The 249,148-nt window shown below is 39.2% G+C and overlaps 2 protein-coding genes, 1 long non-coding RNA gene and 1 pseudogene across 3 annotated transcripts; 2 read left to right on the forward strand and 2 right to left on the reverse strand.

The window, feature by feature from the left end:
- Positions 1–13,908: 13,908 nt before the first annotated feature.
- LOC141411602 (uncharacterized) lies at positions 13,909–58,951 on the forward strand. The gene is made up of 5 exons (XR_012436442.1): positions 13,909–14,069; positions 44,514–44,558; positions 45,469–45,549; positions 46,557–46,669; positions 58,812–58,951. It is a non-coding gene; the product is annotated as an uncharacterized lncRNA (long non-coding RNA).
- A 22,432-nt stretch (positions 58,952–81,383) lies between these two features.
- Gtf2f2 (general transcription factor IIF subunit 2) lies at positions 81,384–205,798 on the forward strand. The gene is made up of 8 exons (XM_074043357.1): positions 81,384–81,636; positions 91,683–91,756; positions 103,349–103,367; positions 104,825–104,969; positions 154,534–154,615; positions 187,882–187,981; positions 192,838–192,981; positions 205,563–205,798. Exons 1-8 carry the CDS (start codon positions 81,571–81,573, stop codon positions 205,680–205,682), a joined length of 750 nt encoding a protein of 249 aa, XP_073899458.1. The 5' UTR covers positions 81,384–81,570; the 3' UTR covers positions 205,683–205,798.
- On the reverse strand, positions 139,910–149,324 carry Kctd4 (potassium channel tetramerization domain containing 4). Its single transcript, XM_074043356.1, has 2 exons — positions 149,140–149,324; positions 139,910–141,553 (listed from the first exon to the last, which is right to left on the reverse strand). The coding sequence occupies exon 2, from the start codon at positions 141,359–141,361 to the stop codon at positions 140,582–140,584; it is 780 nt and encodes a 259-aa protein (XP_073899457.1). The 5' UTR covers positions 141,362–141,553; positions 149,140–149,324; the 3' UTR covers positions 139,910–140,581.
- A 23,647-nt stretch (positions 205,799–229,445) lies between the features above and the next one.
- LOC141413159 (U6 spliceosomal RNA) lies at positions 229,446–229,545 on the reverse strand (annotated as a pseudogene).
- Between the last annotated feature and the right edge of the window lie 19,603 nt (positions 229,546–249,148).

A 249,148-nucleotide genomic window follows, 5' to 3' on the forward strand; every position in this document is an offset into this window, starting at 1 on the left:
TCAAGTGATGTCAATTGTTTATGTGAGTGTTTTATAGACATTTAAGTAATGTCTTGGACCTGCCAGTCCTTTAAAATGTTAGGAAGAAAACCATTTCAAAGGACGTCCTCTGTTAGATCAATTTCTAAAGAATCTCCCCGAATTTTTCTTCCCTGCCCTCCTACTGCACCTCAATTCATCACATATTCATTCATTCACTTAACAAATACTGACTACCTGACTGTGCCGGACACTCCACTGGACCCCATCATACCTGTGTCTTAGGTAATACAGACACTGTCCCACCAGTTTTAATGCTGAAGCAGGTCTTTGAATAAAGAGTTCATTTATTAAAAGCCTTCTTTCCAGAATAGGTCAGAATGTGACTTTGTACTTCCAGTAAATGAGATGTAAACAGCCTCCCTCCCCCACCCCTTTTTTAACCAGTGCCAGAGATCAAACCCAGGGCCTTGTTGTTGCTTAGGCATCATTATAACACTGAGCCCCACCCTAAAGCTCTTTTTTCATTTTGCAGAAAACTTTCACTCTTCCTCAGGTTACATCAGTGATTTGCAAAGTCAGATTCTCCTGTTTCTACCCAGTGTGCATTTCAACCCCATGAGGGACCCCTGCAGCCCCTGCTTCAAAGGCCTTGAAGAGAGCTTGCCTTGTGAGCTGCTGTGTGGTATTTTAAGAACCAGCATGGTTAAGAGACAGAGCTCAGAATCAGCTTACTTGTCCCTTATCAGTGTGTTGCCTTGAAGCAAGTTATTGGACCTCTCTAAACCTCAAGTTTTCTCATCTATGAAAGGTTATTAGATAATAACATCACAGAACTGTGAGGATTTAGACTGCTACAAAGTTTTATTTTCTGCTCTCATCTGTACTACCCAATGTCACTCAGCCATTTTCCTTCATGGGCAACCAATGTTTGCAACCTCCAACCATGCATCTAAAACCCTCTGGCTGGGCAGATAAGGATGGCAAGAATGATGGCACCCACACTTGCTGCATGGTGTTTGTTATACACCAGGCACTGTCCTAACCATGTTTTCATTATCATAACAAGCCATTGAGGATTATTTTCATCTCCATTATACAAATGTGGAAACTGTGGCCCATAGTGTTTAGGTAAATCTCCCAAGGTTATAAGTGACATACGTGGAACCCCAGCCATGCTTCCAGAGTCTGCATTCTCAGTCACTGTGTAGTCACCTTCTTCCAAGTAGCAATGTTTCCGGCTCATTGCAAGTGAAGTCCAGTGGAATGAACGCTCAGATGTCTCCCACTCAACCACTGCCAAAATTGATTCAGCCCAGAAGCCTTCCCCCATATTTCACAGAAAACGACCAGCCCTCCTCTTCCTCCACCATTCCCCCCAACTTCAAGTCCCTTGTTCCCTCCATCATCCTGTCTTGTCCTGACCCCCAGTCCTTCCTCTCACTCGGCACCTTCTTCTCAGAATATAAGCTTGTCCAGGTTGGTCCTACCTCTGCCCTCACCCCATTCTGGGGACAGAATCCAGGATCTTGAGCATGCTAGGCAAGCTGAACCACTGAACCATGCACTGAGCCCCTTACTTTACTTAACTCTGCTTGTCATCCTCTCTCCTTTTCCCAACCAAGCTCCGAAAAAGAGTTCTCACTGGGCTGAGGATATAGCTCAGTGGTAGAACACTTGCTTAGTATGCGAAAGACTTCAGGTTCGACTCCCAGCAACAACAACAAAAATATTTCAAATAGGGGTTCTCTATGCTTGTTTTTACTTCTCCTCTCCCTTTGAGCCCTCTGCAGTTTGGCTTCCTGACTGTACTTCAGTTCTTCTCCTTGAGAGCCCCCAAATTGGCTAAAATCAATACCATTTTAAAGTCCTGCTCTGCTCCTCTCTGCAATATTTATCTGTTGATTACTTGCTTCCCTTTAAAATTTTCTTTCCTTGGCATGTCCTCCTGTTCCTCCACACACTATCCTCACTGGCTCCTCCCTCACTGTCTATTCCTTATGTTTGTCTGTCTCTGGAGGTGCCCCACTTGCTTTTCTACTCCCTAGGGACTGTCGGGATCAGGTCAACAGCTGTAACTAGGACTCACTTCCGATGAGGGTCACAGCTCTAGAGAAAAATGATGAATAACCAGTCAGACTTGGTAGCTCACACCTGAAATCCCAGCAACTTGGGAGGCAGAAATAGGGAGGTCAAAGTTCAAGGTGAACCTGGGCAAAGCTCAACAAATAAGCCAGGTGTAGTGGTACACATGTGTAATCCCAGCTACACAAGAGGTAGAAGTAGGATCTTGGTGTGAGGCTGGCCCTAAGCACAAGACCCTATTTGAAAAATAACTAAAGCAAAAAGGACTGGAGATATGACTCAAGTGATAGAGCACTTGCCTAGGTAGTATGAGATCCTGAGTTCAATCTCGACTACACACACACACACACACACACACACACACACACACAAATGATTAACTATCTCCACTTGAATGACCCATAGACTCGTCATCTTCAGCTCCTGGCAGCCATCTACACAGGACCCTAAATCACAAAACCCGAGTCCTATCCCTCTGGCCCACATCACCTTTAATAGCTCTTCTTTCTGTCCCTTGTCCTGTGCTCTCCACCAGTGCCTTAGTCCAAACCCCAGCCTTACTCTCCTAAAATATCAAAATCACCTCCTTGCCAGCCTCCCACCTCCTCAATCTTAATGAGAACATGAAAGTCTTCTAAAATGCAATTGTTCCGTTGCAGAAAATTCCCCCCAAAGACCCTCAATGCCCGGAAATGAAAAGGAAATCCTTGGCATCACAAGAAAGGCCTTTATGATCTAACTGTCTCCTTCTCCAGCCTCATCCGCTGCCTCTGCCCCTCCCTCACGGCTGTCCAGTCTTGGCTATAAGACTAGACCGAAAACAACAGCCCCAAATGTTACCCTTGCACTTCCAGGGACACATTCCATTCATCCTTTCTGGAACTGCTTCTTCAGGTTGCTCATCAGCCAAACTCCTCATGCATGTTCTCCACTTTCTGTTTGATGGGCAATGCCCATCTCCCTCCAACCCCTCATTGGCCTGGCTCATCTGCACTTTCTCCATCCTCCCATCCAACTTCATCTTACTGGATACAACTGTTGGACTGGTCTACTTCCCTTCCCAGACTTAACAGTTCTGTAAGGACAAAGCACTATTCACTTGTGCTTGTATTTTGTATTTCTCATCAAAATGTCTTAACAACCGTAGACATCTACTGACTATTAGATAGGAGTATTACCATCAAGGGGATAGCAGAGACACTGCCTTGGCCCCTAACACTTTCTATCCTCCCACCACCATCCTCATCACAACTGCTAGTGGCAGCTGAGCAGAGACCTGATTTGTGTAGTAGCTTGGGGCAGAGGGGTGCATAAGTCAGAGTACAACCCACATGGGTGACATAGACCCATTGGCATACAGACCTCACCAATGCATATGCCAGGTGAGCACTGCACTAGGTGACTTCTGACGTCTCTTCAAACTCTGCCATTCTGTGAATGAAGGAATTAAACCAGCTCATCCCATCAAACCCTTCACACACAAGGGCCTGTGACGTGCAAGGCCTGCACTATGCTGTAATGAATGGGTGGGAATGAACACATTCCAATATTTAGATCAAAAACAAACACAACTGAAAGCCATCTAAATGTGAGAGTGGGGAGACAGAGGACAGTACTCATTTATTTAGCTTGCTCATATTTCCGAGGGGCCAGGTCTTTGCCAGGGTCTGTGTCAGGAGCTAGAGCAAAGCAGTGAAAACTATATCATTTCCTTGCCCTGTGAGGCAGATGGACACACAACCCTCACACACAAAGGTCAGGGAAGGAGTGCAGGATGAACTTGGCCTGGAGAGGGAGAGCAGAAGGAGTACAGTTCTCAAGAGACTTCCCAGGTGTGATGTTTGCTCTGGCTCTTATGGGCTAATGGGTTTTTTTCAAGTGTAGAAGGGAGAGTTCCACACCACTGAGAGAACAGCATAAAGAGAAACACACAGGGCTCTGAGCTAAGGTACCTTGGAAACCATTGATTTTCTCCAGGTCACAAACAGCTCAGCACTCCTCATGAGAATAAGGGATCCTGGCTGGGCCCACCTGGCCATGTGGGACCCGGGGGGCTGGGCATAGGACATGGGTTGGTCAGTTCAGGTCACAAAAGTTAACTTACATCAGTACTCAGATGTGAGGGAAGAAAAATCATTTTTTTAATTTAATCTATCACAGAAGGAGCCTTTCTTCTCTGCCCCTACCCACACACTGTCATGAGAAGTAGAAGTAAATAAATCAAAGACAATAATTTGACCATCCCTACAGGTAACCTACATTCATGTGCCTCTCTCAGAGCACCATGTGCTCTGCTTCTCTTCCTAAGTCAGTATCTACAATTATGATTTTTCAGCGTTTTTTTCAATGCCAGGGTTCAAACTCAGACCCTCACACATGCGAGGCAAGCACTCTAGCAGTGAGCTACATCCCCAGTCAGGATTATGAATATGATGGCCTTGAAATTGGCCACTTGTGAACCTGGGCAGCATCTCTTCCCCTCTTCCCCCCATGATTGTTCCTTAACATCCTTTGAGGTGGAGAGAGTATGGCTCCTCTGGTCTAACCCAGCTTGGTCTAGTACAGCGTCACTCCTTGGACTTTAAACTGTCATTGGGTCCCCTCATGCTGTGATGTCTGTGACTCCCCATCACCTGGCCTGAGTGCTTTCCCCGCACAGGTCATGGGCATGCAGCTACCACTCCTCCACCATGTCAAGCTCTTCAACCAAACTCTAGGTTTCATTTTGTCTACACTGGAGTCAAGGGAAGCTTTGAAGAGCTAAACCTGAGGTGTCCCATTTCCAACCAAGATGAAACAGGTGTCCCAGAAGTAATCAGAAATACTGACAAGCCAATGGAATGCAATTCAAACAGAAACTGGTCCTTATGAGCCCACCAGGCAATCAAAACTGGCTGCCACTCCCGCAAGCTTCTTCATGAGTCCTTGATCCTACTGACCTAACTAGGGGCAAATGGAGATGCAGAAAAGACAAAGGATAGAAAACAAACATGCATAAAGCTGGGATCAGGTGTGCTGGGCGCTCAGATGGTGACGCACAACAGCCTTGTTGCTTCTTTTCTCTATTATTCTCTTCTTTTACTTTTCTTCTTTTCTTCTCTATTCTTTAAGGCCTTACTTCTTTACTATCCTTTAAAACCTTGCTTCTTCAACTGAGGCCAATAGGAGAAGGAGACCATGAACTAGAGAAAAGGTTAGTTCAAGAAGAATTAACTTAGAAGGTAACACACATGCACAGGAAATTAATGTGAGTCAATGCCCTGTATAGCTATCCTTATCTCAACTAGCAAAACCCCTTGGTCCTTCCTATGATTACTTACACTCTCTCTCCAACAAAATTAGAGATAAGGGCAGAATAGTTTCTGCTGGATAGCGAGGGGTAAGGGAGGGTAAGGGGGAGGGAGTAAGGGAGGGGGCAGGGGGAAGGGGGTAGAAATGACCCAAACATTGTATGCAAATATGGATAAAATAAAAATTAAAAAAAAACTTACTCCTTTTCTATTCTTTAAGTCTCTTTCCTTAGACTCTCACTGTCCCATGTTTTCTCTAATCTCTCTTAAAGTCTTGGCCCTCAGACTTGCACTGTCCCATGTTCTCTCTTAAAGTCTGGATGCTCAGACTCACAGACACACAACAGCCAGCATCAGCAGGCAGCAGCAGCAGCAGCCTCAGCAGCCAGCCGCAGCTAACTTGGGCAGTAGCAGCAGTCCCCTCCTAAGCCACCAACCAATCAATCCAATCTCCAGCCAATCCATAACCAATCCCCCTGAGCAAGTCTTTTATAAACAAGGAGGTGGAACAACAGTTCTTGGGTGTGACATTGTAACAAGAGAAACATGCACTCCTACTTCTCTGAATGTAAACATCTTAGGAAAAGCAGTTCTGCATTTTGCTTTTGCCCACTTCTGTGGCTGGGGTCGGGCCAACTCAGCCTGCTGATTATTTGACACAGCTGTGATTACGTCAAGTTCTCATAGGCGTCTCATAATCCACTCCCCACATGCCACCTCCCAGGTTGACAATGAACTCAGCCTGGTCCAGGAGCTTCCCCCAAGAACTCCACCCTTCCTGCCTCATTGTATACCTTTCTGCCTAAGTGTTCTCTCTCACTTCTCTTGTTCTTCTCCCTATAATGTCCCATACCTGAGAAACATTTTCATTTCTCACTCACAGTATTTGAGTGCAAGACCTGACTGTCAGAATTAAGGAGCAGAGGAATTCATCAGAACTGATGACAGTGGATGTGGTGGCTCACACCTACAATCTTAGCTACTCAGGAGGCAGAGATGGGGAGGATCTCAGTTCAAGTCCCCTCAGGGCAAAAAGTCAGCAAGACCCTATCACAACCAATGACTGCTCTCAGTGATAGGCCCCTGTCATCCCAGCTACATTGGAAAGCACAAATAGGAGAATCATGGTCCATGATAAAGCAGGCACCTATCTCAAAAACAGCCAAGACAAAAAGGGCTGGTGGAACGGCTCAAGTGATAGTCTACCTAGCAAGTGCAAGGCCCTGAATTCAAACCCCAGTACCATAAAAAAAAAAAAATTGATGGTTTGTTAGATAGGCCTTGGAGACTGGAGGGTGGGAGGTAGAATATAGAACCAGGCACTGGAGGCTCCACAGACAGAAATGATGACCTTGATAATGTCTTAGGAACACTGCTGTTGCTGCATACACTGGACCCCATGGGTTTCACCAATAACACTGGACACTGTCAATGCCATCCCCAGTCACCAGAATGTGCTCTGCTTCTTCTGAACACCTGCCTTCTAGTCAAGGCCAACCCTGACTATCCCAGGTAGATGTGTGTGACTGGCAGGGGCCATCAGTTTTATTCCAAAGAGGTTGGGAAAACAAGGATCTGGTGCTTTCTGGCTCTATAGAGAGAGCACTGTGCTCAGATGGAAAAGGTTCAAAGGCTGGACAGACAGTGTGATGAGCTTGCTCTACACCTCCCCCCCACAGTTTATTACCCTATGCAGCTGTCCCTCTGTATCTGAGTGGGATTGGTTACAGGACCCCCAGGAGATACCAAAACCGGGGATGTTCAAGTGCCTTTTTAAATCTAGAGAGGATTTAAAATATATGCACCAGTTGTATGCACACCTCCCCATATATTTTAAATCCTCTCTAGATTACTTACGACACTAATGCCATGTGAGTGCTATGGAAATACTTGTTATCTCTTACTGTTTAGGGAACAGTGACAAGAAAAAATGTGCCTGTTCAGTACAAACATAATTTTTTCAATATAATTCCTTCCCAAAGAAAGTTGAATCCATGGATACAAAACCCTTGTATATAGAGAGCTGACTAAACACCTTTGTGTTTAGTGATACTTGCCCAGCTATCTTCCTTAGGGGTAAGATTACCAGGCTTAAAAAATAAAAATACAAAATGCCCAGTTATCTTTGAATTTCAGAGAAACAGTGATTTTTTTAGTGTAAGTACTTCCCAGGCAATAATTGCAGCCTACTTACACTAAAATATTATTTGTTGCTTATCTAAATTCAAACGTAACTAGGCATTCTGTATCTTACCTAGCAATCCTCTTTAAGGGTATTTATTGTATACTTATAATTTATTGTGTTATTGTATTTATTGTATACTTATATAATTATATACTTACAATTTATTTACTGTATATTGAATATATGACACTAGCACACACTACCTAGGGCCTGGTTTCTGAGTATGTTAAAGATACTCATGTTAAAATTCTCATTCAAGACAGCAGCCTAGCTGCTTAATTCTAATTTTTTTTTTCTGGTGGCATTGGAGTTTGAACTCAGGGCTTCACGCTTGCTAGGCAAGTGCTCTACCACTTGAGGCACTCTGCTAGGCCTTTTTTGTTGTTGTTGGGTATTTTGGAGATAGGGTCTTGTGAACTATTTGCCTGGGACTGGCTTTGAACCGCAATCCTCCTGATCTCTGCCTCCTGAGTAGCTAGGATTACAGACGTGAATCACCAGCACCCAGCCTTAATCCTAATTTTTGAATGCCCTAAGTTGGAATTTACCTGGCCTTTCTCTCTGCTTTCCTGCCATTCCAGATTTTGTCTCCACAAATCAGACATACATCTGGAGCCAACTAAGGTACAGGTTGTGTCCTTGAGAAAGCAAAAAGAGAAGCACATTAAAATTTAAAACCTGATTACCCAGTTGCAATAGCCAAAAGTAGAGTAAGTGGTGCGGAAAGATTTCATGAATTTTTTATACTGGGCTTTCTCAAATTCTAGAACCTCAAGTTTACCATGACTCACACTTACCAACATTTTCTTAGGAGGTGAAATTATAAAGTAATGAAACTGATTTTCATGTGAGTTGTATGGAAATGAGGCAATGAGTCAACAATGAGTGTGGCTCCCTCCTCCCACATCCCAGGGCGGGTCCATTACCCAATTGCTGATCTGTTCCTTCAATGCAAAACAGCACACGGTTTTCAAAGCCACTCGTTTCAATAGATTACAGACAAAAATGATAGCAATATTTCCTAAGGCTACATAGAATCATAACACAAATGAGGCACACAACTTTCCCAAATTCTTCTAGGACAACACAAAGACTTATTTGCCCAGTCTTCCAAGAGGAATAATTAGACCTTCTCAAACCAAAGTATGCTCCCTCTGGGCTGCCAGACAAACTAATGTAGCAGGGAGGAGGGCCAGAAAAGAAATGAGGCCTGAGTTCTGATAAGGTAGAGGGGGGAAGGGATGGTATAAGAGAGATAAAACCTAAAGAATTCAAAGGTGAAGAAGGTCACATAGCACTAGTGTTAGAAGGGCACTTAGCACTAGGCTGAAGTAGTCTATAGAATTCCATGTAACCATATATGGGTTAAACCTTATTTTTTAATTTTATTGCCTCTGTAACCTGCTTGCATGGGTATATAAGCTGAGGCCCCTTTGTTCTCGGGGCTCACCCTTTGGACAAGAGCCCTCTGGGTCTGTGCTGGCACAATAAACATTGCTTCCTGCTAATTGCCTCAGAATCTCCTATCTCAGCTAGCAAACTTTTGCAGCATTTCTTGGGGGCTAGTCCAGGATTGTGGAGATGGTGAGTTATCACCTCCCTTGTCACCAGGTGCATCCACCGAGACTGCTGGGAGGAGACCCCACCAGGCACCAATGGACAGCTTGACCCAAAGGGGGGTTTCCTCCTCATGGCGGGTGGGGGTGAGGGCCTTAGATGCACAATGGAACCCAGTGAAGCACAGGAACCAGCGAGGGAAGGAGGGCACTGCTCATCAGACTATAAGAACCTGGGTTCAAATTCAGGCCTGCACCAGGAGGCATGATTAGCTCCCAATGAGACAAGCTAGTAACCACCTTTTTGGGGGGTGAAACCGTGTCTCTCAGATTCAGGGAACAGGGTGGAAGCACTGTGCTGTATGAGAGTGTGTGGGGGTGGCAGTGGCTCAAGTGATAGGGTGCCTGCATAGCAAGCCCAGCAAGCATGAGGCCCTGAGTTCAAGCTCTAGTACCACCAAAAAAAAAATAATAAATCTTTGGGGGGAGAAATGACCCAAGCACTGTATGCACATATGAATAATAAAACAATAAGAATTAAAAAAAAAAAAAAAGAGAGAGTGTGTGAAAGTGCAAGCTGAGACGCAGCCCAGCTGCAAAGTCCTGATCCTCAGTTCTGTGGCAAACTCATAAGGTCAAGGGTTAGTCCCAATGGAGCCTCTGGTCTGGGGTTCAGGCCAGAGAGACACCTAAATCCCTCTGAGGGGAGCAGCAGGAGATGGAAGAAGCAGCTGCTTTTCCAAAATCCCTCCTCTTCTGTGTCTGTCTGGCAGGCTGCTAACGGGAGGAGATGGGCTGAGGCCAGATGAAGAACACTCCATTGGAGTGTATGATTAAAAACTTTAAAAGGCGATTTAGTGGAGATTATGGAGTTAAGTTAATTCCTAACAAGCTTAAGTTCCTTTGTGAAGTAGATTGGCCTGCTTTTGGTGTAGGATGGCCCCTGGAAGGGCCACTAGATAAAACTGTGGTTAATGAGGCTAAAATTGGTCTTCAAAAATCACACTCTGTTGTTTATTTCAATTCAGATAGCAATTCATTGGGTGAATTAAAGAGAAATCAGAGTCTTTCAGTCTTGATGGGTAGCTTTGGTGCCCCAGTTTGCACATCTTCAACCAAAATGGGCATCCTGAAGGAGGACTGAAGCTCAGCACATGGTACATAAGATCTGGTCTGACTTGAAAGAAAAGGAATGTTGCAGAAAGATTGTGAATGTGGAGAGGGAAAAGTAGAGGAATGGGAACAAAATTGGGATGAATGAAGTGAGGAGAGAGGGAGAAAGAGAGTGGGGAGAGGCAGACAGGAAAGAAAAGTGTCATAAAATGTTTGGAGACAGAAAAAGATGAAAGGTTTAATATATTCCTTCAGCTAAGTTTTTATGTCTTAAAGATAAAAAGTAAATAAAAGATAATTTAGGATTATTAAAATATGCTGGAAATACTAAACTTGCTGGCACCTTTACTTCTAGGGAGTACAAACAGGGAGAACCTACCTAAAAGGGTGGGAAAAAAAGGACTGTTGCTAGTAAAAAACTGCTCCAAAAGGTTGGTTCAATAGGCTTGGTCTGCTATTGAGACAGTCATGAGATGCTTATGTTTCCCTTGCTAATGGCTGGTCAGATTATACATCCATCTGATGGGGTATTCACAGTGTGTGTGTGTATGTGTAAGCATCTTCAAAATGGTTCTTAAACTGCTACGATAATGTTAATATGAAACTTAAGGTAACAAAAAAACTAGGGTATTTATTTTAAAGATCTCTCTTATAAACTGCTTAAGCTTTTTACAAAAATATGTAAACATCTTGAGAACAGTTCTTGTAGAGTCAATATAAAAATTATTACTCTGTTCTGCTGTTACTTTTTAAGAAAAACAGGTTTTCAAACTTATTTCAATCACATCTCACTAAGATGCAGGCATTCAGGGGCTAAAACTCCAGCTCCAACTAGAGGAAAAAAAGAAAAAAGGGGGACCACAGCCTGCAGCAAATATCTTGGAATTTGGGTAGTTAAAGAATGACCTTCACATGTTTCATTCTGTCATAAATACAATCTGGAATTAAATTCTCTCTTATAATACATAGGTCTATTAACAAATTGACTTTCTATAACTTGCTTTTATACAAAAATAATTTTTCAAGCTCACTTTCTTTCTTGTCTTTTTTCACACAAACATAAGGTTCTAAGTTAAAAGATTTTATGAGTTAATTTCAACAAGTAACATATATATATGATATTAAAGATGTTTTTTAAAATAAAAGAACAAAAAATACCTTTAAAAAATAAAGACAAGCTCCCCTAGGAGATTCAAAATAAGTTGTCATAAAAGAACAGAGTAAGTTGTCATAAAAAGATGGAGCTTATAGATCCTTACGTAAGTGACTAAGTTGACTAAAATTTAAGAGTTACATTGAAGGTTTTGTAAGGTCAAAATTTAATGTACTCATGTTAAACTAAAACTTAATTCTCTAAGCTCATAACAAGACTATCTTTAAAATATTGTATTGTTCTTGATAACATTTATAAAAAAGTGTCTTAAAAATGGTTTTTGTTGTGTTAAAATAACTGTCAGGAATTTTTGATGCTACAGGTTAATCCACAAATTTGTCAAGACAACAAGAGTTTATTAAAACACAAGACAAGAAGCAGCTGAGCACAGGGAGTACTGCTGCACTGATATAAGGGTTAAAACAGATTTACTTATGTAAAGCCAAAGTGCACCCTCCAGATAGGATGTAAATAAATAAATAAATAAATAAATAAATAAAAACTCAAAAAGGAGCACTATACTGAAAGCCAAGATCTCGTTTTTATTAGACTCAACAGAGTGGGGATGTTAGTCCTACTCCTTCCACATGGTAGGTGGAGGGATTTTTTTCCTTGGGATGACCAGATTGGGCCTGTTATTTTAAGGAGGCTCCATTGACTATAGCATGGTGGGATCCTGCTGTATGTCATGAGCCATTTGTTAATGTCAACAATCTGGGGTATGATCCCTTATCAACATCTGAGCCATGATTCTTAGCCACTCTGTTTCCTAACTCCACACTTAGTCCCCATAAATATTTTCCTGTGTTCTCTGGTGATATTTGTCGGAGTTTTAACTACTAAGGTAACTGAGTCATGTTCAATTAAGTATTGGTACATGTTGGGGTTAACAATAAGGACAGCCATGTTTGGACTAGACCCCCTCCCCCTTGCAGATGGCTTACCTTTATTTTCGTGGATAGATGCCAGGGACAGTTGGGCAGACAATCATCTAACTACAAGTTATCTTTCTTGGTTGCCCAGCAACAGTATCCCTTAGTGACCTTCCTGGTAATTTTCCACTAGCCCCCTATATCTAGCTCAAGCCTGTGTATGGCAACGGGCTCTAGCTCTCTTGCTGGGGTCCTCCACAGAGCTCCTGCCTAAACAATAAACCCTGTACCAGTGTTTGAGCCATCTCTCTGCCTCTTCCATGCCCCTTACATTCTAACAGTTTATATAAAACTTTCTAGATGACCTCATGGTTAAACAACTGTTGTCTTAGGTGATTCTAATACAGCTGGTACCCTATGTGTGTCTGTGACTGGGCTATTTGGGTTTACTAAAACTGTTCTTTCCCCCGACAACTGATAAAAATCTGAGGTTTTACTTCAAAAGCAACAACTAAACTAATATGTATATATAACCTCTATAGAGTTGTGATGCTGCGGCTGATTCCTATATGTTAAATATATTTATAATATATCAAGCTTCTAAAATACAAGATTTAGATAAACATGGTAACAAAAAGTTAGTGGTGCTGATACATTGTTCTATTAGTTGCTAAATTATCCATCAAAATTTTAACCATGACTCTTAAGTTTTTGTCATTACAGCTCTGATCCTTCTGGACATTTATAATCAAGTCCATAAAAAAATGACTGTAATAACTACTTATGTATCAACCAGGTTAGCTTTTAGATGTCTGCTTTTGTTGGATTTTGTTTTGTATTGTCCTTGTCTAAAAGCCTGCTGCCTAAGAGCCACTCCTTCTAAACCTCTTTGTTGCTTAAATTTGGCCAAAAAGGTCTATTTGGCACTGACTCCTACCTGATCTGTTTGTTATTTCCGCCCCCCCAACATGGGACCAAAACTAACCAAACAAAATCCAGATGAGCAACCAATCAAGAAAGATCTTCAGCCTACGGCCATATCACCCTGAATGCACCCGATCTCATCTGAAGCAGGGTCAGCCTGGTTAGTACTTGGATGGAAGACAGATCTTCAGAAGAGACTGCTCAGAGTCAAGCAGTTTGGAGACAAGGGGGGAATGCCATCAAAGTTCAAATGGAGTCACTAGTGCCAAACCTCTCAAAAATAACCAAGGCTGAGAGGATTAAAGAAATGGTTCTTATGTATTAAAGCCCTTCCAGACACAAACTCATATTTTTAGACAGGGTCTTCTACTTAAATAAAGACAAAGTAACTATTTTTACTGGCTCTAAACATGTCCTTTGATACTTAAAGATGGTAGTTTTAACTTTTTTAAAAACAACATATTTTCTTGGACATACATACTGATAATATATTGTTGCCATGGTAATTCTACTCTGTTAAAACAACAACAACAACAAACAAAAACAAAAGACAATGTCTGGGTTAAAAAAAAAAATTTTAAATGTCCACCCATTAAAATCCTGTTTGGAGAGGCCCTTTTGTTGTTATCTTGTCTACTCCCACCGTGGTTAAAGTAGCAGAGATTGCTCCTTGGATCCACCACAGTCAAGTCAAGCCAGCTTCTCTCAAGTGGGAGTGCATCCCTGATCTGGCTTCACTGTGTAAGATAACCCTCTGGAAACTGAGCACTCTCCCTCAACAGGTCTCTGCTTCCCAGGAAACAACAGGAGACCAAGAAGACGGGATGACAGCCCTGCATTAGTCACCCCAGAAGCTGACTAATCTACACACAGCAGAAGCTTGAGAAGCTTGAGAAGTCAACTCACCAAGGGGTGAGTTGTTTTCCACACCAGTTATTTCACTGTAGTGCATTGTCACCCTTGTCTGTATCTGTTGCTGTAGTTCTCACCCTAGTCTTCACAATAGGCTTGGCAGAAAGTGCCCCACTGATTGGTCTCATAGTGAAAGATTTTTATAAGCTCTCTTCTATCTCTTTTGGGCAGGATACATAATTACTATTTACTGTTACTGATCTGTTTCCCTTCCTGGCTCCAGAGCCCTCCTGTGACCTATGTATGCACACTATTCAGGCAGGAAGTGTTGTCACTAGGACTTTGCTTTTCCATACTTACTATTCCTGTACAGGCTCTGTCATCGGGCATACACTCACAACCACACCACCTATCTAGTGTGCTCCCATGGTAACCAGCATATCTGTTTCAACCCCATATACCACCCTTGGAGCAGCGGTTAGAGGTCAGGAGCATCCGCCACCCTGGGAAACTCGTCAGCTGCACCCAGGTGTTTAGTCCTGGTAAACCAGTGTCAGTGCTCTTTGATGCACATGGGGCCATAGACAAAGGTGGGTGTGGAGGTACAGGCTGTGGCTGTGGGGGCCTAGCTGGGAAAGAGCCTAGACGTCAAATGAAAAGTATATGTGCGGGGAGGCAGGTCTCGGCCATGTGATGATGTGTTCTTATTGGGGCTGTGTTTCATTGGCCACATGGCAGAGGGCTAAATACACAGTCCTCCTTCACAAGGGGACAGCTGCCCCTGACTGCACCCTCGGCACCTGTAACCCTGTAAATTTCACTGTACTTCAGCCGTCTTATTAGACACTGGGAAAGTAATTAATATAAAAATAGATAAACAGAGTCTTGACCCTGGGAGTCTGAGACACCTCAAATTAACTCTTACCCATGAGAGTTCCTCACACCAAGTGTTTCACTCCTTTTATGAGGAGATGAGGAGTGAATTTTCCATCTCTGCCAAAGCTAAAAACTTGTTCCTCTCACTGGCTAAGACACTGAGTGTCACTTTGTGCTGTGTTTGTTGGGGGTCCAACATGGGAGACCATTGGCCTTGGGAATAGCAGATGGCCTCCTAAGTTAGTCATCCAGTACTCTGGTCCTGCCACCTGGGCAAAAGACAGTTCTGGGTCTATCGCACCCCTGTATATATGCTCAACCACATCATCAGGCTGCAGGCTGTTGTTGAAATGATAACTAATGAAACTGCAAGAGCCCTCAATTTGCTGTCAAAACAAAGCACTAAGATGCGCAATGCCTTCCATCAGAGCCTCTTGGCTTTAGACTATTTGCTGGCCTCTGAGGGAGGAGTTTGTGGAAAATTTAACCTGAGCAACTGCTGCTTACAGATTGATGATGAAAGAAAGGTCATAGAGGAGATCACTGACAAAATGAGAAGGCTTGCCCATGTCCCCGTCCAGGATGGGATTCCAATGACCTGTTTGGAGGGTGGTTTTCTGCCTTGGTGGATTCAAAACTTTGATAGGGGCAATGGGCCTAGTCTTAGGAGCATGCTTAATACTTCCCTGCCTGGTCCCCCCGTTTTGAGGTCTGTCGGGACTATTATAGAAAGAAAAACGGCTTCACATATAATGATGTTATGGAAATACAAACGCCTAAATTAAAATGATGCTCTTTGACCCTAGGTTGGTCCACGCATCAAAGCGGGGAATAATGTAGCAGGGAGAAGGGCCAGAACTCAGGCCTGAGTTCTGATACTATAGCGGAGGGTGGGGGGGTGGGAAGGGATGGTATAGCAGAGAGATAAAACCTAAAGAATTCAAAGGTGAAGAAGGTCACATAGCACTAGGGTAAAGTATCCTATAGAATTGCTGGTAACCATATATGGGTTAAACCTTGTCTTTTAATTTTATTGCCTCTGTAACCTGCTTGCATGGGTATATGAGGTGAGACCGCTTTGTCTCGGAGCTCAGCCTTTGGACACGAGTCCACTGGGTCTGTGCGCAAGAAAACGTTGCTTCCTGCTAATTGCCTCAGAGTTTCCTATCTCAGCTAGCAACCTCCCGCAACAAAACCACAGTGGGATATTTCCAAGCAGAAAAACAAATGGTGCCTTTTAGCACTGGTGCACATGTTGGAATACATTTCATTTCATTAGCCAGCCTCAGGTTAGGGAGAAGAAAATCGATGTATGCATTTCTTTAAATTAAACCTCTTTTTGTTTCTTCAGACATGCTTTCCTACTCTCATTATGGAAACTTTGTGCACTGTTCCTCCTCCTAGAACTCCTTCCTTTGCTTCATCAAGTTAGCAGCATCAGATGTCTGCTCAAAATCATTTTCTTGGGAAAAAGTTAATTCCCTGAGCTCTCCACCCCACCATCCATAAAATTAGGGCTCCCTCCTTTATGCTTTTGGAGTTTATCCTACCATTCCCTCTTAGTCTTAAAAAGACACAGTTGTGGGCTTTGAGGTAAATGGCTATCATAGCTATCTCCCTGTCTTTAACAATGGAAGTTTTGGTCAATCTGAAACTACATTACCCAACCTCTCTCACAGCTAGATGGAGTCATATGACTGGGATCTGGCCAGTGGCATGCATTCAACCTGAGTGTGGCCCCTAAAAATATGGCCATACTCTCCCCTCTTTTTTTCTCCTTCTGGCAGCTTGGAAGGCAAATGTAATGTGATCCCCTGAAGAAATGGGCGAGCAGAGAGGACAAAAAGGAGTGTAAACGATCACTACCATCCAGGCACCAGATTAGCCCTCTACCCATTATCCAGATTGTTAACTTGACTACTTTTGTGTTTAAACCACAGTTCTAAGGCTATTAAAGCAGCCTATATAGAGTGAGTGCAGATCAAAATCCATGGGCTCTACACTCCAAATTCCAAACGCTGAACCTCTCCAACATGGGGTTTTCCACACTGTGCACCTCTGATCTATCCTACAGCTTATGCCATGTATCACAAAACCAGAGAAGACCATTTTGACAAGGGTGGGGATCCCTTTCTGATTATATACTAGATCCCATAGTGAGTCAAACAGGTTACTCTCCAAGAGATTTTTTCCTCACTTCTTTCTTCTCAATCAATTTTCTGAAGTGTTTTCTGCTTGGATTCTCACATAAGGTACCCAGAAAATGTTCATTTCCATTGTTATAATTAAGTAATTTGATTCCAACATACCAATCAGCAGTCCCATCTCTCCCTCAACTTCCCACCTCCATCACAGTCAGGAAAAAAAGGAAATTGACCATGATTAAGAGTCTTGATCTCTCTTAGAGATCAAAATTGCTTAAGGCTGTCCCGTTCCTCTGTCACTGACTTATAAGTTTCAGATGTGATGATGGCCTGTAGTTCTTTCTTTCTTTTTTTTTTTGGAGGTGTCTTTGCCTGGTTTTGGGATAAGTGTAATACTGGCTTCATAATATGAATTAGGCAGTTTTCCTTCCCTTTCTATTTCATGGAACAGTTTAAGGAGGGTTGGTATCAGTTCTTCTTTAAAGGTCTGATAGTATTCAGCAGAGAATCCATCAGGTCCTGGACTTTTCTTTTTTGGGAGACTCTTGATTGCTGCTTCAATTTCCTTTTGTGTTATAGGTCTATTCAGGTGATTAATTTCCTCTTGGTTCAGTTTTGGATGATCATATGTATCTAGAAATCTGTCCATTTCTTCAAGATTTTCAAGTTTATATAGGTTCTCAAAGTAGTCTCTGATGATTTCCTGGACTTCCATGGTGTTTGTTATTCTCTCCCCTTTTGCATTCCTGATTTTACTGATTTGGGTTTTTTCTCTCCTCATTTTAGTCAGGTTTGCCAGGGGTCTATCAATCTTGTTTATTTTTTCAAAGAACCAACTTTTTGTTTCATTAATTCTTTGTATGGTGTTTTTGGCTTCTATTTCATTGATTTCAGCTTGTATTTTTATTATTTCTCTCCTTCTATTTGTTTTGGGATTTGCTTGTTCTTGTTTTTCTAGGAGTTTCAGATGTATCATTAGGTCATTGATTTGAGATCTTTCAGTCTTTTTAATATATGACTCATGGCTATAAACTTTCCTCTCAGGACTGCCTTTGCTGTGTACCATAGGTTCCAGTGGGTTGTGTTTTCATTTTCATTGACTTCCAGGAACCTTTTAATTTCCTCTTTTATTTTATCAATGACCCATTGTTCATTAAGCAATGAGTTGTTCAGTTTCCAGCTGTTTGCATGGTTTTTGTCTTTATTTTTGTTGAGTTCTAGTTTTAATGCACTGTGATCAGATAGAATGCATGGTATAATTTCTGTTTTCTTATATTTTCTGAGGCTTGCTTTGTGCCGTAGGATATGATCTATTTTGGAGAAGATTCTGTGGGCTGCTGAGAAAAATGTATATCATGTAGAAGTTGGATGAAATGTTCTGTAGACATCAACTAGGTCCATTTGATCTATGGTATGTTTTAGATCTAGGATTTCTTTATTTGGATGACCTATCTATTGATGATAGTGAGGTGTCAAAGTCTCCCACTACCACTGTGTTGGAGTTAATATATGCTTTTAGGTCCTTAGGGTATGTTTGATGAAATTGGGTGCATTGACATTGGGTGCATATAGGTTGATAATTGTTATTTCCTTTTGGTCTATTTCCCCTTTTATTAGTATGGAATGTCCTTCTTTATCTCATTTGATCAATGTATGTTTGAAGTCTACTTTGTCTGAGATAAATATTGCTACTCCTGCCTGTTTTGGGGGGCCGTTGGCTTGGTAAATCTTCTTCCAGCCTTTCATCTTAAGCCTATGCTTATTTCTATCAATGAGATGCGTCTCCTTTAAGCAACAAATTGTTGGAGCTTCCTTTTTAATCCAGTTTGTCAAACAGTGCCTTTTGATGGGGGATTTAAGTCCGTTAACAATAAGTGTTAGTATTGATAGGTATGTGGTGATTCCTGTCATTTAGTTGTCTTAGTTTTTTGAGGGTTTGATTGTGTGTAGCTAAATTGATGTTACTCTCTACTTTCTTGCTTTTTCTTTTCTTGTAGTTTGGTGCTGCCTACCCTTTCATGGTTAAGTTGGGTTTCACTTTCTATGTGCAGAATCCTTTGAAGAATCTTTTGTAGTGGTGGCTTTGTGGTCATATATTGTTATAGTTTCTGCTTATCACGGAAGACTTTTATTGTTCCATCTATTTTGAATGATAGTTTTGCTGGGTAGAGTATCCTAGGGTTAAAGTTATTTTCATTCAGTGCCTGGAAGACTTCACCCCAAGCTCTTCTTGCTTTTAATGTTTCTGTTGAGAAGACTGCTGTGATTTTGATGGGTTTACCTTTGTCTATTATTTGTTTTTTCTCTCTTACAGTCTTCACTATTCTTTCTCTAGTCTCTGTACTTGTTGTTTTAATGATAATATGGTGTGGGGTAGTTCTATTTTGGTCAGGTCTGTTTGGTGTTCTGGAGGCTTCCTGTACCTGTATGGGTATGTTTTTTTCTAGATTTGGGAAATTTTCTGTTATTATTTTGTTGAATATATTATGCATTCCCTTTGCTTGCACCTCTTCTCCTTCTTCAATGCCCATGATTCTCAGGTTTGCTCTTTTGATGGAGTCAGTGAGTTCTTGCATTTCCTTTTCACAGGTCTTGAGTTGTTTAATTAATAGTTCTTCAGTTTTTCCTTTAATTACCATTTCATCTTTGGATTCTGAGAGTCTGTCTTCTGCTTGTTCTATTCTGCTGGATTGGGCTTCCATTTTGTTTTGCATTTCTGTTTCACTCTTTTTTCTGAGGTTTTCCATATCCTGAGTCTCTTCCTCTTTAATGTTGTCTATTTTCATCCTGAGTTCATTTATCTCTTTATTTATCAAGTTCTTTGTTTCACTTTGGTGTTTATACAGTGCTTCTATAGTTTCTTTTATTTGTTCTTGTGCTTTCTCAAATTCTCTATTTTTGTTGTCTTGGAATTTCTTGAGTGTCTCCTGTACATTTTGATTGACCATATCCAGTATCATCGCTATAAAATTCTCATTGATTACTTTTAGGATTTCTTCTTTCAGGGTGTTCTTGTGGGCTTCATTGGGTTCTTTGGCATAGTTTATCTTCATTTTGTTGGAGTCTGGATCTGGGCTTTTGTTTTGTTCATTTCCTCTGGTTCTGTACTAATTTATTATTGGGGGGAAAGTGGTTTCCCTCTTTTTTCTCTTCCCATCAGTCCCCTTGCTACTGTTACTGTCCCTGTACTGTGTATAATTCAGTGTTGTCTAGCTTGTAATAGTAACAATGATGATATTTAGAATGGAAGGGTGAGAGGAGAGGGAAAGCAAAGAAGTAAAGAAAAAGGGAAAAAAACAAAACAAAACAAAAAACAGAGCCAAAGAAATAAACAGGGAGAGATAGTGTACTAATCAACAGTGAGCTAAACAGGCATTAGAGAGACAGAGGGAGGATTAAATAAATAAATAAATAAAAATAAAAGTTCCCAAGTTCAAATGCAATAGTTTCAGTCTTAATAGTTTTGGTGTTAGTCCTTCAGCATCCAGTCCTGGTGTTGGTTTCTGAGTAGTAGTTCTGGTGGGCTCCCAAACAGGTTAGGAGCTGGCATCTGGCAGTGCAGGAGCCCTCCTGGTTTCTCCGTTTAATGTGGTATGGGGATGCTATGCATGGGCTGGGGGTGTGGAGGTGTCAGAGTTTTGCCTCTTCTTGGTGGTTTTTCCTGCCAGGTGTATCTCCAGCATCTCTCCAAGAGTTTACTTTAGGAAGCATGCTTTCTGCTTCCTCCCTCTAGTCACCATCTTGGAATCTCTCCAATATCATGCATTTTAAATGAATGTAGAACTTTTTTTCTTCATGGTGGCAGCAGTGGCAGTGGTCCCGATATCAGTGACTGTAGCTCTCCCTCCCACAGCAGGGCCCAGCGCTTCCCTCAGATATGATGGAATCAAAACTAAGGGGCAGACCCTTGACCTGAAGAAGATGCAAGCAGTTGGGCTTTTTCTGCGTATTTTTTTTTTACTTCAGTCATTTTCAGGGCAGGGGCTACAGCTCAGTAGTAGAGCATGTGCTTAGTAGGCACAAGGCTTTTGGTTCAATCCCAGCATCATATATATACATATAGATATGTGTATGTATATGTATATGTATATGTATATGTATATGTATATGTGTATGTATAGAAGTAGGAGAAGCTTGGGACTCATGTAGGTTGCCTGGGAATGGGCCAGGCCACCCCCACCCGGTTGGGAACCACCCATGCCCCTCCCCAATCTTTCATTATTGGGTGTGAACCTCCTGAGCCTGTCCTCCCATGGGGTAGTATAGGTTTTAAAGACACCTGAAAAAGAAAAGCACCCTTTCTCTGCTGGTGGACCCCACCTGCATCCACTGTGTCCCCTTCTTCTTCTTCCCTTTCCTCACCTGGCAGAAAAGGTGACTCTCCTTTTCTCAATAAAGCTATCCTACCTCACCCCATCCATGTGCTCTGCTTGGATTTTTCCATTTGGAGCACAAAACCCAGGATCTTCTGCTCACAGACAGCATCAGTACTGTTTATATATATATATTTTATATATATATATATTTTATATATATATATATGTTCACATGTAATTTTACATGAATGCAAATCCTATGTGCTTTTGTTACTTGGTGCAATGTTTTTCTTTCTTCTCCTTTGATTGGTTTCCCCTCCTTTTCTAATCCTTTTCTAATCCTCCTATCAACATCAGCCATTGTTCCACCTCCACCTAAAGCAGATCACCAGCTAATCACTCATCTTCCCATGTGTTTTTTTTTTCTTTCTTTCTTTCTTCTCCATGATAACAAAATCGTGTGTAGAGATTTGGAGTTTTTTGTTTGGTTTTTTTTTTTTGGGGGGAAAGGGAGCATTATATACATTTTCTTCCTTTCCTAACAATACCTCATAAAAATCTCTCCAAGTCAATTGGTTTAGATTTAATTCATTCTATTTAATGGTGGAATAATAATTCATGATGTTGATATGACATAAATTATTCAGCCATGGATTTGTTTCCTGCTTTTAGTCACAGTGAATAATTGCTTCAATAGCATCTGTGCACATGCGTCTCTATGAAATAGTGGTTTTATCTCTGTGGGATATATTCCCAGGCATGAGCTTGCTGGGTCAAAAGTCATATGAATTTTTAATTTTAATAAATATTATCTTCAATTACAATTGCTTGCTTCCGTTCAGCTATCTTTTGTTCCTCTTTATCATCCTACAATTCTTTTCCCACTTCCCACGACATCCTTTCTCTATTCTATTTTCTGTAATTAAAAATGTTTTAGGTGGAATCCTATAAGTAAAATGTAAGCTAAAATGTAAGTTATTTGTGGTAACCCATGAAAATACAATAAGTACTATAAAATGAAGATGTCTACATTGTTTTAAGACTCAAAGCCCTCTTCTTCAGGGAGACCAAATTAAGAATGTGACTATAGGTATGTAATAAGATACCTAGTTTTCCTCTCTTTCTGCATTTAATCAAGATATATGTTCACAAATTCCCAAGCGCTATGGCAACCAAATATTACCAGTGGCAAATTATGCAGTTCTCTGCCAATGTTTCCTAGGTAATTCATTATGTGAGATTCTGCTTTCCTGGGGCACATTCTGCCCCCAAATCCTATTCTGAGGACTGTTTATTCATTTGACAAATGTCTATAGAGCCACTGCCATGTGGTAGGTACTGTACTAGATCCTGGACAGAGAGTGATCAAGAAGATCTTGAGATGCCACTCCCAGAGCTTGTCTCCTCACTGAAGAGAAAGACAGTAAACAACTAATTACATAAGTGTTTGTTAGTGCTGGAGATGATCCCAGGCTCTTGATCACAAAGGCTCTGCTGTTCAGCTACACCTCCAGCAGCTAATAATACTTTTTTAGTTGCAGCAAAGTATGCAGAACCTAAACTCTACCTTCTTAACCATTTCAAGTGCATAGTTCAACATTCATATTGTTGGGCAGCCATCACCACCATCCATCTCTGCATCTTCAGACTCATTTTGATGTACAAAACTGAAACTCTGTGCCCATTATACAGTAACTCTCCATTTCCCTCTCCATCTACTCCTAGGCAACTTCTATCTTACTTCCTGCCTCTGTGACTTTGACTACTCCGGGTACATCATAAAAACAGGATCATACAACATTTATGTTTTATGACTGGTGTGTTTCACTTAGGATAATGTCCTCAAGGTGCTGCAGCATGTACCACAATCTCTGTCCTGTTTAAGGCTAACTACTGTCTATCACATGTATATACCACATTTTGTTTATGCATTCATCTGTCAGTGGACACTTGTGTTACTTCCAATTTGGATACTATTTTAAAACTATTTAAAGAGGTTTCAGCTTCCATGCTAGACTTATATGGCCAGCAAAGACTGAAAAATTTTCTCCCACATAACTTTAAATCCACATTCCCAGACAAAGTAAATATATGTTTGAATTACTGTTTAAAAAATATTAATCAGTATTTTTTTCTTTATCTATTTCCTTCCCTCTACTTGTATTCTCCTAACTAGTGAGGCTGTTTTCATGGCTTCAGAGCTGGCATTGGCAGCACAGCTGTCCTTTCTCTAGCTATTACTGTTTAATAGCATGGTGCTTGAGAAATAGAACCAAGCAGCACTATAGAGATCATCGCAGACAGCTTCATGGGCACATAGCACTGGTGACAAGGCGGATGCCCCAACACCTTTTCTTCTCTTCCTCCCTCCAACTATTGAACCTCAGTCCAGCAGAACTATTGAACCCTTTGGGACCCCAAATTGACGTCCCTGCCACCATAATTAAGTGGGCTGTTGTGATACAAATTGTTATATATCTTGCGTGTGGCCTGAGAGCCCTGCTCCTATATACAGCTAATGATTTCATGACAGTGGTATTACACATTGTGAAAGAATGATTGGAGTCCATGAGAACCTATAAGGAGGACATGTCCTGGTTGAAGAAACGGGGCCCAGATGGTCAGTTGAGGAGCCCTTGGATCCGAACTGAGGTCTCAAGGATGAACACAAAGTAACTCAATGAAGGATGTTGCCCAAGCAGTCATGTCTCATCTCCAATATTGCTAGCCATGGTAATCCCACTCCTTTTTGTCCACAGAAATATTCTCATCATTGCTTTGTTACCTGAAAAACTCGTCCAGCCACAGCCAGGTGCAGTGGCTTGCACTGTAAGCCCAGTTATGTGGGAGGTAGAGATAGGAGGATCAAGGTCTGAGGCCAGTCCTGGGCAAATGTGTGAGACTCTACCTAAAAAAATAACTAAAGCAAAAAGGTGGGGACTGAGGGTGTAGCTCAAGTGGTCAAGTGGTAGAGCGCTTGCCTAGCAAGCATGACACCCTGAGTTCAAACCTCAGTGCCTCCCCACAAAAAACTTGTCCAGACATACTCCTTTGCAAGAACCCTCATTTCCCAAGTATTAGTACTGTTGAGCTGCCCAAAACTCCTTACAGACATCGTTTTCTAGAGTTTTACACTGAAAATTCTCAAGATGTTTTAAGATATTGTCTTGATTTTTGCAATGTATCCATTAAACAGCTGAACACTTTTCATATAACACAGACATATCAACTCACATATTTTCCCCTCATGGTATTCACATTCAGCCCAAACATGCCATCTTTCACCGTATAAAACCCTCATGTTGAGAAGCAAATTAAACTGTTTTCCTCCATCATTAATTACTGCGTTTTCTAAGCAGAACACTTTCCCTCTATTGCTTGGAATAGCTACTATGGCTGCCAGCTGGTACTCCTGGGGGTTTTAAGAGCATTCATCACCAGAATAGGCTTTGTTCTTTTTTTTTAAGGAGAATAAGACTAAATTAAAGGCACACTCAGATATTTTCCCTTGGCAGACTAGGCAAAATTTTTGGTGATTAATTTCTCAATATCCACTATAGATTTTTTTTCCGTTGCTGTAATCTTAGTAAATTTTTATTGAAACATAAGCAAATTATAATTTAACTACAGTCTAAATCTTATTTTTGAGCTTAGACTTATAAATCCAATTACCTCTTGATATCACCTTTTAAATACCTCATGTAATGAGCATCTCAAGGTAATCATGTCCATGTGTTTGCTGAATGAATGAATGAAAAGTGATGAGTCAGGTGTGGTAGGAAGGCAGGGGAGGAAAATATGGGGGATCCTTTAGAAACTGATGTAACAGAGGAAGGCCTGTGGAAAGGTTTTCTTCACATTTTAAAGTATTGTCAAATCCCAGGCATTACTTAAATGTCTATAAAACACTCACCTAAACAATTATGTCCAAAATAGAACTCTTGTGTGTGGACGTGATGTGCTGGGAATAGAACCCAGGATTCACACATGATAGGCCAAAACTGAACTGCTGATCTCTCTCTTCAAATCTGCTTTTTCACTAATTTTCCATGCTGGTAAATGTTATTGATATCTACCATTTGCTCTGTCTCTTGATTCTGCAAGGCACACCATACTTCTGCTAGGAGCACACGTCTCAGTTTCCACCTGATGGTTCCTCCCATGGTCAGTTTAAACGTCGCTCCACCTAAGAGGCCTCCCCCAACCCTGTGCCACTCTAAACTCTCTTCCCCAGAGCCCTCCCTTACTTCTCCTTCATGGTGCCTATTGCACTGTCGTTCTTATGGTTAACTATCACCACCTCTGTCATCATTATGCATAGAAAATGAGCAATTCCTTTATGTCATCAAATACGCAAAGTTCAAACTTCCTCAACTGACTTATAAAGTTTTTTCGGTTTTGTTTTGTTTGGTTTGGTTTGGGGGAGTAGGGTGTTGCTATTGTTTTTGTGGTATTGACGTGTAAACCCAGGGCCTCAGGCTTGCTAGGTAGACACTCTTCCACTTGGGCCAACCCTTTTGGCACTGGTTAACTTCTGAGATAGCTCTCTCTATTCCCGGGCTGGCCTGCACCTTAGTCTTCCTATTTGTGCTTCCTTGCATAACTGGGTTGACAGGTACACACCACCATGCTCAGCCATTGTTGAGATGAAGTCTTGAGAAATCCCCCTTCCCCCAGGCTGGCCTCCAACAGAGATCCTTCTGATCTCTGCCTCTAGATAGCTAGGATTATAGGTATGAGCCATCTGGTTGACATTTATAAGATTTTAAAAACCATTGCAATTGGTTTGTATAGCTTTTAAATCTCTTTTGATTTATAGGTTCCCTTTCCTCATTTCTCCATTCAATTTGTATTTTGAAAAAAATTAGTTCATCATATTACAGATTTTGATGATTGCATCCCTACTGTGTTACTGATATATTCTGAAAGAGGACCCTTTCTTAACAATACTGTTTACACTGTTAAATATACAACCAATCCTCATATTAAAATTATTCACATGTTATTTTAGGACCTCGTAGCTCAGATAACAAGAACCAACTTAAGCTACCTGTCAGTTTGGGCTGCTATAAAAAATGACTATAGTCTGGGTGACTCAAATAACAAACATTTATTTTTCATCATTCTGGAGGCTGGGATTAAAAGCAAGATACTGGAAATCCACTGTCTGGTAGGGACACTTCTGGTTTGCAAATGTCCATCTTCTTATTGTGCCCTCCCATGGCAGAGAGCAGAGAGGGCAAAGCGAGCATGTTCCTGTCTCTTCTTACAATGGCATGAATCCCATCACAAAAGCCCTATTCTCATGACCTACTACCGTCCCAAAGTCTCCATTCCCTTGCATCATCTCATCTGCAAATCCACTGACACATGATGAAGGGATAGCACTAATCTAAGCACAAAGGTGCTACTTTTTCAGGTGGCAAACCAGCAAAAACTACTGGCTCCCTCCCCCAAGCCCTGCCCAGAGAAAACTGGATTATGGTATTGATGGAACAATTCTGTAAGTTTAGTAGAATTAAAAGGCTTACATTTTAATAGGAAGGCGCAGGTTATTAATGAGTAAAACATCTATTGGATGGTAAGAGATGTTACAAAGAAAATGTGTATGAACTTGGAGAACTTCAGAGACTGTGAGGTCCCTTCCCTCCAAGGGAGAAGGTGGAAGTGGCTGTGATCTGGGGCTAGAGGACAGGCTGGGGAATGGTTTTTTTCTTTCACCTGTTGATTGCAACCAGAATTAGAGTGAAGTGATATCAGTGTATTTGGGAGGTGAACGCGGGTTGATGGTATGCTATCATCCTTAGCTACAAAGGATTTTGATCCATCTAAGAAAGTTATGGGAAAAATAAATATAATCAATGTTTTTAATTCAGTCTTCCTACTTGAAAGCTGGAGAGATGAATCCAAAAAAATTAAAGTATAGAAAATAAAGATAATAAGGCACAAAACAGGGAGAAACACATGTACATGTTGAGCTCATCGTCCAGAAGATGGAGACTCTCAGAGTTTAAGTTAGCAATATCCAGTAATCTATAAATTACATGAAACAGACTTAAAACAAAAAGGACACAAATAGGTGTGTTAGTTACTGGTGTGTCACTATGACCAAAATATTTGATAGAACAACTTAAGGGAAGAAAGTTTTATTTTGACTTATGGTTTCAGAGGCTTCAGTCCATGGTTGCTTGGCCCCATGGCTTGGGCAGAACATCATGGCAGCAGGAACATGAGGCAGAGCTTGTTCTTTACTTCTTGATGGACAGGAAGCAGAAAGAGGGAGACAGCAAAGGACCAGGGACAAGATAACCCTAAGTGTCTGTCCCCAGTGGCTTACTTCTTCCAGCTAGTTCCTGACTCCTAAAGTTTCCAGAACCTTCCAAAATAATATCAGTTTGGGACCTCAGCTTTAACACATGAGCCTGTGGGGCACATGTCATAGTCAAAGCATACCTGGTAAAACATAGGTGGAAAAAAATTAAGACATGGGAACCGAAAGATAACCAAACAGCTCGCTCTTTCTTTCTTTCCTTCCTTCCTTCCTTCCTTCCTTCCTGTCTTCCTTCCTTCCTTCCTTCCTTCCTTCCTTCCTTCCTTCCTTCCTTCCTTCCTTCCTTCCTTCCTTCCTGCCTGCCTTCCTTCCTTCCTTCCTTCCTTTCTTTCTTTTTCTTTCTTTCTTCTTTTTTTTTGGCAATAGTGGGGTTTGAACTCAGGGCCTCTACTGCTTGAGCCACACCTCCAGCCCTTCGGGCTCTGGTTATTTAGGAGATAAGGTCTTGCTTTTTGCTCAAGCTTGTCTGGACCACAATCCTCCTATTTTACACTTCCAACTGTAGCTGGGATGACAGGTACTGCACCACCACACCCAGCTGTTTTCTGTTAAGATGGGGTCTCACAAACTTCTTTTTTGTCTGGGCTGGCCCGGAACTTTGATCCTCCTGATCTCAGCCTCCTGTGTAGCTTGGGATGATAGGCATGTGCCACCAGCACCCAGTTCAAGACAACAATTTTAGTATTGGAAAAAAATAGGATTCAAAGTTAAAATACCATAAAGAAATACCAAAACAAGAAACACTAGATCAAGAGGATGTCACACTCACAAACACGTCATGCCTAGCAACAGTAGTTCCAAAATAGTCACATGTAGCCTAACAGTGGAAATACTTCTGAGACACCCATCACTAAGCGATTACATCATTGTGCAAACATCAAGGAATGAACTTAACAAACCTAGGAACAGGTCAGTCCTTCACTGTGGTCTCTTGACACAATCAAATGTGGAAGTTGTGGCTGAAGTAACAAGGCACACTGTCTGATAGTAAGCTTATTTTTTATAGAAGGTGAATACTATAAAATGATATAAAAAGTATAACATAATAAATGTAAAACCAGTAATATAGTCATTTATTATCAACACAAAAATAATAATTCCCTGGACATAACTGTATGGTGGCACTTTTTGTTTCTGCCAGTGCAGTGGGTTTGTTTACACCAGCGCCACCACAAACCCATAGCACTGTGTTGCTCTTTGTTACAACGTTGCTAGGTGATAGGAATTTTTCAGCTCTGTTATAATTTTATGGTACCAATGTGATATATGCAGTCAATCTTTGACCGAAATGTTCTTATGCAGCATGTAACGGAATATAAAACATCAAAGGACAGTCACAAAGGAAAGAGATGAGCCAACAAATATTTCTGGAGTTTTAAAAATTAATGAAGATTCATTGTACAAAGGGGTTTCATTGTGGTATTTCCATACATGTGTCTAAAGTGCTTTCATCAAATTGGCTCCCCCATTACTCTTTCTTTTCCTTCTCCCTCTCTTTTTAAAACAACTTTAGCAGTTTGGGCTGGTGGAGTGGCTCACGTGGTAGCGTGCCTGTGTAGTCAGTATTGAAGCCCTGAGTTCAAATCCCAGTGCCACCAAAAAAGGGGGAAAAAAAAAAGAAAATTAAAATAATTTAACAGGTTTTGTTGTTCTAGTGTCATAAATGCGTGTAAAGTATTTCACTCCCCTTCCCCTTTTCCTTCTGCCTCCCCTTCCCGTTGACTCCCCTGCAAACAGTGTCTCTTTTATATTCATGTCTTTCTTCTTTTTAAGTTTAGATTTCACATATGACAGAAAACATAGTATTTGCCTTTCTTTTTTTTCTTCATTTTTCTTTTATTATTCATATGTGCATACAAGGCTTGGTTCATTTCTCCCCCCTGCCCCCACCCCCTCCCTTACCACCCACTCCACCCCCTCCCTCTCCCCCCCCCAATACCCAGCAGAAACTATTTTGCCCTTATTTCTAATTTTGTTGTAGAGAGAGTATAAGCAATACTAGGAAGGAACAGGGTTTTTGCTGGTTGAGATAAGGATAGCTATACAGGGCATTGACTCACATTGATTTACTGTGCGTGGGTGTTACCTTCTAGGTTAATTCTTTTTGATCTAACCTTTTCTCTAGTTCCTGGTCCCCTTTTCCTATTGGCCTCAGTTGCTTTAAGGTATCTGCTTTAGTTTCTCTGCATTAAGGGCAACAAATGCTAGGTAGTTTTTTAGGTGTCTTACCTATCCTCATCCCTTCCTTGTGTGCTCTTGCTTTTATCATGTGCTCATAGTCCAATCCCCTTGTTGTGTTTGCCCTTGATCTAATGTCCACATATGAGGGAGAACATAGGATTTTTGGTCTTTTGAGCCAGGCTAACCTCACTCAGAATGGTGTTCTCCAATTCCATCCATTTACCAGCGAATGATAACATTTCGTTCTTCTTCATGGCTGCATAAAATTCCATTGTGTATAGATACCACATTTTCTTAATCCATTCGTCAGTGCTGGGGCATCTTGGCTGTTTCCATAACTTGGCTATTGTGAATAGTGCCGCAATAAACATGGATGTGCAGGTGCCTCTGGAGTAACAGTCTTTTGGATATATCCCCAAGAGTGGTATTGCTGGATCAAATGGTAGATCAATGTTTAGCTTTTTAAGCAGCCTCCAGATTTTTTTCCAGAGTGGTTGTACTAGTCTACATTCCCACCAACAGTGTAAGAGGGTTCCTTTTTCCCCGCATCCTCGCCAACACCTGTTGTTGGTGGTGTTGCTGATGATGGCTATTCTAACAGGGCTGAGGTGGAATCTTAGTGTGGTTTTAATTTGCATTTCCTTTATTGCTAGAGATGGTGAGCATTTTTTCATGTGTTTTCTGGCCATTTGAATTTCTTCTTTTGAGAAAGTTCTGTTTAGTTCACATGCCCATTTCTTTATTGGTTCATTAGTTTTGGGAGAATTTAGTTTTTTAAGTTCCCTGTATATTCTGGTTTTCAGTCCTTTGCCTGATGTATAGTTGGCAAATATTTTCTCCCACTCTGTGGGTGTTCTCTTCAGTTTAGAGACCATTTCTTTTGATGAACAGAAGCTTTTTAGTTTTATGAGGTCCCATTTATCTATGCTATCTCTTAGTTGCTGTGCTGCTGTGGTTTCGTTGAGAAAGTTCTTACCTATACCTACTAACTCCAGAGTATTTCCTACTCTTTCTTGTATCAACTTAAGAGTTTGGGTCTGGTATTAAGATCCTTGATCCTAATCTTGGTATAGGGTGATATACATGGATCTAGTTTCAGTTTTTTGCAGACTGCTAACCAGTTTTCCCAGCAGTTTTTGTTGAAGAGGCTGCTATTTCTCCATCGTATATTTTTAGCTCCTTTGTCAAAGATAAGTTGCTTATAGTTGTGTGGCTTCATATCTGGGTCCTCTATTCTGTTCCACTGGTCTTCATGTCTGTTTTTGTGCCAGTACCATGCTGTTTTTATTGTTATTGCTTTGTAATTTAGTTTGAAGTCAGGTATTGTGATACCTCCAGCATTGTTCTTTTGACTGAGTATTGCCTTGGCTATTCGTGGCCTCTTGTGTTTCCATATAAATTTAACAGTAGATTTTTCAATCTCTTTAATGAATGTCATTGGAATTTTGATGGGAATTGCATTAAACATGTAGATTACTTTGGGGAGTATCGACATTTTTACTATGTTGATTCTACCAATCCATGAGCATGGGCGATCTCTCCACTTTCTATAGTCTTCCTCAATCTCTTTCTTCAGAAGTATATAGTTTTCCTTGTAGAGGTCTTTCACATCTTTTGTTAGGTTTACACCTAGGTATTTGATTTTTTTGAGGCTATTATAAATGGAATTGTTTTCATACATTCTTTTTCAGTTTGCTCATTGTTAGTGTATAGAAATGCTAATGATTTTTCTATGTTGATTTTATATCCTGCTACCTTGCTATAGCTATTGATGATGTCTAGAAGCTTCTGAGTAGAGTTTTTTGGGTCTTTAAGGTATAGAATCATGTCGTCTGCAAATAGGAATATTTTGACAGTTTCTTTACCTATTTGTATTCCTTTTATTCCTTCTTCTTGCCTAATTGCTCTGGCTAGGAATTCCAGTACTATGTTGAATAGGAGTGGAGATAGTGGGCATCCTTGTCTGGTTCCTGATTTTAGAGGGAATGGTTTTAGTTTTTCTCTGTTAAGTATAATGCTGGCTGTAGGTTTGTCATATATAGCTTTTATAATGTTGAGGAACTGTCCTTCTAGTCCTAGTTTTCTTAGAGCTTTTATCATGAAATGATGTTGGATCTTATCAAAGGCTTTTTCTGCATCTATTGAGATGATCAAGTGGTTTTTGTCTTTGCTTCTGTTAATGTGGTTTATTACGTTTATTGATTTTCGTATGTTGAACCACCCCTGCATCCCTGGGATGAAGCCTACTTGGTCGTGGTGAATAATCTTTTTGATGTGTTGCTGAATTCGGTTTGCCATTATTTTGTTGAGGATTTTTGCATCAATGTTCATTAAGGAGATTGGCCTATAGTTCTCCTTTTTGGAGGTGTCTTTGCCTGGTTTTGGGATAAGTGTAATACTGGCTTCATAAAATGTGTTTGGCAGTTTTCCTTCCCTTTCTATTTCATGGAACAGTTTAAGGAGGGTTGGTATCAGTTCTTCTTTAAAGGTCTGATAGAATTCATCAGAGAATCCATCAGGTCCTGGACTTTTCTTTTTGGGGAGACTCGATTGCTGCTTCAATTTCCTTTTGTGTTATAGGTCTATTCAGGTGATTAATTTCCTCTTGGTTCAGTTTTGGATGATCATATGTATCTAGAAGTCTGTCCATTTCTTTTAGATTTTCAAATTTATTTGAATATAGGTTCTCAAAGTAGTCTCTGATGATTTCCTGGACTTCCATGGTGTTTGTTGTTATCTCCCCTTTTGCATTCCTAATTCTACTAATTTGGGTTTTTTCTCTCCTCATTTTAGTCAGGTTTGCCAGGGGTCTATCGATCTTGTTTATTTTTTCAAAGAACCAACTTTTTGTTTCATTAATTCTTTGTATGTTTTTTTTGGTTTCTATTTCGTTGATTTCAGCTCTTATTTTTATTATTTCTCTCCTTCTATTTGTTTTGGGATTTGCTTGTTCTTGTTTTTCTAGGAGTTTGAGATGTATCATTAGGTCATTGATTTGGGATCTTTCAGTCTTTTTAATATATGCACTCATGGCTATAAACTTTCCTCTCAGGACTGCCTTAGCTGTGTCCCATAGGTTCTGGTAGGTTGTGTTTTCATTTTCATTGACTTCCAGGAACTTTTTAATTTCCTCTTTTATTTCATCGATGATCCATTCTTCATTAAGTAATGAGTTATTTAGTTTCCAGCTGTTTGCATGTTTTTTGTCTTTATTTTTGTTGTTGAGTTCTACTTTTACTACATTGTGGTCAGCTAGTATGCACGGTATTATTTCTATTTAGTATTTGCCTTTCTGAGTCTAGTTTATTTCACTTAACATGATGATCTCCAGTTCCATTCATTTTCCTGCAAGCAACATAATTTTATTCTTCTTTATGGCTGAATAACAGTCTGTTGTGTATACACACCACATTTGCTTTGTCCAGTCCGTGGTTGCTGGGCACCTAGGCTGATTCCATAGCTTGGCTACTGTGACAAGTGCTGATATGATCAGGGCATGTAAGTCAACTGCATGCTGACTTACGTTCTTTTTAATATATCCCAGGAGTGGGACATCAGGACCATATGGCGGTTCTCTTTTAATTTCCTGAGGACCCTCCATCCTGATTTCCAGAGTGGCTGCACTAATTGACATTTCCACCAACAGTATATAAGGATTCCTTTTTCTCCACGTCCTCATCACCATTCGTTACTGGTTATGCTAGGCATTCTATCAGGGGTGAGATGATTTCTTCATGCATTTATCGGCTGTTTGTACTTCTGCTTTTGAGAACGTTCTATTCAGTTCATTATTAATTGGATTATTTGTTCTTTTGGTGCTTCCTTTGACGTGCAGAGACTTTTTAATTTGATATAATTTCTCATGGATTCTTGGACTTTGTTCCTTGAGCAATTGGAATCCTATTCACAAAGTCGTTGCCTGTCCCTGTATCTTCAGGTGTTTCCCCTGTTTTCCTGGAGTAGTTTAAAAGTTTCAGGTCATACATTAAGGTCTTTGATCCATTTTGAATTTTTGTAGACTTTTTTAAATGCAGGAATCAAACCCAGGGCCTCGTGCATGCTAGGTAAGCACTGTAATACCAAGCCACACTCCTAGACCCATTTTTGGAGATTTTTTTTGGTGTGACTGGGGTTTGAACTCAGGATTTCACATTTGCAAAGCAGGTGCTTTACCACTTGAGCCATACCTAAAGTCCATTTTGCTCTGGTTATTTTGGTGAAAAACTATTTGCCTGGACTAGCCTCGAACTACAATTCTCCTGATCTCTGACTCCCAGGTAGCTAGGATTGCAAGCATGAGCCTCTGGTGCCCAGCTTGGAGACATTTTTAAAAACACAATATGTCTAGAAACTGATAGATCATACAAGCAAAAATCAAACAAAAAATAATATTATTTGAAAATTTTATTTAACAAAGATTTATTGAGCATCTATGCTACACTGTATGCTGGGCATACCGCAGTGAATGAAGCAATTAAAATTCCCATTTGGGGGCTGAGGATGTAGTCAGTGGTAGATTGCTCACCTACCATGTATCAGGCCCAGGGTTCAATTCCTAGCACAGCAAAAAGAAGAGGAAAATTTCTGATTTCCAAATTTATAGTTTGTGGTTGTTTAGGATTAGGATAGGACAAAAATTAATGGTAAAGTCACAAGGAACATTTTGAGTGCAATAAAAATGCTCTAAACATGATAAGATTGAAGAATTCAGGTGGGCATGAGGGTACATAACTGTAATCCAATACTGGAGAGGCTTAGACAGAATTGTGAGTTCAAGGTCAGCCTAGGCAACATAACAATTCCCTGTTGCAAAAAAACAAAGCAAAAAGTTGAACAATTCCGCAATTTTACTAAAATTAAAAGACCTCACATTTGAGTGGGGGGGATTAGAATAACTAATAAATAAAATATATGATGTGTTTGATGGTAATTAGTGTTACTAAGAAAATCAAGCAGGGAAGGGGCATGGGGAGGAAGGAGGAACCAAGATGAGAAAGACATCTGAAAGGAGCAAAGTGAGCTTCATTGAGCTGTCTGGTGTAATATTGTTCCAAGCAGAAAAATAAGAAAACAAACAACCAAGCAAAACCCAAATACTGCAAACAAATAATTTCAGGAAACAGTAACAGGTCATACTCTAAGAACCCAGAAGGAAGAAACCAATAAAAATAAAGGCAGAAATTATGTAGAACATTGACAGTAATTACACATAAGAAAGCATCAATGAAGCTACAGCTATTCAAAAAAGGAAAAAAAGATCTGGCTAAACTCATCAAGAAAACAGACAAAGAAAACAGGAGAGAAGCATCTAAATCACAGAATAGCAGGAGAAGAATAAGTACAAACACAAAGGAGTTTGAAAGAATAACAAACATTTGTAAATATCTGGCAGCTTAGATAAAAATGGTACATTTCTGAAAAAATGCTGAAATTTATACAAGGAAGAAAAGGCATTTGAAGAGATCCTTTTTAAAAAAACTGACAGGACAAGGAGCCTTGTCCCTGACACAAAAGGCTCTGATCTGCCTGGTTTTACTGTTGAGCTTTGACAGGTAACAGGGAATAACCATTTCATTCCAGAAAATAGAAAAAAGGCTCATTTCTTGAGACTGGTATGTCTTTGAGTCCTAACCCCGTGTCAGCACAAGAAAAGGAAATATGGACACTTTGCACTTAGCATATGGGTACACAGATCTAAATAAAATATTAACCTTTGAAATTCCACAATACATTACAAATAAAGTGCATCATGATTAGTTAGTGTTTATCTTCTATGATAAACATCGAGACTCTACCAGTGATAAATATTTAATAAGTATTAGTTACTAGGATTCACGCTTAATGATGGCTGCAGTAAAAGCTTTTATCACAACTTTAGAAAATAACTTGATATTATCTCATAAAGTTGAATATTTGCATAACCTCCAAATCAGCAATTCCTTGCCTAGTAATATGTCCTAAAAGTATTTACTTATGTGTAATAATTATAGAACATACAAGAATGTCCTTAGCAACTTGCTTTAAAAATCTCAAAAAATAAATAAAGGAAGTAGGGCTGGGTGTAGTGGCACACAGCTATAATCCCAGCTACTCTGGAGATGGAAGTAGAAGGATCTTAAATCCAAGGTTGGTGGGGCAAAAGCAAGAGACCCTGTCTGAAAAACAAACAAGAAGGGCTGTGGCTCAAAGGGTGGAGCTCTTGCCAAGCAAGTGTGAGGTCTTGAGTTCAAACCCCAGTATCACAAAATGAATAAATAAATAAAAAAGGAAGCAACCGCAACATAAATCCACAGGAAAGTGGAAAAGTACTTTGTTTTACAATCACACAATGGGATGGTGAGGTTGCAGGTAAGAAAATGAGGATCAAAGATGAAGGAGAAAAAAATCATGAACCAAGAGAGGTGATTTGCATAGTCAAATGAGCTTGGTGTGTGCTATGAACTGCAACTGAGCAGGAAAGAAACTAAAATGCAAAGATTTATTAGAATGACAGATTGCTATTTCATAGACTCCAAGGACAGAAATGTAGCAAAGGAATTAGACTGGAGGCCTGGGAATCTCCCAGAGGTCTTCCTTAGTCTCATCTCTACTCCATATGGACGCCATCTCCTCTCTCCATAGACTTGTTCCTCAGCATCTCCTGCAGGTTCATAATGAAGGTGGCTGGTTCACTGCTGTCAAATTTATAAGAAATATGTTAAATTTATAAGCTGTAGTTTTAGTCACATAATGAGTATGACCTAATTTTTCCTAGGTCCAAATTAAAAACTTTCCAAACAGAGACTCTTACAGGATATCAAGTGATTGTCCCCCAGAATGCAGGTCGTATATACAGCTGGCAGAGGGCCTCTCCAGTGACATGTGGATCCAAGTGACAATTCCCAGAAGAGGAAAATCCTTGTAGCCAAGCCGGTATCTATTTTGCAAATGATCCACATAAAGTACCAATTAATATTCGTGCTCAGTTCAAAGGGCATGTGTCTAGTGCCTGCTTCAGTGGTAAATATACCAAAATTGGGAAGATACATGATGACGCACAAATTAATGAAGTGATCCATGTTTAAGAAAAACAAGGGCCAGGTGCTAGTGACGCCTGCCTGTAATCCTAGCTACTTAGGAGGTTGAGATTGGGAGGATCGTGGTTTGAGGCCAGCCTCCACCTCCAAAATAACCAGAGCAAAATGGACTGGAGGTGTGGCTTAAAACAGTACAGCACCTGCTTTGCAAGAGTGAAGCCCTGAGTTCATACCCCAGTCCCACCAAAAAAGAAATTCCAAGTGCAGTCATTTTGTCTACATCCCCAACCAATTCATCATGTGAAGACTCCTACAGGTAATCCAGTGGGCAGGAAAAGGAGGAAGAACGATGAGCACCCTAAATGAGGACTGGTAGGACCGGTGGTATGGCCACTGCTAAGATCCCATATTGGGAACCAGATGACAGGGAGAAAAGCAAGCAGGTTTGACCAGGGTCAGATTGAGAAAGGTTTGGAATGCCAACTATCTGAACTTCATTTTGAAAACAATAAGGTTTGCAAACTGAAGTTTTTTGGAGCCCAGGAGTGTCATGAAATCAGGTAGAGTTTAGAAAAATAAACCCTACAGCGATGTGAAGGGCAAAGCAGTAATGTAGTAGCTAATGTTAGATACTAAAATTGGTAATAGCTGAAAGTGATGGAAATTGTTCCTGGAATTTATTCTGGTCTTCAACTTAATTTGGATTTATTGGCAAATCTCTTCTGGATTAATGAGAGAAGTTGATAAGCAGTCATTGCCCTGGGCCAGGATGCTCAGCGTCCTCCTCCTCACCACCTGCACAACAGAAGGCAAACGCTGCACCTTCACCCCCAGCATACTGGGGGTGTCAGAAATAAACAGTCCACAAAGGAGGCTCCTTGTGCCTCCCAGGGAAAGCCAGCGTGCTGCAAGTCTGATGTGAAGTGTTTGTGGACTGGGGACAAGAGGTACGCTGGCAGTAAGTTATGCGAACAACCACACTTTTAGCAAGATGCTCTTGGTGAATTTGTTTATACGAGTGTCAGTATTTCAACTGGTCCATTTATTAAGGCATTCTCTGTGTGCCCATTTTTCCATGCTAATGTAATTCAGCAAAATCTGCTTTTAGGAAAGTCGCAGTCCACGGACTTTTCTTTTCTTTACCCATTGACTATTTGTGTGTGTGGTGTGGAAGCCCTGAACTCAGGGCTTTATGTTTGCAAAGCAAGTGCTCTAGTGCTTGAGCCACACCTCTAGTCTTTTACTCATTGACTTTTTTTTGTGTGGTACTGGGATTTGAACTCAGGGCCTACACTTTGAGCCACTCCACCAGCCCTTTTTTTTGAAGGGGTTTTTTGAGATAGGGTCTCTTGGAGCTATTTGTCCAGGCTGGCTTCGAACCATGATCCTCCTGATCTCTGCCTCCTCCTGATGAGCTAGGATTACAGGCATGAGCCACTGGCCCTTGACAAATATTTTAACGTGTAATCAACATGGAAATTATTATTATTTTTTTAGCAGCACTGGGGTTTGAACTCAGGGCCTCACACTTGCTAGACAGGTGTTCCTACCGCTTGAGCAATTCTGCCAGCCCCCACTGACTGTTGATTGATAGTGCCAATACTGGGCTGAGGGTGTGGCTCCATGATGGAACACCTGCCTAGCAAGTGGAAGGTCTTGAGTTCAAATCTCAGTATCATAAAAGAAAAACACTTAACACAGTGCTAATACTTCCTATGTGTATGTGAACTCTTCTTACACCCCACTTTTATCTAAACTAATACCACATATTCAGACAGTTGCTGGAGTGGAATTGCATTTAACTATGCAATTCTAAGAAACTGAAACACAGTCAAGGTTCATAAAAGTGAAAATAGCCAATATTGGAATAACGCATCCGTGGTAGATGGAAGAATAAAGCAATTAAGATCTTTCATGTCTAGCTTTGCCCCTTCTGCACAGAAGACCAGAACACATCTCCTCATTTCTCTTTCCCCTGGTATTTCTTCCTGTCATAGACAGAAGGGCAGTTGTGTCACTCTATACTATGAGGAAAGTAAAAAAATTAAGAATGTAATTTAAAAATAGATGTAACAGCAGTTTCCCTGCCTTCCTCCCTGAGTGTTATAAAGATCTGATGAGAAGCACTTGAAATTCCTTTGCAAAGTATAAAGGGAATTCTGCTGGGTGAATCCTAAAACATTCCCGTGTGTCCTCCAAGACCTTGGAATGGAGTCCAAAATCTGTGCATGCCTCAAAGATTTTGAGCCTGTAATCCCAGCTAATCAGGAGGCAGAGATCAGAGGATCACAGTTCGTGGCCATCCTGGGCAAAAGTTAACAAGACCCTATCCTCAAAACAAGCCAGGCATGGTAGTTCGTGTTCAAAATTTCTGCTACAGGACAGTAATACCAACTAGGAGGAGGGAGGCAGGAAGATCACAATCTGAGGCTATCCCAGGCAAAAGCTCAAAACCCTATCTGAAAAACAAAGTAAGGCTGAGCACAGTAGTTTGTACCTGCAATCTCAGCTACTAGGGAGGCAGGATGGGAAGGATCAGTGTTCAAGGCCAATCAGGGCAAAAAGCTAGTGAGACTCCATTTCAACCAATAAATCGAGTATGGTAGTGCACACCTGTTATCTCAGCTCTATAGGAGGATTATGGTCCAGGCATGTGCAAGCAAAAGTGTGCCTCCCTATTTGAAAAATAACTAATGCACAAAGGGCTGGGAGGTGTGGCTCAAGTGGTAAAATGCCAGCCTAGCAAGCACAAGACCCTGAGTTCAAAACCAAGTAATGACAAAAAAAAAAAAAAAAAGATTCTTCCTGACCTCCACTCACCCTGTAGACATCTGCAATCGCTCAGCCACCTCACAGGGACCCAGAAACCCTGCTGGCTTTCTCTTGTGCCTGTCCCCCTGTTTGTACCCTTACTTGCCATTCCCCTGTCACCCTCATCTGACATCTCATCCTCGCTGCTTCTTTCAGGGCTCTTGCTTTCGCTTCAGGCAACATTTCTCGGCAGCAGCACCTCAGCCATTTTGAACAAGATGGTTTTCTTGGCTGCAGAAGGCTGTAGATTGCAAAGTGTTTAGCAGCATCTATGGCCTGTGGCCACCAGGTGCCAAAAACAGGGCCCTCTACTTTTCACAACCCAAACATCTCCAGACATTGTCACCTGTCCCCTTGGGAAGCAAACTTGTATTCTCTGGAACCACTGCAGCCATGGTCAGGAGCTCAGCAAATGTACACATAAATAAAAATACAGCTTTCTTTATTTGCTAATAGTGGGCTGATTCTGCTTTCGAGCCACCAAACCACCATCACAGGGAGGAGAAAAAACACTTGATCTGGCTGATCAAAGGTATCCTGGTGTTTTCTGGTCTTAACCTTTCATTGTGCAAAATGTGAACAATTCTCCAGCAGAATTTGATATTGTGTTTATTCGTGAATAGTGGTTACTCTCAAAAGTTGTTACCTTTAGCTGAGTGCTGGTGCCTCACGCCTGTAATCCTAGCTACTCAAAGATTAGGAAGATCATGGTTTGAAGCCAGCCCAGACAAACAGTTTGAGAGACCCTATCTCAGACAAATCCTTCACAAAAAGAAAAGAAAAAAAAACCAAGTTGTTCCCTTTTGAATAAATGTGAGTTTGCCTCTGAGCACATAAGTGTTCTAAGGAGTCATTTTGCCTCGTGTCTCAAGGGGACAGGATGAGCTAGAAACCGCAAGATTACAGCTGTGAAGTCTGGGCTATGGGGCAGGGAAAGGGACACTTGTCCTGGCCCTCCCTCTGCCTAGGTCTGGCCACAGCTTACTGCCTAAGCAGGGGTGTTCTTAAAACTCAGAACCTTTCAGAGGACACTTGGAATTTTCCCAAAGAAAGCAGGCACTATAATATCCCCTTTGCCAGTATCTCCCCAAGACTTTTCTAGTTAGTTACAATCTCTCCCCCTCCCCCAACTTTGGGACGAAAGAGGGTGGGGGAAGACAAACCCAGATGGATTGTCCTCCACACTCTTCTCTTCCTCTCCTGTTAGAACCCAGTTTCCCCTTCCCTGCTTTCCTGGAAGGGATTCTCCAACCTCATATCCTCCTCTTCCCAGAAGTGGAATCTCAGTCTCCCCTTCCCCACAGTCCTTGCTGCAGGAAGGCCACAATGAGTGAACCAGGCTCACTGAGAAGTTAGTTCAAAAGTGGAACATAGCAGCTTGGAATAACACTTAATTCTTCCTTCCTTCTTTCCTTCCTTCCTTCCTTCTTTCTTACTTTCTTTTCACCCTCCCAGCCTTTTTTTTCTTTTTAGTTCTTTTTTGTTTGTTTGTTTTTAGTGGGGGGAGGGTGCAGGGGCCTGGAGTTTTAATTCAGGGCTTTGTACTTGCAAAGCAAGTGCTCTACCACTTGAGCCACACCTCCAGTCCATTTTGCTCTGGGTGTTTTGAAGATGGGGTCTTGTGAACTATTTGCCTGGGCTGGGCTTGAACCTCCTAATCTCAGCCTCTCAAGTAGCTAGGATTACAGGCACTTAGTTATTTTATTTTTAGACAGGGTCTCATGTTTTTGCCTGGGCCAGTCTCAGATTGTGATCCTCCTACCTATGAATCCTACCTTGATGGGACCACAGGTGCCTATGTACCACCACACCTGGTTTACTTGTTGAAATGGGGTCTCACTAACATTTTACTACAGTCAGCCTCAAACCTCAATCTTCCAGATGATCTCCACTTCTTGATTAGCTGGGATTACCATCATCAGCCACCACACTCAGTCCCCGGAAAGATATTTATTGTCTCACATCTTTCCATGAATCCAAAAGTTCAGGCACAGTGCAATTGGGTCCTCTGCCCAGGTCTCACAGAACAGTAATCAAGTGTCAGCCACCATGAAATAGGGTCTCATGCAAGGTTCAAGGTCCTTATATGGTTGCTGAGGGAATTAATTTCTTTGCAGCTGGGGAACTGTGGTGGAGGAGAGTCCTTCTGACACTTATAAGGCTTTCATTTGATTTAGATCCACCCAGGGTAATTTCTCTTTTGATTAACTCAAATTCAACTGATTTGCAAAAACCCTTAACCATTCCACGATATCCAACCTAATCACAGGGACTGGCAGCCATCACATGCTGCATTCAAAGCAGGTCCTGCTGCATTCAAAGGGAAGAAAATACACAAAGGCGTGAGTGAGTCACTGGTGGGGGGGGGTGGGGGGGCGGGGGGGGGGTGGCGGGGGGGGGCACCTTAGAATTCTGCCTCCTATGGCTCCCAAAAACTTTCTTCAACGAATAAATGAAAGAAGGAATGAAGAAATGGATCTCATTTGTCTTTACAATAACCCTGGGGTGTAGGTGGCATCACTTTAATTTACAGAGAAAGGCAGTCAATCTTAGAGACAGGAAATAATTTGCATTTGCTCAAAGAGGTAGAAATTGCAGGATGACTTTCCAGACTGAGGTCTGAGTCCTTCTTAAACCTCAGTCCCCAAACTCTAAGCAGCCCCCTGATCAAAGCTTTGGCTCACAAGCTAGAGCCAGCCAGGAGAGGGTGGGGGAGCTCCTCGGTCTGTTCACCTTTCATTCTCCCTCTATAGGAATCTGCAGGCACTGGGCCACCCTACAGAACCCTAGGACCAGTCCTGGCACACCAGGCTTCTGTGCACTGAGGAAGAGCCAGGGCCAGCTCGCTTCTGCTCAGAGGTTTTGCCTTACAGTTCACCCCTACAGTGGCTGGTGTCTATGGGTTCTCTTCCAGGAGGAATAGGGGAGGACGGTTAGCCATTTCTTTTCTTTCCTCCCTCTTCCTCATCAGAGTGCTTAGCAATCTAAGCCCTGGAAGGAAGGGAGGTGTGGGGGTGGGTACTGACAATAGTTTTAAACACAGAAAGGCAAGAATCCTGGCAATCCCTGGGAGAGGTTACAGGCCAGTTTGGACAGTGATGCTAGTGTTTTACACACATGAAAAACAAAACAACTGCCAGGCTGGTGGCTCACATCTTATAATCCTAGCTACTCAGGAGGCAGAGATAAGGGAGGATCACAATTTGAAGCCAGCCTGGGCAAATAGTTCAAGAGACCCTTATCTCAAAAAAAAAAAAAAAAAAAAAAATCACAAAAAAAGAGGCTGGTGGAATGTTTCAAGGTGTAGGTCCTGAGTTCAAACCCCAGTACTGCAAAAAAAAAAAAGAAAAGAAAAGAAAACTTATGCGAGAAGAGCAACTGGCTAATTTCCTCCTGCTTTCTGTTTCCAACCCCTTTTACTATGTTCCTTTGATTATACACCAGACATTCTTCATCTTCTATATATCTGGCACATAATGGCTCTTTTTACCTCCCTGCCCCTTAATTTATCTTAGTTATGATCTTTAATAAGCAATACTCAACCAGGAGTGGTGACATACATTTGTAATCTGTTACTCAGGAGGCTGAGTGAGGAGGATCTGGAATTTGAAGCCAACCTGAGCTGCATAGCAAGACTGTCTCAAAAAGAAAATAAAAAGGGCTGGCAGAGTGGCTCAAATGGTGGAGCACTTGCCTAGCAAGCATGAGGCCATGAGTTCAAACCCTAGGACCACCAAAAACAAACAAACAAATAAAAATCAATAAATAAATAAGCAAGCAATACTCTTCATCTGCCTTTGCGTTGGTAAGTTTACATTTTTATCACATTGAAACTCCACATTATCTGTTAGTCTCCCCATTATAGTATAATTTACATAATGGCAATTGTATCCCTCTCCCACAATTTCACAGCATGCCAGGCGTAAATCCAAGGGGGAAAACATTTGTTCATATATTTTCATAATCCACTTTAGGCTTTAACTGTAATGAGGCAATAAAAGACAAATATGAATACGTTAAATTTGTGGCTGGTGTTGTTGACATTCACTTGGTGTCGACTTTCTCCATTGAAATTCAGGCATTTCTCCTCATCAGTGGCTGTTCCTCCCCCCAGTGAGAAAATCCACAAGTTATCTGCAGCCTTATGAATATCTAGCTCTCTCCATCCCACTTCACCTGAGACACAAACAAAATGAACCATTAGGGTATTTATGTGCTGAGAGGCAAACTTCTCATTTACTCAAAAGTGAACAACTTCTAAGAGCAGCTGCTACTCATGAGTAAACAAAATAAAATTCCAGAGAGGAACTGTTGGCAATAATGGCACCATTAGGTTTCAGGTCTTACTGCACCCTTAAGCTTCTGTTTTCCAGGGTCACAGTCCTGCCTCCCAGGGTCACAGTCCTGCCTTAAGTCTAGCTTGAATCCTCCTTCTGCCCCAACCTCCAATCAGCATGAACCATAAGATCCTAATCAATCAGATCATGCCGAGTCCCACTGAGGAGTATTTAAGCCCCTGCCCTTCCTGCTTCTCTCTCTTGGCTCTTGGTTCTCTCCCTCTCCCACCCGGCAGAATCTCTTGGCCAGATCATTCCTCTCCACGTGGTCACTTTGGGGCCTACTTTTCCAACAGGAACTTTCAACATTTCCTAAAAAATAAAACTCACTGCTACTTATATAAAGTCAGGCAAAACAGTAAAAGAGTCTTCTGAAGTTTAGTTCACTTATCTGAAAGAAGCTTTTATTAATAAAATGGTAACATTTAGTTTGAGAGCACTTCTCATTCTCTAAACTTGTCCTAACAATAATCCTATTGATTTCCCTTTCAGCATCCAACCTGATTGCTTAAAATGGAAAGGGAGAATCACACAGAGGTATGGATACATGGAAAACCCTTTCATTTGTGGAAGTAGAAGCAATCAGTCTCAAACTTGAGGGTCAGAGGGGATAATAGGTGATGGAAATTAAAAGACAGAGCAGGCCTGATTTCCAAGGCCTTTGGTAAGAAGTTTGGTCTTGGGCTAGGCATGGTACCACATAGTATAATCCCAGCACTCAGAGGCTGGGGCAGAAGGATCATGAGTTTAAGACCAGTCTGGGCTACATAGCAAGATCCTGTCTCCAAACACCAAAAACAAAACAAAACAAGAGTTTGGGTTCTGTCCCAAACAGCCTTTGCATAAATGGTGGTTTATGGGTGTCCTAACCCCCCAATCTGTAAATGTGATTGGATTTTAAAAAGTCTTCCCTAGTGTAATAATTTAGAGATCTTGAAATGAGATCATGCTGTATTATCAGGGCAAACCACAAATCCAATGAAAGTGTCCTTTTAAGAGACAGAGAAGACACAGAAATAAAGACGGCCAAGTAAGATGGAGGCAGATGGGAGTGATGCAGCTACAAGCCAAGGCAGCGGCCACCATGAGAAGCTGAAAGAGGCAAGGAACTTTCCTTTAGAACCTGAAGAGGCAGTGTGGCCATGCTAGCATCTTGATTTTTGACTTCTATCCTCTGAACAGTAAGAGAATACATTTCTGTTGCTAGAAGCCACCTAGTCTGTGGTCATTTGTCACTGCAGTGCTAGGAAAGAAATGCTCCCTCCCACCCTCTGACCTTCATGGTGGCCTACGGTTCACCTTTCACAGTTAGCCCAAGTGTGATGTTCTCTGTGGAGGCTCCCTGACCATCCCAGTTACAGGGAGGTGGGCTCTCCTGCCCTCAGCTTGCCCAATGTTTTCCACAGTGGTTGTCACATTTGTCACGTGGTTTCTTCTTCATTTGCAGGTGACACGCAACTCTCCTCCAACTTCTTGGTACAATTTCTAAGCCCTCCAGGAACTATCTTCAAGGTCCCAGATTCCTTTTGTAAGTGTGACTAAGAACTTGGAAGTCAGCCTCTTAGTGAAAAGATCCTCCCACCTCCTTAACTTGCTCACATGTTTGTTTGCATGTCCTAAAAATTTCTTTGGTTAGATTTGGCCCTACCATCTATCTCCCTCATCCTTTCCCCTTCCCCTTGCTTAGAAAGATTACAAAAGGCTTCACTGTTCTATTTCACATATGTGTATAAAGTACATCAACCATATTCACCCTCCTTCATCCACTCCATTGCCCCCCTTCCCGCTTCCACAAGCACCCACCCCTCACGTGAGTTTTGATGTGAGGGTAAAAACAGATTTAGATTTGTTACCTAAACCAGGATCCAGATCAGGCCTTCAGGTGTGCCTTCCTACCTATCAGAGGCAACCTCTCCTTACCTTTTCCACTCTTGCCATCAGAAATTGGCTCTCTTGGCTTCTCCTTACTGTGTTGAAACAACTCATGAAAACTGTACAGCTGCCTTCCTGGGAGGAAGGCCAGAACTAATCAGCTCACAAAATCTCTAATAAGAGGTTAAATACATATGTGAGGCATTCATCAACACAAAAGGAACAGAGTTCTATAAACTCTAGGAAATGGGGTGTTCATTTCCAAAAGCCTTCTCAACTTGTGCTGTGTTTGGGGTTTATTTCTTTGTCTTTCCTGTCCCACGTTTAGTGTCATTGGCTTCTGGAATCTTCTCTTCAGTCTCCCACCTGCCAATAAATTCTCTTCCCCTTTGTCATTCCATCCTATCCCAGGACTTATTCTGAAATGCAAGCTCAGCAAAGCAAGAAACCCATCCTCTCTGGGGAACTGTTTGCCTAATTTGGATCCTGAATGCTCCCCAAAGGCTCATGGGTTGAAGGCTTGGTTATCATTTCCTGGCATTACTGGGAGGTGGTGGAACCTTTAGGAGGTGGGGCCTAGTGGGAGGAAGTTAGGTCACTGGGGTATTGCTTGAAGGGGATATTGGAACTCCAGCCCTTCCTCTTCCTCTCTTTGCTTTCCAGCTACCATGATGTGGTTTCCTCCACCATGTGCCATGTGCCATGTGCTCCCACTGGGATGTGCTGCCTCATTACAGGCCCCAAAACAATGTGCCAGCCTATCATGGACCGAAATCGTGAGCCAAAACAAATCTTTTTTTTGTTTTTAACTTAATGATGTCAGATATTCTGTTACAGTAGCAGAAAGCTGACTAGTATGCCTAACCATTCCCGAGTGGTAATCGACCCTCACCAAAGCAGCTCACCTGCATATTTCATTCACAGTGTTGTCTTTGCTAGGTCAAGGGAAAGAAATTTTCTCCTAAAACATAATTTTTATCATCAAGAAAAAGCTTTAAGATATTAAATAACATGGAAAGGTATAATATGTTACCAGACTTAGACAGAAATAAGTGTGGTTATCTCCTAACTGTTGGTAGAATAAATCAAAACAATCTTTTTAGAAGCTGATTTGCCAAGATCTATCAGTGTTTAGTTATACTTCCTCTTAGACCTGTAAATCCTCCCATTAAGAATATTCCTAGAAAAATCTTTCTGTAGTATATATGGATATCTATACAAAGTGCTGGTGCCATAGCAAAATACCATAAGGAGATTGTTTACCAACACAAAAGAAAATAGTTAAATTACAGTACATTCACACAAGGAGTGCTAAAGCCACTATAAAGAATGTCTTCCTTAGCTGGGTATACTCTGACCAGAAAGAATGCTTATGGTACATTGTTGAGTGTCACTGTGTCGGTTATAAATTCTTTCACACTGCATCCAAGTGTATAAATAGGATGTTACTCTATTAAATCCCAGTGCAGATCTGATCTTGTGAAACAGCATCATTTGAGGGGGCAAGGGTGAAATTTAATCCAAAACTACAATCTTTTTGTGTGTGTGTGTGTGGTACTGGGGTTTGAACTCAAGGCCTACACCTTGAGCCACTCACTCCACCAGCCCTCTTTTTGTGATGTATTTTTTGCGATAAGGTCTTGCAAACTATTTACCCAGTTGGCTTCAAATCTTGATCTTCCTGCCTTCTGAATAGCTGGGATAACAGGTATGAGAAACAGGCACCTGGCCAAAACCACAATCTTAACCCAATCCAACCAATGATTTCAATAACTATGTTACTTATCCCCCCTCCTCTCTCTCTCTCTCTCTCTCTCCTCTCTCTCTCTTTGGGAACTCAGGCACATGATCATCCTGAAATCTCCCCAAGAGGAGGTCTGAGTCTGTGAGGAAAGGTTGGGGAACCTCCTTGCACAGAAGATTGACTTGGTCTGCTCAGCCTTGCGGGTGGGCTGGTGAGTGCCTGTTGAAATGCAAGGCATCCAGTCCTAATCCCTGGGTCCCTTTGTTGTCATCAATCTCTCCTTTCCCTTCAATCTATACATTGTAGTTGGAGTGATCTTTTCAAAAATGCAAACCTAATTAAATCAGTCCTTGTATATAGCAAACTTTAGTACCTCCTCATTGTCCTTAGGAGAAAGGCACAAACATCTAGAAGGCTTTGCATATGTCACCCCTAGTTTCTGACCTGCCACATCTTGTACAACCCTACTTTTCACCCCCATCTTGATACACACAGTCCTTTCTCCAGCAACTTGACTGTGGGAAGCTCTTGGGCGTGTCACACCCATGTGTGAGTGACACACATGCTTATTATTCCTCCAGATTTGTCCTCCAGGGTCTTCCTTTATGGCTTGATGTCCTCAATTCTTCTGTTTATGTGTCACATACCTCTCTCTTCAAAGCCTTTATCACGGTTGTACATTTATGTATCTGTGACACACAGGCTATTTGAATTATATCAGATGCTCCATGAATATTAGTTTCTGTCTCCTTTCTGATTTATAATTCAGGCCTGTGTATCAGGCTGGTGCTCCCTGAGGGAATGCCTGTTATCCTGCCAGCTATTTCCCACTGTAGATTAATAACTTGCAGTTCAAGTTTATAATGCAGTTGGAGGATTTGGGTTATAATGAGTCAGCTCCCCAAAGCCTAGTACAGTATGTCAGTGCAATGTTATATTTGTTTCCTGGGTTGCTATAACAAATTGCCATAAACTTGGGTGACTTAAAACAACAAATTTGTTCCCTTGTAGTTTTTGGAGGCTAGAAATCTGAAGCTGAGGTGTTAGCAGGGCCCTGTTCCTACCAAAGCCTAAGGGAAACACTTTCCTTGTCTCTTCCTAATTTCTGGTGGTCACTGGCAATCCTTGGTGTTCCCTGCCTCTGTCATCACATGGTATTTTCCCAATGACAGTGTCTAAATTTCCTTCTTCTTCTTTTTTTGGCAGTACTGGGGTTTGAACTCAAGGCCTCATGATTGCCAGGCAGATGCTCTATCACTTGAGCTATTCCACTAGCCCTTTTTTGTACTGAGTATTTTAGAGTTAGGGTCTCATAAGCTATTTGCTAAAACTAGCTTCAAACCTTGATCCTCCTGCTTTCTGCCTAGGATTATAGGCAAAGCCTTGGGTGCATGGCTAAATTTCCTTCTGATAAAGACATCAGTCATTGGACAAGGGTTCATCCTATCCAGTATGACCTCACTTCAACTTAACTAATTATGTCTGTAAGACCTTGTTTCCGATAAGGTCACATTCAAAAGACACTGTTGGAGTTGGACCCAGTACAATGTACATTAGTCATCATTAAATTTGCTTCATAGGCTTTTTAACATTCCTATGACTAAAGGAGAAACACAGGGCTCCTTTCCTCATGGCCAGCCCTTGTGAGACAGCAGCTGGTAGAAATGGAATACGATAGCATTTTGCTGGCGTGAAAAAGTGTTGTCTTCACCCATGCAGGCGGCTAGCACAAAATATCTTAGACTGGGTAATTTTAAATAATTGAAATGTATTAGTCACAGTTCAGGAGGCTGAGACATTCAAGATCAAGTAGATTTAGTCTTGGGAGGGCTTGCCCTCTGTCTCAAAGATGGTGTATCTTCACCGGGTGGGAAGGGTGAGCAAGCTCCCTGAAGCCTCTTTTGTAAGGACACTAATTCTATTCTGTTTTTGTTTGCTTGTTTTCATTTTTGGTGGTACTGGTGTTTGAACTCAGGGCCTCGTGCTTGCTAAGTAAGCACTCTTACCACTTGAGTCACTCTGCCAGGGTTTTTGCAAAGTAGGGTCTTGCAAATTATTTGCCTGAGGCTGGCTTCAAACTGTAATCCTCCTGATGATCTCTGCCTCCAGAGTAGTTAGGATTACAGATGTGAGCCACAGATGCCTAGCTACTAATTCTGTTCTTGAAGGCTCTATCTTCATGACCTCATCACTTTCCAAAGGCCCCACCTCCCAACATCACTGCAGTGGGGATTAGGGTTCCACATATGAATTTTGAGAGGACACATTCAGACCTTCAGACCATAGCAAATGTTTATACCATATTTTTTTAGTGTTTATCTTATGTGTCATAGCTGTAAATTCACCCCCACTCAGCTCAAATCTATAAATACTATGTTACTTCATTGTCATTCCAATTAATGTACCTCATCAAGTGAACTCTCACCTACTCCATTGTGGCACAGGAAACATTAAAAGGAAAAGTTGAAAATAAATCAAAAGAAAAATCACCTTCAGATTAGACTTTTTTTGAGTAGAAAATTCATTATCTAACTCTTTGTGCCTTGAAGTTTTCTTCTTGATTGCTTTAGATGTGATATCTTAAGACAAGTGTATTTGGTTTGGGTTTTTTGTTTATTTGTTTTATTTTCTTTTTTAGGTATGGTCTGACTGGGATTATAAACCAGTGAGTAACTACCAAGCCCCCAGAGACCTTTCCTAAGAGCTAGGTGTGAGTCACCTTAGTCCTGTCCTGACCCACAGTAGTAAAGGCTTTTGCTCCTGGCATGAGAACCAGACCTCGTGCTCTGGACCCTTGGAACCTCAGTCAAATGTGTCCTCTTGACAGAATTCCAAGGTCAATGTTAAAATGGAGCTTTCCTAGTGTACCAGTTCCTATCATTCAACATAGTGGCTCTTTGGGATAAAAGAGATGGAGAGCACATAGTAGCCAGTTACAGATGTCACGCTCTGGATTCAATCTTGGTTTGGCCAAAGTAATCATGAAAGATATTCCTGAAACAAATCATGGAAACTGACTAATAGACTGGATATTTGCCATGGTTGGGATCTTGAATATAGCTTAAAGACCCATGTATTAAAGGCTTGGTGTCCAGGATGATACTACTGGAGATGGTAGATCTTTAGGAAGTAGAGCCCAGTCATTAGATCATTGAGGACATGCCCTTAAAGGGGATTGTGGGACCCGGTCCCTTCCTCCTTCACTTTTGCCTCTTGCCCATGAGGTGAGAGGTTTTATTACACTGTGCACTATCACCACAGTTTGCTGTGTGGCAACAGAGCCAAACTGATTATGGCCCTGGAACCTCCAAAACTATAAGCCAAAATAAACCTTTTCTCTTTGTAAGTGGATTGTCTGAGGTATTTATTATAATTGTGGAAATCTAACTAACAGGGTATTAGATAACGTTAAAGAGTTAGCCAGGCACTTTGGTGCACACCTGTAATCCTAGCACTTGGGAGGCTGAGGCAGGAGAAAATGAATTCCAGACCAGCAGGGGTGTATAGCAAGATTGTGTCTCAAAAGAACAAAAACAAAAAAGATAACATTAAAGAATTATTATTAATTGTAAGGTGATAATATTATTTCAGTCAGGTAGGAGAATGTTTTTAAATGTTTAAAATGCAGCACAAACTGAAGTAAGCAAATTATTTTTAAACAACATTTTAAAGTTTTAAAAATCAAATTGTTAGCAACAACTATTTATTATAATGACGGGATTGGAAGAGAGACAGTTTTTACCTTGTAGTTTGCATGCTACTTCTGTCTGAATTCTTTGCAACAAACACATACTACCTGATTACGTATTGATTGTATATGTACATAGATACCGACTATATATATGCTAATTAACTATGTGAATATATAAACATATATGTATGTATTTATGTGCCTAGATGTATGTGTGCTTACATATAAGCATATTATATGTAAAAGCATACACATATATGTGTGTATGTATATATAGAGAGAGAGAATGGGAGAGAGAAAAAATAAAGCATATGTGGTAAAATGTTAATAGTTGGACAGTATGGATAAAAAGTCCATAAGGGTTCCTTATACTACTCTTGCAACTTTCTGTAATAAGAAGTCACACTCTCCCCCCAACTCCCTTTTCTACCTTCTGAAGAGATCAGCAAAGTCGTTTCCTCATCTGTAAAATAGAAATAAATAACAGGACTTTGCTCTTGGCCTTGTTATGATCAAATTGGATGATGTAGATAAGGGTCTAGCATGCTAGAAGATTAAGATTGAATTGGTTGAGTTGCAAATTGTTGGAAATAGACTCCTCTCTAGCTACTTTAGATATGAAGGCATTTATTAAAGGTTCTAAAAAAACTCACAGAACTTTTGAGAGAAGCAAAAGCAACAAAAAAGCCCCCCAAAACAAAAGCTAGACTCATAAAATAAAACCACACCAACCAAAGAACTGGTTTGACGGGACAGCAGCTGTCATGAACTAGGAAATGGCCACAACCACAGCTGCTGTCTGACCATGTTCACTCTACCATCAATCACCCTAGCCAGTCAAGAGATGACCGCCTCTCTCTTTCTAGAACATGAGTTCACCTAATCAGAGAAGCCTAAAAACTAGCAGCGAAGGATTCTAGGAATGTCCTTTTTAGTCTCCAGGCTGTGCCCTGGTAAAAGCCATGCCAGCAGGTGGTTGAAATGGGGATGGAGGGAGTCAATATCTTCAACAGTCGACAACTCAGTTTCTGAAGCTTCTTCCTGAATTTAATGTGCAAAAATAAAAATTCTGCTTACCACCAAACAACTATCTTTCATACAAGCATGAGGCTGTCTCCATCTCCCTTAATGGAAAATCCAAATTCATATGAGTCTCTGGGAGATTTTTATTCCTCTTCTTGATTAGTCACATTCGATCTTGATATCCTGAAACCTGTGGACTAAATTAAAATCTAACCAAAACCAGTAGATATAAAATGGTAGGGGAAAAGGGTAGAGGTACCAGATACAGATCTTGGCAAAATGTTTGGGGGTCAAATGTTAAAATCAATACTTTGACAAAGAGAAGATCAAAGTTAAATATGACCATCAGGAAGCTAATTTCGAGAATAAATCTGGAGTTTTACCAAAATGTTTCAATTATTGTACATTTTGGTGGCCTGTTTAAAAGTTAGAGTTCAGAGCAGCATTAGTCCTTGTGGTCACCATACTGCACATTAATGTTCCTAAGTGGCCACATTCCAGTGAAGTTAGAAGATTAGCAAGGCTTTCTTTTCTAGCTCTGCCATAGAGTCTGCAGCTGATGAGGGTGTTACCAATGAAGTATTAAGCTTTCCTTCTTCTCTACTTATAACTGACTGAAGTAAGGACTTACTTAGCTCCTGGTCTTGGTTACCAGTAGCTCATGATAATGCAATTTCATAGTAGCAATCTTACAAATTGAAACTCTGTGCACTGCTTGAAAATGCTTTCTGCATATTTTCAGAAGGAGACTTAAGACTGTAATGGTGATTTGTGTTCTTCCATTTCTAATATTTTTCCATGCACTTGCAAGTTTGCATAATCACTTGAGAAAATTTTGTACTTAAATGCTGCAAGTAGACATTTTTTCAGTGGATGGTATAATTCATTCAACTAGTACAAACAAAACGTGTTTTGGATACTTCTGTTTTCTCCATCGCATTCTTCTCTGTTTCATACTTTTTCTCTTCTTTATTATGCCTGAATTATAAATGATAGTCATGGTCCCTGTGATTTTTGAGGGTTTGGGGTTTTTGGTAAAATTTTGAAATAGCAAAATTTGAATGGTACTGTAAAATTAAAATTTGGCTTCCTAAAATGTGAAGAAATCTCTGTTTAGAGCTTCAGAAACTGAAAATTGGGCTGGCAGAGACCTCAAGTGACAGTACACCTGCCCAGTAAGCATGAGACCCTGAGATCAAACCCAGTCCTGAAAAAGAGGGAGGCTAGAACAGTAGTTCAGGGGTAAAGTGAGTGAGTGTTTAGTATACATAAGATCCTATTCCTCCCTGGCACAACACCACAATACAACCAACCAAACAAATAAATAAATGACTTTTTGAGACATAGTCTCTCTTTGTAGCTCATGCTGGATTCAAACTTGCAATCCTCCTGCTTTAGCCTCCCTACTTCTGGGATTATAATAGCACCACCATGCTTGGCTAGCTTTGTCTTTCATGTTGGAGACCTGAGCCAAACATTTAATGAAGTATAGCTGTTCATTTACATTAAAGAATGAGTCACTAAAAGTTTCATTGCCTCTGCTTCAGATGACAATGAACTGACAGTGATCAGATATTCTCTTCTATTAAAACAAACCAGAAAGCTGAGAAATATATAAAACAATGGTTTTTCAGACACTCAGCATTAGGTAGCACTAGACAATAGTCCCTGAAAACAGGAAATAAAAAAAAAGGAAGTGCTACAAGTATTCCAGATTATTCGATTTAGCAGCATTGCAGGATACAAAACCAATATTGAAAAAACATGTGTGAGCTATAATCAGAAACTGAAATATAGCCAGGTGCCAGTGGCTCACGCCATAATCCTAGCTACTCAGGAGGCAGAGATCAGGAGGATTGCAGTTGGGAGCCAGGCAAATAGTTCTTGAGATGCTATCTCAAAAAATTCTATCACACAAAAAAAGGGGGGGCTGGTGGAGTGGCTCAAGCAGTAAGAGTGCCTGCATAGCAAGCATGAGGTCCTGAGTTCAAACCCCAGTAATATCAAGAAAAAAAAAAAGAAGAAATTGAAATACAATACCATATATAGTTGCATCACAAATATGAAATATTATTATGTACTCATAATATGAAGATAGAAGAATGATACCCTGTTGAAACTATTATAAGAATGATGGGAGAGGGACTAAAGGAGAATGATGGAGTGGGTGAATTTAACTAAGATATATTGTAAGCACTTTTGTAAATGTCACAATGTACCCCAATACAAGAACAACAATATGATAATAAAAAATTTTTTAAATATGAAATACTTATCAAAGTATGTGAAGATCTGTATACTTAAACACTGGAGAGAAAAAAATCAAAGAAATAAGTAGGTGGAGAGATATGTTATGCTCATTGATTAGAAGACTAAATGTTATCAAGAAGGTCATTCCTTGAAAATTGATCTTTAGAGACAATGTCATCCTAATGAAGATGTTTTGCAGGACAAGCTATTTCTAAAATTCATCAGGAAATGCAAAGAACCTAGAATAGCCAAAGCAATTTTATGAAAGAAAAACAAAGCGAGAGGACTTTTGCTATTTGATTTTTAAGACTTAAACTGCAGCCACCAAGACAGTGAGGTAAAGCTAAACATATAGATCAGTGGTTCAGAATAGAAACATTGGTCATATATGACATAGTCAATTATTTTTGTCAAAGGTGTCAGGATGATTTGAGGGAAGACGCTAGAGTAACGATGATAGAACAGTGGAATTACTACATGCAACACAAAACAAACAAAAATGAACCTTTACCCTTATCTAAAATCACCAATAAAAATCAACCAAAAATCACCCACAATCCTGATGTAAGAGTTAGAATTAAAAGCTTATAAAAGAAAACAAGAGAACTCTTAATTACCCAATGTAGGCACATATTTCTTGAGCAAAGCATGAATTATAAGATAAAGTTTTGATGAATTGGATTTCATAAAAACTAAAAACATTTGCTCTTCAAAAGACACTGTAAAGAAAGTAAGAAAGTGAGCTACAGACAGAAATAGTATTCACAGAGCACATACATGACAAAAGATTCATATCTAGAATATATCAAGAATGCAAGACATACTGCAAGATAACCCAAACAAAAATGGGCAAAATATCTGAATAAGCACTTCACAAGAGAAGATATATGGATAGCATATAAGTAACAAAAATATATTCCACATCATTAGTCATTAGAACAATGCAAATTAAAATCATAATGAAATATTTTTACACACCCACAAGAGTGGCTTAGAGTACAAAAACTGATCATATGAAGGGTTGCAAGGATTGGAACTTTGGAACTCTTTTTTTTTTTTCAGTACTGGGGTTTGAATACAAGGCCTTGTGCTTGCTAGGCAGGTGCTCTACCACTCAAACCATTCTGCCAACCCTTATTTGAATTGGCTATTCTTGAGATAAGGTCTTGCTTTTTGCCTGGGCTGGCCTCAAAACCATGATCCTCCTGATCTCTGCCTCTTGAGTAGCTAGGATTACAGATGTGAGTCATAGGCACCTGGCTTCAACCAATATTCTTTGAAACCCTGAGCTGGGCAATAGGAATACATGGAAGAACTCAATACTCATGGGTAATTTTTGGACCATGGAGCTAAATTTAAGCATATAAAAATTTTTGTGGACTGGGGTTTGAACTCAGGGCTGCACACTTGCAAATCAGGAGTTGATGCTCACAAAACAGTGCTCTACCACTTGAGTCACTCCTCCAGTCCATTTTGATTATTTTAGAGATGGGATCTTGTAAACTGTTTGCCTGGGCTGGTCTCAGATCTCCTGATCTCAGCCTCCCAAGTAGCTAGGATTACAGGTGTGAGCCACTGGTGCTCAGCATAATTAGAACTCTTATACAATGCTAGTAGGAATACAAAAAAAAATTGAACCAACTACTTTGGAAAACAGTTTGGCAATTTAAGTTACATATATACTGTACACACTAGATAACCAGCCATTCAAATCCCCAGTGTTTATCCAAGAGAAATGAATGGATTGGGTCACATGAAACTGTACACAAATGTTAATAGCACCTTATTTCTAATATCCCAAATGTCCATAAGGTCATGAACAGATAAACAAATTGTGATATATCCATATAATGGAATATTATTCAGCAACATAAAAGAACAAATTATTGGCAAGTGGGATAAAATTCAAAATAAGTGCAGTGGTTAAACGAAGCAAAACAAAAACACATACTGTGTGATTTCATTTACATAAAATTCTAGACAATACATTAAATCTCCAGGAAAGAAAACACTAATTTTGCCTGGTCCCTAGGGTAAGGGAGGGAGAACTGGATCAAGGAATCAGAGAAAACATTTCAGGGTAATGGAAATATTCATTATCTTGATTGTGGTGTTGTTTTACAAGTGTATACATAAACAAAACTTATATTGTATAATTTAAATGTGTGCAACTTATTGCACGTTTTTCATATTTCAATGAAGAGATTAAAAAAAAAAAAAAAAAGGCTGGGCACCTGTGGCTCATACCTGTAGTCCTAGCTAGTTAGGAGGCTGAGATCAGAAGGATAGCAGTTCGAGGCCAGCCTGGGCAAACAGCTTGAGAGACCTTTGAAGCAAAATTATCAGAGCAAAATGGACTAGAGGTATGGCTCAAGTGGTAGAGCACTTGCTTTGCAAGTGTGAAGTCCTGGGTTCAAACCCCAGTCCCCCCACCTTGCCCGCCCCCCACAAAAATGCTAATTAGGTTCTCCATGGGTGCAAATGTGCACATTGATTTAACTATGTTTACCTGACTCTGGTTCTGGTTTTCCTTTTGAAAAGAAATACTCACTGTTATTTGTACCTTGCCTAATCTAAATTTACTTATATCTAAACAATTAATGTTAATTTAAATATTCATAAACTACTTACACAGCTAGTAAGTCAGTCATAATTTTACAAATGAGTTTTCTCCAAACAAACATGAATTATAATCTAATCAATTAAATTCCTTACAACTATAAAGCCCTAGCTTCCTTTTAATGCAGAAATTACTTCAAAAGCAAGAAAACCTTTATATAGCTCAATGATTATAAAACTGACCAGAATACTCATATTAAATGATGAAAAAATATTTCTGTTTGAATTTAAGTAGACTTTTCCATTGTATCAGTATTTATTCACCTATGCTTATTTATCCTTCTCCATAGCTACTGCCTATCTTATTTGTATTTCTTGCTAGGATTACATTTTAATTATTTAACCCCAAGAAGTAGCGTTTACTTTCAGACAGGCATTCAGGTTAATGAGGTCGACCAGCTTCCCTGGGAAGCTCTTGCGGGGTGATTTTCAGTCCTCCACCCAGCCGGTCAGGTCCCTGTTACAGCTGTAACATCAGGGATTTTACAATGATTGGTCCAGAAGGGGCTTGATTTCAACTCTAGTGCTTTTCCCAGAATGCTCGTTCTGAGTCTTCTTCAGAGTACAATCTAAATAGCCTAGTTTGCAACTGCATAGTGCAAAACAGGACATGATTTGGCTGCTCAAATCTTAAGCCTTTGGTCAAACAACAACCTTTCTTTTTCATTAATGTTTAAAACATAAAAATGACAGTGACAGGCAGTGAGTGTCAACAGGTCTGTTCTCTGGGGATGTTTCGTTTCTCCAGAAGGGACCTTCAGGCTCCTACCTGGACAGCAAACATGGCTGCTGGGATGTTAGGAGCTGGGCAGTCTTCTTGGGATGTTCCTGTTCCATAAGCAAACTCCCTCATTTTAGTCGGAATCTTCACTTCTGCCTCTGCAGAGCCCATATCCCCTCATCCAGATCCTCTTCTCTTTCGATTTCTCTAGAAGATACTTTTTGCTTCCATATAGTGAGGGAAGAAGCAAGATTGAGCTGGAAGGATGAACATCATAGGGTTTGCGGGTGTCCAGCTGGTTTGGCAATAGGTTTGTAACAAATTGCAAGGATTTCAGCCTGCTGGTACTCCTTCCCTTCCCCAATACCTAAAACCTTTCAGGTCTCTGTCAGATACCTACTACATCAGGTGCCTGCTTCTTCCTTGCTCACAGGATATCTGTTATTTTTAACATAGCCAGGTCCAGCCAGTCAGTGCTGGTGACTCATGCTTATAATCCTAGCTACTTGGAAGGCTGAGATCAGGAGGATCTCTCGGCATGGTGGCATGTGCCTGTCATCCCAATTAAGGTGGAGAAGCCTAAAATAGGCAGGCAAAAAACAAGACCCTATCTCAAAAATAATCAGAGCAAAAAGGCCTGGCTCAAGTAGTATCGCACTGCCCAACAAGCATGTAAGCCCTGAGTTCAAACTCTAGCACAGCCAAAAAATAGCCAGGTATCCCACGCAGGTGTGGTACTTACTTTCTGAGGCACAAGAGAACATACCTAACCACTTTTGTTCCCTGAGTGGTAATGTGTTTGTGTTCCCAACAAAAAGGGACAGATGCCTGCCATAAGGTTTCCCTGTGCTTATTCTTTCTTCAATGCAGATGTGATACCTGGAGTTACAGGGACCAACCTGTGGCCTGGAAGCAAGCAAAAATCAACAAACTAAGGAATCTGGCATAGGTGAGCGATTGGACTAATGCCAGCAGTCATTTTCCACTGGACCTCTTGGGATACAAGAAAAATAAATCTGGATGTCCTGAAACTTCTGCTTGTTATATATTCCATTTCTTTCCCCTGAACATTTCCTCTAACTGATGTAGAATTCTCCTTCCCCAGGCACTTAAACTGCACCTTCCACTGATGAGTCATTTCCCACTCTTGTATTTTTTTGTTTTGTATTTTTTTTTAAAACAGCATCTTACTATGTTGCTCAGTTGGTTAGCTTTCCTTGTTGCTAAGACAGAGTACCTGACATAAACAGCTTATAAAAAGGAATTATTTATTTTGGCTCATGGTTCTTGGTTCCATTAATTCTGGGTCCATGGTGAGGCAGAACATCATGTGTGGGAGGACATGGCAGAAGCTAGTCACTTCATTGTGAACAGAAAGACACAGAGAGAGAAAGTAACAAGAGCCACAGGCTAGAGATAACCTTCAAAGGTACTCCCCAGTGACCTACTTCCTCTAGCCAGGCCCTACTTCCTGAAGTTTCTAACCATCTCCCAAACTAGAGATACCATCTGGGGACCAAGCATTCAACCCATGAGCCTGTGGGGAGACACTTCATATTTAACCCCCAACTCCCAGGCTGGTTCTTTAACATATGGGCTTGACTGATCTTTCTGCCTCAACCATCCAAGTGTTGGGACTACACGCATGATCTGCCACACCAACCTTACACCCTTCCATTTCTAAAATGGTGCTGAGCTCTTTCATCATCGCTTCTCTCCTCCACTATTTCCTTTTTCCTTTTTTATATATGTGGAATCCTCCCAGTGGGAATTTAGAGGCAAAGGAAATAAATGTGCAGCTAATCTACCAGACTCAACTGGAAGTCCTTCAATAACTTTCCTGTCCCTTGTTTTGCCCACCAATTCACATCTAAGTATGAGAAACCTTTCTAAAATGCACATCTTACCATGGTACTCACCTGCTTAAACTCACTTGTTTTTGTTACAGTGAGTTGCTTCCAGGAGTTGAAAGAATTAAACTCCACATGGAATAGAGGTGATAGAGGAAGAAGCATCACTCACCATTTTCCTGGAATAATTCTCCAGTGCAAAGAGCCATCATGATTAGCAGATAGGGGGTGTAGCTCTGTGTGTCTTGCAATGCAAAGTCAATTAAGAAGCATAGTTTGAAGGCCTCTGTGCTAAAGGAGAGGAGAATACAGCCAGACAGTGGTAAGAAATACTAGTGAAATGTGAAGTCAGTAATGAGCTTAAAACTTATGCCTAACATAGAATAGCTGTACAGAATGAGACTTTATATATATATATATATATATAAGGGAGGACTAAGAAATAGTAACAGTGGTTGGGATGCATATTGTGGTGTGTTCCCCATAGACAACCTTCCATTGATCAGTCCTTTCTGAGCTAGACGAGGCCATGCCCCTTTCTAGGGCAGCACATATTCAATAATTGACTGATGGAAGGTATCTTAGATTGGACTGTTAAAATGAAATGCGACAGACGAGAGGCTTAAACAACAGACACTCATTTTCTCACAGTTCTGGAGGCTGAAGCCCCAGATCAGGGCGCCATTATGATGGATTCTTGGCGAGGGCTCTCTTCCTGGCTTACAGACAGCCACCTTCTCACTGTGTCTTCACCCGGTGGAAAGACAGAAAGCAAGTTTCCTTCCTCTTCTTATAAGGACACGAATCCTATTATGGTCCCAATGTCATGACTTTATCTAAACCTAATTACCTCTTGAAGGCAGCCTTTCTAAACACCATTACATTGGGGGAGGGGAAAGGTAATAATTACGGGGAGCCATAACAAAGGAGAAAGAAAAAGATCTGTTCCATCCAAGACAATTCTGAAGGGCCATTCTAGCTTCAGAGCTCACTGTAGGGTTGGCTGAGGCTGCTGCATCCATTCACTTTCTTCTTCCTTGCAGGAGTGTTGATCCCAGGGGCTTCTTCCTTCCTATTCTGGTGGCTAACTTCCTTAAAGTCTATACCCCGGAGGAGCAACACATGGAACAGTACCTAACACCCTCTTTGCAATTTACAAGCAGCTTTTGACAACATGTTTTCATTACCTTCTTTAATTCTCAGAAACAACTTATAAAGCACTACTACTTTTCTGCTTTTAGGATAAGAAACCCGAAGATTAGTGAGGGTATTTGCCCAGGATCATACAGCTTGATAGAAACAAGGCTGGGATTCAATCTCGGTGTCCTGACTTTGACCTTTAGGAGTTGGGCAGCTCTGATAAAAACAAAACAAGGAAATAAATAACAAAACAGGGCCGGTGCCACATGCAGGGTCACAGAATATGGTACCTGGAGCCTGACCACTCACACTTCTCTTTTCTGTAACAAAGCCGCCCTGTCAGTTCTGAATGCAAACTCATTTAGACGCCAACGTGCTTACAAGTTACACTCCAAGGCCAGGGCACTCAAAGCACTAAAGAGACCAGTGGAATCTCAAAATGCTGGCTCTGCTAATGAGTTTTCAGGTTTTCTCTCTGGGAAAGTAACAGGCAAAACTGCTGTAATTCTTTCCAAGCAATAGGGTACTGAGGACACAGAGATGCCAATAGTTTCCTTAGCAACCATCCAAAACCGAGTTGCTGGAAGATGAAATCTTGATCTCTATTCATGCAGCAAGCAGATCACATGGGGTCAGGTACTGTTTATCTCTCTAGCAGAAGCCACAGGGCACTGTGATTTTAATTGCATCCTTAAGATCAGAAAGAAAAAAAGAAGAAGAAGAAATAGAAGAAGTAAACAGGAGAAATGAGAGCAATGACTAATGAGCATATAGTGAACATAAAACATTCAGCCAGCTTCTTTGAAGCATGTGTTTTCATACAGTGTGATGCAGAAGTCATTGTAGACACACACACACATACACACACACACACAACCTTTAGGGCTTCAGATGCTGCCTGCTCTTCATTATAATTTGAAACTCACCAACTGAGCTCATTATGTGAACATTTCTTGGGATCAGAAGGATTTTTCAGCCGCATAGCCATTTGACCATTATGTATTTGTTTCACCCCGCATTGCTTTTTAACAATTTTGCCTCCTAAAAGACCTTAATAATGAGGAATCCTGGAACCAAACTGAAGCAAAAGCTATAAATTAATGTTATTCTTTTTCATTAAAACAGCCGTGCTGAAGGAGCAAGTGGTGACTGGTCACATAACCAACTGCTCAGTCCTTGACAGATGGGGGTCTAAATGATGTTTTCTGTTGCTTTTTTGGATACTATTTCATTTATTAATTTAACAAATATTCATTGATATGTTTTTGATGTTCATATGTGTCATTCATTAGGATTTAAAAGTACTGATACACAGTGGTATAATTAGTTAACAAAATTTCTCTACCAATAAATAATCCTAACAAAGACAAAACAATATCGTTTAATCACATTTATGTACATTTAGAGGACTGGACATATCACTGGCAGAATAACACCCTGTTTCTCACATGCATAAAGAAGAACACTGTTTTCAGGGGTCAATAAAGGAGCAATTTTGTAAAATTGACTAAGTATTATATCTTAAAAATCAATTTTTTTCTTTAACATCTGAAAAGAGTAGCTTTGGTTATCTCCCTCTGAGGGAAAGGAAATGAAATTTTAAAATAAAATCTTTAGCTTTTCCATTACTGGCTGCTAAATGAAGGAGCTAGACCAAAGAAGGCAACCTGAGATACCTGGTGTCACTGAATAGGGACAGAAGCTAGTCCTAATGGTATGGTTTTATACTTATCTCTTTCTTCTTGCTTTGTCTTCCTTCTTTCTTTTACTTTCTTTTTCCTAAGGGAAAAAAAGAAAACTTAAAAGGTGAAAAGGTTTCTAGCCCCAGGACTGTGGCAAATAGCTGCAAGTTTGGTTTATAATTATAGAAGGACCTCTGTGCTTTTCCTAGCATGCCAAAGAGTCATTGGGAGAGACATGACTCTGGAGACACAGAGTTGATGCTTGACATTCTGTCAGAATCTCACTGTTTCTAAAATACTGTGAAATTTCCCAGTGATTTGTGGAGCGATTTTGAAAGTCAAGTCAGAGAACCTCAGAATTCTTATGTAGGAGATCTGTAGCAGGCTGTCAGCCATGGCAGCGGGTGTGTAATGCATGTGTGCATTCTTCAACTCCAATTTTCAATAGTAGGTTTCTCATCTTGAGATAATGTCTCCCCCATTTTCTCTGGCATCTGTCTTCCTGTACAAAGTTGCATGATACTATAACTTATTGTGAGAAGATAGGAGAAAAGTCAGAGGAAAATAATTCTACTTGTTAGAAATTTTAAAAATATAAAAGTTCAGAGGTGGAAGAGCACTAAAAAATAGGCTTGTCTTGTTCATAGCTCCATCTCCAGTGCAATGAATATTCAATAAACATTTATCAAATGAGCGGATATATGAATTAACCACCCCACTCTCCCAGGTTTTATGGATAGGAAATCTGAAGTCAGAATGATATACCTGCAGTTTCACAATAAATTGAGGGATGTAGGGTTGAAAGAGTGGCTCATGTAGTAGGATACCTGCCTAGCAAGCATGAAGCCTTGAGTTCAAACCCCAGTACCAAAATACCAGTGAGCTACCACCTCATATGTAAATGTCAACCAATCAGGAATAGGCGTGGTTGGTATGGGTACTTAAGTGGGAATTTTCTTTTAGCTAGCCTTTCTCTTCCTTCAGAGCATTTAATAGCAAAGGCTTTATCTTCCTGATTTGCGCAATGTGGTGATTGTTGTCGTTGTTGTTTTTAAATTAAACCTTCCTTTTTAATAGTAAGTTATTTCTTGGTGAGTTTTTGTTGACAGTTACCTATTTGCTGCTTGTCTGTGCTTTAGGATGGCTGGGCCTCAGTGGGAGGAGTCAAAGACTAGGGGACTGAAATCATGTGAAGACTTGACCAAGGCAGGAGGTGTCTCACTCACATAGTTTGGAGGTCACCAAGTTGGTTCCTCTCCACCTGGGTCTCTTATACATGAACATTCCTGCACAAAGACATCTCCTCAGGGCGGCTTGAGTGACAATATTGTGGTCAACCTCCCCTAGAATGTGTAAGCCAACAGGAACAAAAACCTTTCTCCTTTAGCCTGAACTTGCTGACCAGGCAGACCTTGCCAACAGACTCCTCCAACATCTTACTTTTCATCTCATAATTGATTAGTTAAGATTAGAACTGTTGGTTCCCCTGAAACCAGCCTAGCCACAGAAAAAATCCTTTCCTCTTCAGATAATTCATTGAGACTTCCCCTGCTCAAAAAAGAACTCAGACTCTAAATTTTGCCATCTATAATTTTTTTCCCCAACCAAGAAAAAGACTAAAATGCAACCACCCTACTAAGACATTCTAATTTTCGAATCTGAGGTATCCTCCCATTGCAATAGCCCAAATAAAATGAGAGCGAAAGAGTGGGTGGAGGGAGAGGAAGAGGAAAAGGAAAGAGAGGGAGGGGAAGAAACCAGTAGAAAGCTATTCTCTCATGAACAAACTGTGAAAGTCATAAGGCATCACTTTCATCACATTCTATTTACTTGAAATGAGTCACCAGATCTGGTCTCTATCAGTGGGGAGGGGAGCTAGGTTTCACATTTTGAAGGAAGGAGTTATCAGAGATTAGGGTTGTTGGCAATAATGGTGCCGATAGGTTTTGGTTCTTATTGCACCCTTAAGCTTCCATTTTCCAGGGTTACAGTCCTGCCTCAAGTCTAGCTTGAATCCTCCTTCTGCCCCAACCTCCAGTCAGCATGAACCATAAGATCCTAACCAATCAGATCATGCTGAGTCCCACTGAGGGGTATTTAAGCCCCTGCCTTTCTTTTTCTCTCTCTCTCTCTCTCTCTCTCTCAGCTCTCTTGGCTCTCTCCCTCTCCCACCCGGCAATAAAGAATCTGTTGGCCAGATCACTCCTCTCCACGTGGTCACTTTTGGGGCCTACATTTCCAACATTTGGTGCCATGACTCAGATTTCCAACAAGGTCATATTTAAAACTCACCTGACAGCCATACCAATGGCAACAGCAGTTGTCTAGGAACACAGGCTGAAATACAAATCTGATAATGTCTTGCTCTATCATTCTCTCAACATAAGTAAAGTATTATAGTCTTCACTTTTCTTGCGTGGTGGAATTAAAATAACACATAGAGACCTGATGTAAATTTGAATACTAAAATAGCAGGTGCAACACATTTGCTCTAGTCTGCCTCCTCACACAAGAGGATATTGATTAAATGTCTGGATAGAGAGGAATTTTAATTCTAGCATCATTTTCTCTACCACCTGCCATTCCCAACACACAATCAATACAGAAAATCAGGATTGTTAAGAGTACTCTGGAAAATCATCAGTGACCTACCCTTTAAGAGAGAGAGAGAGAGAGAGAGATTGGGAAGGAAGCTTTGTAAAGTTAACAAAGGCAATAATCTAAGTCTTAAGATTCACAGTAATTATTTGCTTTAGCAGATGTTAAAACAAGAAAAAAAATCTATTGAAAACAAATTTGCATTAGAGTTAAATTTTTTAAAAGCTCAATTATAACTCTTGTAAGACTAGTGGTCAATTGTTCATCTGGGTTCTTAGTGGCTTTTGGATTCATGATTTTCAAAGATGTTTGACCCCAGGGAAAGCAATTAGCATCCTTTGCACAGCATAGCATTCATTATTCAAGGTCTCAGAAAACTGGAAGGAATTGTAAAAGAATCAATATAAACAAAATCAATTTTAAAATGTGATTTACATAATGCTCTCTGCATTCAGAAAAATACGCAAATTCTGGTTATCTTATTAATGAGGAGACAAAGGAACAAAAGAATATAAAACGATAAGTAATTGCTAAGGGCTTTCTTGCCTGCTGTATTTGAATCTGAGCCTTGAGGCCAGAAAAATAAATAGCAATGAAGCAGAAATATTACTAATTCCTGTCTGCTATCAAGAGTAATTTCATCTTGAGCTGTTCTGTCCTGTCAAGTATAGCATGAGTTTACCAGTCCTGAGACATTATAGGATATGTCCTTATGGGCAACTAGTTAGAGAGAAAAGACTTAATCCAGCCCAGTTTATTCCTACTTAGTGGTCCCCAGTGAGGTGCCCATTTCTACAGAGTTGTTTGTGTGTACAGACAGAACAGGTACCTGGCACTTGATTCTTCTAGGTTAGCAATCCCAGGAGAAAGACGGTACCTTTCTGTCTGAATGTTTGGCAGGCAAATGCTACAGAAATCCATTGTATCTAGCAATAAAAACAATTAGGTAATCAACCAAATGGGAATTTGGGGGTTCAATTTTAAGGGACCTTGGAGGCTTTTCTTGATGCATGATCAAGGGATGTTGTGGAGAAAACATCTCTTGAATAGCTTTGGGATGGGGGCATAAAGAAGATGTGAACCTGGGAATCAAAGTATTACAAGTGGATTGAAAGCTGCCCTCCCTCAGCATTCTTCCAGCACTCAGGATGCATTTTTCCTCTTTATTGCTGTGCTAGGTCGGGGTACATTGTGGCATTTACACAAGTTCTTAAAATGTGTCAAATATATCATACTTGAATTCTCCCCCTCCACTGTTCTGTTTTACCGCCTCCTCCCTAGATTCCTGGAATAGTTTGAACAGGCATCATTTTTGCATTTATATACATGTACACATTTTTTTTCACCCTCCTACCCCCTTTCTCCATCACCTCCCCCCTCACACTGGTGCCAGGCCCACCCCCACCTGTTATGCCCTTCTATTCTCCCACTTTGTTGAAGAAGAAAGAAAAAATAAAATGAAAAACATGACAATTTTGCTTGTTTGAGATAAAGGTAGCTACACAGGGAGTTTCCTTGTGATATTTCCCTGTATGTAGTTACTATAACTCCAATTGGTTTATCTCCTCTAATTTTCCTTATTCTACCTTAGTCCCTTTCTTATGGTAGTTTCAGCTGGTTTAAGATTTCTGTATTCATTCTTGTATAGGGAGTATATTAACTATATTCAAGTTCTTAGTTTCCCTACCCTTCCTGTGTGTGACCTCTCCTTAGTGTGACCTGTTTTTCATAATATTGCTGCATTTGTTTTAGGTCTATATTCTACATATGAGAGAGAGTATACGGCTTTTGGCCTTCTGAGTCTGGCCAGCTTCACTTAAGGTGATGTTCTCTAGTTTCATCCATTTACATGAGAATGACAAATTTTCACTCTTCTTTGTGGTTGAGTAAAATTTCATTGTATATAAATATCACATTTTCTTAATCCACCCATCAGTAGTGGGGCATCTTGGCTGTTTCCATAGCTCAGCTATTGTGAATAGTGCTGCAATAAACATGGGTGTGCAGGTGCCTCTGTTGTAAGCTGACTTGCAATCCTTCGGGTATAGGATGCATTTTTTTTAATTCAAATATTCATTGGACAAGTACCCTGCCTTCATGTATTTAGAACCTGTCATCATCTTCCCTCAAATTCTTATACCATATCTTATGGGAATGATGACGAAAACATTTCTCCAAAGAAGAAATGACAGAGTTTCAATTTAACATTTTTCGCCTTCTAATGAGTTACTGGTTCTAGTCAATACTCATCAATGCTGCCAGCATCACAGAAAGATGGAAAACAGAGGTTGTAGCTCATGCTGGAAGTACACAAGACCAGATGTGAAATAAATTGCATTTCCCTGCACTAAAATCAAACCTGAGTCTGTTAACAGAGCAGAGTTCCCAATATTCATACCAAATCACAAATACTTGAGATCCACACATGAAAAGCATTTCAAGGCATCTCACAAGGTAAAAGTTTTACCAAGAATTTATTTTAGTATAACAAAATAAAGTAGGGAGAAGTGGGGGGAAGGGAGAAATATTTCCTGCTCTCCACATGGGAAATGGGAGTAAAGTCTCAAAATGGTGATCTTACCTGTGGTCTTATCCTTTCTGAGCTAGGGGAATACATATGGTCATGTCTACCACCTCTAATCATTAAGACAATGGATCTGAGTAGCTAATATGGGTGCTAACACATGGAGATGTCCTCTAGGTGCACTCAAAACACAGGGGCAATAGGTGATTTTAGAACTTCCTTTGCCATACATGCCTTTCATTCTTTCTGTACCTCTACCCATTCAAAAAGCCTGGCAGCTTCGAACATCTCAAAGAGGAAGGCCCTTTAAGTTCTCCCTATTCTTGTAACTTAGCATCTAAAAGGAGGTGGGAGGGGGGCTATTTGCACTGGCTCTTCAGATTTTACTTCCTCCCTCCAATGTCTGAGTCTGACCCTTTTAATATTTATCAATATTATAATTTCCCTGTCTTCTCATGTATCTATTCTGTGTCATGACCATGTTTGGAGATCTATGTATCCTTGTAGAAAATACAAAGAAGGAAGAGCCATGTTAACCAATCAGAAAAATCCAAAATGTGGAAAGTAATCTAGTTTCTTCAACAACTATGAGGAGGTAAGAAAGGGAGGAGGAGCCGGTAGAGATGGGAGAGAAAGTGAGGGAGGTGAAGGAGAGGGGATGGAAAAGATTTAAGACACTTAAGAACTAATCATAGGGCTGAAGGCATGGCTCAAGGGGTAGAGTGCCTACTGAGCATGCCCAAGGTCCTGAGTTCAAACCCCAGTACAAAAAAAAACAACAACAAAACACAATCCCTCACATTCTATGGACCTTGTTTATAAAAATATTTTAAGCTTTGACTGAGGTGATGAACGGTCATTTTTTTCCTCTTTCCCTTTTCCTGCTGGCTGGAAAATGAAGACATTGTGGTCTACCATGCAGTGGACAGCATACTGGGGACAGCAAACCAGTAAAATGGAAGGTCCCCAGGCCCCCAACAGCTTCATTGCAACTCAGTTGTTTAAACAAGAAAGAAGTGAACATTGTGCCAACAGAGGAATGGCAGAAACTCTACTTATAAGAAGGGCCTTGAACTGAACTTTCCTTGACACCACCCACGGTTATTTGTCTAATATGCTCACCTAACCTGGTTGTGAACACTATGCCCCTCCCCCCATGATGTTTGTGTATTTGAGTAAGAAGACTGATCCATCAAAATGGGAGCTCTTAGGTTTTGCTCTTAGGGGACCATGGACATAATTTCTCATTGATAGTCAGCACACATGGCTTCTCTAGCTTTGAAATCTGAACACTAGTTAGGACCCATCTGTTTAATATGGTATTTTAGGACTTACTGTTATTTGTGATTTTTATCTCGGCACTTTGATCAAGTATTGCAATGTTGTTTCCTAACTATAATTTTATTTAATAGCTAAAGTATGATTTAAATGTTTTGATAAATTATATATAAAACAAATTGGATTTCATTACAGCAATGACAAATTAAATTTTCTCATGCTCTATTTAACACTTTATTCACACAGAAACCCCTAATGGGCAATTAAATCAACTTGCCGAGATGAAGGCTTCTTGCAGGCCACAGGAGCCATATGTTACATCAGACATAAGGCACTTAACAGAAGTAATTCAACAGAACCATGTTATCCATCAGGCAAAATGCATGCAGAGTCCTAGCTGATCTCCCAGGAGCAGAGTGCTATGTGTATTGATTTATTTTCTTGTACTGACTTATTGCTTGGTATAATTCCTATTTTGCTACACAGTTAAGATTCACAAAGCTTTATCAGTTCTACCTCCTGTCTACCTATGATATGTTTTGGACTCATCTACTTCTCTATCTTCACTCCCACATTCCCAGTCCAAAACTATTATCCCCTACCACTTAGATTTGTACAGCAGTGTCTTCTCTGATCCCTTGGTTTCCATTTCAGTCCCTCTAATCCATTTTTCCCACAGCAAATAGTAGGATCTTTTAAAAATATAAATCTGATTATTTTATACTCAGTTTAAAACTCCCTTTGAGATTACATGTGCTTTGAACAAGGACTCCCAGGTTATTCATGGCCCGGCTTTCCCCTCTCCCTCCTGCCGATGGTACTGTCCCTGTTCCACACCTGTTCATTGTGTTCTGTTCACTGCCATCTCTTTCATAGACACCAACACATAAGGGCTTCCTACCTCAAGGTTTGCAGATGTTACGCCCTTTTCCCAGAACATTCATGATCAATTAAATTAGGTAATTTAATTAAACACAAACATAATAAAAGCTCAAAATTCATTAGATCCAGCTTATTTTTCTGTATTTTACTTTTATCCATGCTCTTGAAGTTATATCTACTACAATAATGTATTATAATACTCTACAATGTATATACAGTAGACCCTTGGAATCCATGGATATATGTTCCCTAGGAAACCATCAGTTGAGGAAAAACCTCAAATGCTCAGGATGCATAGAGTTCAGTGCTGTACTGTTGATGTTTGGTTCATTTTTCACGTAACACTGTCCAGTTTCTACTAAAGACAATGCCTCCTTCAACATATCTCAAATTTTCACCTATCACTTCGCGTAAGTAAATTCACTTTTACCTAGCTTTTTGGGCACCATTTGCTTTTGGGGAGGCATATTCACCAAATTAAAGGGCACGGAAACACTCAGCAGATCACACAACGAGTTAAACAGAACTGTTGATACATGGGCTGATTGATTGCTTCTCTGCACCAACTCAGCTGTGGAATGCATGAGTAGAAATTTACAATTTTTGTTTTTGAGACTTCTTTTTGTATTTGTTTATTTATTTTGATCACACTTAGCCAAAGCCATGTATAATAAATCCATATACAACGATGATGCATCTCTTCCAACCCTGCTTTCAGTGGAGTCTTGGTAGCATGAAACCAGCTATAGTAGAAGTATCTACACTGTTGGCAATAATGGCGTCGATGGGTTTTGGTTCTTACTGCACCCTTAAGCTTCTGTTTTCCAGGGTCACGGTCCTGCCTCAAGTTTAGCTTGAATTCTCCTTCTGCCCCAACCTCCAATCAGCATGAACCATAAGATCCTAACCAATCAGATCATGCTGAGTCCCACTGAGAGGTATTTAAGTCCCTGCCCTTCCTGTTTCTCTCTTGGCTCTCTCTGCTCTCTCCCTCTCCCACCCGGCAATAAAGAATCTCTTGGCCAGATCACTCCTCTCCATGTGGTCACTTTTGGGGCCTACATTTGCCTTACATTTGGTGCCTTGACTCGGATCGGGTCTCCCCACTAATCCTGGTGGGACCCCAATTCCGACTCACCCCACAACCACCCTGAGGATGTGACTGGCCAAGACTCATCCTCCCGATCGCCCTCACTCACATCCAACACCAGACATTCTTTGGTGAGTCCACATACCCTTCTTGGGCTCCCTTTGTGGTCTCTCCCTTAGGTGTCTCTGGGGTTTGAGTGTTTTCCCTGTTTGGCTATCTCTGGGGCTCAGATGGTAGAGGGGTTCCCTTCCCTCTCATCCAGCTTGGGTCTATTTTGTCGTGGGTCCCAGAGACCTCCCATCCAAAAAGCCTGACGCCAGGTGACCCATAGCCCCAGGCCCTTTGGCCTTGCATGCCACTAGAACTCAGTGACGACTGATTCTCGTGTGTCTTGTGCTGTTCTTGGGTATTTGAGTCTCGCGGGGATGCCCCACAATTCATAATATCCTCCCATTATAGCCCTGCGGTACTAGGTCCCACAATGGGGGCCACTACGTTCTCTTTGCCATCTGACTCCCCACTGAGATGCCTCCTCAATAATTTGGACACCTTGGGTTTGACCCCAGATATAAAACCAAAAAATTTAATCCACTTTGCACTCAAATCTGGCACATTTATCCTTTAGACAACCAAAGTCACTGGCCCCTTTTTGGGTCTTTAGATCCCAACCTTTTACAGGACATATAACTACTGTGAGCAATCAGGATGATGGGGAGAGATTCCACTATGTCCAAGCCTTTTCATACCTCTGCCTAAATCCAGCCCTCTGCACCACTTGCAAGCCAAAACATGTGCTTCTTGCCCTTGAACCCTCCCTCTGTACTTTCTGTTCCCCTGCGCAGATTCTATCAGCCTGTAAACCAGTTTCTAAATCAGCCAATTCCTCTCCCAAACCTACTCCTTCCCCATGTAAGCAGACTTCTTGCACTGCTTACCATACCAATCTTCTCCTATCTTCCTGAAAAACTTTCCCCGTTATGGAGTTAAGCAAGCCACTCCTTGCCAATTCTGGCCTCAAGATGGTTCCAGCTCTGGGAGAGTTCATGCTCTCTTCCTGTGGGCTGAGACAAAGCCCCGGATTTATTTGGGTATGCCTCATGCTACATTGGTGGAGTCCTATTTGATTATGGCATCTGATGACTGCTTTTCTTCTCCCACCCATCTAATGTCTGTTTTTCCTAAGACAGTGACCAGAGAGTGGAGGTTTCATTTTGCTGAAAGTGTGCCAATACCAATCAATGGGAGGAACCTAGAGACACAAGTGATGGCTAATCCCTTAAGTGTGTGTCATACCTCCAGGCTCTGCCTTCCCCTCCCTTACCTAAGATGTCAGCACACCTTTTCTGCTTCCTCCATGGTCTCACCACATGTCCTCTGTCTCTGTCTGTCTTCCCCTCCCTGGGCTTACTGGGACCCTGCCTCCCATGAAAAACCTGTAGCATGGTACCTTACGACTTAACTTATTCCAAATAGTTTGCCAGGCCTCTCAGTCTAAAGTAACTTTAAATCAGCTGCTTTACAAAAGCACTTACAAAAAACTGCAGCTGTCACTCTCACGCCCTAACTCTGCCCCCATAAGCACGCCCTAACTCTGCCCCCATAAGCGGAGGAAGGAAAACAAACAGGCGCACCTGTGCACAGGATGCCGGCTTCTGGACACAGCAAAAATGCCTGCCATAGCTAAGAAAATCCATAGAGAGGACCCAATACATCCTGGGCTGCCAGCCACAGGTGGCAATGGTTGCAACCCGCTGCCACTTCCCCTAGAATAAACGCGCACAGAGTACACAGGAAGGGGGGAGGGGCGACAGGCCACAGGATCAGGCCTAGGCAGTCAGGGTCATTTGTCCCAGGTGTGTGTGGAGGGAGTGCACATTGCACAAGTCCTGCTCCTAGCCCTACCTCACATCTCAGGGCATCAGACCCAGCCCTTGTAAGCCAATTGTTAGCTCAAGGTTTTAGTTCCAGAAATAACAATATAGACATTACTGTGGTCTCTAAACTTCTCATTTAGAATTTTCTATACCTTTGGCCTCAACATAAATTTTTCCCCCCAAATATTAACACTAGTTGTCCCGTATGACACTGTTATTGGCCTGAAATGCCCTGTGAATGCCCTTCTCTAACTTTACAAATGATTTCTTTGTTAAAAAGTTACCTTTATTAAAGAGGCCACCTGCTGCTAGCCAAAAGACAGGATCCTAACATTCTGTTTTTTCTAGATGGGACCTGCATCTTCCAGTCTTCTGGCTGGTAGATGTTGGAAGCTTTGTACTGAGGTCAGCCTCAGCATGCCTTGGGTGACCAAGAGAAGTGGCCTTCATAGGGTTCCTTAAGTTACAATACCATACTCCAATTAGACCTTTTCTGTAAAAGTAAAAAAGTAAACTGAGGTCCCCTATACAAATTTCTACCTTCTAAGCCACCCCAATACTCAGAACCTCTTAATGAGTGCTTCCCTCTCCAACAGGCAATGGTAGGAAGAGGGCAAGTCTTATGTCCCCTTCCAGTTATCAGATCAAAGGGAAATTAAAAAACATCTAAACAGCTGTACTGATGCCCAAATACATCCAAGTCTTTATCTCTGTGATCCAAACCTTTCAACTGCCATGAAAGGATATTATGCTTCTACTAGACCAGACTCTTATCTCATTAGAGAAGCAATGGGTTCTGGCCCAGGCCACTCAGGTTGGAAATGATAATATGCCTCAAGGAGTAGAGTGCCGCTTCACAAGCAGAAAGTCCTGAGTTCAAGCCCAGTACAGCCAAAGTAAAAAAAAATAATAATAATATTTGGGGCTGAGGAAGTAGCTCAATGGAAGAATGTCTGCCCAGCGTGTGCAAAGCCCTGGGTTCAATTCCCCAGCATTACTAAAAAAATAAAAAATGGTAAAGAAGATAAGTGGCATTAATGTTACTTCAGCCATCTCAGGGTGGAAAAACATAGTTTAACCTAGACCAGATCCCTCATTCTTCAAGTGAGGAAACTGAGGCCCAGAACAGTTCAGAGACTTGCTCTCCAGAGTGTCAGGTGTCAATGTAAAATAACAACTTTACTTTACAGCAACAACTTAAAAAAAAAAAATCCTCTTACCTTTCTACAGCATCTTAAGGACGCTATCAGAAAGCATACCACAGTGGACTCAGAGTCACAGGTGAGAGAGGTTCTCCTCAAAGATAAATTTCTAACAGTCAGCCCCAGATATTCGTAAAAAACTCAGACTGTGACTGAAGGGAAAAGTCCCTGAACCAAGTAATACAGCTAGCCATGTCTGTATTTACGGCTATGTCTGTATGTCCGGGACCTTACTAACAGGAGAGAAAAAGATAAGAAACACCATGGCCTCATTGCTGCTCTCAGAGAGGGCCCCACCCAACTGGGGCCTGTATCCTGAACCTGCTACCATGGTGGGCAGGAGCGGCACTTCTGCAGAGAATGCTTAAGGGGGGACAGCCTGGGAGACAGCCCCACTCCCAACCAGGACCCTGCTCTCTGCAAAGGTAACCACTGGAGGTCTAAGTGCCCCCATCACCAGATGGAAGACGAGGTGCCACCTTCTATGTATTGATGGGTCCAAGCCTCCTGTCCACACTCCACTTCTTGGCATCAATGTTGAAGAGCCATAATGGCAGAAAAACAAAAGGTCATTTTTCTCCTAGACAGTGGAGCCCGTTTCTCTGTTTTACCTTTTTCTCCTGGTCCCTGGTCCAATGACAAAAGTTATCATTTGGGGCAAATCTGGCCAGCCCCTAGAACGCTAGTTTACCTGGCCTCTGGCCTGCTCTTGGGGAGACCTCCTCTTCTGTCACTCTTTCCTCATAGTACCTAAAACTCCAGTGTCCCTGCTGGGACAGGATTTACTATCTCAATTAAAAGCTCAAATTCTCCTCCCCCCCAGGCAGCTATCTCTGCTGCCCCCTCCTTCAGGAACAAAGAAGATTCCATAGTGTGGACTGATGAGATGAGTGTAGGGTGAGCCAGGACGGCCCTCTCTATTCAAATAAAACTCAAATCCCTCAGTTTCCACACCTAAAACAATATTCCCTCAAGCCTGAGGGATGATGAGGCCTTATGCCTATTCCTTAAAACAATAAGTGCTACTTATTAGTTGCTCCAGCTGCTATAATAAAATTCTTATAAAAGTTAATTTTAAAATACAAGTTACAAAGTAAACAGCTGGAAAGGATATAGATAGGTAATAAATGTATTTTTTGGGAAGTTAAAGGAAAAGGAATGGTTTTTTGGATGAGAAGGGATTTTGGAAAGAAGGGTTTGTCCTAAAGATTGTTTCAAATAGGAAGAATAAGGACAAACCATCAAAGGGTTTAGTATGTTGTATGAAGATCTGAGTAAGCTTGAAAAGTGTATAATAAAAGCTTCTGTGTGTGATAAAGTTAAAGTTAAATATAATCTAAGAGTTGCCTAAATGATTTTTAGGGTCATGTCAAACTAAAATCAAATCCTCTATGTCTATGAAATAACAAGGTTATCTTAATTTTGTTCTGCTCTGAGTAACATCTTCAAAAAACCATTACAGAGAAAGATTTTATCAAAGAAATTATTCGTGTTTTCTGCTGATCTTGTCAAGCTTTAAGTACTACTAAATCAGAGTTCATTTACATATTTGCTTATGTGTCTTAAATGACCACCTTGTAACAGTGTTATGTTATACTTTATCTAAATATGGTACAAACATTTAAAAAGTTAAAAGTGTCAATTTATATAAAATAATAAGCTAAAACTCTCTTTTATCCAAGAGTGTTACATTTAAATCCTGACAGCCCCTGCCTCCCACAGGTCACCTACCTAGGTGTGGCCTTAAAGGGACAGACTCACTCACTCAGTCATAAATGCATCAACCCAATCTTCTGTTTCCCAACCCCCATTCCATAAGACAGCTTACAGCTTTCCTGGCAGTTATAGGATTTTGCAGAATTTAGATTCTTAGGTATGTAGTCTCTGAACAGGCACCTTTTTATGCTCCTCGTAATATTCCTATTTGGGTCTTAGATAATGAATGGCCATCCCTTTCTCTTAGAAAAACTTGCCTCCAACAAGACAACAACAGACTCTGCTCCTCTGGCTGACTACCTGCCTTCTCAGGGAACTTCTCAGAGAGCATGCAAACCAGATCCTGCCCCACCCTATAACAATTTCTGTTAAACCAGGTCATCTTGTTCTCCTAAAAGGATCTTCTACCCTCTCCATTGGGACTTTGATGGACCAGCCCTCATCTGGTCATTCTCATGACACCCACTGCTGTCAAGCTCAATGGGTTCCCCCAATGGTGGCACCTCTCAAGAAACAATTAGAAAATGGAGAAGGGAATTGGAGGACTCTTGAAATTGTCTAGGGAACAACATTTCACAGTGGTTCTCCTGGCCAATGCCCATCCTAATGCCTATGTTTCTTGCTCTCTTATTCTTAAGCTTCCTCCCTTGTATCATACCGCATGTCTGCTATTGCTAATCAAAAGTTTAACCAGCTTCTCCTCCAAGGATACTGACCCCTGATAGCACAACCAGAGGACACCTATAATGGACCCTACCAGGACACTGGGTTATAAACATCAAGACCCCTGCTACATCAAGGACGCCTGCTACAATTCCTCGACTCCCGATACCCACCATGCGGAGGTCAGAGGATTGGCTCAAGACTCTTTATGACCTATGGCTACAAGGGACCTTCATCAACTTCAGGGAAGAGGAAATTTTCATTTTTGGAGCCTGGGTGTACACCATCATGAGACTCACCACCCCAACATTGTTTGCCAACTAACCCTCCCTTCCCCTACGCCGCCCCTTGCCAGCTCGAAGAAGCCAGAGTGAACACAACACCCCCCTTCCTTAACAAACAAAAAAGGGAGGAATGCTGGCAATAATGGCGCCGATAGGTTTCAGTTCTTACTGCACCCTTAAGCTTCTGTTTCCCAGGGTCACGGTCCTGCCTCAAGTCTAGCTTGAATCCTCCTTCTGCCCCAACCTCCAATCAGCATGAACCATAAGATCCTAATCAATCAGATCATACCTGCCGAGTCTCACTGAGGGGTAATTAAGCCCCTGTCTCTCTCTCTCTCTCTCTCTCTCTCTCTCTCTCTCTCTCTCTCTCGGCTCTCTCCCTCTCCCACCTGGCAATAAAGAATCTCTTGGGCAGATCACTCCTCTCCACATGGTCAGTTTTGGGGCCTACATTTGCCTTACATACACTATAGAAATTGGCAAACACTATACATTGGGGCTTTTTTTTGGGGGGGAGGAGTGTTAGGAAAGCCCCTCTCCCAGATGTGAAACATTTTCCAGCATACCATTGCTTATACTAAAACGTCTATGCTTTCTTTCAATTATTTGACCCAATATAGTTACTCTAGTTACCAAATAGCTTTCCAGTAATACTGTAAAATCTTTAGAATATGCTTTCTCATATAGTCATGTAATAATTCTATGAGATGGATATAATGATCTCACTTTATTAGCATGAAAAGAGGTATAATATAGAGAAGTTAATGAAATTAGGCTGCTACACAACAGAGCTATGGCTTGAAGATATGCTTGATTCTAAAGCTCATGCTTTCTTCACCAAATAATATGAAAAATTTTAGGGACTATTTCTTTTTTGTTTATGTATAACTGGAGAAACAAGAAATTTTCCAGGAAGGTGGGCATTTGGTGAAAGAGAGAACTGTTAGAGTTGCAGGAAAAGGCAGGGAGAATGCAGAGAAGAGGTGTGTTACTCAGCTTTTTTCATCACTGTGACAAATACCCAAGAGAAAGAACTTACACAGAAGAAGGATTTATTTTGGCTCCTGGTTTTAGAGCTTTCAGTCTGGGTCCATTGCTTTGGGCCTGAGGCATGGCAGATCATCATGTCAGTGGACATGCATGAAGGAAGAAGCTGTTCACCTCATGGCAGGAAGCAAAGAGTGACAAGAATGAGCTAGGGACAAAGTATATCTTTCCAGGACATGTCTCCATTGATCCTCCACCCCCAACTAAGTCCCACTTTCCACAGTTCCATCACCACCTAACAGTCTATTCAGATTTTGAATCCATTAATGGGTTAATCCATTTATGAAGGCAGAGCCATCATGATCCAATCACTTTCCCAAAGCCCCACCTCTGAACATTGCTTTTACTGGGGACTAAGCCTTCAATATACAAGCCTTTAGGGGTGAGTCTTCACATCCAAATCATAACAAGGGGCTTTATGATCTTGGGATAGACTAGATACTCTATATAGTTATACTATTATCTACCTATGACATCACTAATATTGGGGAATAGAATTGATTATCTACCTATGACATTATAACATTGGGGAAATAGAATTATCACTTTTTCACATTCCTTTCTAATTTCTGACTAGTATAGTGACAAACATTTATAGTAACCAATAAATAATAAGACTGACATAATAAGGAAGAACTTTTTTTTAAAAAAAAGACTTGGTAGTGAGCTCTTTTTTGGTGGGGGAGATTATATGAACTTCCTTGAAGGTAATAGTTGCTTTTGCTAGAATGTTTCTGAGTGTGAACAAGGAAAATCTCTAGACTGGAGAGACATCAGGACTATGGGTGACAATCCAGGGCACAATCTGAGAATGGACTCAGTTACCTGTCAATGGCAGTTTAATTCCCTCAACTCACTTGTATTTCTCCTTTAACAGCATTACTACTTATACTGTAATAGTTACCTAATAGAATTGTAGTATTGTGAATTTACAAGACATGGAGGAATTTTAGTTGTAAGTCAAATGATACCAAGAAAATTTTCTGGTAAACTCTCTCTCATGCCTCAGACCTTGGACCCTAACCCAGTTCTAATGAGTTCTATTGATGTGGGATTAGAAGAATGAGTCTCAGATTTTAGCATGCTTAAGAAATACTTGAGGAGCTTGCAAGGTGTCAGTTTCCAGACTCTGGAAGTTCTGATTTTTGTTCACCTAGACTATTGCTCAGGTGCTTGCATTTTCAGCACATTCCTTGGGAAATGCTGCTGCAGCTTATCCAGGCCCCAGACACTTAGAACCCTTATCTAGAGTGAAGCATGTTGGTAGTGATTGTGGCAGGTGTCATTTGTTCCTGCCACAGCTACTCTAGAAAGACCCAAAAGGAGAACATAGATATATATATGCCTGTTAAGCAGGAAGGGCTGCCTTGAGGTCTGAAGCAGAATCTAAGCTCTCCATAAAGGTGTGATCACAGGTTGGCCTAAATACTATGAGATTTCTTAAAAAAATTGCAGCCAGGAGTGAGTTTTTATCCCACCCTCCTGTGATTGCATTTGTGCCTTAAGAGCCGATGAGAACTTGACTAGTCAATTGTCTAGGGGAGTAAGGAATTTTGGAGTTATCTTTTTTGGCTCCCGATCTCTGCATCCAATGGTGTGCTGGGCACAAAACTGGAACATGTCTCAGCTCCTGCAAGTTGATACTTTAATGATTATGGGGCTATATTCAGGAATCCTAACACTTACTCTAAGAAACTGCTAACAGTATTAATTGGGATGATGTGCATAGAACACCTAGCAAGGATCTGGTATAAGGTAGGTGATAGCAAGTGGAAGGATCTGGCTGCAGTACTTACCACCTTGTGGGTCTCCAGGGCAAATCCGTGAATCTGGTTCAGGGGGTCAAGTTCTCTTTTTCTATCACATTTATGTAAATATCACTTCTCAAGCTAGAAGAGGGTTGGAAAGGACAGATGGGGAGGACAGTTCTTTGTTCAACGTATACGAGGAAGAGGTGCTGAATAAATTGTCTTCTTTCCTTTTTTCCTATATAATTATTTTCAAATCTTCACTTTTTTCTTTAGCCTTTTCTTTAGTCTTTCCTAATCTCTATAAAGACACACACACACACACACACACACACACACACACACACACACACACACACATTTTAAGGCCTCCCATTACCCGTAGATGAAGGCCATGTTCCTCATTCTTTATGTTAAAATCTATTCTTAAGGTTCTCCAGGCTACTTTACTTTCCTTCTTTACTGGTGTCATATTTGAAATTATTCTTCCTATTTGGTCAAAGCTTAAAGCTGTTCTCTTCATATGCTTGCCCTTTATAACTGGTAGGCCCTTTTCAAGCTTTTATATGAGAACACAATCTTCCTTTTCAGTACACGCCTGGGTTCTCCCATCTTTCTTAGTAGTTTTGCCAGCTGACCTCAGAGAACTGACAGTTTTTCCTGGCTTTATGTTACACAGACAGGCCTTCTTCACTTTTTTACAAGACTCTTACGTGTGACTCAATAAATTGCTTGCCATTCTTGCAATATCTTAGTGTTTGTTTCTCTTCAACAAATGTTCATTCAACCAAAGCCTACATAAATCCAACAAAGTATCAAACAGTGTGCTAGATTTTGTGCATATAAAATGAATAAAGCACTATTTCTTATTCATTAGTTATGCCTCAGTAAAACTGGGGTAAAATCAATATTTCTGCCTAGGAGGAGCTCATAGTCTAGAAAACAAAGGTAGGCACGACATGTATATTATACTGCAGTCTGCTAAGTATCACACACTGTGCTATGAAGAATTAGAACTTCCTCCAGAGGATGTTGATGAAAGGTCTCACAGGAAGTGACTTTTCCATTAGTGTTGAAACATAAGCAGAAGTTTACCAACCAAAGCACAAGGGTGAGAATGAGGGAAAGGGAAAAATAGGGCATCTAAAGAAAGGGAAGCAGTGTGCAGAGGCTTTGAACTTGTGTGCTCAGGGAGGTGGATGAGTTTGGTGTGACTGTGTGGCACAGTGAGTGAAAGGGATCCAATTGAGAGGGCACAGCTGAAGTAAAGGATTGAATTTTATTCTACAGGCAAGAGGAGAAAGAGGAAACTAGTTGAACAGGAGAGAAGCAATCAGGTTTGTCTCTTATATGCTGTATCATTACTGACTCAATTATATGGTGTCCGGGTTTTGAAGTTTGGAAGGAATGTGCTTCGTTTGCTTAATCGGAAGAGCTTTCTTTTCAGGTCTAGAAATGGCATGTTTTTACTATATCCAGATTTACTCAATCCTCCCCCAGTGCCCCCTCGTACTTATGCTAAGAGCGCCAATTCATTACCCGGACCATATCCTTCAAGTGTCCGGCTCTTGGCTAGAGTTAGGCATGTACTGACAGCTTTTTGTCCCTTTGAAGCCCATTTTTCCGTTTTGAGACTTTTTCTTCATTTATGCAGACATTGTCTTTAAATGCATGTCCGCGAAGGAGAAAGAAAAATATAAAAATAAATAAATAGATAAATAAATAAATGCACGTCCGCTATTTGACTTATCCCACCCTTCATTTCAATCACTTAACCATCCACCACTAATAGCCACACCCACCCAAGAATTTGCAAACGCAGGAAGTTTGTCCGCCACAGCGCGCCGTATGACGTCACGGCGCGCAGGCGCAGTTCCCGGCTCCCAGCGGCGTGTTCCTCTTTGCCCGGGTTCCTGGTGTCCTGCTAGGTGAGCGACGCCGGCTCCTCACAGTCCGCTGCGGCGCGCGCTTTGCTCCGGCCGCTCGCTCCTCAGCCCTTCAGCTCCCGGGGCCACTGTTCCGACCCGCACGCCCCCACCGGCGATAGACCGATGGCCGAGCGCGGGGAACTCGATCTGACCGGCGCCAAGCAGAACACTGGAGTGTGGCTGGTCAAGGTAACACGTTCGCGAGCCTCCCTCGGCGCTCCCTCCAAGAAGCCCTTGAAGTAACTTGACAGTACGCCCCGTGGGTCTTGAAAGTTCTGCACGACCATTGCCTTAGAGCTTCCCACGCCTTAAGAGACGGGAGGCAGCGCTTTGACAGCTTAGAGATAAGAAAGTTAGTTTAGGGATGAAATGTGCCTTCCAGCCATTTGCTTTTCTGAATCCGTCTGGCCTAGAGGTCTCCTTTCCTTCCTGGGGCCCAGTTCTGCTGTCCCCGTCTTCAGCAGTACATTTTACCCCAGACCTAGATATTCCTTGGGTTTTTTTCTTGGCGAAACGAATTTTAGTCAAGAAATTATAGAAGGGACGGGCGCTGGTGACTTATGTCTGTAATCTTAGCTACTTGAGAGGCTGAGATTGGGAGGACCACTGTTAGAGGCCAGCCGGGGCAAATAATTCTAGAGACCCCCCCCATCTCCAAAATAACCAGAGCAGAATGGACTGGAGGAGTGGCTCAAGTGGTAGAGCACTTGCTTTGCAAGAGTGAAGCCCTGCGTTCAAACCCCAGTCCCACCAAAAAGAATCTGTAGAAGTTAGTTGACTATCTGGTTTCCATACACATTTCTCTTCCAGAAAGTGGAACTGGTCCCCGAGTACTGTTGAAGTGTTCTCTAGGTTGATGGTCCTTCATGGAGCGCCCAGAATAACAGAGCTCTGAATTCACTGGAGGAGAGAGCATTGAGCTGGAGAGTTCTGTTAGAGCACAACTGGGTCTCGTGAAACTATCAGAAATATGTCAAGACGGCAATCTTGGTTATCCCTTTGTAGGCGCTTTTTCTTTTTTTTTTGGTACTGGTGTTTGATCTCAGGACCTATACCTTGAGTCACTCCACCAGCCCTTTTTTGTGATGGTTTTTTCCAAATAGGGTCTCTCTGCACTATTTACCCGGGCTGTCTTCGAATCTTGATCCTCCTCATCTATGCCTCCTGAGTAGCTAGGTTCACAGACGTGAGCCACTGGCTCTGGCAGAAGGCACTATTTGTGCTTTGCTTTTTCGTATTAGGGATTGTTATTTCTTAAAGGAGTTTCATAAAACTTAGGCATATTTAAATGTGATCGTGAAAGTTGTTGAACCTTAAATAAAATATAAGAATGCTTTATTTTTTATTAATAATAATTGTTATTATTTTTGGTGGCACTGGAGCTTGAAACTGAGGGCCTTCCACTTGCTAGGCAGGCCCTCTACCACTTGAGCCACACCCCCAGCCAGGAACCCTTGGTTATTCATGTTTTATCAACATGTTTGGTTTCCATCAACCAAATCTAAGAAGTCCTTTCTGTCCACTTCTCTAAAACAACTCTCTTAGATCAAACCTGTGGTATATCTTTCAAAGCACTGGCCACAGTGTGAGGTGTGTCTGTGTTCACAAGTTCAGTGTTGGTTCCCTTCTTCCCAGCAATAAATACACCCACACCCTCACAAAAAATCACATTCTGTGAGAACAGGACCATTGTTTATCATACTCAAAATAGTGTTTGGTACATGGTAATTATCCAACCAATATGTGATCAATAGATCTCTCTCTTCATGTGTGTGGCATTTGTTTGCCTTATTTCACAGCTATGACTTAAAAAGATGGAGTGAATGGGCATTTCTGTCTCTAACTGCTTGTTCAATGGAAGAGAGTCATTAGGAGAGCTCCACTAAACACCAAAGAAAAGACTTGAAAAAATGGTGGGTCTTGATGATGCATTTTGGTTTGGAGCACAGTAAATGCTCAATAAATGTTTGGCAAAACAGGATTCGGATGAGTGGACAGTAACATACCATGGGGAGTGGAACAGAAATGTTAGGCTGAAAATGCATGTTAATATTGTGTGTCCTGAAAAGCAAAAGGAGATCCTAGAGCAGAGGGTTGTATAAATAAAGGTGAGGGAGGACTACACACTCAGATTGTCATATGGTAAAATGGAAAGGCCCTAAAATTGTAGTCTGTAGGAAGGTTTTGAGTAGGGCAATGATGCAAAAGATTGTTTTAGAAAAAAAAAGTTTGACATTGTGCAATACAATTTAGAGAGAAGGGTAAGCAGAATCAGAATTTAAAAATTTTCACAGAATCATAGGTATGTGCTAATGAAGCCTGAAGAATTAGCGAAACTTTTTCAGTAAAAGTTGTTAGAATTTGGTGACAGCTCAACTCCTAGAAAGACTTGAGCTCAAGACAATGATTTGTTCGTGACTTCAAAAGGTAGCTGTGGGCTCGGACTGTGGCTCAAGTGGTAGAGCACCTGCCTGGCAAGGGCAAGGTCCTGAGTTACAACTACAAAAGGTAGTTGTAATGTTTTGTTTTTAGTTTTATTGTATCAACATCAATTTGGCATGTTGTGTTTCTTATTTTATGTATCAAAGAAATGAACAGACTTGTAAATATATCTTTCTAGAATGGAAAGAGAATGGAGAGGTGAGGGTATTGGCAAGAGCTATTCCAGGTCTAACTAAAAAGCTCTCTAGCCTATAGTGTTTCTATTCTAATCAGCCTTCCTCAAGTAAGCATTTTGACTAGTGTTTGTTGGAGGAGATGAACATTATCCCTTGTGAATGAGGTGTTTTTCAACAGCTCATATGCCACCAACTTCAGTTTTTACTTCACAGATGAGCAAGCACGTGGACATAGGTAGCCAAAGAGAAAGCTATATGTCAGGGAGAGATGATACTGGAATGGGTGATGTGATGGTTATCTTAATTGTTACCTTGACTGGATTGAGAAACATCACCTCTGGGTCTGTCTGTGATGGCCTTTCAGATCTAATTATATCAAGAGGGCACACAGACCTAATGAATGGATTAATTTCTTGATGGATTTGTAATATAATGACATTTTTGGGAGGTGGTAAAAGGTGGGAGGTAGAATCTGGTTAGGGGAAGTAGGAGGTCCCTGGGGTATATAGGTACTCATCTATATTTCTCAGATGATAATAAATTAAGGATTATGGGATTAGATATCTTGCAGAACATGGAACAGTGGTTTAAATTTAGTTCTGCTTGGCTACAAAGCTTGTACCAGCACTAGAGGATGTCTTTTGTATCCACTTGGGTATCTTTACTGGGTTCCGTCTCTGGAGATTCATATGTGGGGTGGGGACACATCTTGGTCTTGTCAGTTCTGTATATTGAACTGAAAGAAAACATGAGAGTAAATAATTCCTGTTCTAGAGTAGGTTCCTGGACAGAGGATTCTGAGATAGAGATTTATAAGCAGGATTTTTAGGGAGTGCTCTTGGGATTCACACTCATGAAAGGAAAATTGTAAGTAGCAGAGGATGTGATGCAGTTCCAGTGAAAGCCAAGGATGATTCCACAGGTAGCCCTCTAGAGTTGTCCTGAGTTGCTGTGAACTATGCCCTATTTCTACCAATTATTTGATGTGGATTGCCCCAGGAAGAGGGCATGTCTGTGATCAAGGGGTTCTATCTTTAGTGGGCAATTTTAAAGAGGACTAATAGCTAAAGATTGTCTGTTGTCCACACTCCCAACAGTAGAGGAACTAAGGCCTTCAGTCCCAAAGGTAGTGTATGATTGTTATATCAAAATGTCCACTGCAGTGCCCTTAAATTGTTTGTACTCTGGGAGAAACAGGGCTTTGGCGACTAGTAGTTATGGAACTAGCTATTCAGTGGTACAGAGTTGCCAGAGAAGCTTAGGGAAGTAAGTTTTGCACAAACCACTTTAGCATTTTGGCTTCAAAAGCAGGGTTGCCCTTAGTACTCTGCCTAACTGAGTGAGTGGATAGAGAGATTGAGTCATCCAACAAACTTTCAGTGATTGCTGATCACTGTGCTATTTTCTAAGTATATAGTAATGAGCAAGAAGGTGCTCATTATAGAGTCCTTGCTCTATAAACTAAGACTTATAGCCCAGTGCAGGAGACAGACATCAATCAAATGTTAATCGTTAGGAAAATAATTACAATCAGAGAAGGATACTGAAGCAAGAAATACTGTTCTGTGAGTGAGAATAGTGAAGAAACTTGACCTGGTCTATTGGGTGAAGATAGGTATCCCTGAACAAATAACACTTAAGTGAATAATTTTTTGTCACTTTCTCTGATTTGGGGAAATTTGAGAAAACATCTGTTATAGCTATTACCTCGTCTCCATCTGATTTTCAGTAATGAGTGTGGCGACAGTCAAGCAACACAGATACCTTATAAGTGATATGTTGACAAGAGTGTTTTGTAGCTTTTGAACCATATATACCATTGCTTCTTCTTTTTCCGCCCTACTCTTTTCACACTTAATTGGCTGGGATTTCTGGGAATTTCATTTCCAAGGAAGTAAGAAAATCAGTTAGGATTTCTCAGTATTGTTGATAGGTGTGTGGGATGAGGACTAAATATTGGCTGTGTACTGTTTTTTTAACAGTATGCAGACCTTTGGTAATCCTGTGATCAGGCTCAGTGGTGCGGTAGGGAGGAAAGCCTATCTAGAACTGATGTAGACAGCTTTCTCAAGAAGTTTTGCTATAATGATAGGTAGAGAGATGGGACATTGGGTGGAAAGGCTATGGAATCTGCCCTTAGTAGGTATATGATCTTGAGCAAGATAGTTGGGGAGAGTGTCAAGAATATTTTTATTATTAACAGTATTAATTTTATAAAACAGTGGATTTATTATAGCATTTTCATACTTTGATCATATTTGTCTTCCATAATTCTCTCTTATGCCCCCTCCGTGATCCCTTTCCTCTTCTCTAATAGTCCCCATTTAGCAGGTGTTCCCCTTGAACAAGCTAGTTAACTGCTCTGTGCCTCGCTTTCCTCACTTGTAAATGGGAGAAAAAATAGAATTGTATGAGGATTAAATGATTAGTATATTTTAAACACTTAGAAGAGTGCTTCTTGGTTAATGTATTAGTTATTACTGCTATATAACCTATTACCATAAACTTCATAGCTCTAAGCAACATGCATTAATTGTACAGTTTCTGTGGCTTAGGAGTACTTGTACAGCTTAGTTTGGTCTTCTTCAGATTCTTTCACAGCTGCAATCAAGGTGTCAATCAGGGTTATATTCTCACTTTTAACCTTGAGTGGGGAAGGATTGCTTCTGAATGCATGTCATTTTGTCAGATTTCATTTCCTATGGAGTTGTTGGAGTGAGTTTAAGGTGGCTCTTAGAATCTGCTCTTAGTTTTTTGTCAGATGGGCTACTCCAACATGGCAGCTCTATCATCAAAGTTATACAAATTGAGAAAGCAATGAGAAAGGAGGCAGTACAGAAGACACAATCTTATGTAATCAGAGAAGCAACTTCCCACCCTTTGCCAAGACTCTCAGATTCTGCCCACACTTAAGGAAAGGGGATAAAACACAAGGGTGTGTTATCAGCAGGTGCAGATCATTTGGGACCATGTTAGAATATCCTGCCACATTAGTATGTACACTATGAGTGTTGGCCGCTATTATCATTCTGATGGGATGTAGAGAAAGAGATAGAGAAGAGAAAATAGAATTAAAGGAAAGATGTCTTTGATTAGACAACAGGGAAAGAAATTGAGTGTGTACAAGTGGAGGGATTGGCCTCAGTTCATCCATTGCTTCAAAAGGGGGAAAGCAGAGTAAAAAGATCCAACTTGGTTAAGTGGCAGATTTAGAAGTTCTCTTTTGTCTTTCCTCATTGGAAGAGTAAGTTCAGTCATCAGCACTGAGGGAGGAGAAAGTAAGGTAGGTCCGAGAAGTGACTAGAATGCTAGAGTCATCTGAAGAGTAGGGGATTGAATTGACCAGGGAGCCATGGTTAACTTGCCAGGCATCTCTAAGGGCTTACTTACTTGATGTGCATAACCATGGGTTTAAAGGAGACCAGTTAGCAGGATTTTGAGTGTTCCTTCAGCTGCCCAGGTGCGGATGTGGAGGGAGATGACATTTTAATCAAGATTGAGGTTCTGCTGGGCTGGTATGGTGGAGGGGTAAGGGAATGATTACAGTGATGGACTGGGAATTCTAGCTTTATTAAAGAGAGAAGTAACGACAGATTTTAATTAGTCAGAGAATTGAAAAGGTGGAAGAATTACTGGAATTCAAATACTGAGGAGAGAGCTGGGAAGTCAGGAGATAGAATGGTTGCTTGAAATACAGGTTATGGAAGGAATACTGTTAATAATGAGAAAGTCTTAGGGTATCAAGAAATAGGGTATTGAGCCATTAACTAGGAATGTTACGAAGATAATATACCATCTTTTTCCTAAAGACTCTTTTAGGAATATAGCTTGTGATGGATTGATGGAGTGGACTGATATCTAAAGAGGAATTTTTCCTTGCTTTAGAGTAATTAACTTGTATATTCCCTGGAGTTAAAAAATCAAAGACAAAGCAAGAAGCAAGGGCTACCTTGCTAGGCAGTATTTCAAGACTGAGGCCATAAGGTAATAATTTATACAGCCTAAGGATTCACAGATTTTATTTGATGTAACAGAATTTGTAGAGATCTTGGATTTAGTTGTAAACATTTGCTGCTGCTTTTGTTGTTCTCACGTAGGTGCTGTTTTAATTTTATATATTTTATCAAAAATTTCAACTTACATATAAAAACACAAAATTCATACATATGATTGTTTTTTCACCTGAACTCTGGGCTGAGCACTTGCTAGGCAGGCACTCTATCACTTGAGCCACACTTCCAGCCCTTTTTGGTCTGGTTATTTTGCAGCTAGGGTCTCACTATTTTCCTAGGTTGGCCTGGACTAAGAACCTCCTATTTTATGCTTCTTGCTATAGCTGGGATGCCAGGCACATGCCACCACACCCAGCTTTTTTTCTATTGAGATGGAGTCTTGAGACTATTTGCTCAGCCTGGTCTTCCTAATTTCAGCCTCCTAAGTAGCTAAGATTATTGGTCTGAGCCACTGCCTCTCAGCTCCATATGATGTTACATAAATACATCATATAACCAGGTTAATAATAATCATTCTTCTCGAACATCATTTTTTTTATAGCAAAAACATTCAAGATAATTTCTTCTAGTTTTGGAGATATACATTCCATCCTGTCTATAGTCACCATACTGTTCAATAGCACACCAAAGACGTCTTACTCCTAACTGCAATTTAGTAACTATTGATCAGCCTTTCTCATTCTTTTCTCCTCCCTGTCCTCCCCAGCCTCTGGTAACCACTATTCTACACTCAGTTTCTTTCTTTTTTTTCTTTTTCTTTTTGGTGGTACTGGAGTTTGAACTCAGGGCTTTGTGCTTGCAAAGAAGGCACTCTACTGCTTGAGCCATGCTTCCAGTCCCTTTTTTTTTTTTGCTCTGGTTATTTTGGAGATGGGGTCTCATGAGCTATTTGTATGCACTGGCCTTGAATGTCTATCCTCCTGATCCCATCCTCCCAAATAGCTAGTATTATAGGCATGAACCACTGGCATCTGGCTCAGGTTCAACTTACTTATTTTTTTTAATAATTCACATATAAGTGAGATCATGCACCATTTGTTTTTCTGTGCCTGATTTACTTCTTTTAGTCTAGTGATCTGCAGTTCCATTCATGTTGTCACAAATGACAGGATTTCATTCTTTTTTATGGCTGAATAGTATTTCCATTATATGTTTAAATGGATAATGAAAATATTTTATATATACGTACACATAATATGCACATACACATCTGTCCATCAGTTTAATGAACTTTTAGGTTATTTCTGTTTTTTGGCTATTGTGAATAGTGCTACAGTAAACATGAGTGTGCAGATGTCTGTTCATCATACTGATTTCATTTCATTTGGATATATACCCAGGAATAGGATTGCTGGATTGTATGGTACTTTTCTTAATTTTTTGAGAAGCCTCCATACTGTTTTCCATAATAGTTGTACTAATTTTCATTCCTACCAACAAAGTACAAGGATTCCCTTTTCTCCACATCCTCTAGCACTTGTTATTTTTTGTTTTTTTTTTTGATTAATAGTCATTCTTTTGGAAGCAAAGTTATATCTCACTGTGGTTTCAGTTTGCATTTGTCTGATAATTAGTGATATTGGGTTTTTCCATATACTTGTTGGCCGTTTGTATGTCTTCTTTTGAGAAATAGCCACTTAGTGCATTATTATTTTAAAAATCAAGTTATTATTATTACTATTTTTGCTATAGAGGTTTTTTTGTTACTTATATATTCTGGATACTAACTCCTTGTTAGATGTATAATTTGTATTTTTTTTTCTCCCATACTGTAAGTTGTCTCTTTGTTGATTATTTCCTTTGTTGTACAAAGGCTTTTAGTTTGGTATAATCTCATTTACCAGTGCTTGCTGTGTCTTGTTCAAAAAAGTCTTCAATAATTGCATTGTCCTGTAGCGTTTTCCCTGTGTTTTCTTCCCAGAGTTTCATTGTTTTGTGATTTACATGTAAATCTTTAATATATTTTGAGTTGATTTTTGTAACTGATGAGAGATATAGGGGTCTAGTTTCATTCTTCTGGAATGACATAGGGATACCCAGTTTTCCCAGCACCATTTATTGCTTTTAGCTAATCAGTATCCATTTACTCTAACATTGTAAGAGCACCTTGGTTTTACTTATGGTAATTACCACTGGGTTTTCAGTCTGTGTGTTTCTAATGGTACTGAGTACCCCTCCCCAAAGATGTCATTAACTCTGGCAGGCCAGTGAAAGTATCTCATCTCCGAGTATAGTGATAGGCCCAGGGATGGGCATGTGACCCAGTTAGTGCCACGAGAAACAGATTTTGGCTATGGACTTTAGGAATGAGACTCCTCTTTAGGAGCTGCTTCAGCCATGATGTTACACAAAAGTAGAGTCAGAATGGGGGAGAGAAGAGAGAAGAAATGGTGACAGTCCTCATAGCATCATTGAGCCCTTACTCAAGCCACCTTAAAGCCACCTCTGGAACTCTTAGTTACTTGAGTAAATAAATCTTTATGTTTAAGTGAATTTTCTCCATAATCAAAGGAGACTTAATGGGTAGGTGCTTACAGTAATAAGTAGTTTGCCAAATCCTCTTATCTTGTTTGAATGAGTGGAATGCCGTATAGCTGAAATTTTGTTAATATGTGTAATCTTCAAAACTCCCTTCCCCTTAGATCTCTATGCATAGTCTATGGCATGAATACCCTCATGAAAAGCAGTGTGGGTTCGTAAAGGGAACATCAGACCAAACTCAAGTCAAGCCTTGTGTCTGATACTAGCTAACTGTTGTTTCACCCCTTCACACTCCATTCACTTTATTTGTAGAGTGAGGAGAATGATGGTGGATTTTCAGGGTGACTGGAATTATTAAGTGGGACAATTGATGTAGAATGTCCAGCATGGTATATGACATTATTTGCTTCCTTTCTCTTTCTCTTCCCAACCTCTAGCATATTGTCTGACACATGGTAGTAGTTCAGTAAGTTAGTGTGAAGAATGCATATATAGTTGAAAAATACCACCAGGCTCTTCTTTTTACCCTTGTATTTTTGAATTTTTTATGTATTCAGGGTACTGCAACTTATTTGACTATTAATAGTCAAGCTTTTTTAAAAATTGTTTTTCAAATGAAATCTTGCTAGGTATGCCTTTTCCTTCCCAGCTTTAACAGTTATCTCTGATTCAGTTATACATTTGTGTTTGTGTTGTTATTCCAAGATTATTGTGAGAAATAGTAATGACACCCAACACCTAGTGAGTACTTACTCTGTGTAAGGCATCATGCCTCATTCTTCATATAAAGTTCTCATTTACTTCTCATAATCGGATAACCTTAAAGGTATGTACTGATTCCAGAGTCCAAACTTCTTAGAAGATACAGGTTAAGGTACATAGTAGAGATTCAATATGTATTATTCCACTTTCCTTTTTTAGAATTAAAACCCTTCTGATTACATGTGTCCAGTTTATTATTTAGGCACAATATAATGTTCTGGTTAAGAATGCAGGTCTTAGAACATAGAGCCTGGAGACTGCCTGGGTTTAATTTACTGATTATATGTATAACCTTGGGTAAATCGTATAATCCCTGGGTACCCTATATTCATCATTTGTGAAATGTTTTGCTTCATTTCAGGTTCCTAAATATTTATCACAACAGTGGGCTAAAGCCCCTGGAAGAGGTGAAGTTGGGAAACTGCGAATTGCCAAGTAAGTTATTTACATATCATTGACATTTTAAAAAGTCATTTTTGAAATTTTTATAAGTAATTTTGAATGTGATTACTGTCCTTGGATAGATAGAGCATTTACATAGAAGGTGAAAAGTACTGAGCATGGCAAGGCTCGCCAGGAGATGGTTAGATACCCTATAAAGAGATGTGTTTATGCACATGCAGACACACACTCATCCCCACACACATTCCCACACTCACGTTTATTGGTAAAACTTATTAGCAGTGAAGGAGCAGAGTATGTAGTTCCCAGATCCCTCCATCACCTGCAAATCGTGTGAGGGGTTGTACATGAGTCAGGCATAACTGGATGCCCCAAGGAAAGTGCTTCAGTAGGACTTTGCCACTGTGTAAAAGGTAGGGAGCATCTAGTAAACTAGAGATGCTTCAGAAGCTCAGTTGGTGTCAGCCTACACTTGTGCTCCATTCTTTGCAGCCATTTACTTTTTAATCCAGCTCCAGTTGGATTCTTATATGTACTGCTCCATTGAAACAGCTCTTATGTGTTACCAATATTCTCCTCTTTATCAATTAGTTTTTGGCTCATAATAACCCATTCCCAAACTTAGTGACTTAGAACAAAAACCATCTTATTGTTCATAATTCTATGGATTGGTTTTCGTTGGGGCTGACCTGGCTGGTCTTCTGCCTAGAATGACATCATTAGATGTCTGGTGGCTTGATATCAGCTGGGGCAAAGGCCATGTTCATTTATATGGTAGTGAAAGAGATTCTAGTAGCAAAAGAGAGGTGCAGCCTCAGTCCAGTGTACAAGCATTTTGTAAGCTTTTGCTTGTGTCTCTTTGCCAAAGTCCTCTTGGCCAAAACAACTCACACAGCCAAGCCCAAATTCAAGAGTGGGCCCTAGATTCTCATGCCAAAGAATTTGTCGTTGCAAAGAATTCCAACTATGGCATGGCTCAGATGTAGAGTGTGTGCCTAGTAAGCACAAAGCCCTGAGTTCAATCTCTGGTACTGCAAAAAAAAAAAAAGGGAAGAGGGAGGGAGGGAGGACATTTTTATAGTCTGGCATATCCACATTCGTAACTCAAATAGCGCCCTGTTACTTGACCTTCAACAAAAGTTGATTACTTCTTTCCTGAAAACTTTTTTTTTCACTTCATGCCTGGGGCAGCACTCTTTTACTTGTCCATCATTGGCTGTTCTTTCTTAGTTTCTCTTCCTACCCTTGCTCTTCTCAGTCTCTCTGTATGACTCCAGGGATCTGTCTTTAGTTCTATTCTTCTCTCTCTTCTTACTTTCTAGGTGATCTCTGGTATTTATAGCTCAAGTCTGGTCCTCCCCCTGAACTCCAGACTCAATTCTGACCACCTTGTTGATGTTTCCTCTTGGAAATCTCGCATGCATTGTGAACTTAATAATTGTTGCTTTTCTATTCCTTTTGTTTAGAACATTCTTCCTCTAGGTATCTCCATGGTTTGTTCCGACACTGTTTTTTTTTAGAACTCAAATAACTAGTTCATGAAGAACTTTTCTGACCACCCTATATAAAACAGTACTTTGCATACTCTACCTCCCTCACCCTCTTTTATCAGCATTCTTTCTGTTAGTGGATTTATTTCTTCACCTACTATGCCCATCTGACGTCACTGTATTTGTCCATCTCTCCTACTGCAGTATCAGCACCACATTGTCAGGATTTTTTTGTTTTGATGATTGCAATAGCTCCAGTTTTAGAATAGTATTTAACAAAGTACACACTCAGTAAATTTTTATTGAATCAGTAAATGAAAACTGTTATGACACGTGTTGTTAATTACCCCATTTTATTTATTTTCTTAGTGGTACTGGAGTGTGAACTCAGGGACTTGTGCTTGCTAGGCAGGTGCTCTACCACTTGAGCCACTAGCCCAGCAAATTTAGTTTTTCCTTCCTTCCTTCCTCTTTCCCTCCCTCCCTCCCTCCGTCTCTCCCTCCCTCACTCACTCCTTCCCTCCCTCCCTCAGTTCCTCCTCCTTTTTTTTGAGACAGAGTCTCATTATGTATCCCAGAATGTCCTCAGAACTTGTAGTCCTTCTGCCTCAGCCTCCCCCAAGTGCTGGGATTACAGATGCTCTATTATTTTTATTTTATACACCCAGCTGCTCTATTCTTTTTATTTTCTTAGCCTGTAGTTCCAAAAGTGAGGCCATTAGTAAATGAGAGTGAACTTATAAAAAACATTTTTATTAGTATATGACAATTATACAGGGGGTTTCATTGTGACATATTTCCCTATATACCTGTATTATTCCCCAGTTTGGTTAAACCCCTCTATTAATCTCCATGAGTGAATATTTCTAAGGCTTAAATTTTTTCTGCTTGCTCTCTCAAAGTACAGAGCTTACGCTTCTTTGTTCCTAAAATACCCAGTCTTTCTCTGTGAATCATACTTTTCAGAGGATCATTTTAGTATCCTTATTAAAGCCAAACGGTTCTGGAGTTTAGATTTGTTGGGTAACTTCTGGGTTTTATTGCTTGGAAAAACAGTGCTGTATTCTTCAGTGATGACATGTCTTAACTTTGGTAACTTCATGTGTTTTTGCCCTAAGTATTTAGTTCTTTGTATTACTTGCCTTTGTATTAGACTTGTCTTAGTTTCTCATTTTAAAAAATAATATGTTGATTGGGAGCAGACATGCTTTTGTATTCAGAGTTCTAAAGTTAGGTAGGAACTAATTTTCTTATCCCTCTTTTCCTCAAGGGATGACCACATTCATTTATTTTTGATTTTGTGGTGCTGGGCATTGAGCTCAGGGCCTGTGCATGCTAAGCACATGTTCTCCTCCTGAGTTGCACTCCAGCCGCTGAACACACACATTTTACAGATGAACTAGGCTTGAATTCTGACCTTTTAGTACTAAGAAACCTTCAGCTAGTCCCAGTTCCAGCTTGATCATTTACTATCAATGAGACTTTGCATAGGTTACTGACTCTTTATGAGTTCAGATTTCTTATCTTTAAAGTTGCCTGTTTTGCAGGGTTTTTATATGAATCCAGTGAGATAATATGAAAGTACTTATTTATTTGCATAAATAACTACTTATTTTATTTATAAAATAAATATTCTCCTAGAAAGTTGTAGATAAATCACATTTTCCTGAGTTTTCATACTGTATTTTTTTTTCAGGGCTGGGGATGGAACCCAGTGCCTCACACATGCTAGGCAAATGCTCTACCACGGAGCCACACTGCTCTCCCACCCGCCCTACCCTCAGTCATACTTTTCTTGAGTTGATGTCTGTCACAATTTTTTCTCCCTCTTGAGGTGGAATTCTTTGTAATGCAGATAATTATCTACTTTTTGTTAAGGATTTTAGAATTTTTTTATATTAGGGTTACTAGAATGGGATACCACCACGAAGATAAAACCTCAGCAATGTATGTCACTGAAGAAAGGCAGGCAAAGGAGAAAGGCTTTAGATGCTGAACCCCATGATATTGGGGCATGACTTCATTAGAGCCCACGACTTGGCTTCTCGTCTTAAATAGCTGTGAATAATTGTTTGACTTTGGGCATTGAGCCTTTGTGCCTTAGCTTTCTTGTTTACAAAATGTAGATAATAATGTTTTCCCTCCCTCAGGACATTGTTAAGACAAATGAAATAGCTTAGGATTTGTGGAAATACTTGTGTAAACCCCCACTGTGCATATTACATTCCTGGAAACATTGTATAAAGGAAATACCTGGTTGAGGAATGTAAGATCTTTCTTTCATTGTGAGGGAGGCAAAGACTTAGGGGAAATAGAATAAAAGAAATCAAGATTCAGGGGAAGCCATTTAAACCCCAAGTATTAAGTAAAATATTAAAGATGATATGCTAAGTAAGCAATAATGACTGTGCTGCAATTTTATTGCTTGTAGAAAATTTTAAACTCTTTTCTTCCCTTAGTTTAAAACAAACAGTCTGTATAGATGTATCTAATACTTGTAGGGCAGTTAGACCTCTGGGTTTGCCCTAAACAGTCCCAGTTTATGTGTTTCCTTGTGAAATTATTAAGTGTTCCCTGTTTCATTCTCCAGAGTGTCCTGGTTTTGACAGTAAACTATATGGTTACCCTAAGTATTAGTAGGGGTGTGTGTTTGTGTGTGTGTGTGTGTGTGTGTGTGTGTGTGTTCTTCTATGCATTACCAGGCTGATTTTATAAGCTGGCATTGTTGAGTCTTGTAAGGGTTCACCCAGAGTCCCATAGAAATATTGTGTGTATTGTTGTGAAGCAATACATTCTTGTTTTTATTTTCTTTTTTCCTTTTTTAGTGGTACTATGGTTTAAACTCAGGGCTTCATACTTGGTAGGCAGGTGCTCTACCTGGAGCCACACCTCCAGCCCCCTTTTTAGAATTATCTTTATACAAAATAAAAAGAAAATGTCGTCTGTTTTCCCCACTCACATTCCTTAGATTGTTTGGATGCTTAACATATGGGCAAAGATTTAAAACGTCTTTACTCTGCTGATCATAGTTAAGTACTTCTCAAACCCCTTTAGGCTGAGTTTTTCTAATTTTAGAACATAGTACAGAACTCTGATTTGTTCCCTTTGTCATTTGCTGGCATAGTTAATTCTAAGGCTTTGGTTTATTTTTCTCCATTTCCCTTCTTCTCCTGAGAGTGCATGGCCAATATCTCTATTCCTTATTTTTTCCATTCTACTCTGAATTATTTTAAAAAGAAAATTCTCAGATGAAGCAACTCAGAATTCCTGTATTCAAATCACTTTAATTAATGACAGTTGAAAAAAAGTAAATATACCAGAATTTCTTAAAAGGCAGTCTTGTTAAAGATTCTTTTCTATACCTGTATAGGGCTTAGATAAGGAACAGGTTTTGTGTGTGTGTGGTTGGGGGGTGGGTCATAGGTGTACATTTTATATGTAGACAGAACATATACCTACCTAACATGACACATAATCAGTCTTGTCTTGTAGAAGGTCTACTACACCCTGTTAATGATGAAAACACATTTATGGTAAACATTACTTTGTGATTGCTATGGAAATGCTTGAAAACAGCTTGCTCCCTAGTAGGTGTCCTGGCTGTATTCTCCAGGCTGTCTTGTTTACATTCCTGGTTGACTTAGTTGTTGTTGCTGAATTACTAAGTTCACTATAAAATAAGTGTAGGATGGGTGAGGAATGGCTTAGCAGTACATGTGACTTACCAGGATTTGAATTGATTTGGAGCATAATATGAGTCATCACATTTATATGGCTACAAACAGAAGGCTCCATTAATAGATGCTTGTTGTTTAGAATGAAGTGGGATGATGCTCCCACTCTCTTCTTTGCCAGTTAGCTCACAGTGCAAACATTGTGTTCAGTTCTTATTGTTGCTCTTGAAGACAGATGTGGACAAATACGTCCATTCAGTGGACTGGGCCTAGGGATGATGAGAAAACTGTTTTAGTCCTATGAGGAGCATGGAACATTTGAAGGTATTAGGGCTGTTAAGAGAAGATTTAGAGCAGACCAGGTAAACTGTGTTCAATTTTTTTCTCTTGGCAGTACTGGGGTTTGAATTCAGGGCTTCATGCTTGCTAAGCAGGTGCTCTACCACTTGAACCACTCTGCCAGCCCTTTTTTGTGTTGGGTATTTTCAAGATAGGGTCTCATGAATTGTTTGCCTGGACTGACTTTCATCCACAATCCTCCTGATATCTGCCGTCCAAGTAGCTATGATTACAGGTGTGAGCCACAGGGCTCCTGGCTTCAAATATTTTTAAGACTAGAAGATGTGTAATAAACTATTGATTCTTGAGAAGAATATTAAACCAGTTATAGGTTACCTATAGGTAAAAAAAAAAAGTATTTTGAAGTAAAGAAAATGAAAACAAGTACAGTTTTTAGAAAGGTTATGTGGCATACTAGTTAAGAGTCAAGCCTGAGGTTTAGTCCTGCCCTTGTCATTGTCAGTATGTTTTGGGGTAGGTTGCTCATCACTCTTTTCTAATTTGTTAGAAGAAGATGGCATTAATATGTCACAGATTTGATTTTTTTGTACATAAAGTACTTAGTAGGTACTTAGTAAGAAGCACTACTGTCATATCGTACATCTTACACAGTCCAAATAGTAGTCCTTGTCTTGTATCTAATTTGGATGGGGATGAGCCTTCCCTCCCTACCAGATCTCCAAAAAGCTAAACAACATCATGCTGTGCAGCACAGGGCAGAAGCTGGGAAGATCTGCAGGGTGTGCTGGTTCATTCCAGCTGAGATCATGATAGAGATCTATGGAGTAGAGAGACTGGGTGAGGCAGAGGGGAGGGAGCAAACGTGCAGTGGGAAAAAAGCTCTTTCAAATTTGGCTCTAATTCAACACCTGAACAAATAGGAGAGTCCAGTCTTGAATAAGATGAGAATAATAGCTTATTTTAACAGCTTGTAACATTTGGGCCATTATGTCCTAAACCACTACATTTGAATTATTTTTATACCATTGAGCATCTGATGTGTGCCACATTTTAATTAGTGTGTAGTTTTGCTTTAGCTTAATTTTAAAGCCAGCCTTCTTTCTACAGCACTATCCTGCCTCAGAAAGCTTCATTTTTCTAAATATTTGATTTATGTTGTATTTTTACTGACAGTCTATACCAATATAACTTCTCCTAGGGACACCTTACTTTCCAGCTTTAATTTTAAACATTTAACATTCCAGGTCATTTGGAGGTCCACCAATAGAAGAAGACTACAAATGAGAAATCAAGGAAATATAATTTTTGTTATAAAATTGAATATCCAAACAGTGTTATACTGGTGATAGGCATTTAAATTAGTACCTACTTTTTGAAAGGCAGTCTAGCCTTTCAAATATATGTGCACATATACACATAACATATATAATACACACACATATATAGACAATATTGCTGCTCAAAACAAAGTAGTTACAATTCCACTGTTTTCTCTTCCAGTTAGCACACAGCTCAGGCTTGTCCAGTTCTTGGTGCTGCCACTACAGAGAGAGACAAACTTACCTAGCATTGTGGGACTGGGATAATGAGAAGGCTAGAAAAATTAATAATAAATTATTATATTATTAAATTCATGTCTTTGACCTACCAATCTCATCAATTTCTAGGAAGTTATTTCGTAGAGGCAGCAAGTTAGTGATGCAAAGATTGGTATTGATGGCATTGTTTGATGTAGAGAACTAGTAACATCCTCATAATCCTTAGTAAACTGGACACATTTTAAAATTACTTAAGGCTTTTTTTTTTTAAGTCTCAAGCCACAGAGAAGTTAGAATAGTATAAAGAACTTTTTTTCTGAACCACTTGAGTATAAGTTGCTGACATTGTGTCCTGTCACATTCTCCTACATAATCATAATACACCTCTCCAAATCCATAAGTTAACATCAAATAGTACTGCTACGTAACCTTACGCTTCATTCAGGGTTTGCACGTTGATTTAATATTGTGTGTGTGTTTTTGTTTCATTTAGTTCTTTTTGTTGTTGTTACTATTTTGTTTTGTTACATAGCCCAACCTGGCCTTGAGCTCACTATCTTCTTGCTTCAGCCTCTAATTACAGGCAGGAACTACTATACCCAGCTTAATATTGTTTTATAACAAAGGAGCCAGTCTAGAATCTTAGGTTACATTGTGTCATCATGTATTTTTAGTTTCCTTCACTCAATGTAGAACATTAGGAAGTCTTTATTTGCCTTTTAAATGTATAAATGTCAATACTGTTGATATGTCTTCACTAAAAATTCACTCTTCACCTTTGCAATTGTTATATATTCTGTAGAATGGTATTATATAAATAGTCTATTCCTCAGCAGAATATTGATTTATTTTGGTATAAACTCATGGGTTCTGTTTTTATTCCCTGGGTCACAATTTGTTGCCATCTCATTTATTCTGATGTACACATTGTCCAAAATTTAGCCAGTGGGAGCTTCTCCCAGCTGACTACCATGCTCTTTTTAAATTTTTATTTATTTATTTTTTGAGATGCTGGAAATTGAACCCACAGTCTTGTACGTGCTGGGAGGAGCTGTATTCCCAACCTGTTTACTTATTTATGGTGAGACTGTGGTTTGAACTCAGGGCTTCGAGTTTGCAAAGCAGGTACTTGACCACTTGAGCCATACCTCTAGTCCATTTTGCTCTGGTTATTTTGGAGGTAAATCTCACAGACTATTTGCCTGGGCCGCTCTCAAACCTCAATCCTCCCAATCTCAGCCTCCCAAGTACCTAGGATTGCAGGCGTGAGCCACTGCAGCTGGCTCCATCTTTATGTATGTATGTATGTATTTTTTGCAGTACTGGTGTTTGACCTCAGGGCCTCAAGCTTGCTAGGCAGGTGCTCTTACTACTTGAGCCACTCTGCCAGCCCTCCATCTTTATTTTTAATTGTAATAAAAACCACGTAAGTGTTGTCATCTTAACCAAATTTTGGAAGTATAAGGGCTTGCCTCAGGGCCTCGTGCTTGCTAGGGAGGCACTCTACCACTTAAGCCACACCTTCAACCCGTCTTAACCATTTTTAAGTGCACAGTTAAGTAGAATAAACCTGGTGACTTTTTGACACATCCTCACCATTCTTTGAACACATCTTGCTTTTATGACTTGGAGAAACATTTTAAATTCATTTTGTACATTTCTACCTATGCCCTGGATCAGCCATGTCTTCAAGGAGCCCTAGCTCCTTTTAGAGAATAGTATTTAGAAACTAATATCTGGCACCCAAGTGCTCATTGTTTCCACAGGCCTTCTTAGTGAGCAGAGCTAGGGTGTACCTGTATGCACGGGTGCACACACATACCCCTACCTTTTCATCTACCTGTGCACATATATTGAAAGTCATGAATTCACACCGCTATGTAGCTACTGTCTAACACCGTAAGATATGTTCCAGTTTCTCTCTTTTCATTCCTTTTTTGTGAAAGTGAAAAACCTGGTTCTGGTTGTCCTTAATATATTTACTTAGTTTGTTTAGCCCTCTGTTCTTATTTGCTCACTCCTTGCCCACCTCACCCCATATGTGCATGCCTTCTTCACCCTGCCTCCCCCATTGGGTTCTTACCGTTGCTGCCCTCCACACTAATGCCCTCCTCACTTTGTGGGGAAGCCTCTTCAGGTTGTCCTTCTGTGTGGATGCCTTTGAAGGAGCACTTCCTGTGCTCTGAGCCACTCCTTTGTAGAGATAGCCATCTGTCCAGTGTGGCTCTGACATTTGTCTCAGACTATCCCCTCAACTGTAGGGACATTCTCTTCATCCTATTTGGACATGACTATCATACCCAACCCACTCTGCAGATACTTACCTTGCTTGGTCTCATCTAATAGTTTTTGAGGAAGCAAAGGTATAAAAAGAAAGCAAAAACAACAAAAACCCATGTAGTTAAAGACTTGATATTATTTGTTTGTTTTCTTAACTGGGAAAAGAAGGCACTTTATTGACTGGCAGTGATAAACTTCTGGCCCCTTTGTCATATTCAAGAAGTATTTAAAAATGAAGAAAAAAGAAAGACAAACGATTATTATTATTTTTTTTTTAAAGAGAGAGGAATGAGACTGGAGTCTGAAGATGCAGCTGTAGGCGTTGAGAAATGGACTTAGGAGTAGTGAAGGAGAAAATGCATAGTGTTATGAGAACTCAGCGAAGGATGGGCCTCATGTTTACCTCATGGATTTCTGAAGCTATTGCTACAGATTCACTAGTTGATATTTATCATTTTGATCATGTCACTTTGCAAAGGGTATATTACAGTGGCAATGTAGAACAACAAAAGGTCATATGTACTTCATACCAAGGCAAGGAAATATGTGTCATCCTTTTAAAATAAGTTTTTGAGTCTTCAGGGATTAACTTTCATTTCCTAGAAAATGAACTCATCTAGAGCTCATCAATCTCATATCATTCTAGCTAAGATGCTGTTATAATTATATGTATATGAAAATGAAGTTATCCTCCCCTCCTGTGTTCCCTAATTACATCTGGGTGATTTTCTAGTTATCTGGACTAGAAATGTCAACATGATCTTTAATTTACCCTTTTTCCTTTCCTGCTCACTTCCAATCATCTCCTCTTCTGTCAGTTCTAACAGCTTAATAACCTACTGTGCACCTCCTCTTTGCATTCCACCATGAGCTTCTTCAAGCCTTCATTCCTTTTTCTGTGGATTTTGTGGGAGTCTCTTCTGTGACTTTGCCTTGTCCACAGCACCTCTGTCTTCAAGGCAGCTAAATTAAATGCCTCAAGAAGCTAAAGTGAGGCGTAATGGGGACGAGACTGGTGAATTCAGTGGGATTGAGGTGCCAGATGTCTCAGCCTTGTAAGAGAAACTGGAAATCTTAAAGGTTTTATTTTTTAACTTCTTTTTCTAGATAATTTGCCAACAAAGAGAATATTGGCATGACATTTTAATGTGCAATAAAAGATTGAAATTCTATAGTAAACAAATCTGTTTTAGGAATCCTGACTCAAGACCCTTACTGCTTGACACCAGGCTGTCATTCTGGTGTCAGAAAGAATATGCTATATACTTTCTCATTACTGATGTTTACTTGGGCTATTCCCTTTGCCTGGAATCCTTCCAATTTGTAGACCTCTTCCCTTTTCCTGACTTAATCTGCATTTCCCTGATAATAAGTTGTATCTCTGTCATAAAGTTTTATCATTTTGACGATATAAACTATCTTACTTATGGATTTGACCTGTCTATTTTCACTAGCCTTGGACCACTATACTATCCTTCCATCACAATGCCTAATAGATGTTTAGAAGTTTCAAAATGACAGAGTGAGTGGTTGACTGAATGAAGCAGGTTGGAACTAAGCTGGGTATAATAGAGAACCAGCAGTTTCTGACTGGTCCTCATCTCTCTAGAAAGAAAATATAGAAATACTTTCCAGTTTTTTGGGGCATCTTTGTATTTGTTACTCTTTTGTTCATTAATGCCTGTAAGATTTCTGGTGCCTAAAGGATAAAGTCCATGCTTTGGACTGTGATATTTAAGATCTTTAATGGTTTTGCTTCATCTTTCACTGTTCATATTTTGTTTTGTTTTTTGATTCTTTTTTCTTTTCTTCTTCTTCTTCTTCTTTGGTGCACATAATAAGCATGTGTTCTACCACTGAGCTACAGCCCCACCACCACTGTACCTATTCTGTCTCTCTCTCTTCCACCCAAATATGATTACTTGTTTGTGATCTTATTATTTAAGATTTTGTTGGGTAAATGAAATTTCTTCTGATAGGTAAAATTTGCTGAGGTGCTATTTAGATCTGGTATTAAATATGTATTCACATGCTGCTGAAGGCTAAAAATGCTCAGAAGTACAGGTAAAAATTGTAATAAGGTCCTTTTTTGGTCAAGTTATAATTAGGACAGGTTATAATAGTGTTGTGACACGAGTTCATAAAATAATCATGTGCAATTAATATAATTTTGTTTTATCTTATAGGATTACAGATAGTTGGGGAGAACCATGAATAAACATTAGTCTCTGTAAATGTGATATTTTATGCAAATATGAAGTAGCATTATTTCTTTTGGCTTTTAATTCACATTTGAAAGCAATATGAAATCTGAGTAATTTTAAACATTTCCTTCTCTTTTAGGACTCAAGGAAGGACTGAGGTAAGATTATTTATATGAAAATTTTATTCAAGACATGAGATTGCTTTACTCTTCTTTAGTAATAATAAAGAGAGGGTGTTTGCATTTTGTACTATTCCGCGTTAAATGAATGGCTGAAGGTAAGCAATAAGAAGAAATGCTACTTGTGTAAATGAATGGGCTATTTTCTGGTTGTTCATGCTCACATTTTGTTCTTTGACATAAACTGTCCTCTTAGCACTGTGAAACTGAGTATGACTGCAGTACTATTTCAGCATTACTTCAGTGTGGCAAAAGTCATTTGAGTTTTGAAGGCTTTAGTTTTTTTGTTTGTTTGGTTGGTTTTCTTTGACAGTACTGGGGTTTGAACTCAGGCCCTCACACTTGCTACCTAGGTGCTCTACCACTTGAGCTATTCTGCCATCCCTTTTTGTGTTGTATATTTTTGAGATAGGGTCTCACAAACTATTTACCTGGGCTGGCTCTAAACTGTGATCCTCCTGATCTCTGCCTCCCAAGTAGCTAGGATTATAGGCGTGAGCCACCATACCTGACTTGAGGGCTTTAGATTTTGACCATTGAGTCTGGTTCATAATATACAGTACCTATCACATAGTAGAGAGATACCTAATACTTCTTGATCTTCCTACATGGTTGGGAGGTCAGTAGTTTTACATTTATAAATCTCTAATTGAAAATTTGTTCTTTTGGGAGAGATCTAGTATATAGTAAAAATCATTTAGAAAGAATAGCTGCTGTCCTTTTATTCTAAACCTTATTGTTGAGTTACTCTTTAAATAGTTGTATTTGTTAAAATATTTTTTCTTTTATTGTTGTGCTGGGTGAGGATACATTGTGGCATTTACAAAGTTTCTTGCAATGTATCAAATATATCAAATAAAACAATTGTATTTATTAAAATATTAAAAATAAAACAATTCCATGTACTCATGAAGTAGTCATTAAGACTATTTATAAGAGTATTTAAGATTTTTAGAGTAAATATTTCACTTTGACCACTTACTTTTTACTTTGTACTTGAGGTACAATTGATTTCTAATATCCTTAAAATATTCTCATTCAGCAAATATGCTTTTCCTTCTGTGTACTGGGCATATTGTTAGGTCTGAAAGATGTAAAGGTAATAAGGCACAACTTGTTGGCCTCTGAAACTTTAGGAAAAAGTAATTTCATTCTATTTTGGGAAGAGTTCTTAAGCCACAGATCAGAAAAAACATTTGACAGCTGTCTTTCCTTACAGTGGTAGATGAACCCTATCATTCTGACACATGGGAGTAGATTTTCTTTTTATGACTAAGTATTAGGCATTGTATTGATGAAGTTTAAAAGCTCCTTAATAGACTAGAAAAAAGGCTTGCATTTTTAAAAAATGTATGTGGTTTATAATAAAAATTTCTGTACCGGTACTTTGAATATAAATGTCTATTGTAGTAAGCTTTGGTTAATGTGTCTACTAGGTGTCATTTACTTTGAATGAGGATCTTGCAAATATCCATGACATTGGTGGAAAACCAGCTTCAGTCAGTGCTCCTAGGGAACATCCATTTGTCTTACAAAGTGTTGGAGGACAGACACTAACAGTATTTACTGAGAGCTCATCAGGTAAGTAAGAATGGAATTATTTAATACGATTCTTGTACATAGTGTATAGGTTTTCTGTCAACATACACTTCTTTTCTTTTGTGGTACTAGGGTTTGAATTCAAGGCTTCATGCTTGTGAGGCAGTTGCTCTATCCTGATTGCTTTTTTAAGGTCATTACCAAGGCCGTTCTGCCTATTGTTCTGTCTTCCTCTGTTTCTCATATGCTATTTCTCTGCTCTTTATTTCCTTGTGATTTAATGAAAATTTAGCCATTACTTGAAAAGGGTTTAGTTCCCATTTGGAATATGAACGTATAGAGCAAAACAGATGGGAGAATGTGGTGCGTCAGACTGCCTTGTAAGATGTTGAAGAAACAATATTCTGAGTTTTGCCAAAATAAGGTCATCTTTGCATGTTTTGCTAAATTGATATTCAGCAAGTGTAAGTTGTACTTAAAAGTACTCCTTAATATTAGGGAATGTTTTAGTCTCAATTTTTATGCTTGTGTGCTTTGTGTACTAAGAAGCATTTGTTTTGCATAAAGATTAACTTTTAATTGGTATTGGCTTCCAAGAAGTTCCGTGTAATATATAGTTTTAAAATTGTGTATGATAACAATGAAGTATTTTAGCAATTCATTAAATCAGCAGCAGTTGGTACAGTTTGTGAATTAAATATAAAGGGGAAATTTTGCCACACATGTTATTTTCATTGTTTTTTGGTTTATGTCCTTCACTGTATTTAGAACATTGCTATATAAAATAGCCCACCTCATTTTAGTGGGGTTACTTTTCTCCTATCTAACTCAAAAAGTTGTTACTTTGTAAAAGAAAAAACCTCTCTGATTTTTATGGTATCTCAAGTATTTATTTCAAAGCAAACTGTGAGAAATTATGGGGTGTTAAAAATATATTTGTTTTAAAAAGGAGTATCTTCAGAAAAATTTTTGTGATAGCTTGGATTACCAATAACTGCATAAACTGATCTAAAAATAGTGTTTCCCCCCCGCCATGTACAGTCTTAACAAAACGATAAATTAAACTTGGTTATTAAGTCAAAGGTAAAAGATTGGTTTTACTGCATTATTTTGATGCTATAATAATTTGTAGTCTGATGTTATGGGAGGTAGAAAATGTTAAAGTAACAGTATATTCAACAAATGCAGTCTTATGCTGGAGAAGATTCAACCACTCAGTAACTATCATGTGCTACATTGTTCAAGGCATAGTGTGGATACAAACAAGGAGTCTAGAATCTGTATTTTGAATAATGGAACTTGTTTTTTTCTTTGTGCCTAGTAAGCAAGCATGCTTGACTACCACTTGAGTCGTTTGAGCCATGCCTCCAGCTCTTTTTTTGGTACTTTGTTTTTGAGATAGGGTCTCCCTAATTTTGCGTGGGCTGGCCTGAAACCCCTGGTTTGCTGGGATTACTGGTGTGCACTATCCCACCTAGTGATTGATGGGATTTAATAAGGCTTGTTGAACCTGTGAGGTTTTGTCTATTTTTGTGATCATTCATGGAGTAGAAGAGGCATGGCACCAAGATGGTAAAAAGGAGGCTGAGTTTTGATAAAAGTTTGAGGTAGGGAAACTTGAACTTCTGGTATAGAAAAGAGTATCCTGTTTTAATTTTTTATAATTTATTGACTAATTTTTCCAAAGTATGATTTACCACTGGTTATGATTTCTAAGGCTAGCATGTGTTATCTTAAAAATTAATCTTCAATTTTCATCTTTTAAATCCTTTACTTTAGTACTTTTTTTGAACATTTTGTGTTCCTACTTCTAGTAACAGTGTACTCCTTAGTGAATGTGATTTTGTAAAGATTATCTTGGCAGGGTATGGAAAAGGATCAAGATTGTCTTCTTATTCTGGAGTTTGGACAGTATGTTCTTGCTTTGTAGAACTGAGTAATTTTTTGCAGAGCAAAGACTTTGTAGATCAGATTTTTTTGCTTCTTACCCTCATTAACCTTTTCTGCTTCATGCCATTGATTTTTGAATCTTTTTTTGTACTTTTTTTGTGCCTTAATTTCTTCATTTGTGAAATGAGAATAGTAATTATTTACACATATGTTAAATATAAATATATTTAAAATACTTAGAACAATGTTTAGTACATAGTGAATGCACAGTAAATATTGGCTGTTATTATTAATAGTACTATTACATCTTCAAGCACTTTAAAGTTTTTTTTGTAAGGCACATGAGTGCATTTTGGTTTAATCTGGGTGTGTAGCATTTGATGATGAATTATATTGAATGCTTCTCAATTTCCTGGATGATGAGGAAAAAGCTCTAGAGTTGTTAACAGCTTATCTCCTACTCTGGACTCTTCCTTACTTTCTGTTTTTAGTTGTTAGAGCAGCAATTCCACAAGTGGTTTACTTGGATCTCTAGGAAGTCTTAAAGAGACAGCAAGGGGCTCTGACTGCCTTGACATATTTAGAGTGCTAGCTATATATTGTGTGTCTTCCTGCTTTTCTGCAGGGCAAAACTTCCCAGCTTTTAGTGGCATCTCAGAGGAACAGTGGCCTGAAAAGCTACAGAGCTATGATTTTAGCATTGCCTTGGTTGGTCATAAACTTGCCACAGTATAAGTGACTAAGCTATTCTATAGGGCGTAGGCTGTTTATCTTACATGGAATATAAGTGAAGGGGGGTAATATTTTGAGTATTTTTATGTTTTCCCTTCGGCATAGAACTGTACCTGCTTATTTTAAAAATTGCTTTTCTAGGTTCTTTATTTCTCTTTAATAGTGCACGGGCCTATAAAATGTAGAATTTTATAAGAAAAATTAAAACTATAATTGTTCAATTTGTTTAGAGTTTTAGTTTTAATAATAACTTTTCCTTCTGTTAATGTAATTTTTCTGATGTTTAAGAGACCTCCTTTGAGCTTATTTTTCTAATGATTGAGTTCTGTATATCCAAATGTCTTTTAGGGGAATGGAATGAGGGAGACTGGTGATATGGTTTTATTAAATATATATCATTAACATTTTATGAGCCAAATTGATTTGTTTCTAGTTGAGTATTCCTATCAGAGAGAATATGTTCCATCTTTTCAGATTGTCTTAACTTAAGCTCTTCGTCTAGCTCTGCATTTCTCTGAAATACTAAAACATATATTGCTCTATTAAATGTGTTGTAGGGCTCTGTTTCACCTGTTAGTTCTATCTCTGTTGAAATATTGTGTTTGTTTCTCCGTTATTTCCCCTCCTCATCTTGGGTATTTAGTTTAGTATCTTTACCTTCTGTATTGGCTGCTGTATAGATAATTTCTATTCTTTCTGTCTTTGGCAGCTCTGTTTTTGTCTAAACCTAAGTTTTCTTCTTTATAACTGCCAGTACTAGACAAAAGTGTTCATTGATCTGTTCAACACAGTTTTTGGTGCCAGGCCCTGTCCCGTCTATGTGCACTTTGCCTGAAGGAACTAGGAAAGTCTTTAAAACTGGAGATATTTGGGCTGGACCTTGAAATACATGAATAATTGCTTGTTAGTAGGAAGAAGATAAATATGAAATTCATTTTTTCTAGTCTTCGAGTACCCTAGTCTTCATTTTACTTTTATCTGCCTGCCATATTCTGCCATATCTATCTAAAACAGATACTCCTTGTTAGGTGAAAGCAAAAAAGCTTAGTTGTGGTCTTTGTGGTCTAGTCTAGACATGAAGAAAGATGAAAAAAGATAAAGATGGTATAGTGGGAATAGAAAAGAGGATCATGTTCTAGAAATAACACGGTTTTTGGTGATGAATTGGCTGTAGGCAGGGAAAATTGGAAGAGTTAGAGGTTTAGAATGGTTTCCAGGTTTTTTTGGCATGAGCATTTGAATGGATGGTGAGACCATTACTGAATTAGGAAATAATGGGAGAAATGGGCAGGGTGAGCTGGTGCAAAAACACAGTGACTTTTTGTTCTCAGTTTTCATTGTAGCATTTTTTCTTTGTAGCAGTTTATTAATTCAGCAAATTGATATTTCTGCCAACCTTTTGCAGGCCTTTTGGGATCCTTAAGTGAACAAAATCTCAGTCTTCATTGGTGGCTTGTATTTTACTGGTAGATGAGACAGCAATAAACAGTAAGCATAAATGAATTACTTTGAAGGCTAAATGGTGAAAAATTGGGAAAAATTGGCAACTAGAATCAGGGGTACTTAGGATAAAGGTGGGGCTCCCACCATCCCACTTTTTTCATAGTGTAGTTAGGGTGGAGCCTCAAGAGTTTGAACAGGGTAGGATTTGAACAGTCTTGAAATTTCGAGGCAAAAGAGTTAGCTATGTGAGGTTAGATAGCCAGTCAACAGTTTTCAGGGCAGATAGGGAATAGTAATGACAAGTGCCCTGGAGTGGGACTAAGCCTAGCATGTTAGAGTAGCACAGAGGTGAGGAGAGTAGGCTCTGAGGCAGGAGAGAAGGGGAGTAGAGGTGGCAGATCATGAAGGCACTTGTAAACCATTGTAAGGATTTGGGGTTTTACTCAGTGAAATGGAGACCTGTGGGCCAGTTTTGAGCAGAATGGTGATATGATCTAGTTTGTATTTTGAAGGGTCACTCTTGTAAACTTGAAGAGGGATGGGGAGCACTCAAGAGGGCTAAATTGCAAGCAGGAAGCCCTTACGTGGGCAAGTTGATAGAGGCTTCACCAGTGTGATAGCAGTGACAAAGGTCTAGTCTGTCAACTAATATCCAGCCCTGCATCTTTAGTTTTCTTAGTAGACAATCCACTTGGATTTCTTATCACCCGAAACCCAGAAGACAGAAAACGAATACATTTCTTCATTCCTTATTCTCCATATATTTGTATTTCTCTCATTGAAGTATTATTTTTCTGTTCTCTTGGCCATAATACTTTCTAGCTTTCTCTTAACTCCCATATGTAGTCAGATACCTCATGTGGTGATTTCTATAGAGAAAATCATGCATGTATATTTCTGAAAACCATTTAATCCAAAGCAGTCCTCTGAAAACTCCAGCCATCATATCCACCCTCTTCTGTTCTGGTCTGCTGAAATGCATACCCTTATGATAGCTCCCTGCACAGCAGCCTCTGCTTTTCCTTTGCCAAGGATTTGTCTGTCTTTTATAGTCCCACATCCTTCCTTTACTGACTTTAGCCTTTGTTGACTCTTCTTTATCTAGTTCCATCCAGCAGTGGCATATATTGCAATAAGCCTGACTTATTTGCAGATTTATTACATGCATTTTTACTAAGCATGGTCATAAAAATCAAAAGAAATTTCATAAACAAAACTTTTAAATTCTCAATCAGTCCCTTATTATCATCAATAGTGCTTAAAGTAATTGTGTGATATGCTGAGTGCTTCCTTTAATTTAGTGAAAATATAGTATGCCTCCCAAAAAGCAAATGGTGGCACCCAAAACCAGGTAAAAGTTAGTATGTTTAATTGATGTGACAGTGGAAATTTTAATTTTGTTGAAAGGTGACATGTTTTTAGAGGAGATTGGATGGTGTTACAGGAAGAATGAATTAAGCATCCACAGTCTATGCATCCTGAGTATTTGAGGTTTTTTTCAACAGCAGTCTCTTTGGAACCACAGACCAAGGGTCTTCTGTACGTAATCAAACTTCATGAGCAGGGGATAGATCCCATGTCCAAGTTGGAGTATGGAATTAAGCACAGAGTGGATGGTTTGAAATAATTTTATTCCTCCTAAGAATTACTAGTACTTTCAGGGTATTTTTTTAGGATGGTTTTTTAATGAGATAGCTTGTTAGTGATTTGCAAGGTGGCTATTCTCCCTTGAAAGTTAACAGTTTTTTTCTCAAGATACTTGAGTTTCAAAACTGAATATAAAATTCTTTTCACTTTATGTCTTCCTTACTACATTTTTATTTTGGCACAGATAATTTTTTTTTTTTCAGATTTTCTTTGCCAGTTCAGCACTGTGTTTGGTGACTCAGTGAACTACTCTACCAGTTATCACAAGACACATTCCCCAAACAAAGTAGCAATTAAAGATAATTGGCTGTGGTCTGCCTTATTTACTTTCATGCTTTAATTTGGTAACATATACCAGCATAGATTGCAATGCAATAGTTTGTATTTGAAGAAAAATATATAGATTGGAAATGCTCTTTGAAGGTGTGGAATTATCAGTTATTTGAAAACTGATCTGATTTTAGACGATTTATAATCAAATGGTTCTTTCCTACAGGTGTAGTAAATGAAGCAAAATAAAAATAGTGTTTTCATTGTTAAGTTGTTTTTGAGTGTTTACAGGAGACATTAATTTGGTGCATTCCTACCATTTGTTGGGAATAGCAGATCAGGTATATGATTTTGGGACAGTTGAATTTAAGCGTGTGTGTGTGTGTGTGTGTGTGTGTGTGTGTATTGTTAATTTTTTATCATTGACTTTAAACACAAGCTATACTGTATTCCTAAAATTATCCAGATGTGTCTTAGTAATTGCCATGCAATAGAACTCTTAGAGATTTTATTTAGCTTTATCTATCATACTTGTAATTATTTTGAACCACTTTAATGCAGTAATTCTTTAACTTTCTGATCTCAGGATCCTTTTAGATACTGTTATATGTTAACATACATCATGTTTTTATAGAAAAGAAACTTTAAAAAATGGTGGGAAGGGTAGCATTATGTAGATCTCTGTAATGTCTAGCTTAAAAAACAAGCTGAATTTTCATCATCACTTCTACATTTAGCCAATCAGTGGGTTACATTGATTGAAGTATCTGAAGAAATTCTACCATTTACAAATACATAGTTGAAAAAGAAAAGAGTAATTAACTCTACAAGTGGTGGTTTCTTAAAAGTTAGTTACCCATCAGTGAACGTTTTATACTCTTATATCACATTCCCTGTCTACCATGCTCTTGGAATCTTTACCCATGCGGATTTTGTGACATTATGCATCTCTTAGCTAGAGATTTGGTTCACAGGGTTACACAGTTGTTTCAGAGTTGACACATTCCTCACACAATATCAGAAATCTGCATTTATTAGCAGCAACATTAATTTTATCAGAAAAGAATTTAAGTACATTAGAAAACTGCCAGCCTGTGGTGGTGGGTGCCAGTTTTTCAAACTTCTAATTTTCACTTAAAAAGTTGAACTTTATTAATGACCACAGATACTGTTCAGTAGTTTTCTTTGAAAGGCTGGGCATTTTTTCATTTAATTTTGAGAAAGTACTTCCAGATACCTGAGACTAAATAACCACAGTTTGTCAGTTGTTTTTTAAGTTAACAATGGCCTTCTATGCACAAAGTAGCTAGCATAGCTCACAACTCATTTGCCCAGTGGTTATCTTTGAGATAGAAGTGTTTTATGTGTCCTTTCCATTTGGTTTCACAGAATGTTAAAGGATGTGAAATTTAATAAAACAGTTTTTTCCTGTTTATGTTCTAAAGTGAAACTACCTTTTTTCTTTTTTTAAAGAAAAATTCAGGTTTGAGGTGGTGAAGAATAGGGTAGCATACTTAATTATTACTGCCTTGATTTGTGCAGGTGCCACCAATTTTATCTACCATTGCTTTTGTACCATCAGCAAATAGCGACACAGTGCGAAAGAAAAATATATTTTTAAAAAGCATATGTTTCTTTTTTTTGTGGCAGTACTGGGATTTAAACTACATCCTTGTGATTGTTAGGCAGATGCTCTACCACATGAGTCGTGGTCCCAGCCCAACAAATAAATATGTTAATGAAAATATTTTCAGCTTTGTGGATGCCCAGATGATCTTGAGGGTGTCTAGAGTTTCCTAGACCATACTCTGAGGAATGCTTTAATGACCAAAGATCACAAGTTCCATTAAACAGAGACTTCTTCCCTCCATTGCTTTTTAGGGTAGCTCATTCATAACAGTGAATTGCATGCCTATTTTAGTGTTTGAGGTCGGTATTAAGAGTACAATGCCTATTTTTAAACTGGGTTTGAAGCACACTCAGTTTCCTTTAAACAATTTGTTACACTTCTGTTGGCGTATAACTTGCCTTCACATACATTTTCTAATTCTTCCCTCAGCCTCACGATGTAGGAGCCTTGAGAGCTCCACTAATGCTGATGAGAGAAAAAAGCTCTAAGAGACTGGGTAATAGCCCCTCTATTTCTTTATATATTTCAATATCTTTTTTAAACAATCTTCTTTTTAAGTAAGTAATAGAAATGTCGCTACAACTACCTGTTTTTGTGCATGCCTGCTTCCAAGATCTGTGTCAACTCCAGGTGGTCGTTCCCCTTCCTGTACTTCACCTGGCATCCACACTGGGCTTTCTGTCCTGTCTAAGGCCCAGCAAGAGGAAAGCAGCTCTGTTTTTTGTTTACTCTTTTGAGTAACAGCCATGCCACCAAACATGTGGTATCATACCAGTTTCTGATTTATACTCATAAGGAAGAATAAACTGAAATAAAAACTTATAACTTTAGTGTTATAGTATAATTCCTGAATTGCCACCATTTGTGGCTGAATGCAGAGATTCTGTTTTGGCTTTTATTGCAGCTACCTGAGCCGGATCTACTCTCTGGAAAACTAAACCCTACTAGTAGAAAATGTTCCTTTATTCAGTGACTAAAAGAGTAAAAGGAATGTTTGTACTCTTCAAATTCAGGTATGCATGCATAAATACGTGGTTAGCTTACACCGTTACCTTAAATAACCTGTGGATGGGGTTGAGAAGGATTAAAAGAAAAAACTGGAATATAGGATTAATATTAAAGAGTAATATTTAGAATGAAAAACTAAATTCATTAAAACTTAGAATTTTCTTCTTACTTTCTTAATTTTGAAATAGTTTAAACCTTCAGAAAAGTGTAGAGAATAGTATAACCTGTGCCCATTAAGCCGTATTTATTTTTTAAGGTTATAAAGCATTTTAGCTACAATTGATACTCCATTTTTCTTTTTTCTGCTCTCACCCCCATCTCCGTTTCCAGAAGTAACTATTGTTCTGGAGTTGGTATGTATCACTGTGACTAATTTGCACTTGCCTACAACATCTTTTCAGCTTAACTGGAGGAAACCAACACAATTTTTTGGAGCTAGATTAGGCAGTACCCTCCAAATTTCTAGCGATTATAGAAGTTCAGTGCTTAAATTAAACAAATTTTTCAGTATAGGGTTTATCTTGGCAAGTTTTTTTCTTTTCCCTCATTCTGTTTCTTTAGAACATGAATTTTTCAAGATTTTTCTGGAATTTTGGATATAACTTGGTAACAATCAATGAGAAACTTAAATTCAGTCCCATGTTTTCTAGAGAAATCCTGAATGATTTGTCAAGTAGAAGAATGAAAGAAGATGTTTGAATTCTGTTTCAGCCTTGCCACCTATGTGTGTATATATATATATATATATGTATTTTTTTTTTGGTAGTGTAACTTCCTCATTTGTATTGTCATAATTATACTAACAATGTTTTCATTATGAATTAGATAATATTTAGAATATTGTTCCTCAAAAAACTTGATCTATAATTTCTGCAAGGAATATTGGCCTATTTGTTTTTTCTTTGGTTTTAATCATTGCTATGCTTTTTTTTTTTTTTTTTTTTGAGATAGGGTTCTATATGCAGCATAGGCTGCTTCAGCATCCCAAGTGCTGGGATTATATGCCTGTAACACCATACCCAGCCCTGAAATTTGTTGATGCCTAAACTTCCAGTTCCAGGACTCATGAATTCCACTTAATTTTTATGGCTCAAAATCTATTGAAGTTTAGGGTGTGATTTTTTTTTTTTTTTCCCTTCACAGTACTGAGGTTTGAAGACAAGGCCTCCTGCTTATTAGACAAGCACTCTACCACTTGTCTCCAGTCCTTTTTTTGCTTTAGATAATTTTCAGGTCTCATCTTTTCACCTGGGGCTGGGCTTGTACTGTACTCCTCCTATCTACTCCTCCCTAGTAGCTGAGATTACAGCTACTTTGACTTCTTTTCAGTAAGTAACTTTATTTTGGACCTCTGTTTTCTGTATATCCTTGTCATGGCTTTTGTGGGGAACGTCAGAAGGCATTATTAAGATGTTACTTTTACTTTTATATGTTTAACTATTGCTGAAGTTCTGTGATGCTCAGCTTTTATCAAACCTGCCATTTCCTGTTTGGTAAAACACTCATAGTCCCTTTTATTTTTCTTTTCTATAGTTTCCCATTTATGACAGTTGGCTCTTTATTTTGATCCATGTATTAAATACCTAGGAAGAACTTGGCTTCTTTATAAACCAAACTCATCACATAAGGTTTTTTTTTTTTTTGAGGTCTTGAGACTAAGTCTTTGACAAAAAAATTGAAATTAAAAATATTTTATAAAAGTCTCATTTTCTTTTTTGTTTCAAATAGCATTATTACTGTTTTTATTAAAAACCATATTCAAGGTTTGTTTTGCATATGGACATGGTCTCTTCTCTAATTCTTTGAGTGTAGATGAATTCTTATACCAGAATTTAAAAGAGACAATATTATGTGACTAGTTTTTCTTTCTCTGCAACATAGCTTTGTATCACACGAACAGAAAGTAGTTTATTTGGCTGCCCTGTGTATTGTTTTAATCATTATAGAGATGTAGTCTGTTGATGCAGTGATAGCATAAGTATAGTAATTCCCTTGGAAGGAAAAAAAAGAAAGGAAGACTTTAAAATTGGTTTGTTATTTTAAAAGGTGACAGATATTCTCTATTTTTAAAAAACAGTAAGGAAGGCTTTCAAGTAAAAAAAGTAGCAGCCTCTTCTCCCCCAACCTCACCAATATCACTTTCCAGTATCCAGTGCTGACCAAAGGTGATGGGATAAAAGGATGGAATAAAAGGAAGGATGGCTAAAATGGATAGGAAGCCTACACATCAGTTGTACTCTTGATTACAGTGACTGTGATACAAAGTACCTGGGACCATTTTATTGTTGAAAGAGTTTATTATGGCATATAAATAGATGATGTTTATATCTTTATTATGCAGTAGTTTATGCATTTAATTATTTGTTTTAGCAATAGCCTTTTTATTAAGTAAAAAGAAATAGGTAACCTATTAAGCACTCACTTTAGACCCTTATACATGAACTGTTTCATTTCATTTGTACAACATACCTATGCAGTAGGCAGAATGTTTTCTTATTGTATTGATGAGACAAATGACCAATGTCTTGCAGCCTGTGCCCTTAATAATCATATAGGTGGTTTTTAGAGTAGGTATAAAATCAATTTCTTGAGAAATAGACAGCATTAAAAGAAGAAAAGAGAGAAGTGGAGTGGAAAATATTTAACATTTTATTTTGAAATATTTTAAATGTACGCTGAAGTAGAACAATACAACAAATTCTGTGTAGGCTTGCCCAGCTTTAGGGATTTATGGATTTTTTTTTAATGTGGTGTCATAATTATGATCAAATTTTTTGTATTTGTACCCCTTCCCCATCATTGCTTTGGTAAATTTTATCTCTTAAGGCTCTGTGAAACTATATATCATTTTGAAAAAGTCAAACTTTGACTTTATCAAAGGAATATATATAATATAGTTTCTTCACTTGGTAAAAACCTCAGTTCCATCATAAATTATTTGGTTTGCCCTACAAAAATAAAAATGAACTACTTCTTAGCTGCACATTATGGATGTTGTTTTAAACTTGCCACTTTCTTGGTGTAGCTTTCTGTTAATACATTATCTAATGGTCAGGTGTGGTGCTAAACATATTGCCATGCACAGGATAGTCCCACGACAAAGAACTCAGCGTGAAATGTCCATGGTGCCAAGGGAGGAAGCTCTGATCTAGTATAAGTGAAGCTACTGTTTTTGGTGGACAAGTTATTTGGTGTGACTACTGATGATATTAAAATTATGGAGTGAATGATTTTAAGGAGCCAACAAAAGTGACCAGAACTTGTTCACCCTCCCAGTGCTTGTTTTGTTCTTGTAGTCTTCCTTTCCCCAATCTCTTCTGCTGTGTTTGTTTTACCTTTCTTTTGTTATCAGAGGAAATTTATGTGCATTTAGGAGACTACTCTTGGGGTTTTATTGCTATACTGATTGGTTTTTTGGCAGTACTGGGGAGCTAGGCAGGCACTCTACCACTTGAGCCTCTCTACGAGCCCCTGATTTTTTTTTTTTATATCTACTCTTAAGTACTCGATTTTTTTCAGTAGCTGTTGTTTATAAGATTACTGCTTTATAAACAGTAATGGTGTTTACCATGATCACAAAAGTGCTTTTTTTTTTCTTATTCTATAGCAACCCTGACAAAAGAAAATTCTTAGAACAATATGTAAGGTATCTTAAACATGACTTTGTACTACACTTGAACAAAATTCTTCTGTTTGGAAAGATATGTCTACTGCTTCTACCTCATCCACTTTAGTTTAAGCTTAAAGACTCATGTGTAGTAAAGGGAAAGGTGAATGTAACACTGAAAAATGTGAACGATGTCTTACATATAAAGAATTACTTTTTAAGGTTTTCAGGATAAATGTAAACTTAGTAGGAGAGGAAATAAGCTTTATTCTTCACCATCCCACCCTGCCTTTTGACTTTTTATTTGTGGAATTTTTTTTTCCTTTGCAGTCCTGAGGTTTGAACTCAGGACCTTGTGCTTGCTAGGCAGGCGTTCTGCCACTTGAGCCACTCCCCCATTCCCTCATTGTGGGAAATATTTGAGCATATATAAAACAGAAATAGTATAGTGAACTTCTGTATACCTACCATCAGTCTTCAACATAAGGTCTGCTTAGCCTTTGTACCTCACAGGATTAGGTTAAAGATCTCAGCATATCATTCCATCCTTAAGTTATTCTGTACACGTCTCCATAAGGATTCCTTCAAAAATTACATAACCACAGACCATTGTGATGCTACAAAAAAATAACAGCAGTTCCAAAACATCATCATAGACATAGTCAGTGGAAACTATTTAATGTTCAAATTCTAGTTATTTTTTTCCTTTCTTCCCCCTTTAAATACATTCTGGTTTCTGGTTTCTTCTGCATCTATCTGAAGGCACCATGGTTCATATTGTATAGCTTATAACATCCCCTGGGGGAGATATAGTTCATGAAGTTGTTCCTATCATTCTGATGACATGATGTAATCTTTCTGCAGCTATGTGAAAAATTTGGCTAATAAAGAAATGAAAGTATAGGAAATCATTTGTAGAGTAATTCCAATGCACTGATGTCACACTTGAGGCAGTGCTGTGTGAGGCAGCAGTATTCACTGAACATTGGATGAATTATTTTGAGATTGCATCAAATTAAAGTTAAATAGATACATTTGGAAAGAAAAAGTCTCATCAATCCAATATGACCAAACCCTAAGAAAGAGAGGGCTTTTGAAATAAAAGCTAACAGCAAAATAGAGGCAGGTATGGTATAGATGATGAATAGACTAAAAAATGTAATTTAACTGCATAGAGTAAATATGAATAGGGATTGTTTCAGTGTATCTTGGTATAAATAATAAGGATATTATATACAACTTGCTTGCAAATCTCAATTTAGAGTACCAATTTCTTACTTGGAAAATTAAACACATTAACCAAGACGAATAAAGAAACCAACATCACCTAAGTCGAGTTCGGGTTTAAAATAAAACTCTTCAAAGTTAGGTCAGTTTCATACCATCAGTGCAAAAGGACTCAAAAAACATTTTTATGTTCTGAAATGAAACCCCATTGTTGTTGTAGGTCCCTGACAACTGGTAGAAGTAGACAGCTGTGGTCTGGTCAGAGGTGCAACGTTGATTGTGAGCCAGCTCACCCTGAAAGAGTGCTGTGTTTGAAAAGAAATTCAGCTGATGTCTGTTCTGTGTTGTTTTTTTTTAAAAAGGACTCTATATGTTTGTATCAGTACACAGTTCCTTACTTATACAGACTGTATCATTAGCTTTTCTAAAAAGAAAGCCCTATAGATACATACTGTTTTCACTTTTATTTTTCTTCTTTCTCCCCTCTAAAAGACCCTTTCTTGAGAATATTTTATGTGGTCTTCTCTGTTCATAGAAAAAAATTGTTCCCTATCCAGGGTTGTTTATATAGTTGTGTAAAATGTAATTCTCTTGATGATTTGACTGATTTTTTTCCTTACTGTGTAACTTGTTACATACCATAATTGCTAGTTTGTTGAACAGAATACCTATATGATTTAGCAGAGGAAAAAATTTGTTTTTGAGCAATTCTCAACACTTTTTTTGCTATGTTCAGGTGAAGGCTGATGTTTCTTACATATACAAGTTAAGGATACACTCCCTTGGATTACAGGCAGTGGTATAAATGTCACAGATACTATCTGTTCCTTAGCCTGAGCCATTTCTGTGCACACTGGCCAACTCCTAAATTCCAGCAGAAAAGTCTCTCCCTAAGAGAGCTGTTTCTTCTACTAGTTACCCTGTCTACTTGGAGGATAGGTTAGAAGTGCCAGGATATTAACTCTTAATTCTGGGGCAATCTGTCAACCAGTATCTGACAGGAGTTAGTGGATAAAGAAATACCTAGCTCCCTTAATTTAGCTGAGATAACGCTGAGGCACAGGTCTTGCACTGCCTTCTAGAGTTCTATAGCTAGACTAAGCAACAGTTTTCCACAGTGGTACCCAGCTAGCACTTGTTTTCTAGACTAATTTCTTTATTGGCTTCTTCCTTCTTTCTCTCTTTCCCAGTCCTCTATCAATGTTCTCTGAGAATCATCTCACTAATAAACTACCTGAAATTTAAAACTTTGTCTCAGAGTTGGCTTTTGAACGAAGCTAAACCAAGACAGAGATAGTGAACTGTAACTCTAGCCCTTCTCTCCGTTACTCATGTGAAAATTTTTTTTTTATAATGATAATCTTGGCATGCACATTCATACACACACATGCACACATGCATGTACACACCTTTAAAAAATGGCCCAAATTTGGTATTATAATCCTCATCTAATTACTTAATGCCATACTTCATAGCTGATGAGACACACACTATTGTTTTTGTGTGTTCTTTGAGCCTCAGCCTTTTCTGTTTGGGCTTCTGTGCATCCAAATGATTTTAAATCCTAATGCATTTCCTAGGTATACTGCACATAAAGCAGTATACTTATGGACGCAGATGTTAAACTCATTAGTAATTCTTAAACTGATGTGTTAGTTATGGGCTGAACTGTGTTCCCCAACATTACTATATTGAAGTATTAACCCCAAGTACCTCAGAATATCACTGTATTGGAGATAGAACCTTTCAAGAGGTGATAAGCTTAATGAGGCCATTAGTGTTAGTAGGCCTTGTTCCAGTTCCACTGGTGTTTTCATGAGAGGAGGAAATTTGGACACACAGAGACCAGGGACACAGTATGGCGGATGGTCATCAGTAAGGAGGCCAAGGACAGTAGCCTCAGAAGACACCATACCTGCTGTTCCCTTGATCTTAGACTTCCAGCTTCTAGAACTCTGAGAAAATAAGTTTCTGTTCCCACTGTTTTCTACAGTATGTTATGGCAGCCCTTGCAAACTAATGCGTTAGTCGTATACTGTAGGGCTGGAGGTGTTACTCAGGTGGTAGAGTCTTGCCTTGCAAGCAAGACACCCTGAGTCCAAACCCCAGTTCCCCAAAAAGGAAAAGAAGAAAATTATACTGTCAAGATACTATTGATCGAGTTTTAGAAAAATGTGGGTTTTTTTCTTGTGGTTTGCGGTTTTGTTATTAAAAGGTTAATTTTTATTTTACGTTTAGGAAACATGCACAAACCATAAATTTACAGCTTTGATTAATTTTCACAAAGTGAACACACATTCATGAAAACCACCAACTAAATGATAAAAAAATGTCGTCAGCTCTATTTGATCTTTGAATTCATGGATCCAGTATTAAATTTTGTAGACTATTCTCTTACATATCCTCAGTAACATTTCCTTCCTAATGTACCTTATTGTTTTGTTTTTTAACTTTTCAGCACAAATTTTGCATGGATAAACTAGTATTGTTTAGAAATCTTGTAATATTAGAAGTATTAAACTTCTTAAGAACCAGTGTGTTAAAACAAGCCAGAGAGTTATGGTTCCAACATTTATTTTTCTTTTTGTTTTTAAATAAATAAGAAACCCGTTATCTTTTGTAGACACATAATCTGGTAAATTAATCATCACATAGGCTCCAATTAATTTTTCTTTCTCTTGCTTAACATTTAATATTTTTCTCCTACATGACTTAGAAGCAAACCAGTTAAGTCATTTGTAGAAAGTGAGTGACAGTTAAGTCAGTGATGCAGGTAATTTATTTGAAATACTTTTCATAATTTTTTTTATTCTTGAAATGAAATAGTTCTCACCAAATGACATTTCTTTTAGCTAATGAGGTACTCTGTACATGGAACATTTTCCCCTTGCAACTGTCTTTCTGAATGCATTCTACTCTCATGGAAAGGGTTGCAGCTTTGAAGTTGTTATTTTAGCAAGCTGGAGAATACAGAGAATCTGTATACATGTAAGACTGAGGCTCATGTTGGAAAAGGGATCAGAGGTGTCATCTCTGGGAATCATCTTGAGGTCAGAATGACAGTTCATGGAGGAACCCTGATAAAGAAAGGTGAAAAGGGTGTGGTTAGCCCAGTGAACCAAGGGGAGATTGGGGTGAAAGTCCAGTGAAGGCCGCAGCAGAGGGGTCTGGCACGGTGGGTGGGAAGCAGAGGAAGTAGAGGGAGCTGATGGCAAGCAGCTAGAGTGGTGACAGACATTGACTAGGGCAGCAGCAGATGTAAGCATCTGGTTAGAGAAGAGGAAGCAATGTTGTGTGCAGACATAGGACACAGAAAAGCTGGTATCTAAAACCATGTCTTGGCTTTCTATTCAAAACCCTCAGTCTTAGGACACTTGGGTCTACTAAAGTGTGCTGAATGTGCAGCATCCCTAGAAGCCACCATTTGGCTGCACAGACCCTCAAAGAGAGAAAGCTGAGTATCAAAGAACACCTGTGTGGGCTGGTAGAGTAAGACCCTGAGTTCAAACCCCAGTACCACACATACACACACAAAAGACTCACCCAAAGAACACGTGTGTTGGTTAGGTGTGAAGTCTGGCATTGAGTATTTTAATAAAGATTATCATAGCAAAATTGGAAATGATTTTTTGGAGGTATGTGTGATGGTTACCCTCATAAAGCCATCATTTTCACTTTTCAGAGTAAAGGAGAGAGACATAGAATTATAGTTTACTATCTCTATCTTGGTTTGGATTTCTCCAGAAGCCAGCCTTATAAATTATGTTATCATGACAGTTGATTGGAAACTCAAGAACAACTGCAGAACAAGATTGCTCTGTGGTTTATACATCATCGAAGGGTGGTATATAGATGCTACTTACAGAATTAGAAGAGATGCTGTTTAAGTAGTCATTTTTGTCCAGTACAGTAGCTCACAGCTCTCTGGGAGGTAGAGATCAGGAGAATTGTGGTTCAAGGCTAGCCTGGACAAAAAGTTAATGAGACCCCATCTCAACAAATAAGCTGGGTCCATGGTGGTACAGTCCTATCATCCCAGTTATGCAGGAGGCCATCAGTAGGAGGATTGCAGTCCGAGGCTTGCCCCTGGCAACTAAAAACACAAGACCCTATCCAGAAAAATAACTAAAGCAAAAAAGGGCTGGGAGTGTGTGGCTCAAGTGGTAGAGCCCTAGTACCACTAAATAAATAAATAAATGAATGAATGAATGAATGAATGAATGAAAGAAAGAAAGAAAGAAAGAAAGATATTTCCTCATATTATCAGAGAAGGAGATTTGTTTTTTGTACTAGAGGGAATTGAGGTATTATGTATGTTGGTTATGGTATATTGGTTGGAAGAGAGCTCATTTTACTTCTAAAGGTAATAATGACTTGATTGCACAGGTTAAAGGAGAGCATATTGGGAGTGCTTAAAGATGATCAAGGTTCATGAGTAAGAAACTGAATCTAGCCTGCAGGCCTGTTTTATTTCGCTTGCATTTAGTTTTCTTTTGAGAGAATACTGGTGCTTTTGTCAGGGCTTGCATTCATTTTCCTCTCAGTTCTCACTAACTTGCTTTCCTGCCTCACTTTGGAAGACTTGGAATTTGAGGACTCCTCTCACCCTCCTCTCCTAGATTTTAGTCTCCACTCTTCCCTGAAGTAGCAGAATTAATATTAAATGATTTTAATATAGTACTAGAGAACCATTTCTTTACTCCTTGTCCTTTCTTGTCTAGAAAGAAATGGAAAAGAAGAGATGGGTAAAAACTAAGTTATACTTCTTTGGACACAGGACAGAAAGAAAATGTGCTGAATAGGTATTAGTATTTGGTCTAGACAAAACATACAGGATTAATTGTTTCCATGTATTCTGGTGTTCATTTTCCACCTCTGCAGCAAATAAAGGGAGAACCCTTTGGGACCCTGTACATTTTTCTTTCAGTTTGAAACTGCGAGAAGGAAAAGTATTTGGTGTGAGAATCTTCACGTTCTTAAGGGTTATGAGACTGGCCTTAGGATGGAATCGTGTTTATCTTGTTGGGGAATTAAGAAAAGCAACAGTAGTAGAGATAATGGAATATTTATATCTCTGGGCCATGTATTAGGATCAAAAGCATCTTTTCAGTATCTAAAAAACAAGTATAACCTATAAAAACTGATCATTTGTTCAGTACTTTACAAAATACAAGTGTTGATCCTCAACAATTCTGGGAGGAATTGAGATGGGTGAACAGATTTCATTTGACTATGGATGAGATCATTATTCTGTGAGACTCCGAGAACCAAGTGTTTTACAGAGACATAGTTCTTGTCTTCAAAGAATTTCAATCTAGAAAGCAGGCAGGAGAGGAAGGGATTCAGTGGAAGCAAAAGAGAGGAAGCAGTCAGATTATCCTGGATGAGTGAGAGAAGCTTCCCTGAGCATCTGGCATTGAGTTAGGTGTTTACCATGATCAAGAAAGCATCTCACACACTGAAATGGCATGTACAAAGGATGAGAGAGCATGAAGAACTTGGAACATGGCAGAGTGTGAAGGATGAGGCATGGTGGAATGAGACATAGGACTGGAGGCATGTATATACCAAGGAAGGAATCCATCAGGAATGGCGCCTGCTTTCCCCTACTTTGACAAATGAAGATGGGGTGTGAATTGGCAAAAATGAACAGGGAATATTGAAGATATTGAAGGCAGGGCTGTGGTGCAGACTTTTCAAAGACCAAGAAACTCAGCCACAATAAAGATTTGGTGAAAGAGAAGAGAATATTTAATGCCTAATTCCAGAGACACTCATCCTTGTTTTAAGCTGCCACATGTTTACAAGAGACAACCCAGTATCATTTTTAAGTTAATTGCCACACAGCTATAAATATTGCATATAGACATATGATCATCTTTTATTACTTATTCTGAAGAATGAGGAATGTTTCTGATATTTGTGGACAAAGTATCTCCCTTTTGCATCTGCTTTTTTCATTGTTGGATTAGTTTTTAAAGCAAATCCCAAGTATATTGCTTTTTCTGTAATGACTTTAGGGTAATTCTCAGATTATTTTTAGGAATTACTCTTCTCTCCCATTAAAAAAGTATAAAACAATAACTAGTTTCAAAATGAAAACTACCTTTTATGTGCTTAAGCATTGTATTGAATTTTTAAATTCTTCATAATTCCCTATTTCGTCTGTAAGTAAATCTGATATTAGTGGTTTTCTAAATGAAAAGTATATTATATTGCCTTTTTATTTTATAGTTTTATTGAGATATAATTCACATTTTACCCATTTAAAGTGTTTAACTCACTGGTTTTAGTGTATTTACAGTGTTGTATACCCACCACCATAGTCAAATTTAGAACTTTTTCTTTACCTCAAGAAAAAAAAAATACTTATTAGCAGTCACCCATCATTCCTACCACAACTCCTCAAGCTATAGGCAGCCATTAATCTACTTCCTGGCACTATAGGTTCTTCAATTCTGGATAGTTCATGTAAATGGAATCATAGATTATTTGGTCTTTTATGTTTTACATTTTTTAAATTAGCCTGATGTTTCCAGGATTCATTCTTGTAGAATGTATCAGTAATTCTTGACATTGCTAAATAATATTCTATTGTATGGATATACCATATTTATGGATACCAGAGAATATTCATTCATTAATGGGCATTTCTGGTTAGACTGTTTCTGGTTTTGGCTGTTATGAATAATGCTGCTGTGAATATTTGTGTACCAGTTTTTGTGTGAGCCTGTGTTTTTACCTCTTGGATATATACGTAGGAGTGGAATGCTGGGTCATATGATAACTCTGTGTTTAACCTTTTGAAGAGCTGTCAGGCTGCTTTCCAAAGCAGTGGCACTACTTTTCCCTCCACCAGCAGTTGTGAGGTCTCCAGTTTCTCCACATCCTCGACACTTGTTACTGTTTACCTTCTTCATTGGAGACATCGTGTTAGGTGTAAAGTGGCAGCTCATTGTAGTTTTGATTTGCACTTTTCTACTGATCAGTAATATTGAGAATTTTTCATAAAAATCGCAGATATCCTCTCCATTTTTTTTCCTATTCTTCATTTCTGTAACTTTGTCGTTTTTAAAACTATCATAATTATGTTATAATATAAATCCTTCTTTTCATTTGGTATATGTTCTCTGAAGAGCCATCTAAGGTTTTGTGTGAATCAGTAGTTCATTCCTTTTCCATTACTGAGGTGACTGAGGACTCATTGAAGGTCTGGGGTTGTTTCCAGTCTATGGCTATTACAAATAAGGCTGCCTATGACCTTTGTGTGAATCCCTCCTCAATCCCAACTCACTACTTCCTCTGTAGACATGACTACTGTTATTAGCATTTACGGTAATCTTTTTTTTTTTCTTCAGGATTTTAGCACTTAAGCCTTTGTTACAATGCAGTATATTTTATTTTGACTGTTTTTGAGAGTTCTATAAATAGAATCACCATGTTTGCCTCTATTTGGTATTGGTTTTTAACAGAACATTATTTTTTTAAGACTGATCCATATTGTGTATCACTATAGTTTATCCAGTTTCTCTACTGGATTCCAAAGTGTGTATTTAACATAGTCATGTAAATTTATTTTCCCATCCTTTAGTATATGTAAGTTCTTTTTGTTTTAACTTCTTTCTGTTGATACTGTCACTTTTTTAAGAATATATTAATTGTTGCCAGGTGCCAGTGGCTCACGCCTGTAATCCTAACTACTTTTGAGACTGAGATTGGGAGGATTGTGGTTCAAGACCAGCCTAGGCAAATAGTTCATGAGATCCCATCTCCAAAATAACCAGATCAAAATGGACTGGAGGGGTGGCTCAAGTGGTAGAGTGTCTGCTTTGCAAGTTTGAAGCCCTGAGATCAAGCCTCTGTACCGCCAAAAACCAAAAAGTTAACTGTTATACTGAGTGTGTAATTGTTTCTCATTGTGATAACGTTTGGCAAGTCCCCTGATTGTCCATTTGGATTTCCTGTTTTGTGAAATGCTTGTTTGGCTCTCTTGTCCATTTTTAAAAATTGGGTCTTTTTCTTTTTGAGCTATAGTTTATATATTCTGGATATAGCTCTTAGTTGAAAATTTGTTTTTCTATGGCTTGCCTTTTCATTCCTTTAATTTTTTTTTTTTTTTTTTTGATGAACAGAAGTTACCTTTAATGTAGTCTGATTTGTCATTCTTTTCTTTCGTGGCTTGTGCTTTCTGCATCTCATTTAAGAAACCTTCAAGCCTCTAAAACATCAAAAGATATTTTTCCCCTATCATTTCCCAGAAACTCTTTTGCATTGTCTTTCACATTTAAAGCTATAGTTTACCTAGAATTATTTTTCTGTATGATACAAGATAGGGGTCAATTTTTAATTTCCTTGCCTATGGATGAGTATGACTTTTTTCATTTTTTTGATTAGTGTATATTAGTTGTGCAAAATAATGGTTTTGTAATTTTATTTTTTAAAATATTAACTTTTCTTACTGTTGTCAGTGCCACTTTTCCATAAATCAAGTATTTCAGGAAGCACAGGTGTATTTTTAGGCTCACTCTTTATTTCAGTGGTTGATTCATGTAATCCTTACTGGTATCAAGATTATACTGGCTTCAAAAAATAAGTTGGGGAAATGGCTTCCTTTTTCTATTATCCAGCAGAATTTGTGTGATACTGGCTTTATTTCTTCCTTAAATATTTAGCAGAATTCACTGTTTAGTTTAACCAGACATGGAATCGTCTATGTGAGCTAGAGTTTATTATGGTATGTTGAGGGACAGTTCTCTATGGCACATCTGGTAGCTTTTGTCTCACACTGTCTTTTCTAGAATAGTTGTATAGCAAAAAGCCTTGGATAAAAAAAATTTAAGGTCTTTCTACAACGATTGGATGGGTTTGCTGGTAGCCCCTTAGGAGACTTGGGGTCTCCTCAGCTTGATAGTCATTACCTGTGCCAGACATCCATCTGAACCACTCTATATCACTTCCATGGGGACTTACGGGAACAGAAGGAACTATTACAAACACGCTGTGCCACCAGCCTTGCCAGGAGTAATAAAATACTTTTCCTTGACCCAGGAGTCCTATGTCTTCTGCTAGCATCTGTGAAACTATGACAGGCTAACTCAAGGAGAGTAGAATCTCAGACCCTTTACAGTTCTTGATATGGAGATTTGTGAGACTGTTGGAGTTTATCTTTGATTTTCTGTGGTTTTGATAAAATATGTCTGTGAATGGTTTTCTCCTTAGTTCAGCTGCCTGGGATTCATTGAGCATCTTTGTCTAATGATCACTATCTTTCTTTAGTGTGTAGAAAATTTTCAGATACTATCCCTTTAAATACGGCTTCTGCTCTATTCTTTTTCTCCCCTCCATGTGAAATTCTGGCTAACAAATGTTTTGAACATATGCTCACCTGTTTCATTATGCCTTCTGTCTCTCTACTTTTTTTTTTTTGTCTTTTTTCTTTCCATGGTACATCATGTAAAATTTATTTTTCCTTTATTCCAACTTACTAAATGCTCTCTTCACTTGTGTGTAGTCTGATAGTAAACTCATCCAGTGAGGTGTAAATTATACCTACATTACTTTTTATTTCTAGATGTCCTATTTGATTATTATCATCATTATTTTAATCACAGTTCAGTTGTTTTATAGTCCGAGAATTCCAGTTGTTAACATCAGTCTCTTTGTTGTTGTTGCTTTTAATTGTACATAGAAACTCTAGTTTCATGACTGGTTGTTGGACATTACATTTGTAAAATGATTTATAGGAATAATGTGACTCTATGAAAATTCTTTCCTCCAGAAAAGGACTTACCATAGTTTCCACCAGGCACTTGAGTTTACTACCAGTTCTTATTCGCTGTTTGAATATTGTATTTCTGTGTAACAAACCACTCCCAAACTGAGGTTTAAAACATCATGATACAGTATTCCTATGAATATGTGGGCTGGCTTGGTTAAGCTGGGGGTTCCTCTCCACAGATGTCAATTTGAATTCTTCATACATCTCCATTCAACTGGAGTTTAGCTACAGTGCAGCATCTAAAAGTTGTCTGAGACTTCTTGTAATGTAGCTGGAATAGCTTGATTCTCTTAGAGGTGGCCTCTCTCCGGTGCTCAAGTGGTCTAGCCCAAACATCTGTACATGGCTGCTATTTTCCAAAACAGCACAGGCTGCTAAGTGTCTTAATGTCACTTCAGCCGCAGTCATTTGGTCAAGTCGCAGGGCCATCTCAGATTCATGGAGAGAGGAAATAAAATAGGCCTTGCTTGGTGATGACACTAACTATGTGCAGGTATAGGGGTGGAGGGATTACTGGCAGTCATCTTCAGAGACAGTCTACCTCAGTCACCTAAGCCATCTTTGATAGGTTAGCCTAGAGGATTAAAACTAGGTGAACATTGGGATAATCATGTAAGTTGCCATCTAACACAGAACATTTTTTAGAGTAAGAAGAAACACTCCAAGTATGCCAGACTCTAGACTGTCTCTGGCAAACTAAGAGCTGTGGTCACTCTAGTTACAGTTTATCAGGGGCTTTCCCACTTCTTGTTTGTCATCACCTTTAAAAGGCACAGTGGGTAGGGTTTTAAATTTTTGTGATAAAGAACTCCTGTCAGATTTTCTACTTTGTGTGGGCTCTAAACTTTTGATTTTCACCCTTGTCATAGGAGGCTGTCTTAACAAAAGGTCTCAGATTCCCTGGATGGGCTCATGACCTAAGGATTCTCATTTTTCCTATATCTGGTGCTTGTAATTGGATCTTGTGGTCTTTTTTTGGATACTTTTAAGATTTTATTGGACCAGACACAGTGACAGACAACTGTAATCTCAGCTACTTGGGAGGCACGAATCAAGAGGATTGAAAGTGAAGGCCAGCTCAGGCCAAAAGTTAGCAAACCCTATCTGAACCAACAAGTTGGGTAGGGTGGGGCAAAACTCTAATCCCAGCTACATTTGAGGCATAGTAGGAGAATCAGAATCTAGACCTGTTCCAGGCAAAAAACTCAAGACCCTATTTGAAAAATAATGAAAGCAAAAATAGCTAGAGCAGCAGTAACGTTCTGCTCGTTTGCCCAGCTGCCGACCATTTTCATTCCTCTAATATGGAGTCCTAATAGAGATTTGTTTTCTCCTTAAAAGATGGGGGCGGGGAATGGGATGTGCTGGGGTGTGGCTGAAGTGGTAGAATGCCTGCATAGCAAGATGAGGCCTTGAGTTCAAACTCCAATATTATAAAAAAAAAAAAAAGATTTTTCTTAAGCTTTTGTAAGTATGTTCAGTAAAGATTTGATCTAGATAATTTAGTCTACCATTGCAGAGAACAGGGACAACTATATCTACTTGAAGTAACAGGAAAAAGAACTGAATGTTACATAATTGCTTCTTTTCCCAAAGAAATAGAAGCTCTCAAGAGTTCCTTCTAAAATCAGGAGTGTATGGATGTGGGAGAGGAATGAATGGATTGGACTCACTATATTTTAACTCCTTGTTTCACTTTTAAACAATCTGTTGATTCTGTGTTATGGAAAATTAGGAAATTGTTTTTCAGAACACAGTTTCTCTGTTTTTATTGATTGTATTATCACCTTGTCAAGACTGTGGATGACCATTTCTGCAACTAATTCCCCATTGTATTTATTTAACCTGAGTATTATAAATAAGTTTATTCTATCTTCTATTTTTTGATCATACTACATTCTTGAATTATTTATTTTCATTCCTATATTGCCTAGATTTCAATATTAGATCTCTAAAAAGGGTTCATGGGTAAATTTTACAAAATATGGTTTCTTTTCAATTTTGTTATAGAATGTTAGCCTACATTTTGGATTTATTCCTATTTTATGTCTATTTTAGGCATATAATTTTTCTCATTTTTCTGTGTGTGTGTGTGTGTGTGTGTGTGTGTATGTATAGATGTTGGTATATTTCCTCAAAGCAGAGTTCTAGCTGGTAATAAATGTTTCTTTTCCAAGCTGACTGAATATTCTAAATACTTTTGTTGATAAGCTGACTGACTTATTGAACCACACTTTCCTTATCTCTCTTCTTCACACTTCCTTATTCTTATTTCCTTTAATGTTAAAATCTCATTTTTAACAAATACGTATTGTCTTAATCATAAGCTCAAATTTGGTCCATATTGTTTATATCATATAAAAATGATTGCTTGTTTTATTTTTTTGTATGTAGCAAAATGGATTGTATTGCTAATTATTTCTAAGGGCTTATATGTGGCATCTGTCATATAAATCACCTTCATTTGTTGCACTAATTTATTTTTCCATGTATGTCTTAAAAAATGTTTTCTTTAGGAGGGTATAGTAGTGTTCTTTTTTTTTTTTTTTTTGGTTGGCTGGAGTTTGAACTTGGGCCTCATACTTGCAAAGCAGGCACTCTACCCCATGAGCCACACCTCTAGTCCATTTTACTCTGGTTATTTTGGAGATGGGGGTCTCATGAACTGTTTGCCCAGGCTGGTCTTGAACCTCAATCCTCCTGATCTCGGCCTCCCAAGTAGCTGGGATTACAGTTGTGAGCTACTGACACCCAGCTAGAAGGGTATAGCAATTTGAAGAAGACATGAATTTTTCTTTAACAGAAGTGTATTTTTATCCTGGTAACTTGCCAGTCTCTTAAATGATTTTTGTCACATGTAGCCATCAAAAACCAAAGGTGATATTCAGATGTCATAGTATCAATTTTCTTCATATAGTTTCTCACTAGGTGCCCAAATAAGGGAAGGATTATTCATTTTAGCCGGTGGCAGTTTGACACTTATTTTCCTATTCACAGTAGTTTTAAGGAAAGTTAACTAATAAATCAAAGTGAAAAAGCTTAGTCAAGAGAGATCCTTTGGGGAATCTTGAATGAATAACTAAGAATGCTTTAAATGTGTCCAGTACAAACATTTTTTGTAATGTTTTTAAAAGCAACTTTTACGTGGACTACCTTATCTCACCTCTATAATGACATTGTAAAGCTGTTTGGTGAATACTATTTTTCACAAATGAAAAATGTAAAATAGCTTTCTACTTTTTCAAGGGAGGGAGAGAATACATATTATAGTAGTTGAGAGTCAGTCTGGAACCTGACTGCTGAATCAACACCCTTCCCCCATCTCTCTCACTATCTGCTCTGAAACCTTAGGTTTACTCTTAGCCAAGCTTCACTTTCTCCATTTGTAAACTGAACATATCAAAAAAAAAAAAGTTAGTCCACAGTAAACATTGGTTTCAAATTCTTTTGTTGTTATTATCTTGTGTTCTTCTATTATTATTCTATATGTGTAATAGTCCGTAGTGGGGTGAGCTAGAATGTTGAACAGGGATGAGCAATTAAAAGTAAGAGTCTTAGGCTACAAAAATTGCCCAGAGTAGACATGTTTTTAAAATATGGGTCAAAGAAAATGAATTGCTTTGGTCTGTGCCATATTACAGTAAGCCTAATAAAATACGTGACAGAAATGGACTGGAGGTATGGTCCAAGTGGTAGAGTACCTACTTTGCAAGTTAGAAGCCCTGAGTTCAAACCCCAGTCCCACCAAAAAAATGCTTAGGTTCCAAGGCAACATTTCTGGCTCTTTAACTGTATTGGTCTTTAGTTCACATCTTCCATTTCTTAGTTTGCCAATTTTCAAAATAACTTTTGGTTTTTAGTGGACATTTAATGCATATATATTCTTGTGTTTGTGTCTTTTAATGGTTTATAAATATTTATTAAGTGACTGTGTAAAATAAGGTTTTTAAAAAATAATAACTATCTTATGAAGCCGCATTTTATAAAAATAACACATGTATTTAGAAGTAACTATAAAATGAGTTTATTAACCTATGGGTGTTGCCTTTAAGGAATGATAAGCCAGGAAAACTTACTGAACATTGTCTTTGGTCCCTTTTTTTTTTTTTTTTTTTTGTCTTTAAAAAGAAAGCAACAACAAAATAGTGTGATAGGCACCCAGCTAGCTCAATTGGTAGAGCATGAGACTCAAACTGTGTGAGTTTTACCCTCAGTACCCCAATGTTTTAGCTTATGTGTACAAAAGCTAGCTGTAGCTTTCCTTGATTCTTCTGTTGACATGTTACTAGAGGAAAATGCCTACTTAATTGATTTACTTACAGAGTTTCTTAATTTGGAAAACTAGAAATAACATTGTGGGCTACCATGAAACAAATGACTACCCTACTGGCTAAAGCCTTGGGCTCTTCCCTCTCTGGAGGCAGCCCTTATGTAACCTTTCCTTATGCAGCAAGAAGCTGCATTTGCCATGTCTCTCTCTTCAAACTCTCACCAGCTCAGTTCCTTAGATTATATTTCTCTTTCCCAGTGTTCATACTCACTGCTTCCCAAATGTCTGTAAAACAGAGCATTCCAAATACTTTGTGATCTTAAGAAGTTTTTTTAATTTGTTGGTATTATAAGAAAACATAATTCCACCCTTCTCCCTCTATCTCTATAGTCTTCCTCCACCCCCAAAGCAGAGCATTACAAAAAATTAACTAGAACTCAGAAATCTATAATGTTGTTCTTTTATTTGATAAATTAATACTTTCCCTCCTCCCATTTGTGTAAAGATGTAATATTTTTTCTTAGGTGTTCTCTGGGAAAAAAATTTAAATCACTTTCAAAGATCAGTTTCCTAGTTATTTCTAGTTGTTAGCTAGCTATTTCTTCCGGACTTAATCCAATAATGATTCTGTGCTTAAATGAGGAGAATCTGCGTGGTTCACAGAGGTTTCTTTCCTGGTCATTTTTAGCTAGGTCTTGACCTACTCTAATGAGCCAAGGTGTTGACCTTCCTTCAACATTATCTTGTCCTTTTGCAAGCCTCATGTCCACTGCCACGTTTCACTGAGTTCTTCTGGTCTAGTCTTCAGGCAGTATGGCCGACTGTGGTTAAGAGTATGGCACTTGAGATTGCTTACTAGCTGTGTGACTGCAGGCAAGTTAACTAACTCTGTAGGTCTGTTTCTTCATCTGTAACATAAAGATTTAAATTCTACCTACCTTTGTCTGTCAGGATTAACTACACTAACAGACATCTCAAATATCAATGACCATAGAACTTCCTTTAGAAGGGGGAAAAATGAGATAAAATATTTAGGTCTACTGTGGTGGTTCTATGATCATCAGCAACTCTGCCGTCATTAGCATGTAGCTTCTGTCATCAAGGTAATTCAGAAAGAATGCTATAGTTACAACCATCATGTCTACATCTTAGGCAGCAAAATGGAGGTGAGAAGAGGAAGGCAAAGGAGCTCATTCAGCTTTGTAACTCTTTACAGTAACATATTCAAGTCAGTCTCTGGTTAGAGCCCCTTGCCAGAACTTGATAGCTTGATAGTCCCCACAGCACTGGAAAATATAGGTTTGGTTTCTGACACAGAATGGGAGAATGGGTATTGATTGGGGAGGTAACTAGCAATCTGTACCCCCAGGACCTCACAAGACTGTTACGTGTTTGGTGCTTTGAAGGAGATAATACATATAAATACTTAGTGCCTGATACTGAGGAATACCTCAACAAATGCAAGACATCTTGATTATCTCCTGTGTTAACAGTCAGATTTCCAGCACCTCTTACTCTTTCTTACTCCTTTTGGCTCATTCACATGCTTTCCAAGAAGAGCGATCTTTTATACTAGCGTGATACTTGAAATGGTTAGAAACAACCACACGTGATTTCTTTGTAGGAAAGAGCTAGGTGGTGGTTTGTTCTCTTGCTGAAAACCATTAGTTTCTGTAGAAGAGATTTTAGCTTTTTACCTTATTAGTAACTAACCACTGACTTGAACCTGTCTTGAACCAATCTACTGTTTGATACATACTCATTTTAGAAAGTAAAATGAATTAAAACTAATTCTACTTAAATTTTTACTATATCCTTTAGTTAAAGGAGAGACTTGGGGTGATGTAGAATAAAGATTAGGAATGATTTTACTGAATACATAGATAGCCTCTGACTTCATTAGACAACTCTGTTAACTGGCAAATTTATATACATTTTATGCAAGCACAAGTTTGTTATTTTCTGTATATCATCTGGTGAATTTTATAATATACACAACAATACTTTGTGTAATAGCAAGAGATATAGTTGATACTTCCTTTTTCTTACCTCTAATTAAATACAACCTGCCTCATACCCAGATAATCTAAATTTTCATTCAGACACAAAAAGGGAAGAATATATAACTGAGAACCAAAATGACATTTTAATATATTCCAGTTTTCAAAAGTTCTCAGGACAAAAAAAGGTATGTGAGTTAATGCATATGCTAATTTGCTCTTAGCTGTTAAACAATACACACATATTTCAAAACTTCATGTTGTATACCATAAATATATACAGTTTTTACTCAGTTTAAAAATACTTTTTTTTAAAAAGGAAAGAAAATACCCTTAGAATCATCTATGACTTGTAGATTCTTTTATGTTTCTCTTCAGTAATTATCTTTTTCTTTTTTTGTTGTTTTTTTGTTTTTTGTTTTTTGTTTTTTGTTTTTTGAGATAGGATCTCTCTGTGCAGCTCAGGCTGGCCTGGAACTTGCCCACTTTTTAGACCAGGCTACCTTCAAACTCACAATCTTCTTGCTGGAATTAAAGTTGTGCACTACAACATTCAGTTTCTCTAGTAATTGTCTAACCTTTATTAATAATTATTTCCATGCACAGCTATCCACAGTCTTTCTTTTTTTCTTTGCATAGGAATTTCTTTTAAAATACCTGTATGTGTATCAAAAAATACGCAAAAGTCAAAATAGTTTTGTTTAGGATGTATATAGGATAACAATCTTCATTCATACTTACTTTAAATAGATTTAAAAATAAATAATTTGTTAGTGGTATGATATGTAAAGTAAATGCAAAATGGTCTGATTATTTGTAAAATTACACTAAGTGATGACAGAGTATCAAATTCAAGCAACTATTGAGATTAAATTCGTATCATTCAACATTTCTTAAGACTTCTAAAAAATGAGTTAACGAGCATCTGTTATAAGGAAGCAAAATCAATTGGGTGCAATTAAGAATAAGTCAGTAGACTTGCTTCACTTTATACTTTAATGTAGAAAAAAATTGTGCTAAACATCCTAGATTACAGTGATCAAAATTGCTTTTGTAAAGTTGAGACTGTCTTCAAAAAGTGACTTCCAAAAATTAACTAAATCATTTTAGATAATTATTGTTAAACTTGCTTTGAAGTGTCACAGTACTCTGGATTTGGAAAAACTTGTCATGCATGTGTTATAGTTTATGATAGGGACATATTTTTAAGGGAGATAAGAAAGAGGTAAATTATAGTCTCATTCTTTAATATCCAATTCAGTCTTTTTCTTAAAACAACTAGTGCTGAAATAAAACTAGAGTCTCAGTATTTTACATATAAAATGCTTAAGTTTGATTTTGTTTTGTTTTTTTTTTCCCTAGCAGGGATGGGGATCAAACCCAGGGCTTGTTAATGCTAGGCAAGCATTCTACCATTGAGCCATATCCCTAGTCCAGTTTGTACCTTGCAGTTAGAAAAATTTAGTTAAGTATAGATCATTTATATTGGCTCTTAAGATATATCTCAGTAGCCAGGCACCAGTGGCCCACTCTTATAATCCTAACTACTTGGGAGACTGAGATCAGCAGGATTGCCACTTAAGGTCAAGCAAATAGTTCATGAGATCCTATCTCCAAAATAACCAGAGTAAAATGGACTGGAGATATGGCTCAAGTGGTAGACTGTCTGCTTTGCAAGAGTGAAGCCCTGAGTTCAAATCCCAGTCCTACCAAAAAGAAAAAAAAAAGATACATCTCTGTGACTTTTGTTTGATAGAAACTCTTGAACCAAGCCAGGTATAATGGCACATATCTTCAGTACCAGCACTCAGGAGGTTGAGGCAGGAGGATTGTGGGTTTGAGGCCTTCTTGAACATAGGAAGACCCTGTCAAAACAACAACAATAACAAAACTTTCTACCCATTGTATATTTTTGTCAAGAAAAGAAGTAAGAATATAGTCACATCTTTATAAATTATTTTAGGCAAATTTTATCTTAGGTATTTCTCTCTGCCGTGCAAGTGTTCCTTTAACACTTCTCTCTTGATGTTTGTTGACAGAAGCAAGTTAATTTTAATATTAGCCTAAACAAACTATGATTAGGAAGATGTCTGCTACATAAGCTGTTGTTACATATCTCAAAGCTAGATGCAAGTAATTCCCAAGTTGCAAGTTGTTTTGGATAGTCTGTCTTGTATCTCTGCTTTAATAGCAAGGATAATTATGATTCAGATACTAATTTTAACTTTGACTAACATCATTGAATTTTGTTATTTAATCATAATTATTAAATAGGTATATGTTTAAAATTGTATTATATGTATTACTCCCACTTATTTTAAGTTGATGGTAAAACAGCTACTACCATGCTTATAATTGTTGATTTTTATATAAGACTAATCCCAAGAAACTCATCATATGTATTTTTCAACTAATAAGATGAAATTTGTTTGCCTATAACAATTTAACATACATTTTTGTATAGTATAATATTTCATCACATTGTGTTAGTTAAAAGTTCTCTGTTCCGTACGTTCTAAGTGTAGAGCATATTTAATATAAATATGCTGTTATTGGTGGTTATGAAGATACCTTTGCATTGGACAGGATAATAATCAGTGCCTTTTTTGAAAGTCTGTGGAGGGCGAGGCACTTTATACAACTGAAAATTTAATTTGAACCTTACAAAAAACCTTATCAAACAATCATCATTATCCCTATTTTACTATGACGTTGTTGAAAGTTTTAAAAGTTTAGGATCTTGCTTATTCTGTAAACGAGTTAGCAGAATATAATGGAATTTGAACCCAAGTCTCTCATCCTAGAACTCATGTGAGTTTCATCGTACCATATTTTTCTTTGGCTCTTTGGATTGAACAAGTCATAAAATGTTAATCTCATTTTCAGCAAACCTGATATGTAAAAATCTAGGTTCAGAAATAGACAAATTTGGGATATTCTTTAGTCTTGTGAGATGAATGATTCACCTCGTGTCCTTTAAATGACATGACATGACATTAAAAATATTATTTGCTATTCCAAAATTCAGTTTTTCACTTAACATTTTAGTAGTACTTGCATTGTGAGATTATATCAAGTAAGACAACCCTGTATTTTGGTATATTCCTATCTACTTTGTAACTGCCTGGTTTGTGCCAGGTTCTAGGTGTTGGGGATATAAGTGGGCTGAATAAACAGACATGCTGCCTGCTGGCTCTAAAACAGTATATCTCGGCTTCATATCTTGGTTCTGTCTCTTAATAACTTAACTCTCATAGTCTCTTCCTCATCAACTGCAAGATGAAAAGAGTAACAGAACCTTTCTTAGCGTCGTTTGATGATTAATTGAGATAATATGTGTTCATAGCATGGTATCTGGCATATAGTAAGATACCTATTAAATGTTACCTTTAAAGTAGCATTTGAAATACAGGTAATTTTCTTTAAAAAAAAACAAACCCAAGTTTATTCATATCATCATTTTCTCTAGTTTGAAATAGTTTTTTGTATGTGCATGTGTATTTTTGGCAAAACTGGGGATTGAACTCAGGGCCTCATACTTGCTAGGCAGGCATTCTACCTCTTGATCCACTCTGTCAGCCCTTCTAGTTTGGAATAGTAAATCAGCTTCCCTGTATTATTTGCAAAGTCTGTGTTTCATTTGTTATTCATGCTGCCCATATGCATTTTAAAATAGTAAAAGCCATAAGCTATGTTTTCATTTTCGTATTTTAAAGTTGGTGATAGAATCATTGCATGAGCTAATTCCAAATAGAAGAGAACATATGTTTAGCTTCTGGCAACTATAGTAACCTTCTTTTTATTACCTTTCTTTAAAAAAGGAAAATAAAGAGACAACTTTGTGATTTGTTCTTTAGGATAATATTTACTTATGAAAAAAAGACCTGAGAAAAATTATTCAGTGACTCCAAGCAAAATGTCACTTAAGTGTGACTCTGACTTATAATTGACATTTTATATAATTCTTACATGGAAGGTATTTCTAAATGTTTTTAGAAATCACTAAAATTAAAAACTAGGTTTTTTGATAAACTTAGAGCACAATGTTTAAGCACTAAAGCAACTAATTTTAAATTTTTTTCATTTATAAAAAGTTACAAGGGTAACTAATTTAGTCAAATTTCCTTCTAGATTATTAAATTGCCTTACAGTACTGTGATTTCTCAGATGTTTGAGGAATTAACTGCATGCAGATATGATTTGTTTAGAGATACTACATAAAAATGAATGGTTTCCTACAAAAATAACTGTTATAAAAGTTAAATTCTCTTTCTGTGAATTGATGGAATAACCTTACTTGTAATTCTGTAGAGATCTGTTCAGTGACATCTCCTGTAAAAAAGATGTGTCGGAACTATTTTTATTATCTGTAATGAAATCTTGTTAAAGAAAATCTGGTTTTGGCATTAAATCACTACCATTTTTTTCACTACCAAAGTCCAAATGTGAAGGAAAAGTCAGCTCATAGGCTGGAAAGGTATATAAACAGTTCAGTTATAGTGACTATTAAATTTTACTATTTTTCCCTGTTTTCATAGTCCCTTTAAATTCTGACTAAACCATTTAAAGTACTTAAGAATTTGATACTTTAGTAAGAACATTTTTTTAGTATACATAAAAGAAAATTGTGTATTGACATGAACTTATTTTCTTAATGTGAATTTTTAAAGAACTTTTTGTATAATAGATTACTAAAGGTTTCTTTTAATATGTACAACCAACTTTTATATTACTTTAGATGTTATAACTGAAAGCCAGTATTAGTTCTGGGGGTGAATATTAGCTTTATTCAGTCTGAGTTCTTGTAAGTAATCAAAATTTTGGTATCTATGTAACTTTAGTCGAGATTTTCAAAACTCTTGTAGAAGATTATTAAATTAAGATTTAGTTACCAATTTTAAATGGTTTATTTCTAAAGGAACAAATTTAAGATATAATTTGTTCTTATCAATAGAAAAAAAATAATTTAGCTATTCTTTTCAGGGACCAGGGAAATGATGGACTTACATTTGAAGTTCAGTTTGTAGTTTTTTCATTTAAACAGCCATTAACTAAAACAGTTTTTAATTTTCTTAAAAATTAGCATGAAGTTAAAACAATCTCATCTCAGTGAATCTGAGATTTAGCATCAAGATAGTTATTGAGAAGATTCAATGAAGTGTTTTCAGAAGAATAATGTTTAGTGTTCTTTGAATATTTTGAGCTTGAAAATGAACATATATTTAGAGTGATTGTGAAAATAGACTCCTTTACGATTCTAACACCGTGTAATCTGTTGAGACTAAGTTACCTGTGCTGAATTGGAGCTCAGTGTGCAAAGAAATGAATTTGCTAATTTCCAAGACCAGTCAGGGTCACAGGAGCTCACCTGCTAATTACATCAATGCATAATACTGTACAAAATCATCAAGTGGTATTATTTTTCTTAAAGTGACACATGTAACTTTTTATTGTAATTGTTAATACAAGCAAAGAAACTATCACTGTTACTTATTTTTTATTGTCATCAAGTGGTTTTCTAGGAATTTTCAGCAAAATACCAATTCAGCTATAATTCTAGTATGAAATACAGGAGCAGTGAATAAGCATTTGGTGTCTGCTATTAAAAATCAAATCAGTAGCTTTAATACCTTCTCACAGTCTCATTTGTGGCATTATAGCTCTGTTTTGGGTGGTTCTGCACATCAATTTTGCTCTCAGTGGTTAATTTTACCAGTTCAATTTCTTTGTAGATTTTTACGATAAGTAGAAAGGATTTAAAACCTTATAGCCCCTTAGAATATTTTATTACCATTTATTTTAATGAACTATAGATGATATACATGCTTGGTTTTTTGTGCAAGTACCCAAGACATTCTGATTGAAAGACAGCTTAAGGAAAAATAAACAAATAGCACAAGCATTCAGTCTTTATTTACAGTATGTAGCAGACTACTGTTTTCATTTAGGTGGAAGAGTCTGATCAGCAGGAACACCCTTTATCTTTATCTTTAGCGATAGAATTTACATACCGTTAGCTCACAATACTTGATTAGCAGCAGGGCTCTGTAGTACAGAGCTTTCTGGGCACGTTATTTGGGATGTCTTTGATGCTGTGGTTTTCTGAGGCTCACTGGCTGCATGCTTGTTGCCTTTGTTCGTGAGACAGGTAATTACTTGATAAAATGAAGTGCATCGCTGTGAACGATTGACCCTTTGGAGCAGTCCAGGCTGGTCAGCAGTCTAAAGCCACACTTTAAAGCCATCATTATAGCCTCAAACTTAAGAGTTTCCAAGGTACAGACAAAGGTGTTGTCTTCCTTTAGTACAAGTCGAGTGCCATTTTCAGACTTTATGAAGTATTTAAATTGAATTATATTTGACGATATTGAAAACTCCTCTGGAAATCCATCCAGCCTGCTTTTGGACACCAGAACAATGCGAGATTTTATTTTTGATATGAAATCAGGAGCATTACAGAAAATTCTCAGTCCTTGTGAACGATCATGGTTATCTGTTATTTCCAAGAAAGTAGTCTCTCTGGGTGTTAGCTGTTCTTTTTCCCACCTGGATTTCACTTCCTCCGCCAGTCCCTTGAGCTGAAAGAATTCTGCTTCTTGGGCAAGAAGTTGATTTTCTCGAAACCCTTCAGGCAACAGAAGTTCTCCATTTCGTAGGAAGTTTAGAACATGCCTGAAGAGGAGCCCATCCCTGTCTATGAAATAATGGCCATCGGCATCAAATGGGCAAAGAATTTTTCCATTTACTATACCTTCAAGGAAAGTGTCTGGGTACTTGGTCAGTGTTTGTCTTTGAGTAATGTATAAGTATCCACCAACGTTGAGGGTCATCAGTGTAGATTTGCTGTTCTTTCCTTGCTCAGTATCTTCCAGGCTGTTATGTTTTCCTTCATACTCCTTTTCTTTTTCTCTTCGGATTATTTTACGCTCCATTTTTGAAGATGCTATTTCAGCTTGTTCTTCTTGGCTTTGAGATTTTTTTTTTTTAAAAAGAAACCACTACCACAGAAGCACGCCTTTATTCCGTCCCAGCCTGGTGATGGAATGGAAATGCTGGCAGCGTTGCCTGCGCTGTCAGCTCAGTTTTGCAGTAGGTGGCGTCTCAGCTATGCATGCAGGAGCTTTCTGGAGTAAGACAGAAAAGAGAATTTGCATTTAACTGTATCAGGGAAGAGATTTGTTGTGAAAGGGTTGTTGTGTCTATGCTTTGAAGTAGTAAGAGTTAAGCAGAATAAATTGAATTTCCTCTCATCAAACAGTTACACATGTTTAATTCTCCAGCCAAATGTGAATTTCTATCCATTTCTTTAGTCAGGCAAGCTTAATATTGAATGATACTGCATTTTTTGGAGAATAGTATGTAATATATTTGTATCATTTAAAAAAGTAAATCATAAGTAGGAAAGCTAAGGTGAAAGGAATGTGGCATATAGAATTTTCTTTCCTATGTTAAGGTAGGAGAAAGATGGAGATTCAAAATGCTTACTGTAGAGTAGCATCAAGGGCAAGTTAGTTTTTGTTTGCTTATTGCTTCACTAAAGGTGAGAGAACAGTGTGAGTATGATCTCTTTCCTGTCCTCATTTTTCTCTTTCACCTAAAACTTGCCTTCCAAAACATTTCAGGGTCTGAGCTCTCACTTCTAGAATTTACAGGTCCAGTGGCAACAAATGAATGTTATCCTCAGTATACTGACATTTGACCTGTCTACTAAATTATTCTGAGGAAGTATGTTGTTCTTAGAGTTCAACTTTAAATTATATATTAAATTGATTTACATTTTCTATTACATTGAAGGTATTTTTAAATTATTCAACTATATTTTAATAGAAGTATTAGCACAAATTCTTCTAAAAATGCCTATGTTTTATTGTCTTTAAGTGGTATTAAATTTTCTTTAAATGTAAAAAACTATATCCTTGAATTTAACGTTTATGTATCACTAAGATTACCAAAAGCCCATTGAAATTGGATTAGAAAAACTAAGGCATCTTTTTAGAGCTGAGTTTTTGCTAAGAAATGATGAAATTCAGCTTCTTCACTTTACCAAAGATGAAATTGCATTCCAGAGAATTTTTAGTGTTTTACCTAGAATTTTACAACTTTTTAATGGCAAAGCCAACACTTAAGACTAATGCTTCTGCTGAGTCTCACATTTAGAAGAGTTTGCTCTTATATTCTGACAATATTGTGTGTGTATGTGTTGATTTTTATTTTTAGAATCAAGTCTTTTCTATTGGATATGACTTTAAGAAACACTGGATAGGTTTGGAGGGTGTGTACCTTTGAAATGTATTTGTGGAATTTTTATGTTATTATTACAAATGAACACTGCACGTGAGTAGCATCATATAATAGCAAAATCAGCAAAAGCATAACAATTTCATGTATGGGCACAGTCTTTTTTTATGAACTTTCTGGAATACCAGAATCAATTCAATATGACTGTAGTAGTGATTGGGACTATGCTAGAATTTTCTTATATGTTAAATGACGTGGTGTGTTTGGATTCCATGTAATTCTGGGTTTGCTTCCTTATACCTTGTTTGGCCTGTTTGTAGATGCCTTTGTAGTAAAACCTTCATGCTACTGCTGCTAGAGGATGGGCTGCCATAGGGTGGAGTGAGGAGGTGGGGAGTGATGGAAGTAGAACCACTGACCTCTTCAGTTATCACTCCAGAGCCGCCTTATGCTTGCTAACTCACTTCTGGTTTCTGATGCCAAATTTTCAAAACCACTGATGAGTGCTCTTTGCTCCTGCAGGCTTGCCTTGATAGGTTCCAAACAACCCTATCATGGCTCTTCCCCACTCTAGACTTCACTCTGGTGAAATCCTGCCCTGCAGGATTTGTTTGCCACAGTGTAACTGAAGCCTTGCCTCAGTGCCTCACTGGAAACTGTATGAATGCATAGGACTTTTCTTTTGCTTTCTCTTTGTCCCAGCTTACAGTCTTAAAAAAAAAAAAAAAACAGCATCGAGTAGGCCCCACCTTATCCACATTCCTTCCATTAAAGCAAAATGATTGCATTTCATGACAGTTGTAGGGGTTCAGTGATCATTGCTGCTAGTGGTGGTACACTTGGCTCTTAAGAGAGCCAGGTTAACATCTTCTTAGTCTATTCAAAGTTTATATTTACTTGGGGTGTGGGGTGCTTGTCTTATGTCATGTGAATCAGGACTACACAGCCTTAAAACTACAAAATGGTGCTTTTATACCTATACCAAAGAAGATATTCCTGGTTTAGGTGACTATATTTCTCTGCTTCACTGCAGATGGAAACTAATTAATCAGTTTGGTGATTTCACCTGAAGGACTTAAATCACACATCAAAGAATAGCTTACCTAGATGCACTGGGCCACTAGATTAAGAGGTAGATCATCTCTGGTTTTGACAGCTATAGTCATACACACAAAAGAATCCTTTAATCAGCTTTGACCATTTAAACAAGTCTTTGGTATGAGACTGTTCTGCAGTTAATTGAGGCCAGTGTCTAACTAAATTCTGGCAGAACTTTGCATTATGAGGTAATGCTAATTTCCTACCATCTGCAATATATAGCAGAATATATTCCAGGCTAATGGAAGGAATTTTCCCATCTTTTCCATCAACTCCTAATGAAGTCCTTGTCATTACTGTGATTGACATAGGACATCATCATAATGTATGCTTGCTCCATTTATATGCCATGCCATGGGAGGAAGTGGAACCTCTCCAGGAAGGAATGTCTCCTAATTGGAAGGTACATGGTTGGATAACTTCCCTGGATTCAGCAGATATTGTGAAATTCAAACACCACATTTCTGGGCAAAAGATTGTTCAGAGGAGTTGTCTTTGGTAAGAACAAAGTTCTGCTTTCTCCATATTTTCTACCTCCACTGGATCTTTTTGGTAGCTTTCACCTGCATACTTGTATGCCTGTCTTTTGAAAGGATTCATATCTATTACCTTAGAAAGGAAAGTAAAAGCAACTAAGCAGCTATCCATTTCTACTTAAATCTAGCACTGTATCTGCCTAGGACTTCTTCATGTTTTTCCCAGTTTATTGATCTGTGCTTTCACCTTCCTGTCTTTTACAAGCTGAGCTTCTCCTTTTTAACAAGCGGCTGGCTGGCTTCTTCATTGCCTCTTGTTAGTAGCATTGGATGTGAGAAGTATTCATGTTGCTATTCCTTCTTAATATTTTATGTTAGCCTTTTTGTGTATTAAAAATAACATAAATTATACTATGTAATGACATTTTAAGAATCAAGTTTTGTAGGGTTGGCTGAGTGGCTGAAGTGGTAGAGCTCCTGCCTAGCAAATGCGAGACCCTGAGCTCAAACCACAGTCCCGCCAAAAAAAAAAAAATCAGTTTTTTTTTCCTTGTTAATCTAGTTTTTACTTCAATATCAAAAATTTAGTTTCCTTTCTTTCTTTCTCTTTTTTTTTTTTTTTGCAGTACCGGGGCTTGAACTCAGGGCCTTCACCTTGAGCCCTCCACCAGCCCTACTTTTATGAAGGGTTTTTCGAGATAGGGTCTCAAGGAACTATTTGCCTGGGGTGGCTTCAAACCACAATCCTCCTGATTTCTACCTCCTGAGTAGCTAGGATTAGAGACGTGAACCACTGGCACCCGGCTTTAGTTTCACTTTGAAATATAAAATTCATCTGCTATATGTCTTCTGGAACTGGAATCATACTAATACAACTATAGCGTCATCTGCCTTATACAACTATGTAGAGTGCTAGAACCTTCTTAGGACTCATTGGACAAAACCTCTGGCCCGAAAATCATTTGTGTTATTCCAGCAACATGAACACACTTATAGATGTTTTGAAGTGTTGAGCTGAGTCTTCAAAGAAGCCCAGGAAATTTGGCTACATTGGCAAATTTTTTAGCCTCGTGAGTATAGAAAAGAACAAAGCAGTATGTGTCAAAAGAGCACAAATAAATATGACGGATTGCCTGAGAAGTTCAAGTAAAATTCCATTCCACATTACTTTGCTTTTCACTACACAGGTAATCTTGATAATTTATAAATCATATTAATTCATATTTAAGTATACTTTGGAAGATCAATTTTTCAGGGAAACCTGTGTTTTATAATTTTATAAGCAGAAATCAAACTTGGAAGTTTTTTTAAATAAAGGGTTTTTTTTTTTTTGAAGTGCGTCCTATGCATTATTATCTGTCTGAAAATTGTAACTAGATGAGCAAAGTACTTCTATGAGCCATGAAATCGGCACTGAAATTATAATATTGTATAGAACTCATTTTTACTGTGCTATTTGGCAAAGTGGAGTTTTACTGTCTCTTTGGGAAGAAAGTATTTTAGGTTAATAACTGTTACATAAAAATCTCCAAACGAATGGCATGGTATTGAGCCCTTGTAAAGATAGTATTGTTATGAAATCAGTGACCAAGGAGAGTCTCTGCTCCAAATTGCTGTCCCCTACCACTGTTCCTTCTCTTTTCCTCTTCACATCCTCTTGTGTCTTCAGTAATAAGATGAGGTGGAGGAGGAAGGAGGAGACCTGAAGAGGAGGACAGATGATGGCTCATGGGAGCGTGTGTGGTTTCTCACAGAGTAGAGTATTTGTAGGTTAGGGATGGAAAAGTCTCATTAACATTTTTTCACATTTAACGTTTCTAAAATTGAGGGATGTCTTAAAATCATTGTCTTGTCAAGTTTAATGCCAGTATTGTGTCTTTCTTCGTGGTACATTAAATAATGATGACTGTTACAATTGATGACATCTTTACTCAACTGTGTGAGCTAGTCTTTTTTTATCTCAGGAAAGTAAAATTAAGGAGAGGAGAAGGGTGGTGGAAAGAGAGGGAAGGAGGGAAAAGAGAGGGGAGAAAGAAATATGGCTGCTGAATGTCACAATTATCTAGAGAGGTTATAAATATCCCACTACCTCTTCCCCACACTATGCAGTTAAAGCAGACTCTTTGGGATTGGGCCCAGTATTTTTTTTTTTAAGCTCCCCAGGCAATTCTGATAACTAATCAGAGTTCAAGCACCACCATATTCAGGAAACTGATGAGCTCAGAAGAGTGATCTTATCTACAGGAGTTTTGCTTTATTTATTTATTTTTATTTTTAGGAGAAAGGATTTATTCTGGCTCATGGTTTGAGGTTTCAGTCAATGGATGACTGGCTTCTTTACTTTTGGGCCCAAGGGAAGCAGAATGTTATGGTAGGAGGCATATGGTGGAGCAGAGCTGCTCACCTCCTGGCAGTCAGGAAACAGAGAGCTCAAAGGACTTCTTACCCTGTTGTTGTAAGGATCTCTTGAAATCAGAATATCTTGAAACTCATAAAGAACTAAACTAGTGTATAGAATTACTACTATTACTAATTGAACATGGTAGAGACCAAGAGTTATTAAAGGTGAAATTAATGGAACTTGAGTCATAGCCAGTTGATTTAAAACTGTGTGGCAATACGCACAGGAAATCAATGTGAGTCAATGCCCTGTATAGCTATCCTTATCTCAACCAGCAAAACCCCTTGTTCCTTCCTATTATTGCTTATACTCTCTCTACAACAAAATTAGAGATAAGGGCAAAATAGTTTCTGCTGGGTATTGAGGGGGGGAGTGGGAGGGGGTGGAGTGGGTGGTAAGGGAGGGGGTGGGGGCAGGGGGGAGAAATAAACCAAGCCTTGTATGCACATATGAATAATAAAAGAAAAAGGAAAAAAAAAAAAACTGTGTGGCATTGAATTTTCTCTGTGTATTTAATGAATATTGTGATTTTTCATCCTTTTAACTCTCATTACATCTACCATAGTTTTTGGTAGTACCTGATCAAAGTATAGTATTAAAATATAGGTCTATACTCCAGGAGACTTAATCTTTCCAGAAGTATTTTCCTATCCATTTAATCACTTTGCTATTGTTTTAAAATTTTCTCTAATTTCAAGTACAGCCACTAAAGCTAGATAGCATCCTTTGGTGAAGGTCTAACTAAAACTTTAAGACTACAGATTGAGTATCTCTAATCTGAAAGTCTGAAATCCAAGTGGTTTTTTGAATTGTGGATTTTTGGAGTAGGGGTGCTCAACTGATACAGCCTATGTACATATTCCAAAATCCAGAAAAAGTGAGAAATCAGAAACGCTTCTGGTCATAAGTATTTTGGATGATGTATACTCAACCTGTATTTTACTTTCCTGCCCTTTTTCTTGTATTATTATAATTCTGCATTACTGTATATTAAAACAGCATTTTTTTAAAATAATATATCTTATTTCTGTGTTTTACTCAGACTCTTAGTCTTTTTTTTTCCCCCCTTTTTGGTGGTATTGGGAGTTGAAGTCAGGGCCTTGGGCTTGCTAGTCAGTGCTGTACTATTTGAGCCACTTTTCCAGCCCTTTAAGTTGGTTATTTTTGAGATAGGGTCTCAGTGTATGCCTGGGCCAGCCCTGTACCAAGATCCTCCTATTTGTGCTTTCCAAATGGCTGGTAATGTCAAATGCATACCACCATTCCCAGCCATTGGTTTACATGAGGGTTCATGAACTTGTTGTCTAGGCTGTCTTCGAATTGAGATTACCACCTTCCAATTAGCTAGATTACAGGCTTGAGACACCATGTCTCAGCCTCTTATTCTTGAAAGCAACTTTAGGAGTATAAATTGTATCTCTTTATATAACATCATGTTCACATCTGTACTTAAGTTCATTTAATTATACACATGGTGTCATAAGCAAAAAGAATACTGTAGTCAGAAATGTAGGTGGCCTTTGCTTTTAAATATTGCAGCATACAAATACGGGTTTTTCAATGCTCATTCACTAGGTCTTATTATTATCAAAAATCTGTTATAGCTTCTGTAGATTGGTGGGACAACTAAATTCCTTTGCACGTTCAAAGCCTTCATTTTGTACCTTAGCTAATAACCACTTTCCTTTTTGCTCGTGGCCAATCAGTCTTGTCATTCACAGGTATTCTTTTTTTTTTTTTTCTCTCAGTACTGGGACTTGAACTCAGGGACCTTAAGCCACTCCACCAGCACTTTTTTGTAATGGGTTTTTTTGAGATAGGGTCTCGTGGCGAACTATTTCCCTGGACTGGCTTCAAATGTCGATCCTCCTGGTCTCTGCCTCCTGGGTAGCTGGGATTACAGACATGAGCCACTGGTTCCTGGCTACAGGTACTCTTTAGGCTGCTTTACATCTTCTCTACAGAGCATACTTCCAATTCCTCTTTCTCCAAGCCTAGGGAAAGATTAAAGAGTAGTAATATAGCTGAGGAAGTTGGGTTCCTTTCTAGATCCTGAGTCTAGTTCTAAAATTATGTTTTCAGTTTTTATTTCAAATTGGGAATTCCCAGCACATTAGGCACATTTGTAATTTGAATATTATTATAAGAAAACATGTATAAACATAACTTTTGGAATATTTGCATGACTGCTATTCATTACCTTTAAGGTAAATAATCAGATGTTAATTCTGTAGGATAGTTTACTGAAATCTGGCTCTAGGTGTTTAATTTTAAAATTCCTGAAGATCAAATAGAGGTTAGAACATCAGTTGACAAATTTAAATAAAGATCACCTTTTTACCTTCCTAATAACCTAAGAACAGTAAGTCTGCATAACTGGCTCACTAAGATGGCATCATCTCAGGTGACATCACCATGAGATTCACAGGCAAAACTGTTAGGAAAATATCTTTAATGAGAAGAAAAGAGACTACCAGGAATATTAAAAATCATTTACCTTTTTAGATGCACCAGTTCAGTCAAAATAGAAGAAATATTTCCTTCTGTTCTTTTCCAAAGAGTGTAGACACATGAGTAAATAAGAGGACAGTCACTTGAAATGTCTGGAAGATCAGTCCATAGTCTTGTTACTAGCCAACTGGTCTGTTTTAAATGGAGTTGGAAGTTTCCTTAAAGGTCTCTACATTCAAATAGATCCACAATGGTCTTGTGGAGATGAGTGTCTATAACTTCCTGATGCCTTAAGGACTTCCTAACATACCTGGTCTCATTACTTACATGCCAATGCTAATAAGCTTACTTACTTACTTTAACTTGTGTGAACTGGGGATGTCTTTACCTTGTTAAACAAAAAAAGCCAGTCTGTCATTTCATTTCTTTTACATAGAATGAATCTCAAGTTCAACTATAGAATAAGAAGGTCCAGTTTAGAACAGAAGTTTGAATGTTTCAGGTTCAAGACGGCTTCTTAACTCTTTAAAATTAGTAATATATTATAATTGTACAAGAGGTACATTGTGACATTTATATAAGTGCTTACAGTATATTTTAATTAGATTCACCCCTTCCATCTTTCTCCTTTATCCTCTCTACCTCCCATCCTAGAACAATTTCAACAAGTTTCATTGTTCTATTTTTATACATGAATACAAAATACTTCTATCTATTCTCCCTCCTTCACCCTTTTCCTTGTCCCCTTCCACTAGTACCATCCCCGGACAGTACCAATTTATCTTCCTGTCCTTCATTTATTAAAAAAGAACATTTTTGTTAGTTTATAATAAGTTATACAGGGGGTTTCCATTGTGACATTTCTGTATATACATCTGTTATACCCCAAATTGGTTCATCCCTCCATTATTCTCCCTCCTACCTCATTCCTTCTTATGGTAACTTACAGGTTTCAATGTTCCATATTCATATTTGTGTAGAAAGTGCATCAACCATATTCACCCTCTTTACTTTCTTCATTTACCCTTTCTGACACTAAGTGGTAGCTGTAAAATAAAGTACCCACACCACATTCATACTTAAGATTCTTTTGACTATAAGACTCTAAGTAGCAGAAACCAATTGGCAAACCAATCTAGCAGAAAAGAAATAAAAGGCCGTGGGAGGAGAATTCAGAATGCATCCTAGATTTTTTTCCTCATAATCCAAAGAAGCGTTGAACAAATGGCCAGGCCCAGAGAAAGAAAGGTAAGAACTGAGCCATTGCAAGGAGTTCAGTAGGATGAGCTTTTTGTGGCTTCTTTTCAGATTTCTGGCATGATCACTCCATCCCAGTGATTTGTGGTGTGACTCCTTGAGCTGAAAACTCCAAAGAGAGTGCCTGAAGCTAATCAGAAACCATTGCTAGGCTGGCAGGTGGCTCAAGCAGTAAGAGTGCCTGCCTAGCAAGCATGAGTTCAAAACCCAGTATCACCTCCACCAAAAAAAAAAAAAACAAAAAACGATTAAAAGACATTGCTAAGGCCATTCCCAACACTTTCAATGCCCTTCTTTCTCACCTCCCTCCCCGCCTCTTGTCTAAATTCTACCCATTTTTCAAGGTCCAAACATAGGCATTGCTTTCTGAACAAGGCTCTTCATCCCCAGCCACACATAATCTCTTTGTGCATGTGTTTACTTCCAATGTCTGATTTTTATAACAGCATTCATACATCGACTTTGTACAGTACAGTCCCATCTATTATATAAAAGGACCAGTAGTTGGCATTAATTAGAAGATAGGAAATCATTTTATAAATGCTATCAGTATGTATTCCTACCTGCCTTAAATGTTTTGTCTTAAAACTGGGAGTGTATATTTAGATGCTGATACACATGTAAGATAGGGCCTTGCTTTGAGTGTAGGATGCTGATCGACCATCTGCTTTCTTTTTCTTGTGGAAATGAAGCGTATACTTTGGTTCAAATTTTCAGTTTTGGTTTCTTCAAAAATGAAGACACTGTGAAACAACAGGAATGCAAATCCTTCTGGACTTTTTATTTTCTAGTGCTGATTGTTTCACCCAAACCTAATTTGACAGTATTTTTTTTTTAGCAACCTTATATCGAGTCTTAATGAAAGCATTCTTCCTAATTTTCATAGAAACATTTCTCCTTACTTCATCTCATAATTTAATGAGCTTATATAATGCATAATCAAATCGCTTAATTACTAAGACTAGCACCAACAAGTTCTAGCATAGTTTGAACAGAAGTATGTGGGAGTGCTAGAGATTTAACCTAGTACCCACTAGTGTATAGTGAGCTGTGGGCATCTGTCACTATATTTATTAGTGGGGGAATTGAGAGCCTTTGTTAATCTGGAAGTGATTGAAGTGGAGGTGTATCAAAATTGAATTAAAAAGATCTTTTTCCAGTACTGGAGTTTGAACTCAGGGCCCTGTACTTATTGCTCCCCTAAAAGTTTTCTTCATATACTGGTCTTATCCTATGATTTGCAGTTTTCAAGACGTTGTCTGGGAACTGCTGAGTAGAGGGGTCTTCAGACCCTTCCACAGGGTCTTCGAGATCAGAACTATTTTCATAATACAACTAAGACTTTTGCTTTTTTCACTCATTCTCTAAAAATTTCCTGGTTTATAATGTGGTATGTGCCAGTAGTTAAAACTCACATCAGTGTAAACTCTTAGGGAATGTCTGTACTTCTTTTTTAAAATGTAAATATATTGGTTTGCAATGTTTTAATTGATAAATGTATTTGTAGAGTACAGCATGATGTTTTGATATATGTGTATATCACAAATGGCTAAATCACACTGCATCAGAGGATAAGAAAAGAAAAAAAGAATATATGCCACAGAACAAGCGCCATGTTTCACTTTCCCATTTGTTATTCCTAATGTACTTTGCGTGATTATTTTCATAGAAGGCTGTAGGTACATACTTCACAGGGTATGAGAATAAAAAGAATTATTCTTCAAATGTTTATGTTCTTTCACCTGAAGTCATAATTCAAATGATAGAGCACTTGCCTCACAAGCACAGGGACCTGGGTTCTATCCCCAGTACCATACCCATGCACACACATGCGCGCGCGCGCACACACACACGTATATGTATATATAGTGTTCTTTCAAATTGGGCAGTAGTTTTAAGTAAGTGTTCCTGTATTAATGAATAGGATCTATAATTAACAGATGCTTTTTAAATAAAATTTAATGTTTAATATCTTTCCCTTGAAATCCAGATTTGTTGGGGTTTTTTGGGTTTTTTTTGTGGGACTAGGGTTTGAACTCAAAGCTTCACACTTGCAAAGCAGGCCTTCTACCTCTTGAGCCACACCTCCAGTCCAGGAATTGTTTTGAAGAAGAAAATAAGTATGGTTTAATGGGGAAAATATGAGAATGTGTTCCTATAAGGCTTTAAAAAGCATGCATCGGCCTTAAAGGAGCAAATCATGCTTGGGGGACCATATTGTGGTCCCTTTTAAAAGGTGGTGTGGTGGCTTTCAGTGTTAACATTTGTAAGCACTTGGATTTGTGATTAAAATACCATCAGAGATGGTATTCTTGATTTTTTTTAAAAGCATTAATTTATGTTCTGGTATTAGACTTTTGCTTTTGCTTTTAAAATACTCTATGCATTACATTTCCCAAGTCTTGCTATTATTATGATGAGTGAAGAATTATTCTTGTTTTTAGAGCATTTATTTACACTTTTTGTGTGTGTTTGTGGTGCTGGGGATCAAATCCAGTGCATTCTGTACACTAGGCAAGTGCTTTATCACTGAGCTACATTCACCAGCCCTTGAATAATAGTTCTTGACACAACTTTCAACCTCAGTGGAGAAGCAAACAATATATGATTTGTTTTTGCTTTAAGGAAATTCAATTTTTAATCTTACTAAATTCACTCAAGAGGAAATTATTTTTAAATTTTTAATTTAATGTTTAAACAACAATGGCTTTTTGTCTTGTTTCCTTCCTGGCATATTTTGCCATAAGATAGGCAGGCTTCTCATCGTTGTGCTTCTCAGCCATCTGATCACCTCTTCTTGAGATTTGTTGCACATGGTTGTATAGAGGGACCCTGAAAATGTTGAAGATACACAGTGTATTTGTAATTAGTGCTCAGGAACTACAGTATGGGGTCCCCTGAATTTTGGAGAAAAATCCAGAAAGGTTCCTAGAAGATTGTCTACTATTAATCATATAGGGGTAATTCTATATGGACTCTACATTTTGTTCAGGATGTCACTGTTCATACAGTAAAACTGTATATTCCTTGAAGATAATACTATGTCTTAATCATCTTTGATTCCACAATGCCAAATGGTACCCTTTGCATGGTAGGCATTTAGGCAATGTTAATGGAATGAATGAAGTAATTCACCCCAAAGAGATGAGTCATAAGTGCATTCCTAGATAGCCAGAGAATTTCCTGTCTCTTCTCAAAGCCCACGTGAATTCTCATGGAAATATGACTGAACTGTAACTATTTCTAACTTCAGTCATACTATTTCCAGGGTGCCATAAACTGGTGTCAGTTTGAGACATTCATATTCATACTGTAAAGTAAGTAGGGCAAGGTCTGTCAAGTAACTCTTCCATAATGCTTGGTGCCCAGTAGGTACACAGTAGGTGCTAGCTTTTATTTCCTTTTTCTTATGGTTTCTCATTATTAATGGTAGGGAATTTTTCCTTTCTGTAGGGACAAATATTTACAGAAGATTCACTTTGTTTGGAGACAATATCTTGCGATACAGACCAGGCTGACCTGGAACTGATAGTCCTCCTGCATTCACCTCCTGAATGCTAGGATTACAAGCCTGCCTCATTGTGCCTGGTTAGCAGACTCACTTTGACACACACAGATTTGTAATTCTGCCGGGGAATAAAAATCAGAGCAACTGGCAGTCTGAACTGCTACACAGTATAACCTAGACAATGACCCTCCCACTTTCACAATATTTTCTGGTGGCCATTTTAGTCACAGGTTATTCTAGAATTTTATTTTATTTACTTGTTTATGCACACACACACACACATATACATCTTTTGTTTAGTGGATTAGGCTATCTGTGTTTTTGGAAGTTAGTTTTCTGTCAAAGGTGATATTACCCTTTAAAAATTTTTAATTCGATTTTATGTTCTGTAAGTCACTCTATTTTGAAAAAACTAAATGTGTAGAAGCTGTTGCTGGCCAGGGGCTTCTTGCAGCTCAAGAAGCAAATCTGATGGGTTCCAGTTTGCTACCAACAAAAAACAAGATTTCTCTATGTCCTGGCCAGTGATATGCTGTACACCTAATACTGTTCTTTGTTTCCTTGATTTTTGCTATGAATTCTGGTTTTGTCTTATTACTATAGATAATGTGTCAAAATGCAGTCTTGAAAATGATGAAGGTTAACCCTGAATACATTTTTTTCTTTCATTTCAAGATAAACTCTCATTGGAAGGAATAGTGGTACAAAGAGCTGAGTGCCGACCTGCTGCCAGTGAAAACTACATGAGATTAAAGAGGTTGGTGTTTGTAACTTTAAAATGATACCTGATAGCTCTCTTTGGTTATTGTTGTGTTTGCTTCAAAGGCATTTTGGCTTCACAACCAAGTAAAAGTGTGTTTGGTATTAGGAAACTTTCAGAACCTGGGCTGTTTATTAAAGGTACTTTAAATTATAGTATTAGTAGGCTATTTTTTTCTCTAGTGGTCCATATAAATCTTGACTCACTAAAACCATGTAATAAGGACTTCACACTGTCTTATTTTCAGAGGCTGTAATTTTCCTATAAAAGATATGTGGTCAAACTACAGTATAGAGCAAGTATGATTGCTAAAGTATTGTCTGTTCTCTTGATCTACAGAGCATTTTTTAAAACTTATATACTGTTAAGAGATTTTGCTTCTGGACTGCCCCCCAAAACACACACATACACACACATCTTTGTATATGGTTATCATTTTGTTATTAATACTAAAAAATGATGATTGCATATTCTTAAACCCCAAACTTTATAACTTTCAGTGAATCAGCAATTTTTTTTTTTTTTTCAGTACTAGAGTTTGAACTCAAGGTGTTCACCTTGAGCCACTCCATCAACCCTATTTTTGTGATGGGTTTTTTCGAGATAAGGTCTCATGTATTATTTTCTGGGATTGGCTTCAAACTACAGTTCTCCTAATCTTTGCCTCCTTAGTAGCTAGAATTACAGGCATGAGCCACTGGCATCCAGTGAGTCAGCAGTTTTTTAAACTCTGAGGAAATGTGGTATACCTGTTTCATCGTATACTTCAGCTTCAGAATTGTAAGTTCATTCATTGAGCACTTAATATCTGCCAGGTGCTCTGACAGGTGCTAGGGAACCAGTTGTGCGGGAACGTGCATGGTCCTAGTTGTACTGCAAGAAGTGGTCTCACTACCCAAGCATTGGCTGCAGCTTCTTGGATGTCAGCATCCTCATTTGTGAGACAGACCAGTTGAGCTGGCTCATCTCTAATTTTACATCATCCTTTAAAATTTCCACTTTTCTTAGGTTAGACTGTTTTTTGGAATGACACAGAGACTAGTTTTCTTGACTAATCATTCTTCTAATTTAAATGCCTCCCCAGGCAAGTAAAAGAATGACAATCAAAATGAAAATTTTTATAACAGTAAGTAACTTTGGCAAATAGACAGAAGATGTCTTGTTCTTTGTTTTTAGCCTATAAAGTTTATATATAATACAAGTCTTTTTAAGGATTAGTCTTCTTCACATAACTACTGAAATCAGAGAAATGCAAAATGTGGTTACTAAGCTCCTTGCCAAAATCTTTTTCTGTGGACTTAATTTTCTTTTATTAGGGTTTCTAAAGATTTCTGATGATGAGAGCAGACAGGTCACCTGCTGTGTTTGCAAAATGGATGTCTCTTAAGCAAAATTAAAATGAAAATTGTCCAGCTTTTCAATTGTGCTGAAAGACCAGCCATATATTTTAGCCTTTACTTAAGTGACTGAGGAAAAGAAACAGTGATTCAGGAGTTGATGATCATGTGAGTTTCATAGAGTAGATGGTAGATGACATCAGTCCTCTGAAAACTGAGATTTTTTTTTTTTTGACTAAGTGGAAAAAAATGGGGACAGGGCATTCAAAATAGACAAACAGGCAAAGACATGAGGAAGATTACAGGGATCTGCGTGGTATTCTGGAAGCCTGGAAAGTAGGATTTGTTTGAGAAGGTGACAGGAGCCACCTCTTTCTTGAACTCTAAAGTTTCATGTATATATGTATGTATAAAAGCTTGGCTGAATATCCACTACACATTTCAGATATGTCAGAAACTGAATTCCAGATTTTTTTCCCAAAAACCTGTTCCACGAGCACTCCTTCATCCCAGGTAACACCTACTCTATCCTCCAATTTCCTCAGTCCCAAAACCTTGGTTCCAGCTTGACTCCTCTTACACCCCACATCCAATGTTTCAGAAAAACCTTGTTGGCTGTACTTTAGAAACTTACACTACTGTAGTCTGACCATGTCTTACTACCCACAGAAGATGCCATTATTCCTTATCTGGATTATTGCAGTCATGGTCCACCAAAGTTCTTGCTCCCACCCTTGCTCCACTGTAGTCTCTTCTCTGCACATGAACCAGAGCAGTTCTTTTTAAAATCTGACTCATATCATGCCATCCTTCTGTTCATGTATTACTCACAGTGCTTTCTACATTGCTTATTATAATTCAAGTCTTTGTAATGGTCAACAGTTGCCTGCATGGTCACTCTACCACTCCAACTCCTTCTCTTTGTCGTCATTTCCTTTTCTCCCCCTCCTCATTCATTGTTCTCCAGCAACACTGATCTAACAATCCTTGAGCATCAAGACAGACTTTCTAGATAACTGCATGTACTACCTCACCTCTTTCAAGTCTCTTCTCAAGTACACCTTTTCACTAAGGCCTAACTTGACTACCTTACCTTATTCTACACTTTTCTTCATTGCACACACATATCACATCCCAATAAACTATATAGTTTAATTATGGTTATTGCCAGCATCTCCCTGCTGAAGTTAAATATCCCTTGGAAAGTTTTTTGCTAATGTTGATTTTTTGGCTTTTGTTTTTGAGGTATGTGTATTTTGTTCACTCACACATGTCTAGAATAGTAAATAGTAAATACTTGGTGAATGAATGACAGAAACAAGGCTGGAAATAATGAGTCTTATGTGCTATGATAAATTTTGACTTTGTATGCTGTAGCCATTAAGAAGGTACTGAAGAATTTTAAGCTGGGTGGAATCCAAAGAGATTTGTATTTAGATCCATCATTCTAACCTAGTATAAAGACTAGAAATAGTGAGATAAGCTAGAGGCTGATGAAAAACCCACGTACATATATGGGGCACTATCTGCGGGGAGGTGGGGTGCCATGTGAGGGTAGAGGGGGAAGGAAAGGAAAAGGGGTGAAATAATGGAAGTACACTAAATATATATGCATATGAAGACAGCATAATGAAACCACCAACCACCCTTTGGAAAGAGGAGGAGTAGGGAGAGGGGGAATGGAAATATAATGGAGGGGATAAACTTTTTCAAGGCATACTATACATATGTATGGAATTGCCACAATGAAGTCTTGTATTGTTAATGTATTGTAATTGGAAAGTAAAGGTAAAGACCCAGGTACAGAATGTCTGAAGACAAAAATGCTGGTTCTAGTCAAAAGGGAAACTAGGTTTGGGAAATGTTTGCAGATAGTTAGTGAGACTTGATGAATTCCAACTTGTATGGTTATGGGATGGAGAATTTCTCTTGTTGGAAGTGACTCTTGTGGCTTGGGCACATGTCCTGCTACAACTATTTCAGGTTGGCTCCATCCCATCCTGTGTATTGCACAGGCAGGTTCACACTGATGAGGACAGAGAAGATTTTGTGGTGCCCTGTCTGTACTTAAATTCCTTTAAGTACTTAATGTTGGATGCATGCTGTGGCCACTAAGGTGAAACTTAAATTAAATCAATCAGTCAATCAATCACAGGGTGCTATTCTTGTTCCAGAGAGTTACAGTCTTTAAACCTGAAGAAGCAAACATACACACACAGGATTATCTAAAGATCTGTTTATTGACACTGTAGTGAGGAGAGGAGTAGGAATGTGGTGGTGCCATTGAATGTAAAATGGAAAGGAAGATTTCTAGATTCAGGTAACATTAAAGTAGGAGTGTTTAAGAGCAGAATTGACAAGTTAATACTTGAGATATCCTATATCTAGATATTTCACACATATTCTCAAAAATTTTTTGACACTCCTATGAATGTTTTCTCCTAATGACATTTGAGATTGTTTGTTTGTTTGTTTTAATAATCTGGTTCTTGTCTCACTTTTTGGCTTCATTTTCAACTATTCCTCTTTACATAGACATTGTATAGTTGTATCATACTATAAGTTATCCCAGATAAGGTAGGCCCGTTCTCATCTTGCACCTTTGTTACTGACATACTCTATTCTCAGCCTAAAATTTCTTATCTGTATTCTACTAAGATCTTTCTGAACCTTTAAAACCAACCCTAGTGTCACTCAGCAGAACCTCTCTATAGTTCTCATTCTCCATTCCAGTTAGAATCTGTTACTCTTCTTTTCCATATTCCCATGTATTTATTCTTCTTTAATGGTACATGTAAATGTCTTATGTTTCCTGTTGCTTAAGGAATACATAGTTGCATCTTCTGTATGACTATGATCTTTGTGGTAGCAGACTATCTTCCTTTTTTCCTTCCTACTCTTTCCTCTCGCCTTTCCTTCCTTTTTTTTTGGGCATACTCTTAGTATGTAGTATACTGTATTGTGAATAATAAATATCCAAAAACATTTGTTGGACTGAAATGGACTGAAGTATAAAAGAAGTGGCAAAAATACATGCAGAAACATGGAAATCATTGGCATTCAACTTCTATTTTTTTTTTTAGTTAGAACTACACTTGAAACCTGGACTTTGTTTTTCAGTTTTATACATACACATTTGTATGTACATGTGTGTAAACACACACACCTAGAAAATGATTGCAAAACAGATGGAGAAGCATTTCATAAAAAATTAAAATAAAATAAAATAAACCAGATTGGGAGTGTGGTTCAGTGACAGAGTGCTTACCTAGCATGTGTAAGGCTCTGAGTATTCCATACCTAACACCACACAAAAATGTATACACACATGCACATGCAGTATACACACATATAATAAGAAATAAACAGTCTTCCATTTATAGAGGACCAGAGCCCTTTTATCAAAGACCTTTTTTTCCTTGATATAAGTCATTGAGTTTTTAAATTTAACCATTGAGGTTTTTTTTTTACTGTATTACATTTTAGCAAATGGCAGCTGAGCTATACTCTTAATAACATAAATGGCTGTATTACAAAGTGTAATATTATAAATAATGTATTTATAAATAATGCCCTTTAAGAAAGATCAGTCTTATTTTAGTGGGAATTTAATTTTAGTAATACATTCTTATTGTAGCTCTCTGCTATTAAATTTTGACTGATGAATATCCAATTATGAGAATTATATATTAATCAAATACAAGTTAGTGAGATCCTATCATTCATTTAGTTAAAGGTAGAAATTAAATATATAACTAATATTATAGTAAACCCAAGAAATACGTAAACCCTTTAATGAAATTCAGGCCAAGAAAAAAATGATTATGCTGTAATTTTCTTTTGTCAGATCCCATCACATAGTAAGAAGTCCTGCAAAAATCCAGTTAGCTATCAAGAAAATGTGGGGGGAAGAAAAAGAACTTTGTTTGCCAGTCTTAAAATATTAACAACCCAACTTTTCATATGGCGAAGAAAAAATGTTCCATTGCCTCTATTACTTTCTCTGTATTTGACATTAATTTGAATTGACCTGAATATTTTATTAGGAGGAAATTTATTTCAAATTAGTAAGTATATTTAATGTCAGGTCATATATGATGTACTAATTAAAATTGATTTAATTTGTTTTGTTAAGAATAACTTTTATTTTAGCTTCTTAAGTTTTTCCTTAATCTTTGAATGATAAATTATATGCTTATCCTATTTATAATTCATGTCTTACTTCTTTGCTAAATATAAAGGGCCATCATCCTAATGTGTTTTATATTTAAAAAAGTCATACAATAGGACAATATATGGCTTTTAAACTTCTGTGTGTTTATGTCACCAACTCATCTAAAAATACTTTCCTCAAAAGTTTTTTTAGGGTTTCCTCAATAAAAAAGAAAGCTGCTTCCTTTTAGGAACCTATGAAGGTCAGAGAAAATTCTGAGCCTCTTCTTTCTGTTAAGATACCAAACAGTAGGAAGCAAGTTGTAATTCACATTCTTTCCTGGGAGAGGTTACCTGGCTGTACCTGTCTAGATTGCTAATGTTACATAATGTAGTAAAAGATGTCTTAGAACATCTCACTCTAAGTGATTTTTCTTATATATTAGAATGATTATCATATATATGTATATATGTGTACATATATTCCTACATAGAAAAGAAGTGCAAGGTGAATTAAAAATAGGATGACCATATCATTTAACATTTAAAACAGTAATCTTTTGAAAATGAAAGTAGGCACTAATCAGAACAGATGCCACACTGAAACAACAGTGTCAAGTGCAACTGTACCAGATAAACTGGGACCTACATTTACCCTGTTTGTAAGTAGCCCTAGTACATCAAAATGCTAACCTTTAAATAAGAACTGAAAGATGAGAGTCATGATAAAAGCACTGTCACTTACAGAATATATACTAGAAATTCCAGATCAGAGCAAACCACTCTGGGTGAAAAGAAACTCTGTGGGCTTCCCAGATGATTTTATGACTAGGGAAATACAATGTGGGATTTTAGCTTTCTGGTAATCTCATATGAAATAGTTTTTGATGAAAATTGAGATTAATTATTAATATAATTGAAGTTTTTATGCTTTTATTTGTATCAGAAAGTCCAATGCAAAGTAATTTAAAAATAAAAGAAATGCACTGACTTACATAATGAATCCAGTGTTGTGACTCATTGGTGCTCTAGTTGATTTTAATTTTCTTAGTTCTTTCTCCAGACTGGTTTTTCTCCTGGTAGCAAACTAGCTGCCCTCCAGCCCTGCCTCTTTGTTCATTTGGGGCCTCAGAAGTTAAATGACCAAGACTTCAACCAGCCATTAAACAAAACACTTCACTTCCTTCAGTGAGCCAAATGGATCTGATTCTATCCCTGGATCAATAAATGTGTCAATAAAGATGAGATTACATGGAATGATGAGGGCCCACCCATGAAAATACATAGGCGTTAGGTCAATCCTGTCTGAAACAGGTGGCTACTGCTCAGGGAAGGAGTGGAATGGATGCTTAGGGAGGCAGTCATAGTATCTATGCTAAACCAGTTCTACCAGGAAACATCACAGGGATAGGATGCATTCTTTAGGAACTGTCAAATCCTTGATTACTTCCCTTGAGGAAGGACCATTATATCTTTAAACAGGGTCATGGCTTTTATTACAAAGCAACTAATTCTCTATCTACAAAGATGCCTTGATAATAAAGTTGGGAAGCTAAGAGGTTGAGCTCTGGCATCAGACTGCTTGGGTTCCAAGACCAATTTCCTACTTACTGGCTATATGATTTTGGGCAAAGTACATGACCTTTTTGTGCCTTTGTTTACTCATCATCTAGAAAATTGAATGATGACATTTATCTTAGTGTTATGGTAAAATTAAATAAAATAATAGTCTACAATTGCAAAGAGTCAGCATAGAATATGTACTCAGTAAATGTTAACTATTAGTCTTGTGACAAGTACCTGTGTAAAACCTCCTGTCCTGGAAGCTTGGTGGGAGATATTCCCAACCCCCACCTATTTATCTCAGTTGTCATGATAGAGGGGATTTGCATGCAAGGATGCCTTTCAAATACCAGTCTTAAGATAGATGATTTAGTAAAGTTTGAATTAGAACTACAGTAGAAAAAGAACTAGAACTTAGAGAAGAAATCTGGAGATTTTGTTCCATGATAATCTCTTTTCAAAATAAACATCCCTTGTGGGGAAAAAGGAACCCTTTTACATAGCTGGTGGGAATGCAAACTAGTACAACCACTCTGGAAGAAAATTTGGAGGCTTCTTAAAAATCTAAACATAGATCTACCATATGATCCAGCAATACCACTCTTGGGGATATACCCAAAAGACTGTGACACAGGTTACTCCAGAGGCACCTGCACACTCATGTTTATTGCAGCGCTATTCACAATAGCCAAGTTATGGAAACAGTCAAGATGCCCTACTACTGACAAATGGATTAAGAAAATGTGGTATTTATACATGATGGAATTTTATGCTGCCATGAAGAAGAATGAAATGTTATCATTCGCAAGTGAATGGATGGAACTGTAGAACATCATTCTGAGCGAGGTTAGCCTGGCCCAAAAGACCAAAAATTGTATGTTCTCCCTCATATGCAGACATTAGATCAAGGGTAACAGAACAAGGGGATTGGACTTTGATCACATGATAAAGTGAGAGCACACAAGGGAGGTATGAGGATAGGTAGGACACCCAAAAAGCTAGATAGCATTTGTTGCCCTCAATACAGAGAAACTAATGCAGATACTTTAAAGTTACAGAGGCCAATAGGAGAAGGGGACCAGGAACTAGAGAAAAGGTTAGTTCAAGAAGAATTAATTTCGAATGTAACACATGTACAGGAAAGCAATGCGAGTCAACTCCCTGTATAGCTATCCTTATCTCAACTAGCAAAAACCCTTGGTCCTTCCTAATATAGCTTATACTCTCTCTTCAGCAAAATTAGAGATAAGGGCAAAATAGTTTCTGCCTGGCAGTGAGGGGGTGGGAGGATAAGGGAGATAGTGGGGGTGGGTTAAGGGAGGGGGTGGGGGAAGAGGGGAGAAATGACCCAAACATTGTATGCACATATGAATAAAATAAATTAAATAAAGTAAACATCCTTAAAGGAATAGAACTACTTGGATATTCTCCAGATTCATATTTGGGGAACTGAGTTAACTCATCATCTTTTCATCAATTCTTTTCTCTGTGCTCAAGGACTTCCTGATGTTACTACCATTACTTTCATGCACATGTCAGAAAATCATGGGGCTTTAGTTTATAAATCTCCTATTGGGTGTTTAGAATCTTTCTGGAAGGTGCAAAGGAAAATAGTCTTGAAATTTTCCCAAGTTGTATCTGGAAATAGTCTCAGCATGCTCTGCTACAATGATACTATGACTGGTGGCTCATCTGAGGTACCCAAATGTCTCAATTTTTTTTTTTCAGTACTGGGAGGAAGGGAGTTTAACCAAGAGCCTCATGCTTGCTAGGCAAGCACTTAGCACTTGAGCTATACCCCCAGCCCTTTTGTTTTTAAGATCGAATCTTGCTACCTTTGCCTTGGCTGGCCTCCATCTCAAGATCATCTTGCCTCTAGTTCCTGAGTTGCTGAGATTACAAGTTTGTACCTCCACACCCTGCCCAACTGTGTACTTTTTAAAATCTGAAGTTAAACATCTCTTTTTAATGAAAGATTATTTTTAAAGGCCAAAGAACAGGAATTTATTCTGAAGAGCTAACCCAAGGGAAGAAGGCAACTAAGCCATAAAGCTGCTTTTGTCACATCCTTTCCCTTGAACTGTTCCTCTTTCATTACCCACTTGCAAGTAAAGGATGGTCTGAAAGAAGATGGATGTCTTTATTTAAGAAGACTAAAACAGGGCTGGTGGAGTGGCTTAAGTGGTAAAGCGCTTGCCTAGCAAGTGTGAGACCCTGAGCTCAAGTCTTACAGGAAATATTTGGTGCAAGGAAGGCTCCTTATGGAGCATCAAGGGTATCAGTTGCCCCTTTCCTCCAGAAACTGAAAAAGCACCTTTCCCAAATCCCTGTGCTGCACACTGGCCCTAGAGATCTACTTTAGTGATCAAATAAGGATGTCCAAATGAGTATAAAAGCTGTTAGGAAAATATTTTTATAAATGAAAGCACTGGCATAAACAACAAAGTTTTATAAATATATATATATATATTATTTCCTGCTTTCAAGACCTCTGTTGTTTTAATTAGGAAGAGAGGAGTTTTTCATTATGAGTGCTGTCTCACCTGAACATCTCTTGTCCTGGGAATTCCCCATGTTCTACTTGCTCCTGGACTGGTGACTCTCCTGAGGTACCCAAATATGTGGTTGCTTTTTGTTTGTTTGTTTGTTTAATATGGGGCTATACATCTTTTTAAATCAAATATATGTTTTTAAAGGCCAGAGAACAGGGCAGTCTTCAGGATTCTAGCCCTTTTTACTCTGCTGCCATTCCAACTCAGGTGTGTACTAGATCAAAACCCGTCACTTTCACTCTGCCCCACGTACATCATGTGCTTTCCTGACCTGCTTTTTGCAGCGTTCTTTCTTTGCTTTCTGCTTGCCAAATTCCTATTCATTCCTTAAGATACACTCAAATGTCAAATATCCCCAACCGTTTCTCTCCAGACAGGACAAACAGCATGTCTACCAAGCTTCTGCTGTGCTACTAATTACATTTTGGTTTTCATTTTATTTTTATTACTTTTTTCTTGTATCTACTAGATAGTGAGCTTCTTAAAGTCAGGGACCATATCTTATTTATTTTGTGTTCATGTTCAGTGAACACAAGTAAAGATCAGCATTTTAAAATTAAGGATTTCTAGTTATATCTTCATTTGTGAGTATCCAGAATGGTACTCTTTTTTTTTTTTTTTTTTTTAGAAAATGCCTTTAGCTGTGTTTAAGATTAAAATTATTAAGTCCTGAGCAGCAGTATTGTCATGTGGTGGAGTTTCTACAGAGCCTCACAGCTTCACAGGATAAAAATACCTTGGTACACAATTTCCCTTTGTTCCTTCACAGTTGAAAATCAACAGGGCTAACCTGAGGCAAAACTGTGAAGTGTGGAAAGTTTGTCTTTTTTATCTGGCCATCTTCTTTTTTTTACTTTTTTTCTTAGCAGTGTCTGTCTTTAGGCACTTTTTATCCTATTCTGATTCTTTTCATTCTATCAGTTTGAATACATTTTAAGAATAATGGCATAAGTCAAATTTGGGCATTTGAGTTTAAACCTATTGTTACTAAGTGTGAAATAAAAGTCATTAGATTACCTGTCCAAGATATTTGAGTAGGCAGTTTTTTCCTTGAGGAAGTAACAGAAGTTATTGGAATTATATCATTTATAGGTTGGCCCCAAACACAAAAACTGAGTAATGGTTTTAGTTTGCTGGAAAACTAGTCACCAGGACAACCATCTCTGCTTCCTGGGCCAATGGGCAGATCTGGCCTAGCTACATTTGTTAGAGATCTGTTCTGAAGATTTAAAACTGGCTGTTGAGGGTGACCCACAGCAGTGGCCAAATTCACTTAGGCAAATTACTGACTAGACCGTATGGTGCCCTTGTACAAATTAAAATAAGATGCTCCTTCCTCAAGTGTTTTTATTTTTATCTGTTAAGATATCTGTGGTTAATTTACAGATTTTGTTAAACAAGGCGTTACTGCCATCTGCCAGAAAACTGCCACAGTAGTTAATACGAACCTTTGCTGTCTTTGATACGAATGTGCCTTCCATATGACACCATTGTGAACTGCAAAACAAGCAAATCTGAGAAGGACCTACACTTTACAATTTACTGCTGGCCTGTGAATGTCCTTTTGTTTGCCAGTTTACTTAAAATTTATTACGCTTTTCCTGGTCCTTGCAAGCACTGGGATTTTTAACGTTTGTTCCATGATTCCTTGAAGCTTTTTAACACTAAGAAACAATAACATATGTTCCTTTGTTACAGAATGAGGGTCCTATTCAGTACATTGAATCAGTAGGCTACTAAATGACCTGCAGTTATTAATGCTGTTAAGCAAGTATTTAATACTCAAGAGCCAGATACATGCTTATAATCCCAGCCAGGCAGGGGGATGGGGTATGAGGTCAGCAGAGGCAAAGCACAAGACCCTATCTGAAAAATAAAACGAGGGGGTGGTAGAACACTTTCCTACTAAGCATGAGGCCCTGAATTCAAACCCAGTACAGAGAAACACACACACACACACACACACAAATCCTTAAGTTTTAGCAGTTTGTCACCAAAATATAAGATGTGACTCATGAACGTATACTATGTATGTTGCATGAGACTTTAATGACTGTACCACTTCCCTGCTTATTGAAGCTAAAACAAACTTTATAAGATGATCTGGCCTTCAAAACTGTAATCTGATCTAACTTCTTCATCCTCTTCTTTTTTGAGGGGGGAGGGGTGGGATGGGCAGCACTGGGATTTGAACTCAGAGCCTCACATTTGTTAGGCAGACACTCTTACTGCTTAAGCCACTCTGCCAGCCCCTTTTTTGTGTGTGTTGGGGTATTTTCAAGATATTTTTGAACAATTTGTCCAGGGCTGGCTTCAAACCAAGATCTTCCTGATCTCTGCCTTCTTAGTAGCTAGGATTACAGGCATAAGCCACCAGCACCCAAATAACCTCCTCTTTCACCACACTACTCTCTTATTCATTGGGCAGCAGCTAAAGAGGCCACCTTTTTTGCCCACTAAATAGAACAAGACAGTCCCATCTAAGAGGGCTCTTTCTGCCTATGCACAAGCCTTTTATCAGATCTTCACGTGGCAGCCTCCTTTCTGTCATTTAGTTCTCATTTTATATGGCACTTCCTCAGATAAGCCTTTCCTGACTCCCCTATGTGAAGTAGGATAGCCTTCTTCCCAAAGCCACCACCTCATTACTTTCTGTGCCATTACTTAGCTTGATTATATTTTATCACTGTGTATACTCTATTATTAATCATTTATTGAGTTATCATAAAATTGAATTAGCTTAATTTACTCCAAAGTTAATTTTTTAATCTCAATGAAAAATTGAGCATGTCTTTGGTATGCTATATCATACGATACATACATATGCCATAGTACTATAATTTGGGTCTTAAACATACTAATAGACCCATGTGTTAAAGGCTTGATTCCCAGAGAGGCAATATTGGGGGAGGTAGAAACTTGAAGAGGTGGAGGTCTAGTGAGAGGTCTTAGTCATTAGAGGTGTGCCTTGTAGGAGATAGTGGGACACAAGCCCCATCTTCCTCCTTTTGTATCCCAGCCCTGAGGTGAGTGATCTTGCACTGCTACTTACTCCCCACCATGATGTGCTACCTCATTGCTAGCCCAAAGGCATTGGGGCCAACTGATCTTGGACTGAAACTTCTAAAACTGTGAACCAAAATAAACTTTTTCTCTTTACAAGTTGATTATCTCAGGTATTTGTTACTATAGAAACTGAAAGCTGACTAACACACATAGTGAGCAGAGTTTTCACCTCAGAATAAATATTTTATAATATAATACCAAAGTTTCCACAGCCAGAGCTTCACAAATTTACGTAAACCCATTCAGTAAGCTTTGAGTGCCTATTATGTCCCAACACTCAGGAATGAAAAGATGAATAGGACATTTTTCCTGCACTTGAGTCACTCACTGTAAATAATTTTTGATGTGTAACATTCTATGTAGTTTCAAAAAGATAGTCTACCTCATGAACTATGGCTAGACCTTTTACCTTTCAAGACTATTTCATAGTCCAGAAAGGCACAGCTGAGTAGAAGAAACTCATACACACGTGTGCACCACATACATGCACACCTTGTGAAGCTAACATGAGCAAGAAAAAAAATTGATTTACAAATCTGTTGTTTACCAGTACTTCTGGTACACATACCAGTTTTGATGGAGGCGGGTGTAATGACGGACAAATGCTATTTATTGTTCACAGAATTTTCACTTCTTCTTACATAATTACATTGAATGCCATATGGTGTTTTAACTGTAACTCATTAAATTACTAGCGGTTTATATTTCTTTAATACAAAACTTTAGACATTTGTTTTTCATAAAAATGTTATCCTGCAAAAAGAAGATAATTCATAGAATACAGCACAGTGACTTTTCCAGAAATAATTCCCATGTGGGTTCTGATTTGTTGGGGTTTTTGTTTGTTCTTGTTTTTGGTGGTACTGAGGTTGGAACTCAGGGCCTCACACTTGCTAGGAAGGTGCTCTACACTTGAGCCACTCCACCAAGTCCCATGAGGGTTCTGAATGGTGAGGATACAATACAGTTGCTCAAATATATGAAATAACTATTGTTAACCATATTGAAGAAATAATTGATTTTTATTTCAAGGACATTTTGTTTTGAAAATTATTTCTTGGTTTGATATACTAATTTTTTCTTCCTGAAGCTAGAAGAATAAGTTGTTTCTATTAGTTAGGTTTTCCAAATAGTTATTAAAACCTTCAAAGTCTGTAACTTTAAAAAAATTTAATTTTTTAGTGAATAAAAGTCTGTCTAAACAATATTAACATATTATACTTATAATCCATTCCTCACATACAGAGTTAATTAAGAACATAATTTACCCTTATCTTTAACTTAGTTTTTCATGTGAACACTTGCCTTTGAATTATTTGGTAGATGCCTTCAAGTATTATCAAGAATAGTTAATTAGCCCACCACAGGACAAGCCCTGAAATGTTTATGGTTTGCAAGTTCTTTTATTTGTTTTATGTAGTTCTTCAGTCCTCTCTTGTCAGCTGTCATTTTGTCATGTTGATTGTGTTACTGTCTATTGCATCCCCTCTCCTTTTTCTGATTTAGTGTTTTCAATTTCCTGTGAGCTCAAGAGTCCTGCATAGAAATTCCCATTAGACTGGAGAGTGTGTGTAAAAGAGGATGGAATAGACTCTGAGAGAAGGTCAAATGGGCTCACCTATGAGTCAAGCACCCAGAGCTGCCATGGTTGGCCTTGTGACATCTGTTTTGTTGCTGAGATACCTTTTTTCCCCCTTCTTTCTTGCTCCTGCTTATGGCAGGTGTCGTTGGACTTAATAAATTACAAAATAGAAAATATGTAGAATATCTCATTTTAAAACCTCTCCTTTGGATCACTTGGTCTTTGTTAATATGATACACGTGTACCGTCTCTTAAAATCAGATACATAATAAAGTATTGGTAATTAACTCTCCTGGCATCTTTCCAAGTATTTGGCTATAAAACTGAATCATGCAAGTAAATGAGTTCTATTAAGCTGTTGATTGTCGAAGCTTATTCCTTTGCTTTTTATTTAAATCTCTGTTATGGATGAAACATGAAGTTTCAAAAAAAATGTTATGAGTGGTGCTGGGGACCAAATCCAGTACCTCATATTTACTAGGCAATGCATTATCCTCCCCAAGATTATTTGAGTGTTGACAACATATCAAGATATTTTGTAATCAATCCCAATGTATATTCATGTGTAATATCTTTGTTGGGTATTACCTACCTACAATGTGTAAGAAAGACAGGATTTCTGTGTTTATGGGGCTTGTATAGTACATAGTCTTTTTCAAACTTTTGTAAATGTGTACAAATGAGTTGGAGCCTTCATTACAATCTTGGCATTGTGGTGCATACCTGCAATCTCAGCACTTGGTAGGCTGAGGCAGGAAAACCATAAGGTGTAGGCCAGTTTGAGCTACATAGCAAGTTCTAGGCAAGCCTGGACCATATAGCAAGATCTTCGCTCCCAATAACCAAAAAAAAAAAAAAATATTCTAGGACTAGCCACAGAGTTTTTGACTCCATGAGTCTGAATTGGAACTAGAAGTAGGCACTGTTCACTGGCAACCTGATGATTCGCATACTGGTGGTCCTTAGAACATTCTAGTCTTACATATAAAGAATTCTTAATGAGGAGGTATAGCTTTCAAATAATATGTGAGGAATCCATCCAATGCTATATGCAACCCAGTTGCCATTTCATCTGTAATTAAACCACCATCATGTACCACATAGTGATGTTTTAGTCAGCAAGAGACCACATATGCAAGATCTATGCGACCATGTCTCACAAGATCATTACCTCGTGACATGGTAAGCCCCCTTAGTTTGTATATGTGCACTCTGATGTCCACACAGTGACATTCTCAGAATGTGTCACTTCATTAAGCAGTGAATAGCTGTGTCTCAGAAGTCTTTTTTTTCAATACCCCTCCAACTGTTGATGTTTTCCCATAAGCATAGCACTGGTCTGTGACCAGTTGTCTGCCAAAGACAACAGTGGTACAGAGCTAGAGCAAACACAAAACATTTGCACTAAAGACTTTAAAAATGAAATGTCAGAGAGTGTGTCTTGAAACATACACAGAATTGTGTTAGTGGTTGCTCTAAGGAGAGGATTCCGATGGTTAGAGGAGAATTACTTTTAATCATGAGTTCTTTCGTACCTTACAAATTCTGTACCATGTGATTGTATTACCTAAAGTACATATGAGAACATATACCGTGTTGGAACCATGCCTAAAACTACACTATTGATTGCTGTTTCACAACAGCTGATCTTAGCCAGATGCCAGTGTCTGACGCCTATAATCCTAGCTGCTTGGAAGGCAGAGATCATGAGGATCATGGTTCGAGGCCAGACAGGCAAATAGTCACAAGATCCTATCTCAAAAAAAGGGCTGATGAAATGGCTCAAGTGGTAGAGCACCTGCCAGCAAGCATGAGGCCCTGAGTTCAAACCCCAGTACCACTTAAACCTTCCTTTGTTTTTAGCTTTTCCTATTGTAAACACTTTATTTGAATAATCCTTCTCTTCTTCAGAAGTTTATGATATCCCTTTACCATAAGTTTCATCCTTATATATACAATACTATTTGGAAAGAATTCGCCTTTTAGAGTATGTAATCTTTCCATTTTGACAGCTTTCTTTCCATTGATTCATGCCTTCTTTTGTATCTTTCTATGGTATGCTTTCCAGTTTCCTTCTTAAAGAACTGAACTTTTTAGTAAGGGTAGTGTCTATTGTAAATGCTTTTCCTTTAATAAAAAATATAGTTAGATGAAATAGAGGAAAGATACTTTGATATATTTGTACTATCGCCACTTTATCATTTTTCAGTTGTTTCTCTTCTTAAGGTAAATAATTCTACTCTCTACAAATGTATATTAACATTTAAAGAGTATCTCATTAGCATATGAAATTTAGAAGAATATGTAGTCAAGTTTTATGTAAATTTTCCCATGGTTATTTAAATAAAAATACAAAACAAAATTTCTGGTATTATTGATCTTAGATAGAAAATAACTTGTTTCTAAAAATTCATTTTATTGATATATCTGCAGTAATAACAAAATCCACTATTGTGGAACCAGGTTATAAGGCCAGACAAGTTTTCTAAAATAAATATATTATTTCACAGATACCTAAATATGTGAAAACTTATCCAATTGTACTCTTTAAGCATCTTCACCTTATTGTATGTTACACTTCAATAAATCTGTTTACAGATTTATTGCAAAACTTGCTTGAAATACACTTCCTTTCTAGTCTTGCCTTCAGTTGATACACCGAAGATTTTCTGCCAGTTTTGCTAATGGACCTTAAATGGATTGTGAGTCCTCTGGTGACAGCTGCATAGAGAGATGAGTCAAGTCCATGGGGGACTGGTGCATGCCTGGGGAGCAGGGAAGGCTCTTCTGGGAAAGTGATGACCAAGGAGGAACTTGCCATGCAGCAAAGGGGGACTGAGGGCTAAGAAAAGTGTGACAAATTGTAGGGATCCCAAGTAAGGAATCCTCAGAAGTTCCAAAACACTTCCTTTTGGCTGCTAGTCTGTCTTGCACACTCCTCCACTAGATTGTAGCCTTTTATTATTTATTTTTTGGTTGTACTGGGGTTTGAATTTAGGGCCTTGGTAGACTGGCAGTCTACCACTTGAGCCACGTTCCCAGCCCTTTTTTTTTTTTTTTGATGGAGGTGCAGGGATTTGAACTCAGGGCTTCATGCTTGCTAGACAGGTACTCTACCATTTGAGCCATGCTGCCAGCCTGCTTTTGTTATTTTTCCAAACAGGTCTCATGTTCATGCCTGGGCCAGCCTGGACTACCACCCTCTTATTTATGCTTCCCAGGTAGCTGGAATGACAGGCATACGCCACCATGCCCAGCTTTTACTGGTTGAGACGGAGGTCTCCCAAACTTTTTTCCTGGACTGGTCTTGAACCACAGTCCTCTCAGGTAGCTAGGTATGAGCCACCACACCTGGCCAGGTTGTAGCCTTTTGCTATTGGTTTCTCCAGAGTGCCCAACCTCAGGCCAGGCTAGTATTGGGCTCCAGACCTCTTGAAATTGGTGTCATATGTCTGCTCACTGCATTCACAAACCCCCTCTTTCCTGCAGCCTGCTGGTACTGAGTAGAGTAGCTGCTCTTTAGCCCTTGTATTTCTACCTCCCTCTCTTCCTTCCCTCCTTCCCTCCCTCTTTCATTTTAACAGTACAGGGATTTGAACTCAGGACTTCACATTTGCTAGACAGGCACTCTACCACTTGAGCCATGCCTCCAACCCTTTTTACTCCAGTTATTTTGGAGCTAGATTCCCACTTTTTGGCCCAGGCCAGCCTAGCCCACGATACTCCTATTTTACTCTTTCTGTGGTAGCTGGAATGACAAACAGTTGCCACCATACCCAGCTTTTTTGGGTTGAGATGAGACCTGATGAACTTTTTTTTTTTTTTGCCTGGGAGCTGGCCTGGAACTGTGATCCTCCCTGCAGTAACTTGGGGTGACAGGCTCCATGCCACTACAACCAGCTGTTGGTTGAAATGGTATCTCACAAACTATTTGCCAGGTCTAACCTCCAATCCTGATCCTTCCAATCTCAGCCTCCCATTTAGCAAGGATTATAAACTTGAGCCACCAGCATCTGTCATCCAATCTTGTTTTTGTCTTTTCTTTTCCCTTTTCTCTTGTTTTTTTTTTTTTCTTGTTCTCTCAGTCTGTTGCTCTCTTTTTTCACTGTCTCTTTTTGAACTTCTGTGATTCCTCACCATTCCTGGAATTTGCCACCTTCTTTTCTGCCCCTCATCCCTGCCTTCCTTTGCACAACAAACTCCTATCCAGGCAAGGTCATCTCCTTCCCAGAAAAGCCTTCCCCTACTCCATGCAAGTGTCCATCATCTCCATGAGTTTTGCTCCTCTCTCTGTTGAAACTCTCCTACACAGTCCTGTTTATCTCTTTGGACTTGCCTTTGGTGGTCTGTTGAGAGATGGTAGATATGTGAGGTCAGTTTAAAAGTACAGACTTTTGTTGGTGAGAAGACAAGGTATAAATGCACATTTAAGACAAATTAACAGGATATTTATAATCCAGTGTGAAGGGAAAAGCTTGAGTAGAAAGTCATTGGAATGATGAAGGAGAAACGTTAGAGAACTGTTGGCAGCAAGGAAGACTTTGGTGATGGAAGGAATTTTTTGATCATTTCATATTTCTTTTTAGAAATATGAAGAACACTAATTATATACTATTCTTAGCTCTACAAAGAAGGACTGATGTATAAGATTTAGGTCTGATACACCCCCTTCCTTTCAGTTTAATAAGGAAGGTGAGACAGGCACATAGGAAATTAGAGTAATTGATTTGATAATGACAACCCACATGTAGTTAGGGTGGTTGAGCATGACAGGAGAGGCTACTCCGGTTTGTAAGTAATTCATATGTATTGTGCAATGCTGGTGAAAAACCATTCAGAGGGGAAGTACTACCAAGGCAGAGTTGGGTGGTTGAGAAAAGAGTCTTCCATAGAATTGTGTGGACAGGTTGCCCTACTAAATAGGGTAAGATTTCAAGGACCTAATTTGAGAAAATTTAAAAGATAAATTGAAGTGCTGAGTAAGCATCTTTTATACCATAACATTAGCAGTTGTAAAAGCATAGCTTTGCCTAGTATTTACTACAAGTGAGAAAGTTTTGTATAATACCAGTCTTTTTTAATACCAGTGGTAGTTTGGGGGAAAATCTGAAGCTAGTACTGTTAATGTACTTAATGATATGCTATACATAACTAGCTATATATCATATAATTAAACAGCACTTTTTTCTTTTTTGGGTGATACTGGGGTTTGAAGTCAATGCAGGTGCGCTACTATTTGAGCCACTATCCAACCCAAACAGCACTTTATTTGAACTAGGATTTTGTATTTGTAACATTGTCTCACCAAAAGGTCATAATATTAGATCCCCAGAGCTTCTAAAACAAGCAACAAAAAAAGGTTGTAATGTAATTAACATTGGTTAAAATACAAGTATAGCATTTGTTACTTTTAACTGTTCTACTACAAGTTCTTAGTGTCCATGTAAATTCATGAAGAAAAGACAAGCATTTAGGTTTGGGTCTCCTTAGTTTGTATAGAAGTTTGTTGAAAGGTAGATAATTTAATTTTTTCAGGGTAAGTCCAGTTCAAGCATTAATCTCTTGCCACTGTTTTACAAATGTTCATATCCAGCTTTTATTTTTATTCTTGAACTTGAAGTTTTAATTCTTCAAAGTTGAATCTTCTTTCTTACCTCCTGAGTACATCCTCTTGATGAAGAGAGAACAAGAGACCATACAGTCTCGAACCCCACCTGTACAGCAGGGGATCATTAAGCAATCCTTCTTTGCCTTTTTGCAGGCCTAAGTGGCAGTCTCATGGCTTTCACTGTAATAGCAGCTGGGCCTGAATGGAGCCTCCTCCCTTGGAAGCTCAACATTTCTTTTTCCATTTTTTTTTTTTCTTCCTGGATTGATTTGGCTTTAGTTAGCACAAAAATCTCTCAGTCTTTCAAACAGCATGTTAAAATTTATTTTTTTTTCTTTTAAGACATTCTCTCTGAATCTGATCCCTGACTAGTGACCATGTACTGGCAGATATTTCCCAGCGTTTATAGTTTCATGAAGTCACTAATGAAGTAGCCATTGCTATATTTGCTTAGTCACCATGGCAGCAGTGTCTTGGTTAGTGTACACCTGTGCAGCTTCCTGCAGTTTGACATGATATGCTGCTAATAATTCTGATTTCTACTCAGGCAACTGGAGTTTTGCAGAATGATATGTTTTTCTGTTGCTCAATAGTTGTTTGATCCCACTGCCATATCCTGTTGCATTGGGTCACAGAAATTTTAATTTGGAAAAATGATTCATATTCATGGTATATATCAAAGGAGCTAGCAGGAAACATTGTTTCCATCACCATAAGCAGGTTATTTCATCTCTAACCTAAACATTTTAAGAGTCAAAGAAATTGATTAGAGTTATACATTGAGGCTGCTTGGGTGCTTAACTTTAAATAATTTCAAATTGATTTTAGTATAATAAATGGGAAAATACTTCTCATGACAGTAATTTTTCCAGTCTCCTATTGTCTAGTTTCTGTTCTGTCTCTTTGAACTGTATTACCTCAACTCATTCCCGCCTACACACTCACTGTAAGTTCCTGTTGCCACTTCTTAGACTAACACTTGCATAAATCTATTTCCACTTTTTAAATGTGTTTCTTTCAGATTTCACATAGTGTAAACATGTCCTTTACAGAAAATACACATTCTCTAATAGACATTGCTTAGAGAAGAGAGTGTATGCAATTCACAGTGGCATCATTTCACACTTTTAAGAATCCAGTCGTAGTCTTAAAGAATGTAAAGATTGTCACTGTACCATCTGCTATAAAATGTGTAAAGGCTCACTTTAACCTTCATGTTCACTTCATACCTAAATTTCTATTACCAAACATCCTCTGTACTTTAAGCCTATGTTGTATATGAATTTAATCTATAAAAGCCTACTTCCCTTTAGTCATCTATTTTCTCCTTTTGATCTCTATAAAAATACAACTTGAAATCTTTACTAATTTCTTGGGTCTAAATATTGAACTGGAAGAAATATGGAAATGTTTTAAACAGTGTTCATTCAGTTCATATATATCTATATGTTTTCATTCATTCCTGCCTGACTCAGTTGTTGAATGGATTGTGCCAGGAGACCAAGGCTATAGTTTTGGGTGCCATTCAAGCATATCACCTGTGAACACAAACTTTGCTCTTGACTTTAACTGGCAACATGAGAATGAACCTCTAGACAGTCAGAGAGGGAACAGGGGTAAATAACTTGATTTAAAAAGCATTAACACAGTGAAAAAATAACATAGGAGTTTGTATTTTTCTACTGGTGAATCATCCTCACCATCAAATAGAAAGATGTCTATGAAAGCAGCATTTTTGAAGATGTACATAAGTGACCCAGATCATCATATCAACAGACTTAGAAAAGTAAAATGGCTTTGTTATTTCTTGACTATGCATCATGGCTATGCGTAACCTATAATTTTTATCATGCGTATATTGATGGTGCAGAAAACTTTGTTATACATTTGGATCTGTGATAATAGTCATGCTGTGACTAATGAAGGCTGCGTAGCCTGATATCCCTAACATTGTGTAGGAGTTAGAGGCTATAAAATAAGTAACTAAACTGTGAAGCAATTTGTAAATAGAAAACCATCAAGTATATCCATAAATCACCAAGACTGTTTTCACTCACCTCTTATTTAGAAAGGCTTTTACTGCATTCTAAATTTAATTTCCTTTGTATAAGACTAGGTATAAAAAATTAAGTTTGAACTGAACTAGATAATATTTTACATATTTAGGAAAAACTAGCTGAAACATTTCTATAATGCCTTTCTTAATGCTCCTAATAAAATGAAAGCTATTTGTTTTATTGAAACCATAAAGTATTGTATTGAGTTTTCCATAAGTCCTGTATATGAGAAAAGTTTGCATGTTGACCAGGTAACTTAATGTAGTGTTGAGTAATTCCTCATCAGATGATACTGAGGCACGTGTCTTTATCAGTTAGCAAATAAGCTCTCTGGGGAGATTACAGAAAGGTGGTCGGATTTGACTGTCTATTGAGAGGGCTGGCAACATGAACAGACATATTTGTGAAAATAGAAGATCTTTGTGTGATGGCTATGCTTAGCACTTTTATCAGTGTGGTGAACTTACAGGTATTCATGTTTCTGTTATGAAACTGAATTATTTTCGTTGTATTATTGGTAAGCTCTAGCAGTTTCTTTTAATTTTCAAGGAATTTTATCTGAAAAGCTGAAACTCTCAAAACCAAATTACAACCTTAAATTAAAGAATATATTTCAATCCTTAATTTAAAGAAAAGGCTTTTGCATTCTGTTTGCCTACAAGAAACACATTAGAGTTCTTTATTTTGATATAGTGAGATGTTTGATTTGAGTTTCCTTCTTGGCTTAGGACAAATTTAGAAGGGGAAAAGGCACCTAACTTTATTATTATTTCTGATGTTTTCATTAGTGATTTCAAATGCTAATCAAATTAGCAAAATTAAATAGAATTTTATGAAGTAAAATTTGAAATGATACCCATGTACATTAATTTCTACATTAGCCTCATAGCCTTTGCTCTAATACTTTGCTATTTACCATAAAAAATACAAAACTAAAAATTGCAAAAACAGCAAAGTGGAAGCAAAAGGAATTTTACATGGTAGATCTAGATGTCATTTAATCCTTCTAGAGAAATACTCAAGTCCTATGTTTGAGGTTTTTGTTTAGTTTTGTTTTGGGGACAGGGTCTCACTATGTGGATCAAGCTGTCCTGAAATTCAGGATCCTCCTACCTCAGCCTCCTAACTGTTAGGTTTACAGGCATGCTCCATCATGCCTGGTTCATTTCTTAAGTATTTCTAGTCAAGTTGTATTTCGATCATGTCTGGTATTATCTACATTTTTCCTTGTAGTTGCCAACAGTTTAGAAAAGTTGACTAACCTGACCAACACACACCTAGTGGTGGAGCTGGAACGGAAAACTAGAGTGGTTTCAGGTTCTGCCATGTGGCGTTGTGCTACATTGTTTGACTGTAAGCCTTATTTAAGCCCATTGTGAATGCCATAAATTTGTTTTAGTCTCTGATTTTTTTTTTTAATGTGAAGTTATCAGCATGAATCTGAATACCAAAGCTAGTCTTATTTTTTTTTTTTTGGCGGTGGGGGGAGGACTTCTTTTAATACTGATAACTATTACTGGGCCTTTTGATAGAAAAGCTTTCACCTCCACTTCTGGAACCATATCAAATTTTTAAAAACCATTTTACTTTCATTGTAGTTTGGAGAAAGAAAATAAAATGAAATATTCTAAACTATGAAATTTATACATTCTGTCATTCATCATCTATTAGAGTTTAAGGTAATTTTGTTCTAGAAGAGTAGCTACTTGGTCATATATTAAGGAAAAACAAATGGTTCCTGATCAGCTCAATTTTTTTCCTCAGATATTTCTACTTGTTGCCTATACTAAAATAATGACTAGAGTGTGCAGTTAACAGGAGAAACATAAGCTACAAAGAATTTCCCCTATCAGATGCTGTCCATTGCTCCTTCCCCTTCCCCATCATCACACACATGCATTCTGCCTGCAGATCCAGATTTTCGAAGAGGAAAAGCAATATTTGCTTTCATGAGGTCAGATGAGAAATCATGCCTGACTTGAACTAAAGGAAAATAATTACAATGGATAAATTGAAAGTAACCAAAATTTATAATTACTTGAACAAAATCTTCAGGCAGTGCAAATCTTAAATATCCTGTTGCTCCCAGATTCCTAAGAACCATTGTTTGGTGTGCTGCCTTCCTCCTCTGCCCCTCCCCAGCCTGGGCATCTGTTAATGCCTGCATGCAACCAGAGCACTGGGGACTAGTAAGTAATGTTACTGCTTAGGGCAAAGCTATCCCCTAACATACCTTCAAACTCAAGATTGACAAATAGATTACATAAAGAAAACATAATTATTTATTCTTTTATATATGACTTACATATGATAGTAAAAATTTTTGGACTGTGGAGTAAGATATTTATGTTTTGGACTGTTGAGTCGAGATTTTGTGTTGCCTAGCTAACAGGTTAGATATTTTCTGGGCTGCTAGTACTATACTTTTACTAGAGAAGTAAAAATTAGTTTGACAGTGTTACAGTGATTCAGGAGAAAACGAAAGCTAGACAGTAATTTTTTTTTTAAAAAGACATTTACAATGGAGTGTAAGTCTCCATTATACTGTCATCAAGTTTATCTTACTAAACATATACCAAAAATTTGTGGGTGGCTGTTGTTTCTAACAAAAATCTAGGAGAAAACAAAGTCCAGTGTAAATCATCATTTCCTTGCTTGGTATAGGCCCTTTCTGAACACATTGATAACTAATACAGTAGACATATTTTGGACACCATATATTTTTTTCAAAAGCTATATGTATTTTAAATGAGGATTACAATTACTTACCAAACTTGAAAAGATATCTGAATTGTTTTGTTATATTTATGCTGAATTATGATGTAGGTGATGAGCACTGGACAAAAATCTTGGTTGGTTGATTGATTGGTTTAGAAATGGAGTCTCAATATGTTGGCAAGGCTATCCTCAAACTTCTGGGCTCAAGTAACCCTCCTGCCTCGGCCTGCCTCCCGGTAGCTGAGACTATAGACATACACCACTGCAGTCAGTTTGGAATCTTGAATTTCCCTCTGCACACTCTACCTCTAGCAAGCTGTATGGACATGTACAAATCACTGTTATGCTATAACTTAATTAGTGCTTTGAATTTTTTATTCTCATACAGAAGAATCTAGTATCACATCTTTCATTAACATGGAGCTAATGGTGGAAGTTACTAGGTTTGTTTTGTTGTTGTTTTCTTTTGTTTTTTGTTTTGAGAGAGGACCTCAAATCACTGTGTAGTCCAGACTGGTCTTAAACTCGCTATCCTCCTGCTTCAGCCTCCTAAATGCTGGGATTACAGGCTTGTATCACCACACTTGGCTAAGTTGTTGGTTTTATAAGGCAAAATTATCACATTATATAGAGGAATTTTCTTTTAATTCTTAGCCTGAGCACCAGCTGGAATACACCCCTCTAAGAACAGTCTGGGTGAGTCCATCAGCCAACTCCTGGATTCTCCTCAGGATGGGAATGTGGAAACAGAGGTAGAAGGAATTGCTATTCCTTCATGAACACTGTAGTCTTGATGCAGTGATTATTTCCAACTACTCTCAGCACTTTGCTGCTTCTAGCAATAATTCTTCTAACCACAAGTGTATAAGGTTTGGATAAGGTTTTTGTTTTGTTGGGGTTTTCTTTGGTGGGGAGGGGTACTAGGATTTGGACTCAGCCTTGTACTTGCTAGGAAGGTGCTTTGCCACTTGAGCCACGCTCCCAGACCTTCTAGTAATAATTTCTTCTGTTTTTTGTTTTTTTTTTTTTTTTGCTTTAACAAAAAAACAAAGCAAAACAAAAAACCTTTGGGATACAGATATAACATACAGATATACATATCTATATGTTGGTTAGAGGACTGCTAATTAGTTGCTTAGTATAGATAGTATATGTATCCTTTGGTTTTGAAGAGGTTTTTGTTTGGTTTTGGATGGGGGATTGCTCATTTTTTAACTGATCCAGTTGGCAGCATTTGGTAAGTGATTTCACATAAAATCTGATTCTCTTGCATTTCCTTGACTAATCAGCAGATCTGACAATACCACACCTGCATTCCTAAGAGCAGCAGTCAGCTGGAGTCCAGGACTTTAGCCCTCCTTGGGGCTGGGCATGTGCCCTATTTGCAGTTCACCACTTACCTGAACAGGCCCCTGTAGATATTTGAGTTTGTGATTCTCTTGCACTGTCCAACAGATTTTCTTTGATGATAGAAATGTTCTGTATCTTTGTTGTCCAGTGTGGTAGCCACTAGCCACATGTGGCCCTTAAACACTTGAAATGTGACTGAAATACCTGAGAAACTGAATTCTAAATTGTATTCATTTTAATGAATTTATAGATGCATGTGGCATTGAGTCTTTTCCTTTATTAGGCCTATCCTACAAAGTGAAACATTAGCCTTTATACCTTATACATCTCTTATATGCCAAATCTAAATGTTAGCATATATTACTACTGTTAAATCTTAGAATTTGACAACCCAAATTGCCCTCTGTAAATGCAGCCTAAAATTTTTCCTCTCTTCTTCTTTTTTTTTTTTTTTTTTCTCATTTATTCAGTATACTAATAACACCTACCTATTCTGGGTCCTAAGCAAATGGGTCTCTGCTTTCACAAAACTTAGAAATAGTAAGTATTTATCCAAGTAATTTCATATTTGCTGGCTGTAATCCCTCTAATAGCTGTACTGGATAAGGATATAGTTCAATCAATTGTCAACTGAAAGCAATAAATTTTTTCATTGCCACTCAGATCCACATTCTAACAGGTTGGCATGTTACTTACTATTGCATGCCCTTTAAGAAGCTCTTTCTGTCCTATTCCCCAAATATTGAAACTTCCTACCAGTGGACTGACTGAAAGCCAGGCTACTTCAAAATCTTGTCACATTAGTAAATCAGTTCAGCCTTCACTCTAATTATTTTATTCCCTCACCTGGCCTTTGTCCCTGCCTCTGTCTCTTGCTCCCAAGCTGCAAGAACTTCCTTTTCTGTTACCTGATTTTAGAACTGCTCACAGGTAGTTCTAGTGCTCCACTGCTTTTCCTGCTTCTCTCTGACTTGGGACTTTCACCTTGCAAATGTCAGCCTCCTTCTCCCTCTTGGGAAGCATGCTTACCCCCTTTCATTGCTCCACTCTTTCCCTTTCAAAAATGGAATCTAAATCTTAAGAAAATACACATTCTTTTGTAAAGCCTGTCATTTTAAGAACAACATAAATTGCAATCAAAGGTAACTATAGCACAAAAGATAGATGAATGCTACAATATTCAATATTTTGAAATAACTCCTACATTGGCAATTGCAGGTGGAAACATTGGTTGTTCAGTGTTTTAATTCTCTTGTTGATAATCAGACTAACAAGGCAGTGTTGCTTTAGGAGTTTCTGCTTAGACATGAAAATGGTCTACATGTATAAAACCATGTATTTTTGTGTTGTTTGTAAATATAGGAGTCTGCCTTTCCCCTCTTATGATCTCATTGTCCAATAAAAATGTTATTTAGCCAGGCACAAGCCTGTAATCCTGGGAGGCAGAAAATGGGAGGATCCCAGCCAGGGCAAAAAGTTCTCCAGACCCCCATCTTATCCAATAGCTGGGCACAATGGTACATGCCTCCCATCCCAGCTATGTTGGGAAGCACAAATAGGAGGATCACAGTCCAGGCCCAACCCAGGCATAAGGCAAATCGCTGTCCCAAAAATAACCAATGCAAAAATGGCTAACAGAGTGGCTCCAGTGGTAGAGTGCCTGCCTATCAAGTTAAAGGCCTGGGTTCAAACCCCAATAGTACCAAAAAAAGTGTTCTTTATTTACTTGCCTAACAAATGTTTATTGAATACCTGTTATATGAAAAATACTGACTTATTAATGAGTAAATGATGGACTTAGTAGGTAAAATTTGTAGACTTTTTTTCTAAATCTGCCAACAATTTAGATTAGTAATTTGGCAGTTTTTCCTTTTTGATAGATCTTAACAATGTTCATTCTTTAAAATATTTGAAGGATATATGTATGTTACTATACTATGGTGTTTGTGTGTTTGCTTGTTTGTTGTGGTGCTGGAGATTGAACCCAGGGCCTCCTGCAGCAAGTACTTTACCACTGTACCACACCCGTGGATCTTTTGTTTTGTATCTTGTTTTTGAAATAAGGTCTCCTTAACTTTGTCCAGACTGGCCTCAAAGTTGAGATCTTCCTTCCTCCCAAGTAACTGGGTTTACAGATATGTGCTACCACACCAGTTTACTATCTTGTTTTTTAACATGAATTTTATGTTTTGAAGTTGAACATATATTTGAATTGGATTATAATATTAAATTGGATTATAATCTGAAAATCGAATTTCCAGTATAGTAAATAACTCTTAACAAAGTATATAATGAAGATGACCCCTAAGTCATTTTGATAAGGGTGATTATAAACCATATTTATGGCCTGATGATTGGTAACACTGACTTCATCAGAGTCTTTTCTTCACTTACAAAGAAGAACGTATGTTTGTGTGTGTGCATGCATGTGTTTATGGAATTAGACTAGTTATAAACAGGCTGATGGCTGTCAACAAGAAATTACTTGTTTTGAGCTAAGTTGCATGAGATTTCAATTAGAATCTGTGTTCTGTTATGTGGCCTTGAACGGGAACATACGCAGTGATGATCTGAGTTCCAATTGTGTTTTTGTTTACTATGAGGAAAAAGTAAGATGAGAATGTAGATAGAGCTCTTAACAATTTCCAGCACATGGTAAATGCTCCTTAAATCTCTATCTTGTCTGTTTCAGTTGTCAGTCCATTGGTGTTTCAGCTCTTAGGTCACATAATGACTTTTTTCTTCGGTGGGAAAAAATACAAGATAATACTGACTCTTTAAATAATAATCTTGAAAAGACTTGTAATTCAGTGAGTTGACTTTCACTTCCCTTAAATAGTAACAAAGTTAAATAATTTTATGTGGCCAAAGCCATACAGTGATAATAATTGTCAACCATTATTTATTGTCCAGAGGAATGGGTTGCTCTTGATACCGTTCCATATTAAATGTCTGTTATCTATTTTAATGTAAGTATGAGGCAGGAAGAAAAACTTGTATCTTTATATAAAACTCATTAAGAATTTAAAATAGATGTTAATGTCTGAGTTTTTTAACTTTTCAGCGGGAGTGGCTTTTCTAGGATTGAAAATGGAGCATCTCATTTACAGCTTTCTAGTACAATATGGTGACCCTTGTCAGGGAGAATTTTATAGTGGCACAGTCTGTCCTCCCTTCTTAGGTTATAATTGCTCAAGCCAGATATCTGAGCTCAGTTATTCTTACTGCCCTTCTCACTCTTTTACCGCTGTTCATTTAGGCCCCAATTTCTATTGAATCTGTCTTTGAATGTTTCCTAAATTTGCTTAACTTGACTCCTCTCCTTAGCATCACCCTAATCCAAGTAAATATTATCTTACCTCTGGATCAGTACAGTAGCTTCCCTGGTCTCCCAGCTCCATATGTGCCCCACATTATTCTGCAAGTAGTAGACACAGCAGTATTAAAAAATTTTTTGATTATTTCCTTGATTTTCCATTAAACACAAGATTTAACAGTATTTAAGACAGCCCATATACTCTACATGATTTGTTTCCTACTTCCTACTCACCTTTGTAGGTTTCACTTTGCATAAATCCATTTTAAAGTTCAGTTTCCTAGATGTAAACTATTCTGTAAAGCAGATACCTCTATTTGTTGTTTTGCCTTTGCTTTATTAGGTGTTTGTTTTGTTTTGTTTGTTTATTGAGATAAGGTCTGGGTATATAGCTCAGGTAGGCCTGGAACTCCTAATCCTCCTGCCTCCCAAGAGCTGGAATTACAGGCTCCTGCCACTGCACCCTGAATGTGTTTTATTTTTGCCCAAATATTTTAGTGTCTTTGACATTATAGCCCAGTCAAATAATTTAGGGACAACTTTCAAACTTCACCAACTTAAATTTTCAAGACTATAATTCTTAGTCACCTAAAATTTGAAATTACAAATTTTTAAAAGAAATGCAATTTCATTCTATTAGATTACTTATAAATTCAAGTTTAATTGCTCAGGAGTCTTATACTTTAACAGATGAGTATAATTTATGACCACAGCAGAAATTACTTTATAAATTACATTTCCAAGCACTTTCTCTGTGACTGTAGTAAATATTTAAAAAACCATGGTTTGTCCTAATCTTCTAAGAATGGGGATGTATATTCTGAATTAAAGAGTGAAGTCCCATTATTAAAAATAGTCTGGGTGCTGTTGGCTCACACCTGTAATCCTAAACCTGTGAGAGTGAGATTAGGAAGATTGCAGTTCAAGGCCAGTCCAGGCAAACAGTTCTTGAGACCCCCATCTTCAAAATAACCAGAGCAAAATGGACTGGCAGTGTGCCTTACGCGGTAAAGCATCTGTTTTGCAAGCACAATGCCCTGAGTTCAAACCCTAGTTCCACCAAAAAAAAAAAAAAAAACGGGGGCAGGGAGGTCAGATCAGTGACGTATTTAACTTCTGCCTAACACCTCTGTATGTAGTCTACTGTTCTGCTTTGTAAAACCAAATATTTCCAAATTTTATTATTTTAACCTAGATAAACCTTTTGACTGGAAAAGCATGTCAGTCGGAATCAGCCATGTTAATTTAGTACATTGTTCAGTGTTCAAATGGAGTTGCAAATTGTTCTGACACTTCATAAATTAATGTTAAATGAATTATTTAGTGTTAAACAAAGAACCCTGCTTAGTTATTTTAAACTATTCAAGGTTAATCAAAGGATTTTAAGATGTAGTTCTTTAAAAATATGTTGTATTTTCAGTCCATAGATTAACCTTTTGCATTTTGAATCATAGGATGTCCTCTTTTAATTAAAACCATAGGAGTTGACTTTTTAAATATATAACAGAAAGGTTAAATTTTAATATGAGCTCTTTATTTAAAATAAAAAGTCAGTGTTTTCCTTTATTTAAAAGATTCAATACTTTGAGAATAAATGTGGCCTGATTCTGAATGATGAAATTGGCTTTAGAATTGTTGAGTTTGAACTGAGAGTATGCCTTGTGAACCTGAATCAGGATGCAGTGGCTACAAATAACTTCAAGTGTATGACGTGAGTACACTACCATTTGTAAAATAGCTCTTACCTGACAACTGAAGCCCTTGAGGAAGTCTCACATTGTACAGGAATGGGAGCAAGCACTTAATGTAGAGGAAGGAGGCAATGCTTCCCTCCTTGAATGCTTCATACACTCAGACCAAGGAGTGAGAGAATGGAACCAAGGAAGAGAAGTTGGTGGCAACATAACAGATTACCACTGAGAAAAGCCAGCCTGAGCTCATTAGGAGATAGGATAAAGTTACAGCCAAAGACATGTGTTCAGAAACAGGCTGTCAGGACTGGGGGCCATGGCTCAAGTGGCAGTACCCCTGCAAGGCCCTGAGTTCAAGCCCTAGAGCCACCACCACCCACCAAAAAAAGAGTAATAATAGGCTGCCACTTAATTTGTTGTTTTTGTTTTGCCAAGGAGTTACACATACCTAGTTCTCCTAACATTTTGTCATTTTAAACCTTTCTAAAGGTTTAAAAGTTTGGAGAATGCACTTGTACCTTATCTTTTTGTCTCACTTGTGGGGAGTGGGATGGCAGTTCTTGGGTTTGAACTCAGGGTTTTACACTTGCTAGACAGGTGCTCTACTGTTTGAGCCATGCCTCCAGCCCTTTTTGGTCTGGTTAGTTTGGAGATAGGCTCTTGCTTTTTGCCCAGGCTGGCCTGGGCCAGGATCCTCCTATTTTAGGCTTCATGTCTTCTCTGGGATGACAGGCATACTACCACTCCCAGCTTTTTTCCATGAGATTGGGTCTCACAAACTTTTTCCTCTCCCTTGGGCTGGCCTGGAACCATGGTGCACCCTGTCAGCCCCAGCTTGCCTCTCTTATAAGCCTGAACAGTACTCCTCCAGCTTACCCTCAAAGGTACAGCTTTGGGTTAATCTTTATTCCATGTTAGTTGCCATCAGTTGTCTAAAGACTCTCTGCCTCCATCCTCAGGATTGCTGAGGTTAGGGATGGAGCAGTAAGGACTTTATCTACGGGAAGACAAATACTGCTCCATCCCCAGCCTCTAACCATCCAAGAAAGGATGGTGTTTCTTTTTCTTTTTCTGATTATAAAAGTAATACATGTTTATTATATAAAATTTAGAAAACACATAAATCTTTAAAAATGCACTAAATCTGATCTTTTCCTTCCCATCTATTATATAGTGCCACCTCTAAATAAGCAAGATGGAATTCTTTTGTTTTTGTTAGGTAGGCAGTTTTCTAACATTTTTAGTTTCTTTGTCTTTTTTGGTTGGTTGGTTGGTTGGTTTTTTTACATTTTCAGTTTCTTTGCTATGATCACCAGTTCCTTTTGGGTTTATTTCCCTTCACTGAGGTAAATCCTTGAGTACTTCTCTAAGTGAGGATCCATGAATGGTAAATTTAAGGATTTTTTTTCCCAAAATATTTTTTTCCACTCTTACTCTTCAATTAATAAGTTACCTGGATTGGCAGACAATTTTATTAAATATACTACATTTTGTACTCTGATATCCTGCTGATGAGAAGTCTAAAGGTACAATGATACCTTTTATGTCTTTAAAAATAGAAAGCTGTATTTCCCCTCTTAAAACAGTTTTTTTGGATTTTATTCACCAAATAAATTAATCAAATTTTTAAGAAGCAAATGGTTGAGTATAAGATAAAAATCCAAAAATTGCTGCTTTAAGATACATGTAATGATCACATATGCTATACATAGTGTCATGTATTTTATAACTCTTTTTCCAAAGGCAGTATTTTGAGTTACATTTTAATTCAGATGGAGTTCTGAAGTAGTTCTAGACCAGTGCTGTCTAGTAGAAGTTTCTGTAATAATAGAAATATTCTATACCTGCACAGTCCAGTTAGGTAGCCACTGGACTAAGGTATTCTTTTTATTCACCTTTGTTTCCTATCAGTGAATATATGCTCCAAATTAGTAACGGCACTAATTTTAGACCATAATTTAAGGCAATTCATTTTAACCTGCAAATTTTTTTTCTAGAAATTTAAACCTGTTTAGCTTCTTGCTTTTAGTATTTAAGCTTTGTCTATACAATATAGAAGTAAGCTATAGAATATAAGGAAGTATTTGTATGTTTAGCTTATGGGACTGGTTTATACATTTTTGTCATACAGTCAGTGTTTTTAAGTATTAAGGCTAGTATAATACTCTTAGATTACCTGTTATAAATTACTCAGTAAGGTGAATTTTAGAAATAACTCTACAGGTTTCACTCTACTAAACAAATGTTTTAATAATGCATTCTATATTTCAGATTGCAAATAGAAGAGTCTTCCAAACCTGTAAGGCTATCCCAACAACTGGACAAAGTTGTAACAACAAATTACAAGCCTGTTGCTAATCATCAATACAATGTAAGTCTGTGTGTGTGTCTCTCTCTCTCTCTTCAGTGCTACATCTTTATTCTTTTCTATATCACAGACTCTTGGGTTTTGAAAGGACCTCAGGAGTAATGAACCTGGCCATGTGGTGCTTTAGAGCCTGATCCATACTTAGGAAAAAACGTGATAATTTTCCAAGCATAGAAAAGATGCTTGTTCCATATCATAGCTATACAAGGAGAAGGCAACTACCCTCCTTTTTTTTTTCTCCCCCACAGCAATTCACAGAATCCAAACTACTCTTGTTTTTATAAAGAAATAAAACACTTCAATTCTGAAATGACAGTTCAGTTCAAGCCCTGAACCTTTGTTATGGTTGTTATCATATAAATGAGTCATTAGAGTAATGAATCATATAATAATCTTTTATTGAGATTTTGTTTACATAAAAACAAAGACAGACTATATAACATTGTATATGAATGTTTAGTGATTGTTTTCTATGGCAGTGTATCAAAATGGGTGGGGAAGCCTGCACAGGCTTGTAGTGTGGTATAATAGCAGTTACAGAAATTGTCTAAAACTTTTGTTATTTATCAGAAGGGAACATTGATTTTCAAGATATTGACAGAATCAACATAGTTCAAAAGGAATGACTTAGAAGTGGCATAATCAACCCTTAATAAAAAAACTTAAACCCCATAATGTTAGAATATATTCAGAAATTTGCAAAGTAGAGCTATATAAATAAGAAGCCCAGAATTGCATTCATTCATTCATTCATTCTGTGGTGCTGGGGATTGAATGCAGGACTTCGTGTAGGCTAAGCTAGAAATCTACCACTGAGCTGTAACCCTAGACCCTAGCATTTCATTTTAATAGTTGTGGTTCTTTGAATATAATTTTTAGAATAAAAATTATAAGAAAAAATTTTATGCCAAAAAAATGAAAGAGATGAAAGTTTGTATATATACTTGTAAAACTATGTCCCTGCTCTGTTTCTCAGTGCCGACAAGCCTTCTTCCACTGAGTTGTACCCCAGCTATCCCTACATTGGATCAGAAAGAAATCACCTCACATTTCCTCCCAGAAATTTTTTCCCCATGTGGACTGACCCTGAATTCTTACACAGCTCTATGTTAATCAATCGTTTTTTAACAAAAGAGTAGAAATTGTGTAACACTGAGAAGTTCACTGTGGTGCATTCACATTTTCATTTCTTTCAACTTTTTAGGTTTGGTGTTAAATTCAGAGATTTATAGATTGTAGTACCTATCATTAATACTAAAGCAAGTGTATATGAAGAAGAAAGTGAAAAAACTGATACCTCTCTTGCTTCTAAAATGATCTCTTAGGCAGGTGCCAGTGGCTCCTGCCTTCATGCTAACTTCTCAGAAAGCAGAGATCCGGAGGATCACGGTTCAAAGCCAGCACAGGGCAAGTAGTTGGCAAGACCCTACCTCAAAAATACCCAATACAAACAAGGGATGGTGGAGTGTCTCAAGTGGTAGAGCACCTATCTACCAAGCTTCAGACCTTGAGTTCAAACCCTAGGACTGCAAAAATAAAATAAAAATAAATAAAGTGATCTGTTTACCAGTTACTCTGTGAAGTAGAAACAGGGACAAAGGAATCAGATCTGGCAAGAACTTGGCTCTTCCAAATGGAAGTTATCAATATCACTTTAAATATGGCTTGTCACTCCCTGTCTTTAATGATGACTCAGTTGTGTCTGTCTTGGAAACAGAAACAAGTCTAGATATATAGAACAGAAAGGGATTTACTGAAGGGGATTTGTTACAAATGTTTTATGAATACAAAATGGAAGTGCCAGAGTTGCCAAAGGGAGAAGGTTTGTTACCAGAGATCAGAAAGCTGCCACAGCAGAAGATGCTTCTGCCAGTACAAAAGAAAAATAATCTCCCTCCTACCTTCATTCTCCCATTGACAGAACAGCCAAACCAACTAGTCAGAAAATCTTGGAAATGTATTTTATCCCTTTAATTTTTATTTAATATATACTTTGTAATATCAATATATTAATACGGAAGTACATTTTTATAATTAACAAAGATACATAATTTTATAGTTCATAACTTTTCTGCTAGTAGAGGTATTTATCAAAAAAGCATACTTAGCAGGTGGGTGCCAGTGGCTCATGCCTACCTAACCACTTGGGAGGCTGAGAATGGTAGGATTGATGTTCGAGGCTAGCCGAGCAAATAGCTCACAAGACCCCCATCTCCAAAATAACCACAGCAAAATGGACCGGAAGTATAGTTCAAGCATTAGAGTGCCTGCTTTACAAACACGAAGCCCTGAGTTTAAAACCCCAGTCCCACCAAAAAATGTAAATATATTTAGCATATATATATTTAGCTAATGTGTAAGATTCCTTCCATCTCCCTGCATTTCTAAATCTGAGTAACGGTGCCTCATGTGTGTGCTTTGGTTGACTTATAGATATCATTAGCATCCTTACATGTATTCTATAGTCCCTTACCATCTTTCTCATAAGGGATCATGTCCTCTGTTGTCTAGGTAGTAATTCTCAGCATGAACTTTATACCGGAATCACCCTAGAAGCTTTTTTAAAAAATGAAAATGCTTCCAGAAATTGATTGAATTGATCTGATGTGGACAACTACTAGCTTAAGGAGTTTTTTTTAAGCTCCATAGATAAATCTAGTATGTAGCCACTGATCTGAAGACAGCCACTTTTTATAGTTCTATCTGCCATCTGTTGAAGAGGGGTCAAGTCATTGTACCTGGGAGGGACTAGACTTCTTTCATCCAAGACTAGCATTTTTAAAGAGTATCTTCTTGTCTTTGTTATTGTCCCTGCCCCTTCCCGCTCCTCTCTCTCTCCCTTCTTCTCTTTCTTCCTTACCAGGTTTTGAACTCACAGCCTTGTACTTGCCTACCACTTGAGCCACACTCCAGCACCCTACCCCCTGCTTCTGACTGAAACATGATTTTTTTTTCTCTAGTTCTTTGTCAGAAAGTGACAGAGAACTAGGAAAGCTTAACTAGAAAACTGTTCAGTTGAAGAAAAAGAATTGCTATATAAAATCTTGAGGTAACTCCCAAGAACTAGAAAGAAAATTTAGTTTTATGCATACTCTGTTTTCTTCAGTGTGACAACCAATTGTGTTAGTCTCAGAACCAAGGTTGTTGAGTTTTGGAGCTTTTGAACTTTACTGATTAAAATAGCTGCCTAGGACTATATCATAAAGGATTTTCCATCAGTACTTATTATTGCAATATGTAGTATAAGAATCCTACATGCCTTTTCTACTTGAATTTGCACACTAACAACTGACCGATTCTACAATTCTAAAGTATTAATTTCCTGCGAAGAGATGATGACACACCAGGCAAAAATAGAAGCATTTGTGGAGGGGAGGGGGAAATAATCTTTCATAAGGATTTAAAACACAAAACCACGATAGTCAAGGCTGTCAAGATCACTTCAGAAGTTAGATTAAAAAGCCTTCACAACGACTTCCTTGACAAAGCAATCAAAGTATTTCTGCAAACAACAGCCTAGGAATTTACAGACATCTGAATTAAAATATTTTAATTAGTAGTGGGTGGCATTTATAATTTTAGACAGTGATTAAGGTTTCATTAATGACAGTTGAACATCTCAGTACCACACCCATAATGGATTTTGGGGGGAATTGTAAAATTTATAACTGGAGACTAAGCTTGAAGTACTTTCTGAATTGACATGACATTGGCTATGCAGTTATCTGTGGTCTCTTGGGGACAGATAGAAGATCAGGAACTAAAATTTACATAAAACCAAAACTTTCTATTCCAACACCTATGAGGAATGTTTTGTATTGGCTGCTGATAAGTTTCATATCTAACTGCTTTGACTACCTTTTCATTCCAGTGCCTGAGCACCAGTGAGAAACAAATGTGCAAGGAAAAATGGTTAGAAAGAGAAGTAACATTTCAAAACAACAGTCTTCTCCTAGGTAGACTAGCTCATATCATTTGTAGTTTATTTGCATAATTAATCTTATTGTAGTACTAGCTTGTGAGTAAAATATTAAGATTACCATTTCTACTGTTTTTTGTTTTTTGGTGGTACTGGGGTTTAAACTCAGAGTCTCATACTTGCTAGGCAAGCGCTGTACAACTTGAACCACTCTACCAGCCTACATTGCCATTTCTATATTGTTTAGTTTAAAAAAAGAAAAGTTACTTCAAGGACCTTAATGTTGTCCTAAGTATAAGACTAAATATTAATAACTTAATGATTATGGAAAATGTTTTAGTCCCTTTTTATAATTGCACGTACACTAAAACTATTTCCCTGATACCACAGAGAAGAATTTGAATTATGAGCCTGTCTTAGACATTATCAGAAAAGATTTAACCAATCTTGCTTTAAAACAATTTTTTCTGTAAGTTATCCAATAGTATAGGCTCTAAGGAAAATAAATAGATGTTGTGTTTCTCTTGTTTCTTTTAAATAAATGTAGGGTTAATTTTCTAGTACTTGCCAATCTACATCTACTACTTAAGCTATTTTACTGTATGGTGGTTAGTCAAAAGTAAAGGAACTGCAAGTTTCTGGTTTCTAATCCCCCCAAGCTAACCCGAAAGAAAGCCTACTTGAAGGGAAACACGTGTCTCATAAAGCTTCAGGAAATACTCAAAGTGGTTTACAGGTCAGCATTATTACTATTTTAGGGCCTTGAAGGTTTGTGAGTCCTGGGAGCAGCATGGACCCCATGTTCTGAGCCCCTGTTCAGAGGCCTGCTGCCTCGAGGCTTCAAATCTAGCAGCTCTCAGATGACTGAAATCGGTGCCTGTGTGTTTGCCATGAGCATGTTGAACTGATGCTTTTTCTTTCTTTTGCTTTTTGCATGTAGATTGAATATGAAAGGAAAAAGAAAGAAGATGGAAAGCGAGCTCGGGCTGATAAGCAGCATGTCCTAGACATGCTATTTTCAGCCTTTGAGAAACATCAGTATTACAATCTTAAGGACTTGGTGGACATCACAAAACAACCTGTGGTAAGTACATGTTCATATTGATCCTTTAAATATGTCATGCTTTGTTAACATGTCATTACTGAGAAATGTGTCCTTTGTGTATAATTAACTTCACATTCACTTATACTAGTGACAGGTTATGTCAACACTAAGGAAACATGCCTTAATGCAACTATTGTTTGTAACATCGGCTTAATTATTTTGGATTTAAAATATATTTAATATTAACATTTCCATGTGAAGAAAAGAAATTTCTTTCCTTTTGATTTATCCTTGACATTAAGACCGAAGTCTTTGTTTTATATTTCACTTTCTTAACCTTTCGCTTTTTTATTAAGAAATTAAATTCCAAAGCTCTAAATGTTTTATTTTTTCAGTGCTGGGGACTGAACTAAATATTTTTTAATAGAGAAGAAGAAAGTGCTCATGCTGCAGTATTATCAACTCATCTTAATGATTTCATTCCCTTTGGCATCAAAGCCATAGAAACAGCATTCCAAGCTAGATTAAAAATTTTGAAAAAGAATAATTCATTAGCTAAGCTGTGTTTCTTCTGGTTTTAATGAAATTTACCTTCATTATTTTTATATATAAATATATCTACATGAAAAGGCCATTCCAGAAATTCTTAAAGGAGACATGACATTCTTATGGAACAAAACATACACAAAGTTAGATGTGGGAAAAGAAGCACTTGTAGAATAACATTCTAGTGCTACTAGGGAAAACAGTATCTTTGCCTTAACATGGGATATGAGGTTTATTCATTTTTCATCAGAGGAAAGGAATTATAAGAATGCCTCTGTTTGGGATGGGTGTATGGTGGTACACTTCTATAATCCCAGCACTCAAGAGGCTGAGGCAAGAGAATCACAAGTTCGAGGCCAGCCTGGGCTACATACATACACTGTCTCAAAAGAAAAAAGTCTCTATTTTGATTCTTTAGATAATTAGTATATGGTAGTACTTAGTGAATCTCTTAGAATAGGACTTCCTGACCATAATCAAGGATGAGCTTTGGGGAATCCTGAATATGTGCAAAAATATTTGGATTTTTCTAGGGAGCAGATCACTAGATTCTATCAGATTCTTATGGCAGACCACTGGCTAGAAACTAAGTGTGTTTTATAATGGCTTTGTTATTTAAAGACTACTCTGCTTCTATAAGGAGATTTTTTTTTTTTTCAGTGCTTAGGTTTGAACTCAGGGCCTATACCTTGAGCCACTCCACCAGCCCTTTTTGGTGATGGGTTTTTTCGAGGTAGGGTCTTGCCAACTATATGCCTGGGCTGGCTTAGAACCTCAATCCTCCTGATCTCTGCTTCCCCAGTAGATAGGACTACAGGCATGAGCCACCATCACCCATCTGCACAAGCAGATTCTTTTTATTTATTTTATTTTTTTTTTTTCCTTTGGTACTGGGGTTTGAACTCAGGGCCTACACCTTGAGCCACTCCACCAGCCTTTTTTTGTCAAGGGTTTTTTTGAGATGGGGTCTCTTGAACTATTTCCTGGGACTCGCTTTGAACTGCTATCTTCTGATCCTAAGTACCTAGGATTACAGATGTGAGCCACCATCACCCAGCTTCAAGCAGATTCTTGAAGGCAGCATTGTTGTATGTTATCTCTATCCTTAAATATTCACATACCCCACAGTATAAATACAGTTGAAATTCAGAATTGATCTGAAATAAGGAAAATCCTCAAGCCCCAAGGACCATCATTTTTCCTCAGATGGATTTGGATAGGTCTTATGTTATTTATGGTGAGTTGAGGGAACAAAGAACCAGTATCAAGAAAGTATGGAAAACTGGGGATGTAGCTCAGTGATAGAATGATTGGCCAGTGTGCACAAGGCCCTGGTTCCATCCCTAGTGTCAAAAAAAAAAAAAAAAGGAATGCCTTTGCCTTGCTAACGTGGAGGTAAGCCAGAGCTAGAGTTGCCCTCATCTAGAAGATGGGGCAGCATGGATGCTAGTTCTGCTGCTAACCTCAGTGGAAAAGATGCCTCTATTCCTAAAACTGAGGGAGTTGGACCAGCTAATCTTTCTAACTCTGAATCTTGTGATTTTCTCCCTCTCCTGTTTCACCTCTCCACCTCCCTTTCACATTTGAACTGAGTTATCAAAGCCCATTGACTAAAACGAAAGTAGCCAAAGACCACTTCTTTTCTGTGTAGGTAACTGTCCCCCCTTTCAAAGTTAAAAGCACATAAATTAATCTGTACTAATGGTCATCAGTACACCCACACTAATTTCATTTTAGTGTGGAATTGAATCAATCCCAGCATGAAGATCAGTGATCCAGGTAAGGCCCCCTCCTGGTGTAATGACAAGAATGTGGATATAGAGTAACAGATCTGAGTTCAAGTCCCAGCCCTGGACAAGGTCTTAAATATGTTTAATACATTAATTTGCTTAACATATGGCATATTTAACATAAAATTTGCCAGTGTATATGTTTATAACATAAAATTATACTGTGTAAATATATTTAAAATGGTACCTAGTTTATGAAATCCTTGTGATAATTAGATGTTTGTGAAAGAGGCTTTGTCAACTGGAAATATTTTGCTAATGTTTACTGGTAGTAGTATAAGAATGTAAAAAGGAAAAAAGAGATGTTAGGTCAGTTCCTTAGGGTATGCTCCAAACTACTTTTGAAAACAAGTTTTCAACCATGAAATCTACCACTGCACCACACCCTCTTTGTTATCAGCAGTACTGACACCATCGGCTTCCTGACTTTTACAATGTCATTTTTGACACGTTCTGATTTAATCTGAAGTATTTTTCTGTTTTTTCCAGTTCTTTCTTCTCTATTTTGGTTTTTCTTCCTTAAACACCTTCATTTCTACAAGAAAGCATATTAATTATAGAGAAATAATCCCTAGGGGCTCTTTGTCTCATTTGCTTGCACAGGCAACCAGAAACAGTGGAAGTTTCTCATTAAAGACAGAGAAGCCACTTTGAGAAGGCCAGAGTTTGGTAACAGTGTTAAGTCAGTAGTATAACTTAACATGAAAATAGTAATCCTCCCATTTTCAGGTCATGATTCAGGAAAGTTTATCTAAATTGATAGTCCCCAACAGTGTCAATCCAGTGGACTGCCTCTTAATTCTGAACTTGCAGTTGAACAATTGGAAGTTGTTCAAGTCAAGTAGGTTCAAGTCAACAGGAAAAACTGGGTGCAGCGTGGTGCCCATACTGTAAGTTCTCTCTCTGCCTTTAAATACTGCCCAGCAAACAGATGCTTTCAGTAAACAGAAGTGACACTACTGTGTCAGAATCAGGTGTGATTACCCTAATCTTCAGAGTTTATTTCCACACAGGCTTAAGTAAGGGTTTGAATAAAAGTAATTTAAGCAAAGTTTGGAATCAAGATAAAGAGTTAAGCTTTTTTAAAAGAAAAAAACTGACTAGAGAATTTTGAGCATTTCTCCTATTAAAAATAAAAATTTAGCTAAACATGGTGGTTCATGCCTGTAATCCTAACCACTCAGGAAGTAGAGATCAGGAGGATCAAAGTTCAAGGCCACCCCAGGCAAAATATTAGCAAGACCCCATCTCAACAAACAAGCCAGGTATTGTAGTTTGTATTATAATCCCAGCTGTGGTAGAGGTATAAGTAGGAAGATTACAATTGAAGGCCAAAGGGAGATCCTATCCAAAAAATAACTAAAGTAAAAAAGGGGGCCGGGGGCATGGTTCAAGTACTAGAGTGCCTTCCTAGCTAGCACACGACCCTGAGCTTAGTCCCTAGTACCATCAAAATTAAATAAATAAAATTTTTAAATTTAAAACTTACTGGATATGGTGGCACATGCCTGAAATCCCAGCACTAGGGAGGTGGAATCAGGAGGATCTTTAGAATATGGGCTGGTGGAGTGGCTCAAGCGGTAAGAGCACCTGCCAAAAAGAAAAAGAAAGAAGGAGACTGGAGACTATGTAGGGAGACCCTGCCTCAAAAAAATTAAATAAATAAATAACATATATTGCGATGTGGGTCTCTTGAGTTAGTTGAGATTGTTTCAATTACAAGGAACTGAAATTCAACTCGAGCTAGTTTAAACAAAAATAGAATTTATTGCTTCATGTATCTGGAAAATTCAGGAATGCATCTAGCTTTAGCAATGGCTATATCTAACTACGAATATTATTTACATAGAACTAATCCCTTCACGTCTGTCCTCACTTTCCATCTTTCTTGTTGTCTTTATTTTTAGGCAGATTCTTGCCGTATGGTAGCCAAAATGGCCTCCTAAAGCACCTCTCACAGCTTGCAGCCCCTCAGAAAAATATCTGTCCTCTTTATTCCAATAAGAGCCCCAGAGATTCTGGGTGACCTGGTAGGAGCTGTGTGACCATTCCTGAAACAAGGAGCTAGATGGAGCCAGAAGTGCTCTAGCAGCCAGGTCCACTGCCTGTCCTGACCTGTTCCACAGCACCTGACACAGTTTGTAGCTCATTGCTGTTCATTGTTTTTTATTGCTACCTCAGATTTAATGTTTTCAAAACAGAACGCTTGATTTCTCTACCCCACACCCTAGCCTTTCCCTGTTTCAGTAAGTGACATCATTGTTCCCCAAATTGCCTAGGGCAAGACACCTGTAATTCCTGTTCTTTATGATAGATACTGCAAGTTTTGCTGTGTGGATCTCTCACTCAGGATGTTAAATGTAAAAGGTATCTTAAGGAGTTTATTTGGTCCTGTTTTCTACTTCACAGGCCCCGAGAGGGGAGCTGGCTAGTCATTGTTCTGACTTCAGTCTAGGAGTATCTCCATCACATTGCTGGGATTTATTCAGACACGTGCAGATCTGTGCACAAGCAAGGAAAATACTTTCCTCACAGTAGGAATGTCTTTTTAATGGGGGTAAAAATTAATTTTGCTCTCAAGCAGGCTGCTTTCTGCTTTTTATATTATGAGGCATCATCATCATCAATAAGCATAGCCAGGCATGTAGAAAATAAAATTTAAGCTTTGTCTTTGCTCATTCGGTTCCTAACCCAAAAAGAAAAAATAGATACTTTGATGTTTGAAGCTCATTCCCAAATTTACTACTTAATAAGTTTTTTATTATATGCTTTGTTCCTTTGTTCTAAAATAAGCTTTTCCTTTTTTACTTAATTCCTTTTTTCCTTGTTTTCTATAATATGTGTCTTTTTTCTGTTCACGTATTCCCTTTCAGTTCTCCCTTCATTTTTCCTGTAAGTGAAAATTTTTATTTTGAATGATGCTACAAAAACTAAAGATAACTAGTTTCCCAACAGAGCATAGTAATTAATGACAGCCCATTTTTGAGATGTCTGTTTTAAAAACTAAGTACTTGCTAACTTATGGAGTCTAAATTAAAAGTTTTAGAATACAAAATGTTACTCTGAAATAACTGTTGAGTATAAATGGGTGAAATTCAAATACATTTGTGAAATTTTAATCCTTTCCTTTTGGTTAGAAGCTTCTATATAAGTATTAGATCTATTGCTGAATATATTGTGGAACTGTAATTTTCTCTTTTTAACTTCTTATATGGTTTGTTTTAGTCTTTTTTTTAAACCTCGTCTCTGAATGAGGTAAAATTTCAGGTGAATTGAATAACATACAAAATTGACTCAAGATTTTACATAAAATATTAACATAAGTAAGAGCAGCATCTAAGGCAAGTACCCAATAACATAGTTGTGTATTCAATGTGCATTCAATTATATACAAAATTTAACCCAGTATTTTCTAGTGAGTGGTCACAAAATTTATATTTAATATGAAAAATCTCAATAATAAAATCTCCTTCCTCATCCTTCCAGTTCATTCCATTTTAGAGAGGTAAAGTAAAAATTTTGAGCTTACTGACTACTGCTGACTTTAGTCGTTCTACAAGCTGAAAAGATTTGTCATCCATGTGGAAATAATTTCCCTCAGGAAAAGGAAGAATTTCTGTGCATTAGTCTCTGCATTCAAGAACACATTACTCTGGGTTTTGGACAAGTGTTCAAAGTCTCCCTATCTCAACTAGTGGGTCAGATGCCAGAGAATAATGCTGCTGGCAGAGAGCCTTGTAGTTCCAGCTCTGGCTTTCTTCAAGTCTGTGTTGTAGCATTATGGAGCCATTCCTTCTTTCTAGAATGTCCCAAGATATATTTTAATTGTAAACTGATATATAGAGCCAGACACTGTTTATTGAATATGTTACTTTAACCATACTACTTGAAAACAAAAATTGTGCCATCTTAATTTATTGCTATGAGCTGGAGATGTCGCCTTTCTCCTCCCAATTTAAAACCTTTATTTTCAGTGCAAATTTTATGTTTTTTGAAGTGTACAGGTCAGATTTTAGTATATTTGGAATCATACAGCCATCATCATAATTAATTTTTAAACATTCTCATCATCCCCAAAAGAAATGCCGTATCTATTAGCAGTCATCCCACCCCAGTCCCTAGGCCCTAGATAACCACTAATCTACTTTGTGTTTCTACCTTCTTTGTTATGGACATTTCATATAAATGAAATCAGATGATTAGAACTGGCTTCTATCACTTAGGCATGATGTCTTCATGCTTCTCCGTGTTGTGGCATGTGTGAGTACTTTGTTCCTTTTTATTGCCAAATGTACATCATTGTGTGAGTATACCATACTTTGTCCATTCATCTGTTAATGAACACTTGGGTTGTTTTCACAATTGATAGTTTCTTGTGTTTTGTACTTTCAGAACCATACCTACATTGAAGTATGCTAGACACACACACACATTTGAAGACAGCATAATGAAACCTGCCAAACCCTTTGAAAAAGTGGGGAGGAGGGAGAGAAGGAATGAGCATATAATGGAGGGGGTGCACTTGTTGAACGTTTGCTGTACATATGTATAAAACTATCACATTAAACCCCCTGGTATTATCAATGTATGCTAATTCAAAGATGAAAATTTTTTAAAAATATACACCACATGTACTGATAATAGATAGTTGCCATGGTTCCAAATATAAGAATTTATAGTTATTTATATTTCAAAAGGAATATTATTGTTTTCTTTATCAAGATTTGGGTTCTCTATATTCTCCTAGCTAACAATTTCAAATATATATTTACATATAGTATGTATTGAATTTTTTTATATATGTATAATTGTTTGTTGTTCCTAGTTGTAAACCATTATATCCCAGCCTTAGAATACCCTGTAACTTTCCAAAGTTAATTTATATTCAGTATATAAATAAAGTAATAATTGTTTAATGCATGTCTTTGGCCCAAAGGAAATAAACTTTATCTGAAATATTCAAACATATGAAGCATTTGCTATAGCCAGGTGATGCTACTGAGATAATTAACTAACACACAAATATTAATGAAATTGTTTTTTCAAGATTTGGATTATGTGTAGAGTGGGAGAAAGTTTATCCCCTGATCATTTCAGTACCCATCTGTTTGCTTCATTGAGTTTTCAAAGGAAGAAGTACAGCCAGTGGGAGCCTGAGAGGAAGACAAGGGACAAGGTTTAGTGGGGAAGAGGAAGTAAAACCCAAAGGTGGAGAAAAATGCAGACATGGCCCATGTTCCAGAGACTTCCCCCACATCATCTTCCCTTTCCTGTTCACAGTTTTTCCTGTCTAAAGTAATGAAAACATCTGTTGCCTTTGTTCACAGTATATTCCTAATATGTAGTTTATTTTTTAATGAAGAATTTGGAGTCACTAACAGCTTACTTCAGTAAGTCCTCTGTTCTGTTGTCATCTCTTGATGGGTCTTAAAGGAGTCACAGTAGTTCACACAAAGATTGCATAAAGATGGAATGATATTTTGAAATTATCACAGAACCAATAATGCCCTTCTTGCCAAAGCGTGTAGTGCATTTTCCTGCAATGAATCTCTGCCATCTGTGATGTAGATTTGCATACTGTGTATTTAGTCTTTGGGGAGCAGATTTTGTGACTAGAAACCTAGCAGGGTCATATCAGCTATTTAAAGCATTAATAGTTGGTGATCAGCTCCCTGTTAAAGCCATATGGCTTTCTTTGTCATGGTGGGTTTTTTGGGATTGGTGTGGTTTGGTTTGGTTTTGGGTGGTACCAGGGTTTGAACTCAGGACTTCGCACTTGCTAGGCAGTCACTGTACCATTTGAGCCACACCTCTAGCCCAAAGATACATGTTTTTAATCAACTTTAGAAATGTAGATACAGTTTATTTTTTATTATGTATGTAAATGCTTATCATTGAAGTGCATGATGAAATGAAATACAGATAAATCTTCCATTTGGTTGGCAGCACAGTAGAGGAAAAGATAGGAGAAATGGTGGGTGGGAGGAGAAAGGAGAAAGGAGAGACTAAAATAGTAGGCTGCTGTGCCTTGTGCTACGTACATTTGCCCTGGTGGTTGGGGAGAGGGGGAATAGGGAAGCTGATCTGTGGATTTTTGGCTTTTTGGCCACCACAGTTTTATCTTGACCCACAAGTGCAAACCATATCCTAATGCTTTGACCTCTTTGGTCACATTTATGCCTTGCCATATCCTTCCATAGAAGCTGCGATGTTTTATCCCTTTTTTTCTTTGTATTCAGACTTGCTGTAAATTCTCTCCCACACATCTCTTTGATGAAGAATTGTTGGACCTGAGCCAGTTTATTTGGATTGTGTACTGCAACATGACACATAACTCTGTAAAAAGAAACACCCCAAATTATATGTAACATGAAGGTCTACTTGGTTCTAGAATCCTTATCTAAAGTACAAGTGGTTACACAAAAACTAAATTGGAAAGACACTCAATGTTTATAATACATAAGTAGGAATAGAACTCGTTTCTCTTGCTTTTGGCACAGAATCAGAATTGCTATTCAATTCAGATGATCAAATTTCCAATTCAAAGGCCCTAACATCTTTCTCCTTTTTTTTTTAATGGTGGTGGTACTGGGGTTTGAACTCTGCTTCATGCTTGCAAAGCAGGCGCTATACCACTTAAGCCACACCTCCAATCCAAAAACCTAATATCCTGATGTAGACTGGGGTCAGTGACCCTTCTCAGTGTTCCCAAAATACCCTGTACATATATCTTTACTACTACACTTATACTTACCTACTTATATGGCTTTGTCTCCACCCTAATCTTAAAGTGTGAATTCTGTGAGGAGGAAGACTGTATAACACTTGACCTGACACACTGTAGGTGCTAGAATATTTGAACTAATGTATCAATAGAAAAAAGGAAATGAAATTTAAAATTTTCAATCATGGTAGAACCTTTAAAATCTCCCTCTTGGTGCTGGAAATGTAGTTGAGTGGTAGAACACTGGCCTAGCATGTGTAGAGCCCTAAGTTCGATCCCCAACATATAAGAAAACAAAATAAATCTCCCCCTCAGTTGGTTTTGTCTCCAACATTATTCTAGCACAGACTTTAGTAATAAATGTCATTCAGATTTAGGTAGTAAAGTGTAGTTGATTTTGTTTCTCAAACTGGGTTACCACCTGAGTTCTAAAAGTAAAAACTAGAATTCACATAGCTGATTCCTATGAACCTTCTTAGAACTCTCCCCTCACCCACCCAATCCTCTTAACTGCCTTTTCACCCTCAAGCATCCTGTGTTTACATAGTGTGTTTACATAGTATGCTCCAAGTCGCTAATGTACAGGGAGGCACTGTAACAGGAGCTTGTGGTTTTAAGAGGGGAGGGAGGCATTTAAATGAATGAGGAGAATACAGTGGTACTGGGAGTGTAGCTTAGTAGCAGAGTGCTTGCCTAGCATGTGTGGAGCCCTGAGTTCAATGACAGAGAGAGAGGAAGAGGGAGGACAAGTGAGCTGTTTTATAAAATTGAAACGAGTATAATATAATATAATAAGGGCCATCATTAAAATACGTGCAGTGTGAAATGTAAACCCAAAGTGTGAGGATGTTAGGGAAAGATTCAGTGACATTGAGCCTAATCTTAAAGAATAAGAGGTTCAGATTTGAGGCAAGGGGATAAACACTATGGAAAAAGGGAGATACATGGGAGAGAGAAAAGAAAAATATATATATATATATATGCAGATACAAAAATGGGTAAGACAGAAGAGAAGACCAGAGGGAAAAGGCAGACCTGGGTGGTTGCCTGTGGGTGAATTTGGGACTTAACTTGTAGGCCTGTGGGCAGTCATTAAAACTTTGTAGAAGAATGACCTGATCTCAGCTCTTTACCCATGTCTTTTCTCTTTTGGTATTTTCTGACTTTTTTTTTTTTTTTCCCTAGAATCACTACTACTTTCTCTACCAATGCTTTTTGTCCCTACTCTCTTGCCATGCTAATTCATTTGATTAGAATAAAATGGTCTTCATTTGTGGTTTGAAACATACTAAAACTCCAAAAGTTTGAGATCATCACCTCTCATATCTGTACCATGGTTAGACATTCTGACCCTAGTCCTGTTTTTTTGTTACTTGACCGTTCTACAGACAGATTATCCATTCTCATTGTAAGGAAGAAAGAGTGACATGTTTATACCCTGTATTATACTAGATTACCAAAATGAAAGACTACTAAGAAAGCAAATGAATTTTTATATGGAAGACTTTGCTAACATTTTGCTTAACCCTTCATAGGCTGTCCATTTTCTGTGTCTAGATTATAAACAGGCACATGATTTGAAGTCAAGAGAGCTGCTTTTCTCTAAGGCTACCAAAATCCTCCTGGTGTTTGTTCTTTTCATTTTTGACCCATTGCAATCCATCCACAATTGTATAATTGTTGTGCAACAGGATCTTAGCCAATCTCACAATAAACCATTCTTTGGAATTTTACAAAGATGTCATTTTTGGCACCTAAACTAAGAATCATTTGTGCCTAACACATCATTTTCCATTTATGAAACCAGTTTAATTAGAAAGTACTTTATGAACAGTGTCCCCCTTTTTAATTTGAAATAGCAGATGGCAGATGTACATATTACCTGGAGGTCTCATGCCTTTATCCTTACTCATTCACAGGACCCTTTAGTGAAGCTAGCTGGGTAAGGTGTTGGGAGGCAGGCAAGTTGCCTGGGGGAACCCAGGACTCATTTAGTTCCTTGCTGCCACCTGCTGGGGCCTGGCTGCTCACATAAGAAAGTTGCTCAAAGCCTTCTAAGCAACCTGTGTATAGTTCCAGTGGTAATCAGCTACCGTATATCTAGATGATAGCCTACCGCTAGCTGAAAGGACTTTATCAGTTATGCAGCATTATACCAATCCGTTAAGAAGGCATTAGATTGTGTTGATAACATGTAATGTCCAGCAATGCAGAGGCTCAGAGAACTAAGCAACGTGTCAAAGACTCAAAAATCCTGGAGTGTCAGAGCTGGAAGAAACCTTAAAGCAGATGTGGTAGGACTTTGGGGTAGTTAAATGAGTCACTTAGAGACTTGTTAAAATGCTGACTCCTGGGCCCAGCGTGGGGTTTTCTTAAGCTTCCCACACAGTTCCGAGGCAGGAAGTTTTGCGTACTCGAAAGCAGAGTACTACCTTGATATATTAGCAAGAGCATTTTTCCAACCAGTGCCTCAGTTAACTAAAAATTGTATCTTCCGCCAATTCAGTCACCCATTTTAATACTGTAACTGGTTCTTTGATGCACAAAAATTATTGTTGAATTAATTTGTTCTAAAGCAGAAAACATCACTTGAAAATAATTAGCAGGGGCTGGGGGCTGGCTCAAGTAGTAGAGTACCTCCTAGAAAGCATAAAGTCCTGAGTTCAAAACCCAGTGCTGCCAGAAATATATGTATAATTAGTTTTTCTTTCTCCTTCAAGAAGGAAGTATTACAATTTGTATTGGTCAATTTATAGCAGAATGCTTTAGGCCTTGGCCACTCGCAAGCAAAGGCAGGGTTTAGTATTACACTTAGCATCGCCATCATTTCCATGAATCTAGTAACATTTGGCCAGTATCTGTTGAATGTCAGGGACCTAAAATGCCATGAGTTCTTATTCTTTCCTATGGAGGGCTGCAACCTGTGGTTGGAACATGTCTCTTTATCACTTCTTCCTCTCTCAGTCTTGGCAAGTTTGGCTAAGATACAAACAATAGTAAGCACAAGTAATAAGTTTCCTCATTCCACAGGGAGAAACAAGTGGCCTGATATACAAGTTGGAGGGTCCACCTTCAAACTGAGAATTCTGGAGATCTGTCACGTGATTTGAATATTTTCTTCCCACCCCAAAAATATTTATCATTTGTGTATGCTACTACTCCTGAAAACACAGGTTCTGCTCTGGCTAGGAACTGAATTCTTGAAACCACTGAATTTGAGGGCAGGTTATACTGAATATATGGGATCATGTTTTAAACACTAAGCTCCAGTAATTTCCAGTGTATTTTCCCCTCAACTATTTTTTTTTAACTTTCAAGTTTATTGACGTTCAGGACTTCAGCTCCTTTGATCCGAGTGATCATATATTTAATGAGGTTATGTATTATGCATGTAGAATCAAAAGGCAGTTTATTGAGCCACTTTACAGAGAACTGTTGTTGAGCTGTTAGGACTATAATTCTTACTACTCGTTAATGTATTTTGGCATATTTTATTTTAAATTTTGTTTCCTGCTTTCATAATCTCATCTGTTAAGGCTTTTAATTTTTTTGTCTTTTAGGGATACCTGAAAGAAATCTTGAAAGAAATTGGCGTTCAGAACGTAAAAGGGATCCACAAGAACACATGGGAGCTGAAGCCAGAGTACAGACATTATCAAGGAGAAGAAAAGAGTGACTGAGAGGACTTTTACCAGCATGCTGATGCAGCAACTAAAGGGTGACACCAAACAGGTGGCTTTGATACCACAAAGCTTGAACACCTGTGTAAATAGAAATAAAATGACTGGTACTTTCATTTCTCTCAGTAATTTTCTTAACTCATAATTCTGTAAAATTTCTTGAAACATAAGGGCAAATGTATTTACAGACTTAACTTGCATTAAACCAGATTATTCAGTCAAGTGTGGTAGTACATGCCTGTAATCCCAGCACTCAGGAAACTGAAACAGGAGGATCTTTAGCTTAAGGCCATCCTGGGCTATATATCAATTCTAGGTCAGCCTGGCTACATAATGAGACCCTGACTCAAAAAACCAAAACCAAACAAAATAAAACAGAACTCCTGATGAGGACCAGCGTTTGAGAATTAAGGTTTTGGTTTTGTTTGTTTGTTTTTGGGTACTAGGGTTTAAACTTAGGTCCTACACCTTGAGCCACTCCCCCTCCCCTTTTTGTGTGCGTGTGTTTGTGTGATGCGTTTTTACTACTTGCCCAAGTTGCCTTCGAACTATGGTCCTCCTAATCTCTGCCTCCTGAGTAGCTAGGATTACAGGTGTGAGCTAGCAGCACCTGGTGATTAAGGTGACTAGAGTTTGAACTCAGGGCCTCACACTTGCTAGGCAGGCGCTTTACTACTTGAGCCATTCCGCCAGCCCTAAAGGGCTTTTTTAAGTGTTAACTTTTTAAATGTAAGATTAGAAAATTTTTCCTAAATGAAAATTCTGTCCTTACTATAGCTCTGAGGAACTGAATTAGTACAGATCCAAGAGAACGGTATTAAAAAGAATAAAAACCAAAGTTCCTTTGTCTGAAATTATTGAATGGTAAAGCTGCCTTTAAAAAAAACACCAAACCCCCCCCCCCCACACACACACACCCCAAAACAAAAAAGGTGATCGGTTTCACATTCAGACATACTTTAATAAAGGAGAAATTTTGTAGTGAAGTGGCAATTTTCATTATTAACTTATTTTGCCCTAGTGGTATTGATTAAAGAAATGAATAAAATCAAGGTCTTTTGTTTGTTTTAAAAATAATTAAAATTTGAGTATCTTTTTAGAATTTCAATATCTATCTCCCCCAACCAGGTTGTAAATTTATCAGAGACTGGCTTTGCCCCAGAATCTTACTGCCGATCAGCAGACAGGTGTGGACCCTCACATGGCAAGTGACAACTTAAGGAGGATTGTAGGATAAGCTGAGACAGGAATGGTGAATGTCATGCAAGTGTTTCTTTTATCTTCCTCTTTGATTGTGAAAGGAAACAGTACATGTACTTGATGAAAGTTTTTTCTGGCACAAAATGTTACACATTAGGCCATACAAAAATCATACCCACAAACACCACCAAAACAAAATAAGCTTTAAGTTACCAAACTAAGCACAGTGAAGAGTTGTTTAAAAACTTATTCAGAGGGCTGGGCTGTAGCTCAGTGGTACAGTGCTTGCCTAGCATGCACGGGACCCTGGGTTCAATCCCAGCACCAAAAAAGAAAAAACAAAAACTTGTTCAGAGGCTGAGGCAGCGGTAGAGCACTTGCCTAGCATGGGTGACACCCTGGGTTCCATCCTCAGCCAGTGCAGGGAGGGATTCATTTTGTCGTCTGCTTCTGGGTGGTTGCAACAAAGAAATAGCAAATGCCAAAATGTTATGTAATTGAAGCAAGAAAATAACTGTCCACTGAGAGAATAATTTCCCATGTTATTTGCTTTAGTAGCGGTTCACCAGCATTCTGAGATTTATCTTTGCACCCCCACTGTAAAAACAGCTGTAATTAAGGAGTGTGGTCCATTCCCCAACCCACCTCCACTATCTTCTCCTGCCTTGTTCTGGTGCAGGAACCAGATAGAGTATGCCCATGACAGAGGCCTGGTATCCATAAGCCCATGGATAATGGCAGAACTCTGTGTTCACCTGAGAATTCTGGATACCTGCCGTGTGCTTGGTGCTTGGTATATTATATTGTATGTGTCTTTCTTGCTGTATGGTACTTCCCTGAAATACAAGCATGTCCCCTCTACCATGTTTTGCTTTTGTGGTGATAGTACCCGCCATATTGAACTTGGTAACTGTGCCAGTAAAGCTCTTCTGGCAGAATTGTGCCTTATTTGAAGCTGGGCTTTGATGTTTGTTTAAAAAAAAAAGTCCCACCTGATTTCATATATTTGTGTGTCTTAAAATATTTGGGGCTGACAGAGTGGCTCAAGTGGTAAGAGTGTCTGCTTAGCAAGCATGAGGCCCTGAGTTCAAACCCCAGTGCCACCAAAAAAAAAAAAGTAAATGAACATTTTTTAAGTTGCTTTCTTATTTAATATTAAAACATGGCATTAATGTTACCTGGGTTCCCTTATTATTTTGTTCCAGGCCTTTCTTGCTATGATAAACTTGCTTTTGACAGCCAGAGATCAAGAAGTAGAAATCCTAAACCCATAAAAAGCGCCTTGTGATTGAGAGCGGAAGGCTGGAAGGGAGCTTCCAATGGAAGGGAGATGCACATGTTTGGGAAGATGTCACATCAGAAGAGGACACAGGAAGGCCATATTTCATAGATAAGATTGTTAAACTCCATTTGTACACACACTTGGGGATATTTGAACTGACAAAATGTAGTAAGAGTTGCTGGGCGCTGGAAAGATTTGAAACTACATGTTGCCACAGTAAATTCTAAAATGATATGTTTTAAAAAAAAAGAGGACAGACTTGGCTGGCTGTATTGTATCATGAGCATCTCTTAAGGTTTTCAGCCGAGTCACAGTGTTTTTTAATGTCTGTGAACAAATGTCTTTGGGAGCTTATTTTTTATTGTTGGTACATATCACTGAAATAATAGCAAACACTTAGCAGGTCCTTTGTGTTTAAAACTGTGTTAAATAATCCAAATATTATTATATCTAATCCTCACAAATCATACAGGGAAGTTGGTAATGTCTAGTTTATGGAATCATTTTCTGCTTAACATCCTGAGTACTGGTCCCTCTTTGGAGGAAGTCTACCCATAGGACAAAAATCAGAGTGTGTTTTCCCAGAATTCTCTCCCCACCCCCTTATCCCACCTCCAAACCAAGAAAATGGAGTTGACTTCATGCAGAGTTGCAGAATACAGGGAGTTTGTCTTTGGCAGCCAAACTTGAATCCAAACACCCAAACCCATCCCACAGGATGAACTACACTTCCGCCTTTAAATTCAAGATCCCTTTGCTCAAGTTTTAATCCCTGTTCTTCAAGTACTTCAAGTACTTGGTAGAAGATATGACTTGAGAGTAGACCCTCAGCCCACTGTCTTGAGTGAAGGCTTCCAGGGTGAGTGATGAGGGATCTCCACTTCTGTTCCATTGGTGTAGTGTCTGTTTTGTGCCAGTGCTGTGCTGATTTTGTTACTGTGGTTCTGTGGTATAGCTGAAGTCACGTATTGTGCTCCTCCAACATGGCTCTTTTTGCTCAGGACTGCTTGGCTATGAGGGGTTTGTGCTTGTATATGAGGTTTTGGATAGATAAGCCCACACAGCTACAGCCTTCTGCTTTTTGACAAAGGGACCAAAAACATATGTTGGAGAAAAGGCAGCCCTGAAACTTTGAAACTACTACGGGAAGACACTTGAAGATATAGGAATAGGCAATTTCTTTCTAAAGGACTCCAGTTGTTCAAGATATAAGTGCAGGCATTGACAAATGCGACTGCATCAAATTAAAAGCTTCTGCACATCAAAGGAAACAATTTCCAGAATCAAGAGACAACCCACAGAATGGGAGAAAATCTTTGCAAGCTGTTCATCAGCAAATGGTTAATATCCAAAACATATCAACAGCTCAAAAAATTAAAACACCAAAAGAATAAATAATACAATTAATAAATGGCTGGTAAATACATTAGGATATGTTCAGCATTCATAGCCATAAAGGAAATGCAAATCAAAATGACACCAAGATCCCATCTCAGCACGGTCAGAATGGCAGTTGTCAAGAAAACAGTACAGGGTCCTGAGGGAAACTAGCCACATGAATCTGTTCACCTCTCCTGCTGCTGAGCCAGCAAAGAGCTCTCCACTCCATTGGTGAAGGCAGGCTGCCCTTGTCCCTCCCTGTCTGAGAATATGCACATTGAGACTTGAGATGAGATATTTATCCAATTTCTGTTTGCAAGTTATATCCAGAGCTAAACACAACACAATTCATGAGTGAATGAAAAGATGAAGCTGTATAAATTCCCATTTAAATCTGCAACAAAGGTTATGAGGTTCATGGGATAGGAAATAGCACAAGGAGCAGCACTTACAATGCTTGTCATGGAGCCATTTCCATAGACTTTTTAATGACTTCATTGCTAAAACTTTCATCCACAAAGGTGGAACTTGATCCCAACTACAAGAAGTAGTTGATCACTTTGTCTTTTTAAAATTCTAGGGATTTTAGTTCATTACTTCATGTATTTTATGCTCTGTGTGGACCAAGAGAAAAATGTGTTGAAATTATGAGGAGTAGTTGGCTGGTAGCTATTTCACCGAGTAGAGTTTGAGATCCCCTAATCAGTGATGACCCCTACAACATCATAGGGGGCTTTGGTCAGGTCACAGTTGATGCACGGAGAGACTGGGGAATGGAAGGGATCTGGTCACACAGCAAGGCAGCAGCAGAGTGCACAGTTCAGAACTAGAGGCAACAGTGCTGGTGCCATCTCTGACTGCACTTCACACCCATTCCTGTGTTCAGACTAAATACTCAAGAAGGTATAGATCGCTGGAGGGACAAGTCTCCTCCATATGATCCAGAGGGAGCAGCCGAAGCTGGAGAGTGCTGCTCAAGCTTTGATTGATCAGCACCAAAGAATACCAGGAACAGGAGTGCTTTGTTAGACCTTTTCGTAAAAACGCAAGAGATCAACTAGAAGATGACTTAGTAATCTATATTGACATGGCTGCAACTACAGTGCTGTCTTGTAAATTTTATAGGTCCTTTAGTCAGTATATTTTAAAGTCATGTTAATAATTATCCTTCCTAGAACTTGTTAATTTAAATGTATTCTGTCAATTTTGTTTAATCAGTTGTCAGATTTAATCAGTAATTTGTTTCATGCCCAATTGAAAAACTGACCATGTTTCATTAATAATGTATGATAGACGTGTAGATTCTTGAAAGTTTTGGGGGGTTTTAACTCAAGGCTTCACACTTGCAAAGCAGGTATTCTACCACTTCAGACACAACTCCAGGCCACTTTGCTCTGATTATTTTGGAGATGGGATCTCACAAACCATTTGCCCGATCTGGTCTCAAACCATGATCCTCCTGACCTCAGCCTCCCAGATAGCTAGGGTTACAGGTGTGAGCCACCAGCGCCCAGCAGGATTTTTACTAATAGCAGTTCAGGTTACTCTTAACATTCCTGAATAATGCCTCTAGTTTCTGCATCTGTTAGAACTGATTCTGAGAGAGGGCATATGTTAGAGATTAGTACAATTGGTTGATAGATAAGAAATGCTTTAATCTGCCCTCAATCCCTTCATGACTTTGAACAAGGCATAAAATGTTTTTGTGTCTCAACAATTTTCTATTTAAAAACATGACATTATGTTAAGTGGTTTTTCTTTCGTGTGATTGGGAACTGTCCAACTGAGTGAATTAAACAAAGCAAAACCCTTTGAGAGTCCTGTACATACTTGTCTGTCAGGAGCTGAGACTGTTTCTTCAGGTGTGCTGTCCGTTCGCCAAGCACATGTAAGAGATTCTCTGTTCTTCACGTTGAATGAAAGAAATTAGGAAAGTGTAATTTCTAATTATTAGCTTTAGTATTTGTTATATATTTAACCAGTCTGGAAACACATATGAGAAGCGTTGTCAGCCCTATAAGACATTTAGTAGCATAAGATAAGAAGCACTGTTGTGCTCTGCATTTAGTGTTAGAAGCCAATTCTAGGCTGAGGAAAGCAAAATAAAGCTCTACTTTCGCTCAGTATCATGCTTATTCAGCATAAGTTTGCCACTAGGCAGATGGCTTATTTTTTCAATAAAAATGTACTTTCATGATGAATTTATGTGAATGTGCTCTGAAGAGCTAATGGCTTTTGATTTGTCTCCTTGAAAATTGATTTTAATAAATATTTAAAAAAAAAAGTCAGAAATCAAATGCAGTATCTCCCCTTCCCTTTTTTAGGTGTTAAAATTCTTAGGTTCTGTGTTATTGGTGGTGGTGGTGGTGGTGGTGGTGGTACTAAGGTTTGAACTCAGGGATTCACATTTGCTAGACAGGCACTCTACTACCTGAGCCACACCTCCAGCCCTTTTTGCTCTGGTTATTTTGGAGATAGGTCTTGCTTTTTTTCCCTGGCTGGCCTGGACTGCAGTCCTCCTATTTTACATTTCCCACTGTGGCTGGGATGACAGGCACATGCTACCACAAGCAGATTTTTCTGTTGAGATGGGGTCTTGTGAACTTCTTTTCAGGCTGGCCTCCAACTGTGATCTTCCTGATCTCAGTCTCATGCTAGCTGGAATGACAAGCTCTCTCAAACTTTTTGCCTGAGCTGGCCTCAAACTGTGATCCTCCCAAATGCAGCCTTCCAAGTAGCTAGAATCACAGATGTGAGCCACTGGCACCTGACTTGTATAATTTTTGTAATTCAAGTGTATATTATATATGTCATGTATGCGATGTTAAACAATGTAAAAAGTAAAGCTGAATGGCAGGCAGGAAGGAAGGGAAGGGGAAAAAGAAAAAACAAATGCTACTAAGAAACTAGGGGAAAGAACCCTTTTACACTGTTGGTGGGAATGTAAGTTAGTGCAGCCCTATGGAAATCAGGATGGAGGGTCCTCAAGAAACGAGAGCTAGAACTGCCATGTGATCCTGCTACAAAACTCTTGGGCATGGATCCAAAGGAATGTAAGTCATTGTACAAAAGGGACACACTCATGTTTATAGCAGTACTGTTTACAATAGCCAAGGTACGGAACCAGCCTAGGTGCCCAGCAACCAATGACTGGATAAAGAAAATATGCTACATATTTATAATGCAGTATTATTTAGCCAGAAAGAATGAATTTACATCATTTGCAGGAAAATGGATGGAATTGGAGATCATCATGTTGAGCAAGATGAGCCAAGCTCAGAAAGACAAATATCGAATGTTTTTACTCGTGTGGAATCTACACCTAAAAATAATAATATCATTGCAAAAGGAGAACTGTCTGGGGCGGAGGGGAGGGGATAGTGGGTAGAAGGAGGGGGAAAGGAGAGGGTGATAGGGTGAATAGTAGAGAAATACATTGTGTGTGTCTGTGTGTGTGTGTGTGTGTGTGTGTGTGTGAGAGAGAGAGAAAATGGCACAATTAAACCCACAAAAAACTTAAAAAAGGAAGGGGGGAGAGGGAGGGTGGCTAAGAAAGAGTACTGTAGGGGGGTTAGTTGGATCGAAGTATATTACATGCAGGTTGTAAACATAATGAAGCCCGCTTGTACAATTACTTTATGCTAATAAAATTTTTGGAAGAATTTTGCTAAAGTGTACTGTATCTTAAAATTTGAGATTTGAATTTAAACTGTCTGAAGAAAAAAGGCCAGGCGTGAGTGACTCATGCCTATACTCCCAACTACTCAGAAGGCAGAGATCAAGATGACTGGGGTTCAGGGTAAGCCCGGGCAAAATGAAAGTCAGGCCTTATCTCAAGAATACCCAATCCAAAATAAAAAGCACTAGCAGAGGTGGTAAGTGCCTGCTAGCCTGCACAAGGCCCTGTGTTCCATCCCCAGTATCAAAAAAAGAAGAAACAAAAGTGTCAGATACAGGCAACATTGTGACATGAATTTGCTGCTTAGCACTCAACAAATACTGATCTCATCAATGTTAAAAGGGAGAGTTTAAGTTATATAGAGAACCTACTTATAAAGCATGTATAAAGAATTTTCACCTGAACTATATAAAGATCTCTCAGAACCCAGTAACAAACAACCCAGTTAAAAATGGGCAGCAAATATAAGCATGCATTTTATCAAGAAAGGATGGATGCGGCTGGGGATGTAGCTCCAGTGGTTTAGTGTTTGCCTATCATGCATGAGGCCCAAGTTCAATCCCCAGTACTACAAAAAAAAAAGATGAATGGTCAGTAGCACATCATTGGTCACTAGAGGAATGCAGATTAAGACCATAACTGCTGCGTACCTGCCAGAATGGCTAAAACATTCTAAAGAAGTCCGAAAGTAAAAAAAAAGTCCGAAAGTATCAAGTACTGTGGGCATGCAGAACTGGAGCTGTCCAACTGTACATTGCTTGTGGACTTGCAGAGTGACGCATGTTCTTTGGAAAACAGTTTGGTGGTTTCTTACAAAGTTAAACATACCACCATACTACCCAGTAACCCCACTTTTAGAATTAAACCAGGAGAAATGAAGATACATATGCACACAAAACTTGTACACAGACACAGCCCCTTTAATCTTAATGACCAAAAACTGGAAATCACCCAGATATCTGCCAGCTTGTGAGTAAATAAACTATTATAGTCATGCAGTGGAGTACTACTCAGCAATGAAAATGAGAGATTAGTAACACAACTTGTATGAATCTTCAGTTCATTCTGCCAAGGGAGAGAAGCCAGACTTACACAGGTATGCTTCCATGTATATGAAATTCTGGAAAAGGTGAAACTACTAAGATAAAAATAATGGCAGTATTTGCCTGGGGTCAGGCTACAGGGAGAAGTAGACTACAAAGACAAGAGAACTTTGGAGGTAATCAAAATCCTGACTGTGTTGGTGATTACATAGTGTGTATTAAAACTTAATCTGCATATTTTTTAAAAGGTGAATGTTTTCTAACTTGTAAGATCCAAAAGATAAACATACACAAAAGCAAACATGATCATATACAAATTTATATGTAGAGCATAATAGTGGAACTTCTCTGTGGAACTCAGGAGGAGGGAAAGGAAAAGGGAATGATAGTCAACAATATCAAAACACATGACATCTGTGCAGGTAGAGGATCAATATGTATAGAAAGCTGGTGAAGAATGAGTGGTGGGAGGGGAGGGCTAGGGGAGAACAGTGGAAGGGGTTGAACTGCCCAAAGTAAACTGTACCCACAGTGCAAATACCTCGGGAAACCCCTTTGAACATTCACTTAGGAGTTAATAATGAAACATAGGACTGTGAAGTAGGTACAGTGTGGGGGAGCACTGATGGGAGAGGGAGGGGGAATGGAGCAGATGAAGGTGAGGGAATATGGTTTATAGTTTCATATGTGTATATATATATGTATACACACATATATATAAAATACAACGATGAAACCTCTCGCAATTGCTTTAGGTGAGGCGGGGGGCGTTGCATGGGGAAATGGGGGGCAGTCTAACCAGTGGACAATGTAAAGCTCTTCAGAATTGTCACACAATGAATTCCCTTGCACAATGAATATATCCTCATAAAAATGAAAAAAAGAAGGTGAATTTTACTGCATAAAAAGTACATTTTGCTGGGCATGGTAAAGCATACCTGTAATCCCAGTGCTCAGGAGACTGAGGGTTTGAGGTCAGCCTGTGCTACACAGTGAGACCCTGTCTCAAAAAAAAAAAAAAAAAAAACGTATATTTCAACATGGCTTTAAAAAGTAAAGTAGGATGAAAACTGGAAGCAATGTCCATTACCAGGAAGATTAAGTAAATTTACTGGTTGTGTCAGCAAGCATTGAGAAGAATAAGGTAGCCAGGCACCAGTGGCTCATGCCTCTAATCTCAGCTACTCAGGAGGCAGAGATCAGGAGGATCGCGGATTGAAGCCAGCCCATCTCAAAAAAACCCGCCAAAAAAGGGCTGGTGGAGTGTCTCAAGGTATAGGCCCCAAGTTCAAACCCCAGTACTGCAAAAAAAAAAAAAATAAGGTAGATTGGAGTATACTGACAGAAAAAATTCATATATATAGATATACACACACACATGTATGTATGCGTATATAGACATATATAGATATATCTACATGTATGTATATAGCCACCCAAGAAACACATTAAATTTATAGTGCTACCTCAGGAAGAGACCAGAATAGGAGGTAAGACAAGGGAGTTCTCTGTTTTTGCGGTGAGAACATATTAGTTTATTGTTTTTGTGGGACTGGGCTTTGAACTCCGGGCTTCGCACTTGCAAAGCAGGTACTCAGCCACTTGACCCACACCTCCTGTCCATTTTCCTCTGGTTACTTTGGAGATTCAGTCTTGCCCTGCCTGCCTCTTAACTGCTATCCTGCTGATCTCAGCCTCTCAAGTAGCTAGGATTACAGGTGTGAGCCTCTGGCGCCCAACAATGATTTGTAATGATAGGAAAATCACACCCAAAATGTGAACATGCCTTTAATGAAGAAACATCTGCATCCTGTGCTCCACAAGCCAGGGCTCTGCAGATGCTCCCGCAGGGGAGGAGTGAGAGAAGCAGTGGGGGTCTGTTTACAGTGTGGCTGCCCTGACCTGGCCTGCTCTGCGACCTTGACAAGTTCTCCTGGGATTAATATTGATAAATTCTAGCTCACAAAGGAAGCAAGTGCTGGTCCTGGTACAGTGATGGAGGCCTTGAGCCCAGTCCATTGGAAGAGGTTCCACCACAAGCCCACAGTGGAGTGGGGCATTTACGAACATGGTACATTTGGGAAATGCGTGCCGCAGAGGAGGGAGAAACGCATCACTACCTTGGTTTGCCAAACACTTGAGAAAGCCTTCTTGAGCACATGCTTAACTCCTGGTTTCAAACAGAGGAACACAAGGCAAGTTCTTGGCCATGGGGCATGTGGAACTTTGAGAAGCTAAGGCCTGAATTCAAGCCAGCTGCCGCTAACCCACAATTCCCCTCTCCTGTTTTTTGGGCCTTTGAATCAGAAGCCAGAGATCTGAGAGGAGGGCAGGGCCTGTTCCATGAGCCAGCCTTGCTGGAACCTCCAGCAAAGGACTTCTTCATCACAGGAAACCGAGATGGCTGCTCATACGTTGCAAGAAGGACCAGGAGCAGCTGCAAGAGGCCCTTCCTGTTCAAGTGCAGCTTTGGGAGGGAATGAGTCATCACTCACCCAGCTTTCTATCCTTTTCGAAAATAAAACTCTGTCACTCTCAGACAGCATTGGCAAGTGGAGCCTTAACGTGTCAAACAGCCAGCTCTGAGATCATTCTGCTAACCACCTACACCAAGGTTCATCTGAAAGCCCTACCGCCCTTAGCCTGCACGCTTGATAGAGTGAAATGAAACACTCCCACGTGTGATTTCTCAAGTTGCACATACTGAATGTTACGAGTCGAACGAGGCACGATCACCCAAAAAGGACTTTAAAGGAGAGTCTTTATTTGCCAGCTGGCGACTGCTCTGACCAAGAGGCTGCTGGCCCTCAGAGCAGCCCCGTTCTGACTTTAAGCAGGGTTTATAAAGGTAAAACCATGTCCTGTTGGACAACCTTTGCAAAGCAAGCCAGCCCAGGTCCAGAAGCGAGACAATGGCTCTTAGCTGCCGTTGTGCAGCGTAAGTGAACACAACCAACGCAACCGTTTATCCGCATCCCACTTCGGCTCTTCCTGCTTGCCTCGTCTCGGTGGGAATCAGAGCTTTCATAAACCCCCTTCAGCTTTAAACTAAGGTGGCACCTGATGCATGGCTTCTCTCCGGACACCCGATTCATGGCTTTCCTCTGGCTAAGTCTTTTAACCGTTTCATGATGAAACACATACCAAGGAATCAACTGGGAAAGGACAGAAAAGATGTTTGTTTTGTTTGCTTTTGAGATAGGGTCTCACTCTATCGCCCAGGCTGGCTTCAGTGTCCTGGGCTCCAGCCATCCTTCAGCCTCCCAAGTAGTTAGGACTACAGATGCATATCACCGAAACTCAGCTCCTTTTTTTAGGATAGGGGCGCTGAAGATTGAACCCAGGGCCTCATGCATGCTGGGCACACACTCCACCACTGAGCTACAGGCCAGCCAACAGGATTATTTTAAATCATAATGAAAACAACTTTTCAGTTGGACTCAATTGGTTGATTTCTTCCTGAAAAAACAACACCACCAACAACACCGTGTATAGCATTCAAGACTAAAGTACCACTTGTGCTAGAAAAGAAGTCACGACATTAAGGCGAACACCTCATGCTTCCGTGAGATCTAACGTGTGTTTAGGGAGTTTTGTCCCTAGTAATGGAGAACAGGGAAAACTGGTTTAGGGAAAGTGGCTGGAGAGGTAAACAGAAAAGGATGTCCTTGTGCTGGGTGGAGGAGTGCAAACATAATTTCCAACATCCTGTCTGTATTTTAGGATTCTGTGATTCTAACCTGTGAGCCTGGCTACAGAAGGTTTTGCTATATGATCTTTTCACTTATAGGTTTGAGGCCCAGCTGTGACCCACAGGCTGAGTTTTATACGCCGAAATCCCGCTGTGATCATGAGGCAGGCACTAGCCAGTCACATGTGCTGTAGGATAAAACCATGCCCCATATGGCTCTGTCCCCTCCTGCAGGCACAACTGCTTCTGTGCCCTCTCATGTGCATCTCAAAATGTCGGCTCCATCTACCCAAGACTCTTGCAGTTGTAAGAAAGACGTCTATTAAAGGCGGGTGAAAGGTATGAGTCACAGTCTTGGTGACTGGCCCACCCACTCTAAGGCCACATGGTCTTTGCTGTTGGCCTGCCCTGTGTATCTGCTCCATCATGCTCTCTGCAGATTGGCCTCCTTGGCCCCACGTGACTTGTGTTCTGCCATAATTCAGTGAGCATGCACTTTGCTTTGTTTTGATAGGAGGCCAACTCTGACTTTGCAGCTCACTCTAGGTCCCAACTCCAGATCTTCCAGAAGAATTTGACTGCTACTCATCTGGGGCCAGGTGTCCACTCCTAGCTGATTTTTGGGGGCAGAGGGTGGAAACAGAAGGGCCCATGTAGAGTGGCAATCTCCAGCAGGGGTAGGAGGAGTTCCAAAGGAAGGGTTTGTGTCTAGCTGAGCACTCCAGAAAGACCAGTGTCCCCAAGTGGGTTGGCTCCTCAGGTGTACACATCTGGGCTTAGAGGATTCTGGAGGTCATCATTCCATCGCATTCTGCTCTGGTAAGATGCTGTGCTACGATACACTTGATGCCATGGCTGAGTTGCACAACTGAAGACATAATAAAAGCATTGAGGAAAATACACACCAGGGATTTTCAAGGACTAATGAAATGATGAGGAAACAGCCCTTCTAAATCTAAAATTCCCATGATTCAAGGACATAACATGCAACCTGTAGAGGAACAGAATGGCTTATAAATAAATTCAGCCAATTTACCTGTTGGGTGTGCAATAAGAGGAAACTAAATTCAGTAGGAACTATAGTAATCATTTACATACAAAAACTATTGGCAACAATTTAAAAATAGTTGACCCCACTTCTCACAAGGTCAGAATGACACGTGGATTTGCACATTGCTAGTGTGCACTGATAAAGCCCTTTGAGCATCTCAGGAATTTGACCCCCGTCCTATTCTCCAGATATAGAAACAAAGGCACAACATAGAAAGCACTCACACCACACACCTGCTAGAGGCAGAGCTGGGGCCCTTGAGTATTTTCTCCCAGAACCATGGCCTCCTTTTGCCCAGCATTTTCCATTCTACCTGATCATCAGAATTATGGAGGTGAAGTGCAGCTGAACAGGCACTGCCTGAGACCCATCCCTTGAGAGGAGCCCAGCTCTGTATTTTCGTAACGCTCTTCAGTAGTTTCTGATGATCAGCCAGACTGAAAACGATTGAAATTGTCGTGTATTTTCAACAAAAAACTAATAAAAGTGTAATCCTAGCTATTTAGGAGACAGAGATCAGGAGGATTGTGGTTCAAAGCCAGCCTGGACAAATAGTTCTCAAGACCTTTCTCAAAAAACCTTTCACTAAAAAGGGCTGGTAGAGTGGCTCAAGGTGCCACAAAAAAAAAAAAAAAAAAAAAAAAACTAATAAAAGGACTGTTTGGTGGTTGTGTTTTCCTGGCCATGAGCAGCTCGTAGGAAAGTTCAAAGTCCTCCTGAAAAAAACACAGTTGCACCCCTACTCCACATCACACCACATCCTACCCTGAGAACGTGAGAATGAATACACGCTGACTGTGAACCTAGATACTTTAACAGACCTACCTGTTCTCACCTGAAAGCCAAAGATGAAAATCCAGATGCTTCTGAATTTACAAGGGAGTTATGTCCCCAAAACCCATTCCAAGTTGAAAAATGCGTGTAATCCACTATGGAACATGAGGGCTTAGCAACACAGCACACTGCACGGTGTCATGACTGAGTGGGAACCGTTGCAGCTGGAGGCCACTGTCTCAGATCACTAGCCCAGGAAAAGATCTCAATCCAAATCTGCAGTAGGATTTCTGCTCCATGCCTACCTCCTTCACACCCTCATAAAGTCAGAGACCGCTAAGTGTGAGAGCACACCACCCTTGACCCCAGCAATGGCTGCATTCCGTGCCTGCCACATCGTAGGTGTTCAGTGAATGTTTATTATGGAATCTGCTTTCAGACTTTCCGTCCCTAAATAATAAAGATAACCTGCAGTTCAAATCTTTTATTTCCAGCCACGTGATAGAAAATGGGCCAAAAGTCATTACCAGGGATGAAAAGCCAAGGATCAGTGAAATCTGGTACTGGTTTATGGTAAATGTCTTTGACAAACAGACCAAATGGCAACAGTTTAGGAGAAAACAAAGGCAAACGTTGACAAGCCCTTGCTGACTGGCTTGGAGCCCTGTGAACTCAGTGCTCCAAGGCCAGGTCTCCTCTGCCCCACACCCAAGACCACCAGAGCTATGAAGCCAGTTCTGTCAGCATCTACCCAGAGAGCCCTGGATCCCCGCCTCCTGTGACTCAGTTTTCCTGGTTGTATCCCCCATTGGTGTGAATGTCCCAAAAGGAAAACTGGAAAGGAGAAAGTATTTGTTGTCCCAGTGTGTGTCACCCTTAAAAATACCAGTACAGTCTGTTGGGATTATAGATTTTGCAGCTCCTTCTCTTACAGTGTCTGCTCCAATCTCCTTGCCCTTGAAGGTGTGACTTCCGCATCTGAGGAGGTAAGAGCACTGGGAATAGATGGAGCAAATGCCTCCTCGTGGTCACTCCTGGAAAGACAGTCACTTCTAGTCACACCATTAGGTCCCCTGTACTGTGGAGTGCAAATCTGCCAAAAAAAAGAGGGGTATATGGTGCTCTGAGTTCTCCTTACCAAGTGTGTGTACACCTTAGCATTCCTGACATACAAGAAGATACCTGTGAACTGGTGAGACCCTTGCTCATAGGGTCACAAGGAGTCTTGGGTACATTTTGTTTTGGTGCAACAGTTGGTGTCCTGTCCACTCAGCTGCAATGACAAAGCACCATAGACTGCATGTCTTACAAACAACAGAAATCACTCTCATTCTGGAGGCCAGAAGGCCATGGCCAGGGTGCCATGATGGTTGGTTACAGCGAAGTTCTTCGGTTTGCAGGCTGCATACTTCTCTTTGTGTCCTCACATGGTAGAAGGGGCAAGAGAGCCATCTGGGGGTCCCTTTTGCCATTCATGAGGAGTCCACCCTCATGACCTCATCATCTCCCAAAGCCCCTTCTGATGATACCATCACCTTGGAGGTGAGGATTTCAAGGGAATGCAAGGACAGGGACATGTGTTCTTCATCAGCCCCTTTCCCATACCTTGAAGGAGCTCGGCATGAGACTTTACTCCCTATCTTTTTCTTTTTAATGATGAATAAACCTTATTTTGAAAACAACTATTTGCTGCCTTCCATCCCTAGCTGAAATGAATGCATGGCTCTGTTATTTTTCAGAGTAGAGGTTCCACCTACACAGCATCTACTTTTGGGCTTGGAAGAGGGTGGTTAATGCCACTGCTCATGAAGACTGACTTGCCAATTTCATTTAAATGGGGTTGAATAGCAATTCTAGCATGTAAGCTCAGATCACTTGCACTGACCTTGAGCTTAGGCAGTGAAAAATAGCATTATCCAGTTGCAAGCAAGCAGCTGGGACAGCCAGTGGCAGCCCGTCTACACGTCGTCTTCAGAGATCTGACAAAGGAAATTTAGAAGCCGTATCAATCAGACCTGCAGGTGCTTCATTAAATTTTCCTAGTACTTAAGTAAGTAAGATTCAAATGGTTAGCGTTATTTTTATTAGGGAGGATTTTCTGACAGAAACTCAAACTAGCTTAAGCCAAAAATGAAATAAATCTGCCACTCGGATGCTAATATAAGGGACAAGAAAGCAAAGATGTCATTTATAGGCTCACTTCTTGAACCCTCATGCCACTGCTTTTTAACTCAGTAACAACTCATCAACAGAGAACTAAGCTGTGCTTCCCAAGGCAGTTCATGCTGAGACAGCTTGACACAAGCACTGAGCTCAGAGAGCCTCTGGCCTATGGCTTAGCAGCCCTGCAACCTCAGCATCATTCAGGCTTTGAAGGTCCGGCCCTCCTCAGTGATGCCACTCTGACAGCACACTGCTCTGCAGGAAGGGAACTCAAGACATTTCTTCTTGCTGATATTTTAAATTTCCTTCTGTAAGAAATGGCACAAGAAACCAGGTGTGGTGATACACATCTTTAATTCCAGCACTCAGGAGGCTGAGACAGGAAGATGTTGAGTTTGAGGCCAGCCTGAGCTACATAACAAGACCCTGTCTCAAAAAAACAAAAACAAGTACAAAGAAATGGCACTAGAGTAACGGGTTATGAAGAGATGAAGTAGGGCACTGCTAAAACTCGCCCCTGGGAAGAATTTGTTTGGTTGAATGGTTCTTGGGATCAGAAGGCCTGGCCCTGAGCAGAACAGCAGGGGTGCAAGAGCAGGGAAGAGGGAAGGCCACAGACAAAATGGTGAGCTCCTCCTACCAAGTTGGAGCTTGGAATTCGTGTTTGTTCCGTTTACCTAGCACAATGCTTGACACCCAAGGGACAGTTGATAAATGCTTGTTAAATGAACTCACTGTTAAATTAGGATGAAAAGTGAGATGAAAATGTCTGTCGGCCTGCACGAGCTCATCCTAGGAATCTAACTGGGAGCAAGAGGAGATTGAGAAAGGACAAGACAAACATGCAAAAAGCTGGGATCAGGTGGGCTGGGTGCTCTGGTGGAGACACACAACAGCCTCAGCCACCTCCAGTGAGTTTATCACATATAGTGACAAACAAGGAAGAGGGATAGTGAAGTCAGCAGAGCAACAGTTCTCACCTTGTAGTCATCCAGAACAGGGGTCGCTACTTTCTGCACCTACTGTTCCTGTCTGAAGGTCATGGTGTGAACATCCTCGTTCTTCCCAAAGCAGCTGTGCTGCATTTTGCTCTCACTGCCTTTTGCAGTTGGGGGCTGTGCCAATCCCAGCCTGCAGATTATTTGACATGGCTGTGCTCATGTCAAGTTCTCACAGGCTTCTCATACTACACTCTCCACAAAATGGACAAGAAGGACAGAACAAAGACATTCCAAAGAGGGCCAGAGTATGGTTCAAGTGTTACAGCACCTGCCTAGCAAGTGCAAAGGTCCTGAGTTCAAATCCCAGTACCGCCAAGAAAAAAAAAACAAAACAGGAATGATCAAAGGTAATAATGCACATGTGGGAGGAAGAGAAGAAAGATCCCAAATGAAACAGTGCTTTTTATTTGTGCATATCCAATGTGTTGGTGGGTGAGAACAATGGTAGAGCACCTTCCAACCACTCTCAAGGCCCTGGGTTTCATCCCCAGCACCAAAAAAATAAATTTAAACTGGTTGCGATGACTCACACCTGTAATCCTAGCTACTTGGGAGGCTGAGATCAGGAGGATCAAGGTTCGAGACCAGCCCAGGCAAATAGTTTACAAGATTCCATCTCCAAAACAACCAGAGAAAAATGGACTGGAGGTGTGGCTCAAGTGGTAGAGTACTGCTTGGTGAGCACCTGCTCTTGCTTTGCAAGCACAAGGCCTTGAGTTCAAATCCCAGCCCCACAAAAAATTATTTATACACATAATTATATAAATCGTACATAAAAATATGTACATAATGGGCAGGGAAGCATTAATCATTTCCATTTGGATGAAATGAATTCAGCTGCTCTCAGGGCACTAGAGTTGGAGATGTGTTGCTCGCGGCTGGAGCTGTGGAGCTGGCAGTGAGCAACAGTGGTGACAGAGTTCTTGCAACTGGGGCAGAGGAGTTGGAGGTCTGAGATAGAAAGAGGACGGTTGAGGAGTGAGATAGCAGGAGACCATGAACTAGAAAGTGGTGGCGGTGGGTGATGGTAATGTTAACTGTAATTAGAGAGGCAGGAGCCCCAGCCTGGTGGAAACAGCAGAAAAACTCCTGCATTCCCCCTCTGAACCAAGCCCCTGGGACGCTGCTGACTTTGCCCAAGCACTGCAGCTGGGCTTCTGGGAAAAGTGAAACTTTATCCCCTTAGCTCGCCTGGAGGAGTTGGGCCCTGCTGCGTTTCCTGGGTGAGCAGTATTAGGAGTGAGAGGGAGATTAAATGTTAAAATTCGTCCTTTTGTTGGAGGGAGCTGAGGCCTGGGGTGGGGAGATGAGTCCTTCCCAGCTGCCTGCCCATCAGTCTCTGAGCTAAAAGAGAGCTGCACAGACATGGACAGCCTAGGGCAGCAGGCCACTGGGCAGAAGAGAGCACCTTCAGGCCAGGCTCAGGGTCTGGACAAAACCCTGGCCTCTCTCCTGCCCAGTTCCCGGCCCTGTGTCTGGTCTAGCAACTCAGAGCTTTCTCCTCCAGTGACTATCCCAAACTTCCACTCCCCACTGCGCCAGTGTCTCCCTCCTCTCCCAGCTTCTCCCCCAGCATCATATTAGTCTCTATGCTCAGCCACATGGAGGAACTCCCCACCCAAGACTCCCAACTGGAACTTACTGAATATACTATCTTTAATTTTTAAATTGATTTCTTCATCCTGCCAAGCAAGAATGCATGTCTGGCCAGGCACAGTGGTGCACACCTGCAGTCCCAGCTACTCAAGAGTCTGAGGCAAGAGGACTGCATGAGCCCAAGAGTTCAGCACTGACCTGGGCAACATAGCAAGACCCTATGTCTAAAGAAAAAAAAAGAAAGCATGTCTGTCTTAGTTCATTTGTACTTCCACAACAAAGTACCTGAGACCACATAATTTATAAATAATAAAAATTTGTTTCTCCATTTTGGAGGTTGGAAGTTCAAGATCAAGGTGCTAAAAGAGTCGATGAAGGCTACTCTCTGCTTCCATATGACATCTTGTTGCTGTCCTCACAAGGCAGAAGAGCGGAAAGTCAAGAAAGGTCTAAGCTTGTTCCCTTCAGCTTCTACTCTCAGGACAATCATTTCCCCAAAGCCACATCTCTTAACAGGACCACAATCAGGGGTCAGTTCCCACATAAATTTGGGAGGAGGCATATTCAAAGCATCGCAAAACCTGTTAGTGAAAGCTGAGAAAGGATAGAAAAGTGGACGAAAGACAGAACAAAAGTTGTCTATGGGATACATGATGGTTACTTCTTTTCATGGGAATTCAGCTGCGCCTCCTGAGTTTCATCCCGAGGCCCAGGATACCTGGGAACAATTATCTCCTCTCCCTCACCCGAGGAGCCCGTCTTGTGACTGGTGTTCTAGCTGTCTTACAGCATTGTCTGAGAAAAATGAAACCGTCAACAATGCCAACCCTGTGCCGTGATTGTGATTAGATGCTCCTACTTGAAGTTGTTGTTCCTGTCTCATCCGTGGCTGTCTTGGCACCCACTGGAAAGGTCTCCCCTGTAGGACATGGTGGCTGCCTGCTAGGTGTAGGTGCCTTCAGCCTGAGCTGAAGGTCTGGTTATGACGCCTCTGGGTTTGCTTAAATGAGTTCCCAGTAGAAGCTGCACATGTCCCCCAGTGCCAAAGGCCTCCCTTAGGACAGACCAGACTTGGGTGTCCTTTCCCCTCTGTCATTCTCACTAATCACTTCACTGCCAGTCCTTTGGCCAAGTTCTTTTTCATCCACCAGCCCTGCCTGGCCTTCTGTTATTCTTCTTCTTTTTTTTTTTTTTTTTCCTTGGTGGAACTGAAGTTTGAACTCAGGGCTTCACACTTGCAAAGCAGGCACTCTACAGCTTGAGCCACACCTCCAGTCCTTTGTTAGTCTTGTTTTTTTTCTCCTTAGTTTTTTAAATCTTCCCTCATTGCCTCCATCATTCCCTTCTGCACACCCCCCACCCAGCCCCAAGAAGCAGGTGCTAAAAGTGAAAGCCCAGAAAGAAAGACTAGGTAGATTTCTCCCAGCATTTTATTTTGCTAACTAAAATGTATTTTATTACAAAAGTACATTTTGCACAGTGCATGTATACATTTGCAGAACGCAAATACACTCATGGTACATATCTCTGCAAGTTTCCTTTTTTGACTTACTGTATGGTGGATTTCTTTCTGTATCAACTTAAATAGCTCAGCCTCACTCTTCCTAGCAGCCATTATAGAATTCATGGTGGGGATGTACCATAATTTATTTAAATGTCCCTACTAATATACACTTAGCGTGCTTGCAGGCTCAGGTTTTGTCTTGGTCTGCTTTGTCTTATGAACAGTGCTGCAATGACATACTGTCATGGATCCCTGTGCTGTCGTTTGACTGCACTCCTTTCAGGAAGCACCATCCTTGAGGAAGGGGCCAGTACCGCTATGAGCATCGGGCCATGGCTAGTCACACCGCCCAGACCTGAGTGCTGTCCTGCCTCCAGCACTGGTGTTAGTATGAGCCTTTGAGGAACTGGGTTTCTACAAATCCAGGATTACTAGGGATCACTGCCTTCCGAACTCTGTCTGCCCATTCTCACCTCCGATATCCATCCATGCAGTAAATTTTCTCTGGCTTTAAAAAATTTTTTTCTGATAGCTTGTTTCCCCTATTCAAGGTTAGTTTTTACTTTTAAATAGATTTTCTCTCTCAGAGTTTAAATGAGCTCAAAGTCTCCCTGTTCCTGGCTGCCTGCTTAGTTTTTCTTTGCTTCAGAATTTTGTTCTAAGCTGGGCACAGGTGGCTCATGCCTGTAATCCTCAGGAAGCAGAGATCAGGAGGATCACTGTTCGAAGCAAGTCCAGGCAAATAGTTCTCAAGACCCTATCTAGGAAAAACCCATCACAAAAAAAAGCTGGTGGAGTGGCTCAAGGTGAAAGCCATGAGTTTAAACCTCAATACCTATTAAAAAAAAAAAAAAAAACCTCTTTTTAGAACCAACTCCTGCATGAAGGCATCATTTCCCCTTATTTATCTCACTCAACTATGCTTTGCTCCTTTATTAAACAAAAACAAAACAAACAAACAACAACAAAAAAATAAGCCAGGCACTGGTGGCTCACACCTGTAATCCTGGCCACTCAGGAGGCAGAGATCAGGAGGATCAGTTAGAGCCCTTTGAGCTGGAGCAAAATGAAAATGAGACTCTATCTCAAAAACCCAACACACACACACGCACACACGGGCTAGTGGAGTGGTTCAAGTGGAGGAACACCTGCCTGGCAAGCGTGAGGCCCTGAGTTCAAACCCCAGTGTCGCCAAAAAAACAAACCAATAACAAAATGACAGCACCACATATAAGGCTCAAAGACCAGAGGGTTTATGAGCAACAAAGTCTCTAAGCCATCCCTTCCTCCCCCTTCCAAACTCTTTTCATCTAGACCTTGACTTTCTTCTATGGCTTCTTGTTTTCCTGGAGTTTAAAATAGCCTTCTTTTCCTTCCCCTGTATTTCATTATTATACCTTCAAATTTGATCAATAATTCCATATAATGCCTCTTGTCCACCAGGACCCCTCAGTCAAGTCATCTTTCTCCAAAATTGATCAGATATCTATTTTCCTGGAAGGTCTCTTATTCTAACTCTCTCTCTCTCTCTCTCTCTCTCTCGCTCTCTCTCTCTGTCTTTCTCTGTCTGTCTGTCTCCCTCGCTCTCTCATTCGAGGGATAATATCCTCAGGACATATGGGAAGTAAATTTTAAATGTCTAAAAAAGTCTTTCTTCTTCTACTAAGGCACCGAGTCGTTTTGATTTAACATCACCATTGCTGGAGAAGTCTGCATCTTTTCCTTGGATGAGCTGTTGAGACAGGTTGTGTGATGCTTTGGGGTGCAAGCTGTAGAAACAGCTCACCCAACTTTCTTACCGCCACTGGCCTAGTGGCCTTAGTTCCCCTCACTAATGACATTACTTACTCGTAGGGCTGCTCTAAGGATTAAATGATTTAATAAAGAAAGTGGCTATAGAAGGATTCCTAAAACTGATATTAATGGTTCTCTTTCATGGACCTTTTATTTTTTATCTTTAGTGTTCTGATATCTCACTAAATGTGAAATACCTGGTATATCCTAATAAGAGTCATTTAACATTTATCACATTTGGTTTGAAGGTGTACCTTCATTTCTGGGGGATTATTTGTTATATTCTTTGGTAATTTCCTCTCTCCCTTACTCATTTTATTTTTGTCTGTCCATCTCTGTCTCTCTTTTGGTGCTGGGGAATGAAGCCAGGGCCTCGCACTTGCTCTACACCGCCCCCCCCCCCCCGCCCCACTTTTGAACCATTAACCATATCTTAGCTCCTAGAATGGTTCTTCAAGTTTCTAGTCTTTTCTTTCCATTTCCTCCTTTGCCTTCTTAAAATTTTTGTTCTGAAAGGTTTTTTTATTTGTATCTTCCACTTGTTTCTGTTAAGAAAAAAATGTAATTAAATGTTTTAATTTCCAAGAGCTCTTTCTCTCTCTTATTTTCTTCTCTCATACATACCCTACATTGTGGGTTTCTCTGTGATGCTAATTAGAGGCCTGCCATTCCTTTCTGTCCCCTGCATAATGTCTGTTTTCTGTTTATCTTGGTCCTTCTCTTTTGTGTGAAAGACTTTGTTGATGATTCTTTGCCTATTTGTTCACATTTTTTAAATGAAGAAATTGGCTGCTTGATGATGAGCTCCATGTCTGGTTGGGAACTTGGCATGGCTCTGGGAGCCCTGAAATGCCAGCGTGAGGAGGACCTAAATTTGGGTGGAACGCATTCTCTCACTGCCCTAATTTTCCCCAGAGAGTTTATTCAGTTTTTTAAAAAGAAAAATACGAATGGCATGTTACATTTTATATCGTCTGACCTGAAAATGGACACCTGACGGCACAGCACCTTTGCACGTCACTGTCGTGCCATATCTGGTCTGCCTGCTCCCTTCAATAATAGCTGCCGTATGGCTCAAGTGGTAGAGTTCCTGCCTAGCAAGTGTGAGGCCCTAAGTTCAAACCCCAGTACCACCAAAAATAAAAAAATAGTAGCTGCCATATACTAACCACCTACTAGGAGCCAGGCACCAGCCTGGCTATTGATTGATAGATAAATAGATCACCTCACAACTACCCAGAAGGTGAGTATTATTATCTCTGTGTTCCAAAGCCTTAAAGAGTTAAATAAAATGCCCAGGGTCACACAATCAAAGAGAAGTGAAGGAAGAGTTTGAACTCAAGTCTCTCCAACTCCAAAACCCATGTGGGCTTAACCACTACGATAAACTTTCCTGATTACCCTGTGCAGGAGATACAGAGGTGGGTAGCTTTGTGCAACTCGACTCACCACATCCCTGCTACCACCCACCCACTGGAGAGTTTTTGCTAGAAATTGTAGCGTCTTGCAGTTGAAAGCATCACTTTGCTTTTGGCTGCTTTGAGCCTCATCTTCATCCTCAAAAGAAACATCCAGGTTCCCTCCATGAGTGTTACGTTTGACTGACACTTCACAGAGCACTTCATGAATCTGCACGTCATCCTTGTGCAGGGGCCCTGCTCATCTCTGCATGGTTCCAGGATCAGTACATACACTGCCAAAACACACAACTTTTCTTGTCACAAACAGAAGCTCTTGGCTTGACCTTAGCCTCTCAGGCCCTTCCCCACTGAAGAGCACTGCAAAGGGCATCGCACTTGAGCATGTTTCTGATGACACCGGCCTCTCTTCTTGACCTTTCGTTGTCCATATCGTGATGGACCAATGGCATAGCCATTTGCTGCCTGGGCACCACCTCTGCTGTTGTCAGAAGTGGAGGCTGTCTGCTGAGAGATTGTCAGAGCCCTTCTCTCAACTTTTTAATGTCATCCAAGGTCACTCGTTAGAGTAGAACTCTGAGTTCTCAGTCATTCTCCAATTCTGAAGTTGCTTAAAACCTCTTTGTTTTTGTGCCCTTGTGACAGAAGATAAGAATCCTTCCAGCCACCTTTCAGGGATGGCTACTGTCAGGTCATCCGAGGTCATTAGAAAGTAAAGTGACTCGTAACTGACTTTTATTAGCATGCAGAAAAAAAGAGATTATTTCCAGCCAGAGACCAACAACTTCTCCTCAACACACCAGCTTTACAGTTGCAAAAGAAACATATGCTCAACAATATATATTTTATTAACATGGGAGTGTTCCCTCCACCTCAACTCATCCCCTTTACAAATTGTTTTCTGATCCACAGAGAAAGGAAAACTTTGTACTCATAGGAATAGGAAAATAAGCTCTAAGATACATTTTATTCATTTTAATTGTTGTTTTGTCTTGTTTTGTGGTACTGGAGTTTGAACTCAAGGCCTTCACCTTGAGCCACTCCACCAGCTCTTTTTTTGTGAATGGTTTTTTGAAGTAGTTTCTCAAGCTATTTGCCCTGGCGGGCTTCGAACCTCGATCCTCTGATGTCTGCTTCCTGAGTTGCTAGGAATACAGGTGTAAGTCACTGGTGCCACGTTCATTTTAAATTTTTTTGAGATGCAGTCTCACTATGTAAGCCCAAACTAGTCTGGAGCTCGTGATCCTCCTGCCTCTGCTTCTTGAATGCTGGGATTACAGGCATGGGCCCTCATACCTACCTGGCATACATTTTAAAAGTGGTTCATGTATACATTCTTAATGGAAGAAAATCACATCAAACAGGTAAATTGTACATTGAAAGGAGGTTTAAATATGCATTTTGAAAACAAGCCTCCAAGAAGGTCTCCTATGAGCCTCACCTCTGGTATCTGTGCCCTCCCACACTGAATAGAGCTGACCATATAATAACCACTAGAATATTGAGGAAATGAAGGTATGTGACTTCTCCCAAAACTAGGTCAAACAAGATAAAGTAGCTTCTGCCTTGCTTTCTATTAGATATCTCCCTCTGGGGGAGGCCAGCTGCCTTCTCATGGGGACTTTCAGGCAGTCCTCTGGTGACATCTGGGGCTGAGGAATTGAGGCCTTCGACCAACAACCCATGTGTGTGAACATCTAGACACATATGTTCCAGCCCAGCCACACATTCAGATGACTGGCAGACACAGCAGCCTCATGACAAGGACCCCAAGCTGAAGCCACCTGCTGTGCCACTCCTGAACTCTTTACCTGCAGGAACTGTGAGACCATATTGTTTTAAAACACTGCCTTTAAGGGTTATTTGTAATACAGCAATAGATCCTTAATGTAATGAGAGAAAGTAAACAAGATGCAAGAGATTCAGATATAGATATTTCAAATCAAAAGGGAGGGCCAGTATTTCTTCAGAATTTTTAACTTTAGAACACATAACAAAGTTCTTTTGATTAAGTAGGGCTTATTTCACTCATTTTCCTCTGTGGATATGCACATCCTCCATCAATTCATTAGGCTGTAATTAACTGATTCCAGGGGTTGTCATTGTTCATCATCACTTAAGAATCCAGAAGGAGAAGTTAAGAAGGAGGGGTAAAGGCCTTCTTCCTAAGCATCAGCAAGCTACATCTTAAAACAAGGTCTAGAATTTAAAATCCATCCAGGCTTGGTAGCTCATGCTTGTAATCCCATCACTGGGGAGGCTCATCAGTGAGGATCATAAGTACCAGGTCCCATCACTGAGGATCATAAGTACCAGGTCAGCCTAGGCTACATAGCAAGGTGTTGCCTTAAAAAAAAAAGAAAAGAAAAAACTTATGAGCTGTGAGCCCAGACATCTTCCAGTTCGTACAGTGGTCCTCAGGTTATCAGCTCCGTGTCTCCATGTTACTCCCAATGACAGAACCTCCAGGCAGTGAAACTGTCCTGGGCTGCAATTTAGCTTGGAGTTCTGTAGGAGGCAAGCTTGTGCTCCCTCTAGTGGCCTTCTAATAACCTGTATCACCCAAACTACTAGCGCCCTTTCTTTTAGGCTAGCTTCATAATAAGTTAATTTAATGAAATCTCTTTTTATATACATACAGTATATGCAGCAGCTGAAAGTGTGATTTTCAAAAAGAAAAGTTTTTCCCTACATACTTCTTATTCAGTGCATTTCATTCCTTAACCACATTTATCTATACCTTCATAGAGTGCAGCTAATGGATTATGGTTGTTCTAATTTTAATAAAATCATTACAGTCCCATTTTCCAGTTTAATTCTCCCTGGGAACTTTGGAGAACTGGTCTCAAAGTTTGTAAAGTTTTTCTTGAGTGCTAGAATACAATAATGAACTCATCCTTTTATCTTCTTTTTCTTTTTTGCAATACTGAGTTTTGAACTCAGGTCCTTCACCTTGAGTCACTCCACCAGCCCTTTGTTTGTGATAGGTTTTTCGGGATAGGGTCTCTTGAACTATTTGTCTGGGCTGACTTCGTGATCCTCCTGATCTCTACCCCCTGGGTAGCTATGATTACAGCTGTGAGCCACTGGTGCCCTGCTCTTATGTTTCTGTGTTTACTGATGTCAGAAGCCCCCAGGCATGATTTCAGTTTTTTTACCTTCCCATCTAGTATTCCCACCACGACACCATCTTCTTTGCCTTTTGCCTTCCTCTGGGGTAAGAAAGAGCAGTAATGGCGATGACAAATAGTCATAAGGAAGGCTAGGGTATAGCTCAAGTGGTAGAGCTCCTCCCTAGCAGGCACAAGGCTCTGAGTTCAAACCCCAGTACTGCCAAGAAAAAGTCACAAGGAGATACCAAGGATGATCGCAGATATATATATATATATATATATATATATAAAGCGCTTCATATAAATAAAGCAATCCTGTGCTGTGCACAGTGAGTACTTAACTCTCCACTGAAAAGATAAATTCATGACAAGCTTGTGCTGACCACTTCGACCATCTTAGAAGCCTACACAATAAATTAGTAAGAAACTCAGGCTGGACTTACTGTCCCAACAAGCCCATTTCTCTCCCAGGGTACTGTTTGATATCTTTCTGCAAAAACCAGTTTGGAAGCAAAACGGGTCTTCCTTCACCTAGCCATCCAGCATTTCCATTAGGAGATGAAGAAGTATGCATTTACTTTGGACCACCTGCCTTCTAAGTTTTCACCTGACGGGTTTCTACAACACAGACTTTCGTTGCTAGGCAACAAGGGTGCATGGTTTCCGAAGGAAACAGCACCAAGATGCTCTTTATGGCTGTTTTCTCCTGGCCTTTTTCTCTTTCCCTGAACCACTCCCAATAGGGACCATATTAGGGTTTAATTCATCTGAGAGCCAGGCCGCGTAGCAGGCGTCCTCTGCTGGTGACATCTCCATCCGTGAGTGCGCGGGGAGAGGCCAGGGACTGAGTTTTGAACTCAGAGCTTCGCGCTTGCAAAGCAGGCGCTCTACCTCTTAAAGCACATCTCCAGCCCATTTTGCTCCGGTTATTTTGGGGACTGCTGGTTGTGGGGTGTGCTTCACGGTTTGCCCGGGCTGGCCTTGAACCGCGATCCTCCCGATCTCAGCCTCCCAACTAGCTAGGATTACAGGAGTGAGCGCCCCCGCTAGTCCTTCATTTTTATTTCCCCGGCTAAAGCGAGAAGCCGTTTGCGTATGAAAGAGTTGCTACTACACTGGCCCCCGCTGTCATCAGGAAATGCCAGGGAATAAAATAGGGTGGTGGAGGAGGTGGATGAAGCCCATGAGTTGCTTTTTTTTTTTTTTTTTTTAATTTGGACACATTCTGCTAGTAAAAGGCAGCGGAGGAGAGGCTAGAAAGATGGAGGCATCCCGCGAGCGGCATGCGCCTGAGCTGCGTCCCCAGATTCCCGCGCGGCGCCGAGCCCCAGGCCGCCCAGAGTGCGCATCTCCAGGGACCTCGTGGTCCCCGCGGCCATGCACAGCACCGCTGACTCCTGGACCCTGGGAGTAGCCCGAGGCTAAAGCCATTGATCAGATAAAAACCTCCCCTTGTCACTCTGGTGTGACTCTCAACAGCGATCTTTGAGTTTCTGGAGTGAGCCCTACTGGGGTCCAAGCCACAGTCACTTCCAAAAGCCAGTGTGTGGTCACTGAGTGCCTCCCAGCAGGTTTGATTCTGCACCAAGAAGCAGACGGATAAACATCTGTCTTCAAATATCACCACAGTACTGTTGTTTTCCTGACAAATGTCTTGAAATGTGTCCGAGAGCCAAGCAGCCACAGGGCCGGGAAAGTGGTCCTCCGGCTTTCACGGTTCAGACGGTGGGGGTGGAACATTTACTCTGCTGAAGGGTGATTTGTGGATTTTAGGCTTCTTCTTGGCAGGTCCTTTTACATAGAGGAAGACATTCTTGTTAAATTTTTGGTCCCTATTCAGCAAATACTTATTTATGAAGTGTCCACTATGAAGTGCTTACCAGTGCATTCTAGGCACAAAAGCTAAAACAAAGTCCTTGTTCTCAATCTCTCTCTCTCTCTCTCTCTCTTTCTATTCCTCTCCTCCCTCCTTTCCTTTTTACTTTTTTGGTGCTGAGGTTCAAACCCAGGACCTCATCCATGCTAGCTGAGTGCTCTGCCACTGAGCTACACTCCCAGTCTATGAACTTACATTTTAATGGGTGCAAGGAAGGGGTAAACCCTAACAGCAAGTCAGTCTAACACATCAGGAGGTGATCGGATGTCAGGCAGGGTAAGCAAGAGAGTGACGAGGAAAAGCCACTTTAAGAACTAAGACCATGGGGTTGGGCTTGTAGCTCATTGGTACAGTGCTTGCCTAGCACGTGTGGGGCCCTGGGTTCAATCCCCAGAAAGAACTGAGAATGTAAGCCACTTTCATGGAAACCTAGGAACAGAGCAAGCCTAAGGCAGGAGTGTGGGGAGACTTCTGGGGTGCCATGGGGTAAGGTGGGGTGGGGGTGAACATCTGGAGCCGAGGGAAGGAGGGAATGTGCAAGGAAATCAATGTGAGTCAATGCCCTGTTTAGCTATCCTTATCTCAACCAGCAAAAACCCTTGTCGCTTCCTATTATTGCTTATACTCTCTCTACAACAAAATTAGAAATAAGGGCAAAATAGTTTCTGCTGGGTATTGGTGGGGGAGAGGGAGGGAGAGGAGTGGGTGGTAAGGGAGGGGGTGGGGGCAGGGGGGAGAAATGAACCAAGCCTTGTATGCACATATGAATAATAAAAGAAAAAGGAAAAAAAAAAAGGAGGGAATGTGCAGGAGATGGGCTAAAGAAAAAAAAATGGATCCATGTCACTTCTTAAAATGGTAAGGTATGTGAGGAAAACAGTCTTTTCTGTCACAGCGTGTTGCCATCTTAGCTGCTTGCAGTTCTGGGTTCCATTTTCGCACAGAAACTTTTGCACAGAAATTACTACGTACCCCACCCCCAAATTCCAAGTGCAGCATTAGCCCATGGCGGCCAGACTGTGCACCAGAACCGAGCAATCTGAGTGCAGGGGCGGGGCCTGTGGTCCCCTCCTCTTGCAGTGCCACGTGCCTGCGGTGCAGTGCACCCTTCTGCACAAGCAGATTTTACCTTGCGGACAGAATTGTTTCTGTGTCTTCGATTGTGACTCCGGTGGTCTTCGGGGGTCTTATCTCTAACAGGTAGTCTTGAGTGTTATGGAGAGGGTCTTTAGCAAGACACTGAACAGTGAAAGTAATACTGAGGCTTCTTAGTGGAAGAAAGGATACAGTCTTATCGGTGACGGCAGGTCATCCTAGAGAGGGGATTGACAAGACTTTTTTCTGTCCCACCTTTATTGGAGTTAAGGGGAAGTTTGTTTGGTTCGTTTGTTTGGGGGCTGGTACTGGGGATTGAACCTTGGGCGTCAGGGCATGCTACGCAAACACTTAACCACGGAGCTCCATCCCTAGCCCGAAGAAAAGCCCTTACAGAGTCTAGTATGAATTTATTTACCAAGAGAGCATGGGGTTTTTGTCAATTATATCTCATCACAACCCTACCACAATCGTGCACATGCCTTTACCCACTGAGTTTCATCCTTATCTGTTTCCATTTTGGAAAAATCTTTTACTTTAAGACAAAACCCTATTTTACTATGCAAAAACCTTTTATCTAGAAAAAGGGCTTCACTTTTGCAAGGCACTGCTCTATAGCTTGAGCCACACCTCCAGCCCATTTTTGTTCTGGTTATTTTGAAGATGGGGATCTCAAAAACTATTTGCCCAGGCTGGCCTCAAACCATGATCCTCACAATCTGAGCCTCCCAAGTAGTTAGGATTACAGGCATGTACCATCAGTGCCTGGCTCATAACTTCCTTATGCCTCCTCATGCCCTACCATACTCCATCCATTGTACCTCAGCACGAACCCTAACACAATCCTCCTGCAATGTGCTTTTAGCTGGCTGTTTTTGCCCTCATCTGACATTTTTCATTTTGGAACAATGCTTTGCTTTTAGGACAACACGTTATTTCAGTACAAAATCTTTTTTTTAATTAAAAAATGCTCTCCTTTATAACTTTTTTGATGTCTCTTCATCTCATACTTACTGGTTTCTTTTTTTTTTTTTTAACCCAAACCATATTTATGACCGAATGAAACAAATAAAGATCACCTATGCACACATGGCTGAAGATAATACGCAAATTTTGCTGGCCCTTAGACTTTTTTTGGGGGGGGAGTGGATACTGGAGTTTGAACTCAGAGCTTCTCTAGGCAGGTGCTTTACCAGCAGAGCCACCTTGCAGTCCTTTGTGGTCTGGTTACCTTTGAAATGAAGTCTTGCTTTTTGTCCAGGCTGGCTTGGACAGTGATCCTCTTACTTTAGGCTTCTTGCTATAACTGGGATGACAGGCACAGCCACCACACCCAGCTTTTTTGTTGAGATGGGGTCCCATTAACTTTTTTGCTTGGTCTAGCCTGGAACCATGATCCTCCCGATCTCAGCCTCCTAAGTAACTAGAATTACAGACTCTGCTTGGGTTTTTGTTTTGTTTGGTTTTTTTGGTGATTCAGGGGTTTAAACTCAGGGCTACACACTTGCTAGGCAGGCGCTCTTCCTCCACTTGGATTTTTTAAAGGGAGAGTTTTTACATTCTTTTTCCTTTAGTCTTGCAGAAGTCTAAAAGACTTACAGAATGTACATTCCAGCTAGGACTGGCTAACAAAACTTCCAAACATCATGAACAGCAAAACTATCTTAATACAAACAAAAAGAAGGCGGAAGGGAGAAAAAAATACACAGAGAGCTCCAAATCTTTAATAGTAACCCTGTAATTATAGTTAGCATACAATAGGCAAATTGATGGGTAATTATTTGGCTTTTTAGAAATGAGAGAGGAGGGATAAACCTCCGTGTTGTGCAGTTTGTAAGATAATAGTCCAGAATGAGAGAGTAAAACTGAAAAGATGGTTTCCCCTCTCCCCGCCTCCACTGCCATATCTGTAAGGAATCAGATAGGCTTACCAAAATCAGAGGAAAATAAAGTCACCTGCTCCTGAGTAGGGGTCTCCTTGAGTCTCCTGGCTTAGCTTGCTAAAATATGTCATTGGATTCAGGTCTTTGGATCCAAGGGGCCAGGAAGATCTTGGTCTTATCAGAAAAAGAATTCAAGGACAGACATAGAGGAGACATGAGCAAAAGCAGGCTTATGATTGCAAAGCAAAAGGGCACCCTCAGTCAGGAGGAGGGAGGCTCCGTGCCGAGGGCCCCAAGACCTCAAGCTTTTGTTAGGGTCTGTAGACACGGGGGTGGTCAGTCCTGGAAAACTGGGTTATTAACTTCTGGAGATGGACTGTGTCCCAACTCCTCCTACAAGGTGGGAGGGGGAGGTCTTGGCTTTGCATGGTCAAACTGGGGCTGTTATTTTCCATGGGCCCCAGAAGTTGTGGGTCAGGGAGACCCTGATGTATGTCATGAGTCATTCTGTGAATGTCAGCAATCCGGGATGTGATTCCTGATCAACACCCAAGCTGTCATTCTCAGCCATCAGGTTTTCTAACCCCCTGCCTTGCCCCTATATCCTGAGTGTAGGGACTGATGCAGTGGGGTGGGGTGTGGCAGCAGAAGAGATTGGCTCACCTAAAAATATAACAAGAAAAAGTGGGAATGAAAGCCAAGAAGCAAGATGGGAATGGATGGATGAGAAATGACGAAGAGAAGACATCGGGGTGTGTTCACCTTCCCATAACTGTGACAAAATACCTGAAGTAAGGATTGTATAAAGAAGAAAGATTAGAGCCGGGTGGTGGTAGCTCATGCCTGTAATCCTAACTTCTCAGGGAGCAGAGATCAGGAGAATCTCAGTTTGAAGCCAGCCCAGGAAAATTGTTCAAGAGATCTTATCTCAAAAAAACCCATCACACAAAAAAAGGGCTGGTGAAGTGGCTGGAGCAGGAAGAGCACCTGCCTAGCAAGCATGAGCCCCTGAGTTCAAACTCCTGTGCCGCCAAGAAAAAAAGAAGAAGAAGAAAGATTGGACTGGGATTGTGGCTCAAGCAGTAGGGCTCTTGCCAGAGCACTTGCCTAGCAGCAAGCACGAGACCCTGAGTTTAGTCCCTGGTATTGACAAAAAAAAAAAAAGAGGAAAGGTGTATTGTACTCACAGCTCTGGAGATTTCAGTCTGTGGTCAATGGTCCATTGCTTTTGGGCCTGAAGTGAGCACATCACTCCAAGAGCATGTCGTGGAAGAAGCTGCCCACTTTGTGGAAGCAGAAAGGGGAAGAGGAGCAGGCCAGGGTTCCAATATCCCCGACAAGGTTGTGCCCCCATGACTTAATCTCTTTCCCTTAAAGCTTCCTCCTAAATGTTCTGCACTGCAGCCTCCTATAATACTACAGGCTGGGACCAAGCCTTTACATCTGGGCCTCTGGGGGACACACATATCTTTAGCAAGGGACAAGTGAGTATTTTGGCTAAACTGCTCTCACAGCATTCTTTCTGAAGCCAGGTTCGAGTGATCAAGGATCACCCAGGAGAAAGACAAGGGTGAAGAACCTGATCAGATAGTGAGGGCAATTAGGTATGAGGACGGGGTCTGGCCAAATCGACTTAAGGGGTTGCCAAAATGTGGCGACATAGGGAAAGGACAGACACTGAAGGCTGAGGCCTAGCTGGAAAGAGGAGTCAGAGAAGCCTGACTAAAGTTTGGTCAAGGAGAGAGTCAATGAGATGAAATCAGTGAAGAGGAGGGTTCCAGAGAAGCTGTTGACTTGGATTTGAAAGGTGCACTCTGTGATGAAACCCACTGAAAGTTGTGAAGAGCGGGGAGTAGCTAGAGGGCTGAGAAAGAAATAGAGGGGTGAATCTGATCAAAGTACATCATATGAACATATCAGACTGAAACCCCTTTGTACAATGAATTTACACTGAGAAAAAGAAGGAGGACTGTAAGGCTCACTCTGCCTGCTGTGAAGGGAATAAACTGTCAGGGTCCAGGCCAAGGCAGTTAACCTGCTTTCAGGTAGTTTAGGTGAATGATGACCATGGCTTGGACCCAGGTGTTGGCAGTGAAAACAGCAAGACATGGTCATTGCCTAGATATATTTTGAAAATAGATCCTGGTCTCACAGGACCCAAAGGTGATGGAAATCCTGTTTAAGAAAATGAATAGCAAACTATGAAGCCAATGTTGGGTCTGATAGTGACTAGTGAAAAGAGACCTTAGGTTGGGGTTCAGTGACACCCCTTCCCACCTCCTCGGAGTAAAATTCAAGAGTGTACTTGAGTAGAAAAAACAGTACATCTTTATTTTCATTAGCCAGTAACAGAAATTTAGCATTGTCTCCAGCATGAGTGTAAACAACACACCACACAGGTAAGAGAAATACCTGTGACTTTGTCACTAATGGAAGTCAGGTATGAAAATAATTGTGCTGGTATCTTGGGATATCATGAATACTTGTCATTTCTTTATACCTCAGTAGTTTTTCTACCTGCCATGGATCTTCCTAAGTAGGAATAACTTTGCACTAAAGAGGCAAACCTATTAGTATAACACAAATTTCTTTCTTTAATATTATGATAACTATTTCAATGTAATTGGTATATTTTGTAATCACATCTACTTACAAATTTTAAAGCATTTTTTTTGGCTGTGCTGGGGATCAAACCTAGGCTTGTGCATGCCAGGCAAGCGCTCTACCACTGAGCTACATCCCCAGCCCCAGATCGTCCTCTTCGAGAAGAGGTTCATAGGCTTCCCCAGCCTCTCAAAGGTCCATAGCAAAAAAAGGTTGCAGTTGGCAGAGTGGCTCAAGTGGTAGAGCTCCTGTCTAGCAAGTGTGAGGCCCTGAGTTCAAACCCCAGTGCCACCAAAAAAAAAGGTAATGATGGTTAATCTTGATTGTCAACTTAATTGGATTAAGATGCCTTAGGAGATTAGTAAAACACGTATGGATGTGTCTGTGGGCATGTTTCCAGAGGGAATTTACTAAGAGGGGAAGATTTCCCCACAATGTGGGCAGCACCACCCAATAGAGTGGGGACCCAGGGTGTGTGTGTATGTGTGTGTGTGAGCACGCATGCGTGTGTGTGCGTGTGTGTGTGTGTGTTCCTGGCTGCCATGAGATTAGCTGTTCTGCTTTGTCATGTCCTTCTCACCATGATGGACTGAAACCATAAGCAAAAATAAATCTTTTTTCCCTTAAGTTGTTTTGTCACAGCAAGAAAAAGCTGACTAATACCGAAGATTGGTACCAAGAGTTGGGTTGTTGCTGTGACTACTTCTGATGATGTGGTTCAGAAGTTTTTGGAACTGGTTTCTGGAGGAATTTGGAAAAATTTGGAGATATGGGTTAGAAAAGCCCTAGCATACGGCCAGCAGAGTTTAATGGGCAATTCTGCGGGGGGCTCAGAAGACCAGAATGCCAACAGGAATGTAGACAATAAAGACTGTGCTCAGGAGACTTCAGGGGCAAGTGAGGACTCTGTTGGGAGCTGCACTAGAGGCCATAGGTGTTGCGTTACGATGAAGAACGGGTTTACACTTTGTCATTTGCAGTCTTTGGGGAAGGATGAACTTAAAGGTGATGGGCTAATTATTTGGTGGAGGAAATTTCAAGGCAGCCCATCATGCAGACTGTGACATGGCTATTGCTGGCTGCTTTTAGCCAAGTTTGTAGTGGTGGCAGAGCTTGGGGTCTTCCACAAGATGCTAGTCTTGCAGGCATGCAGAATGCAAGATTTGCAGGATATCATGGAAGCTTCCACCCAGATTTCAGAGGAAGGCCTGGGAGACCAGACGATGTGTGGCAGCATCAGGATCCTTTGCAGGTGAGGGTGCAGGACCTTGAGAGGGTGAGGAGTGAATCTGTGAGAGTTGAGCCTAAGCTGCAGTAGAGCCTCCAGGAAGTTGGAGATGCCAGAAACAAGGAACATCTGCTGAGGAAAGCCATAGGCAATGAGTAGAGCCAGCCCAGGATAGGGGCCATATGGGCTACGAGCAGCAAGGTCAGAGGGATGGGGTTGCCCAAGCCTTTTGGAGCTCATGACATGTCTACATGTGCCCCAGCTGCTAGACATAAAGCCCTGAGTTCAAAACCCAGTCTCACACAAAAAATATATATATATATACACCAAATGTTAGAGAACTATAGGATATAATGTTTGCCCTATTGGGTTTTGTTCTTGCTGTGGTCCCATTCTTTCTTTTGGTGTCCCATTTGTCTTTAGGGATGGGAATTCTGTGCCACTGTGTATTAGAAGTATGTAACTTGTTTTGGGTATTTTTTTTTTGTCTTTTTTTGTTTGTTTGTTTCATTTTGTTTTGCAGTACTAGGGTTTGAAATCAGGGCCTCACACTTGCTTGGCAGGTGCTCTACCACTTGAGTCACTCTACCAGCCCTGTTGTTTTTGTTTTTGTTTTTGATTTTTTACAGGGACTCACAGAGTTTGCCTTGAGTCTCAGAGAAAACTTTGAATGTAGGCTTTTGAACAATGTTGGAACTGTTAAGACTAAATATGAAGACTCTTAGAGATGGACTGAATGCAGTTTGCATTGTGAAATGACCTTTTGGGGCACAGGGGTGGATTATTATGTTTTTTGTTTTATTTTGTGGGACTGGCATTTGAACTCAGGGTTTTGTGCTTGCAAAGCAGGCACTCTACCACTTGAGCCACACCTCCAGTCCATTTCATTGTGGTTATTTTGGAGGTAAGGTCTCAAGAACTATTTGCTTGGACTGGCCTCAAACAGCCATCCTCCTGATCTCAGCCTCTCAATTAGCTAGGATTACAGATGTGACCCACCAGCATCAGCAAATGTTATGGTTTAAAGAGATATGTTTGGGTGTCAAGTTGACAAAGGATAGACTTGTCATGATTAATCTCAATTGTCAGCTTGATTGAATTGAGAAATGCCTAGGAGATTAGTAAATCACACTTCTGAGTGTCTGTGGGTACATTTCCAGAGAGGATTAATCAAGGTGAGAAGATCCACCCTGAATGCAGGTAGCACATCCCATAGGTTGGGAGCCTGGATGGAATAAAAGGAGGAGAAAGAAGCTTGCTCACACATGCTTTCTCTCTCTCTGCTTCCTGGTCTCCATGAAGTAAACTTCTCTACTCTGCCACACCCTCTCTACCATGGTAGACTAAAGCTACTGAAACAATGAGCCAAAATGAACCTTTCTTCCTTTAAGTTGTTTTGTTGTCACAGCAACAAAAAGCTAAAACAAGAGTTAAAAAACCTTGATTTAAACTGGGCACTACTGATCCACACTTGTAATCCTAGCTGCTTGGGAGGCTGAGATCAGGAGGATTGAAGTTAAAGGCGAGCCTGGGCAAAAGTTATCAGACCACATCTCAACCAAAGCTGGGCGCAGTGGTACATGCCTGTCCTCCCAAGCTATGCAGGAGACTAAGATCGGGAGGACTGAGATTTCAGGCCAGCCTGGGCAAAAAAGTTTGCAAGACCCCATCTCAATGGAAAAAATCTGGGTATGGTGACATGTGCCTGTCACCCAGCTACAGCAGGAAACATAAAATAAAAGGATGATATACAAGCCAGCCTGCGCAAAATAGCAAGACCAAATCTCCAAAACAACCAGAACAAAAGAGGGCTGGAGGCATGGCTCAAGCAGTAGAGCACCTGCCTGGAGAAGCCCTGAGTTCAAATTCCAGTACTGAATGAAAAAAAAAAGCCTTGATTTAGAATGAGAAAATTACACAAAATGTTCAAATTTTAAAGTTCAGCAAAATCACATAATATTTGTATGAATTATCTGCCACATCTCAATATTTTTCCATTTTTCTTTTAAATTGCAAACTGCTTGGCCAGCTCTTCATTTTACAGATATTTACAAAACATATGGGCCGTGCAGGAGGAGCTCCAGCTCCTTCAAAAACTCAGAAAGATCTGGCAATCCTGGGCCCTCATCCCAGGATTCTCACAAAATGACACCATAACACAATTTCACGTGGAGTTTTACCCACATGAGAGTAGACAGATTTCCCGTCCACCAGCTTCTGGGTCCCCATATTATCTCTTTGTTTCCCCTCCACTATCTACACACTTCCTATATTTGGCTCTTGAAGTTTATATCATGATACGACTTCTGACCTTTAAAGCCACAAGTCACAATTCTGGGTGAATTGTCACAACAGGTGGTAGGAAAGTTTCTGAAGTCACTCCAATACTTGCAGGGCTGGTAGTAATTTAAGCAGTAATGCAAATGAATGAAAATACATCCCACTAAACACCAACTAAATGTACCCCAACTCAACTTCTCTGTAGCTGGATTCCAGACATCCCTGTGGCCACTTCACTGTCACCCAATCCCAGAGGGAGAGTGACAGAGAGGGAATCAAAATAATAGTATGCAACCTTAACTGACTACAGAGTATTTTTTTCTTTTGCAAATTTTGAACAAACATTGAGTCTCAGGATGGACCAGGTAAGAGTCCTAGCTTTTTTTTTTTATTGGCAGTACTGAGATTTGAACTCAGTACCTCAAGCTTGCTAGGCAGGTTCCACGCCCCCAGCCCTTTAGGCTTTAGTTTATTTTCAGATAGGGGCTCATGCTTTTTCCCACAGAAAAAGCCTCTGCCTCCTGAGTTGCCCAGATTACAGGTATGTACCACCATGCCCAGCTTTCTTTTTTTGTTTTTTTGGGGGTTTTTGAGGTAGGGTCTTGTTAACTTTTTTTTGTGAGGGGAGTCTGTACTTGCCTGGAACCAGTATCCTCCTATCTCTACCACCCAAGTAGATGGGATTACAGTTGTGTGCTACCATGCCTGCCCCTTCCAAGCTTTTCTTGAAAAGCCAGAAGACAGGACACTGTTGGGCATCACCCCACTTAGGACACAGCCTTCAGCCAGGGCACATTTCACCCATCATATCCCAGCCTATTTCTCTTGGCCATGTGACCTGCCAGCCCCTGTAGTTACTGGAGTTTACAACCATGCAGACCATCAACACTGACTGTGGGCTGGGTGCCGGTGGCTCCCACCCATAATCCTAGCTATTTGGGAGACTGAGATCAGGAAGATCCCGGTTCAATGCCAGCCCCAGCAAATAGTTCATAAGCCCTCATCTCCAAAATAAATGGAGCAAAATGAACTGGAGGTGTGGTTTGGGGGTAGAGCGCCTGCTTTGCAAGTGTGAAGCCCTGAGTTCAAATCCCAGTCCCACCAAAAATTTTTTTAAAAGACTGAGGGCAGCCTGTTCTCTGGCTAGAAGACAAGTTTTACCAGTGCCTCCAAATGAAGGTTTGTCCAGCCCTCACTGAGATTAAGAGTAGACAGAATAAATTAACCCAAATAACTCATCTGCCAAAAATGTCTGTCTTAATTTAAGTAGGAAAGAAATCCAGAAACTCATTAATATTTACCACAGCAAGGAGCTGAGCACATAGAGTAGTTTAATCAAAGCTGATGTGAACGTACTACAGTCAGTGATGGATTCTGAGCCAGGACGAGGAGGGAGCCCTGCTAGTAGGAGCAGCTGTGTTCTGGATCTTTGACGGTACTGCAGCCCTTCTATCTTCAACCTCTGCCTCCTGCAGCTAGCACTACAGGTGTGAGCCACCACACGCACAGGTGCTAACATTTTTTACATTAAAATTTTTTTTCGGTGGTACTGGGGTTTGAACTTGGGGCCTCACACTTGCTAGATAGGCACTCTACCACTTGAGCCATGCCACCACCCCAAAGGATTTCATTTAGGTTATTTGCCCCCCCACACACTTTTTTTTTTCTGATGGGATTGGGGCTTGAACTCAGGGCTTCGAGTTTGCAAAGCAGTCACTCCATCACTTGAGCCACATCTCCAGTCCCTAACATTTTTAAAAAAGCATTTTAGAACCTAGAAGACTTGGCCCACAAAGAAAAGAAATAAGAAATAAAAGTAAAAACAAACAACCAAAAGATACTTGGCCCAAAGTCAGTCATCTTTTTTTTTAATTATGGAAAATTTTAATAATATAAAGTACCCCCATCCTCTAGCATCAATAATTATCAGCACCAATCTTGTTTCATACGCATCACCATTCACTTCTCCCTTTCTACCTTGTTCCAAAGCAAGTATTAAAGATAATGTTCTCTGAAAGATTAAGACTCTAAAAAAGAAAAACCCAAATACCTCTATAATATTATCAATGGCTTAAATTAATTCTCTTAGTTACAATCAGGACCCAAATAAAACCCATTTATCGCAATTGGTTGATCTGTCTTTAAAGACTCTTAATTTACAGTTTACATCTGTCTTTTTTCTTTTAATTTATTCGTTAAAAACAATAATAAATGAACCCAAGTTGTTCGTCTTAAAATTCCCCAGTTAGCACTTTTATGATGGTATCAAGGTCATGTAGCCTAATGCATCCTCTGCCCAGAGTTGCTGGCATTTGATGTTTGACCAGATTCAGGTGTGATCTTTCCTACAAAATCATTTTGTTGGTGGTGGTATACTCACATCAGGAGACATGTAGTGAGTACCCGTTTATCTCTTTTTGTGATATTACTAATCATTGATGATATCTAGATAGGAATGGATACTTCATAATGGAATTTCAGGTCAATGGGGGGATGGTTGTTTGGGGTACAGAGAAGCAGGGCATCTTGGCACCTACTAAGTGACACCCTCAATAGCTGAATGTGGTGGTGCATGCCTGTAATCTCAGCTACTCAGCAGGTGAAGGCAGGGAGAGCTCAAGTTCAAGGTCAGCCCAGGCAAAAAAGTTAACTAGACCCTATCTCAAAAACAAAACGAAAGGACTGGGGACATAGCTCCAATAGCAGAGCACTTGCCTAGCACGTGTGAGGCCCTGGGTTCAATCACCAGTACCACAACAAACAACAAAAAAAGCCCACTTCAATCACGTAAGGATAGAGCTGTTCTTAGTCTTTTTTCATACAGGGTTGGCCCTAGGGAGCCATTATAACCATTCTTAGCTTTCTTCTCTCAAAGTCATTTACTCGTTCCCTTTTTCCAAACACCCCATGCTGACCCTCTCCAAGCCACCAGGGATGCCAAGGATCTAGCAGAAGAGACAAGAACTCTAACCTAAAATGAAACAAGGTTATTGCCAAAAGAATGGTGTCACCAAGCTGGGGGCTGACACTTCTAACTGGGGAGAAGAAAGAGGCCTTTGTGGGCTTCAGTTAGCACCCCAAATAACCCTCCCTCCATTGAAACTAGAAATATCAACAGGATTCATCTGGAGTACTACACTGCAAAATAAAGGGAACAGGCACTAGTTAATACCCAGTAGCATCCCTCAATTTCAACATCCTTACGATGAAGGCAGAACTGATCTGTACTGACGAAAGTAGTGTGATTGCCTAGAACCAGGAACGAAAGAAATCTTTTGGGTGGGTGACAGAAATTTCATTGGCCCGCACATCATTCAAAACTTATCAAGTTGTACGCTTTATTTTTATTTTTTTGGCAGTGCTGGAGTTTGAACTCAGGGCCTTATATTTGGTAGACATGCGCTCTACTGCTTGAGCCACTCCACCAGCTTGCTTCTGTGTTGGGTATTTTTGAGATAGGGTCTTGCTAACTATTTGCCCAGGCTGGCTTCAAAACACAGTCCTCCTGATTTCTGCCTCCTGAGTAACTAGGATTATAGGCATGAGCCACTGATGCCCAGTAAATTTATACACTTTAAATGGATGCCGTTTACTGTACATAAATTGAACATTAATAAAGTTGATTTCTGGAGTCTGGGTATTTAGCTTGGTGCTAGAGTACTTGCATAGCATGTGTAAGGCCCTGGGTTTGATCCCTAGTGAAAGAAAAGAAAGAGAGAGACAGACAGACAGACAGGGGAAGAGGGAAGGAGGGAGGAAGGAAGGAAAGGAGGGAAGGAGGGAAGGAAGGAAGGAAGGAAGGAAGGAAGGAAGGGAAAGAAAGAAAGAAAAAAGAAAAAAAAAGAAAAGAAAGTGGATTTTTTTTTAAAGCAAGGTTTTTGAAAGTCAAGCCAAAGTTGTGCAAGGTGTTGGAAATATGGTGAAATGCTTGGGTTCCAAGATTCAAAATTCAAAAACTAGATAAAGTTCAGGCCAGAACAGACTACAGCGTAACTACACAACGTGTAGTCCACGACAAGGCAGAGGCGGAGAATGATCATTTAGAGGCTTGGAAGGCAATTTGACAGACTATTGTATTTTTATTGAATCTAAAAATAAAACTGAATAATCAAATACTAAAAAGTTAGAACTACATTTTGTATGTTTTTATTTGCAAATAACATTTTGAGTAACTCATACTTATTTACAAAAGTTGCCAATCCAGAACAAATTGGAAATTTAAAGAAAATCAGCCCTTCACCACAGATAGTCTAGAAAACACTGGACAAACCAGAGAAATGCAAGGCAAGATTTTTCATTTAGGTTAAATTGTTAAGAGAAAGAGTGAGGGTTAAAAGCTGTTTGCTAATAGGTACATTATAAGCATATATGGAAATGTCATAATGAAACCCCCTGTACAACTAATATATGCTAATAAAAACTAAAACAAAATAAAATAAAAAGTTGTCTTCAGCCAGGCACTGGTGGCTCATGCCTGTAATCTCAGCTACTTGGGAAGCTGAGGAGGATTAAGGTTTAAGGCCAGCCCCAGCAAATAGTTCATGAGACCCCCATCTCAAAAAAATAAGCTGAGCAGAATGGACTGGAGATGTGGATCAAACAGTGGAGCACCTGCTTTGCAAGCACGAAGCCCTGAGTTCAAACCTCAGTCCCACCAAAAAAAAAAAAGTTGTCTACTAAGAACCTGAGATTTGCCCACAGGCTGACAGTGTGAAGGAGTGTCGGTGGCCAGGGAGAGTGGCTCTAAAGTAACACTCTAATTGCAGCGCTATTGGGTTCAGACTCCTGCAGCACTCCCAGACCTTGTGCTATGTTCAGATTAACTTCTAGGCTGCTATTAAATAAAGAAGAAATAAAGATCAAAGAGGGAAAATTGAAGCTTTCTTCCTCTTTTGCTTATCTCCTCTAGCACCTGAAATACCATCAGATTTTTTAAGAACTTATTTATCCATAAGGGAAATGCTTTAAAGAAACCTAAGAAAGAAAAAGCAAAGTCTAATGTTACCAGGCACGGCAGGGAATTGTCTCCCGTAGGGGCAGGTGACAGAACTTGGGCTTTGTGTCTAACCATGCACCACGTCCTCATACAATACCCACCTCTTCCTCTGAGCCTTGCACCGCTCCTCCGAGCCATACACAGCCTGCCGTGATGGTGCACAGCGCCTCAGAACCAGAATGCTCATAGATTCTTAAGGCACGAAGATAATCAGCAAGAAAGCAGCCATGTAACACAACAGCACATTGTTCTCAGGGCTAGTGACTTTTTGTTTTTTGGCAGTACTGGGGTTTGAACTCACACTTGCTAGGCAGGTGCTCTGTCGCTTGAGCCACTTCACCAGCCCTTTTTTGTGTTGGGTATTTTCGAGATAGGGTCTCAGGAACTATTTGCATGGGCTGGCTTTGAACTCTGATCCTCCCGATCTCAGCCTCCCAAGTAACTATGATTACAGGTGTGAGCTACCAGCGCCCAGCTGGCTAGTGGCTTACAACTCCAGTCTCTGGCTTGCCTATGTCCAGGCTCACATCTCTGTGGCAGGCAGCCAAGGATGTTCTGTTGAGATTCTGAACCATGTTAATGAGATTAACTATGTAAAAACTGCTTCAGTCAATAAAACATTGTGCAAATATGATAAAGGAATTCTGGCTTCCTTCACTCCAGAAGCTAACACATGTGCCTTTCCCCATGTGGCCTGTAGACTCTCAACACACAGCCACATGCTAACAAGAGAAGTCTTGGCTGGGGGTGGGGAGGGGAATCAGTTGCTCACATCTGTAATCCCAGCTACTCAGGAGGCAGAGATCAGGAGGATT

Source organism: Castor canadensis, chromosome 10 (assembly GCF_047511655.1).
Source record: "Castor canadensis chromosome 10, mCasCan1.hap1v2, whole genome shotgun sequence".
NCBI lineage: Eukaryota > Metazoa > Chordata > Mammalia > Rodentia > Castoridae > Castor > Castor canadensis.

Coding starts and splice junctions, on each gene's coding strand:
- Gtf2f2 (XM_074043357.1), top strand. CDS start 81,571: ATGGCCGAGCGCGGGGAACTCGATCTGACCGGCGCCAAGCAGAACACT. Junction 187,982..192,837: donor TTGCTAATCATCAATACAAT/GTAAGTCTGTGT, acceptor TTTTGCATGTAG/ATTGAATATGAAAGGAAAAA. Junction 192,982..205,562: donor ACATCACAAAACAACCTGTG/GTAAGTACATGT, acceptor TTTGTCTTTTAG/GGATACCTGAAAGAAATCTT.
- Kctd4 (XM_074043356.1), bottom strand. CDS start 141,361: ATGGAGCGTAAAATAATCCGAAGAGAAAAAGAAAAGGAGTATGAAGGA.